Genomic DNA, 288,358 nt, shown 5'->3' with positions numbered 1-288,358 from the left:
GGAGACGGGGACACGTGCGCCGGAGCAGAGAGGCAGAGGCAGGCACACCCCCGGAGAGTGACGGACTGGGGATCGCATGCGGGCGCATCCCACAATGCGAGTTCCAGCCCTGTCGGCAGCAGAAGGTAAGGGGACCATGCACTCACGGCAAGCGTGTGTGGCCAGAGCGCATAACGTAACAAGATGTACCAAGCATGCCTGCATAAAGGGAGGACAAGAGAAATAACTGTAAGTCTACATCTATGTAAAGTGTATCCCCACTTAACCTGTTGTTTTAAAAGATTTTGGAAACTCTTGCATGGTTATAACTGCTGTTATTGAGCTTCTGAAGTCCCCTACATGGTACCCAGTTATTTCTCATTTAGTACCCAGTTATTTCTCACATCGCTAGTCATCCGGCACATCCGGCAAGGGACCCTGTGCAATTAGACATCTTATCCCCTGTCCTTTGGATAGGGGATAAGATGTCTAGGGGCAGAGTACCCTTTTAATAAGGCGGTGGTATTTCTTAGGCTTTATATAGGAATATCAGTGGTAATATTTTTATGTCTATAGTAGGTTTTGTGTATATGTACTGTATATACTTCTTTTTTTGGAGGGGAATGAGCTTTGGGGCTTGCTATGCCCCTGATGTAAATAGCTTAACATACAGCCTAAAAGGCATAGGTGGCTGTTTTATCTCCCACTTGGAGTTTGCCAAGAGTGTGTAAAGGGCCAATGTTAGTTGACAGCCCTGATAGGTTGATAGCTGTATATTGTTCACATTGTTAAATAGGACCTGGATAAAAGACACAATAGGAGCCTATATAAATGTGTAGGGCATGTGGAGACATTATGTGGGGCATTCTATATTATTTCCATGATGTCCCTTCTTAACAGTTGCTAAGTATGTTTATGTGCCAGATAGCTGTGAAAGCCCTGCAGGAAACTTTATTGCCCTTAGTATAGAAAAACTGTTTTTAATTTGGTTCATCTACTTCAGCAAAGCCTTAAAGGGGTATTCCAGGAAAAAACTTTTTTTTATATATATCAACTGGCTCCAGAAAGTTAAACAGAGTTGTAAATTACTCTTAAATCTTAATCCTTTCAGTACTTATGAGCTTCTGAAGTTAAGGTTGTTCTATTCTGTCTAAGTGCTCTCTGATGACACCTGTCTCAGGAAACGCCCAGTTTAGAAGAGGTTTGCTATGGGGATTTGCTTCTAAACTGGGCGTTTCCCGAGACAGGTGTCATTAGAGAGGACTTAGAAAAGAACAACCTTAACTTCAGAAGCTCATAAGTACTGAAAGGATTAAGATTTTTTAATAGAAGTAATTTACAAAATCTGTTTAACTTTCTGGAGCCAGTTGACATATATATATATTTAAAAAAAGTTAACCCCTTTAACAAAAAGTTTGGTTCTGAAAGAACAAGTTTGGAGAAGACCACACAAATTTGAAAATGGTCACTATATATAATGTATGGTGGACTGACAATCTATAACACAAAAAGTGGTCAAGATAAGTGTTGGTCATCTAATATTGGTGGTTTGAAGAGGCTTTTCATTACTAATAACATCTAAATGCTGCTTCATTGTAGACAAAATAGAGATTTATTCAGGATATTATGTGTCCCTAAATGTATAAACAAATGATTGTCAACACTGAATCTCAGTTGCCAATGATGTCCACCCCAGGTAAAAGCAAAAGCAATAGTTTTGCAGTAGTAATTTTATTTCAATTTAGAAATTCACAGATTTACTCATACAATAAATTATTACATAAAAACATTCCTACATTTATAAGATAACTCAAAAATAAAGCTTTAACTATACCAAAGTAACAATGTAACTCCGAAACTTCGGTGTACAGTACTATCACTATTATAACAACTATGAGGGACATTTAACATTGAGACTTAAAAAAGTGTGTTTTGATTCATTTATTTTTGCTTATTTGTGATATATTTATCATAATATCGCACAGGGGTAAAACAATAAATCACTTTAGAACATTACTTTGTATAATTCATTCTCAGCAACTTTTTTTTACCCCGTTAAAATGTTCTCCACAGCCAGTTTTGTAAGCCAAGTCCAGACTGGTGTAGATCTGCGACAAATTGAGGGCAATTGCATCAAACCTGCAACTTTTTAAAGAAAAGTTATACTTCATAATTGAGAAACCACAGAAAAGTGTGTACCTAAGTCATTTAACGCAAAACCAAATTTTGCGCAACAGAGATAATTCTGCAACTTTTCTACATCAAAAAAAGACTGTAAACCTGTCAATAAATTCCCCTTATGTGGTTTCAGTCTTTTTTCTTAAAGGGGTGTTCCAGGAAAAAACTTTTTTTTATATATCAACTGACTCCAGAAAGTTAAACAGATTTGTAAATTACTTCTATTAAAAAATGCTTCTTATGAGCTTCTGAAGTTTAGGTTGTTCTTTTCTGTCTAAGTAATCTCTGATGACATGTGTCTCAGGAACCGCCCAGTTTAGAAGAGGTTTGCTATGGGAATTTGCTTCTAAACTGGGCGTTTCCCGAGACACGTGTCATCAGAGATTACTTAGACATAAAAGAACAACCTTAACTTCAGAAGCTCATAAGTACTGAAAGGATTAAGATTTTTTAATAGAAGTAATTTACAAATCTGTTTAACTTTCTGGAGCCAGTTGATATATATAAAAAAAAGTTTTTCCTGGAATACCCCTTTAAGAACTAGTTGGGAGGTAAAACATCAAAATACATGCAATGAAAGGCAGTGTAATATACTTCATGTTATGTAGATGGTTACATATTGTGTGCAGTATAGCTGTACAGGTTTTATTCATTCATAAACCATGTTTAAAGGAGTTTTTCTATGAAGACATCATTAGAATATTCAATTTTTACTGTTTGTGGAGGTCTTACCCTTGGGACCACCATAGATCTCTAGAAAGAAGAAGCTGGAGACAGAATTATTGCCGACATAGTGCCATTCTAGATGTTCTGCAAGGAACTATAAACAGGTCTCATTCAATTTACAATTGCCACAACATTGACAGTGTGAAGAAGAAGAAATGGACACGGGGGGGTGGGGGGGGGGGGGGTAAACAAAGAATTTAGCACCACTTTTTTTTTTTTTTTTTGCTTTAGCTGTGCTACATTTGCTTAAAATATGGTGCACACTATTAGTGCCACATATTCAGATATATAGCACCTGATTTAGCACCCTGTTAGCCAATTTTTAACTTTAAAAGGGTTGTGATTAGGGCGTGGTTAGGCTTTTTGTCCTATTGGTACCCTATTTTCAAAGGTTTAGCCCCACTTTCTGGTGCACAAAGTGTCACAGCTAATACCATTGTACTTGGTGTTAAATTATTTGCTTTTTGTGCTACATGCCCCAAATTTTCAAAAGCCCAAACACACGTCTGAAAATAAAGCGCAGTTAACACTCTTTACGGTGCAAAATAAAGAGCCCCACATAAGTCTTTGAATATTCCCCCACAGTGCTTTACTGGTATACACTAGTGATATGATATTAATTCGTGTAATAACCCCAGTTCTATCTCAAATATATTGTGATACCATAGTGAACTGAGCCAATTTGCTAACCCAGCTCTGTGACATTTGTATAATATATGTATTCCTACTTCTTTGCTTTCTTCTTTACAACAATAAGCAGACATTCTGCACAATTTCTCTTGTCTTCATTTCCGTTAGGCCAATACATCAATGATCTCATCCGTACTTGTTTTCTCAAAAGTTAACCTAATAAACAAAATCAAAAAGTAAATAAATAAATACATACATAAAAATAAAATATGCCAACAGGTTATACTGTACATTGCACTGCCAAACTAACAGAAATATACACCTGTATGGCTATATTTTGGAACATCAGCAAATATTAGCAAATTTCTAAAATTTTCTACAATATTCTATTATTACTGTATATATCATTGGACAGAGGGGGCCTGTCAGTGTTTCATGCTGCCTGTGGTTTGGCCACCATGAAACCGATGACGACAGGTTCTCTTTAATAGATGGGAAGGGTATTTCAATGAGTGATATATGTGTGCAGAACTACTATATTACACACTATGTAAAATATCAGAACTCTGTAACATTTCCAATTTAACTTACATGTCAGTAGAACAACTCTACTGGAAGCTGGCTTCACTTCGCTGTCATGAAGATTGTGTTAGTTCCAAACATGGTTCTGCAAACAGAGTTCATCTGTCCACAAGAAGCAGTCAGGCACTGAGTTCAGCAATCTCAGAGCATGCACAATAACTGTGAACACTGGGAAACATTTTACATTCTAAACTTACAATTTGTTTTATCAACCACAACATAATAAACAAGCTATAGCTCCTGGCAGCAGAACCATTGATGTGAACAAGCAGATAGGCATTGCAGCCAGAGGGCAGTGCAGACCCCAGGCCAAGGCTCTTTGACACTTCAATACAGCATAATAGAGTGTTTTTCACCAGACTTAAAGGGGTACTCCGCCCCTAGACATCTTATCCCAATCAAAAGGCCACGCCATGCTTGTGACATCATGGCCATGCCCCCTCAATGTAAGTCTATGGGAGGGGGCGTGACGGCTGTCACACCCCCTCCCATAGACTTGCATTGAGGGGGCATGGTCGTGACGTCACGAGCAGGAGTGACAGTGATGTCACTAGCCACTGCCCCGCATCGTGGGACCCCCTTTGGATAGGGGATAAGATGTCTAGGGGCGTGGTACCCCTTTAAGGCACAGAAGGCAAAAGTATGGGTATTTCTTGTATTCTTCCATTAAGACCTCTTTGACACTGGTGGCAGTGTGGTAATTATTTTGCAGGTGACAGATGCACTATAAAGGAATTAAGCTGCCATAAGGTGCATTACCAGACATAATGACAATCAAATGTGCAGAGCTGTGTCTAGGAACTACGGCCCCTTCATTCAACTGTGCCAAGCTCTGACCATTAAGATAAATAGCCTATGGTAAGGAAAGGCCATCAATATTACAGTCAATTTAATGTCAACTTCTGTGTTTAGAGGTATTTTAACAATTGTAAAAAATACCAAAATAACTATTCCCCATTAAGAAGAACTGCATAATTTATCCTCTAGAAAATGAAGGGATTTTTTTGGTTGTGTGGAATTGTAAATTCTCCTCCCTTGTGTTACAAATCCACTATAACAAATGGCTGCAAATATGTTTTGGTCACTCCACTAGGTGGACACAAATTGTCATAAATTACAGCTTGTACTCTGCCAATTTGTAGCAAGTCATGGAAATAATTTTTGATATCCACCATTCATGGAGGGTCCTGGTTGGTGATGGAGCTACGGGGAGTAGTGATTCTGGTTGTGTCCAATACCCTCCTGATTACGTTGCAGCAACTAAACATGTAGAGGGCAAAGTGTTTGTGATTTTTAACCCATGCTACTATACTGGCTCATGGTTATTGAGCACTGCAGACTCAATATATCATAGGCTGATCTCCCAGATACATGTGTATAAGAGCCAGTATTAGCAGTAATTCTTTTAACTGTTTTACACAAAGTGTTCTTTTATAATTGCACTATTTTTTTTATCACTGCACTAAAGTGAAGTTTTAGGGGACGGAACTACATAAGAGGTTTTTTTGTTTGTTTGTTTGTTTGTTTTTTTTACCCCAGGCTTAGGCCCATGGGTTTGGTTAATTATTTTGGATAATATACTACTGACAAAAGAACAAGAGGTTGACTACCAAAATATGTCATGTAGTGTGTCATAATAAACACCATTTTAGACTATATACAGATGTGGCAGAATACACTTGTCAGGCTTGGGGCAATTATTGTCAGGCTTGTTGCATTTAGGACTCATTTTCAGCTTAGGACTCATCTATCTTAAATGACATGTCATATAGAGAGTGATCAGTCAACAAACAAGTAAACTTGTTCATTGGCTCATAACATCTGTCAAACATGTTTAACAATCCTCCTTCATTGGGCACACATCTCCCTGGGTAATTGGAGCTGTGGGGGCCGATGAATGATGGGAAAAAGGGTGCATGAATGCTCCAACGATCGTTCCTATCTCCATACCCACATGATACAGTCTCCTTAAATGAGCGCCATTCTACTTGATCAGCGCTCAAATCAGGCAACAGTCTGCCTGTGTAATACAGTACTTATAATACTCCATGAGCAATCTTTGAGATGGTATTTTACACCCCCACCAAATAGCCTGTAAGTTGGCAAACAGAGTCCAAAAGTTTTCATACTATGAAGTAATAAGTCCCCTGATGTGCTCTCTTGTACTTTTTTACAGCATGCAACCAAACATGAAATGATTTTTTTTCCCAGTATAAATATATCTGATATCCAGCCTCAAAGGTAAAATTTCAATCATTATTTAATCCATTTAAAGTTCAATTGAATTCTGTATGCCTCCATAGATTTCAATCAGTGCTGCTCGGAGGATCTAGGAACATGTATTAAGCTGTAGTGCAGTTGTGTGCATGAGGCCTTACTTAGAGTACCGTGGGAAATAAAGTACACAAGCTGATGAGAAGTCCAAACTAACTCATAGCTGTCGTTTACCACAAATACTGAAATACTATTGATACAGAGATTAATTTATAACCCATAAGACTGGCTTGTCTACAAATCTACATAATTGCAAGTTAAAATACAGTCAAGATGAAGGTTTCTATCCAGCAGACACTCTCATGTTACCTAAGATCCACTGACAATAAGTAATATGATTTGACATGCGGGCTTTCTCCAGGAGATAAACACATGCCTTAAGCCGTGCGTGTTGTCTTAAAGTGAAAAATCAACATGTACAGAAGAAAAAAGACTTTAAAAACATTTCTTACCATTGGGGAGCAATTATTCCAGGCAATGACAATAAATAAAAGTTATGTCAGAGCCATTGCTCATTGCTTATTATATGATTTTCCTTTTATAGTCAAATATTATTTGCAATTGTATTAAAAAAAACTGTTAGATTTTTACATCAAATCCAGGCACACTATAAATTAATGTTTAAGAATACTTAACAAACATTGAAAAAAAGAATAATTACTTTTCCTTTGGTAGAACTGCTCCCGAAAAATCAACTACAGGGTTGTTGTTTTTTTTCAAATACTTAAACAGTCAAAAAAGCAAAATACTGACCAAAATTTCTACAAATTCTCGTGTGTTCTCATGTGTTCCATTAACCCTTTCAGGATTTCTTTTCTCACAGGTTTCCTAGAGTCATAACTTTTTTGTTAGTCAACGTAGCAGTATGAGGGCTTGTTTTTCAGAACAGGTTGTATTTTAAATGGCACCATTTTATTGTACATAAAATATAGCAAGAAATCTTTATAAAAGTTTTGTGTGTGTATGGGGGGGGGAGAAGGGTTCATAAACATGTCTTTTATGTACCTAGCTTATGTGTTTGGTTCACAAATCTCTCTGATCTGCTGCTCACTCATTCTGACATCCAAGGCTCAGGAAGAGGTGTGTCCACAACAGGCACTGAGCCTGCCCTTACCATGCATTCACTCCTGCTCTGAGTCTGCTGTGCAGTGCTGGGTCTCTTCTTTCAATCACTACAGGCTGTTCAGTAAACCCTTCTTTTATGTTTTCAGAATAGACAGAACAGGAGTGAGCACAGAGTAGTGCTAATCCCGCCCTCACTTCCTGGACTTTATCCCTGCCTGTGCTTCAGCTTGGACAAAGATGATGCTGCAGCCTGGCAGGATTATGTTCTGGATGGCCAGTGTACCCCTAGTGGTCTTTTTTATAAACCATGAATTTTATTTTATTTTTTTTTAAAGGAGATTTATTATGAAGTATATTAGAAAGGGAAATGTTTTACCAAGATGTACAACATATAAAACGTTTTGGTTTCTTACAGTGCCCATTTGAAATACTGTATGTCCAGTAATAGAAGTCCAGTTATAATGATTGATTATGTTAGTGTTATGTTGCCATGTCCTGTCGATGTTCTATCCAGTCTGTGTTATGTAGGTTTTAGCATCATATATTTGTATTTCCAATGGTTTTTTCTATTGAGTTCTGCCACCTATAAAGTTTTCTGTCCCTGTTGTCATCAGATATTTCCTTTAATCAGTTTGTCCTGTAGCATGTTTTGTTGTGGTTTTCACATTATCTGAGATCCTTGCATGACTACTATCCCCATCGGCCGCTGACCTCTAATAGTGAGCTGCTATTTTTGTATTGCTTCTGACATTGATGCAAGTTGTATAAATTTGCTTTACAACCGCTGATCGGTCCCCACCATAATTCTGGGGGTATCTAGATATATGACTGCTAAAGGTGAAGCCTGGCTCTTTGTTGTTTTTTATAGCAGTCACTATATAGGTTGCACAATATGATGATTTTAGAGTTAAGACTAAATACTAAGGTATAATTGTGTTCATTATAATTTTTACATAATGATATGATTTTCACACAGTGGAAATTCGCACAGTGGAAATTTTGCTATTCCACTCAAATTCAGTTCTTCAGAGCTTGCTGTGGAATTTTTGCAGTTTTGCAGACTTTGAGTGGAATTTTTGTGTGCTCAAAATTTGTGCCCCGAAATTTAAAGCCCCATTAAGTTCAATGGTATCCTGCCTGGAATCCTGTGAAAATTCTGCTGTGTGAGTGGGAAAGCAGAATCCCCATTTGATTTAATGTGCAGTAAATTTTGCTGAATTTCCAAGTTGAATTTTCAGGCCGATCTCCTGTATGGGGCCCTGGCAGCCTGCGGAAAGTGGTGGCTGACATGCCCCCTCAAGACAACTCTATGGCAGAGCCGGAGAGCTGCCTTCGGCAATCTCCGGCTCTGCCATAGCGCTGTACTGAGTGCATGTGTCAGCTGCCGCTTCGTGCAATGGTCAACATGCCCCCTTCCAGTGGGCTACTGGGGCCCCGTACAGGAGATTGCGGGGGGTCCCGGTAGTCAGACCCCCTGCGATCTGAAACTTATCCCCTATCCTTAGGCTAGGGGATACGTTTTTCAGGACTGGACTACTCCTTTAAGCAGTTCTGTTTGCGGATCAGTGGATGACTGCACATTTAATACCTTTCTCCACAGTTTTATATTTCTTCTTTTCTTCTGGAGATGTCAAGGGTTTCTGTTCACCGTGTCGATATTTAACTGGTTTACTAGTTGCAATCACCTAATCAAATACAAAAAAAAAAAAAATTTATAAATAGATACAATAGTACATATGCAATCTAAATGCCTTTAATATCTACCAAAGACTGCAGGGTTTTGCCCTGGATAAGCATAAGCAATGCAACATGTTGGAGGACCCTATTAGAGTAAATTGTGCACCAATCGATTAGACAACTTTGATAGTGAATAATAAACCTGGAACATGCTAAACATTTATTTTTAAACCTGCAACCTGCTTAGCATACACCATTAATACTTCAGGTCATTGTACTGTTTCTCTACCAAACAAATGTATATAACTTGATGGAAATAAGATGTCCTACAAATGAAACAGCATGACCTGCAAACTGGGGACATTACATGCTTTACAATCTACAGAATAGAGGTATCAGAGGTATGCAGTAAGGACTGGTAGGACCACATGATTTTGTCTGCAGTCAGAAGAGCCCTTCCAGTAGAACCTCCAATACATCCTTGTTTCAATGGCATTGCATAGAATCCTGGTTTTGTTTTCCATTTTTCTAAATCATTTGAAACTTAATCAATGGGTTAATATCTGGTGACTGTTAAATATTTGCTATCCTGCCAAACCTCAATGAAAATAACCTTATATCACAATATGAGGTGACTATGGGTCATCTCAAACTAAACCGATCCTGTCAATCTTAACCGATCGGTTATGAGGTGATAAGTCCCAGACTAGACTGGTGTAAGATTGTGGATGTTGTGTATGCACAATTTTTTAAAGGCATTTGATACTATGACACATAAAAGGTTACTACATAAAAAGAAAAAAACTTTGGACTAGAGAAAAACTGGGTTAACAACTGGCTCAGTGATAGGTAACACAGGATTATTGTCAATGAAACATACTCTGATTGGGTCATAAGTCGAACAACCGGAATCAAGCACTTAGCACTACCATAGAAATGAATAGATGACATGGTGATTGCAGCTAAAGGAATAACAAAAAGAAAGGTGCCCCATTTTAGAGACCTTTGGGAGTCCCAGCAGTCAGACCTCCCACAATCAGACACTTATCCCTAATATGCAGATAGAGGATAAGTAGTTTTTTGGCTGGACATCCCCTCAAAAATATGCAAGGGGATCTGATAACTATATATAAAGATTGCAATGGGCAATGCAAAGATCTCTCCCATGATCTATTTATACCAAAGACTGTAACAATAACACAAGGGTACTCTCTTTAGAGAAAAAAGAAATTCTACGCCAGCACGATGAGGATGGAAGTGGTCATAGGGAACTCATTGTAATAGTTCAGAAGGGACCTGGATTCATTTCTAAAATGAACTAATATTACAGATTATAGTGAAGGCAGCTGGTTAAGCAGGGATTTATTCTGATTGTCAAATTTAGAGTCATCTTTCTAGGATGAGGAAAATAGTTTTTTACTTAATCTTTTTGCCTTTGGATCAATACTGAAGGGTCATAGGCTTAACTGAATAGTGATGAGCAGCATTGGACATATTCAAATTCGAGATATTTCGCGAATATATAGATGAATATTCATCCTATATTCGAGAATTTTGCGTATTCGTTATATTCGCATATTTGAATATTTGCATATTCATGTATTCAAGGAAGAAAATAGTGAGGGGGATGGCAACTTTACTATCGGTTGCTAGGGATGTTGTTGATAACCTTTGACAAGTGTATTTGCATCATTCAAGTGAAAAGAAGGAATATGCGAATATTCACATATGCGAATGCGGGAAAAAATTAATATTCGCAATTTTGAATAAATAGCAAATATATTAACAATATTTGCAAATTCACGAATTTGCGATATTCGCTATAAAAATTTGAAATGCGAATAATCGCGCCCAACACTATAACTGAACTATTAGGCTATGCTATTGTAGATGTGTGCAGCCTATGGCATTAGGGTGTGTACCCAAAAGGGGATGCAACTATCTCCGGGGGCTCTACCTACAGGGAGTAACTATCTAAAAGGGAAACTACCTATAGGGACAGTTACTTAATGAGTGTGATCTATCTGCTCTTCCTCAACTCAGCGCAGGAAGTCTTTCTCCAGCTGCTTCCTGATGAAAGCATCATTGGATATAAATGAGCTTTGATTACTTATATGGTCTGTCATGGTAACTGTTGCGCAGTTATGTACATGTCCTCTAAGAGTTAAGCCAAGTTGTAATGCCTGAAGACAGGTGTGGTGCTGTTTTTGGATAAATTTATCTTGTGTTTTTTTATTTTCTTTTTTTATAGCTAAATTACCCCTTTAATGGAACAGTTAGACTACAGTACCAAGATTGGTTATCAAACTTGCAGTTGAAAACATCGTAGAGGCAATCTGATCACAACGTGATACATGAGTGAATAATACAAGGTTTTTTTTACCACTTTGGTTGTAATTAAGGTAAGGGGGCATCCTCTATGTCTAGAGGAGAAAAGGCTTCATTATTATGACAGATGGGTGACTGGGAATGCTCTACCACACATTGTTTTGATGGTTTATTCTAGAGATGAGCGAACTTAGAGTAAATTCGATTCGTCACGAACTTCTCGGCTCGGCAGTTGATGACTTATCCTGCATAAATTAGTTCAGCTTTCAGGTGCTCCCGTGGGCTGGAAAAGGTGGATACAGTCCTAGGAGACTCTTTCCTAGGAATGTATCCACCTTTTCCAGCCCACCGGAGCACCTGAAAGCTGAACTAATTTATGCAGGATAAGTCATCAACTGCCGAGCCAAGAAGTTCGTGACGAATCGAATTTACTGTCAGTTCGCTCATCTCTAAATATATTCTATGAATGTGATAATATCACAAATTATGAGCAGAACATTTCAGGAGAAGGGACATAGCAATCAGCATCTGCCTCTCATATTGTACTTATATTATAGAAAAGCTAAGATGAAATTTAGCTTGTTAAAAATTAAGATATTGGATTACACCTAAAGGGGATTTCCGCTACAGTGCCGCAGCTGGCACTCCAATGGAGATAAATGGAGGGACATTTTGGCCACCGATTTGTGTCATGGTCGACAGTAATACGAGCAAGGAGTGGATGTCGCTCCATATATGGAGAAAGCCTGGGTGTCGGGCAGGAGATTGCAGGAGTCCCAGTGGTGAGACCCCTGCAATCAGATACTTATCCTGCAGATAGGGGATATCATGTTCTGTACCGAAGTTCCCCATCTATGAAAAAGGATTACACTTACACTTTTTTAAATCCCCACCTCATTGCTGTATACTGCTTTGTACAATGCATTGTTTTGATGAGTTTGTCTTCCTGGGAATAAATGTCTGAATATTTTTTATGTATGATTTTTATATTCTTACGGGTTGATATTGATTTTGTATGTGTTAACCTGGATGTAACATTGATGCACGTTTCTCTTTATTCTTAGGGTTGAATGTAACCATAAAAATCTGTGTTGAGTTTTTAATGACAGTTATTTCTATAGGACACCGTCATGATGATCATTGGCCTATTTGATTAGATTGCTAGAGGGGTCAGGGTTTCCTCTGTCAATTCAAATGTAGACACTCTTTTGATGCACACATTGTTTTTCAAATTAAATGGCAAATCTCAGAGGATTTGACATGATGTTAAAGGTTCCATCTATACAGTACCTTCTTATGTCTTTAACTCGCCACAAATGTACTTTTACGAATAAAAGTGTGATATATGTGTGTCTGGTGTAATTGTATGTGGTATTAGATTGCATATAGCATAGTTAGCATAGTAGCATAGATTAGCAGCAACATTGTGGGACTAGGCCCTTTATCAAGCTATGGAAATACAAATGGACAATAAATAAGTATGAATTGCATTGCCATCTCTTCTTCTACATACTGTCTACATACTGTTGATATGTAGTGGTTAGAGGTGTTGCACATCAGCCTGACACCTAGGATTAATAACGTAATTACAGTTACACCAACTTCTCTTATCAGAATTTATCACATTTCTTCTCCATCCAGCCAAGCCCTCTAGTGCAGATGTATTTGTCTCCTTACTTCTCCCTACATATTTTCTACTCTCTACCAAACTTCCCATTCTGCTGACCTTTTAACAGTTCTATTCTGTGCCGGTTGGTACCCTAGTACTGTAATAACCCCAAATAAAACAGTGTCTCCAGATGTTAATAGTGCCCCTTAGTTGCATCTAGACAGTAATAGTGTCCTCTTTTGTGTCCGTGCATAGTTATACGACTTGCAACATTGTTAAATTGCCTCCTTAGTGCCCCTTAGTACACCACAAGTACTTATTTTCAAAATAATAATCAGATAATCAAATATACCAAGTGCCAAATCAGGTTAATGTAATGTAGAATTTGTTATCATGTAAAATTACAGTTCCTAGTATGATCCAAGGAATGGTAATGATATGCAGTGGATTGTTTCACCAATCATCTTTGCAAATTTGCATCAAATGAAAAGTGTTGTAGGGAGCTAAAGATATCCTTTCACCTGCCAGCATATACTCAATAAATTGTATATGGGTCTTAAGGACGCATATACAAGTATCTTGAGGGGAACCAGGTTGAGATCTTATTATCTCCTCACTTTCACAAAGTGACTGGATTCCATCCATGTTTGCCATAGTATTCAACTGTATGAGTGCCTTAAAGAGTAGCTCCCACCATCTCAATTTTTTTCTGTCCCTACCTATTGCTAGTCTATCCCTAACTCCCTCCCTGCCTTTTAAAAATTGTTTCCTACCTTATAAAGGTCTTCTCTTCTGCTGCTCGGCTCTTGCTCTTCCCCAGCAGGTGCGACGTCACTGACGCCTGCTGGGTGCCGACTTCCGCCCTCATCTCATCTATGCTGAGCTCCTGTCGGGAGCGCGCATAGATGAGCGGCCAATAACATTTCAGGCTGCTCCAGGGTCTCCTCCACCATGTTTAGCAGATCATGTGCTACCCAGGGAGGAGGGGTATAGAAGCATCGCCGACCTGCTGCGCAAGATATCTTTGCTGGGGATGGGCTGGGCGCGAGGCCAGTGAGCCAATGCGCGCAGCCCCGTCGTTCACAGTGCTCACTGTTTTATTGATAGGCAGGGTGCGAGTGCAGGCTGACTAAATTGGGACCGATTGCTCGGCCGGCATCGGTCCTAATTCAGGCGTGACATCACGTCAGGCTGCAGCCAGCCACTAGGAGGGTGACCCCTAGTGGCCAGTTTTCAAATGCAAAAATAAAATATTTTAAACAAAAAATAAATAATGGATATATATTAAAGATATGTTGTAGTACATAAGTACTACAACATATAAAAAAAAAAAAAAAAGGTTGGTGACAGTGCCCATTTAAAGATGCTCATATAGTTGAAAGGGGCTAAAGTGGGTAGTTACAACTGTAAAATTACCCCCCTTGAGTATACTCCTGGTGTATAGACAGCCCCCGGTTTGGACAGCATGTGAGGGGGCCCATGACAGGGGGCAGTAGGAAGCGGGAGCCAAGGGTTAAGACTAGGAGGGGATTGGTGATGTCAGGAGGCCTTAAGAAGGGTGAGCAGGAAGAGGAGGAGTCAATCGGGAGCAGAAGCAAGCGTTTGTGGGTGGTAGGGGACCGGGGTTGGTGAGGAGTTGGGGGTTTGCTGGAGGGGGATTTGGAGGCATGCTTGAATGGTGGTAGAGGCCCAGTCCTAATGGCCGGGAGAAGCTGGGTTGAAGCTAGGAGAGAGTGCATGGAAGAGAAGGTGCCTTCAGATTCCCCTCCAGCCTGTTACTGTCTCAGGTGTTAGGGTCAGTTTCGGTTTGCACTATGTAAATGTTATGGGGGTATGGTTACCCCAGATATTTTGTTATGTTATTTATAAAGATATTTAAAGTATGATTGAGATATATATATATATATATATATATATATATATATATATATATATATATAGTTACTTGGTATTGTTAATAAAAGCTGGTCCCCTGTGGCCTTTGCACCATAACCAGGAGTCTGTGGTTATTTGGAGGAAGGAAGGGTGGGGTGGGGGTGCAAGGTCAAGCGTATCTCTACGATCCCCTAGTCAAGTATCACGGTATATGTAATCTTAAATTAAGAAGGCACTATACTGTACTTCAACTACTACTTCTACTATTACTACTACTACAAAAAAAAAAGTTATATGTTTCTATCAAGTTTTTCTGTTAAAAGGAGAAAAATACATGATAAAACCAATTGTAAGAAACATAAGTGTTTAAAAATCTTCTTACTATACCTTCAGTTTCTTAAACAATGAAACAATCCAGGTTGTTTGGTTTGTTTCAGCATTCATTGTGATTTTTATGTATTTAAACCAGGTAACCTTCTATTTCACAAATTCAGAAAATATCGGGCTTCCATCTGAGGTCGTAGATTTCAAAAGGATTTATAGAATGACACCATTATGCTGTCACCTTGTCAGCTATATCCTGCTTTATGCATGATAATATCTTATTATTTTCTGCAGCTGTTCTCTGACATTGACAGTAAAGCACAGCCAGCTGCTTCTATGCACTTTCAGTCATTTGTTATCAGGCATTGACCTTATTGTGCCCTGCTTGGTTGAGGCATCGTACATGTTTTGTTGTACTTACTAAATAATTTGGGGGAATTTATCAATGTAGTCACTCAGCTCTTTTATGTACATTTGTCGCAACTTTTTTTTCACAATTTAACCCCAAGCCTGGATCACACATGGATATTTTTGGTAAATTTCCCACAAATGGTGGGAAACAGAACTTTACACATACAATGATAAATTCCCCCCAGCTGTGGTCCTCAATATGCTTCATCACCACATGAAATGCTTACTCTTTGACTGTACTAAATACAATTACCCACAACACCCAGAGTTTCCCCAAACTAAAGCTAGTCAGCAGGCATTAAGAGCATTTTAGAACCGTAACCATCTTGTGTACTGCTTCAGAAGAGTTTTAGCAGTGTTTTTGTCAACTTATTGGGGTCAGTGGGGTTTAAAACAAAAATGCTACATTATTGTGTGTTTTTTCTAGACTTATTTTAAAAACTTTAAAAACTCAGAGATAACCATCTATAAAAATGTGACAAAATTAAATATGGCACCAAATGTTCTATGGTTATAGATAGAGATAAGCAAACTTTTGAAAAGTTCGACTCGCCAGGCTCGCCGAAATTTCACAAAATGTTTGGTTCTAGTCAAACTAATTTGTCACAAACTGGCAATGAAATAAGCCCCTAAACACATGTATTACACTAAGAGCTCTAAAGCATTGTATAACACTGCTAGGAATGTATTTAACTAGTTTTAAAGTGTTTTAAGGCTCAGTTATGGCAACATGCGGTAACAGTAATCTATGGTAACTAACAGCTTGCTAATGCGCTAGCAGATTTGTATGCTTATTAACACTAAAATAATGCTGCATAAAGTATCCCTGGTTGTTAGTAGATGCGTGCCTGTGTTATAATGCACACAAGCATATCAAAAGATGCAATGGCTTTAGTCAAGCGTATCAAAAATTTACTCTTTTTGGAAGTAGCAACAAAATTGGTGACAGAGTCTGAAAGTAGTGAAGAAATCCCCTTTGTAATTTTTTAAATTTAAGAATTTGAGAAGTTGGGGAATTGTAACCGGAACCTGTCGAGAGTAAAGAGGTTTTTTTTTTTTGTTGGTTTTTTTTACATTTTGAAAATGTGAAAAAAATTGAAATTTTCCCTGTAGGGGAGTTGTAGTACAAAATGTAAGCCCCTCTAGAGAGTAAAGAGGTCAATTTATAAAATTTTAAAATTTTGAAGATAAGGTTGTTGTTTTTTTTATTTTTTTAAAGTCGATTTTTAAAATTTTTTAAGTTATTTACTATGAAATTGAAGCCCATCTACACAGAAGGTAAGTGTTTTTTATTTTAAAAATAATCTAGTAATGAAACAAAATTCTCCTTTTTTAAGGTTTCCAACAGGCTTTAAGTCGGGCAAGAAGTTGCAATGATTTTATCCAAGCGCTACGAAAATGATCACTTTTTAGGAGTTAAAACAAAAATGCTAGCCAAAAATAGTGAAGAAGAATTACCTTTTGTATAAAAAGCTGAGAAGAATTATCCCTTTTTTTTGAACATCATGGGTTGTGTATGTGTAGGCCTGGTTGGAAGAAGCAGCAGCAAGGGTGATAACGTACTGGTGGGTATAGTAGTATCCAGGGTACAGCAGTAGGTGGTGGAGTAGTAGTTCCTAGCGTACAAGAGGAGGTGGTGGACTGGTAGGGCTGTAGTAGCCAGCATACAGCAGGAAGTAGGGGACTCGTGGGACTTGTAGTAGACAGTGGACAGAAGGGGTAGTGATAGTGTTAAGGTTGGCTGATGCTTAGGCCTTAAAATATGAGTGACTGCCGCTGTATACTACTGAGTATCAACACAAGAAATAAACACTAGACAAAAAGTTGGTATGAAACTCCTTCTCAGCAGGAAGCTAAGGAGCTGTCCCAAAGAGTTCTGTTTGTTATACGGAAGTACATTGGTTTTTACATTTGACAAAAAGGGGAGGTTAGTTACGTCAAAATCATCATGTTATTTTTTGATTGGTTATTTGAGTATTGTGTCTGTATATATTAGCATATTAAGCATTCATTTCTTTCTTGGCCATAGTTCACTTATGTTGCCATCCCCTATTCTACCAAAAAATTCCGGATGTATCTGTCCTTCTGCACAGTCGATCTTAAGATATTTTGTCTTCCAACCTCTTCTTATGTTGCTTCTTCTGGCCTTATCCCAAGGTCCTCATCTTAGTTACAAGCAAACAGCAAGCTGATATGTCTCATAAGGAAAATAATGTTTTTCGGCAGCATATTAGCATATATATCTATTTTTATATATATATATATATATATATATATATATATATATATATATATATATATATATTGATCAGTAATCAAAATCTTAAGGGTCATCCTTGTCATTAGTACTGACTAATCAGTGGCATCTGGCATAGGAGGTTTAAAATCTTTACTGATCCATGCCTGATTCGTTTTAACAAATGTGAGTTTTTCACGTTGCTGTCAGACTTCTTGCTCACTTATAGGGTGATGATGCTGCTTGCTGTGCTAAACACTTTCTCTGATGCTACACTGGAGGTTAAGAAGGGTTTTCTTAGCATTCAGCCAGCATACAGCAGGATGTGGCAGTCTAGTAGTAGCCAGCATACTACAGGAGGTGATGGACTGGTGGGATAAGTAGTGACCATCGTAAAGCAGGAGGTTTTAAAAATAGCTTTTTTTGAATATTTAAAACAAGAAATGTTTCCCATTTTTTAATAAGTGGTTAAAGGTGCCGAAATGTGCGTTGGAGTAGTGTTGTTCCAGTCTTCGCTCGCCAAGTGACTGATGTATGGTGATGTAGCAGTGCTCTAGCATTTCTGTATGCTGTAACCATGTTTTGTTGCATGTATTGATATCTTGGAAAACCACATGGTTTTTTGTGTGCTGTAACCTTTATGTTTTTCTGAATTCTATGCACTTGCACTTTGAACAGCCTTATGGCTTATAGGTGTTACATCATATATGTATATAGAGGCATGTGAAGGATGCTGGAGTGACACTTGTTAATGTTTTTTCTCCCTTCTGGGAAAGAGTTGCTCCTTTTTTAAATTATATCAATAAAGATTATTGCTAACTATATTATACCTTTTGAATAACTAACTTTGAAATTTAAAGTGTTTTTGTAGAGAACATACAGCAGAAGGTGGAAGACTGGTGGGACTTTTTAGTATCCAGTGTACAGAGGAGAAGAATGACTGGAAGAAGCTAGTAGAATTCTATAGATTATGGTTCATGTTCAGCCTGCTGTGGAGGTTATAATATGAAAAGGCTTTCTGGTTTCTGCAGACTTGCTCTGGCTCCTGCTTCCACTGTCTTTCTCTATCCAGAATGCTGACTGTGCAGCAATGCATGGGTTTAAAACTGCCTCTAAGACCATGCCCCTTGATGTTTCCTATTGGCCTGGGAGCTGAGTAACACATTAAAATCATTGTATAACCAGGGTTCATCATGTGATAGTTGTAAGAAAAGCTGGTCTACCCTGACGCCATCTCACAGTCCCAGTACTTCCTGCTTTCTCTGAGCGACAAAAAACCATATGTTCCTCATCCCTTCTGCTATGATTTCCCACATTAGCTGGTTCATGCAAACTGAATTAATGTTCGAAAGTTCGGCATGCCACTGCCAACCTCAAACTTTGGGTAGAAGCTGGATTCACAGGGCTCAGTTCACTCATCTCTTGCTATGGACTTTTTTGCAGTGATCTTTTTTTTTTTTTTTTTTACATTTGTTGGTTAAAGAAAATAAAGCAACTATCTATATAGTCTTCATTAGACATTTTCTACCATTTAGCTGCTACTATAAGAAAGATAAGATAAATATGTAAGAGGGAATGTTTGCTTTCTCAGTGTTACCAATGGCAACAAGGAGGGGGTTATAAACCACCTCAAAGTGTAGAGTGAAGCAAGAGACCCTTAGGAGAGCAGTTCACACAGACAGTAGATAAGGAGGAAGGCACACAAAAAGCTGTTTTCAGGGAAGAATACACTAGTACACTGTGTACTAGCATAGAAAGTAGTTCACACAGTGAACTATATATGCTGAGGAGTGGAAACTATGAAAAATATTTAATAAAGACACATGATGACAGTGTTATTGTGTTATGAGTACAATGAGAAAAAAAATGATTTTCAAAGGTGTCCATAGGCACAAGAATAGGAGGGAATGAGTTGCGCTGGACAATCAGTTTGGATGCTAATGGAATTGAAAGGCTTCAAAATTCTCCTAAATTCGAATGCACATTAGGGGACAGTTATCATTGTTTGCTTTGCTAAGCAAGTTCTGAAGTCATTTATTTTTTTTTTTGCTTTAGTTTTGCTTATGTGCTACATATTTATCACACTATCACAGGGGGTTGATAAATTTGGAGCACATAAGCAAAGCACAAAAGTTGCAGCTGAGACTTTTGTTAGACTTTTTTGCAACATTTTAAATTGTCATGATCTCTTCTTTTGACAACAATTTATAAGACACTTTGCTTAGAATCTTAGAATGCTGAGTATGAATTTGAGTAACAGAAATGTCAAAGTTCTGCCAAAAGGGATTGATTTCTGTACACAGTATTCTGGATATCAGCAGTAGCCAAAGATCACCAAATTTGTTATCTTGTGACATGGATGTATGGCTTCATTTTACTGGATTTTTCCTCTCAAAGTTATATTGTTTGTGTAAATGAGTAGGACCTCCTGCTTACTATTGCTTGATGGGCCCTCCCTTCTACGCATGGAATACATCCCTTTGACATCTCTTAGGACATTGTGGATTGATTCACCTGCTCTGACTCCTACATGACGATGCCATCTTTATAGTCGGGGTCTCACCTGCCTTGTTGCCCTTCCCTCTTCCTTAACCCTGAAAAACATTTTTTTTTAAATCAACTGGTGGCAGAAATTTTAACAGATTTGTAAATTACTTCTATATAAAAAATATTAATCCTTCCAGTACTTATCAGCTGCTGTATACTACAGAGAAAGTGTTTTTCTTTTTGAACTTCCTTTCTGTCTGACCACAGTGCTCTCTGCTGACACCTCTGTTCATGTCAGGAACTGTCCAGAGTAGAAGCAAATCCCCATAGCAAACCTGTCCTGCTCCGGACAGTTCCAAAAATGACAGAGGTGTCAGCAGAGAGCACTGTGGTCAGACAGAAAGGACATTTTAAAAAAAAAGGAACTTCCTCTGTAGTATACAGCAGCTCATAAGCACTGGAAGGATAACATTTTTTAAATAGAAGTAATTTACAAATCTGTTTAACTTTCTGGCACCAGATGATTACATTTTTTTTTCCAGTGGACTACCCCTTTAACTTCTCTAGGGCCTTTTTCCAGTGGACTACCCCTTTAACTTCTCTAGGGCCTGGGAAGGCAGCATAGGTTCCTGGGGTACTCTGCTGAAAACATTGTAGCATTTATCCAAAGGATAGGGGATAAGATGTCTAATCACAGGGTCCCGCACATCATGTCACCCTCTCCCTATTTATGTATATAGTAGGGGGCGTGCTGGATAGCACGTAGCCATCAAACCTCCTCCCAAAAACATGAATGGAGGGAACGTGGTGGCTCCGTGCATCGAATGACAAGGGTGCTCACCCAGAGATCCCCCAAGATTAGACATCTTATCCCCTATTCTTTGGAAAGGGGAAAAGATGTTTTCAGCGGAGTACCCCTTTAAGCCGGTGTTATTGACTCAGAGGATATTATTTCTATATTGTTATAACCCAGATGTTTGTTTTGTTGATTTAGACGTTTGTTCTCAGTGTTATGTTTTGTTTCCCTCCCTTCTCTTCTCGTCCCCCTTTTTTACTTTTCTGTACCTTCCCATCCCCTTTTTTTCCCCTATCTTTTTCATCTTCTTTATTGTTATTATTATGGAAAAAATCTATAAAATTTTTAAAAGAGAAATAACAAGAATTTTCTACAGGGCATTTCACTGAATTTCAAATTGCCCTTGGCTAGTCAATAGACCAGTGTTTCCAAACCAATATGTCTCCAGCTAATGCAAAAACTTCAACTCCCATCATGCCCAGACATCTTTTGTCTGTCTAAGCATGCTTGGAGTTGTAATTCAGTTACAGCTGAAGGCACACTGACATGTCCCATTCACATGAAATGGAAACAACATTCTCTGTAAACTCTTTGGAGGCCATTCTACAGGGAGGGGGAAAACTGATCTTTGCTGTGAATGGTGGTGGATCTAGTGTTATGTATAAACTTATGTCACCTTTCACTGTACTCCTGAGTAGAAATACAAAACTGGAAGTCTCAGCTTAGTTTTTAACCTAGTGGGCAAAATAAAAACTACAAGATTTCATGATTATTCTAAAATATACATAATAAAATGGAAAAAAAGACATAACTATATACAAATTTTTGATGAACATAAACATTTGATTTAAACCGTAGATCATTTTCTGATGACACATTCCCTTTAAGGTGTAGCTCAAAGCTCTATGCCCTGTGAGTTTACACCTTTCTCAGCAAAAAATCAGATGAATCTGGCATCAGAGCAGATTTCCTGCTGTTTTATACGAGGGTCCTTGTAACATTACTTTTCCCAGCATACTGTATCTATGAATATTATTAATGGAGGATTGCACGGGAACAGTCCAGGTCAGCATCATCCAGTAAGGCTTCATACATGAAAGAATGTGTTACCAAGATCAATTACAAAATGATAACATTTCCTTATAGTATTAATGCAATCTACAATATATCCAGGAAATATCTCTTTACTCCACAGTTGAGCTCCTCTTTATTATGCTGTAGGCGTTGTACTCTTTTTAATTTACCTCCCTTTTCCACATGTCAACGTTTTAGGTCTCTTCATAATAAAAAGCACAAAAAAACCTGCCAGGGCATTTTATATCACTTGAGACTAAAGATGAAAGTTCTCCGGTAATTGTCAAAAATAAGTATCTCAAAATGATTCTAGCATATCCTCTTGATATAATTATACAGGTGTGTAGTGCTGGAGATAATATCTTCTTTTTCTTATATTCATATCTTTCTCAAAGTGGAAAGCTGTGTCTACCACAATCCACCCCACCCCCCTTAACTTCTGTTAAATTCAGTGCTACATAGGTCGGATAATAAAAGTAACTTTTAGTGGCTTATTCATCAATGTATGATAGTTTGACCACAACCTTTCAAATGTGGTTTCACACGCACATCAGCCCATATGTGTGGCTTTTCCAGGCTATACAGCTCAGCCCTAATTCATTGAAAGTTTATTCCTGGAAAACTCCTTTAAATATTTACAAAACAATATTTATATTTTATGTGAAAGTGTAAATGTCTGTGTCCTTCTGTTGTTTCAGTTGGCTAAGAAAGAAGACAAGTGATATCCTTCAAATGCACATTTTATCCATAATAAATGGTGCAGACGTTCTTTTCTTGATGATCTGTGAAGCTTCTTGAAACAAAGTATGTCATTAAGCACTATTCCCTCTGAATAATATGGTTATCAGTCAAGGGATTTAACTTGAGTCTGTGTCATAAGCAGATCGCTTCATTTGTGGTGACATGGTGAGCATAAAGAAATGATTTCCATCACTCAAGCAAAGTAGCTACACAGGACAAGTGTAAGAAACTGGGTTTTGTAATATTTATTATATAATAATAATATTTATAACTAATATTATATTTTAAACTACAAGGATCTCACCACGAATTATAACCAAACTGGCTCAAAACAGGCTTCCAAAATAAAGCACCACTCTGGTTTGCAGACTCTAAGGTACCACTAGGTGTTCACCAAAGCCCAATGCAATGCAGGACATATTTTGCTGCTGGGGACCCAAGCTGCATCGGCAGAGTTAGGTAACAGAGTAACGGTGCAAGACAGATGACCACAAACAAACCCAGAAGACCCAAGAATAGCCAAGGTCCAAAGCAGGAAGCAGACAAGGGGTGAACCAAAAGACAGTCAACAAACAGGAGTAATCCAAAAATTCCAGGTGGAATTTCACAGTATATGAGCATAGAACTCAAGGCATAGGAGAATCAAGTGCCTGAGTTAAAAATGGTGCCTCATCCCAGGATTGGCTGCTTACCAGGGTCCTGATTGGCTCTGTGCCCATGATAGACGCAACATCCTTAGGTTATTGTCACACACTGTATTTTGAGCATCATATTTGTGTCATATACAGCTTTAAAATTTGTCTAAAAGCAAATGACTGCTTAAAACAACAAACTAAAAAATAACTAAAACATAACTGAACATAAAGCTCAAAAAAAGTGTGTGGGCATAGTAGCATTTAGAGCTTGGGTAGTTGACATGACAATCCCTATCGGGGACATTTATCATCGTTACTTTGGTAAGTGAGTTCTGTAGGCATTTTTTTTTTTGTGCTTTTGGTTTTGCTTATGTGTGACATATTTATTATACGATCACAGGGGGTTAATAAATTTGGCTTACATAAGCAAAAAACTTTTGTACATATAAGCAAAAACAAATAAATGACTTCAGAACACCACTTTGTAACCCCAGTTCAAGTCGTAACTGTGAAAAAAATGTGCTATATATATATATATATATATATATATATGTATTGTGAGAAGGTGAAAGGCATGGTGGTTGATGGGCGATATGTGTCACCAAGGATCCTGGCTTTGGTGACGTAAGAGCTGGTATTTATTCAGTGTCTGTGCTGCGATGCAGACTGGCAGTGTGGCCATAGTATGGCTGGAAGGCCAATCCGGGACGGCTCTTACTGGGAATGGTCAAGTGTAGGGTGGCAGCCATTCCCCACAATGCAAGCTGTCTTTTGTTGGCCTTAAAGCTAGGCTGCCTCACCAGCTGGGGGGATTTGCTAGTTGCAGCTCACACTGCCAGAGAGAGAGCTGAGAGTGAAGTTCATCCCTGAGAGTTTGGAAGCTGGTGAGCAGACTGCCTGCAGGCCTGAAAAAGACTTACTTGATGCCGCATGGCATGAACTCAGATGTGGACAAACACCTAAGGAAAGCAGGTGGACTTTCTGTTACTTTTTCCTTTGCTCACCATTTAAGACTGTTTGCCAAGTGTGAATAAAACATTGAACTTTCATTTAAAAGCCCTGTTTCTGTGCATCCATACTGCAACTGCACATGTATGCAAGAGCGAGTCACCACAGTATATATATATATATATATATATATATATATATATGTGTGTGTGTGGGGGGGGGTTACTTTTTTAACCACTTTTTACCCCTAAATGTACTGTCCCACTTTTATTGGTTTAGTATTAATAAAATGTTTAACGAGGGCTTGTGGGGGGAGTGTCTTTTGGAAAAAAGTTTTTTAAATGTGTTGTGTTTTTTAAATGTTTTATTTACTTTACAGGCTTAGTAGTGAAATCTGTCTTATAGATGGAATCAATTACTAAGCCTGGGCTTATTGTTAGCCACAAAAACAGCTAGCGCTAACCCCAAATTATTACCCCTGTACCCACCACCACAGAGGTGCCGGGAAGAGCCGGTTCCAGCAGGCCTTGAGCGTCAAAAAGGGCGCTCCTGGGCCTAGGCGGTAACAGGATGGTATTATTTAGGTTGGTGAGGGCCATAATCCACCCTGGTAACGTCATGCTGTTGCTGCTTGCTTGGTATCTGGCTGAGAATGAAAGTACAGGGAACCCTAGGCATTTTTATTATTATTTTTTTTTTTGAAAAAAAAAGCATAGGGTTCCCTGTATATTCAGTATCTTCCAGATACCAACCAAGCAGCAACAGCCTGACATCACCAGGGTGGGGTACGACCATTTTTACTGGCCCTCCTGTTAATGTTTGCTTCACAAAAGTCGCTCAGGTGCATGTGCAACTTTTGTAAGCAAAAAAAAAAAAAGGCTCTAAATACCTTGATAAATGCCCCCCCCCCCCCCCATATGATCAATCTCAGCAACATCTCAACACTGCAGGACAAGAGCCATGGCCACTGAACAGATAAGTCCCTGACAGTTCATGTTTAAAAGCAACAAAAACAAGTTAGTGTTTGCTCTGTTTCTCAAAATACTCAGATTTTCGATATAAAGAAACTTTCTATTTTTCATTACTCTATTCTTTTCATTGCGGAATCCATATGTGGAACACATTTATACAAAAGGTTACTGGTTACAATAATAAATCTTCCTTTCTTTCACATGCACATACCGGTAAGAAAATGGGGCCTTGTAACACAAATCCGCTTTATATAGCTGTTTAAGAATGTTTACTATGCCATGAACTCCATTTCTGTTTTTTATCCTGTTGGTGAATGTGGATTTCTTTTTTTCTAACCTCCAGCTTTGGAAGAATTTTATTCTTACAGACAGAATTTGTGCATTCAAGTCTTTACAAAAAACTATTGTTATTATGTAAGGTGATTATTTCTCAGGCATACCAAAGCTAGCATATGGAGATGTAACAAATCTCTTCTGTCCAATAATACAATTAAACAGGGAATTCAAATGTAACTAAGGCCTTCAAGGCTTATGATATATTATCTCGATCCCTAGGCAATAGGCTACAGCACATTAGATGTTTGGACATACAAGAAAGAAAGAAAATAAGAAGAAAGTTACTATGCACAGATCACTCACAACATTAACCCCTTATCCATCTTATGCAGTTTCATTTTTCACATACCATTTTTTCCTCCTCACCATCTTAGACCCTTACAATTTTTTTTTTTTCAGCTACAGGGTTATATGCGCTTTACTTTTTGCAAGACAAGTTGTACTTCGTTTTACCATATAACGGGTAGGAAAAGCAGAAAAAAACTATATGTTGAGAGAATTAGAGACAAAAAATTGTATATTTACTGTACAGACACGCTAATTTTATTCTCTGGGTCAGTACAATTACAATGATACCATATGGGGATTCCTTTTGTTTTGTTTTACTACTTTGAAAAATAAGTAAATAAATAAATAAATATTTAATATCATTTGAAACCTTTTGCACCATAAGCCTTTGATCAGTACCATTTTGAGGTAGATGTGACTTGATCGCTTTTCTATTATTTTTTTTTTAGGTCTAGGATGTAACCAAAAATCAGCAATTCTGGATTTTTTTTTTAGTTTACTGCAAAACATTTTGTGGGATCAGTACCACTATATTGTAATAGTTTGGAAAATTCCACACATGCTGATACCAAGTATGTAATTATTATTATGATTATTATAATTTTTATTTTGAAAGTTTCATTTCTATTATTTTAAAAATTGCAAAAAGGAGGTGATTAACATTTTTATTGGAGGGGGGTTTATATTTAAAAACGTTTATTTTTTTTCTCATTTTTTACGCTTTACAATTGCTTATACAATTTTAATATTTATACAATTCAATGTACAAAATATATAATGCATTGATCTGTTTAATTGGAACTCCACTATTGCTACCTGCCTGTGGTAGGCTGTACTAGCAAATCTGTCACGGCAGCTTGGGCCAGTTTTAGTCTTAATATGGCCCTAGGCAAAATTAAAAGTGGGGCCCCAAAAAGTCGAGCAAGTCAGTCACATTTAGTTAATTCAGGATGTAGTTGCATGTTTATTAACCTCTTAAGGACAAAGGGCATACCTGTATGCCTTGCACCTACTCCCCTGCAATTACGCAGGCTCACGGGCTGATCCCGCATCATACCCAGGTGGTCCTGGCGGCTATTAGCCCCCAGGACTCATGTCTAATGCCATACATCCCCGATCACTGTGATGCCCAGCATTAACCACTTAGACATGGCAATCAAAGTTGATTGCCGCATCTAACGTAAAACCATTCCCGGCAGCTCAGTCAGGCTGTTCGGGACCACTGCTGTGAAATCGGCTGGATCAGAAGAGTGCCGAAAACAATGATCTATTCTATAGCAGAGCATTGAACAGTGTACGCAATCAGAAGGTTGCATGTCATAGTCCACTATGGGGACAAAAAAATGGTGTAAAGAAAAATGTAATAAATGTGATTTAACCCCTTTCCTAATAAAAGTTTGAATCACCCCCCCCCCCCTTTTCCCATAAAAAATAAATATGTAATGAAGAATAAACATAAACATATGTGGTATTGCTACGTGTGTAAATGTCCTTACTGTAAAAATATAATGGTAATTAAACGGCACGGTCAATGGCATATTTGTAAAAAATGTAAAAAAAAATTACAAAGTCCAAAATTGTTTTGTTTATTTTTTTTGGTCATTTTGTATACCCTAAAAAAAATTATAAAAAGTGATCAAAAAGTCCTATCAAAACAAAAAGGGTACCAATAAAAACTTCAGATCACTACGCAAAAAATGTATCCTCATATATCCCCATATATGGAAAAATAAAAAAGTTATAGGGGTCAGAAGATGCCAATTTTAAACATAGTAATTTGCTATTGATCTGCTGATCTAAGTATCTAAATGGCGGACATCAGACTGATCTCCAATGACGATCATTAACCTCTTAAGGACGCCCGAAAAGTACCGTATTTATCGGGGTATACCACGCACCGGCCTATAACACGCACACTCATTTTACCAAGGATATTTGGGTAAAAAAAGTTTTTTACCCAAATATCCATGATAAAATGAGGGTGCGTGTGTGCGCGTGTATACCCCGATATACCCCCAGGAAAGGCAGGGGGAGAGAGGCCGTCGCTGCCCGCTTCTCTCCCCCTGCCTTTCCTGGGGTCTAGAGCGCTGCTGTCGGCCCTTTTCACCCCCTGGTTATCGACGCCGCTGCCCGTTCTGTCCCCCTGACTATCGGTGCCGGCGCCGATAGCCAGGGGGAGAGAAGCGGCGCCGACAGCCAGGGGGAGAGAAGGGGCAGGTGCACCCATTGCCGGCGCCGCTGCCCCGTTGCCTCCCCCCATCCCCGGTGGCATAATTACCTGAGTCGGGTCCGCGCTGCTCCAGGCCTCCGTCGTGCGTCCCCAGCGTCGTTGCTATGCACGGCGCGGCGCTCTGACGTCATGCGCCGCGCCGTTCAGCGCATAGCAATGATGCCGGGGACGCACGACGGAGGCCTGGAGCAGCGCGGACCCGACTCAGGTAATTATGCCACCGGGGATGGGGGGAGGCAACGGGGCAGCGGCGCCAGCAATGGGTGCCGCTGCCCCTTCTCTCCCCCTGGCCGTCGGCGCCGCTTCTCTCTCCCTGGCTATCGGCGCCGGCACCGATAGTCAGGGGGACAGAACGGGCAGCGGCGCCGATAACCAGGGGGTGAAAAGGGCCGACGGCAGCACTCTAGACCCCAGGAAAGGCAGGGGGAGAGAAGCGGGCAGCGACGGCCTCTCTCCCCCTGCCTTTCCTGGGGGTGTATCGGCGTATAACACGCACACAGACTTTAGGCTAAAAATGTTAGCCTAAAAAGTGCGTGTTATACGCCGATAAATACGGTAAATACTTTCAGCTATAATTTGTGGGGAAAACTCCAAAAAATTTTTACAAAAATGGGAAAAACTTGCATCAGCAGACATTCTCTTCTTCCACGTAAATTAGCTAATTATTCACATTTACAATGGCCCAGATTTATCAAACTGTATGAGAGAAAAATAGAGTTATTTTCCCACAGCAACCAATCACAGCTCAGCTAACGAGCTCTGGTAAAGTGAAACCTGAGCTGCGATTGGTCGCTGTGGGAAAATCACTCTATTTTTTCTCTCACAGTTTAATAAATCTGGAGATTTATCATTGCTTTTAGAGCATTTTCTTGTCTATGTTTTGGCGCAGTTCAGGCGCAGGCAGCATATTTAGTGACTTTTATGTGTCTTTTGATAGACAGTTTCCCTCTTTTTGCCTACCCATGGAACTTTTTCTTTTTGACCATGCAGTGGTCATGTATTTATCATTTGCGACTTTTGTCAAAAGTCGCTATTTTGTGCGAAAAGGTACTTTTTTAGGCGCAAAGCTCCACCACCTACAAGTAGTCATGAGAATCACTTCTACCTTCCACAATTCAACCTTTAACCTCTTGTGGATGACAGTGTCCCACTCCCCTTCTATAACACGCGCTCAGGAGCTGAGTGGGGTTCATAGCTGGGTGGTCCTGGCAGCTATCTGCCACCAGGACCCATCTCTAATGCCAGACATCACCGATCACGGTCATGCCCAGCTTTAACACCTTAGACACCACAATCAAATTTGATTGTAGCATCTGAAATGCAAGTAAAAATGTCCCGGCAGCTCTGTGAAAGTAAGTAAAAACACCTAACCTGCCAAATTCAGGACCTGGGAAAGTGTCTACTTCCCTCCCTCACAAGGGTCTAGAAAAAGTGAATGTGGTAGAGCTTTTCCCACCACAGCAGAGCTGCATCATCCTGCTGCACCTTCTTGATAAATAAGATGCATGCTAGTCAAACCCACCACCCAAATAAACATGGGAAAATAGCTCTACCGTAGGTATTCTTTGATAAATCTGGGCCTATGTTTCTACTTTAGGTTGGTATCATTTGGTGAATGTTCCTCTAACATTAGGGATGTCAGAGGACTTTTCAAAATCAATGTTTCTAGAATGCTAAAAACCCCAAACCCCTGTACCCCTCAAAGAATTCACAACAAATTTAGAAACTTTTTTAACCCTTTAGGTAGATCACAGTAATTAAAGTAAAACGGTCATCCTTTTCCCCCACATTAACAAATCACACTAGGTTACAGTGTGGGAAAACAGGAGACCAATGAGGGGGTCAATGAGTTAAATATGTACCTGTAGTCCGGAGCTGGGTCCCTCTGAAGATCCTGGTCACGTGAGCGCTTGCTCCTACTGAGCACTTGATCAGTTTTTACACATTTTTTGAGGAGGAAAGATGAAAAAAATATAATTCTCCCATTATTTTTGATATATTTGACATGTCATTTTTACTCGTCGGGTAGGTACAATTATGGTGATACCTAATTTATATAGGTTTTTTTATGTGTTTTTTTTTCTTTGTCCAACAAAATCATTTAAAAAAAAGAAACTTTTTTGAGTTGTCATATTCTGGCAGTCATAACTTTTATTTTTTGGTTGACTGAGTTTGCGGGAAGAGCTATAGTTCCGATTGTTATTATACTATTATGAGGTACATCTGACCTTTTATAATATTTTATATATTTTTGGGGGAAGGCAAGATGATAAATAATAACTCTGCATATAATTTATTTTTATTCATTGTGTGGTATAATTGACATTCTATTTCTATTCTATCTGTCAGTACTATTTTAAAAATACCCTATTTTTATACCCTTTCTTAACAAAATCATTTAAAATTAATTTGTTTCCATATTCTGACAGTAAAAACATTTAAATTTGTTTGTCTGAAAGAGGGCTTGTTTTTTGTGAAACAAGCTGTATTTTTAATTGGCACCATTTTTGTGATACATGATACCTTTTGATATTTTTTTTATTCTGCTTTTTTGGAGGCAAGATGACCAAATTAGCAATTATAGTGTACTTTTTTTTATTGTAGCATTCACGGTGCAGGATATTTAAAAACATTGGACCCGAGAAGAAGAAAAAAATTGTCACTCCGAGAAGATTTTTGACCGCTTCACCACCCATGACCTAGTCCATCATGGTGCTGATCAGTGTGTGTGGAGCGGGCTTCTGACATTAACCCTCTCCTTACCAGGTGGCCCCCAGCTAATTCCTGTAGCTTAGGGCAGCCGCTAATAGCCATCATGCAGCAATTGACGCAGCCGACTATTAACCCTTTAGATCCCTGGGGCAGCATTTCACTCGTGAACCCAGGCAGCACAATGTCTTGGGTCAACCCTGATAGCAACCATTGAAATTCAGTGATTGCATTGCAAGGTATTTGATTGCTGACCTCTTCGCCTGTAAACACCTGTACATGCAGCGGGCACAATACTTCTTGTTTAGCCTGCCTTTTTTCACACAGTGTCACACTGTTTTATTTAAGTTTGAATCTTTGTGTTGTGCCATATGTGCCTACATTACAAGGGGTCTGACACAGTCCTAAAACGCATAGTGTTGTTTTTAGTGCTTCACATCTCTTTGGTTCTCTGTAAATTTATTGATATTGTTTTACTCTTAGTTAAACCCCTGCAGTGCTGCAAATTTCATGTATGTGCCAATGAAAACCAGCGGCAGAGAGCCGTACCAAGCAGGAGATTCATTTTTTTCATATCAAGTCTTCTATAACAAAATTTGCTCCTAATTCCCAGGAGGATCATTTGGCTTCTGGCCATCACATTCTGACATGCTCACTGAGATGTTGTGTGTCTTAGTACAACGCTACAGGGTAAGCACAATACCCTGTTTTAAGCCTGCCTTTTTTTCTCCACAGTGTCATACTAGTAGCGCACTACATTTTTTTGTTCTTTTTCCACCATTTACTCAATTTTCTTGGCCATCAACAGATATTAAAAATTTAGGACTACTTGTTCCTGCTGATCTGACCATAATCTTGGAGTTAAACTATACTCAGTGAATACAAACATCATGGCTAGGCATAAAGAACATACTTAAATCCTACATTTTACAGTTATTACTATATGTTATGTAGACAGCCCCCTTAGACCAACCCCAGAGTTCTTTTTTAAAATTATGATGTTCTCCACTTTTGTTTGAAACATTGCCTCTCCGTGTATTGCCTTTGGTTTACTATCTAAGCCTAAAAAATGTGGTGGATATGCACTGACAGATGTGGTCTTATACCATGCAGTAATCCCCCTCTATGGTTGGTTGGCTTTGATTTTGTCCAAAGAATGTCCATGTCACGTACATTTAGAAAGACAACTTCTAGGGCCTGAGAATGCTATCTGTCTGTGGTCCTTAGCACACACAGTGTTCAAGATGTGTGTAGTCCTATGGTGAATCCAGCCTTAGCAGTGTGGCAGAAATATATTCTTTCCTCTCACAAATATTCTTGCCCATAACCACTGATGCCTCTAGGCCTCCTTCCAGCTTATCAGACAGATGGCCACAATTTCTGTGGTCAAACCTAATGCACTGCACCCTATATCCACCCTTAAGACCAAACAGGAATATTCCACATCTTGCAGATATTATGGATGACTTACAACCAACTCTACATCATCTTTCTTTCTTACACAGTCTGTTCTTCCATAACTTGTTCCTCCACCACAGCAAAATTTCTCTCACTTTGAGATACTAATAGGCTTAAATACTTTTTGCTGTTCCCTATGGTCTACAAAGTCCACATTCTAGGATATGCACAAACCTTCTGGCTCAAGGCAGACCTGCTAAACCCTATTACTGTATTTAATAAAATGGGAAAGCAAGTTAGACATAGATTGTCCATACTCTCTGCTGTCTCATATTTTATCTGCCTTTAATGGGTTTTTACTTTTGTGTCAAAATTCAGGAAAGCTCCTTTAACCTCCTGGGGACAAAGTGCGTCCAGGTACGCCCTTGCTCCCTGGTACTTAAGGTCTTGCGACTTGCGGTGATTCCGGACTGATCGGGTCTCTGATGACCCGATAGCCCGGAAAATAGGGATGATCGGAGCTATCAGAGACAGCTCTGACCATCCTGAATAATAGGAGGGAGGTGGCAGGGTGCCACCTCCTCCTATCCCCTGCGACTGGCCAATCAGGACTGATCGGCAAATCGCAGGGCAGGGGAGAGAGTGAAACTTCATTTCCCCCCGCTCTGCCCACCCCTGGATGTCGGGGCAGAGCGGGGGAAGATGGCAGCGAGGTGAGGGGGCCGTGGATGTGGCGGGGACCGGCGGCAGTTACCTCTGATCACGCGGGGACCAGGGACTGGCAGCAGGCAAGTGGTGTGGCAGAGGTGTCAGTAGCTGCAGTGAAGATTGCCGTAAAGTGATCTTCAGTGCAGCTTCTAGGAGTTTCAAGACTGCAACTCCCAGCATTTCCAGATAGCCTTTGGCTGTCTGGACATGCTGGGAGTTGTAGTTTTGCAACATCTGGAGGGTCACAGTTTGGAGACCACTGTGCAGTGACTCCAAACTGTGTCCTTCCAGATGTTGCAAAACTACAACTCTCAGCATGCCCAGAAAGTCCATGCATGCTGGGAGTTGTAGTTCTGTAACAGCTAGCCCTTCAGATGTTACAGAACTACAACTCCCAGAATGCCTGGACAGTCTCAGCATGCTGGGAGTTGTAGTTTTGACACATCCTGAAGGGCACAGTTTGGAGACCACTATACAGTGGTGTCAAAACTGTAGCGCTCCAGATGTCAATTCACAGCATGCCGAGACTGTCCAGGCATGCTGAGAGTTGAAGTTCAACAACATCTGGAGGCACACGGGTAGGGACACACTGAGTTAGGAAACAGACAGTGGTGCGGAAACACTGCGGCAGTCTGTTACATAACTCAATGTTTCCCAATCCCAACCAGTGTGCTGTTGCATAACTACCCGCCCGTGTGAAAGTACTCTACAAACACTACACTACAATAACACATAATAAACAGTAAAACACTATATATACACTACACTCTTACACTGTCCCCCCCCCCCCCCCAATAAAAAAAAAAATGTCTTGTGCGTCAGTTTTTCCAAAACGGAGCCTCCAGCTGTTGCAAAATAACAACTCCCAGTATTGCCGTACAACCATTGACAGTCCAGGCATGTTGGGAGTTTTGCAACAGCTGGAGGTACCCTGTTGGGGGAAAATTGACGTACAGTATTTTTGGTGTAGGAGACAAGTGTAATGCTTGCATCCGGGTACACCCCTATGAAAATCCCTAATTTAAGCCTCAAATGCGCATGGCGCGCTCTCACTTCGGAGCCCTGTCGTGTTTCAATTCAAGGCAGTTTAGGTCCACACATGGGGTATTTTCGTACTCGGGAGAAATTGCGCTACAAATTTTTAGTGGCTTTTTCTCCTTTTACCCCTTATGAAAAGATAAAGTTGGGGTCTACACCAGCATGTTAGTGTAAAATTTTTTCTTTTTTACACTAACATGCTGGTGTTGCCCCATCCTTCATTTTCATAAGAGATAAAAGGAAAAAAAATCTCTAACACACTTTCTCCCAAGTATGGAAATACCCCATATGTTGGTGTAAAATGCTCTGCGGGTGCACAACAAGGCTCAGGAGTGAGAGCGCACTATGTACATAATCTGGTGATTTGCACAGGGGTGGCTGCTGGTTGCAGCGGTTCTGACATAAACACAAAAAAATAAACACCCACATGTGACCCCATTTCGGAAACTACCCCCCTCATGGAACGTAACAAGGGGTACAGTGAGCATTTACGTCCCACAGGTGTCTGACTGATTTTTGGAACAGTGGTCCGTGAAAATGAAAAATGTAATTTTTCATTTGCACAGTCCACTGTTACAAAGATCTGTCAAATGCCAGAGAGGTGTAAATGCTCACTGTACCCCCTTGTTATGTTCTTTGAGGGGTGTAGTTTCCCAAATAGTGTGCCATGTGGGGATTTTTTTGATGTCCCTAAATGAGACATGCCCCGCAAAAACCATTTCAGCAAAATTTGCTTTCCAAAAGCTCCTTCCCTTCTGAGCCCTCTAGTGCACCTGCAGATCACTTTACATTTACATATGATATATTTCCTTACTCAAGAGAAATGGGGTTTCTAAATTTGGGTGACATTTTCACCTATTACCTCTTGTGAAAATGAAAAATTTGGGGTAACATCAGCATATTAGTGAAAAAAATAAAAATTTTCATTTTCATATCCAACTTTATTGAAAATTTGTCAAACACCTGTGGAGTGTTAAGGCTCACTGTACCCCTTGTTACGTTCCTTGAGGGGTGTAGTTTCCCAAATTGTATGCCATATGGGGTGTTTTTTGCTGTTCTGGCACCATCGGGCCTCCTAAATGTGACATGCCTCAAAAACCCTTTCAGCAAAATTCGCTCTCCAAAATCCCATTGTCGCTCCATCTCTTCTGAGCCCTCTAGTGTGCCCACAAAGCCCTTTACATCCACATATGAGGTATTACCTTTCTCGAGAGAAATTAGGTTACAAATTTTGTTGGGCCTTTTCTCCTTTTACCCCTTGTACAAATAAAAAATATGGGTCTACAAGAACATGTTAGTAAAAAAATACAGATTTAGATTTTTCTCCTCCACATTGCTGTTATTCCTGTGAAACACTTAAAGGGTTAACAAACTTTCTGAATATCATTTTGAATAGTTTGAGGGGTGCAGTTTATTTAATGGGGTCATTTATATTTCTCACAGAAAGACCCTCAAATCCACTTCAAACTTAACTGGTCCCTGAAAAATTCCGATTTAGAAATTTTCGAGAAAACTTTGAAAATTGCTGCTATACTTTGAAGCCCTCAAATGTCTTCAAAAAGTAAAAACATGTCAACTTTATGATTCCAACATAAAGTAGACATATTGTATTTGTGAATCAATATATAATTTATTTGGAATATCCATTTTCCTTACAAGCAGAGAGTTTCAAAGTTAGAAAAATGCTACATTTTCTAACTTTTCATGAAATTTTGGGATTTTTCACCAAAAAAGGATGCAAATAACAACAAACATTTACCACTATGTTAAAGTAGAATATGTCACGAAAAAACTATCTCAGAATTAGACTGAAAGGTAAAAGCATCCCAGAGTTATTAATGCTTAAATTGACAGTGGTCAGATTTGCAAAAATGGGCTGAGTCCTTAAGGTGAAAATGAGCTGCGTCCTCAAGGGGTTAAAATTCTGACACACTGGTATAAAACACCGGACGTACTAAAGGAAATATTTGCTGGAGGTGTGCTGACCATAAAGGTACTAGTTCTTATATTTGGCTTCAGTGGTCTAGGTTACAGCAATGTTGGTCCTCTATTGTGGGGCATAGCAAACCATTGGTTTCACTAACATAATCCATTTTAGTGTGGATTCCATCTCTATAATTCAGACCCTCAAGATATAACCTACCCTACCTATTTCCCAAACAGCCACAAAGCTGCTGATTCACTTGCATTGGCATAATACAGATCTGCTGCAAAATATTCACAACACACTGGGTTCCTGGGTCCCAAAGCAAAATCTATAAGAGGGCCCCAAATCTGACCACATGCAATTTATAACACTGACGTTCTTATGAGGCAAAGGTGCCGTGACTTTTTGATATGTCCCACAGATATGTCAAAAGTTATGATTGGTCGGGACCTCAGTGATGAGGCTTCCTTCTGATAACCAGTTATAGCTGGGCAGCAGCATGCTTCACTCTTCAGTTAGGCATGCAGTCTGACTGATTACAAGAGACAGGCTCCCTCAAAGACTTTGGTGCTCATCTCCAGCATTGAGCTCCAAGCTGGGTAGTGAAGCTTCACCCGGTTATAACTGACAATCAGAGGAGGTCTCAGCCCTGAGGACCTGACCAATTTAAACTGTTGAGAACTCAGTGGGACATGTCAAAAGTTAACATAAATGGCAGGATTTTGTTTTATAGCTTATTTAATTATTTTCTTATATATTACTTTTTGTAATTTTTCTTTTGTATTAGCCCAGAATTTTTGGTATATATATCAAAGTCCCCTAGAAACCCCCTCTGAAATCACCTATTGCTCTTTCTCTTGAGAGGAGACAAAAATGGTGACATCATGGACATACGCTACCACCATCAGAGTAGCACCGCCAGGTCAATTCTCACTTCCACCAACAGTCTTCAATAAATTGCAAACATGATCGATTGCAAACCCATACAGCAACGGGCTCAAAGGACAACCTTGACAAACACTGACACGACCAGGAGCACAGTGACAACAGTTTCATGCAGCTTTTCCACATCCTCGGGCCATAGAAAAGGGCAGAGAAAGTACAAAGGCTGCCCGAAAAAGGTGTTGCTTAGTCACTGTGCTTCTGGCCTTATCAATGTACTGCTGATGTCTGTCTTATCTCCTCTTCAGTGAAAGTTTTTACTAATAAAGCTGAAAGTTGGGGAGTGCTGCATTTTCTTCTTACTTTGTTTTTGCAATACACTGGACTAAAGTGGCTTTTAACTGATGAGCACCTTTAAGTATGACTGAAGGTATGTGTCATGTGCCAAGATCAAACTCGCTCTATTAGACAGTTTTTGTGTATGACAGTACTATGCCAAATATCTCTCTGTGTTGTTGTCGCACATGTTTTGTATAGCTGTAGAGTGGAACCTCTGAATAATTCCCTAGTGAGTCCTTTAAAGCGGCACTCCGCCCCTAGCATCTAATACCCTGTTAAAAGCATAGGGGATGAGATGTCAGATTGCGGGGGTCCCGCTGCTGGGGACCCCCAGGATCTCCGCTTCAGCACCCCGCTATCATTACTGCACAGAGCAGACTGGCTCTGTGCGTAATGACGGGCAATACAGGGGAAGGAGCATCGTGATGTCACGGCTCCACCCCTCGTGATGTCAAGGCCTGCCCCTCAATACAAGTCTATGGAAGGGGGCGTGGCGGTCATCACAATCCCTCCCATAGACTTGCATTAAGGGGGCGGGCCGTGATGTCACGAGGGGGCAGAGCAGTGACATCACGATGCTCCGGCCCCTGTATCGCCGGTCATTACACACAGAGCGAGTATGCTCTGTGCAGTAACGATAGCAGGGTGCTGCAGTGGAGATCCCGGCGGCGGGACCCCTTCGATCTGACATCTTATCCCCTATCCTTTGGATTGGGGATAAGATGCTAGGGGAAGAGTACCCCTTTAACTCCTTCCCTCTTTGGCAATTTTTTATTTTTGCACTTTTGTTTTCTCATCCTCACCTTCTAAAAATCGTAACACTTTCAATTTTCCACCTAAAAATCCATATGAGGGCTTGTTCTTTGCGCCAACAATTTTACTTTGTACTACCACTAATAATTTCGATTTCACAAAATCTACGGTGAAACTGAAAAAAATTATTTGTGGGGCAAAAATAAAAGCCATTTTTTGAATTTTTGCGGCTTCCGCTTCTACGCAGTGCAGTTTTTGAAAAAAAAATTGCACCTTACAAGTACATGTACCAAAATTAATAGGTTAAAAAATGTCCTCTTCTGACCCCTTTAACTTTTAAATTTTTTCGTATAAGGGGCAGTATTAGGACTAATTTTTTGCGCCGTGATCTAAAATTTTTATCGGTACAATTTTTGTTTTGATAGGACTTTTTGACCACTTTTTATTCATTTATTTATGGTATAAAAGGTGACCAAAAATACGCTATTTTGGACTTTGGAATTTTTTTACGTGTAATTAATTATATATTTTTATAGTTTGCACATTTTTATTTACAACGTTTTTTATGGGAAAAGAGGGGGATTCAAACTTCTATTAGGGAAGGGGTTAAATCACATTTATTAACACTTTATTTTCACTTTTTTTTTTCGCACTGAATTCTTACACTGATCACTGCCATGCAATAGCATGGTATTGATCAGTGTCATCGCCGCTGGACTGCTCGTGTCTGGATCTCAGGCACAGAGCAGTCATTCAGCAATCAGACAACGAGAAGGCAGGTAGGGATCCTCCTAATGTCTTGCAAGCTTTTCGGGACGCCACGATTTTACCACGGCAGTCCCGAACAGCACCACTGAGCTAACCGACAATGTTTACTTTTGTTTTAGACATGGCGATCAAGTTTGATCGCCACGTCTAAAGGGTTAATGCCGGACATCAGCCCGATCGGCGATGTCCGGCATTACCCGTGGGTCCTGGTTGCCTATAGCAACAGGGATCCACCTGGTGTGATGCGCACTAACCTGCTGAGCGTGCATCATACTTCAGGAGCCGCAGATGGACGTTAATGAATGTCTATTTTCAGCAAGGGGTTAAGGGGTTATCCACCATAAGGTGATTTTAGTGGGACCTACCTGCCAGAACTGGGTATTTCCCATTGAATTTCATTCTTTAAACTACACTTCCCATAGTTCTATAGTTTGTAAGTATGAGGTCACTTTCCTCCCTCCCACACATCAGCCACCTCACCCATTGAAACACACCTGTGATCCCTTCAATGCAATACACCAGTGTTTCCTAATCAGGGTGCCTACAGCTGTTGCAAAATGAACTCTCTCCCATCCAGCGGTCGCTCCACTAATTGAAGCAGGACAGACTCTCTCTGATTACCCGACTAGTGATGTCAGGTCTCGACGCACTGCAACCTGGGAAATCCCAAGACATGAGTAATTTGGTATGCTGCCAAAAATAAATATTGGGGTGATAATCACAGAAGAATTACGAGACCGCCGTGACACAGGTACAGACACTATATTATGAATTACACTAACTTTACAGCCCCTGTAGAATAGTCAAATAAAAAAAAATATCCTGGAAAACCCCGTTAAATTTGTTTCTGGTATTTCATGGGTTTTATAGTTAAGCATTTCTTTTCTATTTATAAACATCGGTCCTATTTTCGCAAATTCTCATTAGAGAAAATTCACAAACAGGTTTCACATGTAATTATTTTTTAAATGACCTGGTGCTTATATGCAAGAAATTCCCCATTCCAATGACTACATCAGTATGTGAATAAACCATGGACAGATTACTAATTGTTTCTCATAATTGTGTTTTCCTTCACTTTGCCTTATATACTGTTAATTTATTGCAAACTTGGAACCATGTTGGAAAGAAAAATAATTTAATGGGGAAAAAAAGAAACAAATGATCAATTTAACAGCTGTGTATTGAACTATACATGTTATTAATACCTCTACTCATGGGTGTAAAACATAGAGATTATACTTACATGAAACAGGCTATTTAATAGAACTGGCTTTGCTTAAAGGGATACTCCGGCGCTTAGACATCTTATCCCCTATCCAATGGATAGAGGATAAGATGCCTGATCGCGGGGGCCCCGCCGCTGGGGACTCCTGAGATCTTGCATGCCGAACCCGTTAAAATCAGTCTCCGGAGCATGTTCTCTCTGGGTCTGATTACTGTTGATCACGGGGCTGGAGTGTTGGGATGTCACGGCTCCGCCCCGTGTGATGTCACGCTCCACCCCCTCAAAGCAAGCCTATGGGAGGGGGCGTGACAGCTGTCATGCCCCCTTCCATGGGCTTCCATTGAGGGGGCGAAGCGTGATGTCACACAGGTGGCGGAGCGGGGGAACACGTTCCGGGGACTGATTTTAACGGGGTGCGGAGCATTGTGATGTCACGGCTCCGCCCCTGTGTGACGTCACGCTCCACCCCCTCAATGCAAGCCTATGGGAGGGGTCATGACAGCTGTCACGCCCCTCCCATAGGCTTGCATTGAGGTGGCGGAGCGTGAAGTCACATGGGGGCGGAGCCGTGACATCACAATGCTCCAGCCCCGTGATCGACAGTAATCAAACCAGAGCGAACACGCTCCGGGGATTGATTTCAAAGGGGTGCGGTGTGCAAGATCACGGGGGTCCCCAGCGGTGGGCATCTTATCCCCTATCCATTGGATGGGGGATAAGATGTCTAAGCGCCGGAGTACCCCTTTAAAGTTAAGATCATTTATTAACTCTCTACTTTACTATAGGTAAAGTTAGCCTTATCTTGTGACATTAGGTTGTAGATTCTTACTTTAGTTAGTATTTTTTTTTTTATCTCTGTTTCTCATATATTGAAGCTGACTGTAATGGGAAATACTTTACCCAATGTCATAGGATGCTCCATATGCTGCGTGGGAGTATATCACTAGAAGTCAGAGTTAGAAATAGACTTACAATTAAAATGGGGAAATATGTTTACGTTGTATGCCGAAAGAGAACAGGAATCCAATCCAACAGTGTCAGTGCAATAGGCCAATGTACTACAAAGCCATATATGCATCTCAGCAAACTGTATGTGTTACTTATGGGGGACATTACACAGAATCTTTAACCCCTTAAGGACCAAGGACGTACTGGTACGTCCTTGGTCCTGCTCTCCTGATATAACGCGGGGTTACACGATAACCCCGCATTCTATCACGGCGGGCCCGGCGTCATAGTGAAGCCGGAACCCGCCGCTAATAGCGTGCAGCGCCGATCGCGGCGCCACGTGCTATTAACCCTTTAGCCGCGCGCTCAGAGCTGAGCCGCGCGGCTAAAACCGAAAGTGAAAGCTGCCGGTTAACTCGGTGGGCTGTTCGGGATAGCCGCGGCGAAATCGCGGCATCCCAAACAGCTTACAGGACAGCAGGAGGGCCCCTACCTGCCTCCTCGCTGTCCGATCGCCGAATGACTGCTCAGTGCCTGAGATCCAGGCATGAGCAGTCATGCGGCAGAATTGTCGATCACTGGTTTCCTATGAGAAACCAGTGATCAATGATGAAGATCAGTGTGTGCAGTGTTATAGGTCCCTATGGGACCTATAACACTGCAAAAAAAAGTGAAAAAAAAGTGAATGAATATCATTTAACCCCTCCCCTATTAAAAGTTTGAATCACCCCCCTTTTCCCATAAAAAAAAAAAACACAGTGTAAATAAAAATAAAAACTGGGTATTTCCCATTGAATTTCATTCTTTAAACTACACTTCCCATAGTTACATAGTTTGTAAGTATGAGGTCACTTTCCTCCCTCCCACACATCAGCCACCTCACCCCTACTTGCCTCCTTGCTGTCCGATCGCCGAATGACTGCTCAGTGCCTGAGATCCAGGCATGAGCAGTCATGCGGCAGAATCGTCGATCACTGGTTTCCTATGGGACCTATAACACTGCAAAAGAAAAGTGAAAAAAAAAAGTGAATGAGTATCATTTAACCCCTCCCCTATTAAAAGTTTGAATCATCCCCCTTTTCCCATAAAAAATAAACACAGTGTAAATAAAAATAAAAATAAACATATATGGTATCACCGCGTGCGGAAATGTCCGAATTATAAAAATATATCATTAATTAAACCACTCGGTCAATGGCGTGCGCACAAAAAAATTCCAAGGTCCAAAATAGTGCATTTTTGGTCACTTTTTATATCATTTAAAATCAATCGATCAATAAGTCCTATCAATGCAAAAATGGTACCGTTAAAAACTTAAGATCACGGCGCAAAAAATGAGCACTCACACCGCCCCATACACGGAAAAATAAAAAAGTTATAGGGGTCAGAAGATGACAATTTTAAACGTATTAATTTTCCTGCATGTAGTTATGATTTTTTCCAGAAGTACGACAAAATCAAACCTATATAAGTAGGGTATCATTTTAATCTTGTGGACCTACAAAATAAAGATAAGGTGTCACTTTTACCGAAAAATGTACTACGTAGAAATTGAAGCCCCCAAAATTTACAAAACGGCGTTTTTTTTTTCTATTTTGTCGCACAATGATTTCTTTTCCGTTTCACCGTAGATTTTTGGGCAAAATGACTCACGTCTTTACAAAGTAGAATTGGTGGTGCAAAAAATAAGCCATAATATGGATTTTTAGGTGCAAAATTGAAAGAGATATGATTTTTTAAAGGCAAGGAGCAAAAAACGAAATTGCAAAAACGGAAACCCCCCCGGTCCTTAAGGGGTTAACAGGAATCAAAAAGGCTAGCTTCATTTATGGCCCCTCTCTATATGTTTTCGATAACATGCCAATGTGTGTGTGTGAGGGGGAATCATCAAAAACTCAAAAATTCTTAGACAGTGTAAATTCAAAATAGACGGTCTAAAAATGAGCCAGAAGATTGCTGCATCTAAACACTATATGTAGTCTAAGTTTGTACTTTCTAGCAGTTTTACAGCAGCTTACTTTTACACCAATTATGTGCTCCAAAAATAGCTCACTTTTAAAGAGATCATATCCACTTTCCATAATCCTTATCTCCTTGTTGCAAACATGCTTAAAAAGTGCCTAAAACACAATCACAATTTTGTTGCCAGTCCATTTTTTTGTGTAAATTCCACTAGATTTTTGGTGCAGGTAGTTTTGGTTATAATCCTCAATGAAGATGACAGAGTAAAGAAATAATTTGTTACGCCGAGCGCTCCGGGTCCCCGCTCCTCCCCGGAGCGATCGCAGCTTTCTCTCATTCGCAGCGCCCCGGTCAGACCTGCTGACCGGGTGCGCTGCGATATTACTCCCAGCCGGGATGCGATTCGCGATGCGGGACGCGCCCGCTCGCGATGCACATCTCGGCTCCCGTACCTGACCCGTTCCCCGTCTGTGTTGTCCCGGCGTGCGCGGCCCCGCTCCTTAGGGCGCGCGCGCGCCGGGTCTCTGCCATTTAAAGGGCCGCTGCGCCACTGATTGGCGCAGCAGGCCTAATCAGTATTCTCACCTGTGCACTCCCTACTTATACCTCACTTCCCCTGCACTCCCTCGCCGGATCTTGTTGCCATTGTGCCAGTGAAAGCGTTCCCTTGTGTGTTCCTAGCCTGTGTTCCAGACCTCCTGCCGTTGCCCCTGACTACGATCCTTGCTGCCTGCCCTGACCTTCTGCTACGTCCGACTTTGCTCTTGTCTACTCCCTTGTACCGCGCCTATCTTCAGCAGTCAGAGAGGTTGAGCCGTTGCTGGTGGATACGACCTGGTTGCTACCGCCGCTGCAAGACCATCCCGCTTTGCGGCGGGCTCTGGTGAATACCAGTAGCAACTTAGAACCGGTCCACCAGCACGGTCCACGCCAATCCCTCTCTGGCACAGAGGATCCACCTCCTGCCAGCCGAATCGTGACAGTAGATCCGGCCATGGATCCTGCTGAAGTCCCACTGCCAGTTGTCGCCGACCTCACCACGGTGGTCGCCCAGCAGTCGCAACAGATAGCGCAACAAGGTCACCAGCTGTCTCAACTGACCGTGATGCTACAGCAGCTATTACCACAGCTCCAGCAACAATCTCCTCCGCCAGCTCCTGCACCTCCTCCGCAGCGAGTGGCCGCTTCCGGCTTACGATTATCCTTGCCGGATAAATTTGATGGGGACTCTAAGTTTTGCCGTGGCTTTCTTTCGCAATGTTCCCTGCACTTGGAGATGATGTCGGACCAGTTTCCAACTGAAAGGTCTAAGGTGGCTTTCGTAGTCAGCCTTCTGTCTGGGAAAGCTCTGTCATGGGCCACACCGCTCTGGGACCGCAATGACCCTGTCACTGCCTCTGTACACTCCTTCTTCACGGAGATCCGAAGTGTCTTTGAGGAACCTGCCCGAGCCTCTTCTGCTGAGACTGCCCTGCTGAACCTGGTCCAGGGTAATTCTTCTGTTGGCGAGTACGCCATCCAATTCCGTACTCTTGCCTCCGAATTATCCTGGAATAATGAGGCCCTCTGCACGACCTTTAAAAAAGGCCTATCCAGCAACATTAAAGATGTGCTGGCCGCACGAGAAATTCCTGCTAACCTGCATGAACTTATTCATCTTGCCACCCGCATTGACATGCGTTTTTCCGAAAGGCGTCAGGAGCTCCGCCAGGATATGGACTTTGTTCGCACGAGGCGGTTTCTCTCCCCGGCTCCTCTCTCCTCTGGTCCTCTGCAATCCGTTCCTGTGCCTCCCGCCGTGGAGGCTGTGCAAGTTGACCGGTCTCGCTTGACACCTCAAGAGAGGACACGACGCCGCATGGAGAACCTATGCCTGTACTGTGCCGGTACCGAACACTTCTTGAAAGATTGTCCTATCCGTCCTCCCCACCTGGGAAGACGTATGCTGACTCCGCACAAAGATGAGACAGTTCTTGATGTCTACTCTGCTTCTCCACGCCTTACTGTGCCTGTGCGGATATCTTCCTCTACCTTCTCCTTCTCTGCTACGGCCTTCTTGGATTCCGGATCTGCAGGAAATTTTATTTTGGCCTCTCTCATCAACAGGTTCAACATCCCGGTGACCAGTCTCGCCAGACCCCTCTACATCAATTCTGTTAACAATGAAAGATTGGACTGTACCGTGCGTTACCGCACGGAACCTATCCTAATGTGCATCGGACCTCATCACGAAAAAATTGAATTTTTGGTCCTCTCCAACTGCACTTCTGAAATTCTTCTTGGATTACCGTGGCTTCAACGCCATTCCCCAACCCTTGATTGGTCCACAGGAGAAATCAAGAACTGGGGTACTTCTTGTCACAAGGACTGTCTTAAATCGGTTCCCAGTACTCCTTGCCGTGACCCTGTGGTTCCCCCTGTATCCGGTCTTCCTAAGGCTTATATGGACTATTCTGACGTTTTTTGCAAAAAGCAAGCTGAGACTTTGCCTCCTCACAGGCCTTATGACTGTCCTATTGACCTCCTCCCGGGTACTACCCCACCCCGGGGCAGAATCTATCCTCTGTCTGCTCCAGAGACTCTTGCCATGTCAGAGTACATCCAGGAGAATTTAAAAAAGGGGTTTATCCGCAAGTACTCCTCTCCTGCCGGAGCTGGATTTTTTTTTGTGTCCAAAAAAGATGGCTCCCTACGTCCTTGTATTGATTACCGCGGACTTAATAAAATCACGGTAAAAAACCGCTACCCCTTACCTCTTATCTCGGAACTCTTTGATCGCTTACAAGGTGCCCACATCTTTACCAAACTGGACTTAAGAGGTGCTTATAATCTCATCCGCATCAGGGAGGGGGATGAATGGAAGACCGCATTTAACACCAGAGATGGACACTTTGAGTATCTGGTCATGCCCTTTGGCCTATGCAACGCCCCTGCCGTCTTCCAAGACTTTGTTAAAGAAATTTTTCGTGATCTCCTATATTCCTGTGTTGTGGTTTATCTGGACGATATTCTGATTTTTTCTGCCAACTTAGAAGAACACTGCCAGCATGTTTGCATGGTTCTTCAGAGACTTCGTGACAATCAACTTTATGCCAAAATGGAGAAATGTCTCTTTGAATGTCAATCTCTTCCTTTCCTAGGATACTTGGTCTCTGGCCAGGGACTACAAATGGACCCAGATAAACTCTCTGCCGTCTTAGATTGGCCACGCCCCTCCGGACTCCGTGCTATCCAACGTTTTTTGGGGTTCGCCAATTATTACAGACAGTTTATTCCACACTTTTCCACTATTGTGGCTCCTATCGTGGCTTTAACCAAGAAAAATGCCAATCCCAAGTCCTGGTCCCCCCAAGCGGAAGACGCATTTAAACATCTCAAGTCTGCCTTTTCTTCCGCTCCCGTGCTCTCCAGACCTGACCCATCTAAACCCTTCCTATTGGAGGTAGATGCCTCCTCAGTGGGAGCAGGAGCTGTCCTTCTACAAAAAAATTCTTCCGGGCATGCTGTGACTTGTGGTTTTTTTTCTAGGACCTTCTCCCCGGCGGAGAGAAACTATTCCATCGGGGATCGAGAACTACTGGCCATTAAATTGGCGCTTGAGGAATGGAGGCACCTGCTGGAGGGATCAAAATTTCCAGTTATCATATACACTGATCACAAGAATCTCTCCTACCTCCAGTCTGCCCAACGACTGAACCCTCGCCAGGCTGGGTGGTCGTTGTTCTTTGCCCGTTTTAACTTTGAAATCCATTTTCGCCCTGCTGACAAGAACATTAGGGCCGATGCCCTCTCTCGTTCTTCTGATGCCTCTGAAGTAGAGGTCTCTCCGCAACACATCATTCCTCCGGACTGTCTGATCTCCACTTCTCCAGCTTCCATCAGGCAAACTCCTCCAGGGAAGACCTTCGTTTCTCCACGCCAGCGTCTCGGGATTCTCAAATGGGGACACTCCTCCCACCTCGCAGGCCATGTGGGCATCAAAAAATCCTTGCAACTCATCTCTCGATTTTATTGGTGGGCGACTCTGGAGACTGATGTTATTGATTTCGTGCGGGCCTGTACTGTCTGTGCCCGGGATAAGACTCCTCACCAGAAGCCTGCTGGTCTCCTTCATCCTCTGCCTGTTCCTGAACAGCCTTGGTCACAGATTGGTATGGACTTTATTACGGACTTGCCCTCATCCCGTGGCAACACAGTTGTTTGGGTGGTCGTTGATCGATTTTCCAAGATGGCACATTTTATTCCTCTTCCTGGTCTTCCTTCAGCGCCTCAGTTGGCAAAGCAATTTTTTATACACATTTTTCGCCTTCACGGTTTGCCCACGCATATCGTCTCAGATAGAGGCGTCCAATTCGTGTCTAAACTCTGGAGGGCCCTCTGTAAACAGCTCAAGATCAAATTAAACTTCTCTTCTTCTTATCATCCCCAATCCAATGGGCAAGTAGAAAGAGTTAATCAGGTCCTGGGTGACTATTTACGGCATTTTGTTTCCTCCCGCCAGGATGACTGGGCAGATCTTCTACCATGGGCCGAATTCTCATACAACTTCAGAGTCTCCGAATCTTCTGCTAAATCCCCATTTTTCGTGGTGTACGGCCGTCACCCTCTTCCTCCCCTCCCTACTCCCTTGCCCTCTGGTTTGCCCGCTGTGGATGAAGTGACTCGTGATCTTTCCACCATATGGAAAGAGACCCAAAATTCTCTTTTACAGGCTTCATCCCGGATGAAAAGATTTGCTGATAAAAAAAAGAAGAACTCCCCCCATTTTTGCTCCCGAAGACAAGGTATGGCTCTCCGCTAAATATGTCCGCTTTCGTGTCCCCAGTTACAAACTGGGACCACGCTATCTTGGTCCTTTCAAAATCAAGTGCCAGATCAACCCTGTCTCTTACAAACTCCTTCTTCCTCCTTCTCTCCGTATTCCCAATGCCTTCCATGTCTCTCTCCTTAAACCACTCATCCTTAACCGCTTCTCTCCCAAAGTTGTTTCTCCCACTCCAGTTTCCGGATCTTCTGACGTCTTTTCTGTGAAGGAGATTCTAGCATCCAAGACGGTCAGAGGTAAAAGATTCTTCTTGGTCGACTGGGAGAATTGCGGCCCTGAGGAGAGATCCTGGGAACCTGAGGACAACATCCTGGACAAAAGTCTTATCCTCAGGTTCTCAGGCTCCAAAAAGAGGGGGAGACCCAAGGGGGGGGGTACTGTTACGCAGAGCGCTCCGGGTCCCCGCTCCTCCCCGGAGCGCTCGCAGCGTTCTCTCATTCGCAGCGTCCTGGTCAGACCTGCTGACCGGGTGCGCTGCGATATTACTCCCAGCCGGGATGCGATTCGCGAAGCGGGACGCGCCCGCTCGCGATGCGCATCTCGGCTCCCGTACCTGACCCGTTCCCCGTCTGTGTTGTCCCGGCACGCGCGGCCCCGCTCCTTAGGGCGCGCGCGCGCCGGGCCTCTGCCATTTAAAGGGCCGCTGCGCCATTGATTGGCGCAGCATGCCTAATCAGTATTCTCACCTGTGCACTCCCTACTTATACCTCACTTCCCCTGCACTCCCTCGCCGGATCTTGTTGCCATTGTGCCAGTGAAAGCGTTCCCTTGTGTGTTCCTAGCCTGTGTTCCAGACCTCCTGCCGTTGCCCCTGACTACGATCCTTGCTGCCTGCCCTGACCTTCTGCTACGTCCGACTTTGCTCTTGTCTACTCCCTTGTACCGCGCCTATCTTCAGCAGTCAGAGAGGTTGAGCCGTTGCTGGTGGATACGACCTAGGTGCTACCGCCGCTGCAAGACCATCCCGCTTTGCGGCCGGCTCTGGTGAATACCAGTAGCAACTTAGAACCGGTCCACCAGTACGGTCCACGCCAATCCCTCTCTGGCACAGAGGATCCACCTCCTGCCAGCCGAATCGTGACATAATTGCTGTGCAAATGGGCAAGAAGATTACGGAAGACTCCATTATGGGGAATCACAGGGTTTTATTGTAAAGGGGTGTTCTGTAGGCATAAACATACGTTCCCTTTAAACCAATAGGCATAGTTAAAGCAAACGTGTCAGCAGTTTTTTGGGGTATAAAGTATGGGCATGGCTATATGGGGCTTTGTACCGTGAATCCATATAAACCTCGTTAATTGATCCCCCTCCAATGCCAAGATTAGAGTCTAAGAGTTTAAAATATATGCAAATTAGGGGACCATTGGGTGTTCCCTTTGCCTGTTAGATAAGGATAGGTGGGGATTACAGTCCAGCTTAGTGGTTGTCAATCAGGGGTAGAGGAGTTGACTAGTGCACAGAAAGGAGTGACTAGCTGGTGAAGGGGTCGAACTGTGATGGGCTTTAGTGGCCGAGGATAACACTCGGCCCCAATACCTAATGTGCATATATTTTTAAACTCTCTGTATTTCGTCTCTGGGGAGGTCTAACTAATCAGAGATATGTTTAGGGTGCATTCACGCATATTACTAGCTGCGGGTTTCCCACTGCGAGATACGCTACCATTGATTTAAATGGGTCCACAGACAGTTCCCAATAGTGTCAGATTTGCGGACTGTCCACGGACCCATTCAAATGAATGGTAGCGTAACTCGCAGGGGAAAACCTGCTGCTAATTACTAGCAACCTTAGATTTAGGATCAAAAGGAGCCTTCTACAGCCATGTCTAATTTTACACCCTAAAAACCTGTTGACAGGTCCACTTGAAGAATTTTATTAATATACATTTTTTTATTTGTAAAGCCTTTTTCAGTAATAACCCGCACCCTAAAAGTTCTGTAGTTCTGCACATATAAGTTTCTGTATGACTGTTAACCTGGCATGGGTAAACAAGTGCACTATTCTCCTCTGCTGAAGGAGTTGGCATGATGACATCTAGTGCCTAAACCACAGCTAATGTTGGCTCAGGGGATGGGCTTTGGGTACTAGATGTCATGAAACCAATTCTCAAACCAAAGGGGGATAGTGTAGGGTAGACAGTCATGCAGAAAGTTACACAAACTACTAGGGGGATGTGCTGAGTATCACTGAGAATGGCTTTACAAATAAATATACGTATATTAATATTATGCCTATTTTCATTTTTTTTTCAGTCTTTTTCTTATCAAATAATTTTTAGTCTAGCAAATAATGCCTCCAGGGAAACTCTTTATCATCCGCTATGAATAAGACATCACCCCGCAGCAATGATTATTTACCATGTCCTATTCATAGAGCATGGCCAACTGCTTGCATACAGTACTTTCAATGTCTATGCACCGTGTACATAGATTATCATCACAGCAGTTTGTAATAAGGTGGGTCTCATGGATAAGTATTCATAAATCCAAAGATAAAGTATAGCTTTAGGATAAAGCAGAAATAACATTCTAAAAATCTGTCTTGTATTGTATATCTGTACAAAACACAAGGCTGGGGCTACATGTCGACATGTTATTAAGGGTCTTAAAAATGTTGGACTATTTTCTTTAATAATAGAAACATTTCTAAAATCCCATAAAATTTACTTGTGACTTATATTATTTTTCTGTAGAACCCCCCCCCCCCAAACAAAAATATGTTTCTTCAGTCTAAAATATTTGTTTATTTTTTTCAGTTATGTATTTACAGTCATGGCCGTAAATGTTGGCACCCCTGAAATTTTTCGAGAAAAGGAAGTATTTCTCACAGAAAAGGATTGCAGGAACACATGCTTTGCTATACACATGTTTATTCCCTTTATGTGTTTTGGAACTAAACCAAAAAAGGGAGGAAAAAAAGCTAATTGGACATAATGTCACACCAAAATCCAAAAATGGGCTGGACAAAATGATTGGCACCCTTTCAAAATTGTGGAAAAATAAGATTGTTTCCAGCATGTGATGCTCCTTTAAACTCACCTGGGGCAAGTAACAGGTGTGGGCAATATAAAAATCACATCTGAAAGCAGATAAAAAGGAGAGAAGTTCACTTAGCCTTTGCATTGTGTGTCTGTGTGTGCCACACTAAGCATGGACCACAGAAAGAGGAGAACTTGAGAGCCAAAATATCAAAAATCTCAAGGTTACAAGTCCATCTCCAGAGATCTAGATTTGCCTTTGTCCACAGTGCACAACATTATCAAGAAGTTTGCAACCCATGGCACTGTAGCTAATCTCCCTGGGCATGGACGGAAGAGAAAAATTGATGAAAGGTGTAAACGCAGGCTAGTCTGGATGGTGGATAAGCAGCCCCAAACAAGTTCCAAAGATATTCAAGCTGTCCTGCAGGCTCAGGGAGCATCAGTGTCAGTGCAAACTATCGATTGACATTTAAATTAAATGAAATGGTATGGCAGGAGACCCAGAAGGACCCCACTGCTGACACAGAGAAATATAAAAGCAAGACTACATTTTGCCAAAATGAACTTGAGTAAGCCAAAATCCTTCTGGGAAAACATCTTGTGGACAGATGAGACCAAGATAGAGCTTTTTGGTAAAGCACAGCATGCTACTGTTTACCGAAAACAGAATAAGGCCTACAAAGAAAATAACACAGTACCTACAGTGAAATATGGTGGAGGTTCAATGATTTTTTAGGTTGATTTGCTGCCTCTGGCACTGGGTGCCTTGAATGTGTGCAAGGAATCATGAAATCTGAGGATTACTAACGGATTTTGGGTCGCACTGTACAGCCCAGTGTCAGAAAGCTGGGTTTAGGTCCAAGATCTTGGGTCTTCCAGCAGGACAATGACCCCAAACATACGTCAAAAAGTACCCAGAAAGGGATGGCAACAAAGCGCTGGAGAGTTCTGAAGTGGCCAGCAATGAGTCCAGATCTAAATCCCATTGAACACCTGTGGAAAGATCTAAAAATTGCTGTTGGAAAAAGGCGCCCTTCCAATAAGAGAGACCTGGAGCAGTTTGCAAAGGAAGAGTGGTCCACCATTCCGGCTGAGAGGTGTAAAAAGCTTATTGATGGTTATAGGAAGCGGCTGATTTCAGTTATTTTTTCCAAAGGGTGTGCAACCAAATATCAAGTTAAGGTGCCAATAATTTTGTCCAGCCCATTTTTGGAGTTTGGTGTGACATTATGTCCAACTTGCTTTTTTTTCCTCCCTTTTTTTGGTTCCAGTACACACAAAAGGAATAAACATGTGCATAGCAAAACATGTGTTACTGCAATCCTTTTCTGTTAGAAATACTTAATTTTCTTGAAAAATTTACAGCGTGCCAACATTTTACAGCCATGACTGTACTAGTAAAGAAATGTTTATTGAACTTCTTTACAATTCACTTATTATTTGCATTAAAATGGTAAAATATCCCAATTGCCTGGTAAATCAAATGCAATAAAATAATCTAATATGTCATACGTTTGGGCAAAATTACATTATGTGTTCTTCTAACATCCAGTAAATATGCTATATACACTTTTTATACACATTTTGCTTTTTCTTAAACTTGATGCTTCGGCATGTTCACACATAATGATCCGAGTCATGGATCTCAATTTTATTTCCATTCCAAGTAAATTAGACAGCAACGGAAGGTGTGCAATCAGCTGTCCTGAGTACTTTGCATTGTGTTATCAATGGGAATTTTGATGAGTGACTTTTTTCTGTAAAAGGTTGACACTACATTTGCAGATATCACAGCTGTTTATTTTTGTTCTTGTAATGCCACCATGAGGTATGAATGTGTACTACATTGTGCTTTTCTTTTTCTTACCAAAATACAGTTGCCACTTACAATTTACAAAATAGGTTTAACATCTTATTAGGTGTATTGTCTACAACCACAGTGGACAGTTAGAAATCATTGACTATGAAAAAGAATACATTTGTTTGTAAAAAAAAAAAAAAAAAAAAAAAAGAAACGCACAGATTTAGAGAGGACTGTCTGTAGAATTCTGCTGTTCAAAATTATTGCTTAGGAAAAATGTTACACAAAAATTTTAGCAGTATCTCTTAAAGAGAAACTGACAGGTTGTTCATCTCCGCTAAACCCAATATACTAAGTTTTAGTGAGGGTGAACAGCTTTTAAAACAGTTGTCACTTACTTTTATCTGTTTAGTACTTCCAAAGTTTTGGACCTTTATTCTTTCCTCACTATTGTGCTTTTGTGAGCATAGGAGATGGGGAGCTGATTGGCAGTGCTCCCCTGCTTCCTCCATATTCACTTACCGGCCAGCCCCTCTCATGAATATGCTAATATCTTCACTCTCACATCACTAGGACCTGAGAACCTGCTTTGAGGGAGTGCTCTCCGAGCAGAGCACAGGCACCACTGCCTTCTGCTCAGAGGGCAGAGAGCTCCCCCTGGCAAGCCTAAGTGAAAATATTTTCATATTTCTGAGAGTGTTGGGCGAGGGTCGGGCAGTGAATATGGAGGAGGCAGGGGAGATCGGCAAGCCGGCTTCTGCCTTCATTGCACACAGAACACTATAGCTAGGAAACAATAAAGTTCCATAATTTTGGTGTTAAAATACTTAACAGATTAAAGTAAGTGAATACAGTTTTTTAGCGGTTCACCCTCACAATAACTCAGTATATAGTGTAGGGAAACAGACTGTCAGTTTCTCTTTAACCCCTTATGGACCAAGCCCATTTTAACCTGAAGGACGAGGACAATTTTATTTTTGTGTTTTAATTTTTTCCTCCTCACCTTCTAAAATCCATAGCTCCTTTATATTTCCATCTACAGACCCATATAAGGGCTTGTTTTTTGCATGACCAATTGTACTTTGTAATGAACCCTCTCATTTTACCATAAAATGTACGGCGAACCCAAACAAAAAGTTTTTTAGGGAGGAAATTTTTACGAAAACCACAATTATGCAAATTTTGGAGGGTTTTGTTTCACACAATAAACTTTACGGTAAAAATTACATGTGTTCTTTATTCTGTGGGTCAATATGATTAAAATGATCCCCATAGATAGATACTTTTATATTTTTGTACCGCTTCAAAAAAAATCTAAAACTTTTTGTACAAAATCAGTAATCTAAAATCGCCCTATTTTGACCACCTATAACTTTTTAATTTTTCCATATATAGGGCGGTATGAGGGCTCATTTTTTGGGCTGTCATCTGTACTTTTAATCAATACTACATTTGGATATATAAAACTTTTAGATCATTTTTTTATAAATTTTCTTTAAATAAAATGTGACAAAAAAGCAGCATTTTTGTACTTTTTTTTAATTTTTTACGTTTACGCCATTCACCGTTTGGGATAATTAACATTATATTTTGATAGTACAGACATTTACGCACACAGCAATACCAAATATGTTTATTAAAAAAATGTTTAAGTTTTTTGGGGGTAAAATGGGAAAAACGGACAATTTTCATTTTTATTGGGGGAGGTGATTTTTCACTTTATTTGTACTTTTTATTTTTACAGTTTTCAACTTTTATTTTACACTTTTTATGTCCCCATAGGGGACTATTCATAGCAATCCTTTGATTGCTAATACTGTTCAGTGCTATGCATAGGACATAGCACCGATCAGTATTATCGGTGATCTTCTGCTCTGGTCTGCTCGATCTCAGACCAGAGCAGAAGACCTCAGGAGATGGCCGGAGCCAGGTGAGTGGACCTCCGGCCGCCATGCTGGATGATCGGATCGCCGTGGCAGCGCTGCGGGTGATCCGATCATCCATTCAAAGTGCCGCACTGCTGCAGATGCCGTGATTTGTGTTGATCACGGCATCTGAGGGGTTAATGGTGGACATCAGTGTGATCGCAGATGTCGGCCATTACCGGCGGGTCCCCGGCTGCTACTAGCAGCCGGAACCTGCCGTGTATGGTGTATGACGCTATTACTGTTCCGATGCTCGCGGTCATACACAGGACGTAAATGTACATCCTGGTGCGGGAAGTCTCACCAAACCAGGACGTACATTTATGTCCGTGGTCGTTAAGGGGTTAAAGGGGTACTAGAGGAAAGTATACAGATGAAAAAAATCTCCAAAGCCACCACACTACCTGGACATGTTGCCTGTAAATGATGCTGCTGGATATGCATGGCTCCTGTGACCCTTGTGGTCTTCTCTGGCTGATTGATATTCTTTGCAATCCTTGCCTCATAGATACTACATTTCCCAGGAATCATTGCAGCTCTTCTCTACCCTTCAGCTCACTCTCTGAGAAAAGCCCCCACCCTCATGCTCTGAGCAACAGAGGTTCAGTGTGTGACTAGATAAGCTGCACACATCTCCCAGCTCTCAGCACTGAACGGAGAATGAATCATCAGTGCAGGGCTGAAACCACATTGTCTGTGTCTCTCAGGAGGGTGGGGGCTGTTTTCAATGAGGGGTTTGGACAGAGACACAGAGGATGACAATATGATGTATTTTCCTCACTTCCTGCATGTAAGTGAAAACTGAAAGAAGAAAAACTGCTCTAGATACCTAATAAATGATATTTAGACAATTAAATAGGTTTATGAGAGAGGAAGGATGGGCTATTGGTTTATTTCCCCAGAGTACCTCTTTAAAGGGGTACTCGGCCCTAGACATCTTTTCCCCTATCCAAAGGATAGGGGATAAGATGCCTGATCACGGGGGTCCCACTGCTGGGAACCCCTGTGATCTTTCCTGCAGCACCCCATGTCATCTGCTGCACAGAGCAAACTTGGCTCAGTGTCTGATGATGGGCGATACAGGGGGTGGAGTATCATGACGTAAGGGCCCTCCCCCCTCGTGACATGCCCCACACCCTCAATGAAAGTCTATGTGAGGGGTGTGGTGGCCTCTGTCATGTTATGGGGGTCTATGGATAAGCTTACTGTATTTATTGGAAATGTTTCTGGTGCATATGTTAACCTCTTAAGGATGCAGGGCGTACCTGTACGCCCTGCGCCCGGTCCCAGTCTATAACGCGGTCATAGCGGGACGGTCCCAGCGGCTAATGAAAGCCGGGACCCTGGGCTAATAGCATGTGGCACCGATCATTGTGCCGTGCGCTATTAACCCTTTAGATGCAGCGATCAAAGTTGATCGCCGTGTCTAAAGTTTAAAAAATTGCATCCCGGCAGCTCAATCTGGCTAATCGGGACCATTGCGGTGAAATTGTGATGTCCCGATCACCTAGGACATGAGTGGAGGGTCCGTTACTTGCCTTTGGTGTGTCCGATCGGCGATTGACTTCTCCATGCCGGAGATCTAGGCAGGAGAAGTCAAGCCCCGATAACACTGATCATCGGCATGTATTTCTCTGCTGATGATTAGTGTTAGGAATCAGTGTAACGCATATTATAGCCACTAGAGAGGGCTATAACATTGCAAAAAAAAAGTGAAAATAAAGTGTTAATAAATGTGATTTAAAAAAAAACAATGTAAATAAAAATAAACATGTTGTATAGCCGAAAATGTCCGAACTATAAAAATATATTGCTAATTAAACCACATGGTCAATGGTGTACATGCAAAAAAATTCCAAAGTCCCAAATTTTTGGTCACACTTTATAGCACAAAAAAATAATAAAAAGTGATCAAAAAATCCAATCAAAACAAATGTTACTGTCACGGTTCGGCTGGCAGGAGGTGGATCCTCTGTGCCAGAGAGGGATTGGCGTGGACCGTGCTAGTGGACCGGTTCTAAGTTACTACTGGTATTCACCAGAGCCCGCCGCAAAGCGGGATGGTCTTGCAGCGGCGGTAGTAACCAGGTCGTATCCACTAGCAACGGCTCAACCTCTCTGACTGCTGAAGATAGGCGCGGTACAAGGGAGTAGACAAGAGCAAGGTCGGACGTAGCAGAAGGTCGGGGCAGGCAGCAAGGATCGTAGTCAGGGGCAACGGCAGGAGGTCTGGAACACAGGCTAGGAACACACAAGGAAACGCTTTCACTGGCACAATGGCAACAAGATCCGGCGAGGGAGTGCAGGGGAAGTGAGGTATACATAGGGAGTGCACAGGTGAACACACTAATTAGACCAACTGCGCCAATCAGTGGCGCAGTGGCCCTTTAAATCGCAGAGACCCGGCGCGCGCGCGCCCTAGGGAGCGGGGCCGCGCGCGCCGGGACAGGACCGACGGAGAGCGAGTCAGGTACGGGAGCCGGGGTGCGCATCGCGAGTGGGCGCCACCCGCATCGCGAATCGCATCCCGGCTGGGGGCCGTATCGCAGCGCACCCGTCAGTAGATCTGACCGGGGCGCTGCAGTAGCGAGGATGTTGCGAGCGCTCCGGGGAGGAGCGGGGACCCGGAGCGCTCGGCGCAACAGTTACCAATAAAAACTTCAGATCACAGCACAAAAAATTAGCCCTCATACCGGCTCATACGTGGAAAAATAAAAAAGTTATAGGGGTCAGAAGATGACAATTTAAACATATAAATTTTCCTGCATGTAGCTATGATTTTTTCAGAAGTACGACAAAATCAAACCTATATAAGTAGAGAATCTTTCAACTGTTTGGACCTACAGAATAAAGAGATGGTATCATTTTTACCAAAGAGGTGGTCAGAAAAACAGTTAAAGGGGTTGTCTAATAAAAACTATCTCATCCCCTATCTGCAAGATGAGAGAAAAGGAGCTGATAGTGGGGGATCTGACTAAGGACCTCCGCGATCTCTGTAACGGGACCACAACTCTCATTGAGGAGATGTCTACAGCACACACTCCTTTCATTTCTATGAGAGCACCGTAGATGGCCAAGTGTTGTACTCAAGTCTCTTTGTTACTCCCATAGAAAACAATGTTGCACCTGCCGACTACAGCACATGCTCCTCACTAAGAGCCAAAGGGTCCCGTTCCAGAGATTGCGGGGGTCCCAGCTGTCGGCCCCCAGCGATAAGCTACTTAATCCCCATCCTTTGAAAAGGAGATAATATAGTTTTTAAAAAACAACCATTTTAAACAACTGTTTTACGCAATTGCATAACTCCTATACACATTAATGTGAGTTTTAAACCACAAGCTATACTGTTAACATAACTTTCATTAATCTCTGTGGGAGTCACAAACTGGGTAAAACATCCTATCCGGTTGTTTTCAGCTTCATGACCAACTCCGGTGGTTCAAGCAGGCTGGAGGAGGCAAGGGGCCATATATTTCAGGCTAGGTGCAGGTTCCAGAAGGATGGTCTGCATCTAACATTTAATATTAAAAAAATGGAAATACTTTTTCTACTGTAATGATTTTCTAGAAATATCAGGTTGAAAAAATATGTATTCCTAATTTTGCTTTAACACGAAGCAACACCACTAACCTATCTGCTATGACATCATCAAACAGGCTCCTTTAGATAGCACCCATTTATGAGGGGAGCTGTACAAAATTCCCTCTTGTAGATCTAAAGAAAAGCTTTTCAATAGGCCCACACAACCGTGGGTATTTCTTAGATGGACTGCCATTTCTAAATTTTCCTTTTCACAGAATGAAGAGCCCTCTATTTATCAATCGTTGGATTTTAAAGTGGCTTTTTTTTTCTAAATGTTCCCTTTTCTATCTTCCAGTGTTTCATCTTCCCTTATATTGCTAAATTCTTCTCCCACAGGTAATACTTTCTGCTCTACTATTGACCATTGCAATTTCTTGGCGAATTTCTACATTCTATTTATCAAATACCCTTTCAGTGCATCATTCTCTGACAGCTATTTTTTATTACTTATTCAGTAAAATCAAACTACAAGAATCTGACAGAGATTAAATCTGTACTTTTCCATCATGAATTACCTAAAAGGAACTATTGACAAAATCTCCATCATTCTCATTGGAAAAAAAAAATACCTTTGTGCTCTGGCAGTATTAACCACTCCAGCCTTTAGATATGCACTTTTCTATTTGAACTCTGAAATATTGCTTTTCTTAATTTCTTATCTGTTTCCTTTTCTGTTTGTTTGTGACAATTTGATGTGACAGCGCTGACAGTAACTTGCTTTGTCAAATGCATCTATAAACATGCGATCCAGAGATGAAACAGCCTTTTTGGAGTGACATTCTAAAATATTTAAACTATATACATCAAAATCCTTAAGGGGTTTGGAAGAAAAGTCTCAAACCCTTAAATTCTGAACATATATTAAACACCAATGGGTTCTTTCATTGCAAATATTTATCAGTCATCTTATTAAAGGTTATCCCCATCTCTTCTCTCAGGCAGGTCGCCAATGCCACTAGTGTTTGGCTGAGCAGGAATTTCCTACGTGTCGAGAGAATACCTGAAAGTGTTAAGCAGCGGGCACCTGAACCCTTTAAAATCCAGCTGCAGAAAATTGGGCAGATCAGTACAGCTTTTGTTAGGTTTTTTTTTAAATCCCAGACACTGACTACATAAAAAAGAAATAAAAGGTGAGACAACCACTTTAAACTGGAAATACAATAAGTTTTCCTCTGCCCTGGTGTTACTGCTCCTTTGCAATGTTTAGAAAATCATTTTCCACATTCAATAGCTTTGACACATTTTGGCTGTTGATATTCTTTAAGTTACATAGTTACATAGTTTTTACGTTTGAAAAAAAGTCTTTCAAGTTCAACCTGAAACCCTACTCTGTTGATCCAGAGGAAAACAAAAAAAAAATACATGAGGCTGAGGCCAATTGCCTCATGACCTTCCTTCCCAACTCCAATATGGCAATCAGAATAAATCACTGGATCAACATTCTATCCACATAAATTTAGTATCCATAACCTTTAATATTATATTTTTTTAGAAAAACACCCATGCCCCTCTGTTTATTGAGTCAGACATTACAATATCATGCGACAGAGAGTTCCATGCTCTTACAGTAAATAAAGAGTTACTGCTCTTACAGTAAATAATCTCTGTCTGTGATGATGGTTAAACCTTCTTTCCTATAGAAGCAGAGGAGGCCCCCTTGTCAATGTTACCATCCTAAATATAAAAAAAAATTGCTAGAAAGATCTCTGTACTCTACATTTAAATATTTGTACGTTGTGATCAAATCCCCCTTTGACGTATTTTCTCCAAAACGAAATAACCCCAAGCTTGATAACCTGTCTTGGTCCTGTAATCCCCCCATACTATTAAATATATTTGTTGCCCTCTTCCGCACCCTCTCCAGTTCGGCCATGTCCTTCTTACATACAGGTTCCTGTCACGATGCCGGCTGGCAGGAGGTGGATCCTCTGTGCCAGAGAGGGATTGGCGTGGACCGTGCTAGTGGACCGGTTCTAAGTCACTACTGGTATTCACCAGAGCCCGCCGCAAAGCGGGATGGTCTTGCTGCGGCAGTAGTGACCAGGTCGTATCCACTAGCAACGGCTCAACCTCTCTGACTGCTGAAGATAGGCGCGGTACAAGGGAGTAGACAGAAGCAAGGTCGGACGTAGCAGAAGGTCGGGGCAGGCAGCAAGGATCGTAGTCAGGGGATACGGCAGGAGGTCTGGAACACAGGCTAGGAACACACAAGGGAACGCTTTCACTAGGCACAAGGGCAACAAGATCCGGCGAGGGAGTGCAGGGGAAGTGAGGTATATATATGGAGTGCACAGGTGAACACACTAATTAGAACCACTGCGCCAATCAGCGGCGCAGTGGCCCTTTAAATCGCAGAGACCCGGCGCGCGCGCGCCCTAGGGAGCGGGGCCGCGCGCGCCGGGACAGGACCGACGGAGAGCGAGTCAGGTACGGGAGCCGGGGTGCGCATCGTGAGCGGGCGCCACCCGCATCGCGAATCGCATCCCGGCTGGAGGCGGTATCGCAGCGCACCCGGTCAGTGGATCTGACTGGGGCGCTGCAGTAACGAGAGTGTAGCGAGCGCTCCGGGGAGGAGCGGGGACCCGGAGCGCTCGGCGTAACAGTACCCCCCCCTTGGGACTCCCCCTCTTCTTTGAGCCTGAGAACCTGAGGACCAGACTTTTATCTAGGATATTGTCCTCAGGTTCCCAGGATCTCTCTTCAGGACCACAGCCCTCCCAGTCAACCAGAAAAAAGGTTTTCCCTCTGACCTTTTTGGAGGCCAGTATCTCCTTTACAGGAAAGATGTCCGAAGAACCGGAGACAGGAGTGGGAGAAATAAGTTTAGGAGAGAAACGGTTGAGGATGAGTGGTTTAAGAAGAGAGACATGAAAGGCATTAGGAATACGAAGAGAAGGAGGAAGAAGAAGTTTGTAAGAGACAGGATTAATCTGGCACAAAACTTTGAAAGGACCAAGATAGCGTGGTCCCAATTTGTAGCTGGGAACACGGAAGCGGACATATTTAGCGGAGAGCCATACCTTGTCTCCAGGAGAAAAAATGGGGGGAGCTCTTCTTTTCTTATCAGCAAACTTCTTCATGCGTGATGAAGCCTGTAAGAGAGAATTTTGGGTCTCTTTCCATATGGTGGAAAGATCACGAGTTATTTCATCCACAGCGGGCAAACCAGAGGGCAAAGGAGTAGGGAGGGGGGAAGAGGGTGACGGCCGTACACCACGAAAAATGGGGATTTGGAAGAAGATTCAGAGACTCTGAAGTTATACGAGAATTCGGCCCATGGTAGAAGATCTGCCCAGTCATCCTGGCGGGAGGAAACAAAATGCCGTAAATAATCACCCAGGACCTGGTTAATTCTTTCTACTTGCCCATTGGATTGAGGATGATAAGCAGAAGAAAAGTTTAATTTAATCTTGAGTTGTTTACAGAGAGCCCTCCAGAATTTTGACACGAATTGGACGCCTCTATCCGAGACGATCTGCGTGGGCAACCCGTGAAGATGAAAAATGTGTACAAAAAATTGTTTTGCCAACTGAGGCGCTGAAGGAAGACCAGGAAGAGGAATAAAATGTGCCATCTTGGAAAATCGATCAACGACCACCCAAACAACAGTGTTGCCACGGGATGGGGGTAAGTCTGTAATAAAGTCCATACCAATCAGAGACCAAGGCTGTTCGGGGACAGGCAGAGGGTGAAGGAGACCAGCAGGCTTCTGGCGAGGAGTCTTGTCCCGGGCACAGACAGTGCAGGCCCGCACAAAATCAACAACATCCGTCTCCAGAGTCGGCCACCAATAGAAACGAGAGATGAGTTGCACGGATTTCTTGATGCCCGCATGGCCTGCGAGATGGGAGGAGTGACCCCATTTGAGGATTTCGAGGCGTTGGCGTGGAGAGACGAAGGTCTTCCCTGGAGGAGTTTGCCTGATGGAGGCTGGAGAAGTGGAGATCAGGCAGTCAGGAGGAATGATGTGTTGCGGAGAGAGCTCTACTTCCGAGGCATCCGAGGAACGAGAGAGAGCATCGGCCCTGATGTTCTTATCGGCAGGGCGAAAGTGAATTTCAAAATTAAACCGGGCAAAGAACAGAGACCACCTGGCCTGGCGAGGATTCAGCCGTTGGGCAGACTGGAGATAGGAGAGATTCTTGTGATCGGTGTAAATAATAACTGGAAATTTAGATCCCTCCAGCAGATGCCTCCATTCCTCAAGTGCTAATTTAATGACCAGTAGCTCTCGATCCCCGATGGAGTAGTTCCTCTCCGCCGGAGAGAAGGTCCTAGAAAAAAACCCATAGGTAACAGCATGCCCGGAAGAATTTTTTTGTAGAAGAACCGCTCCAGCTCCTACTGAGGAGGCATCAACCTCCAATAGGAAGGGTTTAGATGGGTCAGGTCTGGAGAGCACGGGAGCAGAAGAAAAGGCCGACTTGAGCCGTTTAAAGGCGTCTTCCGCTTGAGGAGGCCAGGACTTAGGATTGGCATTCTTCTTGGTTAAAGCCACGATAGGAGCCACAATGGTGGAAAAATGTGGAATAAATTGTCTGTAATAATTGGCGAACCCCAAAAAACGTTGGATAGCACGGAGTCCGGAGGGGCGTGGCCAATCTAAGACGGCAGAGAGTTTGTCTGGATCCATTTGTAGTCCCTGGCCAGAGACCAAGTATCCTAGGAAAGGAAGAGATTGACATTCAAACAGACATTTCTCCATTTTGGCATAAAGTTGATTGTCACGAAGTCTCTGAAGAACCATGCGGACATGCTGGCGGTGTTCTTCTAGGTTGGCAGAAAAAATCAGAATATCGTCCAGATACACAACAACACAGGAATATAAGAGATCACGAAAAATGTCATTAACAAAGTCTTGGAAGACGGCAGGGGCGTTGCACAGGCCAAAGGGCATGACCAGATACTCAAAGTGTCCATCTCTAGTGTTAAATGCCGTTTTCCATTCATCCCCCTCCCTGATGCGGATGAGATTATAAGCACCTCTTAAGTCCAGTTTGGTAAAGATGTGGGCACCTTGGAGGCGATCAAAGAGTTCAGAGATAAGAGGTAGAGGGTAGCGGTTCTTTACTGTGATTTTATTAAGACCGCGGTAGTCAATGCAAGGACGTAGGGAGCCATCTTTTTTGGACACAAAGAAAAATCCAGCTCCGGCAGGAGAGGAGGATTTGCGGATAAACCCCTTTTTTAAATTTTCCTGGATGTACTCAGACATAGCAAGAGTCTCTGGGGCGGACAGAGGATAAATTCTGCCCCGGGGTGGAGAAGTGCCCGGGAGGAGGTCAATAGGACAGTCATAAGGCCTGTGAGGAGGTAGAGTCTCAGCTTGTTTTTTGCAAAACACATCAGCAAAGTCCATATAGGCTTTAGGGAGACCGGTTACAGGGGGAACCACAGGGTCACGGCAGGGAGTACTGGGAACCGGTTTAAGGCAGTCCTTGAAACAAGAGATACCCCAGCTCTTGATCTCCCCCGTGGACCAATCCAGGGTTGGGGAATGGCGTTGGAGCCACGGTAGTCCAAGGAGAATTTCGGAAGTGCAATTGGGGAGGACCAAGAACTCAATTTTTTCTTGATGAGGACCGATGCACATTAGAAGGGGCTCCGTGCGGTAACGTATGGAACAGTCCAATCTTTCATTGTTAACACAATTGATGTAGAGGGGCCTGGCGAGACTGGTTACCGGGATGTTGAACCTGTTGATGAGAGAGGCCAAAATAAAGTTTCCTGCAGATCCGGAATCCAAGAAGGCCATAGTAGAGAAGGAGAAGGTAGATGCAGATATCCGCACAGGCACAGTAAGACGTGGAGAAGCAGAGTTGACATCAAGGACTGTCTCACTTTTGTGCGGAGTCTGCGTGCGTCTTTCCAGGCGGGGAGGACGGATAGGACAATCCTTCAGGAAGTGTTCGGTACCGGCACAGTACAGGCAGAGATTCTCCATGCGGCGTCGTGTCCTCTCTTGAGGTGTCAGGCGAGACCGGTCAACTTGCATAGCCTCCACGGCGGGAGGCACAGGAACGGATTGCAGAGGACCAGAGGAGAGAGGAGCCGGGGAGAAAAAACGCCTCGTGCGAACAAAGTCCATATCCTGGCGGAGCTCCTGGCGCCTTTCGGAAAAACGCATGTCAATGCGAGTGGCAAGATGAATGAGTTCATGTAGATTAGCAGGAATTTCTCGTGCGGCCAGAACATCTTTAATGTTGCTGGATAGGCCTTTTTTAAAGGTCGCGCAGAGGGCCTCATTATTCCAGGATAGTTCAGAAGCAAGAGTACGGAATTGTATGGCGTACTCGCCAACGGAAGAATTACCCTGGACCAGGTTCAGCAGGGCAGTCTCAGCAGAGGAGGCTCGGGCAGGTTCCTCAAAGACACTACGAATTTCCGAGAAGAAGGAGTGTACAGAGGCAGTGACGGGGTCATTGCGGTCCCAGAGCGGTGTGGCCCATGACAGAGCTTTTCCAGACAGAAGGCTGACTACGAAAGCCACCTTAGACCTTTCAGTAGGAAACTGGTCCGACATCATCTCCAAGTGCAGGGAACATTGTGAAAGAAAGCCACGGCAAAACTTAGAGTCCCCATCAAATTTGTCCGGCAAGGATAGTCGTAGGCCTGAAGCGGCCACTCGCTGCGGAGGAGGTGCAGGAGCTGGCGGAGGAGATGATTGCTGAAGCTGTGGTAGTAGCTGCTGTAGCATCACGGTCAGTTGAGACAGCTGGTGGCCTTGTTGCGCTATCTGTTGTGACTGCTGGGCGACCACCGTGGTGAGGTCAGCGACAACTGGCAGAGGTACTTCAGCGGGATCCATGGCCGGATCTACTGTCACGATGCCGGCTGGCAGGAGGTGGATCCTCTGTGCCAGAGAGGGATTGGCGTGGACCGTGCTAGTGGACCGGTTCTAAGTCACTACTGGTATTCACCAGAGCCCGCCGCAAAGCGGGATGGTCTTGCTGCGGCGGTAGTGACCAGGTCGTATCCACTAGCAACGGCTCAACCTCTCTGACTGCTGAAGATAGGCGCGGTACAAGGGAATAGACAGAAGCAAGGTCGGACGTAGCAGAAGGTCGGGGCAGGCAGCAAGGATCGTAGTCAGGGGCAACGGCAGGAGGTCTGGAACACAGGCTAGGAACACACAAGGGAACGCTTTCACTAGGCACAAGGGCAACAAGATCCGGCGAGGGAGTGCAGGGGAAGTGAGGTATATATATGGAGTGCACAGGTGAACACACTAATTAGAACCACTGCGCCAATCAGCGGCGCAGTGGCCCTTTAAATCGCAGAGACCCGGCGCGCGCGCGCCCTAGGGAGCGGGGCCGCGCGCGCCGGGACAGGACCGACGGAGAGCGAGTCAGGTACGGGAGCCGGGGTGCGCATCGCGAGCGGGCGCCACCCGCATCGCGAATCGCATCCCGGCTGGAGGCGGTATCGCAGCGCACCCGGTCAGTGGATCTGACCGGGGCGCTGCAGTAACGAGAGTGTAGCGAGCGCTCCGGGGAGGAGCGGGGACCCGGAGCGCTCGGCGTAACAGTTCCCAATATTGGTCACAATATTTCATATGTGGTCTGACTAATGATTTATACAGAGGCAAAACTATGTTGCTGTCCCAAGCCTCTATGCGTCTGTTAATAGACCCCATGACTGTCAGGGTTTCGTTAGATACCTGTTATTTTAGCAGAGAAAAAACCTTACATGCCGGATGCTATTTCAATGAAATCAGTGAACTGAGCTCCTTAGCAGGGCTCCAAATGCTGATGTAAACACAGTCTAAACTGAAAATATTTCATGGAACCTCAGAATTTCTAAAGCATCACTTTATTTCGCATTATGCTCTTTCTTTCGTTTTTTTTTTTTTTAGCACATTTCCCCACTGACTTAAAGGGGTTATCCAGTGGCTTTTTTTGTTTGTTTGTTTGTTTTTTCAAATATGCTCTTTCTGTGGTACATAATAAACTCTTACATCCTGCACTCCAGCAATGCCTTCTGTGTCCTGTTCCAGGTTCCGCACCTATCCTCTTACTGAGCCACAACGAGACTATTGGGACCAGGAAGCAGCCAGTGATTCACTGAGTGGCAGAGTCACACATTGGACATGGGTGCTTCCCGGGCCCACCTACTAATCAGGAACCCAATCTTTTGTCAACAAATAATTTTGCTATTCAGATTAAAAATAACCCTAGTAAATAAACAGATTTTTTTTTTTTTTCAGTATTGATGCATCAACTGATCCTAACCTCACAAGGGATAGACTGAAAAGCCAGTCAGCTAGAGTGCTAATATATACTAGGTGATATTTAAGTTGCCCAGTCACATTGAAATGCCACATCTGCAGATATCATGTTATTATGCAGGATGGGCTGAGCAGATTGGTAGTTTTTTGAGAAAATATTCAGTATAAAATATATTTTACTCATTTACTTTTTGGTTCTTTCAATGCTAAGGAGTCCAGTTGGTGGACTCACTCATTGATTGACAGACTTTGACTCTGCATACATAAATAGATACCAGTCATCAATAAGACCTCCCGTTGGACCCGTAAGCATAGAAAGAAGTATTATCTGATTCTGCATACAAAAATAGATGTCAATCATTAATAAGACCTCCCACTGGACCCATAAGCATAGAAAGAAGTATTATATAACTCTGCATTAAGAAATAGTTGCCAGTCACCAATAAGACCTCCCACTGAACCCCTTAGTATTGAAGGAAAGCCAGTGGGAGGTCTCATGAGTCATTGACAGTTATCTTTGTATGCATACTCATTTAGGAAAGGCAGTATTCATTAGTAGGACCACCTCAAGGATGACTAAAATATAAGTTGCACTTATTCTTATATAAAAAAAAAAACTACACTGCTCAAAAAAATAAAGGGAACACTAAGATAACACATCCTAGATCTGAATGAAAGAACTAATCATATTAAATACTTTCGTCTTTACATAGTTGAATGTGCTGACAACAAAATCACACAAAAATTATCAATGGAAATCAAATTTATCAACCCATGGTGGTCTGGATATGGAGTCACACTCAAAATCCAAGTGGAAAACCACATTACAGGCTGATCTAACTTTGATGTTATGTCCTTAAAACAAGTCAATATGAGGCTCAGTAGTGTGTGTGGTCTCCACGTGCCCAAGACCACCCTACAACACCTGGGCCTGCTCCTGATGAGGTGGCCGATGGTCCCCTGAGGGATGTCCTCCCAGACCTGGACTAAAGCCTCCGCCAACTCCTGGACAGTCTGTTGGTGGATGGAGTGAGACATGATGTCCCAGATGTGTAATTGGATTCTGGTCTGGGGAAAGGGCGGGCCCGTCCATAACATCAATGCCTTCCTCTTGCAGGAACTGCTGATACACTCCAGCCACATGAGGTCTAGCATTGTCTTGCATTAGGAGGAATCCAGGGCCAACCGCAGCAGCATATGGTCTCACAAGGGGTCTGAGGATCTCATCTCGGTACCTAATGGCAGTCACGCTACCTCTGGCAAGCACATGGGGGGCACATGCAGCCCCCCAAAGAAATGCCACCCCACACCATTACTGACCCACTGCCAAATCGGTCATGCTGGAAGATGTTGTAGGCAGCAGAACATTCTCCATGGTGTCTCCAGACTCTGTCAGTGTGCTCAGTGTGAACCTGCTTTCATCTGTGAAGAGCACAAGGTGCCAGTGGCGAATTTGCCAATCTTGGTGTTCTCTGGCAAATGCCAAACGTCCTGCATGGCATTGGGCTGTAAGCAAAACCCCCACCTGTGGACATCGGGCTCTCATACCACCCTCATGGAGTCTGTTTCTGACCGTTTGAGTGAACACATGCACATTTGTGGCCTGCTGGAGGTCATTTTGTAGGGCTCTGGCAGTGCTCCTCCTGCTCCTCCTTGCACAAAGAGTTAGCGGCCCTGCTGCTGGGTTGTTGCCCTCCCACGGCTTCCTCCACATCTCCTGATGTACTGGCCTGTCTCCTGGTCCCTGCTCTGGACACTACGCTGACAGACACAGCAAACCTTCTTGCTACAGCTAGCATTGATGTGCCATCCAGGATGAGCTGCACTACCTGAGCCACTTGTGTGGGTTGTAGACTCCGTCTCATGCTATCACTAGAATGAAAGCACTGCCAGCATTCAAAAGAGACCAAAACATGAGCCAGGAAGCATGGGAACTGAGAAGTGGTCTGTGATCACCACCTGAAGAACCACTCCCAGTGTCTTGCTAATTGCTAATACTTACCACATGTTGTTTGTTCCATTTGCACAACAGCATGTGAAATTGATTGTCAATCAGTGTTGCCTCCTGAGTGGACAGTGATTTCACAGAAGTGTGATTGACTTGGAGTTACATTATTGTTTAAGTGTTCCCTTTATTTTTTTGAGCAGTGTATATTAATCATCTTAGCTCTTCCTGTTCCATAACATGATTAGATCAAACACCATGTTCAAAGTGACAGGTTCCCTTTTAAAAAATTATTGTTAATTTTACAGCTACTCTGCTGCCTGCTTTGAGTGTCACCCTTCACCCCTAACCTAAGTAAACCTGGAAAAACTGTTTACTTGTGTTACTTGTGTTACCAGACACCAGATATGAAAATACCACAGCACATATCAGGGCTTTAATGTGCAGGATTAATTAAACTTTTATGTTAACATTAGAAGATATTGAATCATTTTCATATTATTTTCTATTATTCTGTGTTTTTATTGATTATCTAGATTATAAAACCCACAGAATATGTTGGTGCAATATATATATATATATATATATATATATATATATATATATATATAAAATATTATTACTAATGTAATATTCAAGATTGCTTATCTTGCAAGTCATATTGGAAGAACATAAAGAAGAAATCCCTAGTCTGCTTATAGCCTGGGATGGAAATAATGAATGTGCTTAATAGATGCATATAAGACCTGGACCGTCATAGGCAATCATTGGATCAGGAGTTTGTTAACATGGCTTATCATGGCATTAATTCAGAGATTTGAGCCACCTAAGCATATGAGAGCCAGCAGAGCAGTGATATGCCCAGGATTATTCTGCAGTAAACCAGTTAAGGAATATGAAATATTATTGTTGTATGTACTGTGAAACAGCCACTTTCCCTGCCTACTTGAATATTCACCCTAATTGGATCATTCCTTTTTACACTTACACAGTCGTCTCTCTAGAAAGATGGCCAAAGTCATGGCCTGGTCAACAGTGTCAGGAGGAGGATAAGTTACCAAAATGTCTTAAACAAAATCAGTTAAACTCAATCTTATCTGAAAAATCAAGGCCAGGTCATTCCATTTGGAAGCCACACACCATTTCTGAAATTGGGTACAATAATCCTCTATGGGATTACGACCCTCTCTGAGAATCCTTAACTGTGACTCAGCTGAAGCTGCTCTGTCAGGCTCAGCCTACAACAGATCCAAAGCAAAAATATATATTGCTCTCTGAAGGTAGTTCAGGAGCACCAGGGTCAAAGGAAACCCACTTGCATGAGGGATATAATAATCCCAACTCCCAGTACCCGAAGAGCAGGGTCTTAAATTAAAATACAGATGGCAGCTCTGACGAAATGTCCTAAAGACCTTCTGGTCCCCAGAAAAATCATCAAGGAGATTAATCTGAGGTTCCAGGGAAACAGATACAGAGGCAGATGATATTTGAGCATTGGATGACTTAAGCTCCTAAAGTTGAACAAGTAAGGGTATGGGAGTGTCCAAATAGGTACAACATGGAGGCACTGTTCTGGCTATTGCAGAAGGTCCCTCTGCATTGTAAGTTGGACATTGTAAGTTGAAACTATTGTGGGGTATATGTTGGGACAATCACAAGATGAGGATTTACTGCAAATGCCTGGAATATAGATTAAGTGGAAAAAACATGTGTAAGGTAGGGCAGAGATAAGAGCAGCCCTGAGCTCATCCACAGCCACTTTCCCTACCTACTTGAATATCTGCCCTAAGCAACGGATCCTCAACTGGGTGGTGGTCCCTGTTCTCAATAAGTAAAGGGGCATAACAAGGTTCAAAACTATAGTTTGGGACTTTGGAGTTGCTGCAAAAACTGCAGCAAAACTGCACAGTGCTAAAGCAGCCTTAGGGTCTATGAACACACACTGAATCTGCTTTAGATTTAAAGTAAAGTAGCAGATCTGCACAGACGCACGTTGATGCACGGAGGCTCCTTACAGGTCCAAGGTGGCTGCAGAAATGAAGCTGAGCTGAATGTCACTACCCAGGAAGCGGGGGATGCATTGTACAGTAACACGGGCCGAGCAGAGCAGGGAGGGGGATTATGAATATGGATGACCCATGCAGAATGCCCACCCGGTGCAGGTGATGTCGCAGTGCCCAGATCATGGTTCATAGCCCAGCCCATGCCCCAAGCAAGTAATTTGCATAAACAGAAAAACATGAATTACACCAGAATGCAGTGACCGGTCGGGACACTTTAAGTATCATTTTGATCAGTATCACCTGCACTACAAGCTTGTATGAAAGGTTAGTGCAGGTGATAATGATTAAAGGGGTACTCCAGTGGAAAGAAATATTTCAAATCAACTGGTACCAGAAAGTTATACAGAATTGTACATTAATTTCATTTAAAAATGTCCAGCATTTCAGTACTTATCAGTTCCTGTATGTTACTGAGGGAGTTGTGTAGTTCTTTACAGTCTGACCACAGTGCTCACTGCTACCAGGAACTGTCCAAAGCATAAGCAAATTCCCATAGCAAGACTCTCAGGACAGTTCCTGATATGAACAGAGATGGCACCATTCTCTACATTTTAAAGATGATGGAGGCATATTAATAAATATTTATCTAGTGGGTATTCCTAGAACACATAATAGAGCCTATAACTAAAGCTAAGACCTATAGTAGTTTTAGTCATCAACTTTTTTAAACCTTAGATTGCAATCCTGACTAATTCTTTCCTTGGTAGATCCATTTTAGTTTTTCATTACTGCTTTAGATGACATTTCTCATAGAATACATTTAAATAACTTGCAATATAAAGAGAAGTAAGCTCCAGGATAGACATTTCAGCTCAACTAATTGCAAATGGACATAATAATGAGTAATTACCATAATGTCCTTACACAGGATCCAGAAGCACAGTTATACTTTTAATAAGTTATATGTGGGAACTTGTAAAGTTCCAAAGAGAATTAAAAATCCCCAAGAAGCTGTGATGGTTATGTGGAATTATTGCTTAAAGAGTCTACTGATATGCTATATGGCATCTCAAGTGCACTTGGCAAAATTACATTGAGAAGCACAATGAACGTGAATGTGTTTATTACTTTATATTATCCAGGAAGGTATTAGGGCAAAATATTATTTTACAGGTATATGCCATTAATATTTCTATGCCTAGGCCTTATCAAAGTACATGCTAGTTACACCCCCTTTCATTAATCAATATTTAGTAATACTTACCTTTGTGAGCAAACGTTTGGAATCACCTAGAATGTTTTTTATTTTTTTTATTTTATACTTTTTCTTTTATTAAAGGGGTATTCCAGGCCGAAACTTTTTTTTATATATATATATCAACTGGCTCCGGAAAGTTAAACAGATTTGTAAATTACTTCTATTAAAAAATCTTTATCCTTCCAATAGTTATTAGCTTCTGAAGTTGAGTTGTTGTTTTCTGTCTAACTGCTCTCTGATGACTCACGTCCTGGGAGCTGTGCAGTTCCTATGGGGATATTCTCCCATCATGCACAGCTCCAGGGACGTGACATCATCATTGAGCAGTTAGACAGAAAACTTCAGAAGCTAATAACTATTGGAAGGATAAAGATTAAGTAATTTACAAATCTGTTTAACATTCCGGAGCCAGTTGATATATATAAAAAATGTTTTGCCTGGAATACCCCTTTAAGGTGCCATGTGATATATTTAAAAATATAGTTTCATAAGTTCCAATGCATTAGATACTGTAAGCTGATCACCATAGACAGCTATTTAAAAAAGCCATATTAAAAGAGTCTGCATTGGGGGAAGCCCACTGTGACATTGTCCCAATAGGATCGCTGAGGGGCCTTTGACTGAGTGCTGATAGAGTTAGTCTCCTTAGTGAGAAGGCCTGTTGAGGCAGCCTATATACTGAGAGGGGTGCGAATCAGCCTCTCCACAAGAGAAGCAAGGTTTGCAAAAGGAAAAAAGACTTATTGTTGGTACTTTGTTTCTGTAAAGCCTTTTTCATTTCAAGCCATTTCCCTATATCCCATCTTACAACTCTTCATATATTTGCCGGTTTAAGATGTCAATAACTCTCTGGAAAAAAAATTAAGAATTAAGAAAAAGAAAAAGCTGGTGAGTGCCACACATATAATTCCCCTAGATAGTTGTCACGATTCGGCAGGCAGGAGGTGGATCCTCTGTGTCAGAGAGGGTTTGGCGTGGACCGTGTCGGTGGACCGGTTCTAAGTAGCTACTGGTTTTCACCAGAGCCCGCCGCAAAGCGGGATGGTCTTGCAGCGGCGGTAGCAACCAGGTCATATCCACCGGCAACGGCTCAACCTCTCTGACTGCTGAGATAGGCATGGTACAAGGGATAAGGCAAGAGCAAGGTCGGACGTAGCAGAAGGTCAGGGCAGGCAGCAAGGATCGTAGTCAGGGGCAACGGCAGGAGGTCTGGAACACAGGCTAGGAACACACAAGGAAAGGCTTTCTCTGGCACAAGGGCAACAAGATCCGGCAAGGGAGTGCAGGGGAAGTGAGGTATAAGTAGGGAGTGCACAGGTGGAAGCTAATTAAGCTAATTGGGCCAGGCACCAATCATTGGTGCACTGGCCCTTTAAGTCTCAGAGAGCTGGCGCGCGCGCGCCCTAGAGAGCGGAGCCGCGCGCGCCAGCACATGACAGCAGGGGACCGGGACGGGTAAGTGACTTGGGACGCGATTCGCGAGCGGGCGCGTCCCGCTGTGCGAATCGCATCCCCGACGGCCATGTCAGTGCAGCGCTCCCGGTCAGCGGGACTGACCGGGGCGCTGCAGGGAGAGAGACGCCGTGAGCGCTCCGGGGAGGAGCGGGGACCCGGAGCGCTCGGCGTAACAGTACCCCCCCCCCTTGGGTCTCCCCCTCTTCTTGGAGCCTGAGAACCTGAGGATAAGACTTTTGTCCAGGATGTTGTCCTCAGGTTCCCAAGATCTCTCCTCTGAGCACTCAACTACAAAGGGTCCAAGATAACGTGGTCCGAGATTAAAACTGGGGACACGGAAGCGGATATACTTGGTGGAGAGCCACACAAAAACAGGAGGAGTTCTTCTTTTTTCTTCGGCAAGCTTCTTCACCCGGGATGAGGCTAGTATGAGGGATTTTAGAGTCTTTTCCCAGATGGTGGCGAAGCCCCGGGAAACCACATCAACAGCGGGCACACAAGAAGGCGTGGGGGTGGGGAGGGAGGGAAGAGGGTCAAGCTTGGCACGAGGCAGAGTGTTAACAGGACGGGGGCTGTGAGGAGGAGACACAGCATAGTCCAGATAGGCCTTGGGGAGACCAGGTAAAGGAGGAGACACAGAGGTTTGACTGACAGGACTGGGAGCAGACGTGAGACATTTTCTGTGGCAAGAAGCACCCCAGCTCATGATCTCCCCGGTGGTCCAGACAAGGGTAGAGGAGTGGCATTGGAGCCATGGCAGACCGAGGAGGAGTTCAGAGGAGCATTTGGGCAAAACAAAAAGTTCCATGCTCAAGAGCAGGGGTTCTGTGCGGTAACGCACAGTGCAGTATAGAAGTAAATCTTTCTTTCTGCGGCGAGTCCTCTCTTCAGGGGTCAGGCGAGACCGATCCACTTGCATAGCCTCCTCGGCGGGAGGCACAGGGGTGGATTGCAAAGGATACTGTGAGAGAGGTGCTCCGAGCGGTGTGGCACATGGCAGGGCCTTCCCAGGCAGGAGACCACGGCAGAGTCTAGAGTCCCCATCAAATTTGTCCGGCAGGGACAAGCAGGGGTTAGGAGCGGCCGGTCGCTGCGGAGGAGTTGCAGGAGCCGGCGGAGGAGATGGTTGTTGCTGTTGCAGCTGCTGTGTCTGTGACTGAAGTTGCTGTATCTGCGGCAGCAGCTGCTGTATCTGTGACTGAAGTTGCTGTGTCACGGTGGTCAAGTATGCCAGCTGGTGATTTCGTTGGGTGATCATTAGGGATTGCTGGGCAATCACCGTGGAAATGTCGGCAAGACTTGACAGCGGCACCTCAGCGGAATCCATGGCCGGATCTACTGTCACGATTCGGCAGGCAGGAGGTGGATCCTCTGTGTCAGAGAGGGTTTGGCGTGGACCGTGTCGGTGGACCGGTTCTAAGTAGCTACTGGTTTTCACCAGAGCCCGCCGCAAAGCGGGATGGTCTTGCAGCGGCGGTAGCAACCAGGTCGTATCCACCGGCAACGGCTCAACCTCTCTGACTGCTGAGAATCGCATCCCCGACGGCCATGTCAGTGCAGCGCTCCCGGTCAGCGGGACTGACCGGGGCGCTGCAGGGAGAGAGACGCCGTGAGCGCTCCGGGGAGGAGCGGGGACCCGGAGCGCTCGGCGTAACAATAGTCCTATTCTGTGAGTGGACTAAAAGAAGAAAGGAGTATATAGATTTACACCTCATTAGTTGGAAGAGCAAGGAGACAGGTGGATGTGTGATGCTACCTTCTGGCTCTACCAGGATCCAGTAATAAGCTGCTTCACAGGGAAAGACTAAGAAACTAACGACATTGAGACAAGAGTAAGACTGGGTTCACCCTGCGTTTATCACATACGGGGACCGAATCCGGTTGGGAGATGGGAAAACCGGGCGCTCCCTTATCCCAGCTGGACCCAGCCTGTAACTCATTAATTTGAATGAGCCGTCCGGAGTCAGATAGTGACTCGGTCCGCCAATTTTTGCCCCATATGCGGATTTGTGACCGGACCTAAAACTGTGTTATACCACAGCTTTAAGTCCGGTCACAAAACCGGATACGGGGCAAAAATAAGCCGACCGAAGTCACTATCTGACTCCGGACGGCTCATTCAAATGAATAGGAATACGGGCTGGGTCCGGCTGGGATAAGGGAGCGTCTGGTTTTCCCATCTCCCAGACGGATCCGGTCCCCGTATGTGATAAATGTAGTGTGAACCCAGCCTTAAGTGGACCAGCTCCAGTGTATTATGGTGTATTATGTTTCACTAGCAAAAAATGGGGAACAGTGCTTTGAATGTGTGACCCTGGCTTATATTTTGTGGTCATATTTGCTCGGCCCAGTAATTACCGTATGCTTTCACTCAAGTACTATATACCATGTATACTTCTTTTTGTGTGTTGTTTATAGTACACTTTTTGGTGATGGAGGTCTAGTATATTTTAATGTAATCTAAGTAAAAGTTACATCTTAAAAAGAGCTATAATACTTTGACTTAGTGATTCACATTTATTTTCTTTTAAAGAAAAAAGCTATTCCAGCATTGTTCTTATTAGTTATTTTACAGCATTCATGAAAATGCACGCAACTGCTGAGTCCAGTAAATGACTGCAACATCCCATGCCGAGTGTACAGGGATCGCATTTGAGCAAATCCAACACTGACTCTGAAGCAGCAGTACTGGTTTACTTGGATCAACCAGAAGGGTTGGGTTTTTTGTATTTCGTCAACCTTACCCCTGATGATTTTTGTAGAGCATGGAAAACGCCTACAGTATAACTATAGCACATTGGCAAATCATTTGGTAACCTAGTACCAGGAATGTTCGGGGGGTTGCTTGTTAGGTGGTGTAAATGATGTTGTGGTCTTATTACTGCCCTACACAGAATCCAAATCAACAGATATAGAACATAAGAAAATGTATTTGTCTTTTGTACTCTCTGGCAGGCTATGTATGTGTGTAAAATGCTACATGACAGGTTGACAGGCTATGTGATGCTTGCAAATGTTATCAAAGTGATAATGGCACGAATGATGCAATGGTGTACCGCAAATCCTCAACTGAGCACAATTCTTCTCTTATCTATAGTTGCTGCTCTTCTTTTTTTCTTTTTTTTTTTTTTACAATTGCATATATCCCATAATACATCAGGTCTGGAAACTATAGAGGTCAGCTATTTAACTTTTTAAATGAAAATATAAATCTTTTTCTCAAATCGAGATACTTTGAGGCATACTTCATAGGGTAAACTATACTTAATATAAATGAGTAACCCCAGCGATGATTTCCAGTCCATAACTGTTAATATTGTGCAGTAACTCATACTGATTTTTCGTGGAACTAGTTGGAAACAAAAGTTTATAACAATAGGAGGTGAAAATGAAAACTCCATCAGTCAGACCTGTATTGCACATTCTTTCCTAGCCATAATTGTTACTGCAATAAATTTAGGATTAAACTGGATTCACTAGGGAGGTGACCATAGAAGTTCTTCAATTGCTAAAAAGGGGCCGACAACATTAACACCTCCGGGGTCACTGGAAAGCTTTACAGGTGAAGAGATGACAGTAAGGATATGTTCATAATGCCTGGATTTAGTTACATTTTACTACAGATACCCTAGGCTTACATGCAGATTTCTGTCCAGATGTGCCATTTGTGTACAGCTCAATCTCCAAGAGAGGGGGGGTGCAGAAGGGGCCATTCCCCCCCCCCCAAAATAATGCTGTGCCTTCCAATGTGCCTCCACCCCCCCCCCCCCAATTGTTGTAGTGCTGCATGCAAAGTCCTCCTGCTCACACAGTAATTAGGTAATAATACTACTAACTGTGTGAGCAGGAAGCAGATCCCAGGAGCACTGCATCTGTGCTGCTCCTCTTGCCTGGGCTGTAATCCTCCTCTTCCTCCTGGACCTCTAGAGTCTGTGCAGTTATGGCTCCTCCCGCTCTCTAGAGTCTGTGCAGTGCTCGCTCCTCCCCCTCTCTAGAGTCTGTGCAGTGCTGGCTCCTCCCCCTCTCTAGAGTCTGTGCATTGCTGGCTCCTCCTCCTCTTTAGAGTCTGCAGTGCTTGCTCCTCCCTCTCTAGAGTATGTGCAGTGCTGGCTCCTCCCCCTATCTAGAGTCTGTGCAGTGCTGGTCCCTCCTCCTCTCTAGAGTCTGTGCAGTGCTGGCTCCTCCCTCTCTCTAGAGTATGTGCAGTGCTGGCTCCTCCCCTATCTAGAGCCTGTGCAGTGCTGGCTCCTCCCCTCTCTAGAGTCTGTGCAGTGCTGGCTCCTCCCCCTGATTCTCCGTCCTGCAGCTCAGTCAGTAGGAGCCATAAAGTGAGCCTGTCATGTCGTCCCCTCTGACTGCATGAAGCTAGAAGAAAGCAAAGGGGTGAGTGTAATGACTACAGCTGCTGCAGTACGCCTCCAGCTGTTGCAAAACTACATGCATGCTGGAAGTTGTAGTTTTGCAACAGCTGGAGGCGTACTGGTTGAGTAACACTGCTTTATAGTGTATTCCTTCCTCACCCCCATCCTTTATAACCTAGGTCTCCAAACGGTGTACTTCCTGTTGTTGCAAAACTACAGTACAACTCCCAGCATGCCTAGACAGCTGTCTGGACATGCTTGGAGTTGTAGTCTTGCAACAACTGAATGTGTACAAAAAGTCAATATAGAAAAAGCAAAAAGCCTGGCACCAGTAGTATAGGGCTCAATGGGTATGTATATGTTCCTAATATGTGTGGAATCAGCATAGGAAGTAATACGCCTGCTAAGGGTGGTGCTCACACAGTGCGGTATAGTCCATATGATGCAGATAAAAGAAGAGGAATAAATGGGAGCAACTCACCCAAGACCCAAGAGGAGGTGGCAAAGTCTTTATTTTATTGCATATCGTGCAGATATAGGTGCAAACCACGGGGGGGCAGATGTCACGGTGGGGAGTAGCAGACAAAGGCGGGCCACGGTCCGTATCATGCGTTCAAAGCACTTCGTCAGGGCCTGACGAAGTGCTTTCAAAGCACGCTACGGACCGTGGCCCGCCAGGTGTCAGGTGTCTGACAGATTTTTGAAACAGTGGTCCGAGAAAATGAAAAATATAATTTTTCATTTGCACAGCCCACTGTTCCAAAGATCTGTCAAACTCCAGTGGGGTGTAAATTCTCACTGCACCCCTTATTAAATTCTGTGAGGGGTGTAGTTTCCAAAATGGGGTCACATGTGGGGTCCACTGTTCTGGCACCACGGGGGGCTGTGTAAAACGCACATGGCTCCTGACTTCAGTTCCAAATAAATTCTTTTTCCAAAAGCTCAATGGCGCTCCTCCTCTTTTGAGCATTGTAGTGCGCCAGCAGAGCACTTGACGTCCACACAGGGGTATTTACATACTCAGAAGAAATGGGGTTACAAATTTAGGGGTCATTTTCTCCTATTACCCCTTGTAAAAATGTAAAATTTGGGGAATAAACTGCATTTTAGTGAAAACATTTTTTTTTCATTTACACATCCAACTTAAAACCTGTGAGGTGTTAAAGCTCACTGTACCTCTTGTTATGTTCCTTGAGGGGTGTCGTTTCCAAAATAGTATGCCATGTTGCAAATTACCAAAAGAAAAATAGCTAAAATTCACAAATCTTTATTAATATCAAAAACTCAAATCTCTAAAATTCAATACAAAATCATATAAATCACTAGATATCCGGAGTGATAGGACTACTCTAAGGTATCCTAATACAGAGAAAAATATCCCTGACTCAACAACACGGGACAATCCCCCTTCTATATTATTAGATAACAAGGACAATCCCTTACATCACATCCTAAAACCTGACGCGTTTCCCCGTATTACAGGTAATGTTACGGTTCATCAGGGGTTATCTAAATGTGCTCTGTGGAATAAGTTAGATAATATACCGTATTTATCGGGGTATACCACGCACCGGCCTTTTACACGCACCCTCATTTTACCAAGGATATTTGGGTAAAAAAAGCATGACGTCAGAGCGCCGCGCCGTTCAGCGCATAGCAATGACGCCGGGGACGCACGACGGAGGCCTGGAGCAGCGCGGACCCGACTCAGGTAATTATGCCACCGGGGATGGGGGGAGGCAACGGGGCAGCGGCGCCGGCAATGGGTGCCGCTGCCCCTTCTCTCCCCCTGGCTGTCGGCGCCGCTTCTCTCCCCCTGGCTATCGGCGCCGGCACCGATAGTCAGGGGGACAGAACGGGCAGCGGCGCCGATAACCAGGGGGTGAAAAGGGCCGACAGCAGCGCTCTAGACCCCAGGAAAGGCAGGGGGAGAGAAGCGGGCAGCGACGGCCTCTCTCCCCCTGCCTTTCCTGGGGGTGTATCAGCGTATAACACGCACACAGACTTTAGGCTAAAAATTTTAGCCTAAAAAGTGCGTGTTATACGCCGATAAATACGGTAATTCATTCCATTCTGTATAATAGGTGAAGCAACAAGATAACAAAACAACAGAACATAATATTGCAAGCGGTACACATTAAACATAAAGCTTATTCTTGTGATGAGAATTCCCATAGATGGTTTATGGCTTCTCTGTAGTATGCAATAGATGACCTTATGGCTAAATGATGAGATGTTGTCAAATCATCATATATCTGAAAACAATTGAATTAGGTACTTATTTCTTTATTGTCATAAATGGCCTCCATCAACTCCATATGTGCCATATACAGATTCAGTGTGTAACCTCAGAACTCCACTCAGGTCTTCCCAGATGTCAAAAATTGCAGTCAGCTCAGATATTTAAATCTATATCACTACTGGGTCTTCTCATCAACATTTAAGCACTTATCGATGTATGATAAGTTATTAATACAATCCTGTATCCCTATGGCGTTGTGTATATACCGCCTCTCAACCTTAAATACAGCTTAGAACGGAACCTCTCATAAGTCTCGGACAGTGATACGTCCAACGATACAAAAATTCGATTCCGTTCTACCAATAAGTGGCTTTCACACCTACATCCTCCCGTGAGCATGCTAGATGACCACTCAAGCCCGGATTCCTGCTAGTATGTCATGTTTAGAGATGAGCGAACTTTTCAAAAATTTGATTCGGCCGATTCGCCGAATTTTCCCGAAAAGTTTGTTTCGATCCGAATTTGTTCGCGGCGAATCAATATAAAAAAAGGCTATTTCTAGCCTATATACAGCCTCTATAGGGGTATAGAACACTTTGATGTGTCCTAAAATGCATATGGAGTGTGCTGGGGTAGTGAAATAATACTGTTATTCAGAATAGCATGCAGATTACCGGCATCGCTCTTAGAATCACTGCTGCACAGCAGCACAATGACAGAGCCTGGTGGTGGCATCAGTGTCAGGAGACCATATAGTGACTGATTGACATAGCGTGGACATGTTGGCAGCAAGAGGAGACCATTTAGTGGCTGAATGGCACAGCGTGGAGTTGGCTGATGCACTAGTACACTACACACCAGGGCTTCACAATCCCCCCCTAAAAAACAACACAATATATGAAATTATTGACAAAGATTTCTCATTGGTAGCACCCGCTATCCAAAAATGTGAAATTTCCAGAACCAGGCCCCACCCCTGTGGCATCAGTAACCCATATATTGCCTGCATGACACAGCCTGGAGTTGGCTGATGCAAGAGTACACACCAGGGCTTCACAATCCCCCCCCCCCCCCCCCAAAAAAAAAACAACACAATATATGAAATTTTTGACAAAGATTTCTAATAGGTAGCACCCTCTATCCAAAAATTAGAAATTTCCAGACCCAGGCCCCACCTCTGCAGCTTCAGGAACCCATATATTGCCTGAAGGACACAGCCTGGAGTTGGCTGATGCACCAGTACACACCCGGGCTTCACAATCCCATCCAAAAAACAACAACATTTTAGACATTTTTTAAAGAAATACCTTTGTGTAAGAACAAGCGCATATCCAACAGTTCACAAGACTCTATAATGCAGGACGGTGGACCATCCAAAGACATTCTTCTCAAAAATAATAAACCACACAATGTTTGAATTTTTTTTACAAAAACTAATTCAATATGTGTGTAAGCGCATCTGTCTCCAAAAGATCAGATCACCAAAGGACTTTTTTCACCCAAAATGACGAAGCAGAGTTAATCCCTGTCCGTTTTTTTTTTTTTTCATTAAAAAATCACACACAACAAGCCTTTAGTTGTGTAACGATTATCATTCTGGAAAATTCTATTTTATTACCGATAAAATTATCAGTAAATATAAAAAAAAAAATACTACCCAAGAGTGTTTAATAACCCCATACATTACAACAGGAGCAGTCAGGAGTAGGCCTCAGCAGTACCCAAGAGGCTTTAATAATCCCCTACCTTTGCACGATCAATTGCGAGATTGAGCAATACCAGGTGTGTTATGCCCTCAGATTTCAGGGGCCGCAGGCGCGCTCCATTGAACGGATTAGCGTGTCTCTATCTTTCATCGACCGGTGCTGGTAACCCGCTAACTCCTGGAAAGGTAAGCTGCCGTGAAGCAGGTGGTCTCCCCCGGGCACGTTTGGCTCCAGAATTTCCACTACTGCCACACCACGCTGACTGCCAACCGTGCTACCGCCTTGCTGACTCAAGGGCAACCTACAACTCTCTTCTCCCGATGATGAACCCCCCTTCTCCTGAGATCGAGCAATAACAGGTGTGTTATTCCCTCAGATGTCCGGAGCCGCAGGCGTGCTCCACTGAACGGATTAGGGTGTGTCCATCTTTTTTGGTAGCACCCGCAATCCAAAATTGTTTAATTCCCAGACCCAGGCCCCTCCTCTGCGGCATCAGGAACCCATAGATTGCCTAAAAGACACAGCCTGGAGTTGCCTGATGCACGAGTACACACCCGGGCTTCACAATCCACCCCCAAAAAACGCCAAATTTTATTGAAATTGTCTGACAAAATACCTATTTTTTTAAAAACAAGCACATATACAGCATTTCAGAAGACTCTATAATGCAGGATGGTGGACCACCAATAGACATTCTTCTCAAAAATAATAAACCACACAATATGTTCAAGTTTTAAAAAAAATTAAAATTCCAAGACCAAGGCCCCACCTCTGCTGCATCAGTAACCCATATATTGCCTAACGGACACAGACTGGAGTTGACTGATGCACAAGTACACACTACACACCCGTCACCCGGGCTTCACAATACACCCCAAAAAAACGCAAAATTTTATTGAAATTGTCTGACAAAATACCTTTTTTTTTTTTTAAAACAAGCGCATATACAGCAGTTCAGAAGACTCTATAATGCAGGATGGTGGACCACCAAAAGACATTCTTCTCAAAAATAATAAACCACACAATGTTTGAAATTTGTTTAAAAAAATTATTACATGTGTGTAAGCGCATCTGTCTCCAAAAAATCAGATGACAAAAGGATTCTAATCGCCAAAAATGATTAAGCAGAGTTAATCCCTCTCCATCTATTTATTATTATTTTTTCATTAAAAAATCACACGCAACAAGCGTTCTGTTGTGTAACGGTTAGCATTCTGCAAAATTCAATTTTATTACTGATAAAATTACCAGTATATTTAACAATAACACTACCCAAGAGTGTTCAATTACCCCATACATTGCACCAGGAGCAGTCAGGAGTAGGCCTCAGCAGTACCCAAGAGGCTTTAATAACCCCTTGCCTTGCCTGATCAATTGCGAGATCGAGCAATAACAGGTGTGTTATGCCCTCAGATGTCCTGGGCCGAACTAGCGCTCCACTGAACGGATTAGCGTCTCTCTATCTTTCAAGGACAGGTGTGTGTTGCACGCTGAAACCAGTTCGTGCTAGGGATCTGGGATTGCAATTATTTAACCTTAAAACGAGGAATTACCAGTAAGTGAGGGTCATAAGCTGGCGTTGATTAAGTCTCGGCCCTCTGTACACACCGCCCATCGCTATAAGCGATTGGATTAGTTAGTGAGTTGGTTAGTGAGGTCCTCTGATTGGCCCAGGTGGGGTAGGAGAAGGCCCTGGCTGAGCGCCGAGAATTTAACGATCATTGTTGAAATTTGCATTAAGCATGTATTTAGCTACTGCTAAACATCCAAAAATTTAAGGCCCAAGGCCAGAGGCACCAGGGAGGCAAGTAGTTCCTGAAAGACACAGAATGAGTCTGGAGCATGCATTTGCAGTACCCAAGAGGTTCTCATAACCCCTTACATTTAAAGATCAATGTTTAGATTTGCATTAAGCATGTATTTAGCTACTGCTAAACTTCAAAAAAGTATAGGCCCAAGGCCTGAGGCACCAGGGAGGCAAGTAGTTTGTGAAAGACACAGAATGAGTCTGGAGCAGTCATTCGCAGTACCCAAGAGGGTTTCATAACCCCTTACATTTAAAGATCAATGTTGACATTTGCATTAAGCATGTATTTAGCTACTGCTAAACTTCAAAAAAAGATAGGCCCAAGGCCCGAAGCATCAGTTTTCCCCATATTAGGAGCATAGTTGTCCCCCAGATTAGGCAGCCTAGATGTCCCCCAGATTAGGAGCATACTTGTCCCCCAGAGTAGGCAGCATAGATGTCCCCCAGATTAGGAGCATACTTGTCCCCCAGATTAGGCAGCATAGATGTCCCGCAGATTAGGAGCATAGTTGTCCCCCAGATTAGGCAGCATAGATGTCCCCCAGATTAGGAGCATAGCTGTCCCCCAGAGTAGGCAGCATAGATGTCCCCCAGATTAGGAGCATACTTGTCCCCCAGATTAGGCAGCATAGATGTCCCCCAGGTTAGGAGCATAGTTGTCCCCCAGATTAGGCAGCATAGATGTCCCCTGTTGTCTCTTGGACATGGCTTCGTCGATCGATTGTTGGCGGAATGGCTGACTACGAGCGGAAGAAGCAGGAGCGCATGAAGGAGGGTTTGACACAATGCTCCCTTCGGCTGAGGTGGTGGAGCCTTGGCTGGATGACGGAGGGAGCGGATGGCCATTGCTGGACCACTACCTCGGAGCCACGGTTATCCCAGGCCGCTTTATGGTGGCGAATCATGTGTTGACGCAGGGCCATGGTGCCGAGATTGGGACCCTGGCCACGCTTCACTTTCTGCCCACAGATTTTGCATGTGACTACGCTAAGGTCCTCTGGATTCTTTCTGAAGAACAACCACACCGCAGAGTAGCTGATTTTCCCACCCGCAGTTCGCACTATTTCACTGCTATTGGCGCCGTCTCCAGGAACCCCTGTTCCACTACCTCCCTAAATGGTAGCTTGCCGCAAAGCAGGTGGTCTCCCCCTGGCACTTTGGCTCCTGAATATCCATTACTGCCACCACCACGCTGATTGCCAACCGTGCTACCGCCTTGCTGCCTCATAGACAAATAGCAAATGTCTTCTCCTGATGATGATGGAGCCCCGGCTTCTGCACCCGGCTCCCAATTGCGATCGGCTTCATCATCATCAAAAGATGTGTGCTTGTCACTGATGTCCTCCTCGTGTTCCACAACAGTGTCTGCCTCAGGACCCTGAACAAATGAAACACCGCCTCCCATGTCACTCTCCGCATCAATACTTGCCCGCCTTGCGGAGCAAGGGACGCATGTCTCCTCACATTCTTGGCTGCCCATTAGATGCTGACTGTCCTCTATTACATTGTCCTCACTAAATAGTGGAGCTGAACCCAAAGCATGAGATACTTCTTTGGGAGAGGGAACAGCATAAGACAAAGGCAATTGGATTACGGGGACTGCTCCCAGACCATGCCAACTGAGGGTTGTGTCTGAGGAACCCACCGACTCTTGACTGGGGTTGTCAGATGTCGCTTGTGATGATGGGGATGAGTGTGCAGACCAATTGACGAGGAGAGATGGGTCGACGACACGACCGCTGGGTGTTAACGGGAGCTCAGGCCGATTGCTGCGACTCCTGCTGCCACTCGCCCCAAGTCTGCTGCCAGCTCTGCCTGACGTATGTTGGCCTCTGCCCCTTCTCTATGCACGTCCTGGCACTTCCCTGCCTGACATACTTAGTGTGTTTATGAGGGTATAGAACAGCAGCAGGCGATTACTTACAGCTGTCCTTTCAAAGTATATAGGCCCTAGACAGAATAACAGTTACTAAATAGTACACTCCTTTGTTGTATGTATGCCCTTTGCAATGATGAGCGCACTGATATGCGTATTTCTACGCAGAAAAAACACTTTTTTTTTTTAAATACACCAGCAGGTGTATAATAATGTGTGGAATAGCACTGAATTTAGCACCAAGACAGAATAACAGGTAGTAAATAGTACACTACTTGGTTGTATGTATGCCCTTTGCAATGATGAGTGCACTTTTAAGCGTATTTGTACGCAGGAAAAACTTTTTTTCTTTAATACACTGGCAGGTGTCTAATGTGTGGTATAACACTGAATTTAGAACAGAGACAGAAAAAAAAGGTAGTATATGGTACACTATTTGCTTGTATTTAGGCCCTTTGCAATGATAAGGCCACTGTTAAAGGGTACCTCTCATCAAATAAACTTTTGATATATTTTAGATGAATGAATGTTGAATAACTTTCCAATAGCATGTTAATGAAAAATATGCTTCTTTCTATTATATTTTTCCCGATCAGTCCTGTCAGCAAGCATTTCTGACTCATGCTAGAGTCCTGAACACTCAGAGCTGCCAGCCTGCTTTGTTCACAGCCAAACAGGCTGTGAACAAAGCAGGCTGGCAGCTCTGAGTGTTCTCCTTTGTGAACAAAGCAGACTGGCAGCTTGTAGGGTTTAGGACTCCAGCATGAGGAGGACTGGTAGGGAGACCCCTAGTGGTCATTTCTTCAAAGTGGAAAATTAAATAGAAAGAAGCATATTTTTTTAATAACATGCAATTGTGAAGTTATTCTGCATACATTAATCTATAATATATCAAAAGTTTTTTTGATGAGAGGTACCCTTTAAGCGTATTTGTACTCAGGAAAAAAAAATTCTTTAATACACTGGCAGGTGTATAACGTGTGGTATAACACTGAATTTAGCACAGAGACAGAAAAAAAGGTGGTATATGGTACGCTATTTGCTCGTATGCAGGCGCTTTTTAATGATAAGGCCACTGAAAAAGCATATTTGTACGCCGGAAAAACATTTTTTTCTTTAATAAACCGGCAGGTGTATATCGTGTGGTATAACACTGAATTTAGCACAGAGGCAGAAAAAAATTTAGTATATGGTACGCTATTTGCTTGTATTTAGGCCCTTTGCAATGATAAGGCCACTATTAAGCGTATTTGTACTCAGGAAAAACTTTTTTTTTCTTTAATACACCGGCAGGTGTATAACGTGTGGTATAACACTGAATTTAGCACAGAGACAGAATAAGAGGTGAAAAATGGTAAAAAGGCACTAAAGACCACACTAATATGACTTATTTCTGAACAGCAGCAGGACCCAACAGTGCAGCACCACCAAAAAAAAAATCCAGGGATTAAACCCTAAATTGCACTCTGCCACACAATTCTGAGCAGCAGAAGATTTGTGGAGCAAAAAAAAATCAATTGGGCTGAAAAATGAGGAGATAAGATGCTTGAGAAAGTTCAGGCAGCTTGTTGATCTGTATGAGGCAGCTGACAGCTATCTGCCCCTCTCTGCTGCAATGCTCAATAACGTGAATAGGAGGTTTAGCTATCAATGATCCTTCTCAGAGTAACAGCAAAGCACTCTGCACTCCTGCCTTTCCCTAATGCTCATGTGAACACTGACTAGCAGTTGCAGTGTAACGCTGTGGTATGAGCTATTCACACACACGCAGTCCCGTCCTCTCCATCTGAGTGCATAGATGAAATGAAGAGAGGCAAGATGGCCGCCGATTATATAGGGGCTGTGACATCACAGGGGTCGGTGAACACTGATAGGCTGCATCTCACATGTGGTTCAGGGTCTGCCCGCCTACCTTCATTCCCGCCGCTGTTTCCTGCCCTCCCATAATCCCCTGCCCCATGTACTCACATGTGGATCAGCCATCTTAGGTCTCCAATAGCCTGGAACGCTGTAAAATGGATCGGATCCAGGGAGCCTGCTGCACGACATCGCAGCCCGCTGATCTCAGACTCCGATCATCGCCCGCAGCCTCCGCAGAACGGTAAGTGGACTCTGGTGCCGGTCCTCTGTCGTTTCCCCGTTCTGCCCTGCCTATTGTGGGTGGGCATGATGGGGAAAACGAAAGTTAGACACCCGTGATCCCCCTTATATTCTGGGTCACCGGGTCACCATAGACCCGGAATCGCGCAAATCGCAAGTGTGAATTCACTTGCGATTTGCACCGATCGCCGACATGGGGAGGTCTGATGACCCCCCTGGGCATTTGCGTGGGGTGGCTGCTGATTGAAATCAGTAGTCACCCCGGTCCCCGCCCGGCGCGCGGCGGGGACCAAAATTCCCACGGACGTATGAGTACGTGCCTGGTCCTTAAGACCCAGAGTGCAGGGACATACTCATGCGTGCTTGGTCCTTAAGGGGTTAAGGAATTTTTGGACATAAACTATACATCAGCATCGGTACAAATTGTGTGGGATTCCGTTAAAGCGTACCCGTCAGATCCAACAAAAAAAAAACTGTTTTTTTAATATATCATAATCTAGAATGATATGAGCGCTACAAATATGGAAATAGGATTATGCCCTATGGAGCTGCTAGACCAAACGTATGTAATCCCGCATAAAAATACACATTTGTTTAAAAAGATAATAAAACTTTGTTGTGTTCGGCGCTGTGGGACTTCTTTGAATATGTAACGTACCTGATCGCGATGGTGATGATTATGATGACAATATATGCTGTAAGCAGTGTTCTGACAAATACTTTTTATTGCGCTCTTGTTTTAAATGCATCAATATCTATGAGCAGAAAATGTGATTAAATAGTTACTATGTATTGAGTGAACATTCGATGTAGATTATACTATTTTTAGGTATTAAGATTAGAGATGAGCGAATTTACAGTAAATTCGATTCGTCACGAACTTCTCAGCTTGGCGGTTGCTGACTTTTCCTGCATAAATTAGTTCAGCTTTCCGGTGCTCCGGTGGGCTGGAAAAGGTGGATACAGTCCTAGGAAAGAGTCTCCTAGGACTGTATCCCCCTTTTACAGCCCACGGGAGCACCTGAAAGCTGAACTAATTTATGCAGGAAAAGTCATCAACTGCCGAGCCAAGAAGTTCGTGACGAATCGAATTTACTGTAAGTTCGCTCATCTCTAATTAAGATGTACTTGTGTTTTTTTGTGGCGGTTCAATACTTCTATCGCGGATCCTGTGTCCGATAGCTTGCTTCTTTGGAAAAAAAAGACTTGTAAGGAGCTGGGCGTAAGGAAGGTCCGTGAGTTACAGCGGGAGAACGCCCCAGACGGTGGTGTCTCAACCGTACCGTTAACTCTCACTTTGCGGTTAATCCGATGGTGTGGGATGTGAGTGGTGACGTCACCACTACTGCCGTGGTGGTACACACTTCTCTCCAACGCGTTTCGGAAACTATCGCGCTGTTTCCTTCATCGGGGATGGTAAGTGTTGGATCCTAGTTCTTTATATAACCTGCAAGTGATTTGGCCGTTCCTAGTATATTAATGGTTCCTTCATAATTATTATATATAGCTGCCTTAAAGGGTTATTATGGATTACAAAAATCCAAAAATTTCTAGTTCAGAATTTAAACCATGAGGAATTATGGTATTCATATAAAAAATCTAGGACTCGGCCCTAGATAGTTGGGCTATATAATTTCCTCCCCGCTTGTTAGGTGTTATTTTTTTCTATACCGAAAAATAGTGAATTTTTCAGTTGTTGGTCATGCTTTTCTTTATAGTGAAGTGACAGGGGATGGCCTTCGTGTCCTCTTTTGATGTTATATGCATGTTCTCCTAGACAAGTTTTTAACTGTATTTTTGTACGGTCGATGTATGTTTTGCTGCAGGGGCATTGAATTTCATAAATAATTCCGGATGTATTTCAGTTTATGTGGTCCTTTATCTTGTAATTTACTTCTTCTTTCAGGTTCATTATGGTGTATATAGGTTTTGTGTATGTGCTAAATCTGCATATTTTACAATTTTTTTTTTGACAGTCGCACGCCCCCTCCCATAGGCTTGCATTGAGGGGGTGGAGCGTGATGTCACACGGGGCAGGGCCGTGACGTCACAATGCTCCGGCCCTCATGATCACCGGTAATCAGACCTGGAGCAAACATGCTCCGGGGACTGATTGTAACCCGGGTGCTGCATGCAAGATCACGGGGGTCCCCAGCGGCGGGACCCCCGCGATCAGGCATCTTATCCCCTATCCTTTGGATAAGGGAAAAGATGTCTTAGCGCCGGAGTACCCCTTTAAAATATATGAAGGATTCAGAATAGGAAAGTCAAGGAAGAAACAAAGAGTATTTGATAAGATATAAGGCAAGTGATAATGTTATTTGGTACATGAGACAACCAACGCTGCTATTGACAAATATGTGTATATGTTTTTTTTTTTTTTTGCTTTTCCACACAGGGAGGGGAGTGGGACAAAAAAGGGGTACTGTTATATGTGTTGGATTTAAATGTATATGGATTACATAAATCTTAAAAATAAAGGGATAAAAAAAACCACACACACAGTGGCCAATTTTTTCGGTAAAGTTGCAGTTTTATCGGCATTATTACCTGACAATTGCCGTCCGCCTGTGGTTATGATCTCAGTGTGAAAAACTGATCTAAGATTTTACATATTTTCATATATTAATTTTTAAATATGTTACATGTCAGGGGCCAAGTGTTCAGGAGAACAGGAAACATGGGTGGTTGGCATCTCCATATCTGTGCCACTGTTTGACCTTTTCAGCTTTTCTGTTTATTTTCTTTTATTAGTGCATAGTTCAGCTCAGATAAGAAGAATAAAGATATAAAAGTGAAAAAAAAGCATAGTAATCCTAGTATATGTAAACTGTTGACTTTGCAGTAATAAAAATGCCTTAAAAATTATCTTTCTCATTATTATGGCATTTGGCCAATACAAATGATTTGTTAATCCTAATTGACCTAAAATGGGTAAGGTTTATTCTGATTTCATGTCACATAGTGAGAAAAACAGGTATATGTGTCTTTTTATGTAGTGTATGTAAACTTCTGGTTTCAACTGTATCATTGTGCTGAAGGGAGCATTAACTAATGAGCAGTATGTACAGATTCAATGCCAAGAGCCCTATACAGTAATTTCCTTACTTCATAACCTGTAAACCTGCTGATAGGTCGGCTTTAAAAAGGTACTTGGGTCATCCCAGAATTTTTTATGACACCTTTTAATGATACCACTGAGCTGACACTTGCACTGCATTGTGTTTTGATCATTTGCAATGACAGAAGACTGTGCCATGTGACATAGGGAGATATCACAATCAGGGAGCTCCAACCTTGATGGCATTACATCACTGATTGTTAGTTCTGATAGCAATGTCTCCCATCATAAAATACATTTAATGAATCTAGACTGCCATGACTTATTCTTAGACATCTATCTTCAAGTTTGTGATGTTGGTCCCAGCTGAAATAAAAACATCTTTACTTTGTCCTATCCCACCATCATGGCACTTCAAAACTGGGTCACTGCATTGCCTACTGTAGTTGCCTGCCTGCCAAGTCACAGACTGGATGAAGAACACACACAAAAGTCTTGAGAAATGGGTGACTCCCAGTGAGTTGACTTGTCTGTCAAAGTCATAAAAAATATTAGGCTTTTCATTTAAGTTCTCATGTAAAAATGACTCTACAATTTTGGTATATGTCTGGAAATCAGCAGAATAGTATGCCAATGTATACCAGCTAATACCCACACTGAGCCAATTGATTTCAGTGGTGCAATTGTGGTCTAATAGTTGACTATGTTCAGTCCTTTTCATAACGTCTACTGTGCTTTTAAATCCCACAAACAAAAACTCTATAGGATATTCTTATAGATCTTAAATAAATCATGGTTTTACTCAAGTACACATTGCTAGATTCCTTCAATGTAAAGAAAGAAAGCCTCGACATCTTAGATGTATTTTTCAGATAACAATCATGTGCAATAGTGCTGGTATACCTGGTGTTCTGGCCTTCATGAGGCATGTTTTTTTTATTAATCTTCCTAAAATGCTTTGATGTGCAGGCTTTGCATCCATACATTTCTTCTCCTCTTTAACCCCTATCAGCCAACATTAGGGCCCTATCAATATGTCACATCCATCTTACTTCCCATTGTAGATAGAGAACAAGTTGACACACCTCTGTATTAGCACACAATTGTGCTTTTGTAGTGGATAGAATAGATTGATGTGGAAGGTATCGGCAGGGCTGTAGATAAATATTTTCTGTAGCACCGTCCGCATAAATCAGTGGAGGTACATCCCGGGTATTTATGAATTAATATAACATTTTCTTTCATAGATCATGTAACACAAACCTTGTGGGGTTTTTGTTTGTTGCTTTAGTATTTTTTGTTCTTATAATTGGAATTCCATTTTAGCACAACCCTTTCTGAAGACATTCTTCCTCACTGTACAAAATGCAATAAAGAAACAACCATAGTAAAAGTGCAGATCTGTTAGTTTGTGTATCAGTCCATTGTTAATGTGCTTGTGTAATAAAGAGGACACTGTGATTACTTGTGATTGAACGCAGACAAAAGCTTTGGTGTCTTATTAAGTTTATTAGCACAAAGCAGGGAAAACAACATTAGGTGATTCCAATATGGCCAAAATGATACCAGTATTACAGGGGAAGGTGTCATTTCCAATGATGCATATATACACATAATCTGATATTTGCACTCATTGATATGACAATAACACATCTGGTAATCTTAGCTATGGGCTATGCTTGTTTCTCCTAAAATCCAGGGAAGCTATGTGCTGCTTTTCATTGCTTTATATTACACTAAGACCAGATAAGAATAAATTAAACCTTTGAATTAAATCCACATACACATTGGGTGGCGGAGGAAGAGATTATAAAGTTTCGTACGAACGGCATTGTAATTAAGTTGATGCTTGTTTTTCTCCGGCTGCATTGTTGATGTCGGTAAAATACAAAACTTTTTAAACTACCTCCAAAGGGTCAGGATTTATTTCCTGCCAGCTATATTTTTTTTCCACAGCAAGTTCTATCAGGGCTAGAAAAGCATTGTGTTATGACTTCATAAATCAAATCCATAGCAGTTTGGCAATTGAAAGGTAAGTCATGTATTTTATAATCCAAATGTATCAAGAGCCAAACACACAATTAACAGGGATTAGAGGAACATTAATCTATTCCTCTTTTATTCCCAATTAAACTTGTTCTGAACAGCGTTAGTTTAGTTTAAAAGATATGAGAAAGAAATTCAAGGTGTATTTTGTCCCTTTGGAGAAAGGGATTAAAAGGGGCGTATATGAAATGCCTTCATACATACCTGTACTAAGACATACACTCACTGTCTATTATTGTTCTATATTCACGCATACTAAGCAAAGCTAGCATTTATCAACAGGGGTGAAATCTTCTTGCATCATATTGGGGCTTATTTATGGAAAATAGTGCAAAGATAAAATGGAGATGACATTTTTGAATCTACTGGGTATACTGGGTAACACTACCACGGTTAACACCTCCACTTTATCTTTACTCTACTTTGTCATAAATGTCTCATCTCACAGTTTGCTAAATTGCTACAACTACTTTCTTGCAGACCGCCCTGCTTTGGGAGCAGATTTGGGTTTTTCAGGTGAAGGTGCTGGTGCAGGGGTAGGTGCTTTAGCAGGTGCAGGAGCAGGTGAAGGTGCAGTTTTAGGAAGCTGGCCAGGTTTTACTTCAGGTAAATCTTCACCATATTTGTATACACTTACGGTGATATCGACTGTTTCACCACCATATTTGTTCTTAACGTTGATGCCATATTTTCCAGAGTCCTCAGAAGAAACATCCTTTATTGTGAGACTTGCGAATTTGCCTTGTTCCAGAGAGGAAGTAAAATGGTCGGTTATCTCCAGAGCCCTGTCATTCTTCAGCCATGTCACTTCAGGATCAGGGTTTCCAAAGACTGTGCAGGTCAGACTTAATGTCTATACACAAAATAAGACAAATTAGACAGGAGTTTTTTACATTTACATATAGTGTCATTATCAGAATTCTGGACTGAAGTGTACAGTGTTTGTCACCATTGGGTTACAGTGGCTTCTTCATTTAACCACTTCAAGACTGTATGCTGTAGGTGGCAGAAGTGGATACACAAAAAATCTAAGCCAGTGAGTTATTAGGCAGACTAGTTGGGTCAAATGGTTCTTATCTGCTGACACATTCTATGGGGTAGATTTATCAAACCCTGTTGCTGAGTTGCCCGTAGCAACCAATCAGATTGCTTCTTTCATTTTTCAGAGGTCTTTTTTAAAAATGAAAGAAGAAACCTGATTGGTTGCTATGGGCAACTCAGCAACTTTTCCTCTACACAGGTTTTGATAAATCTCCCCCTATGTTTCTATAAACACTGTAGACTTCTGTGCCAACAAAGCGATTTATAACTAAACAAGTAGCCACTCAAAAATAAAAAAAAATCACAAAGTGTTTAAAAAAAGAGAGGATAAAAATGTTGGGGTTCATTGGAATTGTTTGGTTTAACCCCTTAAGGACACGCGCCGTAAATGTACAGCACTGCATAGAGTCACTTCGCGCACAGCGCCGTAAATTTACAGCATTCCCGGCGGTTCCCGGCAGCTGCAGACCCACTGGTAATGGCGGACATCAGCGATCGTGCTGATGTCTTCCATTAACCCCTCAGATGCCGTGATCAATACAGATCACGGCATCTGCGGCAGTGCGGCACTTAAAATGGCTTATCTGATCGTCTCCAGCACTGCCACAGGGATCAGCCAGGATGGTGGACAGAGGTCCTTCCACCTGCCTCCATCCATCTACCGAAGTCTTCTGCACTGATCTAGTAGACCAGAGCAGAAGATCTCCGATAATACTGATCAGTGATATGCCCTATGCATAGCACTGAACAATATTAGCAATCTAATGATTGCTATAAATAGTCCCCTATGGGGACTACAAAAGTGCAAAATAAATGTTAAAAATTAAAAAAAAAGTTTGAAAAAGTCCCTCCCCAATAAAGTTTTAAATCACCCCTTTTCCCCATATTAATACAGTAAAGTGTAAAAAAAAGATAAATAATAAACATATTTGGTATCATCCCGTGTGTAAATGTCCGAACTATAAAAATATGTCAATCATCTCCTACATTGAATGGCGTTAACGTAAAAAAATAAATATAAATTTCTGCTTTTTTGTCACATCAAATTGCTAAATTTTTTATAAAAAGTGAACAAAAAGTCACATATATACAAACGTGGTACTAAAACAAACTACAGATCATGGCACAAAAAATAATTTTGTAAAAAAAGTTTGAGATTTTTTGAAAGCAGTACAATAATAGAAATGTATGTAACCCTGGGTATCATTTTACAAAAATAATACTGACCCAAGGAATAAAGAAAACATGTAATTTTTACCTTAAAGTGTACAGCGTTAAAACAAAACCCCTCAAATTTGCAAAATTATGATTTTCGTTTAAATTTCCTTACACAAAAAAATTATTTTGGGGGTTTTCCATACATTTTATGGTAAAATGAGTGATGTCATTACAAAGTACAACTGGTCACACAAAAAACAAGCCCTCATATGGGTCTGGGAATGGAAATATAAAAGAGTTATGGATTTTAGAAGGCGAGGAGGAAAAAAGGAAAATGCAAAAATAAAATTGGCTGTGTCCTTAAAGGGGTACTCCGCCCCTAGACATCTTATCGCCTATCCAAAGCATAGGGGATAAGATGTCTGATTGCGGGGGTCCCACCACTTCGTACATCATCAGCCTGGAGTTATGTTTGCTCCATGGCTGATCACAGGCGATACAGGGGATGGGGTATCATGAAGTCATGGTCCCGCCCCTTGTGACGTCATGTCCCCCCCTAATGCAAGTCTATGGGAGGGGCGTGGCAGCCACCATGCCCCTCCCATAGGATTGTATCGAGGGGAGGGGCATGACATAATGAGGGGGAGGGGCCGTGCCATCACGATACCCCGTCCCCTGTATCACCCGTCATCAGCCTCTGAGCAAACATAGCTCCAGGCTGCTGATGTACAGGGGTGCCGCAGGAGAGATCCTACCCTCTATCCTTTGGTTAGGCGATAAGATTTCTAGAGGCGGAGTACCCCTTTAACCCCTTAAGGACCCGGGCTTTTTCCGTTTTTTCATTTTAAATTTTTCCTCCTTAACTTTAAAAAATCATAACTCTTAAAAATTTTCACCTAAAATTATATATAATGGCTTAATTTTTGCGTCACTAATTCTTCTTTGTAATGACATTAGTAATTTTACCCAAAAATCTACGGTGAAACGGGAAAAAAAATCAATGTGCGACAAAATTTATGAAAAAACACTATTTTGTAAGTTTTGGGGGCTTCTGTTTTTACGCAGTACATTTTTTGTCAAAAATGATACCTTATCTCTATTCTGTAGGTCCATACAGTTAAAATGATACCCTACTTGTATAGGTTTGAATTTGTATCACTTCCGAAAAAAATCATGAATACATGCAGGAAAATTTATACGTTTAAAATGGTAATCTTTTGACCCCTATAACTTTTTTATTTTTCTGTGTTCAGGGCACTTTGAGGACTCATTTTTTGCGCCGTCATCTGAAGTTTTTAGAGGTACGATTTTTGTTCTGATCAGACTTTTTGATCACTTTTTATTCACTTTTTTGTGGTATAAAAATCAAAAATGCGCTATTTTGGACTTTGGAATTTTTTTGCGCGTACGCAATTGAACGAGCGGTTTAAAAAGCAGTATATTTTTATAATTCGGACATTTCCGCACGCGGCGATACCACATATGTTTATTTTTATTATTATTTACATAATGTTTTTTTTATTTTTGGAAATGCCGGGTGATTCAAACTTTTATTAGGGGAAGGGATAATTGAAAGGGTTAATGATTTTTTTACACTTTTCTTATGCAATATTATAGCTCCTATAGGGGGCTATAATATTGCATTAACTGATCTTTTACTCTGATTGATCCATCTCCATAGGAATGGATCAATCAGGGTTTTCGGCGATTGAATGCTCAAGCCTGGATCTCAGGCTTGAAGCATTCATTCGGCGATCGGACAGCACAGGAGAAGGTAAGAAGACCTCCTCCTGTGCTACAGCTGTTCGGGATGCCGCGATTATACCGCGGCGATCTCGAACAGCTCCCTGAGCTAGCCGGGCACTTTTACTTTCGTTTTTAGCCGCGCGGCTCAGCTTTGAGCGCGCGGCTAAAGGGTTAATAGTGTGCGGCACAGCGATCAGTGCCGCGCGCTATTAGAGGCGGGTCCCGGATTCACTATGACGCCGGGCCCGCCGCGATATGATGCGGGGTCACCGTGTGACCCCGCGTTATATCGCAGGACCGGGACTCATGACGTATGCATACGTCATGGGTCCTTAAGAGGTTAAGGTCAAAATGGGCTGTGTCCTTAAGGGGTTAATGGGGAAGTTTCATATTTGCTGTGCATATTATTATATAATATAGTATGTTGTTTTCCTTGCATAAATCTCTAGATTACAATTGTAATCTGTGTGTTTTGTACATAAGGTAGCCAGTCCCTGTTTTTTCACATTTCTCCGTAAATATCAAGTCAGACTAAAGTTTGAAATGCAATTATTTGTCTAGAATCTGGAGAACAATAAAATATGTTGGTGTCTGAGAGTTCTGTATTTTAGCATATTGTTTTTTGTAGCTTACAGACTTTTCATTTTAATGTCATTTCCATCCAGCTCAGTCTTTGTTAATACCAAAAGGTCCTATGTTCCTTAACACTGTATAATAAGCCTCGGCTGATATCTTTAAAGCTTTTATGTATGCTCACAAGAATCCCCTTAAGGCAATATATTGTACAAAATAATTTAAAAGCAAGACTCAGAATACTTCAAATAAAACAGGCTTCTTCCCTTGTTACACTCTCCTGCCAAGTAAAATTTCAGAGACAGTACAGAATATTTCAGCTTTTGAGTGTAATGTCAATGTGAGTCTCAAAAGATGAGGACATAGTAATTCCACATCAATATTTGTAGAAACTGTTAGTTATAGCATGATTTTTATTACTGCATTTTAGCAACACATCAGAATTATTAAAGGGGTACTCCGCCCCTAGACATCTTATCCCCTATCCAAAGTGTAATGGATAAGATGTCAGACCGCCGGGATCTCGGCTGCGGCACCCCGCTATCATTACAGTATAGAGCACGCTTGCTCTGTGCGTAATGACGGGCAATACAGGGGGCAGAGCATTGTTACGTCACGGCTTCGCCCCCTTGTGACATTACGGCCAGTCCCCTTAATGCAAGTCTATGGGAGGGGGCGTGATGGCCGCCACCCATAGACTTGTATTGAGGGGGCAGGCCGGGACGTCATGAGGTGGCGGAGCCATGACATAACGATGCTCCGGCCACTGTATTGTCCGTCATTACGCACAGAGCGAGTTTGTTGTGTGCAGTAATGATAGCGGGGTTCCGCAGCCGAAATAGCGGGGTCCCCAGCAGCGAGACCCTGGAGATCTGACATCTTATCCCCTATCCTTTGGATAAGGGATAAGATGCTAGGGACGGAGTACCCCTTTAAGATTTTAACTTTTGTCAGATTATTTCGTTTATGTAATATATCTAATCTTTCTTTTCAATTATGTAATTATTTTTCTATGGTGCCCCTTTGTTCTCTTTGTTATGCAGCTCACAATGCAGTTAATCTAACTTTTTTTTTATGCAGGTCAGTGCAAAGTTACCCATTTTATATATTGCTTTTTCATGATTTTCTAATATTACAAAATTAAGATGTAAAACCAAAAAAACTAAAAAAAAGAGCATGCTTAAAATTACCCCCTCCATTGCTGATATATATAGCAAATAGTAAAAGCGAGAGGGGCTACTATATATAAGGGTCCCAAGGGCAGGACACAAAAGGGAGCACTACTATGCAAGACAGTAAGGAGACACTATTTTTCTGTGAAGCATTATGGAGGGTATTATTTCCACATGGTACACTAAGACTGAACAAAAGTCTATAGAGGCAGGTTTTGGCTGGAAGAAGTCATTATGGGGGTCTGGACCAGGTGGAGAAGAAAAGAGAAAGTGAATGACTAATTAGAAAAGACATCACCTCTAAATCGACAGATTTACTGTACAATTGCTAATATGAGGTCTACAGTAGGATTAAACTCCCCTTTGTAGAATTTATATGTGATCATCACTATATGGGGACTGGATGGTCGTGTTATAGGTTAAATTGATATTTATGATATATATATATATATATATATATATATATATAGTAGACACACATGCTCATGTGTAGCACTATTATTTAGTAAGTACATGACTATTATTCAGGATATGTGTTAAATGTACATTGGCGTTTATGACAGGGCAAATAGTTTGGGGGTTGGTTTCATTACATAGTAACATCTGGAGACAGTGTACAGTTGTGGTATATCTAAACCTAAGTGGTATATCTAAACGTAATGTGTTCTTAAAGTTGTTTTGGTTGTTTTGTAGATAACTTTTTGGGTGATCTTTTTAAATCCTAGCAATGTCTCTGCATGTGACACATGGCATTGAGCCCCATCAATATGGCACTTAGCATAGCGTAAACTTAAACATAGAAACATAACATAGAAACATAGAATGTGTCAGCAGATAAGAACCATTTGGCCCATCTAGTCTGTCCAATAATCTGAATCCTATCAATAGTCCCTGGCCATATCTTATATGGAGGATAGCCTTATGCCTATCCCATGCATGTTTAAACTCCTTCACTGTATTTGCAGCGACCACTTCTGCAGGAAGGCTATTCCATGCATCCACTACTCTCTCAGTAAAGTAATACTTCCTGATATTACTTTTAAATCTTTGCCCCTCTAATTTAAAACTATGTGCTCTTGTGGTAGTTTTTCTTCTTTTAAATATGCTCTCCTCCTTTACAGTGTTGATTCCCTTTGTGTATTTAAAAGTCTCTATCATATCCCCTCTGTCTCTTCTTTCTTCCAAGCTATACATGTTAAGGTCCTTTAACGTTTCCTGGTAAGTTTTATCCTGCAATTCATGTACTAGTTTAGTAGCTCTTCCCTGAACTCTCTCTAGAATATCTATATCCTTCTGGAGATTTGGCCTCCAGTACTGCGCACAATACTCCAAGTGAGGTCTCACCAGTGTTCTGTACAGCAGCATGAGCACTTTTCTCTTTCTTCTGCTTGTACCTCTCCCTATACATCCAAGCATTCTGCTAGCGTTTCTTCCTGCTTTATTACATTGTCTTCCTACCTTTAACCCCTTAACGACACATGATGTAAATGTACGTCCTTGTGATGTGGTACTTAACGCACCAGGACGTGGATTTACGTCCTGAGCATAACCGCGGGTATCGGAGCGATGTCGGCATCATGTGCGGCAGGTCCCGGCTGTGAATCGCAGCCAGGGACCCGCCGGTAATGGCGGACACCCGCGATCCCGCGGATGTCTGCCATTAACCCCTCAGATGCCATGATCAATACAGATCACGGCATCTGCAGCATCGCGGTCTCTTAACAGGATGATTGGATCGCCCGCAGCGCTACCAGGGTGATCCGATCATCCTGCTCGGCAGATGGAGATCCCCTCACCTGGCTCCGCTGCCTTCCGGGAGTCTTCTGCTCTGATCTGCCTTCCCGCAGACCAGAGCAGAAAATGACCGATAACCCTGATCAGTGCTATGTCCTATACATAGCACTGAACAGGATTAGCAATCGAATGATTGCTATAAATAGTCCGCTATGGGGACTATAAGAGTGTAAAAGTAAAAGTAAAAAAAGTTTAAAAAAAGAAAAAAAATGGGAAAAACCCCCTCCCCTAATAAAAACGTAAATTGTCCCATTTTCCCTATTTTACCCCCAAAAAGTGTAAAAAAAATTATTTTATATACATATTTGGTATCGCTGCGTGCATAAATATCCAAACTATTAAAATAAAATGTAAATGATCCCGTACGGTGAACGGCGTGAACGTAGAAAACAAAAAGTCCAAAATAGCTGCTTTTTTATAACATTTTATTCCCAAAAAAATTAATAAAAAATGTAATAAAAGTTTTGTATAAGCAAATATGGTATTAATAAAAAGTACAGATCACTGCGCAAAAAATTGAGCCCTCATACCACCGCTTATACGGAAAAATGAAAAAGTTATAGGTCTTCAAAATAGGGGGATTTTAAACGTACTAATTTGGTTAAAAAGTTAGCAATTTTTTTTAAGTGCAAAAGTAATAGAAAAGTGTATAATCATGGGTATCATTTTAATCGTATTGACCCAGAGAATAAAGAACACATGTCATTTTTACCATAAATTGTATGGCGTGAAAACAAAACCTTCCAAAATTTGCAAAATTGCGGGTTTTTTTTAAATTTCCCCACACAAATAGTATTTTTTTGGTTGCGCCATACATTTTATGGTAAAGTGAGTGATGGCATTACAATGGACAACTGGTCGCACAAAAAACAAGCCCTCATACTAGTCTGTGGATGAAAATATAAAAGAGTTATGATTTTTTGAAGGGGAGGAGGAAAAAACGAAAACGTAAAAATAAAATTGTCTTAGTCCTTAAGGTCCAAATGGGCTGAGTCCTTAAGGGGTTAAAGGGGTACTCCGGTGAAAAACTTTTTTCTTTTAAATCAACTGGTGGCAGAAAATTAAATATATTTGTAAATTATTTCTATTAAAAAATCTTAATCCTTCCAGTACTTATTAGCTGCTGAATGCTACAGAGGAAATTCCTTTCTTTTTGTAACACTGCTGACATCACGAGCACAGTGCTCTCTGCTGACATCTCTGTCCATTTAAGCAACCATGCATAGCCGATGTATTCTAAGGGCAGGATGGTGGCTCAGTGGTTAGCACTGCTGCCTTGCAGTGCTGCAGACTTGGGTTCAAAACCCACGAAGGACAGCAAAAAATAAAGCATTATCATTATTATTATTATTAAGCGTTGTTATTATTAATAACGTCAGCAGAGAGAACTGTGCTCGTGATGTCATCAGAGAGCATTCCAAAAAGAAAAGAATTTCCTCTGTAGCATTCAGCAGCTAATAAGTACAGGAAGGATTAAGATTTTTTAATAGAAGTTATTTACAAATATGTTTAACTTTCTGCCACCAGTTGATTTAAAAGAAAAAAATGTTTTCACCGGAGTACCCCTTTAAGTCTTCTGAAATAATTACTCCTAAATCCCTTTCCTCAGATACTGAGGTCAGGGATGTGTCAAATATTCTATATTCTGCCCGAGGGTTTTTACGCCCCAGGTGCATTATCTTGCACTTATCCACATTAAATTTCAGTTGTCAGAGTTCTGACCATTCTTCTAGTTTTCCTAAATCCTTTTCCATTTGGCGGATCCCTCCAGGAACATCAAACCTGTTACATATCTTGTGTCATCAGCAAAAAGACATTCCTTACCATCGAGACCTTTTGCAATATCACTAATGAAGATATTAAACAATATTGGTCCCAGTACAGATCCCTGAGGTACCCCACTGGTGACAAGACCTTGCTCTGAATATACTCCATTGACTACAACCCTCTGTTGTCTGTCACTCAGCCACTGCCTAATCCACTTCTAGGGATATGCTTTGAGCAACAAGTAACAAGTACTGGTAATGCTATGACATTCCTATTTCTGGGACCACGAGTGCACAATAGTTTTAAAATCACCAGCAGCTGGGAAGCCATATACAGGGGGCCCAAGAGCCATTGCTTTGGAACACTGGTATAACAGTAAGCTATAAACAAGAAAAGTTCAGCACACAGCAGTTAGTTACTCTTACCTTGCCTTCCATTATAGTTACCACATCAGGCAATCCACCAATTACTTTACCACGATCTACGGAAAAGGGAGACAGGTCAGTCATAAATATAGCACGATGTTATCACTTTAAGTGTGAAATAACTAAGCTGGAGATTTATTTTAATGTGTTTAAGGGAAAGACCATTAGGTTTTATGATATTAGTGTGAGTGGTTGCTTTTATATTGACTCAAACTGGTATAAGATATAGTTTAATTCACTGATCACTGTAAGCCTACGAGAGCTCATACAGGACTAACCCTAAATATAATTTAAAAACATCCTATGAGTCTGAATCATGTCTAATAACTTGGCTCCTAAACTGGATAATTCTATATAGGTTTTAATTGGGTTGCATGTGTAGCCCAGGAGGAACATGCTAGGTCTCATGTGGGTACTTGTATTGTTTTCATGCTGTGATTTCTATTAGGTGAAACTAAGTGAATGATCATAACCTAGAGAAAACACTGATGTTTTTTTTTCTTCTTTCATTTTGCAATACTTAGTTTAGGGTGTGTTGTGGTGTTCACACGATTAGTATTTCCAAAAATGTTGCTAAAATTGCTGCAAAATTGCTTTTTTTTACCATGATTGCACAAATCACTGCATTTTAGCAAAAAAAAACTTGAAAAAAACTGGACAAGATACATCAAAAATGTAAAACTAAATGTGAACACAGCCTTTCAACCATGAGTTTTGTGAATTTGGGCATGATATGCTAATAAAAGGAGAAGGGCCCCATGTTGGATCGACAGTATTAGTCAGATCCACATGAAGCATGCATAGCTCTCTAATGGTGATATGTGTGTACCTATAGGGGGAGATTTATCAAAACCTGTCCAGAGGAAAAGTTACTAAGTTGCCCATAACAACCAATCAGATCGCTTCTTTCATTTTTAACAAGGTTTCTGCAAAATGAAAGAAGTGATCTGATTGGTTGCTATGGGCAACTCGGTAACTTTTCCTCTCCCACATAGATTTTAGAAAGTAACTGTTAGAATTACCAACAATTTTCAGTTGGCCACGGGACTTTGTTTTAAGATGCAAATCTGGTGCTGCCTGGGGATTAGCACTAAATGGCAAGTGCTACCTATGGCTAGAACAGCCAACGTAAGAACACTCTTATATAGTAGGCCAGGTTTCCTGCAAAGATGCAGCATAAAAATCAATATTCCCCTTGATATCAGCTGATCTACTATGTGGATTGTGTATACTAACACATGCACAGAGCCATTATTCTTCATATCTTATAAATACTTACTCTTTTCTGCAAAGGCTGCAGCCCTGGGGAGGGAAGGAAAAGCAATTGTTTAATATAATATTTTATGCATCCTATTTTGCGTACAAAATAATGAATTTCAAACCTACTTGAGTCTCTGGAATTCAGCAAAGGCTTCATCAAAAGCTGAAATTAAAAAGAAGACGTGTCATTCCGTTTCCATAACAACAGCAGAGTTGTTCAAGACAAAAAGAAGGTAAAAACAGTAACAGCTCATAGTTTTATTTGTACTTGGAGCGCTGATCATATCAGGCAATCTCCTAAAATGCCTCAGATTTATAAGTGTTACCTTGTCCTGATAAATCAACAGTTCTCTTGTAGGAAGATTTGGCATCAAATATTTCAAATGTGTATTTTCCCTTGTCCTTTTCTGTGGGTTCACAAATCTGCAACCAGGCAAATTCATCTGTGCCTCCTATTCTCATCTTCTCACTTGAAGAAATCTTTGATTCCCTTTAATAAAAAAAAATAAAAATTTTTTTTCCTTTTTCTTACATGTATAGTGATTAAAAACATTCAAATGGATATGGGTCAGAAAAACAGACAAATAGGGGGTTATTTATCATTGTGTTCTATTGCTTTTTTTCTCTACATTTGCGAATTTTTGTTATTTTTGAATGAATTGCAGGGGGTTTTTTTTGTATTTTTTTCCCTAAAGTTCTAAAATCTGTTATTTTGACATTTTGGTGTTGCTAGACCCTTTTTTAAAGTGACGGATGCAGTGGTGACAAATTTATTATCTGCATGTTTTTGATATTTGCACAAATTTTGCCGCAACTGGCACCAAAAAAATAAACGCAAATCTAGACCACCTCCCGACCAGGTCAAAAAAATATTACTACTCCTGTCTGTTTGCCAAAAATAAAAAGTAATCAGCCAGAGTGAAAGAGAGGGAGAGAGAGAGAGAAAGAGAGAGAGAATAAGTTAGAGAATAAGAGCGTTATAAAAAGTAAAAAATAAAAAAAAGTGCAAATGAAAACTAGAGCATTTGTCAATATGAAACAATCAAATATATTTTTATAGGTACGAAAAAGAAATGGTAAAGATGTAAGAAACAATAAGATTGATAGCAATGGCTAAAATCTACCAATTTCATGTGCCCAAGTTTAACCCTTAAGGACCAGGCAAATGTTCACTGTAGGACCAGAGCGTTTTTTGCACATCTGACCACGTTAACTTTAAGCATTAATAACTCTGGGATGCTTTTACCTTTCATCAGTTCTTGGTGAAAAATTCCAAAATTTGATGAAAAAAGTTGAACATTTAGCATTTTTCTAGCTTTGAAGCCCTCTGCTTATAAGGAAAATAGACATTCCAAATAAATTATATTTTGATTCACAAATACTTTATGTTTGCATCATAAAGTTGACATGTTTTTACTTTTCAAAGACATTAGAGGGCTTCAAAGTTCAGCAGCAATTTTAAAATTTTTCACAAAATGTTCAAAATCAGAATTTTTCATGGACCAGTTCAGGTTTGAAGTGGATTTGAAGGGCCTTCATATAAGAAATACCACACAAATGACCCCATTATAAAAACTGCACCCCTCAAAGTATTCAAAATGACATTCAGTAAGTGTGTTAACCCTTTAGGTGTTTCACAGGAATAACAGCAAAATGAAGGAGAAAATTCAAAATCTTCATTTTTTACACTCGCATGTTCTTGTAGACCCAGTTTTTGAATTTTTACAAGAGGTAAAAGGAGAAAAAGCCTGTCAAAATTTGTAACCCAATTTCTCTCGAGTAAGGAAATACCTCATAGGTGGATGTCAAGTGTTCGGCGGGCGCAGTAGAAGGCTCAGAAGGGAAGGAGCGATATTGGGATTTTAAAGAGTGAGTTTTTCTGAAATGATTTTTGGGGGGCATGTCACATTTAGGAAGCCCCTATTGTGCCAGAAAAGCAGAAAACTCCCCACATGGCAACCATTTTGGAAACTACACCCCTCAAGGCACGTAACAAGGGGTCCAGTGAGCCTTAACACCCCACAGGTGTTTGATGACTTTTCGTTAAAGTCTGATGTGTAAATGAAAAAACATTTTTTCACTAAAGTGCATTTTTCCCCCAAATTTACCATCTTTATAAAGGGTAATGGGAGAAAATGCCCCCCAAAATTTGTAACCCCATCTCTTCGGAGTATGAAAATACCCCATGTTAGGACGTAAAATGCTCTGCGAGCAAACTACAATGCTCAGAAGAGAAAGAGTCACATTTGGCTTTTGGAAAGTAAATTTTGCTGAAATGGTTTTGGGGGCATGTAGCATTTAGGAAGCCCCTATGGTGACAGAACAGCAAAAAAACACATGGCATACTATTTTGGAAACTGCACCCCTCAAGGAACGTAAAAAGGGGTATAGTGAGCCTTAACACCTCACAAGTATTTCACAACTTTTTGTTAAAGTTTGATGTGTAAATGAAAAAAAAATGTTTCACTAAAATGCAGTTTTTCCCCCCAAATTTCTAATTTGTACAAGGGGTACTAGGAGAAAATTACCCCCAAAATGGTATGGAAATACCCCATGTGTGGACATCAAGTGCTCTGCTGGCGCACTACAATGCTTAAAAGAGGAGGAGTGCCATTGAGCTTTTGGAAAGGGAATTTGTTTGGAATGGAAGTCAGGGGCCAAGTGCATTTACAAAGCCCCCCCGTGGTGCCAGAACAGTGGACCCCCCCCACATGTGACCCCATTTTGGAAACTACACCCCTCAAGGAATGTAATAAGGGGTGCAGTGAGTAGTTACACCCCACTGGCGTTTGATAGATCTTTGGAACAGTGGGCTGAGCAAATGAAAAATTAAATGTTTCATTTTCACGGACCACTGTTCCAAAGATCTGTCACACACATGTGGGGCGTAAATGCTCACTGTACCCCTTATTACATTACGTGAGGGGTGTAGTTTCCAAAATGGGGTCACATCTTGGAGGGGTGCATTGTTCTGGCACTATGGGGGCTTTATAAAAACACGTGGCCTTCAATTCCGGACAAATTTTCTCTTCAAAATCCCAATGGTGCTCACTCTCTTCTGAGTCTTGTAGTTTGCCGGCAGAGCACTTTACATACACATATGGGGTATGTTCTTATTCAGAAGAAATGGGGCTACAAATTTTGGCAGGCTTTTTTCCTATTTTCCCTTGTGAAAATGAAAATGTTTTTTTCCCATCCAACTTTAATGAAAATTCGTCAAATACCTGTGGGGTGTTAAGGCTCACTATACCCCTTGTTATGTTCCGTGAGGGGTGTAGTTTCCAAAATGGGGTCACATGTGGGTATTTATTTTTTGCCGTTTATGTCAGAACTGCTGTAAAATCAGCCACCCCTGTGCAAATCACCAATTTATTCCTCAAATGTACATAGTGTGCTCTCACTCCTGAGCCTTGTTGTGCGCCCACAGAGCATTTTACATTCCCATATGGGGTATTTCCTTACTCAGGAGAAATTGCGTTACAAATTTTGGGGGTCTTTTTTTCCTTTTACCTCTTGTGAAAATAAAAAGTAGAGGGCAACACCAGCATGTTAGTGTAAATTTTTTTTTTTTTTTTACACTAACAGGCTGGTGTAGACCCCAACTTTTCCTTTTCATAAGGGGTAAAAGGAGAAAAAGCCCCCCAAAATTTGTAGTGCAATTTCTTCCGAGTACGGAAATACCCTATATGTGGCCCTAAACTGTTTCCTTGAAATACGACAGGGCTCCGAAGTGAGAAAGCGCCATGCGCATTTGAGGACTAAATTAGGGATTGCATAGGGGTGAACATAGGGGTATTTCACGCCACTGTTTCCCAAATAGGGTGCCTCCAGCTGTTGCTAAACTCCCAGCATGCCTGGACAGTCAGTGGCTGTCTGGAAATGCTGGGAGTTGTTTTGCAACAGCTGGAGGCTCCGTTTTGGAAACACTGCCGTACAATACGTTTTTCATTTTTATTGGAAGGGACAGTGTAAGGGGTGTATATGTTGTGTTTTACCCTTTATTATGTGTAGTGTAGTGTTTTTAGGGTACATTCGCACTGGCTGCGGTTTTCAGTGAGTCTACCGCTAGGAGTTTGCGCTGCGGCAAAAAATTTGCGGCAGCTCATACTTGAAGCAGGAAACTTACTGTAAACCTGCCCGTGTGAATGTACCCTGTACATTCACATGGGGGGGCAAACCTCCAGCTGTTTCAAAACTACAATTCCCAACATGTACTGACAGACGTGCATGCTGGGAGTTGTAGTTTTGCAACAGCTGGAGGCACACTGGTTGGAAAACCTCAGTATTTTCCAACAAGTGGGCCTCCAGCTGTTGCAAAACTACTACTCCCAGCATGAACTGATCACAGTAGTGTATGCTGGGAGATGTAGTTATGCAACAGCTGGAGGTACACAACTGCAACTTCCAGCATGCCGAGACAGCTGTTTGGGCATGCTGGGATTTGTAGTTTTGCAACATCTGGAGGGCTACATTTTGAGACTACTGCACAGTGATCTCCAAACTGTGCCCCCCCCCCCCCCAGATGTTGCCAAACTGCAAATCCCAGCATGCCACCACAGCAAATAGCTGTCTGGGCATGCTGGGAGTTATAGTTGTGCAACATCTGGAGGGCTACAGTTGAGACCACTGTATAGTGGTCTCAAACTATAGCCCTCCAGATGTTGCTAAGCAACTCACGGCTTCCATAGGATCCAGGGAGCCAGCCGCACGACATCGCCGCCTACCGAACTTCGTCGCCGGTCCCCTTCGGTTTCGCCGTTCTGCCCCGCCTATTGTGGGTGGGCAGAACGGGTAAACCGACAGTTAACCCCCCTGCCCCCGATCTGCTATTGGTCGTCGCGTCTATACGACCAATAGCAGGGATAGGAAGGGTGGCACCCCTGCCACCCTTTAGGGGGATCGTAGGTGTATTTTTTGCGTGACCAATTCTACTTTGTAATGACGTCAGTCATTTTACCCAAAAATCTACGGCGAAACGGAAAAAAAAATCATTGTGAGACAAAATTGAAAAAAAAATGCCATTTTGTAATTTTTTGGGGGGCTTCCATTTCTACATAGTACATTTTTGGTAAAAATGACACCTTTTCTTTATTCTGTAGGTCCATACAATTAAAATGATACCCTACTTTTATAGGTTTGATTTTGTCGTATTTCTAGAAAAAATCATAACTACATGTAGGAAAGTGTATACGTTTAAAATTGTCATCTTCTGACCCCTATAACTTTTTATACATCTGGAGGGCTAGAGTTTAGAGACCACAGTCTCAGACTGTAGCCCTCCAGATCAACTTACCGGCTTCCGTAGGATCCCGGGAGCCATCCTCTTCTGACGCAAGTCCCGCTGCCCGCCGATCACCATCGCCGCAGCCTCCGGATCAGTAAGTGGACGTCGGCGCTCGGTCCCCTTCATTTCCCCGTTCTGCATCGCCTATTGTGGGTGGGCAGGATGGGGAAAACGAAAGTTAACCCCCTTGCCCCCGATCTCCTATTGGTCGTCGCCTCTGACGATCAATAGCAGAGCAATAGCAGGGAAAGGAGGGGTGGCACCTCTGCCACCTCACTCCTATGCCTTCAGGGGGATCGTGGGTGTCTTAGACAACAGCGATCCCCCTTATATTCCGGGTAACCGGGTCACCATAGACCCGTATGACCCGGAATCGGCGCAAATCGCAAGTGTGAATTCACTTGCGATTTGCGCTGATCGCCGACGGGGGGGGGGGGGGGTAGTCTGATGACCCCCCTGGGCATTTGTGCGGGGTGCCTGCTGATTGCTATCAGCAGTCACCCCGATCCCCGCCCGGCGCGCGGCGGGGACCGAAATTCCCTAGGTCCTTAAGTGGTTAATAGAGATTCGCCACAAATAAATTTGGACCAAACTGAATTTTTTCGGAAAATGTGGCGAATGAGCCGAATCAACATTTTCAAAATATTTGCTCATCTATAGTGATGTATATATATATATACATATACATATCTGTTCAACTAAAACCTTCCTCCCTCTTTTTTCCCTGGCCTGTGGCAAGGTAAACCACTATTCAAATGTGAGACTCTCTTTGCAGACATCCTTTTAGACATTAATTTGTCTTACAATTAAAACTAAAACAAATAAAGCCAAACACACAGACAAACAAGCTCCTCAGAAGCAGGCTAGACATGATCTGAAAGCGGTGGTAGAAAATGATCTGGGTGCAGATCTGCGTGAACTTTATTATGGTCAGTGTGACAATATGATACATTTGGAGCAGCACCGCCAAAAATTACACATCTAGACATACAACAAAAATGATCTAGCCAAGACCATTATTAATAAATAACCCCCATATAGTGTGTGTGTTGAGATCTACTAACTTTCCTCTAACAGCAAATGACAGGGAAGAATATGAATGGTTAGGTATGTTGATTTGTAACTCACATGACTGTTTTGTTTTCAGGGAGATGAGCCATTGTCAGCGGTATCTGGCAGCGGCTTTCTCCCCATTCAGAAAACATGCACTCCTGCCCATGCCAAATGTGCATGTGAATTGGGAGGATTGGGAAATAAAGATGTAGTACTTATCTCCCTGATTCCCTGCAGCTGCCACACCAATGCTCCCCATCTCTATTTGTCAGTGTTACTTCATGGTTCCTGGTGACTAGTCATCCCTGCTCTGTCAGTAACTGATTGAGGCGGTTCATGGCTGCAGCCAGTCATTGAATAAACTGGACGGTTCCTGTGTGGACAATGCATCACCAATCAAGGAGAAAAGTAGAATAACACTTAAGAGTGTATACTCCTTCAAATAGGGCATTTTCCCCATATTTACAGTGCATGTTATTTGGAATCACTACAGTGAAAGATGACACCAGTATATAGATAAGATGGAATTAGGTCATTCACCTCCTCCCATTCCTTGCAAAATGACCCCTGCACAGGGTATACCTACAACCCCCCACCCCTCCCACCCCCAACAAGGTCAACTCCAATCTATTGTCCCATATGTCTATGGGGCTGGCTGTAAGGCATATCTCTAAATGCTGTGGAGAAAACTCATGCAATATGGCTTCCCCTAAATCATGTGCAAAGAAATATAATAAAAAACAAAACCTTAAATTGTTAAGGACAAAGGGTGTACCTGTATGCCCTGTGCTCACTCCCGCAATATAATGCAGATCCCGTGTCATATCGAGTCAGTCCTGGCACCAAGTAACATCCGGGACCGTGGCTAATACCATACATCACCGATCGAGGTGATTTTCTGTATCAACCCCTTAGACGCGGTTGATCAAAGTTGATCGCCATATCTAAAATGTAAAAAAATACATCCCAACAGCTCAGTCGGGCCAATCGGGACCCCTGTGGTGAAACCGCCGTGTCTCGATCAGCTGAGGACACACGAGGAGGGTCCCTACCTTCCTCCTCGGCATCCGATCATTGACTGATTGTTTTAAGCCTGAGATCTAGGCTGGAGTAATGGAGCACCAATAACATTGACCAATGCTATGCTATGGCATAGCATTGATCAGTGTTAGCAATCAATGTATTGCATGTTACACTGTTATAGGGCCATAGCAGTGTAAAAAAAAAAAAAAAAAAAAAGTTAATAAATGTGATTTTACCCCTTCCCTAATAAAAGTTTGAATCACCCCCCTTGTTCATAAAAAAAAACCCCAAAACTATGAAAATAAAAACATATGTGCCGCGTGCGTAAATGTCCAAACTACAAAAATATATAATTATTTAAACCGCACGGTCAATGAAGTACAGGTAAAAAAATTCCAAAGTCCAAAATAGCGTTTTTTTGGGTAACTTTTTATACCATAGAAAAATTTATAAAAGGCGATCAAAAAGTCCCATCAAAACAAAAATGGTACCGATACAAACATCAGATCATTGCGCAAAAAATGAGCCCATCCCAGTATGCGGAAAAATTTAAAAGTTATAGTGGTCAGAAGAGGACATTTTTAAATGCATTAATTTTTGTGCATGTATTTATGATTTTTTCCAGAAGTAAAACAAAATGAAACCTATATAAGTATGATATAATTTTAATTGTATGGACCTACAGAATAAAGATAAGGTGTCATTTTTACAGAAAAATGTACTGTGTAGAAACGGAAGCCCCAAAAATTTACAAAATTGCATTTTTTTTTACATTTTGTCCCATAAATATATATTTTTTGGGTTTCCCCTTAGATTTTTTGAGCAAAATGACTAATGCCATTACAAAGTACAATTGGTGGCGCAAAAAAATAAATAAAAAAAACATCATATGGGTCTGTAGGTGCAAAATTGAAAGGGGTTAAGATTTTTAAACGGTAAGGAGGAAAAAACGGAAGTGCAAAGACTGAAAATCAGAAAAAACTAAACTGTTTCAGTACCTGGCTTTAGAGTGTATTTACACGTACAGTAGCCTTTGCATATTTGATGCTCAGGACTTGAAGCTGCAGATTTCAATGTAAACTAAATGACTGCACACAGCATGCCGCTACTTTCAATAAGGACTGTCAGTTACTCGGTATAGAAGAAATATTCCTCCTTCGGCAGGCTCCACTCCTAGTAGTAAAGCTGAATGATGATTCCTGAGAAAAATAGCAAGAATCATCATTCAGCTTTCCTACTAGGAAAGCTGAGTGATGAGTCCAGTGAGAACTCTGCATATACCTATGGGGAATGGGGGGGGTAACTCTGCATACACCTATGGGGAAGACGGGGGGTAACTCTGCATATACCTAGTGGGAAGAGGGGGGGGGTAACTCTGCATATACCTATGGAGAAGAGGGAGGGAGGGGGTACCTCTGCATATACCTATAGGAAAGAGGGGGTGTAACTCTGCACATACCTATGGAAAAGAGGGGGGTGTAACTCTGCATATACCTATGGGAAAGAGGGGGGTGTAATTCTGCATATACCTATGGGGAAGGGGGGTAACTCTGCATATACCTATGGGGAAGAGGGGGGTAGGAAGGTGACTCTGCGTATACCTATGGGGAAGAGGGGGGTAACTCTGCATATACCTATGGGGAAGAAGGGGGGGTGTAACTATGCATACACCTATTGTAAAAGGGGGGTGTAATTCTGTATTTACCTATGGGGAAGAGGGGGGAAGTAACTCTGCATATACCTATGGGAAAGAGGAGGGTGGGTAACTTTGCATATACCTATGGGGAAGAGGGGGGGTAAATCTGAATATACCTATGGGGAAGAGGGAGGGGGTAACTCTGCATATACCTATGGGGAAGAGGGGGGGTAACTCTGCATATACCTATGGGGAAGAGGGGGGGTAAATTTGCATATACCTATGGGGAAGAAAGGGGAGGGGGTAACTCTGCATATACCTATGGGGAAGAGGGGGGGTAACTCTGCATATACCTATGGGGAAGAGGGGGGTTTAACTCTGCATATACTTATGGGGAAGAGGGGGGGTAACTCTGCATACATCTATGGGGAAGAGGGGGGTGTAATTCTGCATATACCTATGGGGAAGAGGGGGGTGTAATTCTGCATATACCTATGGGGAAGAGGGGGGTGTAATTCTGCATAAACCTATAGGGAAGAGGGGAGGGGTAACTCTGCATATACATATGGGGAAGAGGGGGGTAACTCTGTATATACCTATGGGGAAGAGGGGGGAAGGGGTAACTCTGCAAACACCTATGGGGAAGAGGGGGTAACTGCATACACCTATGGGGAAGAGGGAGGGGGTAACTCTGCATACACCTACGGGGAAGAGGGGGTTTAACTCTGCATATACTTATGGGAAAGAGAGGGGTGTAACTTTGCATATACCTATGGGGAAGAGGGGGGTATAACTCTGCATATACCTATGGGGAATAGGGGGGGGCAACTCTGCATATACCTATGGGGAAGAGGGGATGGTAATATGTAATATTACCTTTTAAAAATCATAACCCTTTCAATTTTCCACCTAAAAATCCATATTATGGCTTTTTTTTTGCGTCGCCAATTCTACTTTGCAGTGACATTAGTCATTTTACCCAAAAACGCACGGCGAAACGGAAAAAAAAATCATTGTGCGACAAAATCGAAAAAAAAAACGACATTTTGTAACTTTTGGGGGCTTCCGTTTCTACGCAGTGCATATTTCGGTAAAAATTACACCTTATCATTATTCTGTAGGTCCATATGGTTAAAATGATACCCTACTTATATAGGTTTGATTTTGTCGCACTTCTGGAAAAAATCATAACTACATGCAGGAAAATTTATACGTTTAAAAATGTCATCTTCTGACTCCTATAACTTTTTTATTTTTCCACGTACAGGGCAGTATGAGGACTCATTTTTTGCTCCGTGATCTGAAGTTTTTATCGGTATGATTTTTGTTTTGATCGGACTTTTTGATCACTTTTTATTCATTTTTTTAAAGGTATAAAAAGTGACCGAAATACGCTTTTTTGGACTTTTTTTGGAATTTTTTTGCGCGTACGCCATTGACCGTGCGGTTTAATTAATGATATATTTTTATAGTTCAGACATTTACGCAAGCGGCGATACCACATATGTTTATTTTTTTTGTTTTTTACACTGTTTTATTTTTTTTATGGGAAAAGGGGGGTGATTCAAACTTTTATTAGGGAAGGGGTTAAATGACCTTTATTAACACTTTTTTTTTTACATTTTTTTTGCAGTGTTATAGGTCCCATAGGGACCTATAACACTGCACACACTGATCTCCTATGCTGATCACTGGCGTGTATTAACACGCCAGTGATCAGCATTATCGGCGCTTGACTGCTCCTGCCTGGATCTCAGGCACGGAGCAGTCATTCGTCGATCGGACACCGAGGAGGCAGGTAAGGGCCCTCCCGGTGTCCGATCAGCTGTTCGGGACGCCGCAATTTCACCGCGGCGGTCCCGAACAGCCCGACTGAGCAGCCAGGATACTTTCAGTTTCACTTTAGAAGCGGCGGTCAGCTTTGACCGCCGCTTCTAAAGGGTTAATACCGCACATCGCCGCGATCGGCGATGTGTGGTATTAGCCGCGGGTCCCGGCCGTTGATGAGCGCCGGGACCGAAGCGATATGATGCAGGATCGTGGCGCGATCCCGCTTCATATCGCGGTTGCCGGCGCAGGACGTAAATATACGTCCTGCGTCGTTAAGGGGTTAATAAACTTTTTTTCTGGTATATGAAGAGACCAGAAATCAGCAATTATGGACTTAGTTTTTTATTTTTTTTTATTTTTTTTTGTTTACACCATTTACCATTCAGTTTAATTAATGTTATATTTTAATAGTTCTGTCATTTCCACATGCGGCAATACCAAATATGTTTATTTTTGTTTACACTTTTATTATGGGAGGGACATGATAACTGATGTCCTGCATTAGTAGTAAATGAAGAGCGCTCAGCTTGTAAGCGCACTTCATACACCCAGACTGCTACCGCGGCATACATATACACCCTGTTTCGTCAAGGTGTCAATGGTGCCTACACTAACCCCTCGTCCTGACCTCACACACAGCCTACCTCCCACCGTCCTGACAGATCCCTATCCCTTGAATTCACTGCTCCCTGAAGGTACCGGTGATGAGGAGCCTGTATTGTCATGCAAAATTGAGTGACCCACACCTTTTAGTCCCTCCTATTTTATGGCACCACCTTTTTTCAAAGCCACACCCAGTTACAATGCTATCCCCCCCCCCCCCCAGATTTGTGGGGCTTCCTACGCCCCTGCCCAGGAGGCAGGGGTGTAGGAGGCATTGAGAGGGCATGATTACAGCTGGAGAAGACGGACTAGGTGAGCATAGCTCCCCGTCAAGAGGACTACTTACAGGGCTGGCGGGGGACATTTTTAAAATATATATTCTCAGCATTCCTGTGGACAGGAACATCTTTTAGGGATAGTGAGGAAGAAGATTTTAAAATATATAATGCATTGCCAGGTTATATAGTTAAGTTATATATAGTAAAGTCTGATGACAGGTTCCCTTTAATACATGCATATGTTTTTTGTCTTCTTCAAAGGAAATTAAACTGTAAATTGTGACCACTATTATGATAATGTCAAACGTGTTTTTAGTGTCAGTACTTAACAATAAATAGACATTAAAAGCACAAATACAGTGATTGCATCATTCCAGCAGCAACACAGTTAATCAGTAAAAACATAAAATTGTAGCTGAAAACAAAACGTCACCCGCAGTCATTTCCTCTCTAATTGGCACTGCTGTGTGCAGCGTTCAGCATCACAATAATGGCAGACTTTGAAAGAGATGATCTGAACCTATCATCATTCTGGGAGATGAGAAACTACAGACTCTTGGAAATTAATGAACACAGCACAACTAAGGTGCTCACAAATAGCTAAGACATTCTTTGAAAAGGAAGGCAGGAGTCATTGTGTAAACAGATGCTTAATTTAACTTTGTTATGTTTACTATTAGAATTAACCAGACTTCCCATTAGAATGTATTGTATGTAATCCAGCCTTTGAAGGATTAATGAGCTGAGTGGAGCTGTTGTGGAAATACAAAAATAAAAATAAAATGCAGTACATCCATGCCCCTCGTCACAGAGTTGGCTGCCATTTTGTCTGCTTGAGAAATAATCTTCAGACTTTGGCTTATCCAACTAGAACAGCCATAGGAAACATTCAAGACTAATAATCTAAAGAAATAAGAAAGGTCAGAAATCCGTGGAAAATTCAGCTGTAGAAACGCTAACGTCTTGATGATGGAAGCTGCAGGAGACAACTTAGCCGGGTCTCAGCGTAGATAGTCCAGAAGAAAGGAAAAATGGTCTCCGGCACCCATAAAAAATAACATTTATTGAAAAATCTTTAAAACATACGGTGTGACATACATCCAATAACTGATAAAAGCAATATGTCCTCAAAACGCCAAGCGTTTCGAGGACGTACTGCTTTTATCAATTTTTGGATGTATATCACACCGCATGTTTAAAAAAAAATTTATAATTTTTTTTTATTTTTTTTTACGGGAGCAAGAGACCATTTTTTCTTTCTTCTGAACCTTCCGGACTGCAGATGTTTTGCACTTACACCTCTCATGATGCTTTGGCAGCATTTTGGCTGTAAGAGCATCATGGGAGATGTAGTGCAGTGCCAAAGGTTGTCTATGCCTGCACTAGAAGCAGCGACCTTATTTTACAGTTCCAAAAGTGGATTATTAGTCCTCAGCTCAATATCAAAAAAGATTGAATGGTGGATGTCTGGTATCAAAATAGAGAAAAAGCAGTGGGTACCCTTGAAGAAGGGGTGCTATTGATGTGCTTTGAACCCCAAAACGCGTTTGGTGACTGTTATTGAGCCTCTGTCAGTTAGATCCAGTGCACACTACAGCTGCGGTTTTACAGCGTTTATTGGAGAGTTCCTTTCTGGAAAGATTTTTTTAATCTACTGTTTATTATCCACCTACTTTATGGATCTGCATTGAAATCTATTTGCCAAACCGGTATAGAACCCTCCACTACAGGAACATTGCTCTAAAGTTCGTTGGAGTCATACTTTATCTGCATGTTATTAATCATCTGCATTTAATGCTATCCAGTGCTTACCAGCCTCCCGCACAAGGTCAGCTGACCTGCCATCAGCTGACCTCTGACGTCAGACGCCAAGGGACAGCTCGCCGGTGAGAGCGGCTGCACATCTTGCGGCCATCACGCTGCCCCGGCTAGAGCGCATCTGACCATCTTCCATCTGCCTACCAGTGGTGCGGTGAGGGGCACGATTGTGCCAGACACTATATTTCTTTTGCAGACAATTTGAATGTGGAGTGGAAAAAATGGTAATAGCGATCCAGCTTCAATATCATTTATACAAACTGATCTGTATTCTATACCTGTTACAGGACATTATTTACTTCAGGATATTTTTTTCTCAGGACAATTATAGGACACTTATTTACTTTACAGGATATAACTACCATCTACAAGACTGTTATTAATTTTTCATTTACAGGATATTTATCTATAGAGTCTTCATTGCATAGAAGGTTTTTTGACAAATAAGCATATCAAACAGATTCACTATCCAGGAGGAACGTTTTTATTTTATTTTATTTTTCTTGCTTAGATCTCCATTCGGTGCTCACCAGATACACTATCATTCTGATGAGTGTAGCAATATATGCAACAGTAACAAGTGTATCACTATATGGCTGTTAGCTATAGTAGATACATTGGTTACATTAACTTGTGTATTTGAGAGTATCACCAACACTATTCATGTTCGCTCTGCAGTGTAACACTCAATTGTTCTTATATTTATTGTACTTTTTAACCATTTGTGCGCTACCGTAGGGCCATGCGGGAACGCATTATTTAATATCTTATAATAAACAATTTATCATCTATCAGTTTATCCATACCTTCTTTTTCTCTATTTTGATACCAGACATCCACCATTCAATCTTTTTTTTAAATTGAGCTGAGGACTAATAATCCACTTTTGCTACTTTTTCTCATCTCTCTGTGGGGGAGAGCTTTTAGTTAACCTCGCTCATTTTTATTGTGGTTGAGCTACACATATCTATTCACATTATTTTACAGTTCAACTGGCTATTTTTACTTCCTGACCCCACAAATAAAGTATTATTTCACTATATATGGTATTTTATTACATATTACCATTCCATACTATCAGTGGCCTCTTTATGTGCCTGCTTAGAAACAGTATTATATGGCACTTATTTAAAAATAAAATAAAATTGTAAGAAGATCGGCTCAGATTTCCTCCCTTAACCCCTTAAGGACCAGGCACGTATGAGTACGTCCCTGCGCCCTGGGTCTTAAAGACCAGGCACGTATGAGTACGTCCTGGCAAATTTCGCATCCCGACGCGCGCCGGGCGGGTTGCGAAACCGGACACCTGCTGAAATCGTTCAGCAGGTGTCCGAGGCAAACGCCGAGGGGGATCCCAGGACCCCCACATGTCGGCGATCGCCGCAGATTGTCCGCAAAATCACGCGGGCGATCTGTGGTGGTTCCGGTCATTCGGGTCAGTGGTGACCCGATTACCCAGAACTGGATGGTAATCGGTGGTGTACGATACACCACCAATCACCTGCCGTTGCTGGGAAGAGGTGACAATACTGTCACCTCCCCAGCAACGCTACTATTGGCCAGCGATCGTCTGACCAATAGTAGCGCGGCAGAGGAGGGGTTAAAGGTCCCTTCCCGCTGCTGCACCCGCTCTCTGTGTTCAGTCAGCGGGTGCCGCAGTGAGGAGAAGAACGTGGATCGCCCCTCGGAGCTCCGGAGCCCCCTCACCAGCCTTACAATAGGGACAGCGGATTGCAGGGACAGGTAGGAGTTAATAAAGTTTGAAAAAAAGTCCTATTAGGGTCCTATTAGGGTCTGATCCCTGACCCCGGGTCCTATTAGGGGTTCGGGGAGCTGCATGCGCCATCCGTTTTTTTTTTTTGGCCGCAGCTTTTTTTCTTTTTTTTTCTTAAATCCCCCCCCCCCCCTTACCCCCTAATAGGTCCCCCAGGGTCCTATTAGGGTTTGATCCCTTTCCCCGGGTCCTATTAGTGGTTCAGGGAGCTTCGTGCGCCACCCCTTTCGTGCTATTTTCTGCTATTAACCCTTGCAAAATGTGAAATTTGGGGGGAACACACATTTTAGTGAAAACATATTTTTTTTTTACATATGCAAAAGTCGTGAAACCCCTGTGGGGTACTAAGGCTCACTTTATTTCTTGTTACGTTCCTCAAGGGGTCTACTTTCCAAAATGGTATGCCATGTGTTGTTTTTTTTTTTTTTTTTGCTGTTCTGGCACCATAGGGGCTTCCTAAATTCGACATGCCCCCGAGCAAAATTTGCTCTCAAAAAGCCAAATATGACTCCTTCTCTTCTGAGCATTGTAGTTCGCCCGTAGTGCACTTCAGATCAACTAATGGGGTACCTCCATATTCAGAAGAGATGGGGTTACAAATTTTGGGGAGTATTTTCTGCTATTAACCCTTGAAAAAATGTGAAATTTGGGGGGGAAACACATTTTAGTGAAAAAGAAAAAAAAGCATTCCAGAGTTATTAATGTTTAAAGTGACAGTAGTCAGATGTTCAAAAAACGCTCTGGTCCTAAGGTGTAAAATGGCCTGGTCCTTAAGGGGTTAAAGGGGTACTCCCATGGAAAACAGTTTTTTTTTTAAATCAACTTGTGCCAGAAAGTTAAACAGATTTGTAAATTACTTCTATTAAAAAATCTTAATCCTTCCAGTACTTTTTAGGGGCTATATACTACAGAGGAAATGCTTATCTTTTTAGATTTCTCTGATGTCATGACCACAGTGCTCTCTGCTGACCTCTGCTGTCCCTTTTAGGAACCAGAGCAGCATATGTTTGCTATGGGGATTTTCTCCTGCTCTCGACAGTTCCTAAAATGGACAGTAGAGGTCAGCAGAGAGCACTGTGGTCATCATTACATCTGAGAAATCTAAAAAGATAAGCATTTCCTCTGTAGTAAAAAGTACTGGAAGGATTAAGATTTTTTAATAGAAGTAATTTACAAATCTGTTTAACTTTCTGGCACCAGTTGATTAAAAAAAAAAGTTTTCCACGGGTGTACCCCTTTAAAGGCTATGACCTTTTGTCGATCCTAAACATGGCTGCTGATAAAGGCTAAACTTTAAACTTTTAAGCGCCACCCAAAGACTGTCCATAAACACTCGGCTGCAAAGCTCCGAGAAGCCATTTAAAAAGTTTACAAAAACCTCTCCTCATCTGTGGCCCAGTCTGTGGGACCATCCCTACTAAATAGGAACTGCTGACCGGTATGGGTAGGATGGCCATGCAGTCCATGGAGAAGACTGTATTAATAAGATGGGTGTCAGGCATCGACCAGGGGACAGGGAGAGTAAGCCCTAAACTGACCCTAAAACCGCTCTCCCTGCCTACTTACCCATCCACCCAAAACAATGGATCAACAACTGGGTGCCAGTCCCTCCCTGAACTAAAGTGCAGGGGCCTAATAAAAACATATACTAATAAATAGTCAGTCACAAACCAGAAACATAACAATATAGAGTTCAAAACACCAGACAGGAAAACGGATAAGTCTGAACATACTCCAGAACAAAACAGGAATAAACTTAATCCCCTAGAAAAACCTCCAGTAGACACAGGAATAACAATACCCTCTGACTCACCGTGGACAGGTAAACAGGATCTATCGCTAAACAGGAATATTCGCAACCCCCCATGTAGTCCCCATGGACAGATAACAGGGATGCCTAGATACACAGGATATATTTATAGAACACTGTTCACACTGAACACAAGACATGAATAATCGCAATCCGTTCAGAACACCTCCAGTAGATGCAGGAATAACAATACCCTCTGAGTCCCCATGGACAAGTAACAGGGAGGCCAAAATACACAGGATATAGATAGAACACTGTTCACACTGAACACAAGACAGGAATAGCAATCCCTCCAAACACCTCCAGTAGACACAGAGTCCCCATGGAGAGGTAACAGAAATCTATCATAGGACACTGTTCACACTGGACACACAAACTGGAAACTCCACTCCACTAAAGGAGTAGCCATAATAATAAATCCAAATAGACAACTGGCCAGCAGCACACTCACCAGTGTGGACAGGATGCTGGCACAGTAGGAAAGCAGAAATATAAAACACAGAACTTCATAAGAACAGATACAAGAAAAAACACAGCATGAACAGACACATAGCAGAAAGGACATACAAATCCTACAGCCGATAAAATAAACATAAAATTGGCTAAAACCAGAAAATACAAAGTGCATGCTAAAACAGAGATAGAAGATAAAAGCTCAAACAAATAGAGTTTCATCAAGAGCTCCATGCAGCATGTCCAGCATCTTAGCAAGTCAGGATATAATGAAGCCCAGAGGGTAGACTGGGTTGACTTTAAATAGACACACCCAAGGAGCTATTGGCTAGCAAGCCAAAGGCTATTAAATATTCCCTGACCATGGAACATAAAACTGTTCACACACAACCAAACCAATAGCTGTGTGTGAACACAGACAATACAGACATGACAATGGGTATGCCAATCTTCTAACTAGAGTTTAGTAGGTGGCACATAATACTGTCTCATAGTTTCATATATTTGTGAGAATAAACATAAAGAAGCCAAGCCCTTTAAAACTAATATCCAAGCAGTGAAACACATAGCAGCAACTCAGTATTAAAAGCATACAAGCACAACCAGGTCAAACCAAAAACTATAATAGAATTTAACCATGAAATTATTGTTTGTTTCAGATAAGTCAGTTTGAGGCTCAATTATGCACAGTGGTCTTAAAAAGTTACACAAAAAGTGCATAACATAAAGAAATCCAATGACTACGCTTTACTGGTTGTAAATGGTTTACCAAAACCAGAGTATTGGGAGAATAGTGCAAAGTGACAGGAAGGTGACAGTACAGTATAGTACAGAACATCTTTTGACAGTGAGTACAGTACAGTATTCTGATGTCTGTAAAAATGTAGGATCATATAGGGGGATACAGCTAGGGGCCAAGAACAGGAAATTAAGGCTACAATAGGTAACGGTTTGAAAAGTCTGAAAAACTGTGTTATGATAATTCTCAATTTCTTCTGAATTGTGCAGATGGAGGAATAAACCACATGCATTAATGGATTAATCTGACTTTGGTGTTAGTGGTGATGGTGGCATATGCTGTCCAAAAGGTTGACTAGTATAGACTAGCTCCATTAATACCAATAGAGCATTATCTACATATATAGTGGTACAATTTATTGGCTGCCTCCAAAAGGCCCACAAGACACATTGCCAAACACAACAACAAATTGAATGAATTCCAATGCCCTTCAAAATTACCATACTTCTAGAAGGGCACTTTTAAAACTGGAATGGGAGATTTGAAATGTAAATGTTTAGCTAACAATACATAAGCAAGTGTGTGATGGTAAAGAATGTTTTTAGCACATACTCTGCAGGCTTTAATTCTCTTCTATGATGTTTCCATATCAGCACACACACACACACACACACACAGAAGATGGGATGCTGTTCTTATTTGGCTCTTTACACCCTATGGAGTAGCAGCAGCAGCAGTATGGATGGCACTATAGAGCCCTATTAAACAGTCTAATTTGTGAATCAAGCCTTGGATAAGATCTATTGCTCCTGTGCCACTTCCTTGCTGTCTCTCTCTCTCTCTCTCTCTCTCTCTCTCTCACTCTCTCTCTCTTTTTCCCTCTTTCTCTCTCTAAGACTGAATATGCTAGTTCATCTCGTAACACTAAACAGAACTGAGCGACCTTTTTAGGCTGAATGGACGTTTATTGTGAGGGGGCAGGGGGGAGGAAAGAATCTTGATAAGAAGAGAAGGAAGCAATTGTATTTGATAAAAAAGATCACAGGGTTTCTTCCTTTCACCTCTACTATTGATCTACACAAAGTTTTTTGAAATGTTGAAATGACAGTAAGCATTTAAGCAATTTTGGCTAGTAAAAATAACAGTTTTAACAACAAGTAGACTAAAGCAAGTCTAAAAAGGCTCATAGTAATTTCCTTACTGATCGTAATTTCCCAAGTGTTCCCATGTTTCTCCAGTAGTAAATATCAGGTGATTGACAATTAATATTCATTTCTGTTACAGACACCAAGGACTTCATAGAACATTATTTTAACCTGATACTGGATTCTGTCAATTACAGGGCATAGAAATCCTTCCAGTTCTAATAATTTGACTTAGAATAAGCAGATATTTTTAGAATTGTCATTTCAAATTTACAGAAAAGGTTATAACTTATATCGACTTCTAAAAAAAAACATGAAAAGACAAGATGAGATTTTCCTAACCCCTTGCAGCATTATGCTTTTATAGTATTGTGAAGGAGCAGGCATACAACTGATATTGCATTGAAGCTGCCATTATACCAGATAGCTCCAAACCATGCCATTTGACCCTTTAGATGCCATGATTAATAACCCTGTAAACCTCAGTAAGTCCACCAGCGGGGTTCTGATCAGTCACCATGGCAGCTACAGCACACCAAAAGCATTAAGGTCTGTCACGGCAATATGTGAGCATACTAGGCCCTGTCTAACAGAGTATCACTGACAGGCATAATATATTGCAAAACTGTTATTCTTTACTAAATATTTTATTTTCATAATTAATAAAACAACAGTACACATCATGCACTGCCACTGCCATTCAGAAATGTATTGGCATGATATATCCTCTACTTCACGTCCTTCCTTATCTTCCTCATGCCTCATTATATCCCTATATGTTTGTCACTAGATGACTAGCTTAGAAACAATACCCAGTTATGCAATACTCTGTCAGGAGATGTATATGCTTTTGTGTCTATGTGTGGCCGCACAGTGGTTTTGATGTCAATTACAGCTTGTTGAGGGTTTGGGTACCTTATCACCATATCATATTTAATTTGTATCAAATAGAATCCTTCAATAATTTCCAGGAAAAGGAACAGTGGACACCCCTGCAGCTGGAAAGACCAGGCAGGCTTTAAAGGAGTACTCCGGATGGGGGATATGTGTCCAATAGTGTGTGTGTGTGGGGGGGGGGTCCTGTTCACTGAGATCCACCATAATCTCTTGAATGGAACCCCAGCTCTACCTGCTCAACTTACCCAGACCTGTCTTCTTCCCTCAGTGCCAACTTTGGGAACACACTCACACTCAGTGGTCAGACACCCCATGGTCAAACACTTATCCCCATCCTGTGGATAGAGGGTAGGTTTTCCTTAACTGATGAACCCCTTAAAGTCCCTAACCATTCATAAGACAGACAGCACCTGGCAACACCTACTTATCCCTTCAATTAACATTTTCAATACAGTTTCAAATAAAGGTATTGTGTACTACTGGAGGTTTTCAGCCTAGCATCAAATTTAACCTGCCTGGTATATTTTGTAAATGCTGTACCTGCCCAGGGAATGTACAGTATAAAACATGTTAATGATGTTTCAAACAGAAACCCGAACAGAGGTGGAAGTGTTCAACTGTGGTCAATGGCTTTCCCTTTCTACTCAATATTGTCAAATGTGGCCATGTAGAATGCATACCTCTGGTACCACGTGACTTTCATTTCTTCAGAGAAGTACTTCATGTAACAATGGAATCGTATTCCTTCAGGTGTGCATTGGATCTTAAGCTCGGAAGCAGATGTTCCTAGGAAACAAAGACCAGCATATTCCACATAAACTTGTATTTCTCTAGTACAGGTTAGATTTTTTTTCTTTAACAAGGCAGAAAATACAGTTCTCTAGATCTTAAAGAAAGAAAAACTATTTTTGATACCACAGAGACATATTATCTGTGAGCTTCAGTTATGAATGAAATAGATTAAATTACTGACTTTGATGCATTTTTATGACAGTCCTCCTACATGGGCGCAGAAAGCTATAATAAGACATTATGGCTTTCTGGTCTTCTAGGGTATTGTTCTTTCAAAACAGCCTAGTTTTTCTTTGGTGTTTTCACAATGAGCTCTTAGACACATGTCTTAGTGCATTTTTCTTTCCAAATGATAAACACTAAGTAATTTCAGTAATTATCTTTATAATAGACTCTTCACTTTATCTACTGAGAGCTGGAGCAAGATATTTCAAACTGTACCGTCTGGAGCAAAGACTTTATTAACATTATATATCACTATAGATTAAATGGATAGACTGTAATTGTGTTTCGGCAGAGTTTACTTACGTGTTGCTCCTCACATATATTACTTCAGACTTTGCACTAACTAAGCGGTCACTCTGTATTTTAGCTGTAAACAGTGAATGAAGGGAATTAAATCCTATGCTCATTCATTAAGTTTTAAAGATAAGGCTCAGGCTTTCATTGTGAGGACCTGAAAATGAATAAAACTTGGCTGTCACAGAAATAACAGACAGATTCAAAGCCACAACAGTCTGTGTAGCTAATGGAAAGCCAGACCAAAAGAATGTGCAATGTAAGAAAATATGGCCTATATACAGATTGCTGTCAAAACAAAGAAAGCCTTGGGCAGAATAGGTATAGTATGTTTATTCCAAATACTAAGAATACTTCATGACATATGTGGCATCTATTTAGTTAACTCATCTCTATGTTTCCGTCCTTAGGATCATTGTGATAAAGGTTATGATGGCCAAATTGCCCAAGGTTTTTGGCAAATGAACCCGGAGTAAGACTTGATTTTGACAGAGAGGTGATTAATGGTGCACATTTGGCAGGAAGACTGTGTTCAATTCTGTTCAGTTGATATTGAGGGTATTTTGTCAGAAATAATGACTCTGAAATATGAGGAAAATACTCTGTCTACAAGGGGAAGCTGCAGACAGAAGCTCTTGCCATATCTGAGCTTTGCTTCCATTAGTAACTCAGAATCAGTTAACCGGGAAATCAATCTAGGGTATGAAAAGGCAATGCCACCATGGAAAGTTAAATTGCACTTGCATTATCATAGTTAGAGTGCGGTGTATGACAAAATTGGAAAATATTAGTAATTATTATGGCAAGAGGAACACAATGCTCTAGTAACAAGAGAAAATCACTCATACATCCTTGTTTTTTTTTTTTTTTTTTACATTTGAAACAAAGAAAGGCCCAAACATAAAGAAAACATTCCCATATTGATATTATTCTGTATGTATCACTCACCTGTCTTTAATGTGTAATAATACAGTGCTTATTTTCATTTTTTAACTATTAATATTTTTAACAGAAAACCTAGCATTTATTCTATTATATTTGAGCATTTTTTGTCATAACCACCTAAGAATCATTCTGTTATTTATCTTCCTCATTATTTAAACTCTTCAGTCCATTGTGGTGTCGGAAATTGCAACTCAACTGTATTGAGTATGAAAGATACTGATAATTCATAACATTAAAATGTTATATTGCATAGGTCACCCTTGTGCCAGTAAGATAGTTCTGACCTATTGATAGAGGAACACTGAATGTGTCTTGCGGCATCTTGCACCAATATATTAGCAGATCTATCACTGTTTAAGGTGATGACTTTGGCAATCAAATTCCCCATATCTCAATATTAACTTGCATATGGGGAATGTGCAGGAATAACAACTCCAGTCTAGGAAAGCCTCACCATGCAAAGTATATGACATAAGGAGGACCTGTGATCAGTACAAAAAAAATATATTTTTTAATGTAAATGTAAATGTATAGTCAAATTTAGGTAGTATTTTTGTAGTTGTAGTTCTAGTAGTGTTTAAGTTTTCTTGCTATGCCCCATGTCCCCTTTCCCAAGATAAAAGGGTTTAATTATTTGTTTGACTATCTGTTCTTTTCACTGAATAGTTAGATAGGTTATTGGTTAAAGATTGGGTTATGAATGTCAGGCTCAGGGGGTGCGAATAAGAGAGTGAGGGAGCGTGAATCATGTTCAGGGGGGTAGTGATTATGAAGCTCTTTATCATACTGTAGCTAAGCATTAATCACCCATTCTGCAATAAGGTTCATTTTTTTGGACTGATGATAGGCCGTCCTGTTATTTTGTTCATGTTCACCAAACTTTTGCTGAAAGAAGACATTGGCTATAGTGAATACCATTGCTATGAAGCAGTGTGCAATGCAAACATTAATGTTTACATAGAGGAAACATGTCAAAAAACATTCACACTATTGCCACGGTTTCTTAGCAGAACATTGGCCAGAGCATCACACTGGCTACTTACATTCTGCTACAAGGTGAAAGGTGGTGGGGGAGCCCTAATTCCTAAATAGGAATAACCTTTATCTCTTTCAGTAATTTATTCTACAGTAGCTCTTCTGCAGGGTCTAACCAGATAACGTTTACTCTCCATGTGTCAGATCATTCTCTGTGTTGTGGACTGTGCTGAGCTGCAGCATGCACGCTTCCTCTTTACCCCACCCCTCCGTGTCTTGACTTATTGAAGTGCACAGCTCATTGCTGGAGACATATACATCAATCATGCATGGAGGGGTGGGTGTGGGAGAAGGTGTGAATTCTGTGGTTCAGCAATGCCTCCTTGATAGTTGATCTCTGAACATGATCTAGAGTTCACATATTTCCTTTTTGGAGTCTTTAGCGTCCTTAATCTTCTTACTGCTTCTTACTTACTTACTTACTACTTCTTACTTACTATCATTGGACCACTTTTAGTAGGTAGTGGCTACTGCACACCTTATCAAAGCCTCTAAGGGGTTTACTAATAACAATTTTCTTCCTCCAACACACCAACCTTTAAGAACTGACTGTACACATTCTGCCTAATATATCCCTCCTCATAACTGATTTCCATGGACAGAAGCAAAAACTTTCACTTTTATAGGTGGAAGTGATCAATTTAGAGATAGATAGATAGATAGATAGATAAAATCAGATAGATAAAAATACATGTTTGTGTAAGATTCCAGTCTACTATACTATAATCCAGATTACCAGGTGTACGGCATTATATATATATATATATATATATATATATATATATATATATATATATATATATCATTATATATATCTACACCATTATATTTTATATATACACACAGGGGCGGCCTGTGCAGCCGGTTCAGCTGCACAGGGGCCCAGCGTGGGAGGGGGCCCGGCCCGCCCTCACACGCTGGGCCGGTCCTACCATTGGACCCAGTGCACAGGGCCGCCATCAGGGGGTAAACCCATACACTTGTATGGGGCCCGGAGCTTCAGGGAGGCCCGGACGTCCCTGTACTTTTTTTTTTCCGGCTAGTCAGTGAGTGACTGCGACTGTCACTCACTGACTCCTGGCTGGGTACCTGTCAGAACTATGACCGGGGCCGGGCCTCATAGTCTGGGGGGCAGGACTATGAGGCCCGCTCTTTCTAGGGCGCGGGCCCCTTAAGAAGTACGGCAGGGCCGGACAGGCCAGGGGCTGATGGGAGTCGACGTGCCCCGCGCAGGCACGCAAGTCTACTCCTGTCACCTGACCTGTCCCAGCGCGATCTCCAGTCCATCATCTTCCCGACGGATCCTCCCCATGCAGTGACACTCTGACAGGAGCAGCAGCTGCACCGAACCCCGGCAGGGTGAGTGAACGGGGGTGTGTGTGTGTGGGGGTGGGGGGGGGGGTTGGATGGTGGCTATGTTGTTTGCAGACTACAATGGTGATGAGAGGTGCAGGGGAACTGGTGCTTGGGGTGTTATGGGGGTGATGAGAGGGGGGGGGGTTATGGGGGTAATGAGAGGTGCAGGGGGTGTTATGGGGGGATGAGAGGTGCAGGAGGGTGTTATGGGGGGATGAAAGGTGCATGGGGAGGTTATGGGGGTGATGAGAGGTGCAGGGGGTTATGGGGGTAATGAGAGGTGCAGGGGGTGTTATGGGGGTAATGAGAGGTGCAGGGGGTGTTATGGGGGGGATGAAAGGTGCATGGGGAGGTTATGGGGGTGATAAGAGGTGCAGGGGGGTTATGGGGGTGATGAGAGATGCAGGGGGGGTTATGGGGGTGATGAGAGATGCAGGGGGTGTTATGGGAGTGATGAGAGATGCAGGGGGTGTTATGGGGGTGATGAGGGGGGGGGTGTTATGGGGTGATGAGAGGTGCAGGGGGGTTATGGGGGTGATAAGAGGTGCAGGAGGGTGTTATGGGGGTGAAGAGAGGTGCAGGGGGGTGTTATGGGGGTGGTGAGATATGCAGGGGGCATTATAATAGTGATGAGGAGAGGTGCGGGGGTTATAGTAGTGATGAGGAGAGGTGCGGGGGTTATAGTAGTGATGAGGAGAGGTGCGGGGGTTATAGTAGTGATGAGGAGAGGTGTGTGGGGGGGTTATAGTAGTGATGAGGAGAGGTGTGTGGGGGGGGGTTATAGTAGTGATGAGGAGAGGTGCGGGGGGGTTATAGCAGTGATGAGGAGAGGTGCAGGGGTTATAGTAGTGATGAGGAGAGGTGTGGGGGGGTTAGAGTAGTGATGAGGAGAGGTGTGGGGGTGGTTATAGTAGTGTTGAGGAGAGGTTTGGCAGGGGTTATGGGGGTGATGAGGAATGATGAGGACACAGAGGATAAGAGGTATTATATTTAGTGGGTATAGTGTGTGGCAGGATTATATTTAGTGGGTACAGTGTATAGCAGTATTATATTCAGGGTACAGTGTGTGGCAGGATTATATTTAGTGGGTACAGTGTATAGCAGTATTATACTCAGGTTACAGTGTATAGCATTATTATATTCAGGGTACGGTGTGTGGCAGGATTATATTTAGTGGGCACAGTGTGTAGCAGTATTATATTCAGGGTACAGTGTATAGTATTATTATATTCAGGGTACAGTGTATAGCAGTATTATATTCAGGGTACAGTGTGTGGCAGTATTATATTTAGTGGGTACAATGTGTGGCAGTATTATATTCGGAGTACAGTGTGTGGCAGTATTATATTCAGGTTACAGTGTGTAGCAGGATTATATTTAGTGGATACAGTGTATAGCAGTATTATATTTAGTGGGTACAGTGTACAGCAGTATTGTATTCAGGTTACAGTGTCTGGCAATATTATATTTAGGGTACAGTGTGGGGCAGTATTTTATTTAGGGTACAGTGTGTGACAGTATTTTATTTAGGGTACTGTGTGGGGCAGTATTATATTTAGTGGGTACAGTGAATAGCAGTATTATATTTAGTGGGTACAGTGTATGGCAGTATGCTATTCATGGTACAGTGTGTGGCAGTATTATATTCAGGGTACAGTGTGTGGCAGGATTATATTCAGGGTACAGTGTGTGGCAGTATTATATTTAGTGGGTACAGTGTATAGCAGTATTATATTCAGGGTACAGTGTGGGGCAGTATTTTATTTAGGTTACACTTTCTGGCAAGGTTATAATGATTACTGTCTTCATGCAGAGGATGAGGATCTGCTGACAGTGAGGAGCCAATGATGTCTGCATGTCAGACTCTGCAGAGAAGATGGAGCTGGGGGAAGACCTGGTCTCTGGACGAGATGAAGAAGAAAAGAAGACGTCACTCAGGTCACTGACATCATTGTGTGTTCTTATGACTGTCCCATCAGAGCTGTAGTCACTTGTAAGTTCTGCAGTGATGATGGGTAAAACTGTGTCCAATCTGTGTCTCTTCAGCTGTTACAAAACTACAACTCCCATTGCCTGAGGCTCTCCAGACATGATGGGAGTTTTAGCTTTCCAACAGCTGGAGAACCACTTCAACCGAGGTGATCGGTGGGGGTCTCAGGCCTTGAGTTGTGTAAGGGGCCCAGAAATTTCTGATGGCAGCCCTGCCAGTGCACATATGACAGGGAAACCAGTCTTGCCCAGTCACTAAACTGCTACTTACCTCTGCCCATGGGGACTTCCTGGCTGAGGTGCGTGCAGTGAGTGACGTCATCGCAAGCACCTGGACGCTGACGTCCAGCGCAGAGCGTGCAATGATGTCACTTATAGCGCGCACCTCTGCCAGGAAGTCCCCATGGGCAAATGTAAGTAGTGCAGGCCAGGTAAGAGTGTGTGGGTGAGTGATAGTGTGTGTGTGTTTGTTTGTTGGGGTTATGCTACGCTACCTTATGTGGGGAATCTTTGCTACCTAATGTGGGGAATATATGCTATGCTACCTAATGTGGGGAATCTATGCTACCTAATGTGGGGAATATATGCTATGCTACCTAATGTGGGGAATCTATGCTACCTAATGTGGGGAATATATGCTATGCTACCTAATGTGGGGAATCTTTGCTACACTACCTAATGTGGGGAATATATGCTACGCTACCTAATGTGGGGAATCTATGCCATGCTACCTAATGTGGGGAATATATGCTATGCTATGCTACCTAATGTGGGGCTACGCTACCTAATGTAGGGAATCTATGCTACGCTACCTAATGTGGGGAATATATGCTGCGCTACCTAATGTGGGGAATATATGCTACGCTACCTAATGTGGGGAAATTATGCTACGTTACCTAATGTGGGGAAACTATGCAATGCTACCTAATGTGGGGAATATATGCTACATAATGTGGGGAAACTATGCTACCTAATGTGGGGAATCTATGCTACCTAATGTGGGGGAACTGCTGACTATCTGATGCAGATTAATGTGAGTTGCAGTGCAATTTTATGGCATATTACTTTTTTTTTTTTTTTGGGGGGGGGGGGGGCCCAGGCACATTCTTTGCACAGGGGCCCTCTGTTGTCTGTGTCCGCCCCTGTTGCACACACACACACACATATATATATATATATATATATATATATATAAATTTAACACATTTAGCATATCAGTCAACTACTTTGTTTGTGATTTATGTATGTGCTTCCTCCTATTTTCAGGCTGCATATATGTATATCTCCTTGAACAAAAAAAATGAAAATAAACATAAAAATACCCATTAATCAGCAAGGCTTTCAGAGCACAGATGAGCTAAAAATCATTAGCATATTCATTTTAGACCCACTAAAAGAAAATTTTAAATGAGGTGAAACACTTTAAAATGCATTTTTAGGAAGAGCTTTGTAATTACTCAAGGGAGGTTGAGAATAGAGGAGAGGAAAATTAAAAAGATAAGATACAGTTTATATTCTAGAGTCTACAGTACAGCTATAGCAATAAAGGTTTGCATGCAGAATGAAAGGCATTAAGTTCCTTCAAGAATCTATTATGTAATATCAAAAGCAGCACATATTCTGACTCATATAGGAGAACGCAGCATTGTATGGGAGATTCGTAAAGAGATCCTAAATGAGCTCTAGAAAAAAAATGACATTAAGGAATCCCAAATACAAGCTAGCGATCATATATCACAGTTATATTGACTAATAAATTGGTCATTGTTTTATTTAGTATTTCCCAGGTTATACAATTGTACTGTATTATGCAACCTATAGCCTACATGAGAATGCAGTTTCAAAGTTCTGCTCAGTAGGGTCATTGTAATAATAAAGGAACACTCCAGGCAAAATTTACAAACTACATTATGCTTATGGCAGTGCCTGAGGGAGCTGTGTATGACAGACTCAGTGACTACCTTTAGACAGCCAGGCCAGGGCAGAGTGATAACATCTTCCGTGGCACCAAGAACCGGTCTATCCCTCCAGACCACCTCTTGACTATCTACTACTCCACTTATTTCTTGTTCCCTTCTTTATGCTACAGTTGTCACTTTTCCTTGTAAAGTCCAATGAGCTGAATCCTCTCCCTTTTTAAGGAAGTAAGGTTTAGGGGTATGACATATCTACAATGCCCTCGATTTCTATTCACTAATTTCAAGTGGATTATGTGGGTGCTGTATAAATAAACAATAATAGTATTCTCATAATGGTTAAATATCGATTAAGTGCAATATTGTTTATCAAATATTATTCTTACAGTTTTTTATTTTGTGAAACAACTTTTAAAAGTATCCTCCAAACTTAAAATTTGCAGTTATAATGAAGAAAAAAAAACATCTTACCGCTGACTTTGCTCATTCCTAGGACAATATCTTCGTAAACTAGCGATAAAATAAAACATTAAATCAAACACGTACAAATATATATTCCATTTTACCATGAGATATAAGATGAGATATATAATTCTAAGCATAAGTAAATGTGTATCTACAGAAGGAACATTTCTGTTTTAGTCAAGCATGTGATGATGACTGTGACATGAAAAAAGCCAAGCATTAATCTTTCTCAATACATTCTTAACAAAAAAAAAATACTGCCGGATTTCCTATTGGACTTTGTTTATACAGCAAAACCCTAATTGCTGTTTCAAGAAAAATGTTTAGTCAGGTAAATGTCAACAAAAAGATAATTCTTCACGGACTGGATGGTTATTACAGACTGCAAAAACAGTTAAGCTGGAAATTGAACACTAAGATAGAAATGCATAAATGAATATATTTATGGGAAGTGACATGATGCATAGTCATATAAAAAAAACTGTTTCCCAAGATCAGCCAGAAAGTTTTCCACTAAATATAAAGGAAGAAGAACAGTTGAAAATTCAACATTCAATGTTTACATATGTGGTTTGACTTTATGTTTCATATATTTTTTTTAACTTGCTTCTTTTATGTCTATTTATTTATTGTTGATATTGTCCCACAAAGGGAGTAATAAAAAGTTCTAGTTGTATAGATACATTTCTATTTAATGGAAGTGTCCACAGGCCTAGAAGTATTAGTGGGCTGATCTGGACACCCTTTTCCATATGTTCAATTACCGTATATACTCGAGCATAAGCTGACCCGAATATAAGCCGAGGCCCCTAATTGCACTCCAAAAACCCAGGAAAAGTCATTGACTCGACTATAAGCCTAGGGTGGGAAATACATCATCCCCCCATGTCACCATCCCCCCGTCATCATCCAGACCCCCATCATTAACACCCCATCATCATTCCCCCCTGTCATCATCCAGACCCCCGTCATTAACACCCCCGTCATCATCACCCTGTCATTATCACCCCCATCATCATCACCCTGTCATTTTCACCCCTGTCATCATCACCCCGTCATCATCACACTGTCATCATCCTCCCTGTCATCATCCAGAACCCCCGTCATCATCACCCTGCCATCATCCCCCCCTGTCATCATCCAGACCCCTGTCATCATTCCTCCCCTTCATCATCACCGCCTGTCAATCCCTTTCAGTGGTCTTCAACCTGCGGACCTCCAGATGTTGCAAAACTACAACTCCCAGCATGCCCGGACAGCCATTGGATGTCCGGGCATGCTGGGAGTTGTAGTTTTGAAACATCTGGAGGTCCACAGGTTGAAGACCACTGCGGCCTCCGTCATCATCCAGACCCCCCTTTAAGTTTTCTTCTCACCTCCCCTCGGTGGGAAGGAAGTGTGAGCTGGTTTGGGCCATCTATGCTGCAGGGACCGTCCGGTGGGGAGGATTAGTCGTTCCGGGCTGTCCATTTTCACCGGGAGGCCCCGGCCAAGCCAGCCCCGGCCTAGTGACGTTGCCTTGACGACGACACACAGGGACATTCATGTGCAGGTAAATCTGCTGCGCACGGACGTCCTTGTGCGGCGTTGTCAAGGCAACTTCACTAGGCCGGGGCCGGCCGGGAGCAGAGAAGACTGCCTCCTGGTGAAAATGGACAGCCCGGAACGACTAACCCTCCCCACCAGATGGTCCCTGCAGCATAGATGGCCCAGACCAGCTCACCCTTCCTTCCCACTGTGGGGAGGTGAGTAGAAAACTTAAAGGGGGGTCTGGATGATGATGAAGGCCGCAGTGGTCTTCAACCTGCGGACCTCCAGATGTTTCAAAACTACAACTCCCAGCATGCCCGGACAGCCGATGGCTGTCCGGGCATGCTGGGAGTTGTAGTTTTGCAACATCTGGAGGTGCGCAGGTTGAAGACCACTGAGAAAGGATTGACAGGCAGAGAGTTCACTCGAGTATAAGCCAAGGGGGGCGTTTTCAGCACGAAAAATCGAGCATATACGGTAGTCAATTAAAACAGATTTACATAAACCAATATCTCTAGCTGACAAAATTCAGGTTTATGGTATATAAATGTGCTGTCACCCGTTTGATGGCAATCGGTAATGCTTTCTGCATTCCCGGTGTAAGAAATGTACTTTGTTCTGCTGCAGGACAGTCATTTTTTTGCTGCATGCATTCAGCTATACATTGACTATCTGAATATTAATGAATGGGACGGTGATGGGGAGTGATAACTGTACAAGTGCAGAAGTTCTGCAGGCATCATTAGGTGTCATTAGCCCAAGCCTCATCCATATGTCAACCTTCGTACGGCTTTCACACTTAGATTGATGCCGACTAGATACATACTGAATGGCTAGATTCCTAATATTAACATGTTTGCTAAATATGTGTGGATTAAATAGCAGAATATGAATTACTATCTGTTTTATTTTGCTGTCAGAGCTTACAAGTAAACAAATGATGTCCTCTGAGAGATACGTCCCTATGTATTTGGGCATCTGGCCATAATCAATGTACAGTCTACAGACCAAGGTGAGTATTATACATGGTAGAATAAGGTAGTACATCTCTGTCCTTTACCGTCAGGATTATTTAACATCACTGTGTTGTTTTGTTTTTCTGAGATTGTTGCAGTATCTCATGCAGTAAAGAAAAATGTGATTTTACCTTTTCCAGAGAGTTCAAGAATAGATACATCTTGGCCTCTATCATCTTTCAGTGAAGCCTTATATTCACCTTGATCTTTTTTAGTCAGCTATAAATGTAATAGAAAAGTCATGAAGGATTCATTTCTACATTGAAATAAAAAAAGTTAAAGCAGGATGGTAAAGGAAAACACAACACTGTATTACAGATGTTTTTTTTTTTTTTTCCAATGCCAATGCTTATGCAATTGTTTTCTTATTTTATATCACTTTAGATCAGGGGTCTCAAACTCCCGGCCACAGGGCTAAATGCCAGAAAGCAGGGCTAAGTGCTGGAAGACTTCACACACTTCAGCAAACACTGCTACATGGGACATATGACGGGGCAACCAGTCTTGCCCCAACACTAAACTGCTGCTTACATCTGCCTGAGGGGACTTCCTGGCGGAGGTGCACGCTGGTGAGTGACGTCATCGCAAGTGTTGTGCAGGATGCCGACGTCCTGCGCAGCGCGTGCGATGACGTCACTTATAGTGCGCACCTCTGCCAAGAAGTCCCTGCAGGCAGATGTAAGTATCGCAGTCCAAGGGGGGAATCTGTGCTCCGGCAACCTAATGTGGGGAATCTGTGCTATGGCTACCTAATGTGGGGAATCTGTGCTAAGGCTACCTAATGTGGGGAAACTGTGCTAAGGCTACCTAATGTGGGGAAACTGTGCTAAGGCTACCTAATGTGGGGAAACTGTGCTAAGGCTACCTAATGTGGGGAAACTGCTACAACTACCTAATGTGGGGAAACTGTGCTACGGCTACCTAATGTGGGGAAACTATGCTACCTTCCTAATGTGGGGAAACTGCTGCCTACCTAATGCTTCCCCCCCCCCCAGCAGTAGCACCCCCATCATCCGTCAGCTCATGCTATTACCACAGAGGGGTAGGGGGAATGGAGGGGGGGTTGCTGGTGGATGAAGGGGTGCTACTGCTGGTGGGGGATGTTACTGGTGGATTATGGGGGTGCTACTGCTGGTGGGGGGTTTTGCTGGTGAATGATGAGGGGTGCATGATGGGGGCAATATATGTGAGGGGCGCATGATGGGGGCACATGTGAGGGGCGCATGCAGCCCAGCCTCACCCAGCCGCTACCTCTAGTGGCCCCCAGATAATTTGAGTTTGAGACACCTGCTTTGCATCAATTGTCTATGTGGATGCATTTCAGGGGATTGAGAAACATGTTTCACAGCACAACAGGCTCACATCATTAGTTTTCTTCAAGAGTTGTTTAGAGAAATATATAGTTTATGCAAATGAATAAGATTGAGCTGCAGTACCAGACACATGCTTGGGAAAAAAAGTGGCACTGTTCATAGAAAAAAGCAAAACATATTCCCAGATTTTATATAACCACTTTATCTTGGTCCAAAGTGTAAACAGCAGATGGTTTATTACTTGTATTATATTCTTCTCTGAAACAAATGAGACTGTACCTTAGGAATGCGGAATATGCACACTCCTTGCTGCAGATCTGGAACATCCAGGGCTTCGACTGGTATCTCATCCTTATACCACTTAAATACTGTTTCCTTCTTTGTGTTTGCTACCTGAAAAAACAATATATTAAATAATGAAAATATTGTTTTACTGAAAAAGTAGTAGATGCTTAAAACAAACGTCCAGCAGTTGGGGTTGGTAAATTCTCAGTAACTGAATATAAATCTCCCTAATATATGAGTGACAAGAAACTAATCAGACTATGGACCAGGTGGATTTTTTCTGATGATAATCTTCTATGTTTTACATGAATCTCCTAAAGTATATTTACGTTAAATTCCAGCTAAACTTTCATTGATTTACTCTTTAATTTGTCTGTCTGTATTACTCAATGTTAAAAGAGCAATGATCTATTACAAGATAGTAGTAGACAGATGTAAAATTTAGGGAAAAAAAGCTATTTGGGAGTGAATACATATAAAATATGTGGAAGGATAAAACTAATGGTAAAAAATTATGTTATACGATAGTAAACTAGAAGTGTAGTATGATAAATCGGTTGTGCAACAAAAAAATTTCTCCTCCGGCCATCCCCGAGCACGGACCGTGGCCTGACACGCATTCTTAATGCATCTCTATGGCAGAGCCAGATATACACAAGTGCTGTACTAGTGTATTTCTGGCTCACCCATAGAGATGAATAGAGGGTGCGTGCCAACCCCCTCGCTCCATGCATGGGGAAAGAGCGGTCAAACCCCCCGCGATCAACTACTTACTATCCTGTGGATAGGGGATAAGTTTATTTCCACTGCACAACCTGTTAAAGGAAACCTGTTAGCTTAAGATTCTCTGCTGAATTCAGTGAATCGTGTGCAGGAGATGGGGCTTCACCAATACAATTTGCATATTCATTGTCCGTTACTCCACATCCTAGTGGAGTCACAGACAAAGGATATGTAAGTTGAGCTGGCGAAGCCCCGGCCACTGGGCGCAATTCACTAAATTCAGCAGAGGATCTTCTGGGGGACATATCTGACGAAGCGCCATAGCGGAACATACTTGGGGTAAGTGCATGCCGGTATTGACTCTGCATTTGATGTCGGTTTTCCTTTCATTGTTTCCTTGTGGTGAAGGTTATATGTACACTATAGGCTAATATGATTTGTGTATTCATTGTTCCTCATTTAGGTATTCCCTTTGGTTAAATTATCCTGTTAAGTATTTGTTACCTCAAGTTGGGATATCAATGTTATTGTCTTTATCATGTGCATGTCTCCAGCGATGTATTTAGTGCCTCCATTTTTAAACATATTGTTTATATGTTTATGAATTGATCCTTAACCCCTTCCCTCTTTGGCGAATTTTCATTTTTGCACTTTTGTTTTTTCCTCCTCACCTTCTAAAAATCATAACACTTTCAATTTTCTACCTAAAATCCATATGAAGGCGTAATACCATTAATAATTTCACCACAAAATCTACGGCAAAACCAGAAAAAAATTATTTGTGGGGCAAAATTGAATGAAAAAAAAAAGCCATTTTGTAATTTATATAGGTTTGATTTTATTTTACTACTAAAAAGATATTATGACTACATGCACCAAAATTAATATGTTGAAAAATGTCCTCTTCTGACCCCTATAACTTAGGGGGCAGTATGAGCGCTAATTTTTTGCACAATGATCTGAAGTTTTTATCGGTACCATTTTTGTTTTGATCAGACTTTTTGATCACTTTTTATTTATTTTTTATGGCATAAAAGTGTCCAAAAAAGCAACCAAAAATACGCTATGTTGGACTTTGGATTTTTTTTTTACATGTACGGCATTGACCGTGCGGTTTAATTAACGATATATTTTTTATAGTGTGGACATTTACCCACGCGGTGATACCACATATGTTTATTTTTATTTATAGTTTTTTTTTATGGGAAAAGGAAGGTGATTCAAACTTTTATTAGGGAAGGGGTTAAATCACATTTATTAACTTTCTTATTTACACTTTTTTTTGCAGTGTTATAGCCCCCATAGGGGGCTATAACATGCAATACACTGATCACTTACACTGATCAGTGATATGCCATAGCATAGCATTGATCAGTTTTTCTGCCGCTTGACTGCTCCTGCCTGGTTCTCAGGCACGGAGCAGTAATTCAGCAATTGGACAACAAGGAGGCAGGTAGGAATCCTCCTCATGTCCTGCAAGCTGTTCAGGATGCAGGGATTTCACAGCGGCGGTCCCGAACAGCTCCACTGAGCTAACTGGCAATGTTTACTTTCCTTTTAGATGTGGCGATCAAGTTTGATCGCCGCATCTAAAGGGTTAATGCCAGACATAAGCCCGATCGGCAATGTCCGGCATTAGCCATGGGTCCACCACCTGCGTAGTGCGCTTCATACCTTGGGAGAAGCAAATTGACGTGAATGTGCACCCATTTGCAGTAAGGGGTTAATAAAGATTTGTTTTATTTCCCTATTTGTGTTATGCACTTTTCTTTGGAGGTTTGGGGACATATCTCCGTAACTACTGGACATATTCAAGTAATGACCTCTTGTTGGACTCCTGTTCACCTACACCATATTCCAGGGTATTGAGTTTAGTGTGGGTGAAAAGGATAAAAGGTTTTCTTGAAAGAACAAAATTAAAGCTTTACCTTTACTCTTTTTATTTTATAACATATATTTTATTTTTTATTGTAAATACAGCGTTACATCAGTACATGCCATATAGAAGTAACAAACACACATTCATAGAAGCCATTGAGCAGGAGATACTGTACTGAGGAAACACAGAATAACATGAGAGGGCCATTCATTAAAGGATGTTACTAGTCACACAAATTTACTGTTATTCTAAACATATGTTAAAGACAAACAAAAATTTACAGATATATTAAAAAGTTTTAAAAAGGCCCATTATTATTGTACAAACATAAAATATACATGAGAGAGAATAGTTAGTGCAGCACCATTCAGCAATTTGTGGTGCAGAAAAAATACTCAAAGTACAGTATCCTTATATATCAATGTCTGTAGACAGATGTCAATAGATGGGTGTTTCAAGTGTATGTTAGATGGTTGTTTGATAACATCAGAGGCATTGTTGGGGGGGGGGGGCTAACAGGGCTGTAGCCCCAGGTTTCAGGCCCATAGCCCCGGGTCTCTGGCTACTGCTGTTTTTCTTTTTTTATTGCCACCGCTGCTTTAAGACAGCGGTGGCTTCTGGGAAGTGATATGATGCTCCTGGTACCTGTCAGCCCCACTGTTCTCCCACCCTCCGCACATAGTCAGGGTCTCAGAAAATTTTCAGGCTAAGCTAAGCACAGAGAGCAGGACAACAGCATCTTCTCACGGAAGATAGACCTGCTCCCTATCGCCTGTGCTGCACATCTACTGGCCAGTCCACTACTCACACAGCTACCCCAGCACCACCTCCCCCCCTTCCCTCTGGACATCTCCCCATTGCTGACATCGCCCTGCTGCCTCCTTTGCCTGCTACCATTACGAAACTACAACTCCCAGCATACCCTGACAGTGAGGACATGTTGGGGGTTTTAGTTTTTTGACAGCTGGGGAGTCATAGGTTGGGGATTGCTGTATCCCAATAAAGCAGTCCCCAGCCTGTGGCTTCTTAGCATTAGCGAAACTACAACTCCCAGCATGCCCTGACAGTGAGGACATGCTGGGGATTGTAGTTTTGAAACAGCTGGGGATAGGCACCTTGAATGTATGCACTAATTTACTTGCTGCAGCTTACATTCACGGCACATATACCTAAGGGGTTAAGAAAGAAAAAAAATGTACGAAGTTCCCCCTTTATTTGCTAACCAGCCAGGTTGAACCCTCCCTGATAAAAATTGTCACCTTTTCCCATAAAAAAATTTAAAAATTTGAAAAAATATAATAAGAGACCACTGCATATCTTGCATTGCTGCATGCGTATATGTCCGATTTTTTAAAATATGTTTTTCATCTCACGCGGTGAACGGAGTAATCTAAGAAAATGCCAAAATTGATGATTTATCCCAGAAAAATGTATTGAAAAGTGATCAAAAAGCCAGAACTGCACAAGAGTGGTACCATTGAAAACTATAGCTCATGGCACAAAGAAACAAAAGTAAACTAAGTTCTGTATCATTGGAAACATACTGACGCATAGAATAAAGTTAATTTGCCCATAGAATAAAGTTAATATGAAACCACCTGGTCCCCCTAACCTGTCCACCACTTATTCCCCCCCTGCACAACCTGAGGACACTACATAATTCCCACACCATGCACTACCGTTTTACACTCTCACCTAACACGGTCCAGTCAGAGTTTGCGGAGGGATGGATCCCGACGTCTGACCCGGTGTGTATGCGGTTTGGTTATCAATCTGCAAACTATTTTCTTCTCTGCCTCTCCCTTCTTTGCTACCCCTTCTATCTCTCCCCTCCTGTCGCTTCTTCCCCCCTTCTTTTATACCCTACTTGCATTTGTATGGTGGACCATACCACCCTGCTTTGCCTATGACTACTGTGATTCTCTACACGCCTGCCATTGGGCTTGTTTACTCCCTCTTGATGTCATACGTCTCTGCCTCTACCATTGATGATCTTCTTCTCTCTTTGAGATTTAAAGGGGTATTCCAGGCAAAACCTTTATATATATATATATATATATATATATATATATATATATATATATATCAACTGGCTCCGGAAAGTTAAACAGATTTGTAAATTACTTCTATTAAAAAATCTTAATCCTTTCAATAGTTATTAGCTTCTGAAGTTTTCTGTTTAACTGCTCAATGATGATGTCACATCCCGGGAGCTGTGCATGATGGGAGAATATCCCCATAGGAACTGCACAGCTCCCGGGACGTGAGTCATCAGAGAGCAGTTAGACAGAAAACAACAACTCAACTTCAGAAACTAATAACTATTGGAAGGATTAAGATTTTTTAATAGAAGTAATTTACAAATCTGTTTAATTTTCCGGAGCCAGTTGATATATAAAAAAAAGTTTTGGCCTGGAATACCCCTTTAACGTTGATATTTTCTGTTTTAATATAGGAGTGTTTTTGGTCCTATTGAGACACAGTATTGTCCTCTCAACTGTAGTTCATGACTCCCTGCGTGGAGCCCAATATTGTGGTCTTCCTTGTTTTCATGGATCTCTGGCCCTCGGGCCTTGTCTTTTTCATTGTTTTAAAAGTTTAATAAAACCTTACTTTAAAAAAATAAAATAAATAAAATAAAAGAATAAAGTTAATTTTACCGAATTGTTAAGTTGTAAAAAATTATTACCCCACAAAATTGTGCAATTTCATATTTTTTTTAGAGTTTGCACTACATATAGTTTTTTCTGGCTTTGTAATGGATTATAGGATGAAATAAAGTATGTAAATTAAAAGTACAAAATGTTCCACTAGAAAATAAGCCCCTCACAATGCAATCAGAAGAAAAATGAAGTTATGGTTGTCAGAACATTGCTACACAAAAAAAAGAAAACACGATTTATTTATTTTTTTAAAGGAAAGAACGTAAAAAGCTATATGAATTGGGTATCGCCATAATTGTACCAACCCACAAAAGAAAGATAACGTTATTTTTACCGTACAGTGAACACCATTAAAAAGAAAAGTACAATTTTAAAGTTTTTCCACAAAAAAAGCTGCCTGTAACATCTAAAATTTACCACTAATATAAAGTTCAAAATGTCACAAAAAAACTATCTCAGAATCGCCTAACTCAGAAAAAGCATTTCAAAGTTATTACCACTTAAAGAGACACAGGTTAGATTGGAAAAATGGGGCTTGATCATAAAGGTAAAAATGAAACGTCACTGATGTGAAACAGTCTTTTGTTCCTTTGCTGCGCTCCTGATTGCTGTTTTGGCCGCTTTCTATCCCTGCCTGCACTGGGTGTATTGTTGCTATGTGACTATTGAAGCTTCAATAGAGTACAGTTACCGTATTTATCGGGGTATACCACGCACCGGCCTATAACACGCACCCTCATTTTACCAAGGATATTTGGGTAAAAAAAGTTTTTTACCCAAATATCCATGGTAAAATGAGGGTGCGTGTGTGCGCGTGTATACCCCGATACACCCCCAGGAAAGGCAGGGGGAGAGAGGCCGTCGCTGCCCGCTTCTTTCCCCATGCCTTTCCTGGGGTCTAGAGCCCTGCTGCCGGCCCTTCTCTCCCCCTGGCTATCGGCGCCGCTGCCCGTTCTGTCCCCCTGACTATCAGTGCCGGCGCCGATAGTCAGGGGGAGAGAAGCGGCGCCGACAGCCAGGGGGAGAGAAGGGGCAGCGGCACCCATTGCCGGCGCCGCTGCCCCGTTGCCTCCCCCCATCCCCGGTGGCATAATTACCTGGGTCAGGTCCGCGCTGCTGCAGGCCTCCGGCGCGCGTCCCCTGCGTCGTTGCTATGCACGGTGCGGCGCACTGACGTCATGCGCCGCGCCGTGCAGCGCATAGCAACGACGCCAGGGACGCACGCCGGAGGCCTGCAGCAGCGCGGACCCGACCCAGGTAATTATGACACCGGAGATGGGGGGAGGCAACGGGGCAGCGGCGCCGGCAATGGGTGCCACTGCCCTTTCTCTCCCCCTGGCTGTCGGCGCCGCTTCTCTCCCCCTGGCTATCGGCGCCGGCAATGGGGCGCCGGCACCGATAGTCAGGGGGACAGAACGGGCAGCGGCGCCGATAGCCAGCGGGAGAGAAGGGCCGGCAGCAGCGCTCTAGACCCCAGGAAAGGCAGGGGGAGAGAAGCGGGCAGCAACGGCCTCTCTCCCCCTGCCTTTACTGGGGGTATATCGGCGTATAACACGCACATAGACTTTAGGCTAAAAATTTTAGCCTAAAAAGTGCGTGTTATACGCCGATAAATACAGTATTTATTTATGACTGCTACATAGTTTAGTTTTCTTGTGTTTTGGACTTGTATTGGATTCTGTATTTCATGTGAACTCAGCACTGCAGTCTATGATGATGGTGGTTGTCAGTCTGTCAGTAAGCTCAGGTGGCAGGCTGGCAACATTATTGCTCTTATAGGTATTCACATTTTAAATTTTAAATGATCCCCTACCCACATGATAGGAGATTGGTAATCGGTGAGGTCTGCATGCTGGGGCACCCATCAATCACCTGAATGGAGGAAAAATGTCCCTGATAATACTTCTTACATTCTTTTAGATGTGTGTCATAGGGCATGGTTAGGGCATATCTGAGGGTGTGGTTAGGGGGTGTGGCTGGGCTATGGTCTCTAGCCCTGGGTCTTTTGGAGACCTAGCAACTCCCCAACATAGATGATACACTTGGTAAATAGCAAGAAGCTGCATACTGATGATTCAAAACATTGCATGATGTCTATGTAATAATAAGAAAAGTTAGTCAATGTAAGGTGTGGGTTTTTATTGATTCAAAAGTTTAAAGGATAAAAAAAAGGATCAATGTTTGCAGTGGCAAAGGTAAGATAGGTAAGATAAGATGTATGATCACGGGGGGCCAGCTGCTGGGACGCCCCGTGATCTCCATGCAGCACCAAAATTCTATGCTGAACTGCTACTCCAGTCTCAGAAACCTCTACAGCCGTCACGGCCCTTCCCATAGACAAGAATGGAGGGGGTGTTGCGTGCCGTCTCCAGTCTCGGAAACAAAGAGGTTTCCGAGACTGGAGCAGCAGCCTCACATAGAATGCGGGTGCTGCACGGAGATCGGGGGGGGGGGGGGGGGGGGATTCCAGCAGCGGGGCCCCCGTGATCAGACATCTTATCCACTATTCTTTGGATAGGGGATAAGATGTCTTTGGCTGGAATACACCTTTGAAGGAGTTTTCTGACCAAAAATTATTGATTGGCGGTGTGCCAACCCTCACCACCCCTGCCAATCAGCTAATCAGGACAGCCACAGTGTCAGTAATAAACAAAAGCCTTGGCTTTGTACATTATTTGGAGTGGTGGTACTGGGTTAGTACAGTGCAGCCGCCACTGAAGTCAATAGGAGCCAATTGGCCAGGACTGACTGGGAAGAAGAATACTATGTTGCAAAGTGAGGATGGACTAGGAGGGATCAAATGGATCTATCGACTGAATCAGCTGATGCAAGGGAATGAATTAAAGTTGGCTAATGATGTGTCATTTGTGCCGTACTGTACTTTACTAAGAACTTCATGAACCAATAGGGAAAAAAAGGTGGGGTATATCATTTATCATCTATAAGAAGGCCTGCGGTACTAGCATTTAACAGTGGCTATGATCAGTATAGCAATATTGCGTGCACATTGAAGACTAGCTTGTAGAGAAAATGCCACTGGTGGACAATGATTTAATGGTTACATACCTTGCAAACAAGCAAAACTTCACATTCCTCTGTAACATCCCAATACAAATATTCCAGGAAATGAGGACCTGTAAATGACACCAATACATCTACTGTAAAACATATTTCCATATATGCTAAAAATAGATTGCATTCATTGCAACCTCTAAAATAAATTCATAATTCATTATAGTGACCCCTCAGTACAGTGTTCTCCAACCAGTGTACCTCCAGTTATTGCAGAACTTCATATCCCAGCATGTCCTGAAGGCCTTAAGCTGTCCAGGTATGCTGGGAGTTGTATTTATTTATTTATTTTTTTAAACTGTTCATCTATATATTTAGTAAAAAAAATTTCATATAGTTACAAAGAAAAATAAGGAAACCAAACAATGAAATGTACATGAAGCACAATAATCGTATAAAAACTGCAATTCTTGGCTAGAACTTCTGGAGTATCTAGTAACAAAAAAAAAAAAAAAACAAGAGTAAGGTATAAGGGAGAAAAAGAATACAAACAAAAAGAAAACCCTATAGTTAGGTCATGTAAGCTAAAAGAATAGAGAAAAAAAGAAAGAAAAAAAAATAAAATTAATTAGAGTAAAAGAAAGGAATAGAAAAAGGAAGAGGGAGAAAGAGAAAAGAAAAATTGTATGGCCGGAGTTGTGTGTTATGACGTTACCGTGAGTCATTTTAGTCAAGGGTTGAAGCATAGTAGTCCCATGATTCCCAAATCTTGTAGAAATGAGGCAGTTTATTATCAATCATGGCCGAAAGATATTCCATTCGTCTCACTACCCCAATCTTGTTCAGAAAAGCTTGAATGGGAGGGGGATCTCTGTGTTTGCATGCACTCATTTTCCTGTTACTATCGCCCGTCACAAAATAACGGCCGTTATTAATAACAGGCAATAACGGGTTAAAACGGCTTTTAGAAAAATCCCATAGACTATAATGGGATTTTCTAACGGCCGTTAGTGATTTAGTACTGGCCGTATAATTTCCGATTTCATAACGGGCATTTGTAATGGAAGTGTTTGTATAGTGTGAAAGGGGCCTAAAGTGAAGGCACATCCTGGAACTCACTAGAACATCATGTACACAAGGTTGTGAGCTTATTTTTAAACATGTTACTCTTTTTGAAGAAAACTAAATCTGAAGGATCTCCAAAAAAGAGGCTCTGTTGGTGTGTTTGTTGTATGCATCAGTAAAATCTCCCAGATGAAATAGTGCAGACCTGTAGAGCTCGACATAAAAATAAAAATAAAACTATACCATTTGGTATATGTTTTAACATGGGAGTGTAGCTATGAATGATGTCCCAAAGTGCTATTTAGCAATATGGCAGAGAGGTAAAGGTCAAAGGAGTCTCCCGACATAAACTCATGTCAGACACCACAAAACATTGTGGAAAAGGAGCCTAAGGGGAGGGTTTTCACTGAATTTACTTTACTTATGCAAAAACCATGACACACAAATGATTTGAAGCAAATCCAAGCGAAAATTTCATGTGTAAATTCTCCCTGGAATCATGAACCCAGCCTAAATCTGCAGTATTTTAACATTAATGGGTAGTGATCTTGGTGCCCAAATAGAACTCATGCACAGATCACTATCTGAGGTTAAATAAGATCACATAAACGGTTCTGATGTTTTATCCAAAAAAGGCCCCATCTCTCCATGGGTTTTTTGGTACTGCAGCTGACCTGCATTTATATGAATGGAGTTTAAAGGGGTTCTCCGGTGCTTAGACATCTTATCCCCTATCCAAAGGATAGGGGATAAGATGCCTGATCGCGGGAGTCCTGCCGCTGGGGACCCCCGGGATCTTGCAAGCGGCACCCCGTTTGTAATCAGTCCCCAGAGCGTGTTCGCTCCGGGTCTGATTACTGTCGATCATGGGGCCAGCGGCGTGTGACGTCACACCTCCGCCCCCGTGTGACGTCACACTCCGCTCATCAATGCAAGTCTATGGGAGGGGGCGTGACTGCTATCATGCCCCCTCCCGTAGGCTTGCATTGAGGGGCGGAGCGTGATGTCACACGGGGGCGGAGGCGTGGCGTCACACGCCGCCGGCCCTATGGTCGCCGGCAATCAGAACCGGAGCAAACATGCTCCGGGGACTGATTACAAACGGGGTGCCGTGTGCAAGATCCCGGGGGTCCCCAGCACCGGGACTCCCACAATCAGGCATCTTATCCCCTATCCTTTGGATAGGGGATGAGATGTCTAAGCACCGGAGAACCCCTTTAACTGCAATACAAAGCCAATGGGTCAACCTGTCTCTGTTCCTGGCAAACATTTTTTTTTTATCCTGGACAACCTTGTTAGGCTAAAGGATTTACATAGATAATGTTTTGCAACCACTAGCAAGGTACTATATTGCCTCATAACATCATCACATTAACATGATCAACTATGTTATATTAAATATGTGAAATGTATGAATGTTTATGTTCTATAAAACGGCAGGAAAATAATTTAAAAAGGCTTGATATGATTAGATTGGAAGAAACACTTTCATCAGAGCTATTTGCATACAGGAATGAATAGACAGTACTTTTCCACTTTAGGTTAAGTGTAATGGTGTGTGTTCAAATTCCATTTTAAATGATGAATTTCTGCAATTATTGAATGAGAAATATATGGGATAATTTTTTGCAATTTACTGCCAGTTGCGCCACGCTAATGAACCTGCTTCTTTAACGCCTGCATAATAGGAATAACAATTTAACCCATGCAATGCTTTAACAATGCTCATTTCCTGCTTGGGATCCATGAATATTTTATTAAGATTTACAATGGTATTCGCTTTTGTTTACAAATAAATTTTATTAATGCAAGCAGGCAGATTTATTTGCTTTTTAGGTACAAATGCATGAGAAATGTAGCATTTAGGCTAAAAGCTATATTTATAAAGCCACTTCAGCATTTTTTACAACCTATACATCTGTGCCTGGAAAAGTTGATGGGGCTTCAGAGTTGCGCCAAGCATTGATACAGTATATACATAAAACACGCCAAACCTGATGTTATTTTTTACCTATGTTAACCCCTTTACACTAAATCAGGTACATGTACGTGATGATTAGGGATGGCTTGTTAACTTTAAACTGTCACAGCGCCACTGGGCACTATGACAGTTTAGTAAGCTTGGCTGTGCTGCACAGCCGAGCCCCTCTGAAGCCGGCCAGGGACCAATCACAGCAGTCCCCAGTAGTACAGCGAGTTAACACTGTAGGTGCTGTGGTCACTGTGACTGCAGCGTCTATTAGGGTTACAGAGGGAGGGAGCTCCCTCTGTCACCGATCGGCACACTGCAAAGTGAAAGCAGAGTGCCAATGGTTGCCATGGCAAACAGAGGCCTGACACTGGCCTCCGTTGTCATGGCAACATGAGTGATCAGTCCCTACCTAAGGTAGGGACTGATCTATCCTATGCCTGTCAGTACTGACAGACATAGGGATCATTCAATGGAGTACAGATGTGTACTTCATTGAATTATGTGTATAATAGTAAAAAAAAATGTAAAAAAATAAGAAAAAAAATGTTACAAATAAAAAAAATGTTTAAAAAATTATAAAATAAATTATATATGTACATAATACACCCCCGTAAAGCTACAGCTCACAGAATACGGGACTTACAAGCATGATATAAAAAAAAAAAAAAGTTTTTATGCCATAAAGGAAATAAAAGATAAGTATATAAATTTGGTATCACCATAATCGTATCAGCCTGCAGAGTAAAGTTAACATGTCATTTATACCGCATGATGAACGACCTAAAAAATATAAATAAAAAACTACTGCAGAATCAGAGTGTCACATGTACCCCAGAATGGTACCAATGAAACCGTCAACTTGTCTCCCAAAAATATTTTAGCACCCAAGGCCCTTGTAATTTTATATGATGCCAACAAAATGTCCTTAACTAAAAGGATGCCCCAAAATCCACACAACCCGCCTTCATGTCTGAGGCCTGTGTGAGAGACACGTAGCACACAAAGGCCACATATGGGATATTTCTAAGTACGTCAGAACTCGGGGAATAAATCTTGAGTTGTATTTCTTTGTCAACACCTACTGTGTTACAGGGAAAAAAAATTATTAAAATGAAAAATCTGCAAAAATATAAAATTTAAAAATTCCTCCTCCATTTTGCATTTATTTCTGTGAAATGCCTAAAGGGTTAATAAACTTCTATGTCATTCTGTCTACTTTAAGGGGTGCAGTTTATAAAGTGGGGTGATTTATGTGGGTATCTAACATACAGGCCCCTCAATTCCACTTCAGAACTGAACTGGTCCCTGAAAAATCAGATTTTGCAATTTTCCTGAAAATCTGGAAAATTGCTGCTACACTTATAAACCTTCTAACATTCTAAAAAAGTTAAAGAATGTTTATCAAATTATGGGAACATAAAGTAGACATATTGTAGATGTGAATCAATCATTAATTGGGGCGACATGACTAATTGTCATCCGAGCAGAAACATTAATATCTAGAAAAATGCTAATTTTTTTTTTTCCACATAATTTTTTTTTTACAAAAAACGGTAAATATATCAATCAAAATTTACCACTAATGTAAAGTACAATATGTCATGAAAAAACAATCTCAGAATCGCTTTCATAAGTGAAAGTGTTCCAAAGTAATTACCAAATAAGTGGACGCAAGTCAGATTTTGAAAAAAGAAGCAAAACCCCATAGAAAAACGTTCCTGCTCTGGACAGTTCCTAAAATGGACAGAGGTGTCAGCAGAGAGCACTGTGGTCAGGCAGAAAGAAAATTCAAAAAGAACTTCCTTTGGATCATAACAGCAGTTGATAAGTACTGGGAGGATTAAGATTTTTTTAATAGAAGTAATTTACAAATCTGTTTAACTTTCTGGCACCAGTTGATTTAAAAAAATGTTTTCCAGGGGAGTACCCCTTTAAAGTCAAAACAGGCTATTGAGTAAAGGGGTTAAAGCCAACAACAGAGTATGTGCCCTTATGGCAAAGGTCCATGAGAGTTGAGAGCTTAGATATGTTTCTCCAATCTTAATACATTTTTGTTAGTGGTATATGTTTCCATAGTGGGCTAAAGTACTTTGTGCACTATTACACTTTACCTTGTTTCCTGATATATTCCTTTCTCTGGAATTCAGCTTCAGCCAGAAGTGCCTTGAAAGCTGCAAATATAAAAGTACAATAGTAATAAATGTACTTAAAACAAGTAGCAAATACTTTAGAAACGACTAAAATTGTTCAGAAAAAAATGTTCACATTGGATAAACAATGGGAAGTTAAGGTTATACATAACAAGCTATCAATAAAAAGAAGTGTATTTGAAACTGCAGCAGAATTGCAGTGCAGCTAAATAATATGTTACTGTATACAGTCATTGTAATAAATGCAATAAGTCATTCATGTTCATCTGAGCAAATTCATTTGTTGCTTTCATACATTGCCTTTTGTGACCTAAACATTGACTTTCTAAAGACAGCGTAGAACATATAGAATCTTCAATCTGACGGCATATAAGAAAGTAGCAGCATTATGTTATAAACCATACGTCTATTAACCCCATTAAGGACCAAGTGTTTTTCAGTTTTTGCACTTTAGTTTTTTCTTCCTTACATTTACAAAATCATAACCCTTTCAATTTTGCACCTAAAATTCCATATGATGGCTTTTTTTTTTTTTGCGCCACCAATTCTACTTTGCAATGACATCAGTCATTTTACCCAAAAATCTACGGCGAAACAGGGAAAAAAATCATTGTGCGACAATATTGAAGAAAAAATGCCATTTTGTAACTTTTGTGGAAGCAAGGTAAGACAACTCCTGCTGACCTGGCAGCTGTTCGTGATGCCGCGATTTCACCGCGGCAATCCCGACCAGCTCCGCTGAGCTAACCGGCAGTGTATTCTCCCGTTTTAAACACCGCAATCAACTTTGATCGCGGCATCTACTAGGGTTAATTGACGATGTCCGGTATTAGCCGCGGGTCCTGGTTGCTGATAGCAAACGGGCCCCAGAGATACAAAACACGCTCAGCTTCTGAGCCCGCTTCACAGATCGGGAGACGGCCACAGGACACAAAAATACGTCCGTGGTCGTTAAGGGGTTAATAAGCACAACTTAATATAAGGACAAACCACTTACCATCTCCGATGAGAACTAATGAAGACTGGTTCTTGGCTTTACCATCCTGGATCTGTACTGTATAGGTACCCTCATTTTCTACTGTAAATCTGTCCATTACCATCTCAATAATGCCAGCAGCTCTATCAATTTTAATGCGATGGCTCTGCAAAAGGGGAAACATTGAATTGCAGTTTATTCAGGCCTAAATGTACCTACTCTTTGAGGAAAAATATCTTCATAAATATATATATATATATTTAGAGAGAGAGAGAGAGAGAGAGAGAGAGAGAGAGAGAGAGAGAGAGAGAGAGTAGTTAGGAGTAGCCGTATTAGTCCAGTGATGCAAAAAGCAAAATCATCGGTAGTTGCAGTATCTTATATATATATATATATATATATATATATATATATATATATATATATATATGTAATATGTATCTTTGAGCAGCATCAGTACTTCTTTCTCTAAGAAAACATGTATGTGACGGCTGCCAAATCTAGAAAAAAATTTACTTTAGTTTAAATGGGCACTCCACCCCTAGACATCTTATCCCCTATCTAAAGGCTCGACCACAGCCTTCACATCCCCTCCCATGGATATGAAAGGAGGGGGCATGACATCACGACCATGGCCGTCCAGGAGCGGGGCTAGAGATCATGGGGGTAACAGTGGCCAAACCCCCATGATCAGACATCTTATCCACTATCCTTAGGATAGGGCATTAGATGTCTTGTGGCAGAGTGCCTGTTTAATTTGCCCTAGAGACTCATATCAAAGACGAATAACAAATTTCTAGCATTCTGTTTTAAAGGGGTATTCCAGGAAGAAACTTTTTTTTAAATCAACTGGCTCCAGAAAGTTAAACATATTTGTAAATTACTTCTATTAAAAAATCTTAATCCTTTCAATAATTATCAGCTGCTGAAGTTGAGTTTTCTGTCTGGCAACAGTGCTCTCTGCTGACATCTCTGCTTGTCTCGGGAACTGCACAGAGTAGAATAGGTTTGCTATGGGGATTTGCTTCTAAACTGGGGGGTTCCCGAGACAAGTGTCATCAGAGAGCACTTAGACAGAAAAGAACAACTCAACTTCAAAAGCTCATAAGTACTGAAATTATGAAGATTTTTTAATAGAAGTAATTTACAAATCTGTTTAACTTTCTGGAGCCAGTTGATATATATAAAAAAGTTTTTTTCCTGGATAACCCCTTTAACTTGCAGAATGTGTTTTCAGAGTGATGGGAGGGACATGCTTTTTTTGTTGTTGCAATTTTCTGTTAAAAGTCATGTGATTCTCTGATGATGTGATTTAAATATTTGAATGAAGAATGTGAACAAAAATACAGCCCCCCCCCCCCCCCCCCCCCCAAAAAAAAAATGCAGCACATTTTTTTTAGCTGGAAAAAACAATGGAGGTCTATGGGGGAAAAACAATCAAAATGGCTACAAAATTTTCTCACCTACAAAATGCTAAATTTTTGAAAAAATGACATAGAGCCAAAAAAACATACCTCAAGTTAGGAAAAATTCAATAGAAAACAAATATTGTGGATATAGCCTTTTATATTTTCACACAAAAAAATTGCGGCAAAAGTGCTTGAAAAATGTTGAAAATGACAATCCTTAACATATTATAGACCATGATAGAGAAAATTAACATTTAACACATCATGTGTAGCTGAAAATGCCACATATGTTCGGCAATGTGGCTTAGTGTTCCTCCTGCGCTGTAGAAAACCGTAGGAAAACTGATGATCAAACTGATCTCATTTATTTAAAAGGGACAGATTCAGATTTACCCATCGCCCCAATTGGGATGACAAATTGCCAGAAATCTTCCAGCGTTCCCCAATCCAGTTTGCAGAAATAATAATAAGTTGTCTATGGCCCTGCGACCAATGCACTTTGCCAACAGTTGTGGCATCAGTTGTGTCCGGTGATCTGACCGGGATTGACGGAGATTCATGACGGGAGCCTTAAACTTTGGGTACACAGGAATAATGGAGCTGTCTCTAAGGACACCTATCACCAGTATCACCCGCACTAACCTGTTGGTACAGGTTTGTAGTAAGAGTAGCACTGATGAAAATAATACTTACCAATCTTCGCTTTGTGCTTCTATTCTTCGATAATCCCCATTTTTAAGTATATGCATATAAAGGAGCTTGGTGCACAAGGGGCAATACCATCATAATGCCTGTGGCTGCAGGGTTTGCTCATGTGGGAGGCGTTATGCTACAGCGGAGGAGGCATGGCACAGGGGAAAAGTTGTTACTATGAAGGTGCTGCCCGAACATCACCGTGCACCTTGTGCTTGGGAATACCCCCCCATGCACCAAGTATCTTCATTAGCATATACCAAAGAACAGGTATTGCTGAAGAACAGCGGCCCAAAGCTGAGAATGGTAAGAAAAGCATCATTTTCATCAGTGTCATCCACACTACAAGCCATGATGACAGATTCCCTTTAATAAAATGTGGAGGGGGATAGAAAAAACACAATATTTGGAAACACTATGTGTATATAGTAATCTATCTTCTTGACTGACGGTGTCAACAAGCATCTTAAGCTGCTTCTGTTTATGCTTCTGCTGCCCAGTTTTGCTTGACTTGCCAGTATGGGAAACTTCTAGTTATTACTGTCATCTCCAATAATGTATATACAATGCATCCTATGTGATAGACTGGGTATGTATATATATATATATATATATATATATATCAGTTGCTTGGGGATTTTTGTTTTTTGTGCAAAATAATGACCCCTAAAAATGTAAAATATTTTCAGTTGTCATCAAGATTTTTCATCATTTATTACTACAAAAGCCAGAGCCAGATAGGAAAACACTGAAAGATGCTTTCGCCAATCCAGTCCAGTGTCCCAATTCACAACAGCGGGATCAGTTTTGGCATGAGTTTCCCTCCAGTGTTTTTTCTACCACGCAGGAGGGGAACTTCGCAGGACCAACGTACATATGGGAACAAGTCCTATCTTTCAAATAGGGTAGGTTAAACAAAATATTTGATATCACGGTATTAAAGTACTTAAGCTTTTTGAACAATCTTTTTTCTTAAAAGGGTCTTCTCATAATAAAGTGATCATGACATGTCCCACTACTGAGGCCCCCCAGCAATCAGCTGTAATCTGTTATAGAACCTTGCAGCAAATGGTCGATGTTCCTGCAGCACCTCCACAGTAGAAATGAAGGATTACACAGCAGTCATCAACATAAATAGACAGTCCATGTAGTGTACAGACATATAAGTCCCCCACTTGAAAACCCTTTCCGCTGCTGTGGCTAATAATAATGGGTCTGAATTTAGGTCTCCCACCCGCCCCCTAGGACCTAATACGGTATTTGCTTTGGAAACCAGACACATGCTTTAACAATTGTAGATTGGCTTTATTCCTATCCTTTTCTAAACAAATACATTTTATTCATTGTTATAGAATGACATGTAGAGTTGAACTGTGCAAAAGCAGACTCAAATATGTATTATTGGATATTTCTAAATGATTGTCGGTTCTTGGTCCTGACACCACCCAGGCCGAGGACAAACTAGCTTTAATAACAATAGTGGTACATGTTTGCTTGGCTTTTCCATTATTATTATGATATGGACACTTATAAAGCTTTTTTCATACTGACAATGCATCTGCAAGTATTGAAAAGCTTTTTATCTTTTGTAGAACACAATAGTACTTTCCACCAAATCACTGCACAAGAAACCCATGCTGTTACGTTTTAGAAACATTACTTTAGTAGGAAGAAAACAATAATTGTGTCTACTCCTTAAGGGGAAAACACAAATATATTTAGAGATTATGTAACAGATCAATATTAGCTGTGGATTATTATACAGATCAATATCCAAATGCCCACACAACTCCTTTTGGCAATAGGAAATATTACAATAATCTTTTGTTGATACCGTTACATTAACAGTTTATATTGTGAAATAAAAGACATTGGATTTTGGAACATTGGATTAATTTGCTGCTAGCGCTATGAAGCTCTGTTTTGAATCCTTATATTATATTGAACAGCAATGGGTGTAATTCTTCTTGAGGGACCCATATTCCATTCCATTGCAATAAGCTATGATATTAAGAAATAGCAGGGTAAGTGGATAGTAGCATATCCTCTTTATAAGACTACAATGAAATGTTCAAGCATAATATGTGCAGGGAAAAGGAAACATACACACCTCACTGTCTTTAATCTCCACATCATTCGCAACAAACCTAAAGCTTGAATCTGCAGACAAGTTGTGGGCTTCCAGCCAGAAGCGCACTCGGCCTTTCTCCAAAATCTCATAAGCCAGTTCTGACTTCAGCGGTATAGCTAAAAGTAAATACAATAGAGGTCAAGGAAGTGAAAAGAACAAAACTAACATTCTATATAGTCAAGCGTGCATTACTCTTTTAGGCTCCCGACAGACACAAATATTGTTTGGCATTTTTTGCCACAAAAAATGCCCCCTCCTCTTCTCCTCCATGATGCAGTTTATGACCCCTCCCCCTCAAAAAAACAAAAACAAACATTGCGTGTCATATAGTTGTTTGTTATGTGACCTTTTTTCCCTTGCATTTTTCTAATTATGTGACACTTTCATCAAGTGGGGGAATGTCAGAAAAAAGCCCACATACATATCTATATTTCGTGGTAGGGTTTCCACCTATAGAGATCTATGGGAGGAAAAACACCACAAAATCAGGAAAAACACGCCATAGTCCAAAACCCAGCTGAGCCCAAAACTACCACTAAAGGGTGAAAACGCAAAAAACATCATGTGGGTGTGACATTTCATATTTTTCTACTGACTTCCCTACTAGCCCCAAAAAATACTCATGCAGTGAGTATGGTGTTTATATTGTGTGTGTGTGTGTGTGTGTGTGTGTGTGTGTGTTTTGGACAAAAACAGTGAACATATTTCTCAATCTAACTGAAACCAAAATAGGCTAGAAATCACAATTCAGCTTTCATCTCTTACCAAGTTCTAGTAAAATGAAAATTGAGCTGTGATTGGTTGTTATGGGCAAAGCCAGACAGTTTTGGGTTCAAGCAGATTGAGAAATCTCAACTACTGTGCCTGTTTTCAGCCTTAGGCCATGATGAATGCACATAAATGGGTTACAAAAGATTGTCTATGATTTTTTCAGAAACCGTGCTACTCTTGTTCTTGGGCTGTTTTTTCAATAAATAAGACAAAAATGCTGTTTCTAGGAGAAGAAATATATTTATTTATATGTATGTGTATATATATATATATATATATATATATATATATATATATATATATGTATATTACATACAGCCAATCCTGAGTCTTTCTTAACTAGTATAAGTCAGAACCTAGAAAGTATGATTCTTTACATGCAAAGTATGACATAAAAAAAAGTCTAATTTGTTTCTTTAAATGCAAACCACAACAAGCAGGTTATCTCCTTTATGCACTCAGGGCAGGTTAGTCCCGAAAGGGGTACATTCTCACATTGAGTCAGATCTTGTATCGATTGTTAGAGCTAGCTTTCATGCCTGCTTTGGTTGAATCCTGCAGCTTACATGACAGTTTAAGCATCTGATGAAGACACACAGTCTGTGCCTAAATGCATAGTCCGTTTTTTATGGGATCAACAAAAATCAACATTAAATCTAGATCTGGCTCCACATGAGGATTGATCATGTTTGCATAAAGGAGATGTCTATGGCTTTTGATTTATATACCGGTCTATAAATACTTTAAAGAGCTGAGGATGAAGATACCACTCATCAGCAGGTGCAGCTGTAACCCATTTGGAATTTAATTCTATAGGCGAGAAAGAGAATGTTTTCTATGGTTTTGCACAAATGTGTACAATTTTGGTGCTATGAGTTATTATCCAAGACAGCACTTTTTCTCTGTTTTATTATTATTATTATTATTATTATTATTATTATTATTTCATTGTTTCTCTAAATGGCACCAGTCTTGTGCATTAGTTGTCGCTGATATTGAAGATCGTGTCTGTACCTGTAATGTGGGATGGACTGTAATATCAGATCCAGCCACTGTAATATCAGATCCAGTCAAGAGTAGTGCTGACCTTTTAGTAAACATGTAGTATGTGTTATTAAATATATGCTTGCACAAAGACACAGAAGTCGGCACTTCAACCCCACGTATACTAGGAACATGGGTACAGCACAGAGAGCGGCAGCAAAAAACCTTCATGCGGGGTGCGTGTATGGAAAACACAGTAGAGGTAATATCCAAGAGAAGAAATGATAGATCGCACTCACCGCTCCGGTATGGACAAAGCCGGTTTATTCACAAATGCAAGGACAAGGTACAAGGTGCAGACATGGACAAGACGTGGCTACTTTCACTGAATGGGTGACAGCTGTTTCGCGTGCGCACCGTCATAAATATCTTACTTCTTGTGTATTTTTTAAAATTTTATAGACTTGTTTTAAATTCTTCTTTGAGCTCCACTAAATGGTCAACACTCTTTATGTTGACACTTATTATGGTTTATTATAGTTTATTGTGCTACAATATCCTTATAATGTTGCGGTACATTGTCTGTATCATCGAGAAGTACCATTTTCACAAAAATTGTGACCAATAGTTGGAATGTTAACACCATCTATATATCCTACTAAAATATTTACATTATCCATGGCTGTCTTGTCTTGTCTTGGCAGAATAATCAGGTCTACAATCTAATACATAAAGAAAGCTAGAAGCAAACATAATTTTTATAACCCTGAAACTGCTGTCCATTAGATTAAATGGCTCTTCTGCAAAAAGAGGTCAGCCCTTCTACTGAATATCACTGCAGCAAATGGGGATTAGGCCTCCTAAATCATTGAAGCTAACTTAGATCACTTTTTCAATAACACTGATGCTAATAGAGGCTTGACCTATATCATGAAATCAGACGGAATGGAGAGAGAAGTAACCTTGAAGCAAAAAATCAATATTAAGTTCAGGGATCAAGATGCGTCTATCTCAGGTCACTTCCATTTTATCAAGGAAATGTCATGAGCTCTGATATAATGAGTTATATGTTGTTGTTGTTGCTTTTCTTATGGAGAACCCTGGCACATTTCTCTCTATCACAATAATTTATTAAAAGTGGTCACAAGGGCATGCATGATCATTCTCTTCAATGGAATGTGTAATATATTGTCATGTGAGTTATGTGCATATGTTCCATAGACTAAGGCTGAAACTAACAGTGCAACTAAATGTAATGTATTTCAAAAGACAAAGATTGACTTACTGGGATTTCTAATTTCATGGCTTAGAGTCATCAGACGTTCAAGTTCTAGAAAGTAAAAAAAAAAGAAAATAAATATTGATTATCCCTAATGCAATATATATATATATATTTAAATATACACTGTATATATTAGGCAAAAGGGATAAGTATTCCTCTTAGAGAGAGGCACCACTTCTGGTGTATGGAGATTCAAAAAAGGCCATTAGCACTCCACAGGCTTTCTGGGAAAGGGAATATGCAAAACAGCTCATCACATTAGATAGATAGATGTCTGTTAAAAGAGAATCCTCCACAGATTTTTCATATATTTGACATATTTTACAGTTATAAGATTTAGGGGGAGATTTATCAAAACCTGTCCAGAGGAAAAGTTGCTGAGTTGCCCATAGTAACCAATCATATTGCTTCTTTCATTTGTAAAAAGACCTGTGAAAAAGGAAAGAAAGGATTTGATTGGTTGCTATGGGCAACTTAGCAACTTTCCCTCTGGACAGGTTTTGATAAATCTTCCCCTTAGTCTTTTAGTATTCTGCTTTAAAAAAAAAAAAAAAAAAAAAAAACATTCCAATACTTACCATCTGCATCTAGCACATAACTGGATGAAATGCCATCAGTATCACTAACTGCCACTGAGTATGTCCCCAAGTCATCCTTGTCTGGGTTCTTAAAGTATAGTTTGGAGCTAAGATAAAAGAAAAGTAAACATGATGTATAAATGAATACAAGAGAAAGTGTAACCTTCAATTGTGTCCATCGCACGCAAACACAACATACTGTTCTCCAATAGATTCTGCCTTGAACTTTTCTTCATCAGTGATTTCCTCGTAGGCTTTGCACCATGTAAACTGAGAAGCTTCGGAAATCTCAGAACAGTTGTAAGCAAGATAAATGTTTCCTTCTTCATCAACTCCTGTAGTAATCTCCTCAACACCTACAATTTACCAAACAGTAGTAACTATTGATATACTTCTTTTTATGATACAGATGTAGCAGACTTAAAGGGGTACTCCACCCAGCGTTCACCCCCTCAATGCAAGTCTATGGGAGTGGGCATGGCAACCACCATGCCCCATCCCATATACTTTCATTGAGGGGGTGTGGGAGTGACATCATGATAGGGCGTGATGTCACGAAAGGGCGTAAGGCTAAGTTTCCACTTGTTTGTTTGTTTTTTTGGCAAAAAACACTAATTCTGCCGCATGGCGTTTTTTTGGGCCAAAAAACGCTGCGGCCAGATGTTAGCTGTAAATCAATGAGAAATCGCAAGTTTCGAATTCCACTTGGCGTTTTTTCACTTTGGCTTTTTTTAATCCTTTTGGCGTTTTTTCACTTTTTTGGGGGGTTTTTTCAGCTCCTTGGCGTTTTGAAGAAAAAGCTGTATGTCGCTCAAACCGGCTTTTTTTCGCAAAATCGTTGCATTTTGTTCCAATAGAAGTCTATGGGAGTGAGAAAACGCCAAGAAAAACGATATGTGGGGTTTAACTTTGGCATTTTTGCAGGCGGTTTTTAATCTTTTTTGAATTTTAGCGATCCAAAAAAAGTGATGGAGATAAAATTTCATAGGGTACAATTATAAAAATGTTTTAAAAGATATACAGTAGTGAAGGTAAAAATTGTATCTAACGAAATTTATATTATTAAAAAAAAAATGTTTTATTACTTTTTAAACAAGGATCAATTTATGTGTGCGGGGAAATAAAAATGTAGCCAACAATTATAAAAAATTTATTGTGTGTGTGTTTTTCACTTTTTTGCTTTTTTTTTGACATTTATATTAATTAGTACTACTACTCCCAGCATGGAACACACTGTTCCATGATGGGAGTAGTAGTACCTGCACTAATAGACAGATCGCCCATAGCGATTCTCCTGTATAATATATGGATGCGTCCGGCCGCTCTTCTATGGTCCCTGCCCTGATGTATATATACACATATTCCGATTTCCCGCAGAGCTGTGATTGGCCAGATGGTTCCAGCCAATCACAACTCTCTGTGAGAAATAGGAACATGTGTATATATACGGCCGTGCAGGGGACCATAGAAGAGCGCCGGCCGCATCCATACATTTTAAAGGAGGATCACAGCGGGTCTCAGGAGGAGGGACATCCGCCGTGATCTTTCCGTAACTGCAGCTACTACTACTCCCAACATGGAGCACACTATGCCTCATGCTGGGAGCTGTAGTATCTGCATTAATAGACAGATCGCAGCGGGTGTCAAAAGTTATACTCGCTGTGATCTGTTTATTAATGCAGATACTATAGCTCCCAGCATGGAGCAGAGTGTGCTCCATGTCTGGAGTAGTAGTGCCTGCTTAAGGACACATCACAGCGGGTCTCACTACGGACACCCGATGTGATCCATAGCAGAGATGCAGAGCGGTTCCATACATTGCTCGCATCCCTGCTCTGCACTGTACTCCGGGCTGGCCACTCATTCATTCATCTTTTCCTCAGAGCTGTGATTGGCTGCAACCATCCGGCCAATCACAGCACTGGGTAGGAAATATGAATGAATTATGTTCTATTTACATCACTGGCCGGAGTATAGTGTGGAGAGGCGAGCGGTGTATACAACGGCATCTGTGCTATATTATGGATGATCGCATCAGGTGTCAGGACTGAGACCCGGGGCAATATGTCAATAGTACAGGTACTACCACTACCAGCATGGAACAGTCTTTTCCATGCTGGGAGTAGTAGTACTACATAAAAATTTTTAAAAATTTAGAAAAAAAAAGCGAAACACACAAACTTTATTAAAAAATAATAAAAATTGGGTTATAAAATATATACATTGCGTTTAATAAAAAAATTTCCATTACTGCTGCATCCTTTTTTTTTTTGGTACTCAACAAATTTTGGGTACCAAAAAAAAAAAGCCAAGGTGCAATTTCCACACAAATGAAAAAAACGCCAGAAAAAAACGCCTGAAAAAAAGGCATGATGACGTAGATTGCACTGGCGATTTTTCTGGCGTTTTTTTAATCCCTAAAAACGTAGGGCAAAAAAACAAGTGGAAACTTAGCCTGACAGTGAGGTCATGACCCCCACAACCCGTAACCAGCATTTGGAACAAAATGTTCTGAACGCTGGGGCAGTGAAGTACCCCTTTAAGGCAACTATTGTGAATGTCTTCATTTAAATACATATGAAGGCCAAAATAGAAGCTTAATAAATCTTTCTGCTAGCTTACAATAGATATCCCTTTAGGTAAGTACTTAGAACTTTAGCCTTAAAAATGTCATCCAGTAGCATGAAATAAAAAAAATAAAAAATAAAAAAACTGTTCCTACCTCACCAATTTCCTGCCAATGTTTTTGAAACAGTGCTCAGGTCTCTGATAATGTCCATTTATTGGTCCCAGTTTCAACATAAGAAAATGCCAGCTCAGCCAAGCAATGACTGACATATGTAAGCACTTAATTACTTATATGTCTTGACAAAAAAGTGGAGATCAGCAGGGACCCAGGCACTGTTAGAAGAGGGGGATTTGTAAGGTGAGTATTGCTTTTTTTAACCTAGTCTGTCCACTCACTAAATTTTATTCAGTTAACAAACTTTTTAAAAGTGTCCCTGTTTTTATAAAAACAGCTAAGCGCTTCTCTCCTCTGCTCCCTGCAATCTCTAACTTGCTGCATGAGACAAGCACCATAGACTTATAATAGTGCTTGTGCAGCCGGACAGAGATTGCAGAGAACCAGGGAGTGAAGCACACAATTACGTGCTTGACAGGTCTAAAGGTTAACCTTTAAAGGTGTTGCCCAGCGAAAGAAACAACTTGTGTACGGTATCAAAAGTATAATAAATCAGCTTACTGATATAATGTTACTAACCATACTGCACAGATATCCCATATCAGCTCTGCTCTCTCTTTCTTGTAGCTGTGACATCACTACACACTCAGAGCTCCCATATCTGCCCACCCCCTCCTGTCTGCTGCAGAAAGCTTTTCTCAGTCACGGCAGTTTCATTCAGAACTGGCTTAACTACTCGCTTATCTAAGAAAGCCTTCTTGCTGCCTTAAAATCGAATGAGTAGTAATATGAACTCCCATCTTCCCATCACTGGTCTTGTCCTGAGCAAGCAGGAGGAGAAAAGGAAGAAGGGGCAGAGTGTTACAAGACATCACAGCTACAAGCCAGACAGCTCAGCTGATATGGTGAGATCTCTGCGCTATGGCTAATAACATTGTATTAGTGAGCTACTTTATTATATTTTTGGACACCATACACAGGTTGTATATTTTGCTCTTTTAAATATTTAAAATATATGGCTGTATTATCTTGGGATATAGATGTGCTATTCAACAGCACTCCTAGGTTTACAGTTTACTAAAATGGTAGAAAATATATATTTACATTGGTTTGCCCACAATCCTAAAATGAGAAATTTTATTGGTATTGAGTTAATGACATGCTAATACTTTCTGTTCTTAAAAGGCAAAATAGAGCTTAACATTTCTTTGCTATAAAATCATTTGCATACATACTTACCTGGCCTTGCCTGAACAAGTACCGGCTCTGAAATGTCAGATGGTTTACCAATGCCTGATGCATTCACAGCACGGATTTGGAAAACATATGTTTTGCCTTCTTCCAGTTCCTTGACCTTCACATCAAAATAAAAACATGACATTTGAATCAATATGATAGGAAAATGTTTACTTCAAAATATTATTAACAATTACCGTCAGACCTCATCTGTTTATTACAGTGTCCTTGTTGTTCCCTGGTGTAAACTATGATACACATACTATAATACAATATGGATGTGTATGTAATAGTATATACCTTTAGGTACCGGTTGGCTGTTGCGGTTTCATTCACCCTTGTCCATTGCTCTCCATCCATTTCTCTGTATTCCACAAGATATCCCACAACAGCGCTACTTCCTGAATAAATAGGTTCTTTCCAGAGTATCACAAGTGAGCTACTCCTGACCTCACAGAATGTAAGATCAAATGCTGGTCCTAAAGGAAAGAATAGATAGGTCAAGTTTAGGAACAGGTGCAGGTCATCTCTGTAAGGGAGGACAGAAAATAATAGGAGGATTAGATCAAACAGACAGGAAAACAGGAGTAATTGAAATTGGGGCCCAGATTTTTCAATTTTAGCCAAAAACTTTTTCATCTGACCGTAGCAACCAACCAAAGCTCAACTTTAATTTCACAAACTGCTCTGGTAAAATTAAAGGGGTATTCCAGGCAAAACCTTTTTTTATATATATCAACTGGCTCCGGAAAGTTAAACAGATTTGTAAATTACTTCTATTAAAAAATCTTAATCCTTCCAATAGTTATTAGCTTCTGAAGTTTTCTGTCTAACTGCTCAATGTTGATGCCACGTGAGTCATCAGAGAGCAGTTAGACAGAAAACAACAACTCAACTTCAGAAGCTAATAACTATTGGAAGGATTAAGATTTTTTAATAGAAGTAATTTACAAATCTGTTTAACTTTCCGGAGCCAGTTGATATATATAAAAAAAAGTTTTGAACACCCTACGTACGTTCTCCATAATCCACCATGCACACAAAAGGAAATCTCCCATCTTTCTGTTGTCACTAGATGCGGAGAAGGCGTTTGACCGGGTGGACTGGGAGTTCATGAGGGCCACCCTTTCCCAGATAGGCATAGGCTCCGTCATGCTTTCACGCATGATGGCCCTCTATACATACCCACAGGCACAGATAAGGGTCAATGGTCGCTTATCCACACCGCTTGACATACGAAATGGCACGAGACAGGGATGTCCACTGTCTCCCTTGTTGTATGTCCTCTGTATGGAACATCTCTTAATTGCAATCCGACAAAACCCGGATATCAAGGGACTGTCCCTGCCTTCGGGCCATAGTAAGTGTGCAGCGTTTGCGGATGACTTGTTGCTTTATTTATCCTCACCACACACCTCACTCCCATCCTTGTTAGCCACGATACAGCAATTTTCATTTTTCAGCAACTATAAATTGAACATGGCTAAATGCGAGGCCCTAAATATTACACTACACCAGACAACAGTACAACACCTTAAGGACAACTACCCGTTTAAATGGCAACCCCGATCTCTTAAATACTTAGGTATACAGGTCCCTGCTGCACTCTCGGACATATATCAAAGTAATTTCCCCCCACTGCTACAAACACTGAAATCTGACCTATCTAAATGGGAAAGGAAAGACTTTTCCTGGCTGGGCAGGATTAATATTCTTAAAATGAATATCCTCCCCCACATCTTGTACTTATTTACTAGCACTCCTGTTATTCTCCCCCGAACTTTCCTCAAAGAACTGACTTCCTTACAGTCCAGGTTTGTCTGGGCGCAAAAACAACCTAGAATTGCGAGACACGTCCTCATCAGACGAAAGAACGAGGGGGGTCTGGCACTGCCCGATCTCCAATCTTATTACCTAGCGGCCACGATGACTCGCATTCTGGACTGTTTCCATCACCCTGTAGACAAACAATGGATTCGATTGGAACAGGATGCCCTAGGATTCGATCCCAGGACGTTACTATGGTGCCAAAAAGCCCCCCTTTCACCACCTAGAATCAGTCACTTACCCCCAATCGTAGCTTCTATTTACGGTTCCCTTAAAACTTACACCGCTAAAACCCCCATATTCACCAAGGATGGGCCCCTAACTCCGCTGTTCCACAATCCAGCATTCCCCCCAGCCCAATATACTGGCGATTATCTCTCACACAGCGACAATACTTATACCACGTTTCAATCTCTCCTCTCTGCCAACGATATAAGACCCCTCTCAGACATTCTGGAAGGGAAACCACCCACCGCTATTCAACATCTCCAATACGCTCAACTGAAACACTTTTATAAGATGTCCCGTAACACCTTGAAACTACATCGACCGTTGTCAGACTTTGAGCAACTATGCATAGCCGGACGGCCCGTTCAACACACGGTGAGCGCCCGCTACTGCTGGCATCGTCCATCAAAACACCCTTGTCTTATAGGGTTAGCTGGGAGAAGGATGTGGCACATTCCTTCTCCGACTCTAACAGGTCTCAAGCACTCCACAACTGTCACAAAACATCTATCTCCAGTAAGGCACAAGAAACAAACTACAAAATCCTAACTAGATGGTACAGAGTCCCGGCGCTTCTGGCCAGCATGTATCCGGGGGCCTCAGATGTGTGTTGGAGGTGTCGTCAGGCAAAGGGTGACATGACCCATATTTGGCTCACATGCCCTAAACTCATGGCCTTCTGGTCTTAAGTGATAGACATTATACACCGCGTGACGATGGTGACCCTCCGGCGCACACCTGATGTTATGTTACTCTCGATCTTTGAAGACCAGTTACCCAGGCCCACCCAGAGGTTGATTTCATATATGCTGCTAGCAGCTAGATCAGTGATACCGCGGCTGTGGAAATCACCTGTCCCCCCTACTGTCTCTAATTGGCTCTCAGAAGTGTCAAAAATTCATAAAATGGAAGAACTACTAGCAGACAACCCGAAACGACTCACGAAATATAGCGCCATCTGGTTGCCATGGCTGACCTTCATGGCCTCGCCAGAATATGACACCCTATACCTTGAACACTACACTACACACATTGTGTCCCCCACGAACCCCTAGCCGTACCTTTATCCCTATGCCCTCCAGATGGGCAAGCCCAGCGACATCCAGATCGTGTGGTAAGTAGAACTCTTTTGACACTTGGTCCCTTGCTGTTTGTAATAAGCCACTACCTTCCTCGTCCTCATCCTGCTTTCTTCCCCTCTCCTCCTCCTCTCCTCTCTCTTCCTCTCCTCTTCTTCTTCCAAATTCTCGCCCACACCCCCACCCCCCCTCCCTTCCCCACCCTTTCCACTATTATATGGATACTAAGATGTCGAGGTGCCTTGCTTCACCGTCTTTGCTTACACATATCTCGATGGCTGTCTGACCTTACCCCTGCCTGATCCTCACCCTATCTGCCACTTCATGCCTTAATAATATATACTACTTGTTTAGTAAGGATAAGAGACAACTGGCAACCTAATCGAGGTCTCTGATGCGCTGTCTGAACTGTAAGTAATGCACTGATTATATATAACACCTAACTGTTGATTCCGGTGCAGCCTCGACATGCGAGTTATTGTTGTGCATTCGCATTGTTTTGTTACAATTTTTCTTTTTATTATCTGAAAATCTTTAATAAATTCTTATTTGAAAAAAAAAAGTTTTGGCCTGGAATACCCCTTTAAATCAGAACAATGTGCAAATCAGGAAGTTTTTGTCTCAGACAGATTGATAAATCTGGGCCACTACAATAGCGTCATGTAAAGGACCACTCCTACAGAATGTTGAATCATTAAAATTAGTGAACTATGGTAGAAGAATACTCCAGGGACTGATTTATGACTAAGAATGATAAAATGGGGCAACAATGGGAACAGGTTTACAAAAGAGAAAATTATGGAATAGGAATGTTGCCTGGCTTGACACATTATGATCTTTAACACATTTTGTAGAAATCAGCATCAGAAGCCACAAGTCCATGGAACCATGCTTTTGAACGTTTGTCCCCTTAATATACATCTTTTTGTAATAAATTTCAGCATGATAACAGACCATGTTTCAAACCACAACAAGCTGGTCAAATAAACATATTATAGTTCAGTGTATGATAATGCCTTGTATAGTACAACTTGCACAGTAACCAGTTTATGATTGAATAGAGAGCCATTGTGACATGTGGAACTAAAGATAGATAATACAAATGTTCAGTTGACAAATCTGAAAATCATCAACAAACTAGCATTTTAAAGGGAACCTGTAAACTCTATGTCATGCTCAAGTGTCAAGGAGGCTGTGCTGACCAGTTTCGAGCCCAAGTCCTCCCTCCCCCTTCCAGCCTTGTTTGATTGTTATACAGGCCTCAGTGATGAAAGCAGAGCAACCTGTCATTCAGGGAGGCAAGGAGAAAGATGCAACACCTTGGCACCACCTCCTTGACACTAGAACTCTGAGTATGACATAGAATCAGAAGAAAGCATGTTGAAAGCACAGTCCTAATGGTAGGCACCATATTTTAGAACAATGTTTAGTTGAGAGAATTAGTATACATTTTTGTAGGAAAATGTATTTATTTATTTATAAAAAAAAAGTTAAATATGTGATACAACTTTGAAATATATACAAACATTTTTTTGTATCTGTTGTGGTCCAAAATCAATGAGGGCCCCACCCCAAGCTCCTCCTGCTGCTCCTAGTTCTTCATCTATACAGTCTTTATGAAAATTGTGTATGAATATTAACTGATAGGGAAAACGGAGATAAGGGGCTTATTCTACAGCTACATTGTGTGTATCTCTAGTCTCTCTGCGGGGTACCTGAGTAGCTAAATTAAACAGATCGGTTTTATTATGACCCTCTGTAAATGAGTCTACTATACAGAGCTGTACACATGACCTCATTTTATCATTTATCAGGCATTTTGACTATAATAAGAACATGTGTTCACTTCTATATAATATGATTGTGTATACCTTCCCTCCAGTTTATACACACACACACACACATACACAAAGTACATTGTATTACAATGACTAGAGACAACCTAGCTGCCTCTCCTTATTTTCAGGAGCCTACACGTGAATTAAAGGGGTACTCCGCCCCTAGACATCTTATATCCTATCCAAAGCATAGGGGATAAGATGTCAGATCGCCTGGCTCCCGCTGCTGGGGACCCACAGGATCTCCGCTGTGGCACCCTGCTATCATTACTGCACAGAGCACACTCGCTCAGTGCGTAATGACGGGCGATACAGGGGCCGGAGCATCGTGACATCAAGGATCCGCCCCCTCTTGACATCATGGCCCGCCCCTTAATGCAAGTCTATAGGAGGGGGCTTGATGACCACCATGCCCCCTCTCATAGACTTGTATTGAGGGGGTGAGCCGTGACACCAAGAGGGGCGGAGCCATGACGTAACCATGCTCCGGCCCCTGTATCGCCGGTCATTACGCACAGGGCGAGTTTGCTCTGTGCAGTAATGATAGTGGGATGCCGCAGCGGAGATCCCGGGGGTCCCCAGCAGCGGGACCCTGGCAATCTGACATCTTATCCCCTATCCTTTGGATAGGGGATAAGATGATAGGGGCAGAGTACCCCTTTAAGGCCCTCTCCCTTGTCCCCTTTCATACAGACTGTGTATGGATTTTGGCTAGCAGCAGAGTACTCATTGACTTTGCACCATAAGAGATGTAAAACGGTTATATATATATATATATATATATATATATATATATATATATATATGTACTCTTTAAACCTCAAATGTCAATTTGGGCTGAGGAGTCCAGAGGGTGGTCCTACTCATTGTTTGACAGGAAGCTCTATGCACACTCATACAGAGAAGGTTGTCAGTTAATGAGTAGGACCATCTATAACCTGGCTTCTCAACCAGTGGTACCCATACCCCTAGGGGTACGCCACTGGTTGTTTGGGGGTTATACAAATGCGCTGACAAATACTGTCCATGCATTGGCCAGTATTTGGCATAGCATAGCCGCTGCATCTCTCTGTACAGTAGCGCAGCCGGAGCTGTGGCCGGGCTACTGTAAGGGAGCTGCGTGGTTGCCAGGGAGACATGTGACCTCCCCTGACATTGTGCTGAGGTGCCGCACAGCGCACGGGGATGTCACATGTCAGTGCAGCCTCGCAGAACGGGACACGCTGCATCCAAGGACAGGCCACACGGGACTGAAGGAGGCCTGGTAAAGTGAAAAAAAAGTGAAATATATGTGTATGGAACGGATGGAGGGTTTTAAATGTGTGTATATATATATATATATATATATATATATATATATATTAGCATTGGGGATCGAGGGGAGGGAGGAAGGGAGAGGAGGGTGAGGGGGAATAATAGCACAAGGCATTAAGATGGAGGGGGGATAGGAATAATGGCAAAATAGATTAAGATGGATGGGGGAGGGTTAATCATTACTCCCCCCCATCCATATTATTCCCCATTTGCCAATAATCCCCCCTCCATCTTAATTCCCTTGTGATATTATTATCGGATATGGCAAAAGGGGATGAAAGGGAGGGGGGATAATGGCACAAGGGGATTAATATGGCTATCCCCCCCCCCTCCTCCATTTTTATCCTCTTGTGCCACTATCTCCCCTCCCTCTGATTCTCTTGCGCCATCCCCCCCCCTCCATCTTAATCCCCTTGTGCCATTCCTCTGATCCCCTTTTGCTAAATCCGATAACAAGGGAATAAAGATGGAGGGGGAATAATGTCACAGGGAGATTAAGATGGAGGGGGAATAATGGCACAAGGGGATTAAGTATTGCATTAGTATAAAGGTAAGAACACGCCTTTTGTCCGAGGGTACCCCTCGCGCATAAATTCCAAAAAGGTTGAGAACCACTGATCTATAAGACTTCAAAGCCCAAAGTGCAGAGGTTTAAATAAATGTCCATGTATTTCCAATTCCAAGTCAATAAGCTATTGCTGTCATATTCAGTTGGGTATTTGTTCTTATTTACATACAGCATACATGGGTCACTGCCACATCACAATAGCGCATGTCCAGAAATGATAAACTATCTAGCATGTGTTCCATTATTTTCTAAGACACTAAACCCATAGCATGTGTAAACCGAAGAATAAAAAATGTGTTTACAGCATAATTAACATCATACACATTATGAATCATTCATAGTCAATGTAAGAGGCTATCTTCAGCAAATGGTATATTACACGTTCATAATGATTTCTCATAATGATAACTATTATATTGGTTTATGATTTTAAGCATAGTGACAGTAAGTGGCAGCTACCATGTCAGACTGTGTATGCATGTAGGCTGTGTAGTGTATGTAAAAGTCCCCTATGGGGATGTAAGTGAAAGTTAAATTATAAAAAAAAATTAAACACACAGAAGCCCCACCCTTAATAAAAAATGTAATCTCCCTTTTCCCATTGTTCAAATTGAAAAGAAAAGAAAAAATGCATACGGAAATGTAAACTTTGCAAATGCAAAAACCAATATATATTTCCAAATTGCTTATTTTTTCGTCAAATCACATTCCGAAAAAAATCCAAAGTGATCAAATGGTCATATATGTGCAAAAGTGATACAGGTAAAACTACAGATCACAGCTCAAAAATAAGCCCTGCATAAAAAAAAAATTAGAGGGGTAAGAGTACAACAATTTAAAATATACTTATTTTGTAAAAAGTTAGAAATTTTAAAAAGTTAGAATTTTATGTTAAACATGTTTTTTTCAAAAATGTTTGTTGATTTTCTTATATATATATATATATATATATATATATATATATATATATATATATATATTAATCTTAATAAGAATCACATTTTAGTCAGTATTTTTAGCCAAAATTAGGATTGGAACTGAACCAGAGAAAATCTCCAATACAAAGATTTGCATTTTTTTCTGTACTTTGAACCCATTTCTGGTTTTACCTAAAATTATATCTTATCTCTTTGCATTGTACCTAAAACTATAGCAGTTTCATTCTGGAAAGTAGGCATAATAATAAACTAACACTTTCTGTTCTATATAGCACACTTTTCAGCAATGTCCTCCTTATCATCACATACAGGATTGCAAGTGATACCAGTGCACAGATGAGACTTATAATCACAGTAGATGATGGTCAGAGTTCAGCCTCTCCTTCCTGTACAATGACCTCTCCAGAGGCTTAGAAACATCCATCATAAAAGTGAATAGGGCCAGTTGCAGTTTATTGTTACCAATGAGTTTTGCTGTAGATCATATATCTAAATTCTGCAAAAAAAAAAACTCAAGCAAGATGGGTGCCCCCATAATAATGTACAAAAAAAAAAGAAAGAAAAGAAAATTACAATCAGAAAGTAGAAGAAGAAGAAAAATAGAAAAAAAATAACACATAACATAATTAAAACATATTCTTTTTTCTCATTTGGTTCTTCTATTTTCTGATTGTGTCTGATATATTTCCTTTAAGAAAAAAAGACCAATAAAGCAATGAGCACCAACAACATCTCGAATGTTCTTGTATTCAAAAGGTTATGATTATCATGGTCATGGTTCTGTGTCCTTTTCTTCCTACTATGTACAGAATACTTTATAGGGCTATCAACTACCCCTGGGGCTCCATTAATAATGAAGTATCATCTCCCCCACTGCACTTTTCCCCCAGAGATAGTGAACTCTCAGATAAGACAGAAATTAGTCAAGCTTGTCAAAGTAGTTGACATTTGCAGATTTGACATAATAGTATACAATGGCTACTACATCTGCCAAAACTAGCATCAGGTCTTTATGGGAAAGGAAGTATATAGCTTTTTCTCTGTTGGGTTGGATCGATTCAAAGTTTCAAGAAGGAGCAGGCTTAAAATTAAAAGTATAGTAATAAAAAAGTATGTATCTTTGTACAGTATAGACATATGAATTCTGGTGTCTGAATGGGACTGCAGAATCCCATTTAAATCATAAGACAGTACATTCGGCAGAACTTCTGACCACTCTCCATGTCTACTTGCTCATCCACCCTAAACGATGGATCAACAACTGGGCACCGGTCCCTTCCTGCGCTAAAGTGCTTGGGCGTACGAGTCAAACAAAACAAACCAACTGTACATGTTGGGAAACAAGTCAGGAACATTACGGAACCAACAAGCAGATATATGATACAAACAAGGCAGGATATAGCATACTAACAAACAGTTCAGAAACCCCAAAGAAGATTAACGGCAGATATGATAATATGAACTAGACTAGATATGAGAATAAGTATACAGCAGACAAAACCAGGAGATGCAGGGGATGAACAGGTTAACTAAATGTCAGAACACTAAACGGGTAAGGAAATCAAGAGCACTTTTCACACTGGATGCAGAACAAGGAACACACTAGGCACCCCATTCCAAGCATGGAGGGACATTAATACCAAAGCCACATAGGCTCCTAGCCAGCGAGCACTCTCCACCAAGTGATCAGGATACCGGCCTAGGAGGAAACAAAAATCCTAAATACAAGAAAACATGGGTACAGACAAAAGACTCACTCACTTTTAGATAGACGGATGAGCCCAAGGCTCAGAACAGAATTCTATCCTTGGAGTTGCAGGATCAAACAAGGTTAAAACAGGACTGACAAAATGCACAATGTGAATACAGACTAAGGCAACACAAAGCAAAAGCAAAACGAACATACAAGAATACTAAAACCCACCAAATGTACTAAAACAAAGCAGTCTATGTATCAAGCAGGACAGATAACCATGGTTAAAACTCAGGATATGTGCACAGACAGACATAGTGAACATCAAGCCAACATGGCCGGAATACAGGTCTAATCACCAGCACAGAACAGCACCTGAAGAGGTCTTATATCCACTCCCAGTGCTGAAGTCAGGAAGGTTATCTCTTCCCAGGGAGAATTAATACAGAAACTGTTCAGACACAAACAATGTCTGAACAGGACCCAAAGCAGAAAATACAAAATACAGATAAACGAACATTACAATTCCGCACAGAAATTCTGGCCTATGAACATACCCTAACTCTTTATTATATTTCTAAAACAATTCCAGGACAATTTGGAAAGGTGGATTATGCAGCTGAAAGACTTCACTGCTATTAGGGAATATTGGTACTTCAAGGCCACAAAAGAAACCAAGGTAACCTCAAATAATCAGGAGGACACTGAGAAACTATTGTGCACATGGAAGGACTACAAGGAGGAAGTTACTGCTCTCCAAAAAACATTGCTGCCTGTCTGCAGTTTGCCAAAGAATGCCTAGACAAGCCGTAAGGCTATTGGAACAATATTTTATAGATGGATGAGACCATAATACAGCTTTTTGGTTTAAATGAGAACCCTTATGTTTGGAGAAAGGAAAACACTGCATTCCAACATTAAAAAGCATCATATCATCAGTGGTGGTATCATAGTTTGGGCCTGTTTTACTGCATCTGGGTCAAAATGGCATGCCATCATTGATGGAACAATGATTTCTAAATTGTATCAGCCAATTCCAGTAGAAATGTTGTGGAAGGTCCTAAAGTTTGTAGTTCATGGGAGGAAACTCACCAATACAATAGAGTTAAACTTGCTTTTTACAAAGAAGTGGGCTACAATTCCACCAAGCCAAGGTGCAGAATTTATCAAGTACCAAATACATTTTGATGCAGTTATTGCTACATAAGGGGGCATAGCAGATACTGAAAGACACTTACAGATATTTCATTTTGGATTATTTTTCTCAATAAATAAATGGCCAAGTCTAATATTTGTGACTCATAATCTAATCTCTTATCTAATCCCCAATCTCTTAATCTGCTTTTATATGATGTACTATGATTTAAGGTCACTTAGGCCACTGAATCTATAGACTGTAGGCATTGTTTATTTGTGTCCATCTACGTGACATTTGACATTTGTTAAATGTCACCTTGCTTTTTTTTTAAACCCTGTTTCTCAAACAGTTTCTGCATTTCCCATTACGGCACTATGTGTTATGTTTCATCATGCAAACAACATTTTCGCATTTAAAGTAAAACTAAAAAAGCCATGCCAGATATTGATCATGACTTTTGACTGATAATCAGTCTGAGCTCCTATTCTGGTATCTCGGTGACATTACTTTGAAATACTCAAAGGTAGATAGTGGAGCCTTTCCCAGAGATGTAATACATCATATAACATCTAGCTGCCTCTTATGTAGATAACTTCTGATGCTATTTTCATTATTCATTTGTGCACAATGCAGGATTTTACAATCATATGATATCATGTATTTCTAAGTAAGATCAAACTAGATGGGAATAAACAGATTTGCTCGATTTCAACTCTATTTAAGATTCAGTACAACTGCAAGTCATTTAATATCATGCACATTGCTATATGATGCTGCTTTAAATACACTGAAGAAACATGCAGATTTCCATCAATCTTAACACTATCTTCTGAGCCAACAAAATATTATTCTGAAAATAAATGGTGGCATGAGTAGTCTATTTGATTTTTTGTTAGTGACTCCCTTCACATTGAGTTGACCATGACACTTCAAACATAAATTGCACTCAGCAGTGAGTTAAAGGAAAACCTTCTCTATATAACTGGAAAAGCAGAGTAACAATTATTTCAGAAAAGTACACAAAATGCTCAGTAAACGTTTAATAGACCAAGAAGGATATAAGCTTGGCCTGCATTTTCATAATCGAGGGGGGCATTGAGTGGCAGTATCATGGCTCGGTTCTCTCTTTCTTGCATTATGACCTAATTTCTTGATGACCTGATCTCTTTACTTATCCATATGATTATTACTATGTCCCATCTATTTGAGTAACCAATCATCTACACTTGTATTGTTGTATTATCTTTGTGTGGTTACTTTACCAAGTTGGGTTACTTGTGTCATTTCTGTTGACTATTGACCCTTGTGTTTTATTGACACCCCTGGATTTATGTCTCCTGAGGATTCCATATAGAATCAAACGGGGGAAACGCGTTGGTACATGGGTACTATATGTTGGGTCCTCTTGACCAAGTGAGGTCCACAATTGAGTTGTTTTCTGGGTTTCTTTTGTTTTTGGTGGATGAATATGATTATTTTAATCCAATATTGTCCCTAGGTCGAATTTGACAAAATAGATCACCCTTATTGATTGCATTTAAGTCATAATTGGGTACTACCCCCTGTTCTTTTCTCTTACATAGTTTATGCGGTTGAAAAAAGACCAGAGTTTAACCTATATTCCTAATGATACCCTGCTCAGTTGATCCAGACGAAGGCAGAAAACCCTAATACTAGAGGTAAAAATTCCTATCAATTTTCTGTTCTTATAAATCTAGTATCCATAACCTGTAATGTTATTATTCTCCAGAAATGTATCCAGACCCCTTTTGAATTCTCTTACTGCGATCACCATGACCACCTCCTCCAAAAGAGATTTTCACAGTCTCACTGCTCTTACAGTAAAAAACCCCATCTGTTCTGGTGTAGAAACCTTCTTTCCTCTAAACATAGAGGATGCCCCCTTGTTATAGATATAGGGGGAGATTTATCAAAACCTGTCCAGAGAAAAAAATTGCTGAGTTGCCCATAGCAACCAATCAGATTGCTTCTTTAATTTTGAAAATGCCTCTGAAAAATGAAAGAAAAAATCTGATTGGTTGCCATGGGCAACTCAGCAACTTTTCCTCTGGACAGGTTTTCATAAATCTGCCCCATAGTTCTGGGTAAAAATTGGTCATGGCAGAGATCTCTGTACTGCCCCCTAATATATTAATACATAGTTATTAGGTTGCCCCTGAGCCTTCTTATTTCTAAACTAAATTACCCGTATTACTCTTGTTGCCTGTCTTTGAACCTCTCCAGCTCCACTATATCCTTCTTGTACACTGGTGCCCAGTACTGTACACAGTATTCTATGTGTGGTCTGACTAGTGATTTGTACAGTGGTAGAATTATTTCCTCGTCGTGGGCATCTATATTGATGTACCCCATTATTTTTTTTGCCTTGGCAGCAGCTGCCTGACACTGGTCGCTTCAGCTAAATTTACTGTTAACTAAGACTCCTAAGTCCTTTTCCATGTCAGTCGTCCCAATTGTGCTCCCATTTCATACATAATCCCAGTCTGGATTTTTCTTCCCCGTGTGCATAACCTTACATTTTTCAGTGTAACCTCATCTGCCACTTCCCAGCCCAAGCCTCCAACCTATCTAGATCCATTTGCAACAGTGCACTGTCTTCTATTGTGTTAACCCCTTTAAATAGTTTAGTATGATCTGCAAAGATTGCTACTTTATTATACAATCCCTCGAAAAGGTCATTAAATCTATATTTAGAAGAATTCTAACCTTTCTAGAAACATTTTTAGGAAGTTTATAGTATTTTAAGTACAACATATAAACTTTCTGGTATCTCTAAAAAGCTTGTCTACTTAGAGGAAACTGATCACAGGATATCCCAGTGTTAGGACTTCTTGTAATTGAATGTAAACTATGAGGGACTCTTAGAATCTTCTCTATGCTAAGGATAAAAAATTAGAGTCCTACCCACTGTACAACTTAACCCAACCTTTAGTAGTTTAGAATTTACAGCCCAGAATAATTGATCTGCCCAAGGCAAATCTGGAGTGATTTGCTGATAGCAACCAATTATGGCTCAGCTTTTATATCTTAACCCCTTTCCGACCCATAACATACATGTATAAGTCATGGGTCGGGTGGGCGGACATGATGGGGGCCCGTGGGTCGGGTCCGCATCATGACCGAGAGATGTCCACTGCTATTAGCAGCTGACATCTTCCGGTAATGACGGACATCGGAGATCGCTCAGATGTCCGTCAATGTAATGCTTTTAAACATTAAATGCCGCTATTTCCTGATGTCTAGTGGGCTATGGGTTGCTAGGGAAGCCCAAGGCCTTACCTTGTCTATGTAAGCCATCTGATGATAGCTTATGATAGGCCCCTAGGGGGGGCCAAAAAGTGTGTATAAAAAAAGTTAAAAATGTTTTTATAAATATAAAAAAATCCCTTCCCTAATAAAAAATAAAATCCCCCTTTTCCTATTTTATTAATAAAACACTGTACAAACAAAAAAAAAATACACATATTTTGTATAGCCGCATGTATAATTGTCCGAACTATTAAATAATTATGTTTCTGGTCCTGCACAGTGAACGGCGTAAACGTAAAAAAAATTCCAAATGACAAAATTGCAGATTATTGGTTACATTACATTCCAAAAAAATTTAATAAAAAGTGATACCGTTGGAAACTACAGCTAATGGTGCAGAAAAACAAACCTATAAACAGCTCCATAGGTGTAAAAATAAAAAAGTTATAGGGGTGAAAACATGGTAATGAACAAAGTTTTCCTTTTATTTTTCAAGGTTTACATTTTTTTTTAACCATAAAAAAAAAAAATGTATTCAAGTTTGGTATCATTGGAATCATACTGACCCATAGAATAAAGATTACATGTCAGATTTACCGTATTTTGAACTCCAAAAAAACTATTGCCCTACAAAATTGTGCAATTCCATTTTTTTTTTTCAATTTTGCCCTACATATAATTTTTTTCTTGCTTTGTAATACATTGTAAGATAAAAAAAAAAAGTGTATCAGTGGAAACTACAACTCAGCACACAGAAAATAAGCCCTAATACGACTCTGGCAGTCGAAAAATTAAAATAGTTATGGGTCTTAGAAGGTAAGGAGGAAAAAAACGTGATCCAGAAAATAAAAATTAGCTGGGTCATGAAAGGGTTAACAATAAAATATAAAGTTTAGCTGTGTTTGGTTGTTATGGGAAAATCCCTCCAGTTTTTGACTAATAAGTCTGTGCCATACAATCTGAAGATAGGTTTTCATATCCAGGTGACTGTTTTTTTTCATTGCCATTAGATTTTAACACAAAATTCTAAAATGGATGTAAGGAATTAAACTAAAACTTTGAACAGGTATTGGTTTCCTTTATCATCAACCTGAACTAACTGTGATTTATTTGCCAGCAATAAATTAATTTAAAGAAAATAATTTAGGGTAAATTTAAAAATAGTTTAGTGAGATAAGGAATGTGTATATAGAAATCCAAAAATGTGTTATTTCTCTTTTTTTACCTACGTGCGACTTTCGCATTGGATAAATTTCCGACCACTGCAAAGTGAAAACTGAAAATTGCTTAGGTAGGGCTGATTGATACTTTATGCCTACCCTCAAAAGTTGCACAAAAAATTGCTTAGGCGCATGTGCAACTTTTTGTGCAACTTTTGTTAGCAAAAAAAACCTCTAAATCTCTTAATAAATCTCCCTCTATATATTTATGTAGGCTTACATAGTTCACTTGTTGCAACCAGAAATGCAATAGTGTTTTGGATGTTACTCACCCGGCTCAGGAGATGTCCAAGCCTCACACTTAAAGTGTTCGCTAGGATCAGAAGGAAGGCCAAGACCAGCAAGGTTACTTGCAGTAATCCTGAATTCATAGAATGCACCTTCCTCAAGGTTCTCAACCTGTAAGCAATCAGTTAGAAATGAATTAAAATGTTTGTATACAAAAACAATATAGCAAGACAGAAGTCACAACAGCTGGAAAAAACTTTGTCACTTTAAAATAATAGTATTGAATGAAATTAAACCAATAAGTCATAGGTTTCTTAAAGCAAATGGAATTGTCTAAAGTCTTCAAACTGCAGATACCGTATTTTTCGCCGTATAAGACGCACTTTTTCTTCCCCAAAACTGGGGGGAAAAAGTCGGTGCGTCTTATATGGCGAATACACCCCTATCGCGGCGGTCCCTGCAGCCATCAACGGCCGGGACCCGCGGCTAATACAGGACATCACCGATCGCGGTGATGCCCTGTATTAACCCTTCAGATGCGGCGATCAAAGCTGACTGCCGCATCTGAAGGGAAAGTGACCCTAACCCGGCTGTTCAGTCGGGCTGTTCGGGACCGCCGTGATTTCACCGCGGCGGTCCAGAACAGCCCGACTGAATAGCCGGGTTAGTGCTTACAGGACACCGGGAGGGACATTACCTGCCTCCTCGGTGTCATCTCCGTTCAGGGATCCCCTGTATGCCGGCGCTCTCCTTCCTCGTCATCACGTCATCGCGTACGTGCGTCGGCGTGCGTAACGACATGATGACGGCAACGGAGAGCGAGGATACCCGGCCGGCAGCAGAGACGTTCCGGAGCGACGGGGACACGGCGACAGCGGTGGAGCGACATCCAGGGCAGCGGTGACAGGTCTGGAGCGGCGGGGACACGTGAGTATTACCTCCTATGCAGTGGTCTTCAATCTGCGGGCCAACGGCTGTCCGGGCATGCTGGGAGTTGTAGTTTTGCAACATCTAGAGGTCCGCAGGTTAAAGACCACTATTGGGTTCAAAATCTTTAATTTTTTAGATTTTGCACCTAAAAAGATTTTGCACCTAGGGTGCGTCTTATACGCCGGGGCGTCCTATAGGGCGAAAAATACGGTAGGTATCCTACAAAGCAGCCTCCAAAATCATCCCGCTCAAGTCAGTGCACAAAGAAATGTTTGTCATCATTATTCTTACAGTGTTTTGTATACACAGAACACTAAATTGAAGATGACAGCTGCAAAATCAAATAAGTCTCGTAATGAAGCACATAGGGTTCTTTGTCTACCTCCTCAAGGTGTTTACAGTAAATATGATTCAATACAAATATTGTATTATTCATCTTAAAGTACCTAAAGAGATTCAACGAAAGGATGCATGAAATGGAACTTATAAGAGTCAGGATATAGACAGAACTTTACATTTGCTTCAAAGCTGAATATCTTGCAAAACACTAGGCATTCCCAGCAAGGGATGTTCATTGTGCTGGCTTAGGCACATTAAATGCCCATTATATTGGATCAGAGAGTCTGTCCTGTTCTACAACATGCGTACAGTACATGTTGTGTTTTTTTCCTACACAAACAGCTCGACAAATTGCATAAACAGATGCCCCCTATGGTTTTCTTATTAATGGGATGATAAAGCCAACATCCCTAAGCAAGCTATCAGCAACCTGTGTGTTGTTCTATGGCAGCCTGTGCCCTCTAAACAGATGATAAACTACAGTATTGTAATCTGTAGTCTGCCTACACCTTCTTGAGGTAATAGAAGAAAATGTGATTGTCCTATACCTTTTCTCTGTGAAATCAGAATTGTTCTACTACAAAAGAGTAAAATGAAAGTGTTCAAAAAAGTGTTAACAAAGGGTAAACAACCAGAATTGTCCTTTAACCCCTTAAGGACTCAGCCCATTTTCACCTTAAACCCTTAAGGCCTTTTTTCACCTTAAGGACTCAGCCCTTTTTCACCTTAAAAGGGTACTCCGGCGCTAAGACATCTTATCCCCCATCCAAAGGATGTCACGCTCCACCCCCTCAATGCAAGCCTATGGAGGGGGCGTGACAGCTGGATCAGCGGCGGGACCCCCGTGATAAGGCGTCTTATCCCCTATCCTTTGGATAGGGGATAAGATGTCTTAGCGCCGGAGTACCCCTTTAAGGACGCAGCCCTTTTTTGCAATTCTGACCACTGTCACTTTATGCATTAATAACTCTGGAATGCTTTTACCGTTTATTCTGATTCCCAGATTGTTTTTTCATGACATATTCTACTTTAACATAGTGGTAATTTTTTGGCATTACTTGCATCCTTTCTTGGTAAAAAAAAAAAATGTTTTGAAGATTTTCCATTTTTCTAACTTTGAAACTCTCTGCTTGTAAGGAAAATGGATATTCCAAATACATTTTGTATTGATTCTCAAATACAATATGTCTACTTTATGTTGGCATCAGAGAGTTGACGTGTTTTTACTTTTTAGACATCAGAGGGCTTCAAAGTATAGCAGTAATTTTCAAAATTTTCACAAAAATTTCAAAATCTGGATTTTTCAGGGACCAGTTAAGTTTGAAGTGAATTTGAGGGGCAATTCTGTGAGAAATACCCCATAAATGACCCCATTATAGAAACTACACCCCTCAAAGTATTCAAAATGACATTCAGAAAGTTTGTTAACCCTTTAGGTGTTTCACAAGAATAGCAGCAAGTGGTGGAGAAAAATCTAAATCTGCTTTTTCAACATGTTCTTGTAGCCCCCTTTTTTTCATTTTTAAAAGTGGTAAATGGAAAAAAAAGCCCCCCAAAATTTCTATCCCAATTTCTCATGAGTATGAAAATGCCTCATATGTTGACATAAATCGCTCTGTGGGCTCAAAACATGGCTCAAGAGGGAAAGAGCAACTGTGGGATTTTTTCAAACAAATTTTGCTGTCATGGTTTTTGGGGGCCATGTTGCATTTAGGAAGCCCCCATGGTGCCAGAACAGTAAAATAACCCCCGCTTGGCATACTATTTTGGAAACTACACTCCTCAAGGAATGTAAGAAGGGGTATAGTGAACCCTAACATTATAGTGAACCCTAAAAATTTGCTTTGAAGTTGGACATGAAAATGGAAAATTTGATTTTCAACACTAAAATGATGGTGTTACCCTACATTTTTCTTTTTCACAAGGGGTAATAGGTGAAAATGGACCCAAAAATTTGAAGCCAAATTTCTCCTGATTAAGAAAACGCCCCATATGTGGACGTTAAGTGCTCTGCTGGCGCATTACAATGCTCAGAAGAGAAGGAGCTCCATTGGACTTTTGGAGACAGAATTTTGATGAAATTGAAGTCAGGTGCCATATGCATTCACAAACCTCCCATAGTGCCAGAACAGCAGAAATCCCCCTCATGTGACCCCATTTTGGAAACTACACCCCTCACATAAATTAATAAGGGGTGCAGTGAGTATTTACACCCCCACTGGCGTTTGACTGATCTTTGGAACAGTGGGCTGTGCAAATGAATAATGACATTTTTCATTTTCACGGACCACTGTTCAAAAAATCTGCAACCAGTGTGCCTCCAGTTGTTGCAAAACTACAGCTCCAAGAATGCCCAGACAGCCGAAGGGCATGTTGGGAGTTGTAGTTGTACAACACCTGGAGGAGACTGTGTAGTGGTGTCCATATTGTAGCCCTCCAGATGTTGCAAAACTACAACTCCAAGCATGCCCAGACTGCCCAGGCCCACATTTTACCGAACTACAACTCCCAGCATGCCTGGGCAGTCTGTGCATGCTTGGAGTTGTAGTTTTGCAACATCTGGAGTGCTACAATTTGGACACCACTGTATAGTGGTGTTCAAACTGTGCTCTTCCAAATGTTGAAAAACTACATCTCCCAGCATGCTGATACTGTCCAGGCATGCTTGGAGTTGTAGTTCTGCAACATCAGAAGGACCAGATGTTACAGAACTACAACTCCCAGCATGCCTGGACAGTCTGAGTATGCTTGGAGTTGTAGTTTTGCAACATCTGTAGGGCTACTGCTTGGGAACCACTGTATAGCAGTTTGGCAACTCCTAGAAGGCAGCAGTGAAGGTCACTTACCACTGATCTTCACTGATGCCTTCAACACTGCTCCGCCGCCACCTCCTCACTGCTGCAGATCCCGCTGCTGATCCTGCTGCTTGTGCCGATCCCGCCGTGATCGCCTGTCCCGCCGTGATCCTCCACTGTTCCGGTACCCACCACCATTTCTCTCCGCTCTGCCCCGACATCCAAGGGCGGGCAGAGCGGAGATTTCAACTGCAACCCCCCCCCCTGCCCCAACTAAGCAACCAATGGCAGGGGATGGCAGGGGATAGGAGAAGGTGGCATCACTGCCACCTCGCTCCTATCCTTCAGGATGATCGGTGACGTCTCTGACATCTCCGACCATCCCCATTTTCGGGGCTATCGGGTCATCAGAGAATCGCCGCAAATTGACGATCTGAATCGGCCAAAATGGGGGACCTCAGGACCCTCCTAGACGATATGCCAGGATGCCTGCTGAACGATATCAGCAGGCATCCTGGTCCGGTCTCTGCACAGCGAGCGGCAGGGGCCGGAAGAACACAGGGCATACCTGTACGCCCTGAGTCCTTAAGGACTCGAGAACGGGGGCGTAGGGGTACGCCCTGTGTCCTTAAGGGGTTAAGGACTCAGCCCTTTTTTGAAAATCTGACCTCTGTCACTTTATGCATTAATATATCTGAGTTGCTTTACTTATTAATTTGATTCCGAGATAGTTTTTTCGTGACATATTCTACTTTAAAGCGCACCCATCAGATCCAACAATTTTTTTTTTTATATATCACTCAGTACCTAATCCTGACCATGTACATCTAGCACCTTTATTTTTTTATTACACTTTTAAAGGGGTACCCCGCCCCTAAACATCTTATCCCCTATCCAAAGGATAGGGGATAAGATGTCAGATCGCCGGGGTCCGCCCCTCATGATGTCATGGCCCGCCCCCGTCAATACAAGTCTATGGGAGGGGGCGTGGTGGTCGTCACGCCCCCTGCCATAGACTTGCATTAAGGGGACTGGCCGTGATGTCATGAGGGGCTGAGCCATGACGTCACACTGCTCCGGCCCCTGTATCGCCCGTCATTACGCACAGAGCGAACTCACTCTGCGCAGTAATGATAGCGGGGTGCCGCAGCAGGGATCCCGGGGCTCCCCAGCAGCGGCACCGCGGCGATCTAACATCTTATCCCCTATCCTTTGGATAGGGGATAACATGCCAGGGGCGGAGAACCCCTTTAATTTAGCTCACTAGTCTGAATTCCTCTTAAAGGGAGGGGGTGTTCCCTCACTGTGCAGGTCTCCGCCCCCTCCCATAGTATGCTGTCTGCTTACATCTCCCTAGCATTAGCAAAACCACAACTCCCAGCTTGTCCTCACTGACAGTAGCGGGACACAAGCTAACAGTGGGGGGATTTTTCCTCCAGCTGTGAACCCTGCACTCACATCTGTCAATCAAGGAAGTGGGTCCATGACGCATGGACACAGCAGGACTAGTATGTGTTCAAGCAGGCAGGGGGCGCAGTTGTTTGGCTTGCTTTTTCAGTATGAAATACTGAAAATTTACTATTGGTTTTGCATGCTTTACAACATATCAATCTGACAGTGCCCATTTAAGGACTCGGGAACGGAGGCGCACAGGTACACCCTGAATACTTAAGTGGTTATTATAGCTTATTTATAGCTTAAGTGGTATAAAGCTTATTTATATCCCAAGTTCAGCATGTCTAGGAGTTACTGTATTTAGTGTGTGATACTGTAGCACAGTACTTTGTTTTCTTATTTTACAAGACATGGAGGTGACAATCTAAGAAAGCTTGGTGAACTACTAAAACTCATAAATAAAACTTCATATACAGTAGAGGACAAGGACGCACATATTATAAAGGTACAGGGCTCTTATAGAGAAGGGGCCCGGCCCCAGTTGGTTTCATTCCTTTATCTTATTATAATAAACTGTGCAAAACTGTACAAAACTGTAAAACATCTTAATCCTTCCAGTACTTATCAGCTGCTGTATGCTCCACAGGAACTTATTTTATTTTTGAATGTCTGCTGACAGTTCCTTACATGGACAGAGGTGTCCACAGAGAGCACTGTGGTCAGACAGAAAAGAAATTCAAAAAGAAAAGTACTTCCTCTGGAGCATACAGCAGCTGATAACTCCTGGAAGGATTAAGATTGTTTAATAGAAGTAATTTACAAATCTGTTTAACTTTGTGGCACCAGTTGATTTAAAAAAAATAGTTTTCCACCGGAGGACCCCTTTAACCAATTAGTCACAGAAAGCAAAGAGGAATAAAAAACAAACCTTGTCTAAAGGGCATCAGAATAATTTATTTTTTATTTTTTGTTTTACAGTTTCTTGATACACCCTTCCATTTCCAAGATATGTTGGTTTAAATTTTGTCTGACACTTCAGGGAATCAGTCAGATGGGTGTGAACTTCATTTTAATAATGGAATTTTAATCATTTGATGAGCGGGATTATATAGTCAGGTAGTGTTTATTAGGCATACATGCCCTTCAATCTACTACATTCCCCTTGACTGTATAATCCCGCCTATAATCTGATGCCCATGCCTATCTGACTAATTTTCAGAATTGACAGACAAACCATGAATCCTCATATCTCAGGAATGGAAGGGTGTATCAAGAGAATGTAAAGAGGTGTGTGATCAGGGTACCCTGAGTAATACCCCAGTAATATCTCATTTTGGGGGGATTAGACACAGGTCCGCTTTAAGAAGTAGTAGTTAGGTATGTATATCTGTGGATATTGTTATTTGTGGTGCCTAGGATCCTTTGTGCAAAGGAACAGAGGAGAAGACTTCTGTTTTCATTTTTAAAGAAGCGATCTGATTGGTTGCTATGGGCAATTGCTCCCCTATTCCTCTACACGGGTTTTAATAAACATGCCCCTTTAATAGGTTATAATGATTATATGCACCAGCTATTCATTTGGTTCATTTCAATATAGTCCTCAATTAGATGTCATATTGGTAAAGAAGCTTTTAAGCACCGTGACTATTGTTTGCTGCTTATTTCAAACAATCCCTTTATTTTATATTATGAAAGGGAAATGTGATCAATAATAGCACGCTGCTTCTGTGGTACTTCTCTGACTGATACTGTAATGAGCTTGTAAACAATGAGCCGCTAAACAATTACAGCAATTAGAAACAAATGGCATTTACACAATCCATTTACTGTAGGCGCTATCACAAAGCAATAAATGGTATCTTAGCTGCGAATTTATTGTCTTAATAATGCCAAAATCATCATTATATTCAAGGGTATGCCGTTGGTGCATATTATGGCTTTATGAATTCTTAGGGTACGTTCACATGTAGTGAGCTCACAGCAGATTTCATGAGGCTGCTTTTAAAATTCATGTGTTGTATATAAAGTTTAGTGGCAATGCATGTCATCTCTACACCTTCACATGCCATATACCCTTGTATAAAGGGGTCAGGAAACACGTGTCGGGTGTTTTTTGTGCAGTGGTCTGTATTGTACCTTTTTACTTTGCTATTGTGTTTCATTTTTCCTCACTATTGAGTGTTATGGGCCTTATTTCCTAGGATTACATTGTTAGGCCATTTCTTCACTTAATGTTGGTCTTTACTTGGATCTTTATGTATACTTGCAGCAAACCATCCCACATTCCTATTTGTTATATGCCATATATCACCTTTGTTAAATGTCATTTAATTTAGCATTGTCTAAAACCACAGGACATCTGCAAAAGGACATTAAAGAAGAAGTCTCATGCCCAACAGTACAGAAAAGCTTATCCCCTATCCAAAGGATAGGGGATAAGTTTTAGACTGCGGGGGGTCTGAGCGCTGTGGCCCTCCGCAATCATCTATATGGAGCCCTGGCTCTCCCACAGAGTGATGCTTCATGACCCCCCCGCCCCCCTCCATATATCTCTATGGGAGAGCCGTTTGGCAATCTTCTGCTCTCTCATAGAGATATATGGAGGGGGCATGGCAACCCCCGCTTCAGGCGGGGGTCATGATGCGCCACTCTGTGGGAGAGCTGGAGCTCCATACAGGCGATTGCGGGATGCCACAGTGCTCAGACCGCCCACAATCTAAAACTTGCGGATAGGGGATACGTTTTTCTGTACTGTCAGCATGAGACTTGTCCTTTAAAGGGAATCCATGAGCTCTATATCATGCTCAGATCTCAAGTGTCAAGAAGGTATTGCCAACTAACAGCGTACCATGACTTCACTGACACATATACAAGGCTCATTGCTAGAAGAGTAGCACTATACATCAATAACGCAGGTCAGAGAGGGGTGGGGGTAGGATTTGTGCATGCTGTGGCTTGGCAATGCCTCCTTGACACTTGAGAGCTGAGTATGATATAGAGCTGATGGATTATCTTTAACCTGTTCAGCAAATATAAAACATTTAATCCACTGGACACCAAGGGCTGGAGATTAAAGGTAAAAAAAAATGTTAAAAAAATACAGATTAACCTAGAATTACATCATTAAAAGAAAGTTAGATTGCATTGCAAAAGGCCTTTTGTCTGTACACCATTTAGCGACATGTATCAATATTTAAAACAAGATATGTCTTTCATTTTTATGTATAATATTATAACTCAATTTACTACAAAATGAAATAGGGAAGTATAAAATTAACCCAGACCCTTGCGATTTATAGTGTATACTATTACAATAATGCATAATTATAGGAAAAAAATTGAAGGGATTAAAAACTAAGGAAACCTTTCCATTAGCTAAGAGCTGTTGAAGAGATAAAGATTCATCACTAGGAGATAGAGTAAGCTCTAAAATAATTGTGTGAAAGTACTATTAGATCTGCTTTGTCCAAATTACTTGCAGATGTAATTTGTTTCATGAGCGCACAATGGTATATTATCTCATTGAGTTCTGACAGATTGATGACTGCTAAAATCTACTAGTCACAGTATTCCTGGCATATGAACTCTAAATGCATCAGTCTGTCAATGAAAAAAGTACCACAATTGTGCTAAATCCCATTAAACTTAAAGTGCTATTTCAAGTTGCCTTCAGTCTTATACTGTGCAAAATGACTTCACTTGTATATATTTCATTCTAAATATGACTGCATACATTTATTTTCCATCAATTATATAACACCAACATATTCTGCGATATGATTGTTATTCCTCACAGTATTCCCTGTCCCCTATCGGTTTCCCTTTTTTTAATGGAACATATATATAAAATCAGTAAAGTGTTAATACTGCCAGCTAAAGAATGAGCAAATGCTTATATCTCAGAGGCCTTTTTAAAAATGAAGGAAGTGATCTGATTGGTTGCTATGGACAACTGCACAACTTTTCCACTACACAGGTTTTGATAAATCCCCCCCCCCCCCCATAATTGTTACCTTGGCCATAATCTGGTGTTGTCATCATTGCAAGTAACACACAGAAGTTTCATTATGAAGGTTGTGGGTAATCAAAATCCTGTGTAAAAGGCACAACAACCAGTCAAGGACTAGCCAATCGCTAAGGTTGTGTGGCCCTAGACATCTTCATTTGTTGGCAGTAGTGATGAGTGGCATTGCCCATATTCGAATTTGCGATATTTTGTGAATATATAGATGAATATTCATCCAATATTTGCAAATTTCCCATATTCGTAATATTCGCATATTTGAGGAAGAAAACAGTGAGGGGGTGGGCAACTTTACTATTGGTTGCTAGGGATGTTGTTGATAACCTCTGACAAGTGTATTTGCATCATTCTAATTGTCCCACAAGTGAAAAGATGGAATATGCGAATATTGGTAATTTCAAATATATAGCGAATATATTTGCCATATTGATGAATTTACGAATTTGCGATATTCGCGATAAAAATTTGAAATGTGAATATTCGCACCCAACACTAGTTGGCAGCACACTTCCCATGTAAATAGGTAATGTTCTGCTGACAATGATGGAAATAAACTGCTGCATATACAGTTCATCCATCATTTAGACGGCCTTTCACTACCAACTATTGACCTATAGAAAAAGTTCATAAAAAAATGCTATACCTGTACATCATCCCATGCTAACTACGTAAAAGGACCCATACCATACCGTGCATAAACATTCAAGTGTAAGACAAACTGATGACAAACCTTATAGATTCTTTCTAGAACTTGTTTACCGTTCACTTCATGCCAATTCAAATGATTAGCCTCTCGCTTATCAATATAATATCCAGTGATATTGGCTCCTCCAGTAAATTTGGGTAACTTCCAGCCTATGGTCAGGGATTGGCCATCACAATTTAGAAGGGTTATTCCATATGGATGTGAAGGAGTTGCTGACAAGAGAAAGGAAACATATTAATATAATGAGCTTTAACTGTTCTCTAAATACCTCTAGATGAGCAAATATTTTTATTTTATACACAGACTCCAGTTGGCGGTGGATACAAATAATTATTAATATACTGAAGGGAATAAAACATCTCTATTACTGCTCTACTGTGTTTGAAAAAAGTCAAATGTGACTTTTATTACAATGCATAAAAGTGAGCAGTATCACTTATTAAGAACAAAACTCTTAACCTTGGCGCAGGCAGCAGTAGCGGTTTATAAGACCATGATTGTCATTATATAAGGCAGTCAAGTAAAGGGATGCAAGTGTAGACTGGATAACCTAAATGTATTGAGTCTCGAGAGGCACTTGTCACTATTAGGCTAGGTTCACACTATGGAATTTCTGCCTGCAATTCCATTTTGAAATTGCATGCAGAAATTCTGCTTGCTAAAATGCACAAGCCTAGTGAATGGGTTTTGCGTTTACAAGTTCACACTTCAGAATTTTTGAAGCGGAATTTGTGAACGGAAAATCCGCTTAAAAATATCTGCCTGAAGAATGGCGTTGCTCATTCTTCAGGACCACATTGCAGTCTTTTGGCCGCACTCGAAATTTTCCGTCTGGAGATTCCGCAGTGTGAACCTAGCCTTAGGGTCTATTCACATGGCAGAATTTCCGGTTGTGGAATTCCGCCTCAAATGAAAGCCCATAACTCCGCAAGCGGAACTCCGCAAGCGGAAATTCAGAAGTGTGAATGGGAGTGCGGAATCCCATAGAAGTCTATGGGCTTTCATTTGAGACAGAATTCCGCAGGCAGAAAGTCTGCCGTGTGAATAGACCCTTAAAAGAGTCATTTTAAAGAAAATGAGCATTGTCAGGTATTGCAAGTTAAATTTATTTATGTAACTGGGAAATCTGCAATACCACACCAAAGCTGTGGACAGGTGAGGCGCTGTTTTGGGAATTAATAGCCATGTTGTCCTAATCCTGTACAACCTATTTAAAGCTGTATGATATTGTCTGAAGTTTAACAGTAACCAAAAAAATATATATATAAAAAAAGAGCAGGTTTAGGCATCGTCATGAATTGATAATGAACATTGCTTTCTTTTAACCCCTTAAGGATTCAGCCCATTTGGGCCTTAAGGACAATTTTATTTTTGCGTTTTCGTTTTTTTCCTCCTCGCCTTCAAACAATCATAACTCTTTTATATTTTCATCCACAGACTAGTATGAGGGCTTGTTTTTTGCGCGACCAGTTGTCCGTTGTAATGCCATTACTCACTTTACCATAAAATGTATGGCGCAACCAAAAAAATACTATTTGTCTGGGGAAATTAAAAAGAAAACCGCAATTTTGCTAATTTTGGAAGGTTTTGTTTTCACGCTGTACAAATTACGGTAAGAATGACATGTGTTCTTTATTCTTTGGATCAATATGATTAAAATGATACCCATGATAACACATTTTTCTATTGCTGTTGCACTTAAAAAAAATCACAAACTGATTAACCAAATTAGTACGTTTAAAATCCCTCTACTTTGAAGACCTATAACTTTTTCATTTTTCTGTATAAGCAGCGGTATGAGGGCTCTTTTTTTTTTTTTGCCGTGATCTGTACTTTTTATTGATACCATATTTGCTTATATAAAACTTTTAATACTTTTTTATAAAACATTTTTTTGAATAAAATGTTATAAAAAAAAAAAAAGCAGCTTTTTTGGACTTTTTTTTTAACGTTCACACCATTCACCGTACGGTATAATTAACATTTTATTTAAATAGTTGGGATATTTGCACATGCAGCGATACCAAATATGTATATAAAATATTTATTTTACACTTTTTGAGGGTGAAATAGGGAAAATGGGACAATTTACGTTTTTATTGGGGGAGGGGGTTTTTCAATTTTTTAAAAACTTTTTTTAAAAACTTTTTTTACTTTTATTTTTACACTTTAATAGTCCCCATAGGGGACTATTTATAGCAATCATTCGATTGCTAATGCTGTTCAGTGCTATGCATAGGACATAGCACTGATCAGTATGATCGGTCATCTTCTGCTCTGGTCCGCTCGATCGCAGACCAGAGCAGAAGACCCATGGAAGCAGTGGAAGGCAGGTGAGGAGACCTCTAGCTGCCATGCTGGATGATCGGATCGCCGCGGCAGCGCTGCGGGCGATCCGATCATCCATTCAAAGTACAGCGATGCTGCAGATGCCGTGATCTGTATTGATCACGACATCTGAGGGGTTAATGGCGGACATCCGTGCGGTCTTGAATGTCTGCCATTACGGGCGGGTCCCTGGCTGCTATCAGCAGCCAGGACCTGCCGCGCATGACACGAGCATCGCTTCGATGCTCGCAGTTATGCATAGGACATAAATGTACGTCCTGGTGTATTAAGTACCAGCTCACCAGGATGTACATTTACGTACTGCGTCGTTAAGGGGTTAAAAGCACACAAAAAACTTGAAATAAAGCACCATTTCTTCAATAAGCTATTTTTTTTTTTTTACAAACTTCTGCAGGGAAGCCTGGCTTGACCTATCGTAAAAGCATATAATATGTGGCATTTAAGGTAATGGATTGCTATTACAAAGCTGTGTACATTATCATTTTATGACTATTGGGAAACACTACTCTTTATGGATGACCGTACAGGGTTCTATTCTAACCTATTGAAATGGACGGTTATGATGACCAAGTGAAAATTGAGACAGTCTGGCTTTTTCAAAATCTTGTGATATGAAACTAATCAATTTCCTTCCATTTTATCATAAGAAGCCTTATCCTCTTTCTTGCCATTGCCTTTTTTATTATTTGTTTGTATTAATACAAATACTAATATTCATTAGTTTGTGCTTAATTTTTTATTATAAAATACCTTGTTTTGCAGTTTCACTGATGTTTATTTCTTTTATTGAACATTCATGGGAAAATTCAATTACAGACAATTCTTTAAGTGAGTTAGAAACATAACAGTGTTATTGATGGCATGATGTGCTTTTAAAGGTACAAAGTGATTTTTAAGGTGATTTGTGAAAACTAATAAAAAAAACAAGTGATAATGAATTGTGCCCGTGAACACACTCTCTGAATGGACCTACCATATTGAATACCACCTCCTAGAACAATGGAAATAAATTTGAGATTAAAAATATAGCTGAATTATCTAAGGTTACACTGTTTCCTCAACCCCGAAGGTCTCATTTACATGGCCGTGGTGCTCTGGTAAATGGAGCTCTCTCGCTCAGTCCATCGGAAGGACGAGAGTTGAGCGGAGAAAAAAATACTGCATGTCTGGTCTTTTTTCTCCACTCAACTCCCCTAAAATACCGGACATCATTCAAGTCAATGGGATCCATCAGAACCTGGCGTTGTCAGTTGTGCTAAAACAGGTTGCAGCACAATGGCCATGTGAATTTAGCCTAAGGCTATATCAATTGATTATTTTGCATCAGGAAAAATGCACCGTGAAATATGCAGCAGGAATACAAGGCAACCCTTTGCATTTCTGCCAGTACTGTAGATTTTTCCCCAGCTTTGGACGCAGATGAGCCCCATTCTATGAGACACTTATTATATGGTCTTTATGCATATTCCAACATGGTCAGAACAAGTTAAAGATATGTAGTGTGTACTTTTTCTGTACACTCAGTGCCCTCAGGACACCTTATCATGACCACAGACATGTGCAGGACAACACCATTAGGTAATAGAAGAGAAAGTCCAGCATGGAAGGAGGCAGTAGGACTTTACATGCTTTCTTTTTTCAGATAAAAGTGTTCACAAACATAGAACAGCAGAGTAATAGTGACATGTTTGAGGTGTGTATGAGTAAGGGTGCCATGAGCACCTGAAATGCGTCATTTTTACTCAACTGTTCTGTGTGTATTAGCACTTTTATCTGAATAAATAAAGCATGTGAATTACTACTCCACCCTTCTGGGCTGGGCTTTCTCTTCAATTGCCTAATGAGCGACCATAGTCTAAAGCTGACTGAAGACATGAAAGTAGTTCCTTCAAATACACTCCTCCATTACAATCCATTTTTGGCTATGCCAATGTACTTTTTTTTTTAAGGTGATGAAGAAAGAAACCAGATACCAGAGATCTATCTCTCTTTTTGTTCCCTGAGAAGATACTTCTGGGGAAAGTTAATCCTGAAACAAATCAGCGCAATCCATCAAGTAAAATATCATGCCTGTGGTCGCCGTACATAATGTGATTAAACCAGGCGCAAAACGTACCAAAACTCTGTCTCTAATTGCCCCAGATAAATGAAAAACATGATGTGTGCCAACTTTATGCACTTTTTCATTCCACATTGACAGTTTTTGAAACTGTAGAAAGAAAAGAGCAAGGCTACGAATATCATTTTGAAGAATGTGATGACATTTACACTATTTGTGCTGACTACACCCTAACAAAGTATTGATAAAGTTTAGTTTAGAAAAGTTTTGTTGTTGTTAGCAATACATTACCCGTATGAGGGACTACTTCAATATTACCAGAAAGCTGGGGAATCCTCCAGTGGGCCCCTGAACCCAAAGTGGGTCATCCTTTAACAGTGTGAAATGCACTCATGCATCCACTCTTGATGTATACATATATTTGAAAAGATTTACATAATGTTTTAACAATTTTCTGATATATGTTATGTTTTAATTCCTCACCAATATTCTGTCAGTGAAAAAGAACATAGTTTCAAAGAATATGTTCAAAATCTGTTAAAGGGATTTACCAAGCAAAAATTATTGAAGGCCTGTTCACAGGATAGGCCATGACCCAGTATCCCCACTGATCAGCTGTTTGGCACAGGAGTGGCAATGGAAAAATACAGTGTATGGGAGCCAAAAGCATTGACTACTGTAGATAGTCCTTCAATAATTTACTACTGTAGATAGTCCATCAATAATATTTATTGCAGGAGAGCCCCCAGGTCACTGAGGGACTAAACCTGACAGGGCCTAAGTGTCGTACAGGACTATGTTCTGTACTGGGACATTACACTACGTTTTTCTCTCTTATTAGGAATATACTGGACTGAGCTTGAGCACCATCATTATCCATTGTCTGGTTACCTTCAGACAGTAATCCTTGATCGGTAAGTTGTAGAGGAGCAGTGCCAGATGCTTTGTCTTCATCATAGCAAGTTATCCATGGTGTTCAGCTCACATATAATACCTTTCCCAGGTTTGATATAGTTTTAGCAAATACTTAGCTGTGACAAGTTTTATTATATTAAACCAACAGATATATATTCATTAATCTCCAGTAGCCTTCAGATCTTTTTTGCAGTATATGTGTAATGTCGCTGTAGCTTCTTTTTTTTCTAAAGGAAAATGCACAAAGCTCTATAAATAATCTCTAAACCTCACACATAAGGAGACATATGAGTGTGAAATTTCCCATTTTTATCTCATTTTTAACATTTCATTTTTTGGATTGCAGAACCTCTATTTGATCAATGCCAAGCTGTCTTGTGATTTAGAAACTTCTGTAAAAATTGACGGGGAAAAAAAAAACATTTAAAGGACAGAAATACATTTATTACTTGATACTTACTTAGAGCTGCTTTAACGGTTATGGCTTCAGATTCTTGAGAATTCTCACTGACACCGACAGCATTAACAGCCTTCACACGGAAAATATACTGTTCTCCAGTTGTTAGACCATGAACTACGAATCTGAGCAAAGGAATTTGGTAAAATTATCAAAGGCTCATGGAACTGCACGCTTCTTTTTGTGACTGTGTCTGAGTACGCATGTATATTATTAAAAATCATGGGTTAAATGCAGCTCATTTCTTCAATAACTTCACAAACCTGTGTATCAGACATCACATATCCATGTCAGGAACCTGGGAGGCAGAGTTTACTTTGCAAACCTTATCCAGAAATTTACATCTACTACAATAATCAAAAAAAAAATTCCGCCATAAAGTCAGAGGAATAGTTAGAAGCGTTGGGTGTCAGTGCAAAAGCTAAACCTGGATCCAACAACTAAGTGCCAATTACTTTACACCACCATATAGTGTATAATGAGGCAATGCTGTACAGCATCTACATTGTCAACAACGTAAAATATTCATTTAGGTGAATTTATCCTTTTAATTCTATCATTGTGTTATTAGTATGATAGGAAACAATGAGGGACATTTATCATCTTTGTACGCCAGTTGTCTGTTTGTGCAAAGGTCACAAACTCCACAGGGGATTTGGGATGTCAGAAGTCCCAATGGTTGAACCTCTTGCAGTCATAAACTTTCGCCCATCCCCCTCCGATTTTTGGCAAGTAGTAAATGTAGGCTGAAATGTGCAACTTTTAACAAATTAAAACATTGAAAAACATGCTTTGAATTGCTATATGCTGACCTATATCATTTATTTTTTTACTTAACTATTTATGGAACTGTGTGAAGGCAAATATTTTGTGCCTTGAACTGTAATCTTTATCGGTGCAGGATCAGTAACATTATTTTAATAACTTGGACATTTCTACGCAAAGTGATACTAAGTTTGTTTTGCCTGAGGCAAACTGCACAAGCAGATCTGCCATGGTAGGCACTGAGGCCTTTCGGCTAAGTTTCCAGTTGTTTTTTTTTTCTGGCAGTTTTTGGAAAACCGACACTGCAGTTTTTGAGCCAAAGTCAGAAGTGGATCCATAAGGGAATAGAAGTGTACGTCCTTCCTTTATGTGTCCTATTCCTTTTGAATACATTTTTGGCTTTGGCTCAAAAACTGCAGTGGAAGTTTCCACAAAACTGCGAGAAAAAAAAACAAGTGGAAACTTAGCCTCAGAAGGCCTTCAAACTGCTGAGATCAGCAACGCCAACAGTTGCAGGAAGGTGACGGCTGTTGGAAACAGCCAGCAGTTTCAGCATATAAAGCAGACTCCTGAGTCAGTTTTTTTTTCTTCTTTTTTTGTGTTAACCATAAATGGTCACTGCACTTTTAACAAAGTTTACATAAATAAATAGTAAATATAAGAAACTTTGTAATACATTTTGCCTTTATCTCTATGAGCACTTCTCCTCACTACTAAACTCATCTCTCTTAAAGGGGAACTCCAGTGAAAAAAAAGTTTTTTAAATCAACTGGTGCCAGAACGTCAAACAGATACTTCTATTTAAAATGCCTAACCATTCCAGTACTCATCAGCTGCTTTATGCTTCGCAGGAAGTTCTTTTCTTTTTAAATTTATTTTCTGTCTGGCCACAGTGCTCTCTGCTGACACATCTGTCTCAGGAACTGTCAAGAGCAGGAGCAAATCCCCATAGCAAACCTCTCCTGCTCTGGACAGTTCCTGAGACAGACAGAGGTGTCAGCAGAGAGCACTGTGGTTAGACAGAAAATAAATTTAAAAAGAAAAGAACTTCCTCTGGAGCATACAGAAGCTGATAAGTACTGGAAGGATTAAAATTTTTAAATAGAAGTAATTTAAAAATCTGTTTAATGTTCTGGCACCAGTTGATAAAAAAAAAAAAAAAAATCACCAGAGTACAGCTTTAATTCACAGCTAAAATCAATCTTGAGGGATGAGGGATTGTCAGTTTACTGAGGGATCAGCTTACATGCTGCTAATAGAAGTATATGGAGAGGGGAGGTAGAGAACTGAGCTGCTAGAAAGGGAGGCAGAAAGCCTTAGTGTTCCATTTAATCCCAGTACTGGAATAACTGGTGACAAATTTGACATACAAGTCTTAAAATGGACAGAAATGCTACTAGTCCTCATGTACACACTCATGACAGCTTATTTTTAAAAGCCTCCTGAACGCACAGGCACTCTTTCAGTATCACATATTACAGCAGCTTACCTGTTATACTTAATGGGCTTGTGATTGCAATGGTCCCAGTGATTGGAGCCCACCACAGATGAGTCTATATAGTAACCCATTAATTCTTCTTCTACCTTGGCTCTATCAAACTGTACAACAACTGAAGTTCTCGTGTTTCTAGATGCCAGTATACGACCAGGAGCAGATGGCACAGCTTTATAAAAAAAAAGACAAGCATATAAATTTGGAGTAAATAAACAAGAACATATAACAATTCAGGTAAATAAATCAAGAAAAAATAGCAGTGAAGTTAGTATATATGCATGTTAAGTTTCAACCAATGCCTGCATTTATATGCAAATGTGGGAGAGCTGCTTTTAATTTTAGACCTTCATTTATGCATTTATGCACAGTGATAGCTTTCTCAGGTAACATTACACTATTACACAGAAGGTTTACATGCAGTCAAATAGAGTTAAAAAAAAAAAGCTAACACATCATGAAATCACTATACGTTTGCCAAATGGCAACCTCTGCTATATCTGTAAATATATGAATTGCTGTAGAATACACTAATAGTGTCAACAGTATTAAAGCAGCAGTAAAGAAGTATAGAATTTCCTTTACCTAGGCGCTCCTGTGCTTGTATTGGCGGGGTTACTTCAGAAGGCTCACTGACACCATGTTTGTTGACGGCGATGACTCTGAAGTTATATGATTTTCCTTCTACTAAATCAAATACTGCATAGCGTGGGGATCTTACTGGGATGTCAGAGTTGACTCTTTGCCAGCTCCCACTGCCAACCTGGGTCTATAAAAATACAAGAAAAGATGAAAGTTTAAGAACAAATACATGTATAAAGGAGATATATCATGCAGAAAAACTTTTCCCCTATCCCAGCAGTGGGAGATCCCCCCCAACCTGTTCGGTAAACGTTGCTACAGGCACTTTTCTGTGCCCACTACTCCAGGGTAAATTGTATTTTGTTATGCGGCCATTTTTTGTTATGTATATGTTTATCAGTGTTAATGTAACCGTAAGGGAAGTCATACAGGGTAAACCAGGTGATCTTGATGCCCCCAATGGGATGTCCCCCACCTTAATCCTTATGTAGTGTAGGGCAAAGGAGCTAGTCAGTCTAGTGTGAGCTAAGGTACAGTGTGGAGAGGAGCTGGGAGAAGTCTGTGGTCGTCTGGGGAGGCCAATGGAGAAGAATCTACCGCCACGCTATTTACTAGAACCACATTGCACAGGTACAGTCTCAAGTCCTGTGATAAGGTAGAAGCTCTGGGGGAATATTCTTCAGTCAGTATAAAGTCAGCGTGGGTTGTCATAAGTCTAAAGCTAAAGTATAAAGTCTGCAGCAACCATAATACATGTAAGCGAAAGCAACTACAAGTCCAAGCAAGACAACAGGCTTCCAAGGGATACTCTGCACTTCCCCACTCTGATCTGTACTGTAAAGGATTTTACCATTATTCCTGCCTCAGTAAAAGATAGTTTTCTGTAATCCTGCATCTGTGGTCATTATTGTCCCCAGCACTTGGCCCAGAAGAACTGTCAAAACCTTGGAGCGTGGTAGTTAACACTACTCTGACTTCACGAATGGTACATCACCCCAGTAGTTCACCACATAAACAAGACAGACAGACTTCAGATGCACCAGATTTATCAAAGTCTAAAGTTGCACATCTGTTCTAATTTAGAAGAAATGTTTACTTGCTTTTGGCCAAATCAGCGCAATATGGGGAAATGTCTCTAAAATTCCTTCCCGACTCCAAATATGGCAGTCATAATAAATCCCTGAATTTTCTCAGGCGATTTTCTCATGATTGTGTAGGTATGTCAAAATCGAGTTGTTTTTCTGCAGAGGTCATAGATTTCTTGAGTGTGACTTCTGCAGAAAAGTCACCAAAAAAGTCACAAAGGGAAAAATAGTCGCTTGAAAAGTCTCAGAAGAGGAACCATACAAAGTCGTGCAGTGAAATGTAATTTCCCACTAGCACCATATTTATAACCATTTAACCCCTTAAGGGCACAGTCCATTTTGGCCTTCAGGACCGAGCCACACAAATTGAGGTTATAGAAAAATAGTTTTCCTACAGCACCCCTGATAAATTCCCCCATTTAATTTTAGCACCTTTTTGGTGCACACCATCAAGCCACAGCCCTTTCTAATCATGCCACACCCATTTTCTGATACACCGCACCTCTTTTTCAGGTGAAACAAGGTTTCCATTCTTGTTTGTGCACTTTGCTTAGTAAATATGTCTTAATATCTGTGTGCAAAAATCCTAGCTCAACAGCTTTACTAAATCTAGGTCTATATGTATGTTTTGCATTTTACTTCCCATTCCTTAATTTTCAGTTACTGAATAGTTACTAACTGCAATTCGTATCAATGTAAATGAGCACACTGAAAAACTGTCAGAATTTCTATATTGTCGGCATTATGAGCTATTTTACATTGCTTAAATGGGCATTTCAGGAAAACCTTATTTTTTTCATATCAACTGGCTCCAGAAAGTTAAACAGATTTGTAAATTACTTCTATTAAAAAATCTTAATCCTTCCAATGATTATCAGATGCTGTAGTTGAGTTGTTCTTTTCTGTATGGCAACAGTGCTCTCTGCTGACATCTCTGCCTGTCTCGGGAACTACACAGAGTAGAAGAGGTTTGCTATGGGGATTTGCTTTTACACTGGACAGTTCCCGAGACAGGTGTCATCAGAGAGCACTTAGACAGAAAAGAACAACTTAACTTCAGCAGCTCATAAGTACTGAAAGGATTTATATTTTTTAGAAGTAACTTATAAATCTGTTTAACTTTCTGGAGCCAGTTGATATATAAAAAAAAGTTTTATCCTGGATAGCCCCTTTAATTTCCTAAATGCGTCTGCCTTTCTGTGATAATAGAAGTCACACGGGGGTACACACTTAAAATATAACTTTTAATCAGACACGTTCTAAAAGCATAGGCCCCACAACAGAATTAAGCCAGTATGGTAATTGGACACCAGATCTGTGATATGCAATACAGACCGTGTATGGATGAGGTGTGTATTGTATAGAGGGATAGGGTCTAGAAGAGCAGGGTACACAATTATTTGGTCACCCTAGTAATCCCTGTCGGGGAGATGTGGTGAGGTCTACCCCTGCTCCCACAGGGACCGTCGGAGCACTCGCCCTAGAAAGGGCGACCCCTGCCCCGATCTACCCCTTGGACTACACCCTAGAAATCCCTAGTAGTAAATAATAGCCAGATAATGCAGCCAATGTGGACAACATGACAATCACATGACCCTTCCATAAGTACAGGTTCTGACATAATAGTTGAGCCCTACCATAATAGCCCCATAAAATCCATCAGAGTACAGTGGTCTGCAGTAAACATGCTTAATGCATAGCAGCAAGGTAGGTCTTAGAGCCACAATCTTTGGTGGGCCAGTGGACCCCAGTACAGCACTTATGGTTTTATCTTAATTAACCAGTGCTAAAATCACTTCTGTGTATCTAGAGGAAAACTAAAATTACATTCACAAACAGCTCTGAGAAACATTGTCCTATTCCATGTGATGTTATTCTTATTATACTTTTATACTGACATGTGTGTGTTTATAGTTTATACTGCTTAACCAGCCATTCATTTTCATGTTACACCAAGTTATGGAGCATGTATGATATTTAGAACCATGGTTCCTATTAGAGCCCAGAGCAACTGTAATGAATTCAGCCAGAACATATCTTAATTTGCTCTATGGATGTTTGCTCTTATGAGTTTCCATTCCCCCTGTATTCAGCTTTACTGCTTGGGGCTGTTCACTTCATGTTTGTGATGTACGGGTAGCATGTAGGCTGGGAAATGTTCTGGTATACACGCTAAATTTGTCTAGGGGGATAAACTGCCAGACAGAGGCCAGAAGTGTGTTCGTCATATGTCCACTAAAAAAAAAAATGGATAGAATAGTATAGTAAACTAGATTATTAAAATTCAGTAAAAAAAAAAAAAAAAAAAAAGGGGGCTGAATTTTTTACAATGGGTCCCTAAGCATATCAGAGCTGCTAGGTCTACTTAGGCACAAATCAGCTCTGTCTCCAATTAATGTGATAACTGGGGTCTGTTTTCTCACTAACAAGTGATCATATGAATGAAAGGGTTACATTGAAAACAGCAGAGCTCCTGACCTTTCTTCCCTCTCCCTCCCCGTTATTGTACAATGCACCAAGAACCTTAAAAAAAAAAAGCTACCTTATCGCACCAACATCGGGTGAGTGCTATGCTTGATTCTCTTTATGTGGATTGTACAGTTCTTTTGTTCAATGTAAGAGCACCCCTGCCATGCTGGATACTCATCTCACTTGCTCAACATCTCTCATAACTACCGCAGAATATCTCATGGAGTTTCCTTTCACTGCAATACATTTAGTTATACTGGTGTGATGAGCTAGAACCAATCAGTCACACCGAAGATCCATAAGCAGCAATTCTCTCAGTTTTTTTTTGATCTTTGTATCTAATTTTAAGGAAATTTTACATCATGTTAGAGTTGCTTACCTGTCAGCCCCAGTTATAAAACTACATAAAATCCATTTGTTTTTGGATGTCTTAGACCTGTACCTCCTGGTTAAGCAGTTGCTCAGTACTACAATTCCTAGAATACATTGCTTTCCCTCAACTTTCATCAAAGTCCTCCCCCCCTGCCTATTCCCCTCCCGCAGGAATCCTGCCAGTTCCCCACCCAGAGCTGATACAGAACATCTAATTTCCCAGCAGACTATCACACAATCAGTGAGGTTACAGCACCTGATAACCAGTCCCTGTCTGCTCTGCGTGTGTGTATAGTACAGGGAGATAATGTTATAGGCTGTAGAGGATGGTCTGAGGGGATGACATTACTCAGGGGGCAGGGTTGAAACTCCCAGCCATACCTCTTGAAAGAGAGGGAGGAGCCAGGGAACTGGATTCAATACCGCACTGACAATAAAAATAAAAAATAAACTACACAACTTCCTTTCAGGGATAAATATGTAAGAATATGCTGAAGCCAGTACAATTTGTAGCAAGTAGAAACAGTAGGAGCGGCACTGGTATATATATAGCTGTATTGGTGAACTCCGAGGTGCAGTAGTGGTATACAGTCCGTGGATTAAATGTATAAACAGTGGTGCTCATTTCGGGATTTAACATGACATTGTAAAACCAGGTGCAGTAGAGATGACGGAGGCACTCACCATGTCAATAAAATACTGTACCTTATTCCAAAAGATTGCAAACATTTAGCAGGTGAAGACATGCGGGACGCCAAAGAAGGTGATGTTACGCCGAGCGCTCCGGGTCCCCGCTCCTCCCCGGAGCGCTCGCTACACTCCTCTCACTGCAGCGCTCCGGGCCCGGGGCGCTGCGATACCGCCTCTGGCCGGGATGCGATTCGCGATGCGGGTAGCGCCCGCTCGCGATGCGCACCCCGGCTCCCGTACCTGACTCGCTCTCCGTCAGTTCTGTCCCGGCGCGCGCGGCCCCGCTCCCTAGGGCGCGCGCGCGCCGGGTCTCTGCGATTTAAAGGGCCACTGCGCCGCTGATTGGCGCAGTGGTTCCAATTAGTGTTTACACCTGTGCACTTCCCTATATCACCTCACTTCCCCTTCACTCCCTCGCCGGATCTTGTTGCCTTAGTGCCAGTGAAAGCCTTTCCTTGTGTGTTCCTAGCCTGTGTTCCAGACCTCCTGCCGTTGCCCCTGACTACGATCCTTGCTGCCTGCCCCGACCTTCTGCTACGTCCGACCTTGCTTCTGTCTACTCCCTTGTACCGCGCCTATCTTCAGCAGCCAGAGAGGTTGAGCCGTTGCTAGGGGATACGACCTGGTCACTACCGCCGCAGCAAGACCATCCCGCTTTGCGGCGGGCTCTGGTGAAAACCAGTAGTGACTTAGAACCGATCCTCTAGCACGGTCCACGCCAATCCCTCTCTGGCACAGAGGATCCACTACCTGCCAGCCGGCATCGTGACAGTAGATCCGGCCATGGATCCCGCTGAAGTTCCTCTGCCAGTTGTCGCTGACCTCACCACGGTGGTCGCCCAGCAGTCACAACAGATTGCGCAACAAGGCCAACAGCTGTCTCAACTGACTGTTATGCTACAACAGTTACTACCACAGCTCCAGCAACCATCTCCTCCGCCAGCTCCTGTACCTCCTCCGCAGCGAGTGGCCGCTTCTGGACTACGACTATCCTTGCCGGATAAATTTGATGGGGACTCTAAGCTTTGCCGTGGCTTCCTTTCCCAATGTTCATTACACTTGGAGATGATGTCGGACCAGTTCCCCACTGAAAGGTCTAAGGTGGCTTTCGTAGTCAGCCTGCTGTCTGGAAAAGCCCTGGCTTGGGCCACACCGCTCTGGGACCGCAATGACCCCGTCACTGCCTCTGTACACTCCTTCTTCTCGGAAATTCGAAGTGTCTTTGAGGAACCTGCCCGAGCCTCTTCTGCTGAGACTGCCCTGTTGAACCTGGTCCAGGGTAATTCTTCCGTTGGCGAGTATCTGGTCATGCCCTTTGGCCTGTGCAACGCCCCTGCTGTCTTCCAAGACTTTGTTAATGAAATTTTTCGTGATCTGTTATACTCCTGTGTTGTTGTATATCTTGATGATATCCTAATTTTTTCGGCCAATCTAGAAGAACACCGCCAGCATGTCCGTATGGTTCTTCAGAGACTTCGTGACAATCAACTCTATGCTAAAATTGAGAAATGTCTGTTTGAATGCCAATCTCTTCCTTTTCTAGGATACTTGGTCTCTGGCCAGGGACTACAAATGGATCCAGATAAACTCTCTGCCGTCTTAGATTGGCCACGCCCCTCCGGACTCCGTGCCATCCAACGTTTTTTGGGGTTCGCCAATTATTACAGGCAATTTATTCCACATTTTTCTACCATTGTGGCTCCTATTGTGGCTTTAACCAAAAAAAATGCCGATCCCAAGTCTTGGCCTCCTCAAGCGGAAGACGCCTTTAAACGACTCAAGTCCGCCTTCTCTTCGGCTCCCGTGCTCTCCAGACCTGACCCATCTAAACCCTTCCTATTGGAGGTTGATGCCTCCTCAGTGGGAGCTGGAGCTGTCCTTCTACAAAAAAACTCTTCCGGGCATGCTGTTACTTGTGGGTTTTTTTCTAGGACCTTCTCTCCGGCGGAGAGGAACTACTCCATCGGGGATCGAGAGCTTCTAGCCATTAAATTAGCACTTGAGGAATGGAGGCATCTGCTGGAGGGATCAAGATTTCCAGTTATTATTTACACCGATCACAAGAACCTCTCATACCTCGAGTCTGCCCAACGGCTGAATCCTCGTCAGGCCAGGTGGTCTCTGTTCTTTGCCCGATTTAATTTTGAAATTCACTTTCGGCCTGCTGATAAGAACATTAGGGCCGATGCTCTCTCTCGTTCCTCAGATGCTTCTGAAATTGAACTCTCTCCTCAACACATCATTCCTCCTGACTGCCTGATTTCCACTTCTCCAGCCTCCATCAGGCAAACTCCACCAGGAAAGACCTTTGTTTCTCCACGCCAACGCCTCGGAATCCTCAAATGGGGTCACTCCTCCCATCTCGCAGGTCATGCGGGCATCAAGAAATCTGTGCAACTCATCTCTCGCTTCTATTGGTGGCCGACTCTAGAGACTGATGTGGTGGACTTTGTGCGAGCCTGCACTATCTGTGCCCGGGATAAGACTCCTCGCCAGAAGCCCGCTGGTTTTCTTCTTCCTCTGCCTGTTCCCGAACAGCCTTGGTCTCTGATTGGTATGGATTTTATTACTGACTTACCCCCATCCCATGGCAACACTGTTATTTGGGTGGTCGTTGATCGATTCTCCAAAATGGCACATTTCATCCCTCTTCCTGGTCTTCCTTCAGCGCCTCAGTTGGCTAAACAATTTTTTGTACACATTTTTCGTCTTCACGGGTTGCCTACGCAGATCGTCTCGGATAGAGGCGTCCAATTTGTGTCTAAATTCTGGAGGGCTCTCTGTAAACAACTCAAGATTAAATTAAATTTTTCTTCTGCATACCATCCTCAATCCAATGGACAAGTAGAAAGAATTAACCAGATCTTGGGTGACTATTTACGACATTTTGTTTCCTCCCGCCAGGATGACTGGGCAGATCTTCTACCTTGGGCCGAATTCTCGTATAATTTCAGAATCTCTGAATCTTCCTCCAAATCCCCGTTTTTCGTGGTGTACGGCCGTCACCCTCTTCCCCCCCTCCCTACCCCCTTGCCCTCTGGTCTGCCCGCTGTGGATGAAATTTCTCGTGATCTCTCCATCATATGGAGAGAGACCCAAAATTCTCTCTTACAGGCTTCTTCACGCATGAAGAGATTCGCGGATAAGAAAAGAAGAGCTCCTCCCATTTTTTCCCCTGGAGACAAGGTATGGCTCTCCGCCAAATATGTCCGCTTCCGTGTCCCTAGCTATAAGTTGGGACCACGCTATCTTGGTCCTTTCAAGATTTTGCGCCAGATTAATCCTGTCTCTTACAAACTTCTTCTTCCTCCTTCTCTTCGTATTCCTAATGCCTTTCATGTTTCTCTTCTTAAACCACTTATCATTAACCGTTTCTCTCCCAAATCTGTTCCCCCCACTCCTGTCTCCGGCTCCTCGGACATCTTCTCCGTCAAGGAAATTTTGGCATCTAAAAAGGTCAGAGGGAAAACCTTCTTTTTAGTGGATTGGGAGGGTTGTGGTCCTGAAGAGAGGTCCTGGGAACCTGAGGACAATATCCTGGACAAAAGTCTGGTCCTCAGGTTCTCAGGCTCCAAGAAGAGGGGGAGACCCAAGGGGGGGGGTACTGTTACGCCGAGCGCTCCGGGTCCCCGCTCCTCCCCGGAGCGCTCGCTACACTCCTCTCACTGCAGCGCTCCGGGCCCGGGGCGCTGCGATACCGCCTCTGGCCGGGATGCGATTCGCGATGCGGGTAGCGCCCGCTCGCGATGCGCACCCCGGCTCCCGTACCTGACTCGCTCTCCGTCAGTTCTGTCCCGGCGCGCGCGGCCCCGCTCCCTAGGGCGCGCGCGCGCCGGGTCTCTGCGATTTAAAGGGCCACTGCGCCGCTGATTGGCGCAGTGGTTCCAATTAGTGTTTACACCTGTGCACTTCCCTATATCACCTCACTTCCCCTTCACTCCCTCGCCGGATCTTGTTGCCTTAGTGCCAGTGAAAGCCTTTCCTTGTGTGTTCCTAGCCTGTGTTCCAGACCTCCTGCCGTTGCCCCTGACTACGATCCTTGCTGCCTGCCCCGACCTTCTGCTACGTCCGACCTTGCTTCTGTCTACTCCCTTGTACCGCGCCTATCTTCAGCAGCCAGAGAGGTTGAGCCGTTGCTAGGGGATACGACCTGGTCACTACCGCCGCAGCAAGACCATCCCGCTTTGCGGCGGGCTCTGGTGAAAACCAGTAGTGACTTAGAACCGATCCTCTAGCACGGTCCACGCCAATCCCTCTCTGGCACAGAGGATCCACTACCTGCCAGCCGGCATCGTGACAGGTGATAGCTATTTTGCGCTAGTAACGCTTCTTCAGACCACTCTGAGTGATCTGAAGAAGCACTACTAGCGCAAAATAGCTATCACTTCCTTTGGCGTCCCACGTGTCTGCACCTGCTAAATGTTTGCTATCTTTTGGAATAAAGTACAGTATTTTATCGACATGGTGAGTGCCTCCATCATCTCTACTGCACCCAGTACAATTTATTAGTAAGTTATATGTCTTAGGGCAATATTCTTATTTAAATGCAATGTTCTGAAAAAGGAATACTCCTTAAAGAATAACACCCCTACCAGTAAACCCAGTAAGATGTCTCAAAGTACTGTTTTGATTAAAAGCTTGATTTGCAACCAATGTACCTTCAGTCAAGTATCAAAGCAAAATACGTATGCATTATTGTAAAATCTAAAAATGTCTCTTAAATATACTGGGGAAATTAAGTTCTCTCTATTATCAGGTGATCATTTACCTTCTCAATGTAATAAACCAGTTGATCTTTGCCACGGGGAACAGGTGGTTCCCAGCTAAGAACAATATATGTTTTACTGGTTTCCAGTGCTTGGACATTGGTGGGTGGTCCAGGAATTTTAACTTCACCTAAATGAGAACCATAGTTAGAAATAACATAGCTTGTACTTACTGTTTACTTAACTTTTATTTAATATTTACATTACAGCTTGTTTGTGCAAGAATATTTTAGGTTTTTGTTGCTACCATTTTTCAAATCTTGGGATTTTCAAAATGTTTCCATGTCATTCGTTTTTTTTGCCTTTAGTGTTCTTACCTTAATCTGACATGGATTAAAACTGAGCCTAAAAGGGCATTTTATTAGGGACCAGCATTTTGCATGGCAGTATTAAGGTAGAATGTGCAAGCACAAGGTGTACCTAATAACTATCCATGTGCTTCATACTGAAACACATACACAGTTACACACAGCTACCAGTTTATGCAGAATAGCAGTAATCTCTGTTCAGTTTCTGGCGTTATTAAATATGTAGGGTGGTCGAAGACCATACTTTTCTTGCTAAGCCCTGCCCACTATTCAAAAAGCAGGGAACACAACATCAACCAGCCAGGCTTATAGTATTTGGGCAAAAATTGACACTTTGTATGGCAGAAAACTGTATAAGCCATAATAACCCCACCCCCACCCCGAAACAAAATGATAACTATATCTCACAGAAAAATAGATGATTTCAACGTACAACATGTGAGCGAGATCTGAGGGTCAAAGATGTTGCCTCGAAGGAACCTCTTTTATGAACTTAATACACCTTAATATTTAACAAAATAATTGATATTTTCTTCAATAAAATCATTAATACTCCAGATCAATGCATAGAGAAAGCTACTGTCTGTTATACAACACTGTTTAATGAAAAAGTTAAGTAAACATGTCAGATTATAAAAAAAAATACCTTCCAGGTCATCCTGACAGATGACAATATCTCGTCCTCCATCCAGATGGATTGCTGTAAAACAAAACAATTCACATCCCATTATACCGAGCTGCACTGTTTAGAATGTTGGGTTTGTATGTGTGTACTGTGTGGAATGTGTTCTAAGTCATTTTGGGCTTATAGCTTTATGTTGTGTTGTTCTCTTTGTTAACACAAAGGCACAAAGGTGTACGATTTAACTAAATCCTGAGCTTATATTGTATTTTAGCAGCATAAGAACAAAGCCTTCTGTGTTCCTGCCTTTAGATATAGCCCTTTGATTTATTGACACAAAAGTATAACAAGGCTTTTTTATGTTCTATCATGCTGGAATATACTCTGACATCTGTTTTTATATTTCAGTCTTGCGGGAGTTGTGTTCATTATATGTTTCATCGTTCTGCAGTAAGTGGTAATAAAGCAGTATATTGATTAAATGTTCACTATAGCACTAGGATTTCAGCACATAAATATGCATAGGTGTTAGGAAGACAGAAACACAACCTGTGTTGTTTTACAAATTTGTAATAGTTCTAAGTTTAAAAACCCCAAATTCTAACTGTAACTATGTGTCATAGAGCTATTTATCTATTTATCTCTCATATCTTTTTATCTATCTATCTATCTATCTATCTATCTATCTATCTCATATCTATCTATCTATCTCTCTCTCTCATATCTATCTATCTCATATCTATCTATCTATCTATATATCTCTCCATCTCTCATATCTATCTATCTATCTATATATATATATATAAATATATCATATCTATCTCATATCTATCTATCTATCTCTCATATCTATCTATCTATCTATATTTCTCTCTTTCTATCTCTCATATCTATCTATCTATCTATCTATATATATATATCTCAGATCTATCTATCTCATATCTATCTATCTGCATATCTCTCTCTCATATCTATCTATCTATCTCTCATATCTATCTATCTCTCATATTTATCTATCTATCCATCTCTCATATCTATCTATGAAAGAAATTGTTACAGAACTCTAGTGAAAATAATATCCCAAATGTGACAGATATTTTATAGGACTTTTATTCAAACTTGAAATGTCCCATTTGGGATATGAGAAAATAAAGAATTACTTCTTGTCACCAGATTTTGAAGTGCTGTGAAAATTTCTTCTAGGTAAAGATGGATTCTAAGCAAGTCTGGGTCGCTGGCACCTTTTAAGGAATTTGATAGCTGTGTTCAATTGGATTTCAATTATCTATCTATCTACAGTATCTATCCATCTATCTATCTCTTTATTCTACAGTGTCCATTTGACACTAATAATGTTGAAGGAAACTTGTAACCAGCCGTTGTGATATTAAACTGCTGGAACCATGGTGTAGGTCTTTTAGCATGTGTTCCAAACTTACCTATCCCATAATCTACTTATAATGGTTCTCACATTATGATAGATTGTTTGCTGCACATACAGCATATCAATCAGCTGCCTAAAGTAACTGGGGTCAACACAACAAGTACAGCTTCAAACACACCTCCAGCTTGGGCGAATGTCTCCCACCGAGCAGGAGGTGTGTTTGGCCTTTAGCTTTTGAATTTAATCCAAAAAATGTAATATTTTTAAATAGATATAACCTTTCACCACTTCTTTAGAAGCCAGGGTCATGATCTAAAGTCATAAAACATAACATACATCCCTCTAATCTAAGGCCCCTTTCACACTACAAAATGACTCCGTTTTAAAGATCCGTCTGAAGTTCCGTCTGAAAATCAGCTGTAAAACGGCAGTTACAATATCACTAACGGCTGTTAGAAAATCCCATTATAGTCTATGGGATTTTTGTAATAGACGTTTTAACCCGTTATAGCCCGTTATCAATAACGGCCGTTATTTTGTGACGAAAGATAGTAACGGGAGAAATAGTGCATGCACTTTTTCTCCCGTTACTATCTTCCGTCACAAAATAACGGCCGTTATTAATAACGGGCTATAACGGGTTAAAACGTCTATTAGAAAAATCCCATAGACTAGATTGGGATTTTCTAACGGCCGTTAGTGATTTTGTAACTGCCATTTTACAGCTGATTTTCAAACGGAACTTCATACGGATCTTTAAAACGGAGTCATTTTGTAGTGTGAAAGAAGCCTAAGCTTCTGTGAAATGTTTGGACAAAGGGAACTTTTTTTTTTTATCCTATAAAAATGGCCATGCGTTGGGTACATTTGGAATACACATTAAAAGAGGTTGTCCTATCTCCTTACAATGGTGTAGCCATGCAGTTTATGTAACTCCCGGAGTTGCGTGAAAAATATACCATTTGCACAATCCCTCGTTAAAGTCAATGGAAGTTACGCAAATGATGTAACTTCCGGGCTTCAACTGCTTTTGGCTTTCCCACTACAAACAGGCCAGAGCCAAAAATCTGAAGTAAGGAGAAGCTTTTTTGTGTGGAAACTGTGTGTGATTGGTTCTCTTTAAAAGAGATAATAATACAACAAAGCAGATGTTTTATAAGCTGTACTTATATGTGAGATATGGTATTCATATAGGATCCAAAATATAGAGATCCATGATACCACACAAGGTTTTGTATTCTAAGTGGCTTCTTTTAATATGCGTATGTGCCATATTCTTGGAATGAAATAAAACCACTTAGATACAAAAACCCCTGAGGTGTCTTGGACTGCTTTCTTCTTATTTCATGCACCCACCTAAATCAATTAAGCAAAATGAAAAAACATTAAATAATTCACATCTTGTTAATGAGAAGGTGTGCGCCTACTTTGAAATCGTGATAGGTCAGCTGGGTCCATAGCTGCAACAGCAACTGAAACCCTTGATGGTCTACTGACACCAGCTTTGTTAACTGCTCGGACACGGAAGAAGTAGGATCGTCCTTCATACAGGCCAGTCACAGGATATTTGCAGATCTTAACAGGAGAATCATTGCACTGGATCCAGTTGTCAGTTCCAACTTCACATCTGTCAGGAGAAGCAATATTTGCAAGTGTTATGAATGTATATACCAGTTGGGGTCAAATTCCTGGCAACCTTGATAAAAATATTAATACATTCAGTTGTAAAAAAATATATATATATATACCCTAATTATATAAATATAGATGTTTTTATTATGAGTGAGATGTAGTATAAGAATGTAAAAAATGTATGCAGAAGAAAAATACACCTCACTCATACATAGTCCAACAAATAGCAAATATAGGGCATTAAGTTAAGCTGTGCATACAGGGAACTGCTATTGGGTCATACTGAGTCAACTGCTATATATGTCATACTGTAAACCTGGCACTAGAGACAGAATTCTTCTCCCTCCTAGTCTAGAGTGCATATCTTTGCTCACTGCCAGCAGTACCGGTATGCAGTATCTGGGTGTGCACATAGTAGACCTCGGCACATGGCTATGTTTAAACACTTACTTATCAACAAAGTATCCAATCACTGGAGCTTCGCTGGCTGTGTTTGGTGGCTTCCAAGTGACAATCACGTAATCTTTGTTTGCATCATAGCATTCCACATCCATTGGAGCACCTGGTGCCCCTGCAACCAAAGCTGCAGCATCTACAATGAAAATGTTTAAATATTATGAAGCAGTCCGGGAACCCTACTCCTTGGACTGCTCCCACTTCTTCAGGTCCAGGCTAGACAGAAACATTGTTCAAAACTACCAGACATTCTGGAAAAAAAAATTGGACATAGACTCCTTTGGGATAGACTGTATAAAATGCATATACAAACTATACATTATTAACTTATTGTTGCATAAATACTGCACTTTTTGCATCAGTTCTAAAGTGTGCCATGGATTAGATATGTGCATGTGATTTCAGACCTCTTTGTCTTTTCACAGAGAACCATGTGTTAAAAAAAAAAGTCTAAATAGATAAATCTACAAAATGGATCGGTTACTGGGAGACCTAGAGGCAGACATATCAAAGAGGTTCTCCACTTTACAGAATGTTCTGCTTTAGGAACCCCCAGAAATCAGCTGCAAATTTTGGGAAACATGCCAATGAGCATGTCGTTTTTAGCAGTTCCACAAAAGGATAAGTGAAGCATTAAGGTGCCCATATACCTTATACTAAAATTGGCGTAACCTGCCATTGGCGGCAGGTTCGGCCGACTGTATAAGGTGTATGGCTGCTTTCCGACTCTCAGCCAACAGATGATGTCGGTGGAGAGAATGGTGGGGCAAGGTGGATTTTTGCCTCTCAAATCTTTTATTTTGGGAAGGATAAATCCATGCCAGAGCAGTCTGGTCGTGACTTATCCCCTACCTTTTTTATACATAATACGTGAATGTTTGACCATACCGAATATTCATATGTATGGGGAAATCATGTGAGATAATTGTCATACAAATTTACTCGGCTGACAGTTATTGAAAGTGTATGGCCACCTTTACACAGTGCCAATTCCCATTATTGGGTTGTCTAAGCTGGACAGGTCCTTCGGAGCTAGAGATACTCTTTTGAAAGGGCTCTCTGCTGTGACCAGAAGATGCAGTTCCCTTGTCTAGCAACTTAGAATTCCCTAACAATGTATATGAAAATGGATTGTCTAAACTGGATAGCCCAAATAAAAATACTAAATAATAATTAATATTAAATAACTACTCAGATATCCTCTACCCCTCTATGTCAGTCGGCAAGTTAATCTGTGTAACGTTCATTGTTCTTACGGTCCTACTTTTACTATTATCATTACCATTACCAAGGGGGCTATATAAATAAATAATAATAATGATAATAATAATAATAATAAATAAACACTCACTCAGATATCCAAGTGGACAGAGAACAAAGAAGCTATCATGTGCCTGTCTCTCTTTGTGTTTCCAAGGTTATTCCCATAAAGGTTAAAGAATCCTCAATGCTTTTACGCATTATAAAATTATTTCAGGAATGTTGATCTTATTTATACACATAATAAGATGACTGAATCAGACAAATACCCGCTACAAACAGAAATCCACTGTGCTGATTGACTCCTCCTCTGGTGACCATTCTTACAGTATACAATCCTTCATCATCCTTATTCAGATGTGTCAATGTCAGGGAAGCACGTCCCTCTCCAAAATGCAGCTGGTGCCACTTGGTTTCTTTTATCAGGACATCTGAAAAGGAAATCCAATTGTAAACAAGTGAAGAGCTATCCTCCTAGTGCATATTAATATTCAGGATGAAATCTGAAAAGGGAATCATATCACAAGACAAGAAAGCAAACAGCCAAAACCATTAAACATTCTTACAGATAAAATACATCATTTCTATCCATGCTAATGTAGAGACATTACTTCCCATCTACTTTACATTTATATTGATCCATAGGTAGATAGATTTTGCCTGATAAGGAAATGGGATCAATGTAAAATGCAGTATATAAAGCTTGGGCTACATGTTGACTTTTTAAAGGTATTACTCTCATTCAGTAAAATGGTAATATAAATCAATGTAACTTTCAAGTCAAATAACTTAAAGGGGTACTCCGGTGGAAAACTTTTTTTTTTTTAATCAACTGGTGCCAGAAAGTTAAACAGATTCGTAAATTAAATTCCAAGATAGAAATGTAGGGAGAGCACACATAGAGAACTATATCACCTAATGATGCGTATAGCAAGGTCCTCGGCGACCTCTGATAGAAGTCTCCTGCGGGGTGCACGTACACAGATATGAAGCATCAAATACAACAACCAAAGAAAACGTAAGTGCACTCACCGCAGAGCTGAGACTGTCGCGTCTGGATGTCCGGTAACGGGTAGCCAGGTTACGGCATAGGCGCTGGTATCGTGTGGCGCTCAGAGGCTACGCCGGCAGTTTTGCACGTAAGTGAATGCTTCTTCCGGCCTCCGTTACCGGACATCCAGACGCGACAGTCTCAGCTCTGCGGTGAGTGCACTTACATTTTTCTTTGGTTGTTAGATTTGTTAATTACTTCTATTAAAAAATCTTAATCCTTCCAGTACTTATTAGCTGCTGAATACTACAGAGGAAATTATTTTATTTTTGGAACACAGTGCTCTCTGCTGAATAATGAGCACAGTGCTCTCTGCTGACATCTCTGTCCATTTTAGGAACTGACTAGAGCAGCATATGTTTGCTATGGGGGTTTTCTCCTACTTTGGACAGTTCTTAAAATGGACAGAGATGTCAGCAGAGAGCACTGTGCTTGTGATGTCAGCAGAGAGTTCTGTGTTCCAAAAAGAAAATAATTTCCTCTGTAGTATTCAGCAGCTAATAAGTACTGGAAGGATTAACATTTTTAAATAGAAGTAATTTGCAAATCTGTTTAACATTCTGGCACCAGTTGATAAAAAAATAATAATAATAAAAAAGATTTCCCCCATAGTACCCCTGGAAAACATTTTTTAATCAACTGGTGCCAGAAAGTTAAACAGATTTTTTTATGACTTCTATTAAAAATTCTTATTCCTTCCAGTACTTATCAGTTGCTATATGCTCCACAGGAAATTCTTTTCTTGTCCATGTCAGGAACTGTTCAGAGCAGGATAGGTTTGCTAAGGGGATTTGCTCCTACTCTGGCCAGTAGCTAAAATGGACAGAGGTTTCAGCAGAAAGGAAATTCAAAAAGAAAAGAAATTCCCGTGTAGCATACAGCACCTGATATGTACTGGAAGGGTTAAGATTTTTAAATAGAAGTAATTTACAAATCTGTTTAACTTTCTGGCACCAGTTGATTAAAAAAAAATGTTTTCCAGGATTGCTTCTTTCTCCATTTTGCTACAGGAGCCCATCTTCTACAGTGACATGGGAACAGCAGTGAGCCGGGGACAGAAGCATTTGGCTGGGGGCTTCTTACTTTCTAACAATGGATAGGGATCTGAACACGCACATCCCACCCAATCAAAACTTTTGACATATTTGTGAAGTGCATCCTCAGGAAGTCCATACAGTTGTATGGTAGACTACTTATGTGAGGGCTGCTTTTAACTGTAAGTGGATCTTAAGAACAAGCTTACAGTTAAAACCGCTGGGCGTCAGAGGCAGCTTAAGAAGCCAATAGAAATCTGGAGTGTCTCTTTGGGATGCACAAGTGTAGCATTACGCTACTTACTATGCGTGTACATCTGGGAAATAATAAATGCTCTAAGACTTCTGGTGACTGCAGCCACGAAGCTGCCTGTGATCATAAAAATAGAAGAGCACCAGTGACTGCAGGGGAGCTGGGAGCCAATATTGTTGTATGTTTTGGGTTGATTGTTTGTTTTATGTTTGGCAATGGGGAAACCTACCTACTAGGGGCCATTCTACAGGAGAAAGCTACCTCCTGGGGGCCTATTTACAGAGGAATACTACCTACTGGGCCCATCTAAAGGGAAATCTACCTACTATGGGCCTATCTACATGGGAAAACTACCTACTGGGGGCCAATCTACAGAGGAAAAACTTACAGGGGACATATCTACAGGTGGAAACTACCTACTGGGGCCTATCTACAAGGGGAAGCTACCTAATTGGGGCATATCTACAGGGGAACCTACCTACTTGGCTCTATCTAAGAGGGAAACTACCTACTGGGAGTGCTATCAAAAAGGGCAAACTTCCTATTGACAGGGCTATCTACAGGGTGAATTAAGCTACTGTGCGGCTATCTACAAGTGGAACCTATCTAATGAGGGCTATCTACATGTGGTAACTACCTCCTGGGGGCTTAGCTACAGGGAGAACTTACCTACAGGGGGCCTATCTACCAGTAAAACTACCTACTGGGGGCCTATATACAGAAGGATGGTACCTACTGGGGCTTATCCATAGGGCTATAGGGGAACCTACCAACTGAGACCTATCTAGAGGGGGAACTATTTACTAGGAGCACTATCTAGGGGGAAACTACTTACTGAGGGGGGCAACCCTGCTATTAAGGGCTTTCTTTAGGCAAATTCTTCAGAGATGAGTTATGGCTGGAAGAAATCATCCTATCAGTCTAGTCTGGATGGATATGCTGATCAAAAAATACGTCTCCTGGGAGTCACTGGATGCAACTACACTGTTATCACTTATACAGTCATTAAAACTATGTAGAATTGATATCTACCATTGTATGGGGGATACTGGTCTGTGTATAATCTTTTTTTTATTATTAACAGTATGGTGATAATGTGGTCATGGTGTGGTGGAATTATTATTATTTTTAAAACCTGCCCCCTAAAAAAAATCCTGCAAATGCCCCTGGTTCATTTAACTGTATATAAATATATTTAGTCTGTTTACATGATTCAACTTGAAAAGACTTTATTATTCACAATTAGGTAACATCATTGTTAGACAAAGATCTCTAAAATATATTTTTAGCTGCTTTAAAAAAGGACCTCAAATGAAGTCAAAACATTAAAGCTCAGGTGAAAATATGTGTATTTGAAATGGCGTGCAGCCACTTTTCTTAGTTTAATGTATATATTCTCTAACTGGGCACTGCCATATCCAAAAACTTTTTACTTGTTGTTGTCACTGATCAAACATAAACACCTTTTGTAATATATATATATATATATATATATATATATATATTTTTTTTTTTTTTTTTTTTTTTTTTTTGGGGATCTGACAGGTTCGCTTGAATGTATGTTTACATTAAAACAGTGGTATTTGCATTATGCCAAGGGTCTGAATATAGCTTTTGGACCAGATCCTAGGACAGCCAAGCTACATTCTGGTATATTCCTATTACTGGATGTAAGATATTAATGTTTGCCTGGGCATGGATCATGTTTACTCTTCAATGTTATATAAAGTATAGAACTAGAAGACACATATAGTCATTTGTATGCATTTTGCTAATATTGTGAAGAATATAATGCCCACCTAATGATTGGATACATATGCTATAGGTGCTACAAGAAACACAAAATATCCATAGGAAAACAAGTGAAGCAATTGAAGTGTAGGGTTTATAGGAATAGACTCTGCCATGGACCTTAGTACTAAGAAGGTTACCATTGGATCAGATGTGTTATTTGTAGCTTCTGGACTCCAGTGCAAAATCTGTAACCGGGCCCCTATCTACTATGCGCTATTTATAATACTGGTATCTTATTATATGGCAGAGGAAGGCGACTGCTACCTCTGCATCCCCTATAGCTACAATCCTGCACTAGATGATCAGAACCAGCCATCAAACAGAGACTTTACTTAGTTTAATAGGTCACTATTACCCACAATGGGGGCAGTGGAAGAGGAAAAGTAAAAACATATCTGCCCAGAACATTCTCCACATACTACACAGTTCACACATAGTATCCTGTAACGTGATCAGAATGAACAAACTGTACTCGAGCAATATTCAGATCTCTCACATCGCATCTTCTTCATGATCTCTTCTACATCAAAATATTTCAGCCGTATCACTATTATCTCTACAAAACTAATGTTTAAAACAAGCAGGATTTTTATAGTGAATAACAGTGATTTATTTCTTTAAGTTTCAGACCTTTTATACAAAATATCTATGTAAGATCAATGTCCCATGACACCCCATACGTCTTAATGTGGAAGCTTAGACAACCTTAATTTATTTTGTTTTAAGTTCTCGCCAAATGAAATGTTTTTCATGGATTATATATGCGCAAAGTTCTCCAAAGGACGTTTTGATGTGAAAACTCTGATTAATTTCACGTTCAGCTGTCAGGATATTAAAATGGACATTTAACATTTAATATGTTTGTTGAATGAAGAGTCACTTACCGTCTCTGTACCACTGCGCTTCAGGTCGTAGTCTGCTGATGTCGGGCGTTAAAAGCATAGAGCAAGACAAAGTAAGTGTTTCACCTTCCACTCCAAATGTTACGCCAAATGTTTCCAGGAACTTCACCTCAATGTGGGTGAAAGAAATTGCTGCTGTCAAAGGCACTGTAATTATATGGAAGAAATCCTCAGTAATACAAAGATGGGGAGAACGTTCTCTCTATCTGTCTGTCATACTTCTATTATTTATCTGCCTGTCCATCTGCATAAAACTAAAATGCGTCATGATTTGGAGACCAGACCAATTGAAGTTTGTAGTCTTATCACATTATGTTATATGTCACTCTGTATGGATTTATTTATTGATACATTTAAATTAGTTAGCAATGTATGTTGCATACAAATGTAATACAGTATTCCCTCACGTTACAATATTCATTGGTTCCAGGGCGACCAGTGTATGTTAAAAAAAAATTGTATGTAGAAACCAGAACTCTAAAGATGTTGTCCAGAAATAGGGAAAAGTAAGGAATAATAAGAAGATATATAATACAATTAAAGCAAGTTCTTACATATTAAAGGGGTACTCCGCCTCTGGCATCTTATCCCCTATCCAAAGGATAGGGGATAAGATGTTAGATCACCGCAGTCCCGCTGCTGGGGATCCCCAGGATCCCCGCTGTGGCACCCCGCTATCATTACTGCACAGAGCGAGTTCGCTCTGTGCGTAATGACGGGCGATACAGGGGCCGGAGCAGCGTGACGTCATGGCTCCGCCCCTCATGACATCAAGGCCCGTCCCCTTAATTCAAGTCTATGGCAGGGGGCATGATGACCGCCACGCCCCCTTCCCATAGACTTGTATTGACGGGGCAGGCCGTGACGTCACGAGGGGCGGAGCCGTGATGTAACGATGCTCCTGCCCCTGTATTGCCCATCATTACGTGCAGAGCGAACTCGCTCTGCGCAGTAATGATAGCGGGGTGCTGCAGCAGCGATCCCCGGGGTTCCCAGCAGTGGGACCCCGGCGATCTGACATCTTATCCCCTATCCTTTGGATAGGGGATAAGATATCTAGGGGCGGAGTACCCCTTTAATGTATGACAGAGCTGCTGGTTGTGTGTGGTATTACAGCTTGGATCCATTCACTTTAATTAAACTGAGCTGTAATACCACATACAACCTGAGGACAGAAGTGGTGCTGTTTTTGGAAGGATTAGCCCTGTGTTTCTATCCCTGGATAACACTTTAAAGTGTCACAGTCATTTAAAAAACATGTCAAAGAAACTTATCAAATGTTTTGATTAGTCAGAGTCTGGGTATTTAGACCCCCACCAATTGCTAGTATGATCCAGATGAAGCGTATGGTTAATCGCTTCTCTCCCAGTCTTGCTAGTCGCTCCACAAGACGTGCTCCATAGACTTGCTATAGAAGCCGTCTGCTGCAGCGAGCAGGGAGATGGGGAAAGAAGTGTTTAGCTGAGTGCTTCTTCCTCCTCCATCTAGTGATCAGTGGGAGTCTGATAAAGAATATTTGACACGTCCAAAGTTTTTTTTGTTTTTTTTTTACACTTTCTAAATCTCTGTATAATGTTCTTTTAGCATTGCTGAATAAAGAGTTACTTACAGTGAGGCAACAAACCAGGATGAAGGGGTTCATCTTCTGATCGGAACCCTAGAAAAATGCCATATAGTTACCATCAGGGATCATTTTAAGAAACTTTAATTCAGGACAAATACAGAAGATATAGATATGTCATTGTGACTTTTACATTTTTCAATCAGTAAATAAAAATAACAAATGCGCTTATTAGAAAATATTTGCAGTGTTTTCTGCTCATTAAAGTTCTCTCCAACCGTTTTCATAAAGATGGCAGGAACAAAATAGGAAAACATGTTTGTTCAGGTTAAAACATGTTAATAGAGTCCAAAAGTCCTGGGGAACATTAACAGCCCTGACCAGCCCTGTACTATGCTCTAATACACATCTTCTATATTCTCATTAAATGGTTCTTCATTACGACCATCCGGAAAAAGTTCACAGAACAGTTAGCGCCTGTGAACCCAGAAGCTGCAAATTTCATACTGGCTGAACCGCAAGATTCTAAAACATTCAGATGACCTTTCATTTGGGCTTCATTAGATAGTAATGCTGTCGTAACACTTTCATAATTTAAAGGGGAACTCCACTGGAAAACATGTTTTTTTTTTTAAATCAACTGGTGCCAGAAAGTTAAACAGATTTGTAAATGACTTCTATTTAAAAATCTTAACCCTTCCAGTACTTATCAGCTGCTGTATGCTCCACAAGAAGTTATTTTCTTTTTTTTAATTTCCTTTCTGTCTGACCACAGTGCTCTCTGCTGACACCTCTGTCCATTTTAGGAACTGTCCAGAGCAGGATAGGTTTGCTATGGGGATTTGCTCCTACTTTGGACAGTTCCTAAAATGGACAGAGGTGTCAGCAGAGAACACTGTGGTCAGACAGAAAGGAAATTCAAAAAGAAAAGAACTTCCTGTGGAGCATATAGTAGCTGATAAGTACTGGAAGGATTAAGATTTTTAAATAGAAGTCATTTACAAATCTGCTTAACTTGCTTACCCCTTTAAGCAAAAGCTCCATCTCGGAAAGCTTAATAAAATATATCCATGTTCTGGTGAGAATTTGTATAAAACAATGTCGTCAGAAATGGCGAAATACAGCGCCTTCTATGGAGAAAACTCTGCTTCATTCTCTTTTCTCCCAGCTTTATAGATAATGCATAGACCTATTTCATTTGGACGAATTTTACAGAAGGCAACCGATGGGATTAAGTAAAATGAATGCGTTGTCCCAGCAATGCGACAGCCTCTCCCTGGTGCGGCGAGCGCTATGTTCATCTACGAGGCATTTGTCAGACCTGTCACCGGTTTCAGTAACTTTTCTAATCAGAAAAGTGACAGGAAAAACATGATAAACGAGTCACCTATGTATCAGAAAAATAAATATGGCATCCCGCCCAAGTTCCCTACCTTTTTTTTAAACAAATAAACAATATCTTAAGAAATCTGCCCGTCTTTTATTTAAGTGCTTGCGCGGCATAACGTAAACTAGTGGGTCAGACCTTGAACGCCGGGGTATTGATTTTTTTTTTTATTTTTTTTTTTCTGCATCTACTTAAAAGTTTGCTCCACTTACTTTTCACGATCACAGCAGCATTGGTCGATGACTGTCCATGAACATTCCTTGCAACTGCGCTGTATGTAGCGGTGTCGTTTGTATTAGTTCTAAATGGAACATTAAAACAACATTATTTGTATTTTATTTACAAATATCGTGGCAAACCGATACCTTTTCTTAGTGTTCTAAGTATGTATGCAAAACCTTACATTTCATTGTCTATAGCAGTGGTCTTCAACCTGCAGAACTCCAGATGTTGCAAAACTACAACTCCCAGCATGCCCGGACAGCCAACGGCTGTCCGGGCATGCTGGGAATTGTAGTTTTGCAATATCTGGAGGTCCGCAGGTTGAAGACCACTGGTCTATAGCAATGTTTCCCAACCGGGGTGCCTCCAGCTGTTGCACAATTACAACTCCTAGCATGCCGTGAGTTGTAGTTTTGCAACAGCTGGAGGCACTCTGGTTGGGAAACACAGGTCTAAACCAAGCTTTCCAGCTGTTGAAAATACAAATCTCAGTATGTCCAGCTGTCGAGCCTAATCCTTACGAATATATAGTAGCTAAAATATAACTAAATAGCTACCAGTCAAGCATAAGGGGCATATTACAAGGAAGCAAACACTTAAAATCAATGTTTTATTACAAAGTCCTTTACAAAAACCATAACTGCAGTTCTCGAGCAACCCACTAGGTGGCACTGCATGGAAGAAAATATAACAGAGAGAATTTACTAATAGAAGCAGAGGCTTACTCTTTATTTATCTTATCGTAAAAATGTATCAAAGCTATGGTATTGTAATAAACATGGATACAATATATCTTCAAGAATAGGATATACAAATGCGAGTGATTGTCGAGATTTGGAAAAAAAACATTGAATTGTGTATATGCTACTTGAAAATTGATGTATTTTTTATTTTATTTTTTAAGAAAAGGCATACTTTATTTTGAGGGGGGCTGTTGGCTAGTATGTCACCAAAGAACTACAGACTGTTGGTGTGGACAGTAAGTGTGGTGTTCTGGGTTTCCCACAATCTCTTGCATTTCAATGTACAGTGGTCCCTCAAGTTACAATATTAATTGGTTCCAGAAAGACCATTGTATGTTGAGACCATAACTCTATGGAAACCTGAAGCCACCAAAATGTCATCCAAAAAATAGGAAAAAGTGAGGATTAAAGAAAATTAAGTAGATAACTAATATAGATAAAGCATGTCCTACATATAAAAGTAAGAAAGATCTGTGGGGAGATGTAAATCACGGTCTATGTAGAGGACAGGAGCTTCTTCAGGGTCCTGTACAGTACACGCAACGTCCTAAAAAAGTAACATGGAGCCGCCCTTACCTGGTGTCCAGAGGAGCAGCTAACTGTGGCACAGGTAAATAGTACAGAATATGTAATACCACCCTGTACTGTAGGGGGCGCTACCAGACATCAGTCAGTGCATGCACCTCAGTAATACAGGAGTTTTATCAGTGAATGCCCATTCTGATTGGTCAGCTCTTCCAGTTATTGACACGTTTCACAGATCTGGACTGTCAGTAGCATTGTATGTTGAGTCTGGTTTGAGGTTACAGTGGTCCAGAAAAGACCATTGTATGTTGAAAATATTGAATGTTGAGGCCATTGTAAGTTGAGGGATCACTGTAATTGGTGGAGCTTATTGGCCCTTTCTATAGTAGACTATCAACTATAGTGGACACAAAAGACTATGTTCACAAGGCAGAATTTCCATGTGGAATTCTGCACGGAGATGCCCCAGCAGCAGACTTCCATTGCTTTCAATGGGATCCTGCTGCGCTGTGCACATAGCAGAATTTCCACGCGGGAAACATCTGGCATGGAAATTCAAATTCTGGTGTCCGCAGAAAAAATACACATGTCTATTCTTTCAGCGGCCAATGTACAGAATGCATTGCTATCTATGAGTTGGCACATTCCTGAGTGGTCTTAGCGCCAGCATGTTACCGCTGTCAGGGGCAATGTTCCGTGCGGACATTACCATGTGTACATAGCCTAAGAGTCAGTTTACATTCTGCTTAGGGCTGGGTTACTGGGAGGACAAAAGAAGCAATTGCTTTAGGAATTCCAGAGTATCCAAGTGATGGACAGGCGTGGTGCTGTTCTTAAACAAAAATAAATAAAATTAACCATGTTTTCTAATCCTGGGTAACAACTCAATACTCTCATGTTCTCTTGTTCTGGATGAGGAAATTCACGACATTTACTAAAGAATTATTTGCTTATTGCAATTGTCATCTTCATGCTAAGACCAACCTCACTCTCTTCTTGTTATTGAGGAATAACACATTGTTTCAAACAAATGGAAACAAGAAAAAAGTATAAAATACAGTTACTAGTAAAACAAACACTAAACCAACCTAAAACACATGTTTAAAGGGGTTATCCAGGGAAAAACTATTTTTTTTGTATATCAACTGTCTCCAAGAAGTTAAACAGATTTGTAAATTACTTCTATTAGAAAAATGTTAATCCTTTCAGTACTTATGAGCTGCTGAAGTTGAGTTGTTCTTTTCTGTCTGAGTGCTCTCTGATGACACGTGTCTCAGAAACCGCCCAGTTTTGAAGCAAATCCCCATAGCAAACCTCTTCTACTCTGTGCAGTTCCCGAGACAAGCAGAGATGTCAGCAGAGAGCACTGTTGCCAAACAGAAAACAACAACTCAACTTCAGCAGCTGATAATTATTGAAAGGATTAAAACATTTTAATAGAAGTAATTTACAAATCTGTTTAACTTTCTGGAGCCAGTTGAAAAAAAAAAAGTTTTTCCTGGAATACCCCTTTAAATACGCCAAAGCTATGACAATCCACCATCAACCAAATCTAACACCTGTGAATTAGAAGTTATCCTTGGTTGTGGGATTGCGCATTTCTTTCCCTTTCTACCTTCTTTTCCTCTTCCCCATCCCTTCTCTCTGCTTTCCTAACTACATTTTCTTCAATTTATTTCCCCAATTTCTCCTTCACCTTTAAATTTTTTTTGTTTATGTGAGACTTATGAGACCTTTAATACATATCCCTTCCTATTTACGCAGTGTATCATTTCGGATGTGAATTCTTGAATACCTCCTGTATTAATATTTTTCAATAAAAAATACAGCACTGAAGGAGCAACTAGATAAACCGATGGGAACGCTTGGACTGACATTTATAATTACTTGTGATGTTCTCATTTTGGCACAAGTATTTTCCAGCCCAGGCAAAGATTGCCCAGTATATACAGATAGACAAATGTCACCAGGGAAGAGCTCTCTAACACAGTACATTCAAGATGACAGCCAAGAAATTCCAAGCTGTTTTAAGTCTCAGCAGATCAGTTTGCAGACAGCTCAGCAACATGGTATGAACAGCTGAGAGTACTAGAGACGTACAGAGTCGCTATCATCATAGGGATCAAGATGAGAAATTAAGAAGTGCTTCTACCCTCAAGATCCATTCACATGCTGGACTTCCTTCCCTGTCTTAAACAGTTCCTATAGTCAGGAGGTTAAATTAGGTAGTGTGTATGTACTACTTTCTACTTCCTTAGGATCAGCCAAACTTTCAACATTTTTAAAGGGGTACTCCCACCCTAGACATCTTATCCCCTATCCAAAGGATAAGGGATAAGATGTCTGATCGCGGGGGTCCCACTGCTGGGGATCCCCGCAATGTTGCATGCAGCACCCACCTGTTTCTTGTCCGGAAGCGCATGGAGGGTCTGGGTCGCGACCACAGGAATGGAAGTCCGTGACATCAGGACTCCGCCCCCGTGTGGCGTCATGCCCCGTCCCCTCAATGCAAGTCTATGGGAGGGGGCGTGACTGCGGTCACACCCCCTCCCATAGACTTGCATTGAGAGGACGGGGCGTGACGTCACTCGGGGGCGGAGTCCTGACGTCACGGACTTTCATTCCCGTGGTCGTGACCCAGACCCTTCAGTGCTTCCGGACAAGAAACAGGTGGGGGGTGCCACATGCAACATTGCGGGGGTCCCCAGCGGCAGGACCCCCGCGATCAGACATCTTATCCCCTATCCTTTGGATAGGGGATAAGATGTCTAGAGTGGGAGTAACCCTTTAAGCATGGGCTTTATCACAAAGAATTACATTGCTCAAGACCGATTCACAACATTCAAAAATATATCAATGAAGCTAGACTCTTAAACATTGTATCACACATGCAAATAAAACAGAATCCATGTATGGGAATGTTACTTTAAGCAATTAAGAACATAGCACTATTAATGCATGGAGCATGGTCCTGAGTTTTAATCCTTCCCGTGCCAAGGACATACGTCATACTTCTTGGCAGGGAAGCATTTCAATGTCCTAGGACATATCTGATATCTGCTAAAGGCTCAGCATAGACACTGGCCTGTGTGGAAGAGGAGAGGACGCAGTGGTGGACATGACGGCAGCATGCAGAGAAAGAGAAGGATCTGAGGTCCTTTTCCTGACCCTGTAAGATTTTCAATGAGCCCAGGGGTAGGAGAAAACATTTTTACATGTTATTAACGCCCCCTTTTTAGTCAGAGAGCACATTTGAGCAGGAGGCACTAAGGGGGCAGTATTGCTGAGTGAGGGCACTAAGAGGCACTACTACTTAACGGGGGTCTCTAAGGGGTATAATAACTGAGCCGGTGGCCCAATTACTTGGTGAAGGCATCATGTTTGAACTAACACAGGTGAGTACTTTAACTGTGGTGGAAAAAAATGTTTTCAAATCAACTGGTGCCAGAAAGTTAAACAGACTTGTAAATGAATTCCATTAAAAAATCTTAATCCTTACAGTACTTATCAGCTGCTATATACTGCAGAGGAAGTTCTTTTCTTTTTGATTTTTTTTTCAGTCTGACCACAGTGCTCTCTGCTGACACCTCTGTCAATGTCAAGAACTGCCCAGAGCAGTAGAGGTTTGCTATGGGGATTTGCTTTTACTCTGGGCAGTTCCTAAAATGGACAGATGTGTCAGCAGAGAGCACTGTGGTCAGACTGGAAAGAACTACTCAACTTTCTCTGTAGTATACAGCAGATGATAAGTACTGGGAGGCTTAAGACTTTTTAATAGAAGTAATTCAAATTGGTTGATTTGAAAACATTTGTTTTCCCTCAGAGAACCCTTTAAGGGAATAGCATTACTATGGGTGAGCACACATACAAATGAGGGCTCTGAGTCAGCAGAAATCGTTCCAAACAATGAACAAAATTTCAGCTCACCCTTGGTGACCCCAGAGCGCACAGACTGAGTAAGGCAACACCACTTCATGCAGGAAGAATAGCTAAAGGTGTCCAGCGCAGGTATTCATACAAAACAAAGTTCTTTATTGATCATGAAAAGCCATGACAGGAGTGAAAGTAATGCGTTTCAGGTGTACGATTAAGGGTGCTAATGCACCTGAAACCCGTTACTTTCACTCCTGTCATGGCTTTTCATGATCAATAAAGAACTTTGTTTTGCATGAATACCTGTGCTGGACACCTTTATCTATCCTTCCAGTAGAAATCGTTATAACAGTCTGGCCAGGAGAGAGATAAAAGGGAAACTGAACAACATCAACCAAAGGAGATGCCCCCTGTGGGTCACTAGATGTAACTTCACTGTAATCACTTACATCTGATCTACAGCAGGATTATACCCTGCAGAGCACCAGTATAGTACTAGTATGTGACCGCTATATGGGCACTGTGCGAAAATGTTATTGGTAATATTGGTCTCTGAGGTGGTCTAGATATAGGTGGTCATTGTCTAGATGTATTATTTGGCATTTGTATAGTGCTATTATTTAGTAAACACATGACTCTTATTCACAGATATCCTATGATATATAAAAATGTAGCAATAGGTATTTTGAGTTTGTTAACCTGACACAGCATTTTATCGTGCCAGGATAGCCTAATGCACCAGGGATCAAGATGTGACCAGTAACTGAGGATGGGGCAAATTATTCGGGTACTGAACTGATGTATCTAAGGATAAAGATTCCATAATAAAATAAAATCCAGGGACAATGTACTAATGAGGTGTATCTAAGCCTGTCATGTACTAAAAAAAAAAGTTGTTTGATTATTTTCTAGCTATGCACCCTCCCCCCAATCTGGTATAGCTGAGGAGATGGCATATTAAGTATAATGATAGGCACAGTCCTTGCGGTTGAACTCAAGCAGGCTTTACCCTTTTGGACATTGTTAGCTTAGTAGTAACAGCAATATGTACAGAGGTTCAAAATACGAGGCTGTACTCAAATATAGGCACAGTTATGTTAACACCCTGTGGACTCAGTCTCTATCCCCTGAATCAGGGTAACAGTGCGCACAGTCTCTACACTCACAGCCTGCACTTCCGGGCACAATGCTTACACCGCGCCATCGGTACTCTCTTGGATGTCTTTGATGTGTAGACGTCACTACTAGTACACTTCCGTATCTGGAATGTTTTCAATGTAGTTGTCAATTACTATGTCAGTCTTTACTGTCACTGTTGGGAATCGCACCGTCCACTCTCTCTATGGCCCAGTCAGCAATTTTACCATTTAAAGAGGTTTAAGCAGATTATTATCAAATAAAACTATATGACTACAAAAATACAATTCATGCTCCATCTATTCAACTGCTAATTCGGCAAGTTCTCTGCTGCAATATGATTGATCAATAATATCATAGTCATCAAATATTCATTCTGTATTCCATGAATGTTGCTAAAATCTTTAAAAGGTCAATGGCACAAACCACACTGGACATTGCTCCCACACTACAATAAATACATAAAATACATAAATAAATAAAATGAAAAAGTTACTCTAAACATAGGCTTATAATGACACCAAGCAATGTCTACAGCAGTGTGCCTGTATGTAGGATTATGACAGAATTAGAGATGAGCAAACTTACAGTAAATTCGATTCGTCACAAACTTCTCGGCTCGGCAGTTGATGACTTATCCTGCATAAATGAGTTCAGCTTTCAGGTGGTCCCGTGGGCTGGAAAAGGTGGATACAGTCCTAGGAGTATCTTTCCTAGGACTGTATCCACCTTTTCCAGCCCACCGGAGCACCTGAAAGCTGAACTAATTTATGCAGGATAAGACATCAACTGCCGAGCCGAGAAGTTCGTGACGAATCGAATTTACTGTAAGTTCGCTCATCTCTAGACAGAATGATAACTGATATAAGAAGCAGCATAGGGGAGTCGGTAGATAAAAACATTTAATTGGGTTAAACAAGAGTGGAATTTTGAAAAATGGGGGTTGATGTCAGCACCTGGCAAAGCTGGGCAGATGCCACTACATTTGGCACAAGGCTCCAGCATCAGAGAAGTCTAAATTAGTAATGAACCTGCCATCAATATGGGAAATGTCTCTTTTGCTGTCACCTGAGTCCAACCAAGTAGGGCTACTATGTCTCGTATCACAAGAGCCCTCATTAACCTGGAGCTGACCCTACTGGAAATGCCTTTTGCAGAAAAAAAAAAAGCACTGGAAATGAATTTGAAGTATGTCCTTTCGCAATGTTATTAACCTCACGTACACCTCATTTACACGCCTTTGGTAATGAGACACTTTCATACATGACCTCACTTTTCAGGAGAGACTCCTAGAAAGCAGCTGAAGAACTGCAGCAGAATTTTTAGGAATTAGTCAGGAAGTTTGCATACCGCCCCCTGCTGGTAGTATTATAACAAGGGGTTGGGTGACCGAAAAAATGAATGGTGTTAAACTTTACAGAGTCCTTTATATACTAGTCGATTTTGCAGTGGCTCCTAACAAATCCCATTGACCTATAGTGGGTGCTGTATAGGTTTCTATAAAAAAATAAAAGGCAGAATACACTATCCCATGTTCTTCAAATACTTTATGCCCATGAAAAACAAGTAAAGGTAGATGGAACAGAACCAAATATTAAGGGCCTTATACTGCCAAGCAATATACCTGTGTACCGAAAACAGTACAATTCAGAGTAAATGTAAATCTAAATGTCTTGGTCTAACGAAGAGACAATTGTATTTTACCGGCACAGCTGGTATTTTGGCCACCCTGCCAGTATTTTTATATTAAAATTACCAGCAATGCAATGGCCGGTGTTTATCAAACCAATCCTCCAACTCCCGGAATGTTGCACCATAACCTACACCAGTGTTTTCCAACAAGAGCGCCTCCAGCTGTTGCAAAACTACAACTCCCGGCATGCTAGGAGTTGTAATTGTGTAACAGCTGAAGGCATCCCGGTTGGGAAACATTGCTATAGACCAGTGGTCTTCAACCTGCGGACCTCCAGATGTTGCAAAACTACAATTCCCAGCATGCCCGGACAGCCGTTGGCTGTCCGGGCATGCTGGGAGTTGTAGTTTTGCAACAGCTGGAGGCTCCCCTGGTTGGGATACACTGACCTATACTATGTACTACTATATAGTCCAACCTGCTGGGAGTTGTAGTTTTCGTTTGGGGCAGCTGCTGAGCCAGAGGCTGTATCAGGGCATGCTGGGAGTTGTAGTTTTGCAACAGCTGGAGGCACCCCTGGTTGGGATACACTGACCTATACTATATACTACTATATAGTCCAACCTGCTGGGAGTTGTAGTTTTCGTTTGGGGCAGCTGCTGAGCCACAGGCTGTATCAGGGCATGCTGGGAGTTGTAGTTAGTAACCAAGTGCAACTCCCGAATTGAATTAAACAAAAGCGATCAAAAAGTCCCATCAAAACAAAAATGGTACTGTTAAAAACTACAGATCAGGGTGCAAAAAAATGAGCCCTCATATGGGCCCGTATAAGGAGAAATAAAAAAAAGTTATAAGGGTCAGAATAGGACAAAATTTCCCCCACATATGTTTATCCTGTGATGTCACGCATATATAATTAATTATTCAAATGAACATGGCCGGTATTTTATTTTTTTTGCAAGAAAAGTGGCAACCCTAGTCACAACTCATTCACAGAATCTGTCTTCTTAGACAAACCTTTAGAAATAAAGGCATTTTAAAGGGTATTCCAGGAAAAAACTTTGTAAATTACTTCTATTAAAAAATCTTAATCCTTTCAGTATTTATGAGCTTATGAAGTTAAGGTTGTTCTTTTCTGTCTAAGTGCTCTCTGATGACACGTGTCTCGGGAACCGCCCAGTTTAGAAGAGGTTTGATGTGGGGATTTGCTTCTAAACTGGGTGTTTCCCTAGAAACGTGTCATCAGAGAGCACTTAGACAGAAAAGAACAATCTTAACTTCAGAAGCTCAGAAGTACTGTAAGGATTAAGATTTTTTAATAGAAGTCATTTACAAACCTGTTTAACTTTCTGGAGCCAGTTGATATATAAAAAAGAGTTTTTTCCTGGAATACCCCTTTAACACTCAAGAAAGACACATTGAAATAGTGAATTTACTGACTAGTCAGGGCTTTGTTTGGGTTAAAGTGATCAATATATAAAGTTAGTTAGGCGGCCCCTATTGGCCAGTCAACTCAAAACTAATTTTACATAGGACATATGGCTCCAGATGGCCCAAAAAAAAAGCTTGGAACCTTGGGAATGAAAAAAAAACAACCTGTATTTAGCCCTCAGTTCACCAAGACTCCAGTACCACAGCCACAGTTTCCCCTGCCAGAAGGGCTCAATGATGCCCCCATACCCTGAGTATGACACTACAGTCAGTCATTGGTCTCAGAGATCTCTTCCTGCCTGTACTACATGTGACTAATGAGGCCAGTGATTGGCTGCAGCATCACATGCCCAATGTACGGGAGAATCATCCCAGCATTTCCAGGGGGAAAACACATTGAGGGAGATTCATCAAAACCTGTCCAGAGGAAATGTTGCTGAGTTGCCCATAGCAGCCAATCAGATCGCTACTTTCATTTTTCAGAGGCCTTTTCAAAAACGAAAGAAGCGATCTGATTGGTTGCTATGGGCAACTCAGCAACATTTCCTTTGGACAGGTTTTGCTAAATCTCCCTCATTGTTTTGTTTTGTTTTTTCACTCTATTCCCTGCCTGTGTATATTTTTTAATTAAAAAAAAAAACCAGGATAACAGGATATAAGGAGAATGGAACATGAGCAAAAATGTCTAAGTCAGGTATAAAACATTTCAGGATTGGTCTGTGCTTCGACATGTCAACTTTGTCCTCAATGTCACTATAAAAATGGAAAAAGGAAATGGAGATCTGTAGGGGATTAGGATTGTGTAATGTGAACAGTTCAGGATGCGCCAACTGTTTACAGGGGATCTTTATTGTCCTTCTTCTGGATGCCTCTTGGTTTCGGCCATGTACTCATCGAGGGGAGATTTATCAAAACCTGTGGAGAGGCAAAGTTGCCCATAGCAACCAATCATATCACTTCTTTCATTTTTCACAGACCTTGTTAAGAATGAAAGAAGCGATCTGATTGGTTGCTATGGGCAACTGGGCGACGTTGCCTCTCCACAGGTATTGATAAATCTCCCCCATCCTGTTTCGATGCACTATTATATTGGAGCAATGTATAGATCACACTGGGGGAGATTTATCAAAACCTGTGCAGAGGAAGAGTGGTGCAGTTGCCCATAGCAACCAATCAGATTGCTTCTTTCATTTTCCACAGGCCTCTAAAGAGGCCTGTGGAAAATGAAAGAAGCAATCTGATTGGTTGCTATGGGCAACTGCACTACTCTTCCTCTGCACAGGTTTTGATAAATCTCCCCCACACTGTCTAGTCTCCATTGACCTCTGTCAATATATAATCCTGATGATACTATTCTGATCACAATCAGTAGAGGGACCAGATGCCCCAGGATAAAGCTGTTCCTTTAACAGCTATGGGGCTAGCCCCCCATGCATGAAAGTCTCATCAATAGGGAGAGAAGAAAAGCCCCTGACAGATACCAGTAACAGCTTCCTCTTTGGAAGAACAAAATGATTGGGTGTTAAAACTTAAAGGGGTATTCCAGGCAAAAACTTTTTTATATATATATCAACTGGCTCCGGAAAGTTAAACAGATTTGTAAATTACTTCTATTAAAAAATCTTAATCCTTCCAATAGTTATTAGCTTCTGAAGTTGAGTTGTTGTTTTCTGTCTAACTGCTCAATGATGACTCACGTCCCAGGAGCTGTGCAGTTCCTATGGGGAAATTTTCCCATCATGAACAGCTCCCGGGACGTGACATCATCATAGAGCAGTTAGACAGAAAACTTCAGAAGCTAATAACTGTTGGAAGGATTAAGATTTTTTAATAGAAGTAATTTACAAATCTGTTTAACTTTCTGGAGCCAGTTGATATATATTAAAAAGTTTTTGCCTGGAACACCCCTTTTACATGCCCAATTCATCTTCCCAGACATCATTCTGCATATAGACCTGACACATTCCTTTATACTTTCCTGGGGTCTTTATCAGTTGATTCTGGGTGAGATGTATATATTATGTTTATACTGCATGTGTATGTATATATGTTTTTTTTTTTACATTTTGTCCTATTGAGGCCTTGTGCTAAAATAAAAACAAAATCAATTTTTCCCATCATTCTGCACTCAATGCCCCATAATGACAAAGTGAAAAAGTATTGTAGAAATTTTGCATATTTATTCAAAAGGAAAAAAAACGAATTTGGCATGGTCATAAGTATTCAGACCCTTTGCAATAACACTTAGTTTTGGGGGGCCTCCCATTCCCTGTTTCTGCATGTTGACTAGAGTCCACTGTGGTAAATTCAGTTGATTGGACAGGATTTGGAAAGACACAACCCTGTCTATGTAAGGTCTCACAGCTGACAATGCATACCAGAGCAAACACCCAGCCATGAGGTGGAAAGAACTGCCTGTAGAACTCAGAGGCAGAATTGTGTGGAGGCGGTACAAAAACATTTCTGCAGCACTGTAATATAACTATTTTTTGACACAGAAATAACTTTTGTGTATATATATATATATATATATATATATATATATATATCAGGTTGATGCAATAGTATGTTCATCTTGCTTCTAGAAGGCTCTAATTTGTCCTATTGGACTTAAAGAAGATCACTTAATCTCTCTGTGTGTTTCCTTCAAGTACAATGCCAGTCATGTGATAACTATAACATATACCATAAGGCAAATAATTACTGAATAACATTATTTACCTGTATATTTCCAAGCTATTTACTCCATATTTGCTTTCAATTCTGTACTTTCCTGGTTCACTTGCTGGGCTAATCAAAGTTTCATTCTTATACCTAATAGAAAGAGCGGATTCATTTCAGTAAAGTCAATAGTATCATAATCACAGCCATGTTCATTTGATGTGGTCTCAGGGTGCACTGACATTGCTTGGCATATGGTAAGTTGCTTTTGTATTTCACTGCAACAAACAATTTAATTATAGATAATGGTTACTTTAGTTAGCAAGAAGCCGTGTCACCTTTTAATGCTTATCAAAATAGAATGTAAAGATAACACTATGGAAGTGTCCAGAGCTTCCAACAGTGCAAAAACAAATTACATGGGAAATTAATTTGGGAAAGGAATATTCAATTTATTTTTCAAGCTTTTATTATTATTATTGTGGTAGAAATCAAGTAAGGGCTTAGTTACAGCAGTAAATGAAATTTATAACTAAAGAACTCCAGGCAGTGTCCATCTTAAAAGAAAAGGCTCAGCATAGCATTGTTGGTAATTAGGTAATTGGTCATCAGAAAGAAATCCCCTGTTTGGGACTCACAGTGAAAAGCTGTAAATAATGATGGGCACATTGCATGGTCATTCATTGAAGTAAATGCCCTGTTGTAATATTACACTGTTTGGTAGGGCGGATGTATGTTTAAATAAGGGTTGATGAGATTCTTTCATTAGTTTACTTAGAGAGTACCTGTCACCAAACTAAACTTTTAATATATTGTTCCTTATGTAATTATAAGACACTTTGTTATTTACTTGCTGTTGAAATTCTCAACCTTTATATGTTTTTAATGTGATTGAAAAAACGGCCACTAGGTGGCTCTGTTCTGTTCCATGCACAAGTCAAACAGTTAGTTTGGTCTCCTCCAGCCTGGCAGGAGACCAAACTCAGGAAGTGCATGCGGGGCATGGCGAGACACAGCTCTTGCAGGCTTCAGGGATGTTGTGCCTGCTGGGGAATGCCCACTTTCTCCTGCTGGGAGCTCACACAATGTGAGCAAGGGGAAAGGTATGATACAGAGCTTTTTGAAGCTCAGAATTTTTTTTTAAGGGCAGGAGGGGTGTTAGGGAAGGGAAGTTAGGGAAGATAATCTGAGTTAGTTTAGAAAATATGGTTTGATGACAGGTTCTCTTTCATTCACTGTGTTAAACCTGAACACATCAGCTCATTTTGGGACACTAAATCACCAGCACGCCTTTAGGCAGCAGGGATTTTGTGTCCCAAAACTGCCATATTAAGCCCAGTATCTTATTGTAGTTGGTTTTTAACTCTCTGGGATCAGTTTTGGACTCGGATCGGCTTCCGAAGCATGTGCATTGCACCAATGAGGCCAAGGACAATATACCTCACTTCATTACTCATAAGATAGTGGGCCTAAAGACATGCTGATACTTTAGTGTTCTAAAATGGGCTGTCAAATGTATTTCAGGTTCAATGGCTGATTTGAATTCAGCCATACATACAGTATTTTTTCCTCTACTTGATCTGCTAAAACAAATGCCATAAATCCAGTTACTGTGATTTGTGCATGTGTTGCCATCCTCTAAGGCTAAGTTCACACGCCGGAAGGTGAATCTCCGTGCGGACATTGTGGACACTGTGGGGCGACGGCACAATATGTCTGCACTAGGACCGCACAGGAATGCACCGTCTCATAGACGGCTATGCATTACATGCAGTCACTGCACAAAGAATATGAACATGTTCATTCTTTGTGTGGACACAGAAATAAAAATTTCCGAGCCCCAAACATCTGGCACGGAAATTCCGACGTGTGCACAGAGCATGAATTCAACGGGACTCTGTTGCAGTGGAGTCTCCATGCCAAATTTCAATGCGGAATGCGGCACGGAAATTCTGCTGTGTGAACATGGCAAGTGTCGTGATTACATTACTTTTGCCAGGAATTGTTTCTATGTTATTATATTTATAAGTGTGTTTTTAATAGAGTAATATAATGTTTTTCTTCTCACCACTGTACAAGAGGTGTCGGATATCCTTGAACAGTAAAGAAAAGCTTCACAGGCATGCCTTCCCAAACAGTATGTGATCTGAGACGGACCAATATATCTGGGGCACGGCTTACACATTCTTCATGGATTTGCCTCTGTAATGCCAACTTTTCATCAACCTAATAAAAGAAAACACAGTAAAGCTGGTGATAAATCTATTCTAAATGCTTATTTATGGATCTTCATTTTTTGTAATAGTTTTTGCTTTTGTAAACTATTTTAAAGGGTGTCTACAACACTGGTAAATAAGTGTGTACATGTGCCCATGAGGAGCAGTGAGAAGGCTCAGATGATATTCCCTAAATTCATGCCATACTTCCCGCTTCATATGAGTATATAAGGAAGAGAAACGTAACGCATGAGCAATCTCAGTGCTTCGGGCTAGCTGAGAGGTATCACAGATGTACACCACTTGCATATTTTTTGGAAGGTGAGAGATTCCAGCTCCAGTCATCGCTTCAAGAAGCAGTAAGATGCATGCAAATGCACATACTAGACAACTTTGTAATGCTTTATTAAAGTGACCTAATTTAAAATATTTTACCATTAAAGTCAATCTCCAGCCAAAAATGTGTAACATCATTGGCAGAAGTTTTGCACTGTGAACTTCGTCTTCCCTGAAGTGTCTCCAATTTCTGAATCCAGGGGGGGCTGGTTAATCTGAGCCCGCCACTTCATCTGAAACCTAGCCAAGCTCTTTACACTGAAACCATTACCCTTCGGAAGGAGAATACTAAGTGGATGTTATTTTACTTTATTTTTTTCTATTTAAGATTTAATTTATTTTGGAAGCCTTTGAACACAGCAGGTTTTCATAGTCGTATAGTACAGAAGTATTACATATTCCCATAAAATATAGTATGAATGTATACTGTGTACAGTATATGTAATGACTGATGGTGAGGGTATCATGCAGTCAATGACAATGTAATGTATATACTACACCATATCTACTCTACAAGAAATTAATTTACAGACTGAAGGTGGCTCTTAAAGAGGACCTGTGGTCAGTTCCAAAATTAGATTTTAATATCTAAAATAAAACTTGATTGGCGGCTGCGCTATTGAGGACTTCCTCGATGTTAGAGTATAAGAATATTATCTGTATATGTGAGAACGCAGGTAATACGTGCGCACTCTGTTGACTGTGATACAAAGCACTATTAGTCCCACTGGTTACGGAGCATGTATTGAGGTGAAACAGGAAAAGAGCTGGTTGGGTCAAAAACCAGCTCTTTGTAATGATGTCACTCCCAGCTACGGGACACAATCTCCTTTCTTTTTGCAGCACGCAGGTAGAGATGCCGCCGGCCGGGGCAGATCTCCCTGCAACTGCACGGACATTCGTATACATCCGGATTACCAACAAGCAACGCACGCAAACCGGAGAGAACAGGACCGGAATCTGAATACAAACTTCTGAAAGGTAATACCTTCCTGTTTTACCTCAATACATGCTCCGTAACCAGTGGGACTAATAGTGCTTTGTATCACAGTGAACAGAGTACGCACGTATTACCTGTGTTCCCACATATACAGAAAATATTCTTATACTATATTATGGAGAAGTCCTCAATAGCGCTGCTGACAATCAAGTTTTATTTTGTCTTTCTTCACTATTTTTAATGGTCAAACAGGGACCCATTAGGTTGGCATATATAGCTGCTGTGGGGCATATTTTTTGATCCATAGCACCTAAGGTGTTGTTAGTTTTATATTTCAGGTTTTAATATCTTTTTAAAGCCTTAGGTGCCCTGTTTCCTATTGTGTTGTTACATTTTTTGCAATGTTCTCCAATTCAGAGATATAGGAATTTTATGATTCGGTTGACTATTTGTACTTTTTGTTGAATAGTCAGAGGGGCGGTAACTTTGTGGCAAAATGGGGTGTAAATGCTAGGCTCATAGGCTCAGGGCATGTGATTAGGAAACCGAGGGGCGTAAGTCACATTCAGTGGGGGGGGAGGGGGTTATACCCATTGAGTCTAGCATTCACATCTTATTTTGTACAGATGGTCAAACAAATAGTAAAACCCTTATTTCTTGGGAACAGGAGTGAGTAGAAAGACCTTTGGAATCAGGGTGCATATTTCTATGAAATTATATTAGAAAACAAAATTGTCTGGACCACAGATTTTATTTGTGTTATCTAAGTCAATATCTTTTACAGAACTTCTCCTTTAACAGGATCCATGGGTTATAAAAAGATTATTCTTTTAGGGTACGTTCACACGGGAGCACATCCACAGCGTATTTGATGCCGCAGATACACTGTCGGCACACACAGAGTTAAGGAAGAGCTGCTGCCATAGCTCTGTGTGTCCGCTCGTATCTGTGGATTTCCCACCGGCAGTCACGAGCGGACACATAGAGCTATAGCAGCAGCAGGGAGTTTGCTCTAACTTAACTCTGTGTGTGCCGGCAGCACATCTGCGGTGTCAAATACGCAGCAGATGCACTCCAGTGTGAATGCACCCTTATCAGGAAAAAGAGCTGAAAGGTGTTTAATTTGCTCTGGCAATTTTCTGTTAAAAGCCATGCCCTAAGAAACTATTTTGGTAAAAGCTTTAAATAGAATTCCTTTACATATAAGCAACTTGGCCCTTGCACAGTCAAGCACACTATCTCACTATCTCAATACATTTTTTTGATATTCCTTGGCCCAATGCTGAATCCATAACAGGAAATCCCCCTAACCTACCAAGTATCATAATACTGGTATTTGCAGTGTAATCCTGCACGACTGTGATGTGTACAGTATATGTTCCCACTCATCTCTTTTACAATGCAAGGCCTTGGTCAACAAAAAATGCACAGTCCCATGTCCCAAATGGCTGCATTTCCTGAAATATTTTCATGGTTTCTCATAGGAACCATAATTGTGTAATTACCAGAACATACCCCAGTTTTACCTATAGATCAACCAGTGTCTTTCTATTAAACATAAACCCATCTTGTTTCCTGTTGAAATGTTTGTCTTGATGTAGCAGTATAAAATCAAGGACTCCCATCAGGGTATTGTCTTCTGTATATGGTGGGAGTTATGTTTTATAAAATAGAATGATCTGTGGTTGAAAGCAGGATAGGACACTTGGCAGGAGTAATGCAGTGCCCTCTCTGTGGGCCCACCCTGCGGAAAGGCACAGGAATCATGGTCAAACACCGAAATCTTTCTCACAAATTGGGGACCAAATCTCAATTGGATTTGTGTACTGGGGAACAGACTAAGGACTTGTTAAATAATGGATATTTTAGTTTTGTTTTGTTTATTTTAAACGTTTTGCAAAATGTATATTCTGCCCTTTATTTTTGTAAACTAAGTGCTGTACATCCATATTTTAAAGCCAAAAACTTTAATACCATAGTTTTACCTTGATGCCCTAAGAAGCTAAGCCCCTATAGAGTATAAGTTGGGGCTTGTGCATGTTACCATTTTAGTGATAAAGAGCATAGAGAACTAGTGATTATGATCTGTGATGTCCATCTGCTGTAAAAAACAGATGGTGGGAGCATTTTGTGTGTGGACAAACAGGGCTGGAAAGGCCAGAATTGGAGCATAACCATTTGACTAATACACTTTATGTAAGCTAACAGCAAGAGTCCTAACTGCAGGAGACACTGTCAAGACTGCTCTTTATGGACTGAATAAGGGCAGATATGTCTTGGAATGTCTTCTTATGCCAAGCATTAACATGGCCCTACAGATGTTTCCTTTCAATTCTACATTATATGGAAATTGTTTCTTAACATTGTATAGAAAGAGAAAACAATGACTTCCTTACAATCCTTTGAATGGACAGTTTATCGATCTGTTCTCTTGCCAAGGCCCGTGCGACACGAATGTCTTCTTCCAAGAAGGAAAGTTCTGTGGCATAGTGAACACTACGGTCATAACTTCTTTGTTGCCTCTGAGACCTATGTTCAGAGTGTTGCTCAGCATGCTGCTCAGAACGTTGCTCCTGTGTCCTACATTATGGAACAAGTATTTATTATAAAAAGAATTATAATAAAGGAATATATGGTGTTTCCTTGTTATTTCACAGATGGGTCATTAACTTGCTACCTCTACTGGTTTGCAGTCCATGCTTTGAAGGAGACATGTATTGCGCACTGAACAAACACAGAACACAGCACAAATACTTAAGTAGCTGCAGTAGCGCTCCCCAGCAGGGCAGTCTTACAGCAAGGATAGATAGATAGATAATTAGATAGATAATTAGATACATAGATGGGTAGGTAGGTAGGTAGGTAGATAGAATAGGTAGGTAGGTAGGTAGGTGGATGGATGGATGGATGGATGGATTGATGGATGGATAGATGGATAGATAGATATGTAATGGATAAAGGCAGCACACCACAATAGTATAATCCAAAAAGCTGTGAATTTATTCCATGATGTGAATAACAACGTTTCGGCGATCTCTCACCGCCATTTTCATTGAAAATGGCGGTAAGAGATCGCCGAAACGTTGTTATTCACATCATGGAATAAATTCACAGCTTTTTGGATTATACTATTGTGGTGTGCTGCCTTTATCCATTACATATCCAGCAGAACCGGAGCACCGAGGTTCAATAGGCTTGCACCCATTTCACTACTCTGGATGTGCTGCTTTTTATGGACTTTCTAGATAGATAGATAGATAGACAAGATAGAAAAGCAGACATAAAGATAGGTAACTTTTCAACAGGCAATGCTTAATTTATTTACCTATGAATAATAAACAAGCACTCTAACATTTACAAAATAGCACAAGGACAATTCATGTAATTTCTTGAAGTATTTACAGAGACATAGGCTGTATTGGGACATTATACAGTAATGCTAGTATAGCATGCAACACGAAAGTTATTATAACAGAATGCTATAACTCCACATTGCATTAGTACTTACAATATATGCTATTACATTAGTAATAGATATTTTTCATCAGCACATAAAGAAATAAAGCATGTTGCATGTGTTTATTCGTAAACAGAACCTGTCATCACTTTCACACTGCCTAAACCACAAGTCATCAGAGCGGTCTATGGCAGCTTCTTTCTTCCTGGTTAGCTTTCATGAAGACAACTTTGTAATATTTTTCCCAGAGGTATAAATAGATCTGCAAGAGATCTCTCATCTCAGCCACAGAGAACACTATCAGATTTCAAAAAATGATAAAGGGGAGGTGCCTAAAACATACATTTTTATAATAACGACCACTAGATAAAATTAACCACAAAATAATCCAGTGCTCAAATGACCACAACTAAAATAATATATCTCAACAAACGGATAAGGACCATGTATCTGTATGCACAGTTTACATTGATATATATTCCATATGTCTACTCAATTTGCTCAAATCCCAACGCATTTCTTCCAATATTGACTGGCATCCTCAGGGGAAATCAACATTGGGTACAATAGTACTATTCAATAACAATTCAATAATAATTCAAAAGTGTCATACAAAAGTCATATCTGATATTGCCCATGTATGCTCATGGGTGCAGATAAGATATATTAAAACTGGTCAATCTTAGGTGCTCTTGGGATATGGAGACCCCCGTTTATCACCCTAACAGTAAGCCGCAGCAGTTATCCCCAGTACCTGGAAGAAAGAATATAGAAAGCGGGCTATAAATACAGCGATGCTTTAGGTCTCCAAAATGGTACAGAACAGGTGCATGTATAACTCACGGCCGTCGGAGATCCAAATGATACCTATAAGAAAAATGCCCTTTTTTTTACAGGTACCTGGAACGGGATCAGTGATAGGGCTTTTTTCTGTGAAGTATCATTTGGAACTCCAATGGCCGTGAGTTATACATGCATCTGTTCTGTACCATTTTGGAGACCTAAAGCATTGCTGTATTTATAGTCCGCTTTCTATGTTCTTTCTTGCAGGTACCAGGGATCACTGCTTCAGCTTACTGTTAGGGTGATAAACAGGGGGTCTCAATACCCCAAGAGCACATAAGATTGACCAGTTTTAATATATCTTATTATCTGCATATATGGGCAGTATCAGATATGACTTTTGTATGACACTTTTGAATTATTATTGAATTGTTATTGAATAGTACTATTGTACCCAATGTTGATTATCCCTGAAGAGGCCAGTCAATACTGGCAGAAATGCGTTGGGAATTGAGAAAATTGAGTGGACATATGGGAATATATATCAATATAAACCGTGCATACAGAGTCCTTACCCGTTTATTGAGACGGTTGTAAAACCCTAATTATATATTATTTTGGTTGTGGTCATCTGAGCACTGGATTATTTGGTGGTCGTTATTATTAAAAGTTATGTTTTAGGTGCCTGCCCTTTATCATTTTTTGATATCCAATAATGAAGAAAACTTTCCCTGTTAGGGTGCGTTCACACTGCGGAATGAATGCTGAATCTCCACTTGCGGAATTCAGCAAGCAGAGATTCAGCCTGGCAGCCGGCGGCGGCGGTAGGACCCCGCTGCACTGCACCGTCACCATTGACGGCTATGCAGTGCTTGCGCAATTCCACCCAAAGAATGAACATGTTCATTCTCTGTGCGGAACAATTTCAGCGACATCATTTTTTGCCGCTGAAATGGCTCAGTGTGAACGGGTATTGCGGAAACCCGTTCACACTGATATAACAGTTCACCGCGCGGAATTCCAAGGGAATTGCGTAGTGTGAACGCACTCTTTGGGTAAAGGGAGAGATCTATCATTCAAGGTCGGGGGAAGGAAATGGACAAACTATTGAGGACCGCCCAATGACATGTTCAGGTAGTATAAAAGGGAAAGCATGAAGCCTCTTACTCAGTGTTTCCAAACCAGGGTGCCTTCAGCTGTTGCAAAACTACAACTCCCAGCATGCCCGGACAGCCAACGGCTGTCCGAGCATGCTGGCAGTTGTAGTTTTGCAACAGCTGGAGGCACCCTGGTTGGGAAACACTGCTTTAACCATAGCAGCATATGATTTGAACAGTTATAGAAGGCCAGCCTTGAATTAATATGGCTACCAAAAGAAAAAGAAGACAAAGGGATGAAAAAGAGAGATGGTATGGAGAATATGCAGTTTGTCATAAAGCAAAAATATGCAGAAGAAATAAATGGAAGAAATATTAACCCTATGGGCAATTACTAATATACCGACCCAATTTTAAGATCCCCTGACATAAAAAAGCAGTTATTTTATTTTTTTATTTTTTTTGTGGACCGATTATTTGAGAACCTTATAATATAGTTTGGAGTTACTTTTCTTAACTTGAATATCCGATCTCCTGAACCCTCTTAGAAGACATGATCTAGCAGCTTCCTCTATATACTGACATCTTATTGGCCAGTCATGTGTTTTTACATACTCTGCTTAGTAACAGTTAACATGTTTGATCTCAGGCCCAAGCTCCGACCTTTAGACTCATCACTCATAGACATCATTTACATTTTATACCCCCAAAGCGACTTATTGTAAATTTGTAATGTATGATTGATGATAACTAAACAACACTGCCATAAATGCTCTTCAAAGAGGATTCATCACTTTCAAATATACAGTTTAACAATATGGGATGTTGTAATGTAAGCTTATTTAAAACCCAATGTAGAACAGGCCGAGAATAAGAAAAAAAATTACATTAAAAATTGTTTTAAAGGGGTACTCCCCTGGAAAACATAAATAAATAAATATATATATATATATATATATATATATATATATATATATACACACATATATATATATACACACACATATATATATATATATATATATATATATATATATACATATATATATATATATATATATATATATATTTTTTTTTTTTTTTATCAACTGGTGGCAGAAAGTTAAACAGATTTGTAAATTACTTCTATTTAAAAATCTTAATCCTTTCAGTACTTATCAGCTGCTATATGCTCCACAGGAAGTTCTTTTCTTTTTGAATTTCTTTTCTGTCTGACCCCAGTTCTCTTCACTGACACCCACAACTGTCCAGAGCAGGATAGGTTTGCTATGGAGATTTGCTCCTGCTCTGGACAGTTCCTGACATGGACAGAGGTGTCAGCAGAGAGCACTGTGATCAGACAGAAAGGAAATTGAAAAAGAAAAGAACTTCCTATGGAGCATACAGCAGCTGATAAGTACTGAAAATGTTAAGATTTTTAAATAGAAGTAATTTACAAATCTGTCTGTCTGTCTGTTTCTTCTACCACCTGAATTCACATTGTGTTTTCTATCCCCTCCTTTTTTTTGTTTGAACATGTGTCTGCACTCATCCCCACCCCCTCAGCCCAACCCTAAATAAGTAGTAGTTAGCTACACAAGGGCCATTTCTTTCCTAGCAGCCTCCCAGTCTGACTGGGAGAGCTTGGTAAGTGTGCTGTTATACCATGTTCACACTGGTGTGGTGCTGTGCGGCGTCCGTTGCTGCCGTGGCGCCATGTCTGTGGGGGGGAGCGACCCATAGACTGGATTGAGTGGCATTGGGGCCGCTCTGCCAGTGGGTCGTTCCCCCCCCCCCCCCGTGGGCACTGGTGCCGCTGCGGTGGTGGTTGCTGCCCAGTGCTACGCCATTTTATGCTAGGGACGTTAGGGACCCACTCTAAATAGGTGGCCTTGACGTGGCGAGTGGGCTTGTACTTTTTGAACAAAAATGTATACTAACAACTTGTTAGTTTTTGATATTATGCTGAAAAGCATTTAGATCATTATACAAGATTGTAGATGTGCGATGATGTCAGTTTCTTCTACCTGAATTCATAATTTACAAATCTGTTTAACTTTCTGGCACCAGTTGATTTAAAAAAAAAAAAAAATTAATTCCAGTGGAGTACCCCTTTACAGATGTTTACTACAGCATCCCTATAGACTTCTATGGGCCAGACATATGACAAAAAGCATGTAGTGATCACAGTTACGAGGGAAAACTGAGCCCATCTACCTTACTTACATGCGCAGTGCTACACTGGAATGCAGTGCAGCACCATGCTTGCAATGAACCAGTAGAAGCATTCCATTACTACTTCTAGTGTCCTAGTATGTTAACATGCTTATGTTACTTGTGATGGGATGATATGGCTGTTACGTATTACAACATATTAATGGATAGCATACTATGGAAACACATTAATCGGTCATGTTTTAGGCTTGTTCCTAACTACCCATGCACGGTACACAGTAGCATGTACCTTCTTTTAAATGCAGGGACATAGTATTCTTGATCATCTCTATTAGCCCCGCAAACACATTTCACTCGGGAACCGGAGGAAATGGAGGAGACTCTTTGAGCAGAAGCTGAGCTGCTGCTTTTTCTGTAGTGACAGAGAGAGGATATGATTTCGCATATACATACGTACCTGTTACAGCTCGGTGACATCCCCACTGTGAAAAATACTCTACTAAATATAAAGGATTACAGGAACTTGTTATTACATCTATTAAACATATAAGTGTCATAATATAGTGTATAATGTTATAGTGTTTTGCTCTTTATATTAGTTTTTTTTTACGCCAGAACACTTCTATAAAGCCGTTGCTAGTAAATTGATAGTGAACACTAAGGGTGCGTATGTTGTCATTCCTGCACATGGTGGCCAGTATACTAACATCAGAAAAATACTACATTTTATTAGTTACATAGAGAATTACATAAAATAAGAAGGAGGTATCCCACCCATGTGGGGAAGAAAAAAAACTGGTGACACACTGTGGAAAAATGTCTCACAATATACCCCAAAACAAAGGTTTGGTCCCGAAACGACACGTTGGGGAGGTGTCCCTATGTGTCCTGAAGCCTGGGCGAAAAGCCTAAGTATACTGATTTGTTTGATTTGTTTTCCATGCAATTGTTACTGCAATATGCACTGTGTAAACTATATATTTTTTCAGAACACCCGTCACCAGTTTTTTTCTTGCCCTCTTGGGTGGGAAATCTCCTTCTTGTTTTATGGAATTCTCTGTGTGAGATAACTAATACAATGTAGTATATTACTTAAAGGGTAGCTCCCACCATCGTATTTTTTTTTTTGGCTAGCCCGTTCACCCCCCCCCCCCCCCCACTACGGCACTAGCCCGTTCCCTCCTACCCCCCTCCCCGCCCTGCATACCCCGTTTCCTCATTACACTTGCAGTTACTGCAGAGTCCGGCAGTGGATGTGCAGGCAGGGACAGCGGCGGCAACGAGGCGGCGCCGATGTGCGGGAGGAGTGGCCAGTGGCCGGGGAGCCAATGCGCTCGCTCCCGCCTGTCTGATTGACAGGCAGGGAGCGAGTGCAGCCTAACTGAAAAAGGACTGATTGCCACTCCAAAATCAGTCCTTTTTCAGTGGCCGGTTTTTAAATGTAAATTAAACCTTTTTAATGAAAAAAATTATTAAGTATATTAGAGATATACTACAACATATCAAAAAATAAAGTTGGTGACAGTGCCCATTTAAGAATGACTCCATTTTCTGTTGTTAGTTTATTGGGGGAGATTTATCAAAACCGGTGCAAAGTAAAAGTTGCCCAGTTACCCATACCAACCAATCAGAGTGCTGCTTTCATTTTTAACAAGGCCTCTGCAAAATGAAAGAAGCAAACTGATTGGTTGCTATGGGCAACAGGGCAACTTTTACTTTGCACCGGTTTTGATAAATCTCCCACATTGTGTATTGGGAGTTCATCAAGTAGCTACCAGTCCAGTATAGCCGACACTGCACACACCAGCTGAAGACACACTATAAACGCACGGGAACCATGCGGAGGACTCCGCAATAACCAGCGGCAACTGTATTGCAGTAAGTGGTGCTCAGTCCAGGAAAGCAGAGCAAAACTGTATGTAGAGTAGATATGAAAAGACGGCACTCACCAAGAAACAAGGACTTTATTCTTCAGTTGAGGAGTATACACATAAGGTCAGGGGGTCGGACAAACAGCAGAGGACGCATGTCCTCCGCTTTTTGTCTGACCCCCTGACCTTATGTGTATACTCCGCAACTGAAGAATAAAGACCTTGTTTCTTGGTGAGTGCCATCTTTTCATATTTAACTTACATACAGTTCATCAAGTAGCAACTGCCTATATATAGGGCATTTATATTGTATTCTTTCTAGGTTTTTTAACCCTAAATTAGGTATATACCAAGGATATATTCATATTGCCCATAACTTTTGTCTGCTGTATTTGACTAGGTGGTGGCCAATAGCAATATTACCAGCAACATCATTGGCCATATGAGGATGCTGCTAATTTAAACTGTACCCTCAATGGAGACAAAATAAAACAATGTGAAATATTAACAAGGTGGACATTCTCTTTAAATGAATAAGGCTACTGAACAGGACTTCTAGTAAATTCTGGCATTGTTGTTTAGTTCTAATTTGTGTAATTCCCTGTTCTAGCTATATTTTTTATAATGTAGCCACAATAATCTGTATATATAATAATGTACAAACAAGGATGTTTTCTTTTCGATTGAGTTTTGATCAGTTAAAAACCAGTGAATAATCTGCTATATCTCACGAAGAACAAAACTGTCACATGATAAATTGTTTCTGGCCTAATTTAGACTGATAGTTTTGAATGGTGTTTCTACATAATACATGATAAAAATGGTTATTATGAAGAAAAAACACACTCAACTGGAACATAACAAAACAGCAATTATAATATACAAAGACAAAAATATAAGGAATCCTTTAATGTATGATAGACAATGAGCTTGATGGAAAGAAAGAGAAAACAGCATTGAGAAAATCCATTAAGCAGAAAGAGCAGAGAATATTGTCATTCATTACTCGGAGATGCCATGAATGTAGCTGCAAATTATGCATTAAACCTCTTGTTACAGCTGCTTCTATGTATAACAAAGAAGACCAATGCTCCTAGAATATTTCCAACATAGAAATCTGACAAAATCCTCCATTGAATGTTATTCTAATCTATAGACCTATAATGAAATGGGCTGGCCATTGACTTCAAAACATAGTATTGGAAAAGCTAAGCTAAGTGGTAGGGTGGGATGAAAAAACTGTAAGTAAAGGTACACACCTGTTAAAGGGGTATTCAGGGCAAAAACATCTTATCCCCTATCCAAAGGATCCAAGGGACCCCCCGCGATCTCCCTGCTGCACCCGCATTCTATGTGGGGCTGCGTCTCCAGGTTTCCGGGACTGAAGACGTGATGTAACGCCATGCCCCCTCATGACGTCATGTCACGCCCCCTCCATTCATGTCTATGGCAGGGGGTGTAACGGGGGGCATGATGTGAAATCACGAGGAAGTGTGGCGTTACGTCACATCTTCAGTCCTGGAAACCCGGAGGTTTCCGAAACTGGAGACGCAGCCTCGCATAGAATGCGGGTGTTAGATCACGGGGTCCCAGCGGAGGGCCCCCCGCGATCAGACATCTTATCCCCTATCCTTTGGATAGGGGATAAGATATTTTTTTCCCAGAATACACCTTTAAGAATACCCCAGAGAATGCAGAGAATGAAGCACCACTGGACCAGCACAGTTAGAAACAGCAACGGTGGGAGATTTTTTTGTTTACTTTTTCATCCCACTCAGCATTTTAGCAAGTTAGCTCTGATTCCAGTCATTTAATCCCTTAGATGCCCTGGCCAATAGCATCTGTGTCTGCCTCCCCCAATCTCTTAGCTCCAATATCAGAATGTTATTGTAGAGTGTTAATGGGTTGCTATTTTATCTAGAGGCCTAGCACAATGGGCTATGAGTGTGCCACATACAGAAGCCTAATACACTATGGTACAATTCATCCAGAATGTTTTCAGACCCTTTTTCACATTTAATTATTTTGTGGAGTTGTGTTAAAAAAAAATAAAAAAATAAAAAACAAGATCAAGATTTGTTTCATCATTCTGCACTTACAACCCCTTAATGACAAAGTGAAAACAGAATGTTTCATTTGTTGAAAGGAAAAACAAAAATATTGCATTGATATTAGTATTCAGACCCTTTGCTTACTATTTAGTTTAAGCATTTCTGTGCTTACACTCATTGGGGGACATTTATCAATGTATTTAGAGACTTCTCTTTTTTACTTACAAAAGTCGCACAAAAAGTCGCACAAAAAGTCGCACATGCGCTTAAGCACTGTTTTTGTGCAACTTTTGTGGGTAAGCAAAAAGTTACTAACATCCTTGCCTAAGCAAATTTCATTTTTCACTTTGCAGTAGTCAGGTATTTATGATGTGCGAAAGTCGCAATCCCTCTTCAGAAAGTCGCAAGTCTGCTCCAGGTCTGGAGTACAAAACTCACATACGTAAGCAAAATTAAAAAGTCGTAAAAAAAGTCTCAGCTGCGATTTTTTTTTTGTTTTGCTTATGTGCTCCAAACTTATCAACCCCCTGTGATAGTGTGATAAATATGTAGCACATAAGGACAACGAAAGCAAAAAAAAACCTTCAGAACTTGCTTACTAAGGGTACATTCCCACACAGCGTATTTGCTGCGTATTTGCTGCTGCGTATTTTATTTTCTCTGTTGAAGTCAATGGGTAGGAAAATACGCAGCACCAAATACGCAGCAAATACGCAGCAAAATACGCCGTGTGGGAACGTACCCTAAAGCAACAATGATAAATGTCCCTCATTGAGTTGTTGGAAGGTGAAAGCATGGCCAATTCTGAAGTCCAGAGAATTCTATTAGAAATATCTCTGAACTTTACTCCATTTAGCTTTTTAGCTTTTCCTCAATTCTGACCAGTTTCATTGTCTCATCTTGTCATTGCCTCATTGTCCCAAAATACCTCCATAGGATGAAGGTGTATGTAGGGATGGTATTGGGCAGGTGATAAGCAGTGATGCTTTTGGGAACTTTCCGTGCAGATGATCTTTTGGCACCCTTCTATGGCTCCACACAATCCTGCTTCTAAGCTCTACAAGCACTTTTGCACTCGTGTATTTAAGGGTTTTCTTATATAGACAAGGGAGTGTCTTTCCAAATCATGTCCATTCAGGTGAATTTAGCACAGATCAACTTCAGTCAAGAGGTAAAAACATCTCCAAGCTGATCGAGAGGGGGGGGAGGGGGGGCTTAAAGCTAGATGTCAAGTGTAATAATTGGAGAAAAAAAAATCTAGAACTCTATTTTCACCTTCTCATTATGGGGATTGAGTGCAGAATATTGGAGGGAAAAAATTGATTAATTTTATTTTAGCACAAGGTTGCAACATAACACAATGTGAAAAAGTGAAAGGGTCTGAAAACTTTTCAAATGCATTGTATATAGGGAGAGCAATGTGTTAAGGAACAGATCAAAGATCCCATGTTTTTAATCCCCCTGTGGAGGTAGAAAAAAAAAATAATGACGGCCGTCGTGCCCCCTTCCCATAGACTTTCGTTGAGGGGGCAGGTGTGACGTCACGAGGGGGCCGGCATGACGTCACGAGGGGCGGCCCTGGACACGGAAGCCTGCATGCAGCGTTCGGAACAATAAACTTCTGGACGCTGGGGAGCGGAGCTTCCGAAGCAGGGCAGCGGAGTACCCCTTTAAATCAACTGGTGCCAGACAGATTTGTAAATTACTTCTATTAAAAAGTCTTAATCATTTCAGTACTTGTTAGCTGCTGAATACTACAGAGGAAATTATTTTCTGTTTGGAACACAGAGCTCTCTGCTGACATTACGAGACCAGTGCTCTCTGCTGACATCTCTGTCCATTTTAAGAACTGTCCAGAGTAGGAGAAAAGCCCCATAGCAAACATATGCTGCTCTCGTCAGTTCCTAAAACAGAGATGTCAGTAGAGAGCACTGTGCTCGTGATGTCAGCAGAGAGCTCTATGTTCCAAAAAGAAAATAATTTCCTCTGTAGTATTCAGCAGCTAATTAGTACTGGAAGGATTAAGATTTTTTTAATAGAAGTAATTTACAATTCTGATTAACTTTCTGGCATCAGTTAATTAAAAAAAAAAAGTTTTCCACCAGATTACCCCTTTAATCACATTGTGCTCCAGGCTAGTCCAGCTGCTCCTCTACCTCATCTTTATTCTGCATGTGGCCCACCCAAGTCTTAAATATTTAGATTCTTCAGTCTCACAGTACTAGGACATGAGAGCCAGTGGTGGGAGGAAGGCTCCGCTCCTCGCTACACTTCCTGGGGACTGCTGAAGTGCCATGCAGGAGATTGCAGGGAGTCCCAGCGGTCAGACCACCTGTAATCTAAAACATATCCCCTATGCTTTTCATAGGGGATAAATATTACTGCACTGGAATACTCCTTTAAAGCTCAGGAGTTACATAAACAGTGAAGGCGTCAGTGTCACCCTATTTTAGAAACTCCCATTAAAGTCAATGGAAGTTACACAGCCACTAGGCTGTTTCCATCTCCCAACCACCTCTGGCTGCCACAATCAAAGGGATCTCGATCTCTGGATAGGTGCAGTTACCAGATATTTTATGTAAATCTTGGAGAGGTGGTAATACCCCTTTTAAAGTATTTCGAAGTTCTCTCCTGGAATAAATCCTGCACCTGTCAGTTGAACGTGATCAGAATAGAAAGATATTTGAAAGCAGCTGAATACATTTCTAGCTGAAAGATCTAAAAATGCATGCACATTCAACCCAGCAATCTATGTCATTTACATTATTTTGTTCTTATAATCAAATTTTGTTTAAAGATAAATCAAATCCAATCACTAACAATAAAATTTTTTTAAACACCACTTACTTTTGTAATGAATATTCTTGAACTACATATCTGCTTTGAAGATCGCGGTAAGTGTGGTCATAATGCTTGTGCCTCTTTTGATAAAAAGGAACGACCTTAGAAGACATGGCAGCAGCCTGTCCCTAGAACTAGAAAAAAAAGGGTAATTAATTGAAAAGTAAAATTCTTTTGCTGTACCTTTACTGGTCTTAAAGGGGTACTCCGCTGCTAGACATCTTATTCTCAATCCAAAGGAGAAAGGATAAGATGTCTGATTGCGGGGGTCCCGCTGCTGGATCAGCACTCGACGTTCTAAACAAATGAAGCAGGTTTCTGAAGCAGTGGTCGTGATAACATGGCCACGCCCTCTTGTAACATCACGCCAAGCTCCCTTCATTCATGTCTATGGGAGGGGGCGTGGTGACCACCACGCCCCCTCCCATAGACATGAATGGAGGGGGCATGGCATGACATCACAAAATGTTCAGAATGCTGGTGCACCGGAGCACCCCTTTAAGTAAATGCATTTAACATCTATGTGCAGGGATGTGAAAAGTCATAAAATCCTTAAGCAAAATAGGAAGAGACTCACCACCTAACAACAGGAAACTGAAGCAGTACGATAAGAATCAATACTTAATGGTATGGATATTAACACCATATGTCAACGATCCCAATGTGCTGGCACCTGAGTTGATCCTCTATGCCCCATAGAAATTGCTATGGCTGCTAAACCTATAGTTATTCCCAAGGAAAAGTCATAGCTAGTAAGGAGCAGAGAGGTTCTTGGACCCACTTATGTGGTAAAACCACTCACTGTGTGCAAGAGAGGGGACATTAATGGAATTACATGATGGAACAAGGAGCATCAGCTGCTTACATCTCTACATCTCTAACAATTCTAACAATTCTCTTACATATGTTGATATCAATCAGTGTCAATATCAATAGCCATATAAATCACATCCAAAGAAACCTCTCTTCATCTCAGGACTTAAAGGGGTTATCCAGCAGGAGGGATCTTTGGTAATTGCAGAGTATAAAAAAAAAACTTTACTTAACTCCAGCATTCCTATAGTGTCTCCGATGTCTATGATCGATCCCCAGCCGCAATTGTCTTCATGTCAGAAATCGTGACACCTGGGCCCAGAGTGACTTACTGCCCCTCAGCCAATCACTGACTGCGGCAAAGTTCCAACCAGACATCACATTTCTGAGATTGCCTTGAGGCATGTGCACTCAGATCACTTTCATAAAGTGCTGCCCTGATGGTTGACCCTCTGAAACACAGGATCTTGGGGTTTTTGGTCATCTGTCTTACCAAGGCCCGGTTGCTTAGTTTGGTGAGGGAGCCAGCTTTAGGAAAAGTCCTGGTTGTTTTAACTTTCATATATTTAGAATTATGGAGGCCACTTTCAGTGCAGCACAGTTTTTTTGTTCCCTTCTCTAAATCTGTGCCTTCTGTCTATGAGCTCTACAGGCAGTTCTTCTTCCTCATGCCTTGGCTGTTGCTCTGATATACATTGTCAGCTGTGACACCTTCTATAGACAGGGCTGTTTCTTTCCAAATACTGTCCAATAAACAAAATTTACCCCAGTTGACTCCAACCAAGGTGTAGGAACATATGGGGGAGATTCATCAAAACTTGTGCAGAGGAAGTGTTGACCAGTTGCCCATAGCCACCAATCAGATTGCTTCTTTCATTTTGGAAAAAGGCCTCTGGCAACTGGTCAACTTTTACTCAGTCTATAAGTGAAAGAAGAGTGCTCCTTAGTGTAATAAAAGAGATATAAGTGAATAAAATAACAGAGGCATGAAAGCCTCTCACCTCAAATGGTTGTATACCGACATACACAACAATGGTAGGCACATAGGTAACAGAGCTATCGGCTGCCCTCCGGCTGAAAGGTAGTACAAGATCAGTATGGCTTCAGGCCTGATGAAGCTGCAAACCTACAATGAAACACATTGCATCTTGGGAATAAACCACCTTTGATTTTACCTGTCCTCCTTGAATTTATCCTGCACCTTGTGGAGCCGGCGTCCACCCTGAAGCCATACTGATCTTGTACTAACTTTTACTCAGCACAGGTCTTGATGAATCTCCCTCATAGTTATAACGAGATGTATCATTCTTTTCAAACGTATGGCTTTTCTATTATAATTTTTTTAACTTACTTTTGCTTACATTCGACCTATTTATCAAATAGTCGCATGACCTTGATAAATAAATCACACGTAAGCAAAACCCAGGAAACTCGCTTACAAAAGCATTTTTTAAAGCAGAAAAGTTTTCCCTTATGTTAATAGCCAAAGTTCTTTATCTACCCTTTATTACCAGTAGCGTTTCTAGAGAGTGACGGGGAGGGGGCGAACTGCATCGGGTGACACAATGACTGGCCTGCCTGCACTAAATAGCTGCACTCCAACTATCCCACTAGTCCTGCGCAGGACTCCCAGTTCCCTGTGTGTCAGCTCATAGTGGCAGATTGCTGCTACAAGCAGACAAGGCATGCACAGCAGGAGGCACACTCTAGGGTGTGTCATTCATCTGCTGTGTAAAATATGCTGCAGATTCATTACATGTGACTCTACCCTAACATCTACCCTGACATTGCCGAAGCTCTTGGCCTATCTCAGGGATGTATGTGAGAACACTGAGCATGCGCACAGCGACTAAAAGGTCCCTGTGTGTCTGCTCATAGCGTCGGATTGCTGCTATTAGCAGACAACGCAGGCACAGCAGGAGGCGCACTCAGCAGGAGGGTTGGTCATCGACAGATCAGCAGCGTCCCAACCCTTATAAGAGTTCCTAAACACAAATATTATGCACCCATTACAGGAGACATTTGAGATTTGCTTCACTTGAGAAATGCTTGTACAGAGCCACAAAATTCCTAATAATGTTTTTGTCTTGTAACAATGAGAAACTTTCCTTTTCTCTGGTTTATGTGGATCCCTGAAATTGATTTGTGTTACTGTTTTGGACTAATATACCTGTTTGTAACAAGTGATTTGATGTTTTCTTACAAGGGAAACTGACATGCTGTTCATCCACACTAAACCCAATGTACTGGGTTATATTGTAGGTCACTTATATTAATTAAGTATTGCTGGAGTTATAGCTTTTAAATCTTCCAGCTGCATTGCGCAGTTCTGAGCAATGGAGGTGGGGAGTCGGCTTGCAGGGCTCTCCTGTCTCCTCCATATTCCCCCTTTACAGTACTTATCAGCTGCTGTGTGTTCCAGAGGAAGTTCTTTTCTTTTTGAATCCTTTCTGTTTCACCACAGTGTTCTCTGCTGACACCTCTGTCCATGTCAGGAACTGTGCAGAGTAGGAGCAAATCCCCATAGAAAACCTTTCCGGCTCTGGACAGTTCCTAAAATGGTCAGAGGTGTCAGCAGAGAGCACTGTGGTCAGACAGAAAGGAAATTAAAAAATAAAAGAACTTGTGGAGCATACAGCAGCTGATAAGTACTGGAAGGATTAAGAATTAATTTTAGATAGAAGTAATTTGCAAATCTATTTAACTTTCTGGCACCATTTGTTTGGGGGGGAAAAAATCCAGGGGAATACCCCCTCATGTAATATCATTTTTAAAGGGGAATCCAGGGTCGGGGGATAAGTGGAGGAGTGATCCTTTAAAGGGTTACAGGTTTCTTCTTCTGAGTTTCTCTGACAAAACCCAAAGGGGTTTACCTAAAAAAGACACTCATCCTATTTTCAGGATAGGTGCTAGTTGTCTGACTGTGTGCTGCAGCCTAGTGCTCATAAGCTGTCCTTTGTGGGAAAATCTCTTCCTAGAAGTATTATTTATTTATAAGTATTTGTATTACATAATAAGTTTGACATAAGTAATACTTGATAAGTTAAAGTATACACCTTCCCCACTTCCCTGTTATTACGGTTTTGACAGAGCCAGGTGTGAAGCATTTCCTGTTATTTGTGTCAGTACAAGTAAATGCCCAGTCAGCCAATCAGTGGCTTAGGAAAGACGGTGCTGCAGCCAGTGATTGGCTGAGTGGACAATTCCACATGCCAGCTCCAACACCAGGGAGGGCTGTGCAACCAAATCAGGTTCTGCCATAATAGAGGGAGCGGAGAGGTAACTATAGGTCTCGGATCTGGAGGGGAGGTTCCCCAGCACGGGTACAATTATTTATTAAAAATAGAAATAAATTTATTAAGGACACTTTCTGAATACTTGGCCGCAGGGCACATGTTTAACTGCTGTTCTAGACAACCATCACTTATGCTGAAGATAGCATGAGTGACCTTTGTACGTAAACCCCTTTAGGTTTTGACAGAGACACTTTTAAAAACAAAACTGCAACTTTCTATGGGCAACTCCTCCCCTTATTTTTATTTTCCATTATTTTTATTGTCAGTGCTCAGTCCTGTGCACTTTAAAACAGTGTCCAGTGAAAAACCAATTGACTAAAAATTATTGACAAAAATAACGCAGTACCAGTGTTTTTAATTTAAGTTATATGTAAGTCTTTGTGATATATATGTCCCCGTGGGTAAAACATTTCAACAGTAATTTGTAAAACTGTATTTTTCTCGCCAATGTTTTACAGTGTTTATAGCAACAACAACTTAAAGGGGTTCTCCGGTCCTAATACATCTTATCCCCTATCCAAATGATAGGGGATAAGATGTATGATCGCGGGGGTCCCGCCGCTGGGGACCCTTGCAATCAGTCATTGCGCACCCACCTTTGTAAGCTCTCTGCAGCGCTGGAGGATCCGAGTATGTAGGGTGATTACCACGGGGCCGTCATGCCCCCTCCCATAGACTTGAATTGAGGGGGGGGGCATGACGTCACGATACTCCGGCCCCGTGGTCGTCACATGCTACACACTCATAGCCTTCAGCGCTGCGGAGAGCTCACAAAGGTGGGTGCGCAATGACAGATTGCGGGGGTCCTCAGCAACGGGACCCCGGCGATCATACATCTAATCCCCTATCATTTGGATGAAAAATAAAATGTATTAGGGCCAGAGTACCCCTTTAAAGCCGGAGTACCCCCTTTCATATCAACTGGCTCCAGAGAGTTAAACAGATTTGTAAATTTCTTCTATTAAAAAATCTTAATCCTGCCAGTACTTATAAGCTGTTCTTTTCTGTCTGACAACAGTGCTCTCTGCTGACACCTCTGCCTGTCTCAGGAACAGTCCAGAGCACGTTAGGTTAGTGCTATGAGAGCACTGTGGTCAATCTCAACTTCAGCGGCTGATAAGTACTAGTAAGATTAAAGGGGTACTCCGGTGAAAACCTTTTTTCTTTTAAATCAACTGGTGCCAGAAAATTAAACAGATTTGTAAAGGTCTTCTATTAAAAAATCTTAATCCTTCCTGTAGTTATTAGCTGCTGAATACTACAGAGGAAATTCTTTTCTTTTTGGAATTCTCTCTGATGACATCATGAGCACAGTGCTCTTTGCTGACGTTATTATAATAATAATAATAACTCTATATTTATTGTTGTCCTTAGTGGGATTTGAACCCAAGGCCCCAGCACTGTAAGGCAGCAGTGCTAACCACTGAGCCACCATGCTGCCCTTAGCATACATCTGCTATGCACGGTTGCTAAAATGGACAGAGATGTCAGCAGAGAGCACTGTTGTCGTGATTCCATCAGTGTTCCAAAAAGAAAGGAATTTCCTCTGTAGCATTCAGCAGCTAATAAGTACTGGAAGGATTAAGATTTTTTAATAGAAGTAATTTACAAATATGTTTAACTTTCTGGCACCAGTTGATTTAAAAGAAAAAAGGTTTTCACCGGAGTATCCCTTTAAGTACTAGTAAGATTTTTTAAATAGAAGTAATTTACAAATCTGCTTAACTTTCTGGAGCCAGTTGGTTTGTTTTTCGCCGGACGACCCCTTTAATTTCAATTACAAGACTTCCATTATGACTTCTAATCAAAGATAAACACTTCAATTTAGGAACAGAACATAGAAAAATTGTGAATTGTGTATAATAATTATTAAAGGAGGGTTCGAGTGGCAAATTCAATACATTTCTGTAGTTGAGTGGGAGATCTCTTCTAGGAGCACACCTATCTAAGGGCATTTATCAAGTGCTTATCTAAGTCATATAATCAATGTAATTGCATTGTTTTTTGTTATTTTTATAAAAAGTAAACAGCAGTAAGCAGGCTTCTGAGCTGTAGCTGAGGATTAACTTGCTGCCGTCATTAGTTCTGTATTCCACACATAAATCATTAGCATTGACATCCAGAAGGTGATTTCTGAAGTGGTAAAGGGCTATATTTAGCTGTGAAATACCTGATATGTCTTTGACGACTCATTTCCCAAAAAAATCTTACACTGTTATAGTTACACACCACATAAAAGCAGAATGTATATCTCGAAAGTGTGACATCGTGAGTAGAATATTTTACTGATAGTTTATTTGCTGATAAATATTATCAAAAGTTATGCACAGGGCACTGCCATATGCACATACACTATATGGAGGCACAAAGTGTCCCCATAGTTCTATATTACAGAGTCGTCAGCACTTTGTGTACCACGTACAGTATGGAGCATTTACTAGGAACTGTGTTCTCTCAAATTTAGCATGTCATTTTTCTGAATCCATACAACAGGTACCTGTAATATCCTCCTGTACATGAGATCTCATACTGTCCATTACTTGTTACATTTTATACAGTATACCAAGCATTAAAGGGAACAAGTCATAGTCCAATGGGCAAAGCAGAATGTTACAGAACACAATGAGCTGAGCAAATTGATATAAAGTTTGTTACAAAAGTTTCAGTATAACTTGTTATGTATTCATTAAAAACTCTGCTCATCCTGGGGTAGGGAGTCCAGTGGGTGGTTTTTGACTAATACATTTTCAAATGTCAGTGTGCATGCAGAGTTAACTGAGTGAGTAGGACCACCCACTGGACTCCTAACCCAGAATGAGCAGAAGTTTAAAACAATAAAAGGCAAGTTATCTATCAGTCTATTCGGCTCCTCCTGCTCTACAACATGATGCCTGCTGACTGGACTGTGTTTTTAATGTAAAGGCCAGCCTTAAAGGGGTATTTCAGGCAAAAACATTTTAAGATGTCTGATCGTGGGGGGGGGCGCTGCTGAGACCCCCCGCGATCTGCCTGCAGCACCCGCATTCTACGTGGGTGCTGAATCTCCAGTTTCGGAAACCTCCGGGTTTCCGGGACTGGGGACATGACATCTCGCCCCTCCATTCATATCTATGGGAGGGGGCATGACGACCGTCACGCCCCCTCCCATAGACATGAATGGAGGGGGCGTGGCGTGACGTCACGTCCCCAGTTCCGAAACTGAAGATTCAGCACCTGCATAAAATGCGGGTGCTGCAGGGAGATCGCGGGGGGTCTCAGCAGCGATGAGACATCTTATGCCCTATCCTTTGGATAGGGAATAAAATGTTTTTGCCCGGAATACCCCTTTAAACCTACAGACATTTGGTAAAGGGGCATATAAAAAGCATACAGTATATAATGGAAAACCAAAAAAATAAAATATGACTTAAAATTACTGGTTTTGTAGAGTTAATTAATTACATTAATAGGTGTTGAGTGTATGGATTTAAAAGATCATGGTATCTAGTAATCTTACATACATGTAGTTGTATCAGTGTAATATATTTGTTTTAAGAGAAGATCAATATGTCCAACACCAACCTAAGTGACTATGGCCAAACGGAGACAGATCACATGTGGTCAGGCAGGGAAAAAGTGGAAGAAGAGCCTACAATAGCTGAGAATTCTGCAGAGGAATAGTTGCTGTCTTAAAGAGCAAGAGATGAGAAATAATAACATAATCCATATCCTGCAGTAAGGCCGGACCTACTGGTAGAAGCAGAATCTTACAAAGCCTCCAGTTCCCAACAGCGTGATGACAGAAATGGAGGTTTACACCCTAAGACAATATAAATGTCATAGACTAGTCCAGGGAAAGAGAACTTATCAGCTGTTTATACTTTCCAAACCACAGCAGCATGAAACAGGCATGGGCCCCTCACTACAAAGTACTATGTACTACCATTTGATGTATGTTTTGGAGAAGTCATAGGATTAAAGATGAGCCATGAGTTGGGTATAAAGTCATGGAGGTGACTCTCCATTGCTGCTCCTTGCGTCATTGGGCTTGACTGACAGCTCTCTCCTTATACACACACATGGGTGGGGACCTGTTAGTCAAGTTCATAAGTCAGGGACCATGGACGGAGAGCCACCTCCTTGACTTTATACTATGCCTATCTTTAATTCTGTGATTTGTCTGAAATGTCACAATATTCCCTTTAGGGCAACTAGAGTAAAGTAATTGGAGATAAATTGGAGATTTATTAAAGAGAAAGAGTGGTGCAGTTGTCCATAACAACCAATCAGATCGCTTCTTTCATTTAAGAGGCCGATTGATAAGGGCAACTGCGCCACTCTTCCTCTACACAGGTTCTGATAACTCTCCTGCAATGTGAGATTTGCCATAGGCATACAGTGATTGACTTCCATAGCCATTGCTTCTATTCATTTATAGCTCGCCTCCCAATGGCCACTTTTCAAGACTAAAGGGAAGGGGAATCCAGGATCTCAGAAAACATTGTGTCTTTAACTTTAACTCTATGGAAACCTGGTCATTTTCAATACAAAATAAGAAGAAAAAAAAATGACAAGAAAACCAATACAGATAAAACGAGTCTTTACATATAAAATAGCCACTAGAAACTGAAAATCGCTTTATACATAGAGGGCAGGAGCTTCTTCAGGCTCCTTTATAGTACATTCAATATACCGGAGATACAATATGGAGCCACGCTTACGTAGTGTCCTAAAGAACAGCTAGTCTTGGCACAGGTTAAGAGCAGTACCGTACTATACCATAGGGAAGTATCACCATAAGGCACATGAGTGCATCCTCTTTAACAATACAAAGGTTTATCAGTAAAATGCAAACTCTGATTGGTTGGATCTTCCAGCCATTCACATGAGCCAAAAGTCTGGGTTTCAAGTTACAATGGCCCAGGATAGACTATTGTTTGTTGAAAATATTGTAACTTGATACCATTGTAGTTTAAGGGATCACTGCACTCTATACTTTTGAAACAGGTACACATATATAGTAAAGTTGAATATGTCCTTATGTATTCCTTATTTATCAGACAGCTAAAACACTAATGAGATAAGGGGAGTATGCAGTTTTTTGTTTTTTTAGAATAGGTTTTGGTGCTCACACGTGCACTTTCATTTCATAGGTGCAATCTATGCCACCATTACAAAGTCATGACTACATAATGCCAACAATGCTTCCATACCGTGCATACAGTATAACTAATGTCATCATACAGTATAAAAAGCACTACCATATTGTACAAATAAACAATGCCTCTACACAGTACACAAATGAAACGCCCATATAACATCAGCCAGAGAGTGTTCCTTTACTGTGCAGTCATAGCAGCCCCATTAATAGCTCACCACAGTCAGGACCCTATAAACAGTACCAGCTAAATGTCCCACATAAAAACTAATGTCAGGAAAGCATAGTGTGGTGTCCCGGTACCGTATTGCATCCAGTACCTAGTGTAGAGGTCCCCAAAGTCAGAGTAACTACGTTCAGGTAGGGTTCCTCAGGTGGGACAGCCCCTAGTTGCCTCTCCTTAAGTTTAACTTGAATATTAATAAATATATATTAGTAATTCCATCTATATTACACAGGAATGTATAGTACTTACCTTGTTCGTCGTCGCAGGACCTTCGGTCATGTGACCAAGCTAGTAACCTCTATGGTATGTTGCAGGACCTTAGGAGGTCCTTGGGTCACGTTTTACCCAGAATTCTCTGTAATGGGGATTGACATTCGTATGGAGCAATTAGCTTTAGTCCAGCCCCTGCCCATATAAGGGAGCTGCATCCAATTATCGCTCTCTTGGGTTGCTGCTCTCGTGGATGCCGAACTAAGTGCTACGCAACTTTCAATGACACGCTAGGCCTCAAAACCTACGGCCTCAGCAGAACCAAAAATCGTGAGTCTTATACTAATTCCTGCTAATACTAGCCTGACTACTGGACCGCAACTAATTCTCTAAATCCAGTGGAGCAGCGCAATAGTCTAGAGACTCTTAAAGCTAAAGTCCCAACCATTGTCAATCTCCAAAAGGAAGCAGTATTGATGAGAGACTGTTATGTTGTTGAAATGTATGGAAAATCTTCAGTAAAGTTAATGCTGTTTACAGAAGCTTTCCAGTTGTGGACAATCCATTATTACTATCTACTTAAACTCAGTATCATCTACCTCCCTATCGTTCCTGGGAAGGGCGGCAGTAGGAAAAGCTTTATTGAGGAGCCCTCACCCTGGCGTCATGAATAGCAAGGGTTAAAAAACACCCTTTATTACCTGCACAGCTACACTCCCCATACCCTACACCCCCCCCCCCCCCCCCAAGCTACCACAATAGGGATATTGATGTTCTGGTGCATTAAAAGACTAAAGTGCACCCTGGTGGTCTTTGGTAGTTGATTCCAAACAAAACTGATCCAAGGTAACACTCTAGTTTAATACCCTTTTTTTACACCCTTTTATTATACTTTGTAACATTTCAACTATGTAAACCTTTCTAGAGTTAAACATAAACTCAATAATGTAAAGATAGGTAGATAGATAGATAGATAGATAGATGGACAGATGGATAGACATGCAATTTGGTGTGATATTGTACTCTACATTTGGAATTCATTGGTGTTAGATTTACACAAGGACAAAATTATTTTCTACAGCTGAGACTCTTCCACCAAGGCCATGTGTCAGACATGATAATATTGGAGCAGCTTTTGCAGCTGTTTCAAACATTCAGCACTGTTGCTAAGACTTCCATCTACAAAACCTCTTACAGCAAATCCCATGCCGTCGAAAGAGACTGCCTTAAGCCCACACTGCTAAGCTTACATGAGGTTTGTGTGCTTCCATACTACTATAAAACTGAAACATAGTCCAGAAATTGAGCTTCATCAAGTCATAAAACCAAATACCATAAGAACAAATGTTACCACTATACAGCATATGTGGCATGCATTGGCATTCCGAGTGCAAAAGGTTGTGAAAAGATATCCATAGACATGTTTAAAGGGGTTATCCAGGAAACTGGCTCCAGAAAGTTAAACAGATTTGTAAATGACTTCTATTAAAAATCTTAATCCTTTCAGTATTTATGAGCTTCTGAAGTTGAGTTGTTCTTTTCTGTCTAAGTGCTCTCTGATGACACGTGTCTCAGGAACCGCCCAGTTTAGAAGCAAATCCCCATAGCAAATCTCTTCTAAACTGGGCGGTTCCCGAGACACATGTCATCAGAGAGCACTTAGACAGAAAAGAACAACCTTAACTTCAGAACCTCATAAGTATTGAAAGGATTAAGATTTTTTAATAGAAGTAATTTACAAATCTGTTTAACTTTCTGGAGCCAGTTGAGATATAAAAAAAAAGTTTTTTCCTGGAATACCCCTTTAATATATATATATATATATATATATAGATATATATATACACAGTGGTCCCTCAAGTTACAATATTAATTGGTTCCAGGACGACCATTGTATGTGGAAACCCTTGTATGTTGAGACCATAACTCTATGGAAAACTGGTAATTGGTTCTGAAGCCATTAAAATGTCATCCAAAAATAGGAAAAAGTGAGGATTAAAGAAAAATAAGAACATAACTAATAGAGATAAAGCAAGTCCTTACTTAAAAGTAAGAAAGAGCTGCTGGGAGCTGTAAATCACTGTCTATGTCAGTGTTTCCCAACCAGGGTACCTCCGGGCATGCTGGGAGTTGTAGTTTTGCAACAGCTGGAGGCACCCTGGTTGGGAAACAATGGTTTATGTTTAGGACAGGAGCTTCTTCAGGGTCCTATGCAGTACACACAGTGTCCCAAATGGAACCACCCTTACTTTGGTGTCCAAAGGAGCAGCTAACCCTGGCACAGGTAAGGAGTAGTACAGAACTTGTAGTTCCTCCCTGTACTGTAGGGGGCGCTACCAGACACCAGTCAGTGCATGCACTTCAGTAATACAGGTGATTTACCAGTAAAATGCCCATTCTGATTGGTCAGTTCCTCCAGTTGTGACACATTTCACAGATCTGGACTGTCCGTAGCATTGTATGTTGAGTCTGGTTTCAAGTTACAATGGTCCAGAAAAAAACATTGTATGTTGAAACTATTGTATGTTGAGGCCATTGTAAGTTGAGGGAACGCTGTATATATATATTTAGTATTGTTATTGTTTTTAAAAAAATGGTTTCATTCCAATAGCTATATGCTAGAATAAAATGGTAAACAGCTTTAACTTGTCATGCGTCATTTTGTTGTTTATGAGAATCTAGCTAAATATAGAAACCTTTATAGACAATTGTGTCTGGCCATTTCACTCATGACATGTCCCCGGCCTAAAATGTCACTGCATTTCCATATGTCAGGGATATCATCTGGTTGGGAAATCAGCATTGAGATTCTATTACAGTCTCAGCTGATATCTGAGAGAGAGGAAGTTCTTCAACATTTTTCAGAAGAACCATTTGGGCTGGGTTCTTATTTTGTAAAAAATCAAAACCAAAAAAACACAGTAAAATAGGTATACAAAGCAGCAAATCTAATAATGTGCTTCATGAAAGCGGCTGTCAGTGCACACAGTGGTCGAGACTTTCGAAAACTGATTAATTCTAATAAAGTGTAATCTTTAACTAGGCAGATTGGGACAGAGTAGCTTACACTGTTTAAAAATCTGCCACATCTTTCATTAATTGATTAATTTTAAGATTTCTTTAAGTCTTACCCCCTTTTACCAAGGCTTAAAGGGGTATTCCCACCATAGACATCTTATCCCCTATACAAAGGATAGGGGATAAGATGTCTGATCGCGGGGGTCCCGCTGCTGGGGACCCCCACATTATTGCATGCGGCACCCACCTGTTTTTTCACCGGAACCTCTGTAGGGTCTGAGTCGTGACTCCGGGAACGGAAGTCTGTAACGTCAGGACTCAGCCCCCGTGTGACGTCACGCCCGTCCCCTTAATGCAAGTCCTCCCATAGACTTGCATTAAGGGGATGGGCGTGACGTCACACGAGTCCTGACGTCATGGACTTCCGTTCCCGAAATCGCGACTCAGACCCTCCAGCGGTTTCGGTGAAAAAACAGGTGGGTGCCACATGCAATAATGTGGGGGTCCCCAGCAGCGTGACCCCCGCGATCAGACATCTTATCCCCTATCCTTTGGATAGGGGATAATATATCTAGGGTGGGAATACCCCTTTAAAAAAAAATGGTAAAATTCAGGCACCAATCATTTGAAAAAGTGCTGCATTTGATGTCCAAAACTTTTTTTTATTAAATCTGTCTCAATTTACACTCAAAGATAGCACAAACAGCTTTAAAACTTCCCCCAATTATTTTAAAATATGACAGTAATTCCAGTGTTGGATTTACTGCAGTTTTTTTACACATCGGGAGCAATAATAGAAAAATAAATACTATACCTATTCCTATTTTATTGTCATTTCTTTATTTTGATTTTACAATATTTTTTCATCCCATCAATAACTAAAGGCTAAATCACTTCAAAATACCAAAAACACATCATTATCAACAAAAATGTATATCTCCAAACTGTGAAATAACCTCTATTAGCCCAAATATTAAACAATTAAACAAGACACATACATATACTGTATATAGGTTTAGCAAAAAGGCAACCATGGTGACCCGACTCTAAAACAAATATGACACTCGTAGAAGAGGTGGGATTATACAATGATGCTTTGGCAAAAACAATTTAGCCAGTTTAGTAACACTCTCAATATGTTGAAGGGGATGATCACATTTAGAAAAAATGGCGGCTTTCTTGGATAAACAGTGCCACATCAGTCCCCAGGTTTTGTGTGGTATTGCAGTTCAGTCACATTCATTACAATGGAGCTGAACTGGAGACGTGTGTTGCTGTGTTTAAATAAACCAGCCATGTGTTTCTATTCCTGTACAACCCCTTTAAACTTTAAATACAGAAGTGCTATGATTTATGTCCCAAAATGACATTACTAATGCATTAGGGATCCATGCGCAACAAATTGATTTCTCATTATTTGACATGAATACATAATATTGTTGTCATGCACATTGCCCCTCTTCAGATGTTTCTGAAAGGAAGGAATCGTGGTAACGCAGGACAAGAACAGCTCTGCAGGGTTGTCAGCCTGTCGCATTTTGTCACACACATAGGCTTCTTCATGACACCATAAAGAGAAACCTAATGACTGAACGTTTCCCAGACCTCTTCTATACTGACCCCGGGCAGGAAATTGCTACAAAAATACAAAACCTCAGGAAATACTAAAGTGCATAACCTACATTTAGCAATACAGATCTGTAGGTATCCCAATTCACAAAGCTGTATGGGAAGATTACATTTTATGATTGGATTTCCCATTCATATATTTGCTCAGAAAACATAGAAATGACTATTGAACTATATGTGAAGAGGCTCATGACGCAGACGCCATCTCTAATCCACCCACATTCATTATATAGACCAGAGAAAAGTAATGAGAATAATAAAAAGCAATACAAATCTAAATAACATCCATATTCTATGATTTCTAGAATATTCTACAAGTCATCGAATATTCTACCTTCCAGGTCCATTTGGCTTTGAGAGCATTGAATAAATCACAATGGATTTATTGTTGAGTGAGTAAAATGTCAGAATAAATACTTTGAATGCATGGCATCGCCCTAAACCCACTGAGCACGCTATTGCGTGTAATGCCTCTAATACCACTTTGGACGTGTCGCTTTATTAGAACTCTGGCTTGTAGTCAACCAGTGAAGTACAAGGATTTGTAGTCTCTTTTCCCTCTTAAAGAAGGGTAGTAAATGATTGATCAACCCAATAGAATGTTAACTCTCATTTTTAGCATTTCTAATATATATATATATATATATATATATATATATATATATGAACCAGATACAGGCGCAGCACTCCAACAAAAAAGTGATTTAATGTCTCATGTCAGCATTACTATATATATATATATATATATATATATATATATATATATATATATATATATTGATGTATATATATATATATATATATATATTCAATTACAGACGATTACAGTTATATAAAATCGTTTATAGCTACAATAAAATAATAATTACTTACCAAATATAAGAAGAGGACTTAAAGCTTCCCAGCAGGGTAGAACAGGATCTGTGTTAACTTCTAACCAGGCTCAGAGTGATGAAAACAAAAATAATATCTATCTGTAGAGGAATGCTGCAGCCCTTCCATCCCATGTATGGCAAGCCATGGGGCTATATATAGCAGACATGGAGTTGGACTACCACAGTTTTAGGTCACCCTGACAGAGTATATCTTCATTATAACACCAAACATTTCTCATTTTACAAGATATTTTATTGTGTTTTTACTCACTATTACTAAGCAGTAATAGAATGCAACGCACAATTTTTTAAGTTGTTTCAGGTTTACAATAATACTATATTTTATCTCTGTCTGTCCTGCTGATCAGTTAAGTATGAAACATACACAAAGGTTACAGTGGTCCCTCAAGTTACAATATTAATTGGTTCCAGGACGACCATTGTATGTTGGGACCATTGTATGTTGAGACCATAACTCTAAGGAAACCTGGTAATTGGTTCTGAAGCCAGCAAAATGTCATCCAAAAATAGGATAAAGTGAGGATTAAAGAATAATAAGTAGATAACATACAGATAAAGCAAGTTCTTACATATAAAAGTAAGAAAGAGCTGCTGGGCGCTGTGAATCACTGTCTATTTATGTGTTTTCCAACCAGGCTGCCTCCAGCTGTTGCAAAACTACAACTTCCAGCATGCCCGGACAGCCAAAGGCTGTCCGGGCATGCTGGGAGTTGTAGTTTTGCAACAGCTGGAGGCACCCTCGTTGGGAAACACTGGTCTATGTAGAGGACAGGTGCTTCTTCAGGGTCCTGTACAGTACACGCAATGACTTAAAGGGGTACTCCGGCCCTAAGACATCTTATCCCCTATCCAAAGAATACGGGATAAGATGCCTGATCACGGGGGGCACGCCGCTGGCGACCCCCGTGATCTTCCACGCTGCACCCCGTTAGAATCAGCCCCCGGAGCGTGCTCGCTCTGGGTCTGATAACTGGCGATCACGGAGACGGAGCATAGTGACTTCACGGCTCCGCCCCCGTGTGACGTCACGCTCCACCACCTCAATACAAGCCTATGGAGGGGGCGTGACAGCTGTGACAGCTCCAGGGGCTGATTCTAACGGGGTGCGGCGTGGAAGATCACGGGGCTCCCCAGCGGCGGGACCCCGCGATCAGGCATCTCATCCCCTATCCTTAGGATAGGGGATAAGATGTCTTAGCACCGAAGTACCCCTTTAAAAAAGTAAAATGGAGCCGCCCTTACTTGGTGTCCAAAGGAGCAGCTAACCATGGCATAAGTTAAAAGTAGTAGGGAACATGTAAGACCTCCCTGTACTGTAGGGGGCGCTACCAGACAGCCAGTCAGTGCATGCACTTTAGGAATACAGGGGTTTTACCGGTGAAATGTCCATTCTAATTGGTCTATTCTTACAGCCATTGACATGTTTTGCAGATTCCATAGCATTGTATGTTGAGTCGGGTTTCAAGTTACAATGGTCCAGAAAAGACCATTGTATTTTGAGGCCATTGTAAGTTGAGGGACCACTGTATATCTATCTATCTGTCAAGTTATCTTTCTATAAACCTATCATCTATCTATAAATTATTTATTTTCCTATAAATCTGTGTTTATTTTTATTTATCTATCTATTGCCTATAAATGTATTTGAATTATCAATCTACAGGATTTATAATCTATCTCCCCTTCTTACACTATATATTCTAGCCTGTGAAGTCATGACATGTGAAGTGTCCCCAGGCTCCATCGAATTATCTAGAATATGCAGTAATTATTTGCCTTGGATATTTAGGATTAAGTACATCCCTCTGGGCATTACCAGCTAAGACTGTGAATGGACATTAAAGTGACTGTTAATGAAGCCTTGTACTCCTTCGCTTTATTTAATTAAACATTACAACACACGCTATAAGGAAAATAGCATAAATAGGGTGCATAGTATAATTCTTTTAAAAAGCCCATTTGCCAAGAGTAATATAGGATGTGCCAGGCTTTGAAATTCCATTTACAGTTCTGTAGGTTGCTAATATCCATTTCATTACAGAAATACACGGTAAATGAATGACCTTGGAGACACACGAGTGCATTGCTTTTCTCATGGTTGTTTCTATACTCTCAAGTTACACTCATTTCAAAGAAAATGGGGGAGGAATGGAGGTTGTCCCCCTGTTTTGGTATACTATTCATTCTTGACATATAATGAAGTACCATGGAGAGAATTTTTGCCTCCTGACAGATATGTTCTCACACAGCACCTTGAATTTATGGCACACAAAACCTACTATACCAAGACTAACATTACATGACCAATAATACCATCACACAAGGGACAAAAAAAATAAATATCACAACATCTTGACCATGTTACTGTCACATAGCTACCTAAAAATAACACAGTTATCAAGTAATACTGCCACACCTCACCTCCCACAAACATAGTGACTAAATAATACCACTATAGAGGTGCTAAAAAAAAAAAACACTATACATAGACCTATATTCCGCCCATATAGAACTAGATACTATCTTATATATATTTATTTATGTGATTACATTGTCATCTTCTCCATCCAGTCCAGACCACCATGAAAATTGCATCCAGCCATGACTTATCTCCATCCCATCCGTCTATGTCCTCACAATGTTTAGGTTCTTTTCTGTGGGCTGGAGGTTTTCAAATCAATTGGTGACAGAAAGTTATACAGGTTTGTGATTTACTTCTATTTAAAAATCTTAAGGGGGAACTCTGGTACTTATCCACAGAAAAGGGGTGTTACGCCTAGCGCTCCGGGCCCCCGCTCCTCCCCGGAGCGCTCACGGCGTCTTTCTCCCTGCAGCTCCCCGGTCAGTCCCGCTGACCGGGAGCGCTGCTCTGTCATGGCCGTTGGGGATGCGATTCGCACAGCGGGACGCGCCCGCTCGCGAATCGCATCCCAGGTCACTTACCCGTTCCCGTCCCCTGCTGTCATCTGCTGGCGCGCGCGGCTCCGCTCTCTAGGGCGCGCGCGCGCCAGCTCCCTGAGACTTAAAGGGCCAGTGCACCAATGATTGGTGCCTGGCCCAATTAGCTTAATTGGCTCCCACCTGCTCCCTGGCTATATCTGGTCTCCTCCCTTGCACTCCCTTGCCGGATCTTGTTGCCTTAGTGCCTAGTGAAAGCGTTCCCTTGTCTGTTCCTAGCCCGTGTTCCTGACCTCCTGCCGTTGCCCCTGACTACGATCCTTGCTGCCTGCCTCGACCTTCTGCTACGTCCGACCTTGCTTCTGCCTACTCCCTTGTACCTCGCCTATCTTCAGCAGTCAGAGAGGTGAGCCGTTGCTAGTGGATACGACCTGGTCACTACCGCCGCAGCAAGACCATCCCGCTTTGCGGCGGGCTCTGGTGAAAACCTGTAGTGGCTTAGAACCGGTCCACTAGCGCGGTCCTCGCCATCCCTCTCTGGCACAGAGGATCCACTACCTGCCAGCCGGCATCGTGACAGTAGATCCGGCCATGGATCCCGCTGAAGTTCCTCTGCCAGTTGTCACCGACCTCCCTACACTGGTCGCCCAGCAAGCCCTAAAGATCGCCCAACGAAATCAACAGCTGGCATACTTGACCTCCGTGACACTGCATCTTCAGTCACAGATACAGCAAATTCAGTCACAGCTACAGCTGCAACAACCATCTCCTCCGCCGGCTCCTGCAACTCCTCCGCAGCAACCGGCCGCTCCTAACCCCTGCTTGTCCCTGCCGGACAAATTTGATGGGGACCGCAATGACCCCGTCACTGCCTCTGTACACTCCTTCTTCTCGGAAATTCGAAGTGTCTTTGAGGAACCTGCCCGAGCCTCTTCTGCTGAGACTGCCCTGCTGAACCTGGTCCAGGGTAATTCCTCCGTTGGCGAGTACGCCATACAATTCCGTACTCTTGCTTCTGAACTATCCTGGAATAATGAGGCTCTCTGCGCGACCTTTAAAAAAGGCCTATCCAGCAACATTAAAGATGTTCTGGCCGCACGAGAGACTCCTGCTAACCTGCATGAACTCATTCATCTAGCCACTCGCATTGACATGCATTTTTCTGAGAGGCATCAAGAGCTCCGCCAGGAAAAAGACTTAGATCTCTGGACACCTCTCCCACAGTCTCCACTGCAATCTGCGCCTAGGCCTCCCGCCGAGGAGGCCATGCAAGGGGATCGGTCTCGCCTGACCCTGGAAGAGAGGAATCGCCGTAAGGAAGAGAATCTTTGTCTGTACTGTGCCAGTACTGAACATTTTTTGGTGGATTGCCCAATCCGTCCTCCACGTCTGGGAAACGCACGCTCGCACCCAGCTCTCGTGGGTGTGGCGTCTCTTGATGCTAAGTCGGCTTCTTCACGTCTCACGGTGCCTGTTCGGATTTCTACTTCAGCCAGCTCTCCCCTCTCAGCCGTGGCCTGCCTGGACTCTGGAGCTTCTGGGAATTTTATTCGAGAGTCCTTAGTGAATAAATTCCGCATTCCGGTGACCCGTCTTGTCAAGCCACTCCACATTTCCGCGGTCAACGGAGCCAGGTTGGATTGCACCGTGCGTTACCGCACGGAGCCCCTCCTAATGTGCATCGGACCTCATCACGAGGAAATTGTATTTTTTGTCCTTCCTAATTGCACTTCCGAAATTCTCCTTGGACTACCCTGGCTTCAACACCATTCCCCAACCCTGGATTGGTCCACTGGGGAGATCAAGAGTTGGGGTCCCTCTTGTTCCAAGGACTGCCTTCAACCGGTTCCCAGTACTCCCTGCCGTGACCCTGTGGTTCCTCCTGTATCCGGTCCCCCTAAGGTCATTAAGGACTCTGCCTGCCACAGGAAATGCCTCTCCCCCCCTCCCAGTCCCATCAGGCAAGCCTCTGTGTCCCCTCATGGCCCTCGTCCTGGTGTCACACTGCCCCGTGCCAGGTCTCGCCCTCTGCCCTCTCTCCCCATTCCTACTCCTGCTGTTCTGCCTGCCGTTGAGAAATCCCTCCATCCTTTCCCGGTGTCCTCATCCCAGGGGAGGCAGTTACCGGACAAAGAGAAGGGGAGACCTAAGGGGGGGGGGGTACTGTTACGCCTAGCGCTCCGGGCCCCCGCTCCTCCCCGGAGCGCTCACGGCGTCTTTCTCCCTGCAGCTCCCCGGTCAGTCCCGCTGACCGGGAGCGCTGCTCTGTCATGGCCGTTGGGGATGCGATTCGCACAGCGGGACGCGCCCGCTCGCGAATCGCATCCCAGGTCACTTACCCGTTCCCATCCCCTGCTGTCATCTGCTGGCGCGCGCGGCTCCGCTCTCTAGGGCGCGCGCGCGCCAGCTCCCTGAGACTTAAAGGGCCAGTGCACCAATGATTGGTGCCTGGCCCAATTAGCTTAATTGGCTCCCACCTGCTCCCTGGCTATATCTGGTCTCCTCCCTTGCACTCCCTTGCCGGATCTTGTTGCCTTAGTGCCTAGTGAAAGCGTTCCCTTGTCTGTTCCTAGCCCGTGTTCCTGACCTCCTGCCGTTGCCCCTGACTACGATCCTTGCTGCCTGCCTCGACCTTCTGCTACGTCCGACCTTGCTTCTGCCTACTCCCTTGTACCTCGCCTATCTTCAGCAGTCAGAGAGGTGAGCCGTTGCTAGTGGATACGACCTGGTCACTACCGCCGCAGCAAGACCATCCCGCTTTGCGGCGGGCTCTGGTGAAAACCTGTAGTGGCTTAGAACCGGTCCACTAGCGCGGTCCTCGCCATCCCTCTCTGGCACAGAGGATCCACTACCTGCCAGCCGGCATCGTGACAAGGGGGAAAGTGTCTGAACACGTGGAATCTAACCGCTGGGACCCCCCACGATCTCCTGCCCAGTGACCCATCTCTCCCCACACACGGAGAGGCCAGCCCTTCGTGCACAGAGTTGTGTCGACCACCGCACAAAGCGGGGACTGACACATCTCCTCCATGCATGTTTTTGGGAGAGCCAGAGATACACAAGAGAAATATCTCTGGCTCTCCCATAGAGATGCATGAAGAGGGGTGTGTTGGTGGTGAATTCTCCAAGCATTGCGAGAGCCGGGGCTCTGGCAGGAGGTTGTGGAGGGTCCCAGCATGGTCTCAGTGGTTAGACCGTATGCAATCAGACGTTTTTTTGCCTACCCATTGGATAGGGGAAATAGTTAAGTACCAGAGTTCCCCTTTAAACCTTTCTGTATTTATCTTTCTGCTGCCACCTCTGTCCACGTAACTGTCAGGGGCAAAAGAGGTTTGCTATGGGGATTTGCTCATGCTCTTGACAGTTCCTCATGGCATGAGGTGCCAGCAGGGAGCACTGTGGTCAGACTGGAAAAAAGTACTATACAGATTTCTCTTTTTTTTCTCCTTAGTGCCCCTTTAATTAGGGGATTCCAGGACTTTTGTATACGTTAAAAAAATATATTTTTTTTCACTAAAATGTGTGTTTCCCCCCAAATTTCACATTTTTGCAAGGGTTAATAGCAGAAAATACCCCCCAAAATTTGTAACTCCATCTGTTCTGAGTATGGAGGTATGGAGTATAAGTTGACCTGAAGTGCACTACGGGCGAACTACAATGCTCAGAAGAGAAGGAGTCATATTTGGCTTTTTGAGAGCAAATTTTGCTCGGGGGCATGTCGCATTTAGGAAGCCCCTATGGTGCCAGGACAGCAAATATTACCCACATACCATACCATTTTGGAAACTAGACCCCTTGAGGAACGTAACAAGGAATAAAGTGAGCCTTAATACCCCACAGGGATTTCACGACTTTTGCATACGTAAAAAAAAATATTTTTTTTCACTAAAATGTGTGTTTCCCCCCCCAAATTTTACATTTTTGAAAGGGTTAATAGCAGAAAATACCCCCAAAATTTGTAACCCCATCTCTTCTGAGTATGGAGGTACCCCATAAGTTGACCTGAAGTGCACTACGGGCGAACTACAATGCTCAGAAGAGAAGGTGTCATATTTGGCTTTTTGAGAGCAAATTTTGCTCGGGGGGCATGTCGCATTTAGGAAGCCCCTATGGTGCCAGAACAGCAAAATAACCCCCACATGGCATACCATTTTGGAAACTAGACCCCTTGAGGAACGTAACAAGGGGTACAGTGAGCATTTACCCCCCACTGGTGTCTGTCAGATCTTTGGAACAGTGGGCTGTACAAAATTTTTAATTTGCACAGCCCACTGTTCCAAAGATCTGTCAGACACCAGTGAGGTGTAAATTCTCACTGCACCCCTCATTACATTCCGTGAGGGGTGTAGTTTCCGAAATGGGGTCACATGTGTTTTTTTTTTTTGCGTTTGTCAAAACCGCTGTAACAATCAGCCACCCCTGTGCAAATCACCTCAAATGTACATGGCGCACTCTTCCTTCTGGGCCTTATTGTGCGCCCTCAGAGCACTTTGCGCCCACATATGGGGTATCTCCGTAGTCGGGAGAAATTGCATTACAAATTTTGGGGGGCTTTTTTCCCTTTTACTTCTTTTCAAAATGAAAAGTATAGGGCAACACCAGCATGTTAGTGTAAAAAATTTATTTTTTTACACTAACATGCTGGTGTAGACCCCAACTTCACCTTTTTATAAGGGGTTAAAGGAGAAAAAGCCCCCAAAAATTTGTAACACAATTTCTCCCGAGTACGGCGATACCCCATATGTGGCCCTAAACTGTTGCCTTGAGATACGACAGGGCTCCAAAGTGAGAGCGCCATGTGCATTTGAGGCCTGAATTAGGGATTTGCATAGGGGTGGACATAGGGGTATTCTATGCCAGTGATTCCCAAACAGGGTGCCTCCAGCTGTTGCAAAACTCCCAGCACGCTTGGACAGTCAACGGCTGTCCGGCAATACTGGGAGTTGTTGTTTTGCAACAGCTGGAGGCTCCATTTTGAAAACAGTGGCGTACCAGACGTTTTTCATTTTTATTGGGGAGGGGGGCTGTGTAGGGGTATGTGTATATGTAGTGTTTTTTACTTTTTATTTTATTTTGTGTTAGTGTAGTGTAGTGTAGTGTTTTTAGGGGACAGTCACACGGGCGGGGGATTACAGCGAGTTTCCCGCTGCATCGCAAATTTGCAGCCTGATACTCACTGTAAGCCCCTGCCCATGTGAATGTATAGTTATAGTTTTGCAACAGCTGGAGGCACACGGGTTGGGAAACACTGAGTTAGGAAACAGACAGTGTGCCTCCTGTTGTTGCAAAACCACAACTCCCAAACATTCTCAGGCATGCTGGAAGTAGTAGTTCGGCAACATTTTTAGAGCCAGATGTTGCCGAACTAAAACTCCCAGCATGCCTGGAGTTGTAGTTTGCAACATCTGGAGGACTACAGTTTGCAGATCACTAATACAGTGGTTCCCAATCTGTGCCCTTCCAGATGTTGCAAAACTACAACTCCCAGTATGCCAAAACTGTCCAGGCATGCTGAGAGTTGCAGTTCTGCAACATCTAAAGGGCCAGATGTTACAGAACTACAACTCTCAGCATGCCTGGACAGTAAGGGCATGCTGAGGATGTATAGTTTTGCAACATCTGGAAGGGCACAGTGGTCCCAAAACTGCGTACCTCCAGATGTTGCAAAACTGCAACTCCCAGCATGCCCAGATGCCAAGGGCTGTCTGGGCATGCTGGGAGTTGTAGTATACAGGGTCCCAATACAGCAATGCATGTCGCTTTACGGCGACGTGCATTGCTGTAAAGGACCCGACCGCGGCTGAAGATCCACTCACCAGTCGCCGCTGCCGTCTTCATCGCCGGGATACGGGTCTTCAGGGACGAGGTAAGTACCGGGGCCGGTCCCCAGCACTCCCCTGTCCCCCGCCGCGTCCTCCGGTCTTACTCCCGTCCTCTCCGGACTTCCAGGGGCCGGGCAGGGTTGGAGGAAGTAACCGCCCCCCCCCCCCCCCCCCCCCTGCGATTGGTCGGTTAACTAACCGAAGAATCGCAGGGGATCGGAGGAGGTGGCAGGCTTGCCACCTCGCTCCTATACTTTAGCATGGTCCTGGCTGTGATCATGCAAAATTACCGGGCAGTCGGGTCCCAGAGACCCGATCAGCCCGGTATCGCCGCAGATCGCAAGGGCGATTTCCCTTGCGATTTGCGGCGATCGCCGACATGGGGGGCCTATATGGCCCCCCTCGGCGTTTGCCTTGGATCCCTGCTGAAGGATTTCAGCAGGGATCCGCTTCTGAAAAAGACCTTGACGTATGCATACATCATTGGTCCTTAAGACCCAGGGTGTGATGACGTATGCATACGTCATGGGTCCTTAAGGGGTTAAAGACGTAGACACATAGACACAGTTTAAATTGGTGCTCACCCAGAAAACTGATTTCAAATTTGTCACTGCACAGTATGGTGCTCTAGTTTTGAGATTACATATTTAATTTATGCCAAATGTCCATGCATAGCAAATTCAAACCCCCTGATGCCCAGAAGAAAATGGCAAATGTACATAAACCCTGCCCTTTTTTGTGGTCCAGTTTTCTGTACTGTCTGCCAAGCACTGTATATGATGCATATAACAAAGAAAAACAGGCGTCCTGCACTCACCGTCCAAAAGCTGATAGTTCGGCTCCCATCTCAGGCTGCTTAAACCGGCATGGTAGACAAAGGTAGCGGGGGGCCTTCAGAGGCGACTGCCGGCGGTTTCACGCATACAGAGGCCGGATGAAGCGCACCTGTATGTGTGTAACCGCCGGCAGCCCCACGCTACCTTTGTCTACCATGCCGGTTTAAGCAGCCCGAGATGGGAGCCGAACTATCAGCTTTTGGACGATTTTGGACAGCTGATTTGATCTGGTTGGTTGCTCGAGCATCCACATTTCCATCTCAAGGAGCTGTATCTGCCGGTACCGGTGCCACTATTCTATTTTCTTATTGTATGCCTTTTTACTGTATATGATGCATTTATGATCCGAACAGACACTATTTTCAATTATTATTTTTATGTTGCCAACATATTCCACAGTGGTGTAAGAGATTAAGATGATGCACATCCCTGTCACTAGTAGATCTTCAAATCTAATTTCTATCGAACATATTTGGTTCCAACCAGGGTTCAAGTCCTGCAGGAACTCATGGGAACGGAGTTCCTGCACTTTTTCCACAGCAGGAACGCAGTTGCCATTAGCAGGAGTCCTGCAGGACCAGCCCTTAAAGGGTTACTCTATGGCATGTTATCCCCTATCCAAAGGATAGAGGATAAGGTGTCTGATCGCGGGTGTCTCGGCTGCAGCACCCCAGACATCCAGTGCACGGAGCGAACTTCGCTCTGTGCCAGATGACTGGTGATGCAAGGCAGAGGCTCGAGATCTCACAGTAATGCCCCCTCAATGCAAGTCTATGGGAGGCCGTCACGCCCCCTCCCATAGACTTGCATTGAGGGGTAGTGACCGTGAGCCAGCAGCGGGACCCCTGGGAACAGACATCTTATCCCCTATCCTTTGGATAGGGTATAAGATGTCTAGTGTTACGCCAAGCGCTCCGGGTCCCTGCTCCTCCCCGGAGCGCTCGCGGCGTTCTCCTCTCTGCAGCGCCCCGGTCAGACCCGCTGACCGGGAGCGCTGCACTGACACTGCCGACGGGGATGCGATTCGCATAGCGGGACACGCCCGCTCGCGAATCGCATCCCAATCCACTTACTTGTCCCGGTCCCCGGCTGTCACGTCCTGGCGCGCGCCAGCTCTCTAAGATTTAAAGGGCCAGTGCACCAATGATTGGTGCCTGGCCCAATCAGTCTAATTAGCTCCCACCTGCTCCACGTCCTTATAACCTCACTTCCCCTTCCCTGCTTGGCCGGATCTTGTTGCCCTTGTGCCTAGAGAAAGCATTTCCTGTGATTGCCATACCAGTGTTTCCAGACCTTCTGCTATTACCATTGACTACGAACCTTGCCACCTGCCCTGACCTTCTGCTACGTCTGACCTTGCCTCTGTCCAGTCCTTCTGTCCCACGTCTTCTCAGCAGTCAGCGAGGTTGAGCCGTTACCGGTGGATACGACCTGGTTGCTACCGCCGCAGCAAGGCCATCCCCCTTTGCAGCGGGCTCTGGTGAATACCAATAGCAGCTTAGAACCGGTCCACCGCTACGGTCCACACCAATCCCTCGCTGACACAGAGGATCCACATCCAGCCTGCCGAATCCTAACATCTAGTACCCCTTTAAGTGGAAATCTAGGGTGAGTTCCCACACTTTTTTCCCCAGGACTTGACCCCTGGTTCCAACATTGAGGATGAGACTAGCAGTTCAGACCAGCTGGCGGTAGTAGTCCCTTGAGTGCAATGGCTTTTAGTGTCACGTGTAGCAAGGTAAAATAATTACTGGAAAAAAAAAAAGAGAAAGACATGTGCCCTCTTGTAGTACCCTCCAGTGGTGAAGCTAAACATGAAGTAAAAGAGCTCCTTTCCGAATTGTGTTGCCCTGATGTTACAACACCTGAGCAAGCAAGTAGTCAATTAGAGATGATCAACTGCCTGCAGGTCAAATCGGATCCTCCCAGGAATCCCTTCAGGAACATTGGACAGAAATGCACTGCAAAGGGCATAAAAACTTTGACCAGTATCGGGCACTTCTTCAATGCATAGGCTCATAAGTGTAGTATAAGAATACCCATTTATGTAGCAATGTGTTTTGAATTCAGACAGAATTCTTCATCATGCAGGATAGGCTTACAAATACGCAAACACAGACAACATAAATGCAACAAGATGCAATGCATGGTTACAGTTCCCTTTATGATATTTTTAGAAGGAGATATTCTAAGTCTTTAATGTGCTTCTCTGGTTGCTAGTGATCATGTGCAAGTCCAGTTCATGTAGATGATAAAATTCTGCTGTGTAGGCCCTATACAGGTTGGTTAACCTTGCTGCAACTTTTCTAATGGTTGATCACACTATACTCAGGGCATACGCTGAAGAATGATGTGACATGAAAACCAGGCAGCACTGACTAAAAGACCACAAGGAGATTAGTGTAAGCAGAACGGTTCTTGCTTAGCTGTTTCTATACTTCTGACTAGTTAATCCTCCTTGGAGAAGGAAACAAGATACTTATAGACAAATTCCCTCTCTTAGACACCCAACAACTTTACTCCATAGCAGCTGGGAGATGGTACAGGGGCACTGCAAGTAGATGTTATCGACCAGTTTCACCAAATCTACAACTATATTTTGGAGAGGTCGAGAAAACGTGGATACCCAGAGGAAACAATAGAAACAGGAGAGCATGCAAACCTCATGCACATGATGCCTTTGGTCACATTTAAACCCAGAACAAGGCCAGCCTTAGGCTGCATAGTGCCCCATGCAAAATTGCCTTTTGTGCCCCCACTCTATCTTACATTGTGAGGCTCCCAGTGTAAAGCTCTGGCAGAAAGATGGGTAACATGGAAATAACTAGGAAAGACTCAGACCCATAGTAGACTAATAGTGGGGCCTGCACACTTTTCAGGTTTATGAATAATGAAACAAAAATAAAAGCACTGATATGTTATCTGACCAGACGCCAAATTTTTAGACCCCCAAACCAGATCCCTCAGACCGTATCGTAGACCTCTAAATTATCAATCCAAAGACCCGACCACCATAATATTTGTCCTATGACACTAATAATTAGCAATAAAGTGGTCAAATATACAGGGTCACACTGCAAATAGGGCAGCAATATTAAACTGCATCAAGGTCTAGTGTAGTGAAGGTTATTGTCTGCATCCCTGGTGGTCTAAGGCATGGAAGAGGCAGTAAAAGGGTTAAGTTGTATTTACACAGTGTATGGGAATTATTCTTATTTTGCAGACTATTCAATTAACAGATGAACAGCTTGAATAGCATTGCATATAGACATCTCTGTATAATCATGGGATTTTTATACAAATATTATTCACAATGGAAGATTCATATTATTATTGAAAGAATAAATCATTGGATGCAAACATGAGTTGTGGTATTTTCCTTGTCTTTACGTACAAGGTAGGATATGAATAATATTTAATAAGTGTCAAATAACTCATACAATAGCAGCACACAGATGTACTGTACATTATATCCTGTTTTATTACAGTAATTTATTTATGTTTGATCTAGGTATATGAACCTCCAGTATGTTCTCAGTAAGTAGGGTGACCGTTATTTCAGCAATGACAAACCGTCGATAGTAATCTCTAGCACATATCAGTTTAATGGGATTTCACTCTTTTTCTGGTTACAAAGTTACTTTCCCTCCTGAATGCAGGTTGTATTCAGAATCAGATCGGCTTATACAATAATAATCATACTACAATTATAAAGTGCACATATACACAGGGCAGTATTTGTCATTAGATACCTTTGAGCTTCTGCCTAGGGCAGCAGTGTTGGGAGAGCAGTAAAAAAATAAATATATATATATACTTTTGATATAGCTGCTGCCACCATGCTGTGGCTTGGAGAAAAAAATTGAATTCCCCTTTGGTTGAATGCATATGGGGGTCAGAACTGCTACAGATTTTACCTACAGATTTACAGCTGCAACAAGCTCCTCTGTGGATTTGTGATTGATTTCGCCACACTCTGTGTCAAGGGGTGAGAGCCACAGTAAATCTGCAACAAAATCTGCATGTAGCACTTTTTGCTATGACATCCATCTCCTATGGACTGAGGCATGATCCTGGCTGAGAATGGGGTGTGTGATATAGGTGCCACTTGTGTTTAAATGGTAGACAAGGAAACTGTGGGAGCTGCTTGTGCATGCCAGTGGATCCAATGATCCTCTCAACTGGTCTGGGTCTTCTGCAGCCTGTGTGCCATGTGTGCATACCCTCACAAAACATCTTCTCCCAACATCTCTTAACAGCTTTGGCAGAACAGCCTAGATTGTAAGCAATTTGTCAAACTGTCCATCCTGCTTCACTCAGCCCAATGATGGGCCTTCCTCAAAGTCAGTCAATAGGGAAAAATGCTTTTGAGCCAGTCGTAGAGGCATGTCTACCAGTCAGTGATCTCTAACCAAAAGGTACACTGCTCAATAGTAGCCTCTGAGAGTCTTTATGTATGGCAGCAGGGGAAACACTTCTTGTGGCAAGACTCATTGTCTAATAAGACCAAGTTTTGCAGCAAGCCAACATTTCTATATGGGTGCATTACTGGCTGCATCACTGGGTGTATTTTATCCTGCATCGCTGAGTGTATAATATCCGTCCTCTACTGTGCATCTGCTTATGTTATTATTGTGGTCGGGAGATATGGAATACCCCTGTCAGGTGGATGGCACCTTATGTGTCCGCTTCTGACTCACAGCTCCATGTTAAAATGTATTTTGAAACCTGTCTTTATTGCATTTTCATTGTCTAATGTAATTGCATTCCTATGTCAAGTAAGGAGTTAATGTTATTTCTGTAGAAGGATGGGTGAGAAACCACTTGCCATTCTCCACCCAGATCTGACTTAACAGGATGGAGTTTAGTCAGGGTAGAGCAGTGCAGAGTTAGATAAGGTGGAGACAAGACCTCTGCTGTTTAACCTTTCCCTCACCACATTGGGACAGGCCCAAAGACCCAGTGGCCAGAATTTTTGCAGTTAGAGTAACTACACTCTTCACTAGGATCCTGCCGACTAGGTCGTCAGTCCAGTTCAAGTTAACTTTAGGGACAACAGAAGAGTCTTATGTTCCCCATAGCAACCAAGGATAGAGGAATGAAGTTCCTCCAGCCATCCCTGTCCACTAAAGCCTACCCTTGCGGTAAGCACCCAATTTGTATTCCATACTGTGAACAAGCGTAAGGCAGTGATAGTTAGCTCTCAAAGTACAGTATGTACCAGTCAAGTCAATGCATTTCAATTCAAGTTCAGTCAAATCAAGTCTGTCCAAGTCTAATTCATTCTAAGTGACATCACACTCGGTCAAGTCCCAAAAAGCCCTGTTTTGCAACTGTGGTTTTTTACTGCATCTTTCACTTCAATTGCACATCTACTAAGCTGAACTACCTGTATTTCCTCTCCTACAATTTTTCTTGTAAGGTTCAAGTGGTTACCTTAACCTGGTATTTCAGGTATTCTTTACCCAGCACTTGGCACCGGCAACCACTTATTCTTGGAGTGTGTGTTACGCCGAGCGCTCCGGGTCCCCGCTCCTCCCCGGAGCGCTCGCTTCTCTCTCGCTACCGCAGCGCTCCGGGCAGCTCTACTGACCCGGTGTGCTGCGATACCGTCTCCAGCCGGGATGCGATTCGCGATGCGGGTAGCGCCCGCTCGCGATGCGCATCCCGGCTCCCGTACCTGACTCGCTCTCCGTCTGTCCTGTCCCGGCGCGCGCGGCCCCGCTCCCTAGGGCGCGCGCGCGCCGGGTCTCTGCGATTTAAAGGGCCACTGCGCCGCTGATTGGCGCAGTGGTTCCAATTAGTGTGTTCACCTGTGCACTCCCTATTTATACCTCACTTCCCCTTCACTCCCTCGCCGGATCTTGTTGCCATTGTGCCAGTGAAAGCGTTTCCTTGTGTGTTCCTAGCCTGTGTTCCAGACCTCCTGCCGTTGCCCCCGACTACGATCCTTGCTGCCTGCCCCGACCTTCTGCTACGTCCGACCTTGCTTCTGTCTACTCCCTTGTACCGCGCCTATCTTCAGCAGTCAGAGAGGTTGAGCCGTTGCTAGTGGATACGACCTGGTCACTACCGCCGCAGCAAGACCATCCCGCTTTGCGGCGGGCTCTGGTGAAAACCAGTAGTGACTTAGAACCGATCCACTAGCACGGTCCACGCCAATCCCTCTCTGGCACAGAGGATCCACTACCTGCCAGCCGGCATCGTGACAGTAGATCCGGCCATGGATCCCGCTGAAGTTCCTCTGCCAGTTGTCGCCGACCTCACCACGGTGGTCGCCCAGCAGTCACAACAGATAGCGCAACAAGGCCAACAGCTGTCTCAACTGACCGTGATGCTACAGCAGCTACTACCACAGCTTCAGCAATCATCTCCTCCGCCAGCTCCTGCACCTCCTCCGCAGCGAGTGGCCGCTTCTGGTCTACGACTATCCTTGCCGGATAAATTTGATGGGGACTCTAAATTCTGCCGTGGCTTTCTTTCCCAATGTTCCCTGCACTTGGAGATGATGTCGGACCAGTTCCCTACTGAAAGGTCTAAGGTGGCTTTCGTAGTCAGCCTTCTGTCTGGAAAAGCTCTGTCATGGGCCACACCGCTCTGGGACCGCAATGACCCCGTCACTGCCTCTATACACTCCTTCTTCTCAGAAATTCGAAGTGTCTTTGAGGAACCTGCCCGAGCCTCTTCTGCTGAGACTGCCCTGTTGAACCTGGTCCAGGGTAATTCTTCCGTTGGCGAGTACGCCGTACAATTCCGTACTCTTGCTTCAGAATTATCCTGGAATAATGAGGCCCTCTGCGCGACCTTTAAAAAAGGCCTATCCAGCAACATTAAAGATGTTCTGGCCGCACGAGAAATCCCTGCTAACCTACATGAACTCATCCATCTTGCCACTCGCATTGACATGCGTTTTTCCGAAAGGCGTCAGGAGCTCCGCCAGGATATGGACTTTGTTCGCACAAGACGTTTTTTCTCCCCGGCTCCTCTCTCCTCTGGTCCCCTGCAATCCGTTCCTGTGCCTCCCGCCGTGGAGGCTATGCAGGTCGACCGGTCTCGCCTGACACCTCAAGAGAGGACACGACGCCGCATGGAGAATCTCTGTCTGTACTGTGCCAGTACCGAACACTTCCTGAAGGATTGTCCTATCCGTCCTCCCTGCCTGGAAAGACGTACGCTGACTCCGCACAAAGGTGAGGCAGTCCTTGATGTCTACTCTGCTTCTCCACGTCTTACTGTGCCTGTGCGGATATCTGCCTCTGCCTTCTCCTTCTCTACTATGGCCTTCTTGGATTCCGGATCTGCAGGAAATTTTATTTTGGCCTCTCTCGTCAACAGGTTCAACATCCCAGTGACCAGTCTCGCCAGACCCCTCTACATCAATTGTGTAAACAATGAAAGATTGGACTGTACCATACGTTTCCGCACGGAGCCCCTTCTAATGTGCATCGGACCTCATCACGAGAAGATTGAATTTTTGGTCCTCCCCAATTGCACTTCCGAAATCCTCCTTGGACTACCCTGGCTTCAACTCCATTCCCCAACCCTGGATTGGTCCACTGGGGAGATCAAGAGTTGGGGGCCCTCTTGTTTCAAGGACTGCCTAAAACCGGTTCCCAGTACCCCTTGCCGTGACTCTGTGGTTCCCCCTGTAACCGGTCTCCCTAAGGCCTATATGGACTTTGCGGATGTTTTTTGCAAAAAACAAGCTGAGACTCTACCTCCTCACAGGCCTTATGATTGTCCTATTGACCTCCTCCCGGGCACTACTCCACCCCGGGGCAGAATCTATCCTCTGTCCGCCCCAGAGACTCTTGCTATGTCGGAGTACATCAAGGAAAATTTAAAAAAAGGCTTTATCCGTAAATCCTCCTCTCCTGCCGGAGCCGGATTTTTCTTTGTGTCCAAAAAAGATGGCTCTCTACGCCCTTGCATTGACTACCGCGGTCTTAATAAAATCACGATAAAGAACCGCTACCCCCTACCCCTCATCTCTGAACTCTTTGATCGCCTCCAAGGTGCCCACATCTTTACCAAACTGGACTTAAGAGGTGCTTATAATCTCATCCGCATCAGAGAGGGGGATGAATGGAAAACGGCATTTAACACTAGAGATGGACACTTTGAGTATCTGGTCATGCCCTTTGGCCTGTGCAACGCCCCTGCCGTCTTCCAAGACTTTGTTAATGAAATTTTTCGTGATCTCTTATACTCCTGTGTTGTTGTATATCTGGACGATATCCTGATTTTTTCTGCCAATCTAGAAGAACACCGCCAGCATGTCCGTATGGTTCTTCAGAGACTTCGTGACAATCAACTTTATGCCAAGATAGAGAAATGTCTGTTTGAATGCCAATCTCTTCCTTTCCTAGGATACTTGGTCTCTGGCCAGGGACTACAAATGGATCCAGACAAACTCTCTGCCGTCTTAGATTGGCCACGCCCCTCCGGACTCCGTGCTATCCAACGTTTTTTGGGGTTCGCCAATTATTACAGGCAATTTATTCCACATTTTTCTACCGTTGTGGCCCCTATCGTGGCTTTAACCAAAAAAAATGCCAATCCCAAGTCTTGGCCTCCTCAAGCGGAAGACGCCTTTAAACGGCTCAAGTCTGCCTTTTCTTCGGCTCCCGTGCTCTCCAGACCTGACCCATCTAAACCCTTCCTATTGGAGGTTGATGCCTCCTCTGTAGGAGCTGGAGCGGTCCTTCTACAAAAAAATTCTTCCGGGCATGCTGTTACTTGTGGGTTTTTTTCTAGGACCTTCTCTCCGGCGGAGAGGAACTACTCCATCGGGGATCGAGAGCTTCTAGCCATTAAATTAGCACTTGAGGAATGGAGGCATCTGTTGGAGGGATCAAGATTTCCAGTTATTATTTACACCGATCACAAGAACCTCTCCTATCTCCAGTCTGCCCAACGGCTGAATCCTCGCCAGGCCAGGTGGTCTCTGTTCTTTTCCCGATTTAATTTTGAAATTCACTTTCGGCCTGCCGATAAGAACATTAGGGCCGATGCTCTCTCTCGTTCCTCGGATGCCTCGGAAGTTGAACTCTCTCCGCAACACATCATTCCTCCTGACTGCCTGATCTCCACTTCTCCAGCCTCCATCAGGCAAACTCCTCCAGGAAAGACCTTCGTCTCTCCACGCCAACGCCTCGGAATCCTCAAATGGGGTCACTCCTCCCATCTCGCAGGTCATACAGGCATCAAGAAATCTGTGCAACTCATCTCTCGCTTCTATTGGTGGCCGACTCTGGAGACGGATGTCGTGGACTTTGTGCGAGCCTGCACTGTCTGTGCTCGGGATAAGACTCCTCGCCAGAAGCCCGCTGGTTTTCTTCATCCTCTGCCTGTCCCCGAACAGCCTTGGTCTCTGATTGGTATGGATTTTATTACAGACCTACCCCCATCCCGTGGCAACACTGTTGTTTGGGTGGTCGTTGATCGATTCTCCAAGATGGCACATTTCATCCCTCTTCCTGGTCTCCCTTCAGCGCCTCAGTTGGCTAAACAATTTTTTGTACACATTTTTCGTCTTCACGGGTTGCCCACACAAATAGTCTCGGATAGAGGCGTCCAATTCGTGTCAAAATTCTGGAGGGCTCTCTGTAAACAACTCAAGATTAAATTAAACTTTTCTTCTGCATATCATCCTCAATCCAATGGACAAGTAGAAAGAATTAACCAGGTCTTGGGTGATTATTTACGACATTTTGTTTCCTCCCGCCAGGATGATTGGGCAGATCTTCTACCATGGGCCGAATTCTCGTATAACTTTAGAGTCTCTGAATCTTCCTCCAAATCCCCATTTTTCGTGGTGTACGGCCGTCACCCTCTTCCCCCCCTCCCTACTCCCTTGCCCTCTGGTTTGCCCGCTGTAGATGAAGTGACTCGTGATCTTTCCACCATATGGAAAGAGACCCAAGTTTCTCTTTTACAGGCTTCATCTCGCATGAAAAAGTTTGCCGATAAGAAAAGAAGAGCTCCCCCCATTTTTGCTCCCGGAGACAAGGTATGGCTCTCCGCTAAATATGTCCGCTTTCGTGTCCCCAGTTACAAACTGGGTCCACGCTATCTTGGTCCCTTCAAAGTCTTGTGCCAAATTAATCCTGTCTCTTACAAACTTCTTCTTCCTCCTTCTCTCCGTATTCCTAATGCCTTTCATGTCTCTCTTCTTAAACCACTCATCATCAACCGTTTCTCTCCCAAATTAGTTTCTCCCACTCCTGTCTCCGGTTCTTCTGACGTCTTCTCAGTGAAAGAGATACTGGCCTCCAAGACGGTCAGAGGAAAAAAGTTCTTTTTGGTGGATTGGGAGGGCTGTGGACCTGAAGAGAGATCCTGGGAACCTGAGGACAACATCCTAGACAAAAGTCTGCTCCTCAGGTTCTCAGGCTCTAAGAAGAGGGGGAGACCCAAGGGGGGGGGTACTGTTACGCCGAGCGCTCCGGGTCCCCGCTCCTCCCCGGAGCGCTCGCTTCTCTCTCGCTACCGCAGCGCTCCGGGCAGCTCTACTGACCCGGTGCGCTGCGATACCGTCTCCAGCCGGGATGCGATTCGCGATGCGGGTAGCGCCCGCTCGCGATGCGCATCCCGGCTCCCGTACCTGACTCGCTCTCCGTCTGTCCTGTCCCGGCGCGCGCGGCCCCGCTCCCTAGGGCGTGCGCGCGCCGGGTCTCTGCGATTTAAAGGGCCACTGCGCCGCTGATTGGCGCAGTGGTTCCAATTAGTGTGTTCACCTGTGCACTCCCTATTTATACCTCACTTCCCCTTCACTCCCTCGCCGGATCTTGTTGCCATTGTGCCAGTGAAAGCGTTTCCTTGTGTGTTCCTAGCCTGTGTTCCAGACCTCCTGCCGTTGCCCCCGACTACGATCCTTGCTGCCTGCCCCGACCTTCTGCTACGTCCGACCTTGCTTCTGTCTACTCCCTTGTACCGCGCCTATCTTCAGCAGTCAGAGAGGTTGAGCCGTTGCTAGTGGATACGACCTGGTCACTACCGCCGCAGCAAGACCATCCCGCTTTGCGGCGGGCTCTGGTGAAAACCAGTAGTGACTTAGAACCGATCCACTAGCACGGTCCACGCCAATCCCTCTCTGGCACAGAGGATCCACTACCTGCCAGCCGGCATCGTGACAGTGTGGTAGGTTAACACTCCTGGTGTCATGGACATTCACCTCAAACACATGACCAACAGTCTACATACACGCCAAAAACCCCAGCCCACCACACTACCACTCCTGGTCCCGTATGTAGGGTGCATACTACCAAACCCTGTGTCTCCAGGAAAATCTGGATCATGGAGTGAAAAAAAATTCAATAAACTAAGCCCCCCTTCTTAAGTGTAACTAACTGTACAACTTCACTTTTATTTTTATGTACTAAAACATCAATGGTTCCAAAAGAAGTGCATTAAAAATGTCCACTTATATGAGTATATAGTTCTCAACTGAGAACAGAAATTATAGATAGTGTCTGCAGTATTAAGAGGACATACTTGCTGCTTTAAAAGATATTAACTCATTGGCCCAGATTTATCAAACTGTGTGAGAGAAAAAGTGGAGGGATTTTTCCACAGCAACCAATCACAGCTCAGGTAAAGAGCTCTGGTAAAGTGAAAGCTGAGCTGTGATTGGTTGCTGGGGTAAAGTCACTCTACTTTTTCTCTCACACAGTTTGATAAATCTGTGTCATTGTCTCTCTAGGGTGTGTACACGCTCCTTTTCCAATATTTAAAGGGCCAACACACATCCAGATCTTCTCTTCTAATAAGTTGCCACACCTGTAGTTTCAGTCAGCTTCACCCAATTCACTTTCCCTATGCAACGGTTCCGAAGTGTTTCAGTGTATTATCTGATCTACAGATCTATCTTTGCATGTATATGTAGAAAAACAGCAGCACTCCAGGATATACGTGAATAATGTGCGGCTTTATTCACCAAAGCATCAGAGGTTGCCTCCGATGCTTTGGTGAATAAAGCCACACATTATTCACGTATATCCTGGGCAACCTCTGATGCTTTGGGGAATAAAGCCACACATTATTCACGTATATCATGGAGTGCTGCTGTTTTTCTACATATACTTTTGGGACTTGGGACCGAATCAACCAGCTAGCACCACAGTCAACCCGGTTGTGCTGCCCGCTATTCTTTTCTCTATCTTTGCATGTAGATTTATTTAGATGTATGACATCAACATATTATCAGACTTCCTGACTACAGCTAATGTGTGTGTGTGTGGGGGGGGGGGGGTTAAAGGGTAAACATCAGGTGGGCTATTGAATCAAAGCCTTGAGCCTTGAGGTTGTCCAAAAGTTAAATCAGTTTGGTGGCACAGCAGGTCCACACCCTTTGTCCACTAGCTATCCAAAACATCAAAACATGTAGCACATTATCTATGAAAAGACTTACAGAGCCAAAGTGACAACTAGGACATCTTTTATCTGTTTATGAACACCATTTTTGCCGGCCTACATGCCAAGTCTCCACCTGCAGAACTCACACCACAGGTCACAGCATCTCCAGTAGCACAGTGTTTACATGACAATGATTTCGTTAAACTACAAAAGAAAGGACAGTGTGAATGTCCATAAATATTTTGGGCTGTCCATGATGTTTTATTTAGTTGTCAGGAAATAACTGAAGAGGAGGTTGGCTACTCTGGTGATGGAAATAAACAGACAACGATGGAGTGCAAAGCAAAATTTTGAAGAAGCAAAATATCATAATATGGTCAAGCAACACAGTTAACTTATGTCTGGGCAAAGAGCAGATGTATGAAATGTTTTGTGGTCGAGATGGCAGAAGGTGGTAAGGGCATAGATGTTTGATCTGGGAATAATCAGTGGTTATCCTGATGTAGTGGACCTGGGAGACAATGATAGTTCCTATAAGGGGATTCGGTGAGATTTGTTTTCCAATTATTTAAACTTTTTCACTACTGGCGGCTCTTTTCTTTCACTAAAAACATCCACCTATTAACCTTTGTAAATGTCAGTGATCTATAGCTAACCTCCGACTTTCCTTTCTCTTATGTCCTAAAGTGGAATGCAGGCACATGCACACATCAATGCGTGGCCGCACCATCAATGCTTTTAGGGCACAAATATTTTTCCTAAATATGTCACATGCTGTAAAGCACACTGATGTATTTTCTATCTGTGAAGGCAATAAGAACACAATGTCATTTCAAGGACATATGATTCTTATGAACTACTGCAGGCAGATTTTTATTACAACAAGAATTGTAGCAGCCAAGAGACACAGCACATGGCATATACAAAAGGTAAATTGGATAAAGTATTGTTAGGCAAGAACACAAAAGATTTCTCCCTGATCGGAAAAATGTTGAATATTTGGACTTGGACTTGCAATATATTTATGTCCTATGGCTTATATAGCACCAATATATTCAACATTCAGCAGCATTGTACAGAGAGAAAACCATATATAAATATAATGGCATCCATACTCGAATTTGACATTTTGATATATCATGTGAGATAGTGTACAATGTATGATAT

General features: G+C 41.7%; 1 protein-coding gene and 1 long non-coding RNA gene across 7 annotated transcripts; one reads left to right on the top strand and one right to left on the bottom strand.

The window, feature by feature from the left end:
• Nucleotides 1-91,711: 91,711 nt before the first annotated feature.
• On the bottom strand, nucleotides 91,712-250,187 carry MYOM2 (myomesin 2). Of its 6 annotated transcripts, none has more exons than XM_056565676.1 (35): nucleotides 250,060-250,187; nucleotides 238,196-238,379; nucleotides 234,376-234,533; nucleotides 232,368-232,460; nucleotides 220,295-220,383; nucleotides 218,744-218,791; nucleotides 217,117-217,281; nucleotides 212,370-212,531; nucleotides 210,835-210,976; nucleotides 210,180-210,379; nucleotides 207,393-207,446; nucleotides 206,441-206,568; nucleotides 197,060-197,243; nucleotides 196,472-196,646; nucleotides 194,221-194,342; nucleotides 188,462-188,649; nucleotides 178,293-178,419; nucleotides 163,208-163,386; nucleotides 162,911-163,025; nucleotides 159,188-159,344; nucleotides 158,989-159,095; nucleotides 158,414-158,458; nucleotides 155,353-155,489; nucleotides 151,162-151,306; nucleotides 150,126-150,185; nucleotides 145,032-145,099; nucleotides 136,695-136,808; nucleotides 135,234-135,321; nucleotides 132,563-132,601; nucleotides 124,220-124,325; nucleotides 103,523-103,686; nucleotides 103,323-103,359; nucleotides 103,216-103,238; nucleotides 101,937-101,992; nucleotides 91,712-93,113 (listed from the first exon to the last, which is right to left on the bottom strand). In XM_056565676.1, the coding sequence occupies exons 1-35, from the start codon at nucleotides 250,164-250,166 to the stop codon at nucleotides 92,727-92,729; spliced, it is 4,353 nt and encodes a 1,450-aa protein (XP_056421651.1). In that variant the 5' UTR covers nucleotides 250,167-250,187; the 3' UTR covers nucleotides 91,712-92,726. The 6 variants fall into 6 exon arrangements, 5 of the variants coding, with proteins under 5 accessions (XP_056421651.1, XP_056421653.1, XP_056421654.1 ...); XM_056565678.1 differs by lacking the exon at nucleotides 250,060-250,187 and adding an exon at nucleotides 239,308-239,420; XM_056565679.1 differs by lacking the exons at nucleotides 232,368-232,460; nucleotides 234,376-234,533; nucleotides 238,196-238,379; nucleotides 250,060-250,187 and adding an exon at nucleotides 230,485-230,555.
• LOC130361955 (uncharacterized) lies at nucleotides 230,641-234,572 on the top strand. The gene is made up of 3 exons (XR_008891212.1): nucleotides 230,641-230,692; nucleotides 232,468-232,564; nucleotides 234,387-234,572. It is a non-coding gene; the product is annotated as an uncharacterized LOC130361955 (long non-coding RNA).
• Nucleotides 250,188-288,358: the final 38,171 nt, after the last annotated feature.

Source organism: Hyla sarda, chromosome 3, assembly GCF_029499605.1.
Source record: "Hyla sarda isolate aHylSar1 chromosome 3, aHylSar1.hap1, whole genome shotgun sequence".
In the NCBI taxonomy this organism is placed as follows: Eukaryota; Metazoa; Chordata; class Amphibia; order Anura; family Hylidae; genus Hyla; species Hyla sarda.
This window is presented reverse-complemented; position numbering and strand designations above follow the sequence as displayed.

Excerpts from the sequence above, each read along its gene's own strand:
- MYOM2 (XM_056565676.1), bottom strand. The coding sequence starts at position 250,166 with ATGTCTTCTAAGGTCGTTCCTTTTTATCAAAAGAGGCACAAGCATTAT. Across the intron at positions 132,602-135,233 it reads TCTTGAACTCTCTGGAAAAG|TTTACGAAGATATTGTCCTA; the intron begins GTAAAATCACAT and ends TTTTATCGCTAG. Across the intron at positions 103,360-103,522 it reads TGTTGATTTATCAGGACAAG|CTTTTGATGAAGCCTTTGCT; the intron begins GTAACACTTATA and ends TTTTAATTTCAG.